The 288,358-nt window shown below is 45.2% G+C and overlaps 5 protein-coding genes across 9 annotated transcripts; 4 read left to right on the plus strand and 1 right to left on the minus strand.

Moving 5' to 3' along the window:
- The first annotated feature begins 1,975 nt into the window (after window positions 1–1,975).
- On the plus strand, window positions 1,976–37,516 carry LOC140723793 (uncharacterized). Its single transcript, XM_073038326.1, has 6 exons — window positions 1,976–2,062; window positions 11,821–11,983; window positions 25,244–25,338; window positions 28,146–28,559; window positions 29,124–29,290; window positions 37,307–37,516. The coding sequence occupies exons 3-6, from the start codon at window positions 25,329–25,331 to the stop codon at window positions 37,514–37,516; spliced, it is 801 nt and encodes a 266-aa protein (XP_072894427.1). The 5' UTR covers window positions 1,976–2,062; window positions 11,821–11,983; window positions 25,244–25,328.
- An 86-nt stretch (window positions 37,517–37,602) lies between these two features.
- On the plus strand, window positions 37,603–54,918 carry LOC140723785 (NACHT, LRR and PYD domains-containing protein 3-like). 2 transcript variants are annotated; one of them, XM_073038320.1, is made up of 6 exons: window positions 37,603–37,653; window positions 49,478–51,215; window positions 52,403–52,489; window positions 52,641–52,811; window positions 52,967–53,134; window positions 53,299–54,910. In XM_073038320.1, exons 1-6 carry the CDS (start codon window positions 37,608–37,610, stop codon window positions 53,384–53,386), a joined length of 2,298 nt encoding a protein of 765 aa, XP_072894421.1. In that variant the 5' UTR covers window positions 37,603–37,607; the 3' UTR covers window positions 53,387–54,910. The 2 variants fall into 2 exon arrangements, with proteins under 2 accessions (XP_072894421.1, XP_072894422.1); XM_073038321.1 differs by lacking the exon at window positions 52,967–53,134 and having other exon boundaries at window positions 53,299–54,918.
- Window positions 54,919–70,870: 15,952 nt separating this feature from the next.
- Window positions 70,871–120,889, minus strand: LOC140723795 (NACHT, LRR and PYD domains-containing protein 3-like). Of its 3 annotated transcripts, XM_073038330.1 has the most exons (12): window positions 120,749–120,889; window positions 119,198–119,279; window positions 86,868–86,959; window positions 85,236–85,390; window positions 84,155–84,326; window positions 84,005–84,055; window positions 73,952–75,689; window positions 72,731–72,817; window positions 72,403–72,573; window positions 72,077–72,247; window positions 71,754–71,921; window positions 70,871–71,589 (listed from the first exon to the last, which is right to left on the minus strand). In XM_073038330.1, the coding sequence occupies exons 3-12, from the start codon at window positions 86,926–86,928 to the stop codon at window positions 71,502–71,504; spliced, it is 2,862 nt and encodes a 953-aa protein (XP_072894431.1). In that variant the 5' UTR covers window positions 86,929–86,959; window positions 119,198–119,279; window positions 120,749–120,889; the 3' UTR covers window positions 70,871–71,501. The 3 variants fall into 3 exon arrangements, with proteins under 3 accessions (XP_072894431.1, XP_072894429.1, XP_072894430.1); XM_073038328.1 differs by lacking the exon at window positions 119,198–119,279; XM_073038329.1 differs by lacking the exons at window positions 119,198–119,279; window positions 120,749–120,889 and adding an exon at window positions 112,381–112,502.
- LOC140723794 (uncharacterized) lies at window positions 120,752–209,639 on the plus strand. The gene is given in 5 exon segments (XM_073038327.1): window positions 120,752–120,842; window positions 141,880–141,981; window positions 152,209–153,500; window positions 159,382–160,163; window positions 207,009–209,639. Coding segments are annotated over 5 exon segments (3,633 nt in total). The 3' UTR covers window positions 208,375–209,639.
- A 33,486-nt stretch (window positions 209,640–243,125) lies between these two features.
- LOC140723796 (NACHT, LRR and PYD domains-containing protein 3-like) lies at window positions 243,126–270,851 on the plus strand. Of its 2 annotated transcripts, XM_073038332.1 has the most exons (11): window positions 243,130–243,915; window positions 246,138–246,304; window positions 247,485–247,535; window positions 255,807–255,899; window positions 256,764–256,930; window positions 261,575–261,746; window positions 261,846–261,911; window positions 266,125–267,862; window positions 269,551–269,637; window positions 269,793–269,960; window positions 270,125–270,851. In XM_073038332.1, the coding sequence occupies exons 4-11, from the start codon at window positions 255,839–255,841 to the stop codon at window positions 270,210–270,212; spliced, it is 2,547 nt and encodes an 848-aa protein (XP_072894433.1). In that variant the 5' UTR covers window positions 243,130–243,915; window positions 246,138–246,304; window positions 247,485–247,535; window positions 255,807–255,838; the 3' UTR covers window positions 270,213–270,851. The 2 variants fall into 2 exon arrangements, with proteins under 2 accessions (XP_072894432.1, XP_072894433.1); XM_073038331.1 differs by lacking the exons at window positions 247,485–247,535; window positions 255,807–255,899; window positions 256,764–256,930 and having other exon boundaries at window positions 243,126–243,915.
- Window positions 270,852–288,358: the final 17,507 nt, after the last annotated feature.

Consider the following 288,358-nt stretch of genomic DNA (forward strand, 5'->3'; position numbering starts at 1 on the left):
AGGACCAGAGGGAAGTTATGGGCAGATAATGGGGAATGGTGAAGGGAGTGGCAATTACCAGAAATTCGAGACATCAATGTTCATAGTGACAGCTTGAAGGTTACCCAAACGGAATATAAGTTGTTTCTTCTCGAATCTGAGTGTGCCTTAACACGACAATAGAGGAGGCCATGGACTGACATGTCGGAATGGGAATGAGAAGTGATCTCCAGTTTACGTCGTGGTTCACTGACATGCAAGAGGCCACACCGGGAACCCCGGATACAGTAGGTAACCCCAACAGGAGAAATAACGATTTCTCCTTCCGGTGATCAAGATTTTCGCCTCTCCCCCTTTCCCTATTCCACATTCTGTCCTTTTATTTCTTTACACATCTTAATACTTTCTCTGGGCCCCCTCCTCCGTCACTTTATCTTATTGTCCATTCTCCTCTCCTATAAGATTCTTTCTTCTCCAGCAGCTTCCCACCCACCTGGCTTCCCTTATCCCCTTCCAGAAGGCCTCTTTGCGCTCCCACTACCTTTTAATTTAGGCTTCTCCCCTCTTCCGTCTCAGTCCTGAAGAAGGGGCTCGGTCGAAATGTCGTCTGCCAACTCTTTTCTGCAGATGCTACCTGACCTGCCGAGTTCCTCAAGAATTTTGTAAGCTTTCATTTCATAGTGGAGTAACACAGAGGTTAGAGTGTTTTTGTGACAGGGAATGCAATGAAGAATCACCAGACTGATCCCTGGAGAGGCCGGGTCATCATGCAAATAAATATAAAGCACGATAAGCCTTTAATTTAGAGAACCGAGGACGAATAAGTGAACACATTGAAATGCACAACATCAGCAGCGGTTGAACCAATGAAAAATGGTGTGGATTCTTCGGGACTGAAATGGGGGGGAAATGTCTCTAACTCCGAGGGTGGTGAATGTTTGTGAATCCCCACCTGAGAAGGCAGTAAAGATTCATGATGGTCCTCGCGTAAAACTGAGGTCGGCAGATGTGTGGGATCGAGGAAATGAGGATCGGGCAGAAACATGTGGCTGAGATGGGAGCGCAGCCGCCATCTTGTTGATCGTTCGATGGGCTGAATGATCTCCTGAAGTTTCTCCCTTGGTGATGTTACATTCTTAGTCTCCAGTGAGGCAGGAGGAATGCGTATAGAAGTTAGTGTTTGTAAACATTGAACTGATTTGAAAAGAACCTGCACATTTCAGGTCTGGGTGTAAACTGTATGGCGGTCTGGTATGGGGGCCGAACCCGTAAATCGTTGACCCAAGAGTGGAGAAAGGGGGACGAAACGGAGTTGTAATTATGAAATAATGTGGAAAATGCGGCAGGTGGGCCATGGAGCGAGTGAGGGGCGAAGAGAAGAGTCACCAGTTTAGGAGGGAGACCTTCAGCCCGTCACTACATCCCGCTCCATTTTCCCATTTTAGCGCAGATCTGCAACATCTGCGGGTTTGTTTCTCATTGTTGTGCATTTTAATCTTTCTTCCGTTCTGTCAAGGCAATAAGATCCAGATCTGTCACGCCCTTTCGTTCTGGGTGGGTATTTTTTTTTTCTTGACTCATTTCACTGTTACGAGCTGCGGTGCATTTAATGTTTCCCGATGTACGACCGTATTTATGGGAGAATTAAGCCTTTCCATCGATCTGTGTGTCTCCAAAATGTGTACACTTCAGTTAAGCCTCCTTCCAGAGGATTCAAATCTGCAAACAAGGTTCTCTAATATTTCCACCAAAATAAAATAGGGAGTAGAATTATTATTATTATTATTATTATTATTATTATTATTATTATTATTATTATTATTATTATTATTATTATTATTATTATTATTATTATTATTATTATTATTATTATTAATTTTTTTGAACATCTCTGTGCTCCATGGTCTATGGTCTATGCTCTTTGCTCCGCCTCCAAAAGTCCCGCCCCGGCTCTGAAGACGCGGGGGCTCAAATTGCGCATGCTCAGTCTTGGTTTGCTTTCCGTTCTGAGTTGAAGCGCATCGTCGCGGGGAGGCGGGGGTAGGATCGCTGTCTGCGAGGCAAATACATCAAGTTCCCACCGGTGAGTATTTGAGGTCCTTCCGAGCGGGCATGTTTGAGTCCCGTTAATTCAATCGAACTGGCGGGTCGGTCCGGGTTGTAGGACCTTCACAGCCAACCGCCTGAGATGAGCCGCCGCTCAGCACTTGTTGCTTTAGCCCGAGGAACGGGTAGTGTGGTGATGCCGGGACTGCAATCATCAGTTGCGCTGTACCTGGGGAAATTCGGCCTGTTATGTTCTTGCAGCCGGAGGTTAAACGGAGTAATCGCGTTTGCGGGACGCTGCTCCATGTGTATGAGTAGTTTTATCTTTCATCAGTTCAGACTAGGTAATGAGATCCAGATTTGTGACGTCCCCTCTTTCTGTGTGGGCAGTTTTTTTTTTGTTTCTTGACTCCATTCCACTGTTTCGACCCGCCGAAGAGCAACGAATGTTTCGGGGTACATAACCCTATTAATGCGAGAATTAAGCCTTTTCCTCTTGCCTGTTCCTCAAAAATTTGTACACTTCGATGAAATCACCCTCCCGAAGTTCCGGAGCTGAAACTCATACTGTCTAATGTTTCCACACAATTTAAGTGAGGAATGGTTTATTATTGCCATGTACCAACGTACAGTGAAAATTTTGTCTTACATACCATCCACACAGATCAATATGTTACACCTTCTTGTTCAATTTCCTTCCAGCTTGTACCTCACCACGTCAATGATATATGTCAACAATCTTTTTTCTAACCTTTGTCTCATTCTCAAGTATTGTACTGCACTTTTACTTTACTATGTTTTCCAGGAACTGTGTCTCTTTGTTCGGTTAATTGATGTTTAATTGAATACAGCACGAGGCAGGGTAAAGGCAGCCATTAAGCCATTTAAATTTTAGTTTCAGCCTTACAAAATGGCTTCTGTGCTGATTTTTGTCACAATGAAACGCAGAGCATATTATGTTGAGTTTGTTATTTCCTTTCTCGATGATTTTCGGTTAACCACTTCCTCCGTTTTCAGGGTAACAGCCCTCGGTAGCTGCAAGAAATGTTGCACACATTTATCGCTCTGTGGTCACCGCTTCGTAGCGTAGAGAAAGTGGCCTCGGGAGCAACTGCAACAGAGAGATAGTGGGAGGAAAGGATGCTGTGAGCATTGACTGTATGGAATGTATTACACACGCGTAGGAATGGACTAAGAACTAACAAATTAGGAGGGGTGGGGCTGGCATTACACAGATCTGTTGAACAGTATTGGGCGCCCCCAACATTTTGCAGTCAGATAATATCTGTGCAGTAAGAGAGAGAGAGGGAGAGAGGGAGAGAGGGAGAGAGGGAGAGAGGGAGAGGGGGAGGGGGAGGGGGAGGGGGAGAGACAGGGAGAGGGAGAGGGAGGGGGAGAGAGAGGGAGAGGGAGAGGGAGGGGGAGAGAGAGGGAGAGGGAGAGGGAGAGGGAGGGAGAGAGAGTGAGAGAGGGAATGGGAGGGGACAATGTTCTTTTGCAGGAATTTTGAAGTAAGATAGATAGACGATCATTAGGTTCAGTTTGTGAATCGGAAATGCCAGGATCACCACGACAAATCGTCGGTCCCAAAGCGTCACTGAGCAGTCTTTATGTAGGTTATAATACTTGTTTGGTTCCAGTTCCACCTTAATATGTGAATCAGAAGTGGCAGGAAACCCACGGCAAATCGCCGGCAGCGAAGCGTCGCAGGGGAGCTGCAATACTGGAATGGAGTCCCTGAGATTATAGAACAGGCAGTATACAAGCTCTACTCCAGGTTGTTCAGCTGGGTTTGAATCTCTTCAGTTTGCAGCGAAAAAGATGAACGGAGCGTTTGGACTTTGGTTGTGGGGAAATCCCCGATTACACCGCCCAGCGGAGCCGAGCTTGACAATCATGATGACGTTTTAGAAAGAGACAACAATGTTGACCCGACTCGATGTCAGCAAACACAGGACGATAACTCAAGTTGGATTTAGCGAATAGAGGCTTGTGACGACTGTGATGTGCGTGTTGGTATTGAAATATGTCATTCATGACTTTGATTTGTTTATGAATACACATAGCACGGCTAGCAAGTTGTGATACTAGGGAGTCTTCAGGGGGTCTTGTTGATATTGCAACATGTTATAATGTACTTCAAAGAGATGTTGGTCAGTGATGGAGATAGACTGAGATACAGGAAATGGTTTTCAATTTGGACAAGTGAAAGATGGTGCGTTTTGGACCGTGAAACCGTGGTGCGCCTGGTATGCTGAATGACGGCGCACCAAGCGTTGTGGAACAGAGCGAGCTGGGGTTACCAGGGTAACTTTCGCTGAAAGCGGACGTGCAGGTATAGAGGGTGGAAAAGAAGCCTTTATCCATGCTGGCCTTATTCAGTCAGGCATTGAGTTTTGGTTTGCAGACATCGTATTGCAGTTATATAAATAGCCTGTGAGGCTACACCGAGTATTCCGTACAGTTGTGGGCACCATATTGTAGGAAAACTATTATCAAGCTGGAGAGGGTGAAGAAGAGATTGATGAGGATGCTGCCTGTGCTAGACGGCCGAGTTATAGGGAGAGGTTGGTCAAGCTGGATCTTTATTCCACGGAGCACAGAAAAATTTGGGTGACGTTGAAGGTTTATAAAATCAAGCGGGAGAAAGAAATCGATAACCATCCCCTTTGTCTTGTTAACATTGGGAAAGAGGTTATTTGACTGGCTCCAGGTCTTAAGCTGTTTTCTCTGTAAGACATATCAATATTGTTCCTGATGAGCCCCACCACACTGTGTCATCGGCGATTTTAATTTCAGTGTGGTTGTTGGGTGTCTGGCCATGCAGACTGTGTGAGTGGAGTGTACAACAGTGGGCTCAGCACACAGCCAAGTTCTGGATAATGGGAAGGAACAGCGGTTGTGCATCCTGACTGTCTGTGGTCTGTTAGCTAGGAAGCCCAACATCCAGTTGAGCAGCGGTGTAATTAGATGGCTGAGAAGGAATTGGTTCACCAATGTCTGTGGGACTATAGTGTTACATACCGAACTGAAATTCAGAAAGAGCATTCTGACACAAGTGTCCCTGTTTTCAGTGTGTGTCAGGTCAAGGGGAATGACAGACGCTATGGCATCTGTCCTGGAGTGATTCGGTACGTACGTTTATTGGTGAGTGCCCAGTGAGTAAGGATTGGAGTTTTTGATATGTGCCGTTATCAGCCGTTCAATGCACGCCACACTAACTGGCGTCAGATCGGTTTGTTCTGAATGTGTAGAGTTCGTTGGTACAGGGATGATGGTGGCTGATTTGAAGCCGGTGTGAACGGCAGCCTGGAAGAGTGAAGTGTTGGCGATGGCCGTGAAGAGATCAATGCGCTGATGTGCACACTGTATGCGAGCTCAGCCTGGATGTTTTCTGGCCCAGCACCCTTGCAGAGGCCTTATTACGTCTTCTGTTACAGACATTGACTGCGCAGCTCTCGGGGTGGCGGGGGGTAGTTTTCGTGACTGGCTTGTGTTGTGCCTCGAAGCAGTGCTTAGAGCGCCAGGGAGGGAAGCGTTACTGGTACAGTCAAGGCTACCTTTTCCCTCACGTAGTCTGTGAAGCCCTTGATGCCCAGCCACATACACCAGGCTTCGTTTCCCAGGGTTGGGGAGTCCGATCGAAGGAATATGAGAGGTAATCTCAATACACAGAGGTGGTGAGTACCTGGAATGAGCTGTTCAGTGTTTGCATCATTGGTTATCTACGTCGGGTTCAGTATCCTCACCGTGTTTGGAAATTCCTTCTCATTGTTGTCTGTCTGTGAACAGTTGAAATTAAAGAAACACTCAAGATGCTGGGGACTTGAAATCAATTTAGAAATTGTTCAAAGCCATCCGATACAGGGTGTTAGACCGGAAAAAATTATCTTTCGACAGATTATCTGTTGAGATTTTGTTTCATTTGTAGCTTGTTAGCACACTGCCCTGGAAAGATTCAAGTCTCTTGGCAAAACGGAGTTGTGTGGAACTGGGAAATTGGATTGAAAACTATCAGATGGAATTTAATACAGATAAGTGTGGGGTGTTACATTTTGGCAGGGCAAACGAGGATATGACTTACTCATTGACTAGTAGAGGGTCTGCAATGAGGGACAAAACAAATTGACATGGGAATTCAGATCCATTAAGGTAGAAGCAGAGTTATTGTCTTAAAGAGATCCCATGTTGGAAACCCCTGCTGGATTTATACAAATGTATTGTCGTATAAATAGTGTGAATGCAGTTAAGCGCTTGCCCATCTGAGGGTGAATTTGGGGCAAAAGGACAGACAGACAGACAGACATACATACTTTATTGATCCCGAGGGAAATTGGGTTTCGTTACAGCCGCACCAACCAAGAATAGTGTAGAAATATAGCAATATAAAACCATAAATAATTATATAAAAACAAGTTAATCATGCCAAGTGGAAATATGTCCAGGACCAGCCTATTGGCTCAGGGTGTTTGACATTCCGAGGGAGGAGCTGTAAAGTTTGATGGCCACAGGCAGGAATGATTTCCTATGACTTTCAGTGTTGCATCTCGTTGGAATGAGTCTCTGGCTGAATGTACTCCTGTGCCAATCCAGTACATTATGCAGTGGATGGGAGTCATTGTCCAAGATGGCATGCAACTTGGTGAGCATCCTCTTTTCAGACACCACTGTCAGAGAGTCCAGTTCCACCCCCACAACTTCACTGGTCTTACGAATGAGTTTGTTGATTCTGTTGTTGTCTGCTACACTCAGCCTGCTGCCCCAGCACACAACAGCAAACATGATAACACTGGCCACCACAGACTCGTAGAACATCCTCAGCATCGTCCGGCAGATGTTAAAGGACCTCAGTCTCCTCAGGAAATAGAGACAGATCTGACCCTTCTTGTAGACAGCCTCAGTGTTCTTTGACCAGTCCAATTTATTTTCAATTCGTATCCCCAGGTATTTGTAATCATCCACTATGTCCACACTGACCTTTTGGATGGAAACAGGGGTCACCGGTGCCTTAGCCCTCCTCAGGCCCACCACCAGCTCCTTAGTCTTTTTCACATTAAGCTGTAGGTGATTCTGCTCAGCGTCTTCTCACTTGCTGATGCATCCAACTATGGCAGAGTCATCAGAAAACTTCTGAAGATGGCAAGACTCTGTGGAAAAGTTGAAGTCCGTGGTGTAGATTGTGAAGAGAAAGGGAGACAGGACAGTCCGCTGTGGAGCCCCAGTGTTGCCGACCACTCTGTCTGACACACAGTGCTGCAAGCGCACGTACTGAGGTCTGCCAGTCAGGTATTCAGTAATCCATGACACCAGGGAAGCATCCACCTGCATCACTGTCAGCTTCTTACCCAGCATAGCATGGCGGATGGTGTTGAATGCACTGGAGAAGTCAAAAAACATGACCCTCACAGTGCTCGCCGGCTTGTCCAGGTGGGCGTAGACACGGTTCAGCAGGTAGACAATGGCATCCTCAACTCCTAGTCAGGGCTGGTAGGCGAACTGGAGGGGGTCTAAGTGTGGCCAAACCATAGGCCGGAGCTGCTCTAGAACAAGTCTCCCCAGGGTCTTCATGATATGGGAGGTCAGTGCCACCGGTCTGTAGTAATTAGAGCCACTGGGGCGCGGCGTCTTCGGCACAGGGACGAGGCAGGAGTTCTTCCACAGCACAGGAACCCTCTGGAGACTCAAGCTCCGGTTGAATACATGGTGAAGTACTCTACATAGATGGGGGGCGCAGGCCTTGAGCAGCCTGCAGCCTTGCTTGGGTGGAGACGTTTCAGCTGTATTCTCACCTGTTCAGCTGTGAAGCCCACCGTGGTGGTTTCAAATGTAGGAGGTGTGTAGTCACGTGAGCAGGGTAGGGGGCTGTGAGGAAGAGTAGGAGTGGACAGTGGAGTATGTGTTGGTTGGGAGCCGACAACAGAAGAATCATGAGGAGGATGAGCAGGGGACACAGTGTCAAATCTGTTGAAGAACAGGTTAAGTTCGTTGGCCCTGTCCACACTGCCTTCTGCTCCTCTGTTGCTAGTTTGCAACAGTGATGGTCCTCATCCCACTCTAGACCTCTCTCATGTTGTTCTGCTGGAGTTTCCACTCAAGCTTCCTCCTATACTTGTCTTTAGACTCCTTGATCTTGGCTTTCAGGTCCCTCTGTATTGTCCTCAGCTCCTCCCTATTTCCATCTGGAAACACCCTCTTTTTAGCGTTCAGGATGTCCTTAATGTCCTTTATTACCCATGGCTTGTTATTTGAATAACAAAGGACAGTTCTTGCCGGAACATTGCAGTCCACACAGAAGTTGATGTAACCAGTGATGCACTCTGTGAGCCCATCAATGTCCTCTCCATGTGGCTCACAGAGGGCCTGCCAGTCTGTCACGTCAAAACGATCCTGGAGTGCCTCATAAGCCTCCCCCGACCATTTCCTCACTGACCTCGAGGTTGCAGGTTTACTCTTCACCAGATGCACGTAGCAGAGTTTGAGATGCACCAAGTTGTGTTCTGACCTTCCCAGTGGTGGAAGAGTAGAGGAGCTGTACGCATCCTTAAAAAGTGAAATACTTAAGGGAATCTGAGGGGTAACTGCTTCACTCTGAGGGCGGTGCGAATGCTGAAAGAGCTCCCAGCCGTATTAGAGATGAAGGTTCAATTGTAGTATGTAAGAGATGTCTGTGTAGGTACATAGGTGAGGGTGGTCTAGAGGGCTATGGTCTGGGTGCAGGCTGATGGTACCGGACCGAACATAGCACGGAATGGACGGGCTAAGAGTCCTCTGTCTGTGCTCTAAAGGCTCTATGAATCTACATTAAACTTGAACACATAATCGACATTTGTTGCAGACGGGTTGTATCCAACAACGTGTTTTTATTTTGGACCAGCGTCTGCACTGCTGGAAGTTCTGTAGAGATGGAACCACCGTGAGATTGGCTGAATGCACCTCGACAGGGTAAATACAACCAGTGGAATTTTAGTTTCTCCGTTACAAAATGGCTGAATGATCATTTCATCTTTGCCATAATAAAATTCAGAACATGTCAAGTTGAGTGTTATTTCCTTTTTCAGTTATCTTTGCAAGCCACTTCCTCCGTCGCCAGGGCAACAGCTCGCTGGAGCTGCAAGGAGAGTTGAACATGTTTATCTCTCTCTGTTTACTGACTCTCAGCGGAGAGACAGGGGCCTCAGCAGCCGGTGTTGATACGACGATGCTTTGATCATTCACTGTGCGGGACGGATGATGTCTGTGCTGGAATGAAGGAACAACTAATGATTGTAGGGATTGCATTTATGCGATTCTGTTCAGTGTGTCAAACATCTTGCAATCAGTCAGTGTTTTGTGCATCAAAAGAACAAAGAAATATCATGTACTCAGTTTCCAGTGCTATATTTTCAATGTTATATTTAAAAAATATTGTTCTTGTTACACGATGGGGAAAGTTGCTGTTAATTGACCTGGGCTTGATGACTGTCGCCAATAAAATAATGAACAAATGTGCTCAATGTAACTGTGGAGACAAGTTGAAATGTATCAGCACCCTCTTCGTGACCCAGTGTCCATGTTTCCCGGCTGATCTCCATCCAGACAAAGGATCATCAGGCCCCAGTTCTGTCATGGGTTGGTGTGGGAGTGTAAGGTTTTGAACTGGGATTAGCTGAGACACTGCCGCATATTACCAGCAGCAAAGAGCCCTGGGAGAGCTGGTGCTTGAGATACAATCTTGGGATGGAGGCTCCGGGAATATGGGACTGTCTGTGTTTGGGCTTCGGTCTACGTCGGTTCTTTTACAGATGCGGCTGGATGTTCCTCCTTCCTCAATGAAGCAGACGTCTCCGGGGGCTGGATATTGGTAGCGTGAAACTCTCAGTGTGTGATCTGGAAAAGATGTGCGAGGCTCTCGGTGCGGGCTGTGACCCTCTGAGGTTGGATCCTGGGATACCACACATGTTTTGACCCAGATAAAATGAACCGGGGATCAAGTTGTCCGGTTTTATGAGATGTTGAGCGAGTATTCCTGTTCTGTGCTCAAATGTTTGGTTCTAAATTTCCCTTGAAAGCGAAGCAGAGAATGAGTTCGCATTCCATCCCTCACAGGGAGAGGTTGTGATTAAATACGCTGTTTAGTGTTTGCACCAGTAGAAATAGCCCGGGGTTTCAGAAATCAATTCACATTTGGAAATTCCTCTTCACTGTCACCTGTCTATCTGCCAGTGGGAGTCAAAGGGAAACTCAAGATGCTGAAGATAGAACAGAACATGGAACAGAACATCACAGGAACAGGCCCTTCGGCCACAATGGTGTGCCAAACCAGCTGAAAAGTATATCAACACCCCCCCCAAAAAATCTCCTACCTGCAAAATGTCCATATCCTCTCAATCTTCCTCACACACATCTATCTAAACGTCTCTTAAAAGCCTCCGATGTATTTGATTCCCCCACCATAACAGACAGCGCATTCCAGGCATCCACACCTCTCTGAGTAAAACAACTTACCCTCACATTTCCATTGCATTTACTCGCTCACACCTTCATTGCATGGCCTCTGATATTAGACATTTCTAACCAGCGAAAAGATACTCCCTGTCTACTCTGTCAATGTCTTTCATAATCTTATAATCCTCTATAGATCTTCCCTCAGTCCCTACCGCTCCATGGAGAGCACCCCAAGATTTTCCACTAGAAACTGGATGAATCCATTCTGACGAAAGGTTAGGAAACTGAATCGCTATCTTTTTTCCTCTCCCCACAGCAATTCCTTACCTGCTGAGCATTTCTTGTGATTCCAGTTTCTCTTTATTACATTCACCCTGGAACATTTTATATCCTCTGTGAATGGAACAGGGCACCTGCGCTCGTTTTGTGAGAGTTAATAGAAGAGTAAAGAAACCAGATTTTTCCCAGTACATTATCCTTGTACCAAATGTCCTGTTTTTCACGGAAATGTATTCAGTACAGTTGTTGCTAACAAGGTTCACAAAATAAGCTGAGGAATCATAAGCTTTATGCGTGTGGAGCAGTGATGGCCCTGGGCCTGTGTTCAGTGCAGTTCACAGGGATAGTGTTCGGGGGGGGGGGGGGGTAGATAGGGCGGGAGTGATTATTTACACCAACTGAATAGCAACAAGTCTGGATGCAGTGAGAATGGACAGGGTGGCTTGATTAGACGGAGAGTCTGGGATCTGAGAGTGCTGCCTCAGAAATAAAGAAGCTTCACTTAAAAACTGAGCTGAGAGAAATTTCTTCAGCCAAAGGTTGGTGGAATGTGAAGTTTGATGTCACAGAGGGTGGTGGAGGCTATCGTTGGGTATATTCACATTTTGGGTTGCTGAATAGGTTGAGTGTTATAGCAGGGAAGCGAGAATAAGGTGTTGAAAATAAAATCTTCCATGAATGATTGAGCAACAGACTAGAATGACCGAGTCATCCAATTCTACTCCGATGTATTATGACTTGTATCTTATACTATGACTGAGCGATGACTTCATTGTATCCCATGACAAACAAGAGAAAATCGTCAGACGCTGGAAATCCAAGCAACACACACAAAATGCTGGAAGAACTCAGCAGGCCAGGCAGCGTCTATGGAAGAGAGCAGCGTCGACATACAGATGCTGCCTGGCCTGATGAGTTCCTCCAGCATTTTGTGTGTGTTCTTTTGCATCCCATGTCAGGCTTTGAAAAGTGTGAGTGACAGTTACAGATTTCTTCACTCGGATCATGATATATGCGTTCAATATTTAAATTTCAGTTTAATGCTTTGTTCTCATTTGTATTAGTAACATACTCTATTCTCTCTGGTTAAAGTTAGACCTGCGGTGAGAGGTTTATTGGAAGAAAAGCCAACGACTGGAAGTAAACCACAACTGAAGATGAGGGAACAGCAACAATTGAACCAGTCCGAGGACTGAGAGCATCAACTGGAGAGAAACCTTCATTGATTCCATTGATTCAGTCAGGAGGAAGTTTGGTGAGTCTCATTTACTCAAACACTGGTCTTTTAGACATTACATACCTGTACAAAGGAAGGTAGGAAATAGTTGGAGCGAAACTGTATAAATGTGGAAGTGCCAGTTATGCCAGTTGCAATCACTCCAGATCTGCTAATTGCTATCAGCATCAGCTCTGTGAGGCCACGCACATTCCTCATATTGTTTGCTCAATTCAAACATCACTTCTGATGTTTCCTTGCTTGTCTGTGTTATGTCATAATAATTTCAAAACGCGGTGAGAATTTCCTCCCTTTATAAGACGCCGCAACTGCTTCCTGCTGTAGTGATTGCAAAAATGTGGAATTAACATGAACGACAGCAACATAGATAGATAGATAGATAGATAGATAGATAGATAGATAGATAGATAGATAGATAGATAGATAGATAGATAGATAGATACTTTATTCATCCCCATGAGGAAATTCAACTTTTTTTCCAATGCCCCATACACTTGTTGCAGCAAAACTAATTACATACAATACTTAACTCAGTAAAAAATATGATATGCATCTAAATCACTATCTCAAAAAGCATTAATAATAGCTTTTTAAAAGTTCTTAAGTCCTGGCGGTAGAATTGTAAAGCCTAATGGCATTGGGGAGTATTGACCTCTTCATCCTGTCTGAGGAGCATTGCATCGATAGTAACCTGTCGCTGAAACTGCTTCTCTGTCTCTGGATGGTGCTATGTAGAGGATGTTCAGAGTTATCCATAATTGACCGTAGCCTACTCAGCGCCCTTCGCTCAGCTACCGATGTTAAACTCTCCAGTACTTTGCCCACTACAGAGCCCGCCTTCCTTACCAGCTTATTAAGACGTGAGGCGTCCCTCTTCTTAATGCTTCCTCCCCAACACGCCACCACAAAGAAGAGGGCGCTCTCCAGAACATGTCATTGACTCCTCTGTCTATTGCAAGATGCAATGATATACTTGCCCTGGAGTATATCGTCGTGCAAGCCTCTGCTAAGAGCAAACCCTCTTGAAGCCAAATGTCCCACCACCACATTTCATTCAGTCCTAACTAGCAAATGCCAACCAATAATGTACATTTACGTAGCCTGGCGTCATCAAGTATCTTTCTACCAATAAATTGTCAGACCTGTGAATCTGTGATCAAGCAGAAACAGGTTTCGCAATGTTCCTGTTTGACCCTGTACCAAAGGCATGGGTTATATCTGTACTTGAGATGAACGGATGTTTTTGCAGCCAGGACTGCTGGAGCTGCCGGAGTCGGTTTAAACTCAGTCATTTCGGGATGGGAAGCAGCGTGTTGGATCAGATGATGAAGGAGATGATATTCAGTTAGATACAATGCTCAGAGGGACGGTGGGAGGTTTGGCTGTGGATAGGGCATCATGTAGTGAAAAGCAGCAACAGATCCGCCCCCAACCCCGTCACTCCCTCTCTCACCCTCCTGTTTTTCTTGCCAGTGTTAATCGCGGGAGTCAGCAACTCTTTGTACCCACGGGCCAGTGAAATTAAAGCCTTTGATTCCATTCAAAGCCTAGTTTCTTTATAAAGAGTGGGGTTGAATTGTTTTCGAAATGAACATCGGGGAATGCGTAAAAAAAAATTAAATCAGATCAGTAGCAATTTCGGAGGGCTGAGTGGTCCACTTATGCATTCGGTGTGCTGTTTAGAAAAGTTCTAACAGTTTAATTAGTATAAGCCAATATAACAGCCGGATATTAATGTTATTGTGGAACTGAAAAGAAAAACTACATTGATTAACTACATACATGGAGATTTGTGTGTTAATGCTGTACCCCAGCGGGTTGCGGATCGACCATGACTCACTCGGGTAAATGGCCAGCACGGTACGGGACCGAGGGACGCGCTTACTGACTCTACAGTCTCCCCATCTACCGCGCGAACGAGCTCACCGCCCCGCCCACTGCCCACGTGCATCCTCTCGCGGAGCTTCGTCACCCTCGCGCTCCCGGGCTGACGTTGAGACGATTTGAGCATGCTGTGCGTGCCCGGTATCTGTCGCGGTGACGTGAATTTCACTTATCCCTCATTGGTGACAGCAAATAACCATTTAGCATATCAACCAATGGGGATTTGGGCTTAGTCATTTAGGAGTTCCCTCCGTAGATCCCGCCACGTGTTTCCTAACCCGACTCCCGGAAAAGATCCAACAAGCCCGTTTCTTTAATGTCACTCTTCCTCAACAAGGAGTTGGCGGAGCTGTAAGGTTGACGGATTGAAGTGTGAAAACGGGGGTTTATCTCCTCTGAAGTAACGAGGACGAATAAGGCTTCAAGTCAAGTCAAGTCACTTTTATTGTTATTTCGACCATAACTGCTGGTACAGTACATAGTAAAAATGAGACAACGTTTTTCAGGACCATGGTGTTACATGACACAGTACAAAAACTAAACTGAAATACGTAAAAACAACGCAGTGAAAGCTGCACTAGACTACAGACCTACACAGGGCTGTGTAAAGTGCACAAAAACAGTGCAGGTATCACAATAAATAATGAACAGGCTAAATAGGGCAAGGTGTCAGTCCAGGCCCTGGGTATTGAGGAGTCTGATAGCTTGGGAGAAGAAACTGTTGCATAGTCTGGTCGTGAGAGCCCGAATGCTTCGGAACCTGTTCCCAGACGGCAGGAGGGAGATGAGATTGTATGACGGGTGCATGGGGTCCTTCATAATGCTGTTTCCTTTGCAGATACAGCGTGTAGTGTAAATGTCCGTGATGGCGGGAAGAGAGACCCCGATAATCTTCTCAGCTGACCTCACTATCCGCTGCATGACCTTGCGATCCCAGATGGTGCAATTATCCGAACCTGGCAGAGATGCAGCTGCTCAGGATGCTCTCAATACAACCCCTATAGAATGTGATGAGGATTTGGGGTGGGAGATGGACTTTCCTCTGCCTTCGCAGAAAGTAGAGACGCTGCTGGGCTTTCTTTGCTATGCAGCTGGTGTTGAGGGACCAGGTGAGATTCTCCGTCAGGTGAACACCAAAAAATTTGGTGCTCTTAACGGTCTCAACCGAGGAGCCGTCGATGTTCAGTGGGGAGTGGTCGCTCCGTGCCCTCCTGAAGTCAACAACCATCTCTTTTGTTTTGTTCACATTCAGAGACAGGTTGTTGGCTCTGCACCAGTCCGTTAGCCGCTGCACCCCCTCTCTGTATGCTGACTCGTCGTTCTTGCTGATGAGACCCACCACGGCCGTGTCATCGGTGAACTTGATATATGGTTCGAGCTGTGTGTTGCAGCACAGTCGTGGGTCAGCAGAGTGAACAGCAGTGGACTGAGCACGCAGCCCTGGGGAGCCCCTGTGCTCAGTGTGATGGTTTTGGAGATGCCGTTCCCGATCCGGACTGACTGAGGCCTCCCAGTCAGGAAGTCTAGGATCCAGTTGCAGAGGGAGGTGTTCAGGCCCAGTAGGCTCAGCTTTCCAATCAGTTTCTGAGGGATGATTGTGTTGAGTGCTGAACTTAAGTCTATGAACAGCATTCGAACGTATGTGTCTTTTTTGTCCAGGTGGATTAGGGCCAGGTGGATGGTGGTGGCAACAGCAGGCCCATTGAGGGGGCAGCAGGGTCTTGATATGCCTCATGACGAGCCTCTCGAAACACTTCATGATGATGGATATGTGTGCAACGGGACGGTAGTCATTTATGCAGGAAACTGAAGACTTCTTCGGCACGGGGACGATGTTGGCGGCCTTGAAGCACTTTGGAACGGTGGCGCTGCTCAGGGAGATGTTGAAGATGTCAGTGAGAACATCTGCTAGCTGGTCTGCACATCCTCTGAGCACTCTACCAGGGATGTCGTCTGGTCCAGCAGCCTTCCGTGGGTTGACCCTGCAAAGGGATCTTCTCACATCGGCCACGGTGGGACACAGCACCTGGTCGTTTGTAGGAGGGGTGGACTTCCTCGCCGCCTCGTCATTTTCCTCCTCAAACCGGGCGTAGAAGTTATTCAGCGCATTTGGGAGGGAGGCATCACCTGCACAGTCAGGTGATGTTGTCTTGTAATTGGTGATGTCCTGGATGCCCTTCCACATGCGCCGCGTGTCGCCGCTGTCCTGGAAGTAACTGTGGATTCGCTGGGCGTGTGCACGCTTTGCCCCTCTGATGGCTCGGGACAGTTTGGCCCTTGCTGTTGTTAGGGCTGCATTGTCGCCTGATCTGAAGGCGGAGTCGCGGGACCTCAGCAGCGCACTCACCTCCGCGGTATTCCATGGCTTCTGGTTGGCACGTATAGTGATGGTCTTGGGCAGTGACATCATCAATGCACTTGCTGATGTAGCTGGTCACTGATGCTGTGTACTCCTCTAAGTTGGTAGAGTCGCCATCGGTTGCAGCCTCCCTGAACATGTGCCAGTCAGTGTGCTCAAAGCAGTCTTGAAGAGCAGAGATGGCTCCTGCTGGCCAGGTTTTCACCTGCTTCTGAACTGGTCTGGAGCGCCTGACGAGCGGTTTGTATGCTGGGATTAGCATAACAGAGATGTGGTCTGAGTATCCGAGGAGGGGTTGGGTCTCTGTCCGGTACGCGTCGGGGATGTTTGTGTAAACCCGGTCCAACACGTTTCCCCCCCCCCCCCCCTTGTTGCAAAGTCCACATACTGATGGAATTTGGGGTGCACTGACTTAAGGTTCGCGTGGTTTAAATCACGGGCGACAATAAGCAGACCATCAGGGTGTGCGTTCTGCAGATCGCTAATAGCCTCGACCATTTCATAAGCGCCTCCTTAGCATTAGCGCTGGGGGGAATGTAGACACCGAATATAAGGACCCGGTGGCTGTCTTTTGTTTGAGGTGTCTGGGTTTAAACAACGGAGTGAACAGACCCACCTGGGCCTGCAGGCTGTCCCAGTGGGTGTTGTGGGGACAGACGCTTGGAGCATGATTGCTCCCTGTCTGTATTAGGGACAAAATGCAACACTTACAAGTCTGATATTGACTGAATGAAAACATCTATATTTATCATGTATTCTGTTTATGATACAATCATTGTCCAATTTATGTTCAAGTTTAATAACCCCGGCACATGCCTGATGTCACGTGTGGGATCCCCACACCGGGATCTGACGTCACTCTGTGCCCCCACATGCCTGATATCACGTGTGGGTTCCCCCTCACCAGGATCTGAAGTCACGTGTGCAGTTCCTTACGTCACACTGGCGTTGAGACGGTCGAACATTACCGGCTAAGGTGACAATTACCTGACCCACCAACCCCACCCCGCAGTCAACAGAGGAGTTACACTCTTCACATAGGTGTGAAGCCATGTTTATCACTGGTTACACCCAATAGAGGAGGCAGAGCAGCTGAGAGGGCGTTACCTCCGCTGCCTTCATCTCCCGCTCCCGCATTGAACTCTCCGTCAAAGCGGAACAAACCTTAGGTAAATGTCCTGCTTTTTGATTTATTTCCATTTCCCTCCGAGGGAAGTTGGGGCGTTTGTGAAGCGACTCCTGCAACCGGAGTCTGATGTACTGCTGAGAGGTAGGAGGAGACCACTCGGTTCATCGGCTTGATGCCGGCCCAATGGGGAGGGATCTCGGCAGAAGGGCGAGTGTGAGGGATTTTACTGTGAGGATAAAGATGGTGTGAGAGGGGGTGGACAGAGTCTGAGAGGATGTTTATTTCAGTGGTGGATCCAGGAGCAGGATGGGGGAAGGAGCCCATTCACAGTGGGGAAGGGACATGAGGGGCTCGTCTGTGGAAATGTCTGAGCCCACAGTGGTGTCGAGCAGAGGGATTCACCACTTTGCGGGTCAATCACTGGTAGACTGTTGATCTGCAAGTGGGGCCAATGGTCTGGGTAAAGTGGTATAGAGTGGTGTTGGGGGGCAAGGATGGAACAATGTTGGGTCTGATTGAATGACAGGATAGACTGGACGGGCTGAATGGCCTGCTCCTGTTCATGCTGTCTGTGTGTTTAAATAAAAGAATAACCACATCCTTCTTGGGCGTGCAGGATGTCCCAGTGAGTGTTGTAGGGACCGATGCTTGGAGCCCAGTTGTTCCCAAACTGTGTCAACAACTTGGCTGAGGGACCAAATCAACATTTCCAAGTCAGCCCTTGAAAGAAATGTGTATATATACACATTGTTAATGACACAAAAACAGTATTTATGACTATTGACACTATATATATATATTTGTATGATGGTTATGACATAAAACTTGTATTTCTATATTGATAATGATACAGAATTGTATAATTCATGTTCCGTGTGTTATCTGAATGTATTTGCCTGTGATCCTGCCACAAATCAGTGGTTCTCTGTACCTGTACCTTCCCATACATGCGCACTTGACATAAATTCCACAGTTCGTGAGAAAACTCAGTGAGATTTGATTCGTGATGATTATCTTGGCACATTTGTAGCTCAATTATAAAGAGATAGTACACCTAAATGCAACACCCTTAACTGTGTCGATGAGCAGAGGGATCAAGGAGTCCCAAGTTCATCGCTCCCTCAAAGTGGCTACACAGATTGATAGGGTGGTTAAGAAGGCAAATGACATGCTTGCCTTTATTAGTCAAGATATAGCATTCACAATTCAGGAAATTATGTTGCAGATTCATGAACCGTGAGTTTGGCCACATCTGAAGTATTTCATACATTTGTGGTTGTCTCATTCGAGGAAGGATGTCAATGGCCCTGGACAGGGCGCGAAGAGGTTTACCAGGATATTGCCTGGATTAGAAGGCATGAGCTGTAACGTGAGGCTGGACAAACTTCGGTTGTTTTCTCTAGAGCTGCACAGACTGGGGTGAGACGATGGAGGCTCATAAGGTTACGAGATGCATAAATACAGTAGTTAGAGAATAACTCTTTACCCGGGAAAGAAATGTCTAAATCAATATGCATGCATTTAAAGTGAGAGGGGTAGTTTGAAAGGAGATGTGAGGGGCAAGTGTTTTTTTTTTCCACACAGAGTGGTGGGTTGCTCGAATGTGCTGCCGTGTGTGATGGTAGCGGCAGATATATTGGGGACTTTTAAAAGATGTTTAGATAGACACATGAATGTGAGGGAAAATTGTGTAGGCAGAAGGGATTAGTTCAGTTGGCGATTTGATTAATTAAATAGTTTGAGCACAACATTGTTTTCCGAAGGGCTGTTCCTGTTGTACTGTTCTATGTTCTGTGTCTCTTGCCGAAAGGTTTCGGGGTTACGCAGGCAAAATAAATGAGTGGAAACAACAGGTCAGCTGGAGCCCAATGTGGAAAATGTGAGATCACCCACTTCTGTAGGACAAACCGAAATCCTGAGTGTGATTAAATGGAGATGGACTGAGGCGCATTTGGTAGGGAGGAAGGTCCTGCTATTCTATCTCTGTCATTCTAGAATCTTTGTACAGTAATATGCATTTTTAATTCAGTATCTGTGTATTGTTGGAGGACCATCAATGATTATCCTTGATCCCTTCTCTCACCTCGTTCAATCTCCTCATCCCCATCACCTCATTCAGCCTCTGTCCAGTCTGTATCCTATCACCTCAATGATACATATCAACCACCTTGTTCAACCTCTGTCCAGCCTGTATCCCACCACCTCAATCATATATATCAACCATCTTGTTCAAACTCTGTCCAGCCTGTTTCCCACCAGCTCAATGATGTATATCAACCATCTTGTTCAACCTGTCCAGCCCGTATCCCACCAACTCAATGATATATATCAACCATCTTTTTCAACCTCTGTCCAGCCTGTACCCCACCACCTCAATGATATATATCAACCATCTTGTTCAACCTCTGTCCAGCCTGTATCCCACCAACTCAATGGTATATATCAAATGTCTTGTTCAATATCTGTCCAGCCTGTATCACAACAATGATTATACCAACAATCGCTCTTCTGTCGCTGTCTTCATTGTGAAGTATTTTGCCTTACTGAGTCATTTCTGAAATCGGTGTTTGTTACCTGGATTACCAGAGGATTTATTCAATACAGTACGTGGTAGGTTAATGACAGCCATTCTGATTTTAGTTTCAATGTTACCAAATGTCCACTGTGTTAATCTTTGTTAGGAAACAGATTGATAGTGGGATGCGGAGGATGTTGTGAGCACTGAATGCATCGACTGTATTACCCCTGTGTTGAAATGAAGGCAAAACTAATGAATGTGGGCATTAAAGTTGCGCAGCTTCGTTCAGGCCATCACAAACATCCTGTAATCAGTCAATAGTTGCGCAACATTTCAAGTAAAAAGAGAAAACGCTGAGAGCATTCAGCAGATCGGGCAGCATCTTGGACAGTCCCGTTCTGACACTGGGTCTTCCACAGTTTCTCTTTCCTCAGATCCAATCTGATGTACCGTTTCCAGCACTTTACTTTCAATTTTATATTAAAAGCATTTTATTCCTGTTAGCCGGTAGGACATGTGATGATTGTGTTGTGCAATATCCCATTTTCTTAACTCCAGATATGCCACCAGTTCTGATCCCACTGTGAGAACATTTATATCTCACAGGAGGCTGTACGAACCCATGTCCTTCTCTTATGCAGAGGTCACTGACACAGTCTCTCCATTCCCAATCTGTACTCGCAGCCCATGACGGTGATGGCTGCCTAGGGTAGAACCATAGAACAGTACGGCACAGTACAGGCACTTCAGCCCTCTATGTTGTGCCGACCCATATAATCATTAAAAAAAGTACTAAACCCACACTACCCCATAACTCTCCATTTTTCTTTCATCCATGTGCCTGTCCAAGAGGATCTTAATTACCCCGAATGTTTTAGCCTCCACCACCATCCCTGGCAAGTCATTCCAGGCACTCGCAACCCTCTGTGTAAAGAACTTACGCCTGATGTCCCCCCTTAACTTCCCTCCCTTAATTTTGTACCTATGCCCTCTGGTATTTGTTCTTGGTACCCTGGGAAACAAGTACTGACTATCCACCCTATCTATGCCTCTCATAATCTTGTAGACCTCTATCAAGTCCCCTCTCATTCTTCTACGCTCCAAAGAGAAAAATCCCAGCTCTGCTAACGTTGCTTCATATGACATGTTCTCCAATCCAGGCAACATCCTGGTAAGTCTCCTCTGCACCCTCTCCATAGATTCCACAACCTTCCTATAATGAGGTGACCAGAATTGAACACAATACTCTAAGTGCGGTCTCACCAGAGATTTGTAGACTGAGACTTTGTAGGTTCTGGGACTCTGTAACAAACACAATGTTAACAGCAAGATTAGACAGTAATTAATTAATATGAAGAGAAAATTGTTGCTTCCTGATGTATCCTGTCAGATCCAATGGATCAGATCCTCCCTAGTTTACCACTTAATTTGCCCCATGTCCGTCCTCCACGTCCAATAACTGCGTCCGATAACGCTCTATATCCCACCCTCCCTCTACTGTGCCAATCGCTCCAAATCCTTCCCAGCATTCAGCCCACATCCGCACACATAGACAGAACCCTTCACGCACGTCCACCCTCCCAGCAAGGGGACCCGCATCTAACTGATCCCACAATCCCGGCTGAGACGCAAAACCGGGACTGAAAGACTGGAGAGCCCGGAGCATCTGGCTGTTGGGAAGAACTCGAAACCGGACATTTCCCACTGCAACCCACCCTCTATTTACACAAACCCGAGATCAGCCCCTTCCTCACCGCCGCTCGTACAGGAATCCCGCCGGCGTCAGCTGGAGTCGGCACTGCGCCTGCGCTTTGCAGGTGGTTCACTGCGGCACCATCCGTGGCTGGAGGTCACTAGATCAGAGCGTTTGGCTGTCCGGTTCTTTCACTGTGACACACCGAACTCCACATCAACTCCATCCAAACCACCCAGGGCGAACTTTAATGACCAACAAACCATAATTGCTCTCAGTGATCAGCGATCTGAATGATTCAGTCTCTTTTAGAGGAAGGGATACCTAAGGTCGACATTGTGGAAGTGTTTAGTTTCCCAGGAGACAAGACTGTGTACGGGAGGTGTTCTGTTACCTGATGCAATCTGTGTTTTCCCTGTTGGCAATTCCAGCTAACATCAATAAATCTGTTGTTTATGAAAATCCTAAACAACAAGACTCTGCACCGACTGCAGCCACTCCATCCCAAAGCAGATCACCCTGGAAAGTCCTCCCCTCTGATGACGTATTGATCACATTGCGCATGCTCGCATTCCCAGAAGGGCGGTGTTTTCATTTCCGTTCTTTGTTGAATAGGCTTCAGGGTCGGGAAAAGTCCCCCGGGCGGGGAGCCGGGGGATGGATCACTGACTGCGGGGCGAAGACATAAAGTTCCCATCGGTGAGCATTGAGACCAGTCCCGAGTGAGGAGATCTAATGCTGGGCAGTGAGACCCGTTATCTCAATCGAACTGGCGGCCTTCGCCCCGCTTCCTGGACGGAACCTGCCGGGGTCAGTCCGGGTTGTGGGACCTTCATACCAAACCGCATGGGATGAGCTAACGCTCAGCCCCTGTTATTCTGCTCCTCGGGAGGGGTGGGGATAAGGCGGTGATGCTGGGAACACACCCATCCTTCGCCCGTTTGGACTAGGCAGTGAGATCTACATCTGTCACGACCTTCCGTTGCAGGTGAGGAATATGTTTCTCCTGACTCCATTCCACTCTTCCAACCTGTCGAAATGCAGCCAGTGTTTCCGGGTATATTACCCATTTGTGTGAGAATTTAGTCTTTTCTATTTTTCTGAGCGACTAAAAAATGTGTACACTTCAATTAAACCTCTCTGCCGAATTTCCAGTCTATCTGATATTTCCACACAATTAAAATGAGGATCCGGTTTATTGTCACGGGAGACCCTCCACCAGTCACAGGATCCTGTGTCCCCCTCTCATTTTACCGCAGATCTGCAGTATCTGCAGGTTTCATTTCAGCCCCGGCACCCCCTGCACTGATGGCGCAACAATCACTTTGCGCATGCTCACTGTTCCTGGATGGGCGGCAGTTTCCTTTCCATTCTGTGTTGGGATTGTCTGCGGGGTCGGGATTGGGAGAGGACCCTCGCCCCTGGAGCAGCGAACTGGGGGAGCATCACCAGCACAGGTTGAATTTAATGCAGCGTGATGCAGGGTAAAAGGAGCCAATACAACTTCAATTTCATTATTATAGAATGTTGCCGCGTTACTCTTGCTCATAATGAAACTCACAGTACATGGTGTAGAGCTTTGTTGTTTGCTTTTTCGGTTATCTTTGGTGAGCCACTGTTCAGCAACAGCCCAGGAAGGAGTGCTGCATGTTTTGTTTTTTTTAATTGTCTGATCACTGTCCCTCAGTGAAAGAGACAAGTGACCTCGTCAAAAGAGAATGCGTTAAGGAAATGGAGCTGCAGCTCGATGTCATTTGCCTCATACGGGACGCTGAGGAAGTTCAAAGTAAAAATTATCAGAGTACCTTTAAAACCACCATCCCCTCAAAACTATTCAGCAAACTCCAACACCTGACCTCAATACATCCTTGTGCAATTGGATCCTGGATTTCCTCACTTGTCGACCCCACTCAGTACAGATTGTCAAAAACATCTCCTCCACAATCTCCATCAGCACAGGAATACCACAGGGATGTGTACTTAGCCCCCTGTTCTACTCGCTTTACACCTGTGACTGTGTGGCTAAGTACAGCTCTACCACCATATATAAGTTTGCTGATGACGCCTCTGTTGTGCGCTCTATCAAAAGGGGTGGTGAATAATCATACAGGAGGGAGACTGAAAACCTGGCTGAGTGGAGTAATAACAACAACCTCAATATCAATAAGACCAAGAAACTGATTGTAGAATTCAGGAGAGGGAAGCCCGAGGTCCTTGAGCCAGTAATCATTGGAGAATCAGAGTTGGAGGGGGTCAGTAACTTTAAATTCTTGGGTCTCACTCTCCGCGGTCCTGTCCCAGACCCATCATATAAATATAATTGCGAAGACAGTACGACAGTGCCTCTACTTCCTCAGGAGTATGTAGAGATTCGGAATGTCATCAAAAACGTTGGCAAAGCTCTGCAGATGTGTGGTGTAAAGTCTGCTGATTGGCTGCATTACGGACTGGTCGGGGAACACCAATGCTTTTGAGCAGAAAATACTTCAAAAGGTACTGGATTTGGTCCAGTATGTCACGGGTAAAGGTCTGCCAAATATTGAGTTTATCTACATGAAATGTTGCCGTAGAACAACAGCATCCATCATCAAAGATCCTCACCGCCCAGCAATGCACTTCCCTCGCTGCTGCCATCAGCTAGAAGGTACAGGAGCCTCAGGACACGCAACACCAGGTTCCAGAACAGTTACTATCCTACAAACATTTGTATGTGAATGTACAAGGCTTGACCAGTAAGTTCGCAGATGGCACAAAATTAGTGGATGGTGTTCACGGTGAAGATTCTCGTAGCTTATAGGGGATCTAAATGGGCAGAGGAGTGGTAAATCGATTGAAAAACCAACTCGAGAAGCAATGGTTTCGTGTAGAGGCTGGTGATTATGTGGAGGGAATTGCCAGAGGAAGTGGATGAGGCAGGCACAATTGTATAATCCCAGAAGCAGTTGGGAAGCGTAGATTGAATGAAGAGGCCAGGAGGGAAATGGGCCCATCACAGGAAATTACTACTGAATCTGCCTTCACTGGAGTATCTGGAATTATATTACAGACTCTAAACTCGTTTGTTTTTAAATTTTCAGGTCTCTTACAAATCAACCTCATCCAATCTCCCCAAGTCTTTACAATTCTACCATTTAATATTTCCCCAATCTATTTTCTAGATTTAAATCATCTTAACCAGCTTACTTTATTATCGTATCTGTTCTGAGCAGAGCAAATGTAAGCTGTCTGGATGTGTCAAGTTTCTCATCGTCAAAATTGTTTTCTGTCTCCTTTCTGCCCTGTCTTGAGAGCCTTTATCTTTGTGATAGTTGTGGGAGGAACCAGCCTTTTTCAAAGTACCTACCTCTATTCTCTCTGTGCCTGTGCTTCTATTTATGCAGCCCAGGATCCTTTATCCTTTTTAAACCACTTTGCAATTGGGGAGCTGTCCAGAGAGTAGTAGTTAACAATCACCTATACAACATAACCCTGTTATATTCTTGTTTCCACCCCCACCAGATCACTATTTTAAGTAATGTCCAAAAGAGTTTATTGTTTATAGAGTCTATTTTAAGGAGATTGACTGTTGATATTAACAGGGAATGTTTTGTCCCTAAGCCAACGGATGCTCTGATACAGGGGATGGCGATACTGTTATTTGCAAAGTACTGTAATCGTACTCTGTCTGACTCACATTCTGCTTGTTTGTAATTCAGGGTATCACCGGCAGGTGGAGCATTTCTTCACCGGGACCAAAGTGTGAACAAGACGACGACAATCAACAATACTGTCACAATCAGAATGGACAGAGGTATGAATTCAGAGATTGTGTGATAAACGAGCATTTCTGGTTTTGGAAGGGCAGCTATCAACTCCCTCCTGGTTTTCTGGGCTGCTGCGGAAAGGAGATGAGCGGAGTTTCCGAAATCTGTTTTCTGTAGCCGAGCCGAGAACATTGCCGGAGTTGTGAATGGCTGAGGATCAGATGACATCTCATTCTGGATAAATATGCGGTTTGCTTCAGTGTTTTAATACCCGAATCCATGGCTGGGCTGTGTACAAATGGTGAATGTGAGCTCTCAATATTTCCCTAATAAGGTGATCTGATACCTGGATTTAAAATTCCCAGGATCTCTGATGGAAAACCCGGTATAGCCAATGACCAAATGTCTCAGTCCCCAGCAGACATTGTGATGGTGCTCAACTCTGATTCCGGGGGTAATAAAACAGAGATTACAGCCGGGACACAGGTCCTTCGGCCCAGCTAATTAATGCTGATCCAAATGTCTTTTGTGCTTGCTCCATTTTCCCACAGCTTTTCCCAAATTTCCCTTATAGACTTCTTCTATCCTTTTCCCTGCCCACATCCTCTCTCTTTAAATTTATTTGTGTTTACTGCCTCCTCTGGCTGCATGTAATTTATACCCATCACCCGCCACGTGAACGAATGCCCCTTCGGTCCATTTTAAATTTCTTCCCTCAAGTCTTAGACTCCTCTACCCCGGGAAAAAGACTATGACCATCTACACTATCTACGCCCCTGATTATTTTTATGTACGTGTGTAAGATGTTCAAGCTCCAATTATCCAGGGCAAACAGTTCCAGACGAACCACACAACAGAAAACCCAACATCCTAGTCCAGTGACATACTGGTCATTCTCCACTAAATTCATTCCAGCTTAATCTAGTCCGTTCTATAGAACCAGAGCTCCAGAGCAGATAGTGGAGCGGGGGTGAAAATAAATAATGTTAAAAGTTTCTGCAAAGTCAGTAAGTGTCTTTGATGGTGGTAATAATCTTATGAGGTGTGTCTAGTTCAATGCAAGGAGTATTGTGGCGAACGCTGACGAGCTGAGGGCCTGGATTGACACGTGGAATTACATTATAGCCATTAGTGAAACTTGGCTACAGGAGGGGCAAGACTGGCAGCTTAATGTTCCAGAGTTCCAATATTTCAAACGTGTTAGGGGCAGAGGAATGAAGGGTGGCGAGGTAGCATTGCTAGACAGGGAAAATGTTACACCAGTGTTCAGGCAGGACAGATTAGAGGGCTTGTCTACCGAAGCCATATGGGTGGAGCTGAGAAACAGGAAAGGAATGACCACATTAATGGGGTTGTATTATAGACCACCCAACATTCAGCGAGAATAGGAGGAGCAAATCTGCGGAGAGATAACAGCCAACTGCAGGGAGACAAAAAGTTGTGATTGTAGGGGATTTTAATTTTCCACACATTGATTGCAACTCCCATGCTGTTAAAGGTCTAGGTGAGTTAGAGTTTGTAAAATGTGTTCGGGAAAGTTTTCTAAATCAATATATAGATGTACCAACCAGGGAGGATGCAATATTAGATCTCCCATTAGGAAATGAGTTTGGGCAGGTGACGGAAGTGTGTGTAGGGGAACACTTTGGCTCCAGTGATCATAATACCATTAGTTTCAACTTGATGATGAATAAAGATCGATCAGGTCCTCGGGTTGAGGTTCTAAACTGGAAAAAGGCCAAATTTGAAGAAATGAGAAAGGATCTAAAAGCTTGGATTGGGACAGGTTGTTCTCTGCAAGGGTGTGACTGGTAGGTGGGAGGCCTTCAAAGGAGAAATTTTGAGAGTGCAGAGTTTGTATGTTCCTGTCAGGATTAAAGGCAAAGTGAATAAGAATAAGGAACCTTGGTTCTCGAGCGATATTGGAACTGTGAAAAAGAAGAAGAGAGAGATATATGACAGGTATAGGCAACAAGGAGCAAATAAGGTGCTTGAGGAGTATAAAAAGTGCACAAAAATACTTAAGAAAGAAATCAGCAGGGCTAAAAGAAGACAAGATGTTGCGTTGGCAGTTAAGGTGAAGGATAATCCAAACAGCTTCTACAGGTATATAAAGAGCAAAAGCATAGTAAGGAATAAAACAGGTCCTCTTATAGATCGGAGTGGTCGGCTATGCATGGAACCAAAAGAAATAGGGGAGATCTTAAAAATGGTTTTTACATCTCTATTTACTAAGGAAACTGGCATTGAGTGAACGGAAATAAGGCAAACAAGTAGTGAGGTCATGGAACCTATACAGATTGAAGAGGAGGAGGTGCTTGCTATCTTGAGGGAAATCAGAGAAGATAAATCCCCACGACCTGATAGAGTGTTCCATCGGATTTTGAACGAGACTAGTGTTGATATTGCAGGGGCCCTGGCAGATAAATTTAAACTGTCTGTATCTACGGGTGAGGTGCTGGTGGATTGAAGGATAGCTCACGTTGTTCCATTGTTTAAAAAAGGATCTAAAAGTAATCCGAGAAATTACAGGCCGGTAAGTTTGACGTCATATCTTTATTTAATTTCCCAGTATCACCGGACACCGTTGCATTAAGATCCCGTGGTCATCATTCAACTGCTGGGATTTAAGTGATTGGCATTACTGTGTCTATCCTGTTATTTTACTGGGAGTGAATGTGTCCAGTCACCGGCTTATCGGTATGGTCACCAAGCAGGATGTACGGTTCACAGTAACCAGCACAGTCCCACTCCAAATCTGGCCAGCCAGAGTCACGGCTCCATTGCAGTTTGAATTAGTTTTGTTCAGATCTAAATCATACTCTTATGAACTGCAATTCATCACTTATTTCAGGTAGGGCATTGAAACGAGTAGGGAAAGTACTGAAGAGGTGTTTACAAGGCGGATCATCGGGGAAAGCTGATCGGGACACAGGAAGCAAGGTACCGAAGCAGGGTCAGATTGAGAGCGATGTCCCAGAATGCAGTACGGCCGCAGCGGAAGTGGAGCAAATGCAGCCCAGAGACACCAATCCGGACCCTGGAACCAGCACAAGTGAGGCGACTGCCTGTCAGCCCAGAGTCAGTGACATCAGAGACACTGATCAGGACCCTGGAACCAGCACAAGTGAGGCGACTGCCTGTCAGCCCAGAGACAGTGACGTCAGAGACACTGAGCAGGACCCTGGAACCAGCACAAGTGAGGCGACTGCCTGTCAGCCCGGAAGCTCATTGAACACGGAATTGTCAAGTCCCCAACACGGAGCCGGTGAGTGAAATATGAGGGTGATGTGTTTGCAGAATGTGGCAGGGAGAAGGGTAAATGCGATTCCTTGTTGGAAGGTTGGTCAGAGAGAGGGGGAATGTGTAGGTGTGGTACGTGTGGTGTAGTGGGGTACCCATTACCCCACTACAGGAAGTGTACTACCTGCTCTGAGGATTTACGGGATGTGCATTGGCGGAAAGGCAGTTGTCCAGATAAGAGAATATTTCCAGGATGTGAATTAAGGGAAATGTATTTGCCAGGATGGAGAGTGTATCTCTGGGAAGCGAATATTACTGACAGGCCCAGCATTTATTGCCGATCCAAAATTGAAATAGGTGAGTGGGTCGGTTGAGGGATGGACTGGTGTGCATCAAATCTGGTCCTTCTATGAACGTAATGCCTCGAATATTGTTTGGTAGGTTTTAAGGCCAGTTGGAGATTGGGAATATATCGGTTTTAGTGTCTGTAGGCAGGTTCAAGTCATGTTTTTTTGTTGAGTTTGGTGAGAGCGGTGGAAACGAAAAATAATTTGAGTTCAAGCCTACATTTTCCTTTTTATATTCACAGAGCCAGAGTTGACAATCCCTGACCTCTTAGCAGAGGGGGAGGGATATCGACTGTACCAACTGACAAAGTTCTATAGAGACAGACTCAAACAAGCAATTGAAGAAAAGGTTGAAAGACTCGGTTGGATGTTGACAAAGGAGGGACATTTCAGTAGAGAAGAAAATGAGGTGAGTGTAGTTTGTGTATTGTCACAGAACTGCTGGGAATAGTGACCAAAATTAATCTTCATGTTCTTGGCGTCCTACCTGGCAATGGAGACTTTTATTTCTGACCTGTCTCTCGCAGATCTGGTTTCAGCTGTTAAGGTGGGGAGCACTGGGAACTACAGGGTCGGCCTCAACTTTTTATCTCTCACCTGCTGTATTTATTAGTGTGATATGAGAGCAGTAGCGGCAAGTAATGGAAACTATGACAATTAAAGAGGAGGAAGTACTGGCACTTTTTAGGAATATAAAAGTGGATAAATCTCCGGATCCTGACAGGATATTCCCTTGGACCTTGAAGGAAGTTACTGTAGAAATAGCAGGGGCTCGGACAGAAATATTTCAAATGTCATTAGAAACGGGGATGGTGCCGGAGGATTGGCGTATTGCTCATGTGGCTCCATTTTCTTAAAAAAGGGTTCTGAGAGTAAACCTAGCAATTATAGGCCTGTCAGTTTGACGTCAGTGATAGGTAAATTAATGGAAAGTATTCTTAGAGATGGTATATATAATTATCTGGATAGACATGGTCTGATTAGGAATAGTCAGCATGGATTTGTACGTGGAAGGTCATGTTTGACAAATCTTATTGAATATTCTGAAGAGGTTATGTGGAAAGTTTACGAGGGTCAAGCAGTGGATGCTCTCTATATGGACTTCAGTAAGGCCTTTGACAAGGTTCCGCACGGAAGGTTAGTTAGGAAGGTTCAATCGTTGTGTATTAATATTGAAGTAGTAAAATGGATTCAACAGTGGCTAGATGGGAGATACCAGAGAGTAGTGGTGAATAACTGTTTGTCAGGTTGGAGGCCGGTGACAAGTGGTGTGCCTCAGGGATCTGTATAGGGTCCAATGTTGTTTGTCATATACATTAATGATCTGGATGATGGGGTGGTACATTGGATTAGTAAGTATGCAGATGATACTAAGGTAGGTGGCGTTGTGGATAATGAAGTAGGTTTTCAAAGCTTGCAGAGGGATTTAGGCCAGTTAGAAGTGTGGGCTGAAAGATGGCAGATGGAGTTTAATGCTGATAAGTGTGGGGTGCTACATTTTGGTAGGAATAATCCAAATAGCACATACATTGTAAATGGTAGGGCATTGAAGAATGCAGTAGAACAGAGTGATCTAGGAATAATGGTGCATAGTTCCCTGAAGGCGGAATCTCATGTGGATAGGGTGGTGAAGAAAGCTTTTGGAATGCTGGTCTTTATAAATCAGAACATTGAGTATAGGAGTTGGGATGTAATGTTAAAATTGTACAAGGCATTGGTAAGGCCGAATTTGGAGTATTGTGTACAGTTCTGGTCACTGAATGTTAGGAAAGGTATCAACATAATAGACAGAGTACAGAGAAGATTTACTAGAATGTTACCTGGGTTTCAGCACATAACTTACAGGGAAAGGCTGAACAAGTTAGGTTTTTATTCTTTGGAGCGTAGAAGGTTGAGGGGGGACTTAATAGAGGTATTTAAAATTATGAGGGGGATAGATCGAGATGACGTGGATAGGCTTTTTCCATTGAGAGTTGGGGAGTTTCAAACAAGAGGACATAATTTGAGAATTAGGGGGCAAATGTTTAAGGGTAACACGATGGGGAATTTCTTTACTCAGAGAGTGGTAGCTGTGTGGAATGAGCTTCAGGTAGAAGTGGTAGATGCAGGTTCGGTATTGTCATTTAAAGTAAAATTGGGTAGGTATATGGACAGGAAAGGAATGGAGGGTTATGGGCTGAGTGCGGGCCAGTGGGACTCGGTGGGTGTAAGCGTTCGGCACGGACTAGAAGGGCCGAGATGGCCTGTTTCCGTGCTGCAATTGTTATATGGTTATATATATCGGGACTTCGAACAGGCATTCAGTCTGAAACTGATTTCAAATCTTGTCTGCACTGTCGGGCAGATTCACCTCATCTCATTAATCCAGGATGAGTATTAAACTGACAGATTGTAAACTGAGACAACCGGCTTCACTTCTGTCCTTGACAGAAGGAAACCTGCTAACCACATCCGGTCTTGGCTCCGTGAGTTCCCAAACAACGTGTGGCTTACTTGTCATAGTTATAGAAAAGAACAGCATAGAATCAGGCCTGTTGGCCCATCTATTTCCATGCTGGACTACTTAACTATGTATTCCCATTGACCTTCACCAGGCCATGGCGCTTTATACCCTCATCATGCATGGATCTATCCAGACTTTTTTTAACCGCTTGTACTGCTTGCGGTGCTAGCTAGTTTCACAATCTTAGCACCCTCTGAGTCAACAAGTTTCACCTTTGTACCCCCTGAACTTTTCACCTTTCACCCTTTACTGATAACCTCTTGTTATAATACCTCTTTACCGCAGTACAAAATGTTGCTGCATTTATCCTGTCTATACCCCATGTAATTGTGTAAACTTCTCTCAAACCTTTCCTCAATCTTCCACGTTCCAATGAATAAAGTCCTATCCCGGTCACTCTTTTCTTATAACTTAGGTCTTCTAGTCCTGACAACATCCTTGTTTTTGTTTGTGTACTCTTTCAAACTTATTTCCATCTGCCCTGTAGGTAGGTGAGCAGAACTGCACATAATATCCAAATTAGGCCTCACCAACGTCTTATGCAACATCATATCCCATCTACTGTACACGATATTTTCATTGATGAAGGTTAATGCGCTAAGAAACTTTCTTTCAGATCCACAACTTGAGCACATTTGCCATCACTTTCAATGACTTATGGACCTGTATTCCCAGATCACTCTGTTCTACCACACTTTTCAGTGCCGTACCGGTCGCTGTGTAAGATCTACCCTGCTTGGTCCTTCCAAAGTGCAATTTGTCTGCATTATATTGCATCGGCCCCTTTTAAGCCCATTCTCCAGTCGGTCTAGATCTCACTGCAAGCTCTTGTAGTTCTTGCAAGCGTTAGCTCTTGTTAGCTCTTGCAAGCTCTTTGTCCACTGCACCTTCCCAATGTTGGTGCCATCCGCAAACTTGCTGATTCTGTTAACCATAATTTCATCCAGATCATTGATATAGATGACAAACAACAACAGACACAGTACCGATCCCCGTGACACTACACGAGTTAGAGGTGCCAATCAGAAATGCAACAGTCTGTAGCCACACTCTGGATTCCTCCAAAAAGCCAGTGTCTAATCCAGTTTACTACCTCATCTCGGATGCTGAGCAACTGAAACTTCTTGACCGACCTGCTATGAGGGAACTTGTCAAATACCGTGCTCACATCCATGTAGACAATATCCACAAACTTGGCCACAGCAAATTTCCTGGCAACTTCCTCGAAAATCTCTAAGATAGGTTAGTCGTGAAAGATCACGCACAAAGCTGATATCTCATGACCGCAAAAGTCAATAGTTTGACCTAAAAGGGAAGGAGAAAGCACAAAACATTAATGTGCTGACTAGCTGATATCTCATGATCTCAGCAATCAACAGGTTGTCCTTAAAAAAGAAGATCAATAGGTTTACCTGAAAGGGAAGGGAAAAAATGAAAAAAAAAATTCTGTTAACCTGTTGAATATCTAACGAATGAGAGACAGGGACATCCCATTTCAGGTCACTCTCCTTGGAATTCACAGACACTGATTGTCCTGTACTAGATCTGACCTACTCACCATGAGTGGTATTAGAAAATCAAGTGTGTTACACCCGTGAGTGACTCTGTTCTCGTTGGGATTCATTGGCGCTGTATGTAATGAATCAGACAGGCATTATCCAAAGACAAGAGGAGTCATCTGTAAATGTCATCTAAAATTCATCATCTGGAGACGCCTGCTTTACTGGTAAACCTTTAAATCTCTTTCACAACTGTAACTCCTCAGACATGGTAGCAGTGAAACTGAGGGATTATTTTACAGTGCAGTGGACCATCAGGGAATTGTGCTGATTTGTTCCATAATTATTTTCCATTATTCGTGTTATGGAAAACCTTTCCAATTCCCTACTGGTAACTGTTCTGGGAGATCAATCATTCAAACCCGGGACATCAGTCCTCTTGTTTCTCAGAGCAATGTCCTAAGCCCATCCATGTTCAGTTGCATCCTCGACTACCTTAATTCCATCATCAGTGTATGTTCTGGTCAGACCACTCGTCTGAGTGCTACCGGTACCATGTAACCCAGTACTACCTGTCGCATGGTCGGATGGTTGGTGACTAAACCAGCTCCCCCACCAGACTGGCCTGGTGAGGAGGATGGCTAGACACCCTGCAGGACGAAAAACAAGACCTGTCAAAGGGCGAATGACCCCTCTGTTAGGGTCAACGGCCCTCTAGAAAACAAGCGCGGAAAGCGCATCCCTCGCATCGAAGCTTGGTCTGGCCATTCACTGCAACAGAACTTCCCCCAGCCGTCCTGGACCCAACCAGGCTGCTGGATCCGGGAGGGGATATCGAGAGGGTGGATCTGGACCGGTGCAACGCCCTACTCACCTAAAATCCACTCACGCACACGGTTCCTATCTGAGGAGTGGGGTACCACCCCACTAACTGACTGAAAGGAACCACCATCACCCTATGGGACGGATAGCCAGAGAGAGAGAGAGATGTTGCTTGAAGACGGTTCAATGTTTAATTCATAATTCCTCAGTAAATGAGGAAGCCCATGCCTGCATTCAGGAAGTGATCACCATTTTACAGCATGAGTGCCAGGCAGTTACAATCTCCATCATAAGACGGCCGCACTGACATTCCTTAATGTTCTGTTGTCTTTACACATCATAAGACCATAAGGTATCGGAACACAAGTAGGCCATTAGGTCCATATTCCTACTCCGCCATTACGTCATGGGTGATTTACTATCCCTCTCAACTCTATTCTCCTGCCTTCTCCCAGTGAACTTTGCTGACCAGACAAATCAAGAAGGTACCAACCTCTGTTTTAAATATACCCAATGACCTGGTCTCCGCAGCTGTCAGTGCCAATGGATTCGACAGATTCAATACTCCTCGGCTAAAGAATCTCCTCATCTCTGTTCTAAATGGACGTCCCTCTATTTTGAGGCTTTTCCGTCTGGTTCTAGACTCCCGCACTTTGAAACATCATCTCCACATCCTCTCAATGCCTTTCGATATTTCACAGATTACAAATAGATTCCCCTCATCCTTCCACACTCCAGCCAGTACAGGCGCATCCAGGAATCATTCTCATCAAAATCAGGTTTAATATTACTGGTTCTGTCAGTTTGGATTCCTCTCTGGACTTTCCACAATGCATCGCGTATTTTCACTGATCAGGGGACTAAAACCGTTCACAATATACAAGTGAGGTCTGGCCAGTGCTTGTTCTTATATTCTATTCCTCTCGAAATGAACGCTAGCATTTGTTTTTGCCTTTCCTAACACCAACTCAACCTGCAAGGAATCCTGCAACAGGTCTCCTGAGACTCTTTAGAACTCTCAAAAATATTCTATGTCTTCATTATTTCTGCCAAAGTGTATGGCCATGTACCTCCCTATACTACATTCCAATTGTCACTGATTTGTCCATTTTTTCATCATTCATGTCCTGCTGCAAAATCCCTGCTTCCTCAACGCTTCCTGTCTTTCCCCATATCTTCGTAACGTGCGCAATCTAGTCCATAAAGCCTTCAAATCATTGACATAACGGAAAAAAGGAATTTTCCCAAAACCAACCACTGCAGAACACCACTGGTCACCAACATCCAACAAGAAAAAGCCCCATTTGTTCCATTCTGTGCTTCCTGACAGTCAGACAAAATCTGTCTGGAGAAAATCATGGATCCTCTATCAATGCTATTGTCTCTCTTGTCATACTGCCGTTCCCTGTCTTGTTAAACGGCGTCATGTGCGGTACCTGGTTAAAGGTCCTCGGGAAGTCCAAGCGAACAAATTGCACTGACTTTCCGTTGTCGACCCAGCATGCTGTTCTCTCAAAAAATTCCAACAGTTCTGTCAGACAAGATTCCCTTCCATGGATGTTGGCCTTTTTCTTATCATGTGCGTCCAAATACCCCGAAACATTATCCTCAATTATCGACTGCTGACGTCTTCCCAAACGCTGATCAGACTAAATGGCCTATAGTTTAAAATGATCGGTCCTCCGGAACCATTCCAGAATCTCCTGATTCTTGAGTGATCATCACTAATGTCTCCACAATCTCTTCAGCCTCCTTTTTCAGAAGCAATCGAGTGCAGTTGATCAGGTCTTGTAGCTTTAGTTTTTGGTTTGTTGGGTGGTAGAGTTGGTCTCCTGACTTGGTGTGTCTGGGTAGTCTTGTTTTGTCTGGTGTATTTGGAGCTCCTTTCCGGGGAACGCGCTAAGACAGTAGCGCGACATTAATACGCAGCAGCCTCTCTGGACTATGGATTTGGGGATTACAAAACGTTATGTAAATTTTCTGGTGTAGTCTGTTTTGTCATATGCTTTTGTGATATCATTCTGGGGGAACGTTGTCTCATTTTTTGACTGCATTGCTTCTGTGGTTTCTAAATGACAATAAACAAACTGAACTGAACTTAACTGACTCATCTATCTTCAGAACGTTCAGCTTCCCGAGTGCCTTCTCCTTAATAATGGCAAGTACACTCACTTCTGCCACTTGACATTCTCAAATATCTGGCACGTCCTAGTGTATTTTTTACAGTGAAGACTGACGCAAAATACTTACTAATACCTTTTGTCATTTCTTTGTCCCCTGACAGTACCTCTCCACTGTCATTTTCCAGTGGCCCAAAATCCACTTTCCTCTCCTTCACTCTTCATATATCAGACGGACCTCTTGGTGAGCTATTTTACGTTATTCGCTAGCCTACCTTCATTTTACATATTTTCTCTACTTACGGCTTTTTAATTGCCTTCTGTTGGTTTGTGAAGTCCTTCAGCTTTCTACTATACTTTGTAATATTATGTCCCCTCTCCTTTGCTTTCGTGCTGCTTTGACTATCTTGTCAGCCATGGTTGATCATCCTCCCTTTAGAATAATTCTTCATCTTTGTGATCACTTGTCCTGAGCCTTCTTAATTGCTCCGAGAAACTTCAGCCATTCCCGCTCTGCCATTGTCCCTGTTAGTCATGTTCGAATATATTTTTGCCCAGGTCTTCTCCTATGCCTCTGTAATTCCTTTATCCAACTGTCGCACTGATCCATCTGACTTTACCTTCTCCCTCTCAAACTGTAGTGTGAGTTTTGCTATTTTATGATCACTGCCTCTTAAGGGATTATTTACCTGAAGCTCCCCAATCAAATCTGGCTCAATACACAACACCAAATCCAAATCCGTCTGTCCTATCGTGGGATCAACCATAGGCTTCTCTAAAAAGCCATCTCACAGGCATTCTATAAATTTCCTCACTCAGGATTCAACACTGACCAGATTCTCCAAAGCTACCTGCATATTGAAATTCCCCATGACTATTTTCACATTCCCCTTTTTGCATACCTCTTCCCTCTCCTGTTGTAATTTGTAGCTCACATCCTGGCTACTGTTAACAGGCCTGTATCATCAGGGTCATTTTACTTATGCAGTTTCTTAACATCTACATCGTCCAATCCGTTATCACCTCTTTCTCAGGACTTTTCATTTTTAATGACAGCAGCTTCGACCCAACACTTTCACCTACCTGCGTATCCTTTCGATTCAATATTTATCTTTTGATTTAAGCACCCAACTATAAACTTTTGTCAGCCACTATCCATTTGTTTTTGGTCTCTCTCTCCCCTCTCTTCAGTTCTTGTTGTCAGATCTTGTTGATGTAATACTGCACATTGACAGACTGAGGAAATTAATCACATTGCATCTACTGCAGGGTGTCAGTAAATCCTTATTCTTACACACTATTTATTTAGAATTTCCTTCAGTTATTGTTTCTCTGTTAATGACTGAACCCAGAGAGGATGAGACAGCAGCCCGGTTACTGCATCTGTTCTGAAGCTACTGCGGCCATGAACAGATACTTTCCTGTACATTCTCCATACCTGTTTGTCTGCTGCACAATAAATGCATTGTTTCCTTTTGTAGAAGGTCACTGAACTGACAGCGAAGGGAAACCGGGCAGAGAGTTCCAGACTCTTCCTCAGTTTGGTGATGGGCAAAGGCTCCCGGGCCCGGAGGGCGATGTGGGAATCCTTTGTGACATGGAGGACTGAGTTACCGAAGCTGGACAGAATACTGAGGGAAATACAGGAACATGGTATGTTAAAACCACACACTGAACACAAAGCACATTGAGATAAATATTTTAGTTATTTTAATTATTTTAGCTCTGTTACCATGGATGTTTTTTTAAAATATTTAAACAGGTTCTGATCCACAGGAATACATGAACATCGCCCAAGGTTTATCTGAATTACCCACTCAGCTGATAGGTGAGTGATCAAATGCACAGTTCAAACCACATCTCAAATGTTAGTCTCTGACTTGGCAAAACTTGGGAATCAAAATTCGCCATTAAACATTCGCTGATCTCTGGATTCAAGTAACAATTCAAAGAATCTCTCCTTGCAGCCTGAATATTCTACAATATATTTTCTTCTATTAATACAGCTGTTGGTTCTGCTGAATCCATGTAGACCACATCTACTACCGTACCTTCATCAATTGTTTTTTGTTACCTCTTCAAAAAACTCAATTAGCCTCGTGAGGCAGAACCTTCCCTTCACAAAGCCATGTTGACCCAGACAGTAAATTCCAGGCACCCACAACTCTGTTAAAAAACTACCCACAATTGCTGTAAATTTACCCCATCTCACCTTAACCAAATGCCCTCTGGTATTAGACACCAGTCATATGTAAAAATAAACAAACAAAATACAGGCTGTCGACCCAAACTCTTATCTCTCAAACTTGCACACCTCAGTCAGATCTGTATTCTACCGCCAGAGGAAACAAAGCAAGTTTATCAAACCTCTACTTGTAGCACATGTCACCGAATCCAGGCAACACCCTGATGAACCTGTTCTGCACCCTAACCAATCCTTCCAAGAGCTCGACAATCAGAAGTGAACACAATACTCCAGATGCTCCCTGAAACCATAAGATCCAGGAGCAGAATTAAACTATTCGGCTCAGTGAATTTGCTCTTCAATTCCTCTCTACCCCATTATCCCAGTAAACGTTGACACTTTTCCTAATCAGGAACATATCGACCTGCATTTTAAATATACTCAATGAGGCGTCTTCTTCAGACGTCTATGGCAATAATTTCACCGATTCCCACCCGCCAGCCAATAAATTTCTCCCCGTTTGGGTCCGCGGCAGCCAGGACAATTCCCCACAGTTCTCAAGCATGTTAATTTTCTGTATGAACCTCCCATGTGGGATCTTGTCAAAGACTCTGCCAGTATACAAGTAGACAATTTCCATGTGGAACTTCATCCAACACCTTTGTCACCTCCTGGAGGAACTCAATCAAGCTGGCAAGACGCAAACCCGACCCAAAGCCTTGCTACTGAACCCCAAACCACCTCATACATCCTCTCTGTCATACTCCCATGGGGCAGAACATATAAAAGGCTGAAGCTATGTACCACCAGTCTAAACGAGAGCTTTATTCTGCATTTATAATACTACTAAATGGTCACCTACTATGTTATTATTAGCTCTTAATAATATTAAGGCAATTTTATATCTAAAATTATAGCATCGTACATCCCGTAACTAATAACAACTCAGATAACAACTTAGATAACCACAATATACTCACAGGACAGCAGACAGAATACCGTTCGGGTTTGAACAACAGATAAAAGATTATGTAATTCTATTTCAAACCCTGTAGAAAACAGAAATCTTTCAGTGTTATATTGTCTATCAATACAAAACACATCTGATTCTGTTCCTCGTGTGTTTAAAAGGCTCCAAATATATATAAAATTCATACAATACTTGTGAAATTTCTGCAACATCTGATGAAGCATTCGCGTAAAATAAACGTCCTATTAACAACCACAGAGGAACAACGACCACTATCAAAATAAATGGAGGGATTTTCCAGAGAGACTCACTAAGCACACTATGGTTTTGTCTAGCTTTAAGCCCACTCATAATTTAATGAAACAGACAAAATCAGGTATCTAATCAGAAGAAAATATGAATTATACCTTGACACAGTTATACATTGATGATTTTAAATTATTTGTTCTTTCATCAGTAAAGCTGAAACAAATAATTCAAATAATGGAACTAATTTCCAAATATATAAGCATGAACTTTAGACTAGGAAAGTACAGAACATGATTAAACATAAAGAAAGGTGCAATAGGAGCGGTGGAATATCAAAGAGAGCATTAGGATACAATGCAACAGAATATGAAACGTATATTTAGGACATCAATAAGCAAAGAAAATAGATAATCGTGTGATAAAGGAAAACCTTCCACCAAAATTTACTTCAAAGCTGAAAATCTAAATTTACTGCAAGGCTGAACAAACTTTGAATTTACATCGAGGATCAAGAAAGTCTGCCAATCAGAGCTGAACAGTAAAAATATAACGAAGGTAGTAAACACTCACTGTGCCCATATTGACGTATTGGTTTGGTATAATATCCTGGTCTGAAACGGATCCGGAAATATGCAAAGAAAAATAAGAACTTAAATAGCAATTTCTGGAAAACACCATGTGCACTGGAAAGCTCGTAGACTGATGTGAACGAGGACAGTATGAGGATGATGAATAACAGATCTAAAAAAATGAGACAACAGCCAGATAAAAATTTTCAGGGTCAGGGTTAATATCATGGATACATTTCGTGAAAGTTGTTTTTCTGCGCCAGCAGCACAATTACAGTAAAGCGTGTGCGGTGAGCGTGTATTTATGTATACAATTGTAGAAATAGAATTGTATCAGCATGACTTAATCAGTCTGATGGCCTGATGGAAGAAGCTGTCGTGGAGCCTGTTGGTCCTGGCTTTAACACAGCGGTACCATTTCCCGGATCGTAGCAGCTGGAACAGTTTGTGCTTGGTGAGACTTGGGTCCAGAATGATCCTTCGGACAATTTTTACCCCCTGTCTCTGAAATGACCTGAATAGTAGGAAGGTCACATCTACAGATGCACTGGGCTGTCCGCACCACTCTCTGCAGAGTCCTGCGATTGAGAGAAGTACAATTCCCACACCAGGCAGTGATGCAGCCAGTCAGGATGCACAAAATTTAGGGGCCCATCCCAAATGTCCTCAACCATCTCAACCATCTGTTTTGCTGTTTTTCTTTTTTTTTGTTCAGACTAGAGAATAAGCCAGGCAGGATGTTGGAATGCTCCTTTTGCAGGATGTGTGAAGTCAAGGAGACATCCGGTGTCTCTGACAACGACACCTGCAAGAAGTGCACCCAGCTGCAGCTCCTAACAGACCGCGTTAGGGAACTGGAGCAGGAGCTGGATGACCTCCGGATCATTCGAAAGACTGAGCAGTTTATAGATAGTAGCTTCCAGGAGGTAGTTACACCTAAGGAACAGGGCACAGGTAATGGGGTTACCGTCAGGCGAGGGAAGGGGAAAGGACAGTTACTGCAGTGTTCCCCTGTGGCCATTCCCCTCCAGAACAGGTATACCAATTTGGATACTGTTGGGGGGAAGGATTACCTGGGACAAACTGCGGCAGCCGGATCTCTGGCACTGAATCTGGTGCTGCAGTGCAGAACGGGCGGAGGAAGAAGAGGAGAGCGGTAGTGATAGGGGACTCCATAGTCAGGGGTACAGACAGGAGATTCTATGGTCGTAACAGAGACTCCCGGATGGTTTGTTGCCTCCCGGGTGCCAGGGTCAGGGATGTCTCTGATCGCCTGCACAGCATTCTGAGGTGGGAGGGTGATCAGCCAAATTTCGTGCTACACATCGGTACCAATGCCATAGGTAGAAAGAGTCAGGGTGTCCTGAAGAGTGAGTACAGAGAGCTTGGTAGGAAGTTGAAAAACAGGACATAGAGGGTAGTAATCTCCGGATTGCTTCCTGTGCCACGTGCTAGTGATGGTAAGAGTGCGATGCTCTGGCAGATGAACACGTGGCTGAGAAACTGGAGTAGGGGGCAGGGTTTCAGATTTCAAGATCATTGGGACCTCTTTTGGGGCAGGTGGGACCTGTACAAGAGAGACGGGTTACACCTGAACTACAAGGGGACCAATATACTTGCAGGGAGGTTTGCTAGTGTTATTGGGGAGGGTTTAAACTAGATTGGCAGAGGGATGGGAACCAGAGTGCCAGAGTAGATAGTGGAACGGTGGTAAACATAAATAATGGTGGTAGTTCATGCAAAGCCACAAATAGCAAGGTTGTGGGTGTTGGTAATAATATTCTGAGGTGTGTATATTTCAAAGCGTGGAGTATTGCGGGAAAGGCAGACGAGCTGAGGGCCTGGATTGACACATGGAATTATGACATCACAGCCATTACTGAAACTTGGCTACAGGAGGGGCAGGACTGGCAGCTCAATGTTCCAGGGTTCCAAAGTTTTAGACGTGATAGAGACAGAGGGATAAAGCGTGGGTGGTGGCTTTGCTAGTCAGGGAAAATATTACAGCAGTGCTTCGGCAGGATAGATTAGATGGCTTGTCTACTGAGGCCCTATGGGTGGAGCTGAGAAACCGGAAGGTATGACCACATTAATAGGGTTGTATTATGGACTACCCAATAGTTAGCGAGAATTGGAGGAGCAAATTTGCAGAGAGATAACAGACAACTGCAGGAGACAGAAATTTGTCATTGTAGAGGATTTTAATTTTCCACACATTGCTTGGAACTCCCATCCTGTTAAAGGTCTAGATGGGTTAGAGTTTGCAACATGTGTTCAGGAAAGTTTTCTAAATCAATATATAGATGTACCAACTAGGGAGGATGCAATATTAGATCTCCTATTATGAAATGAGTTAGGGCAGGTGACGGAAGTGTGTATCGGGGAACACTTTCCTTCTAGTGATAATAACGTCATTAGTTTCAACTTGATCATGGATAAAGATAGATCTGGTCCTCGGGTTGACGTTCTAAAACTGAAAAAGGCCAAATTTGAAGAAATGAGAAGGGATCTAAAAATCGTAGATTGGGACAGGTTGTTCTCTGGCAAGGATGTGATTGGTAAGTGGGAGGCCTTCAAAGGAGAAATTTTGAGAGTGTAGAGTTTGTATGTTCCTGTCATGGTTGAAGGTAAAATGAATAGGAATAAGAAGCCTTGGTTATCGAGGGATATTGGAACTCTGATAAAGAAGAAGAGAGAGATGTATAACATGTATAGGCAACAGGGAGGAAATAAGATGCTTGAGGAGTATACAAAGAGTAAGAAAATACTTAAGAAAGAAATCAGGAGGGCTATAAGAAGACATGAGGTTGCTTTGGCAGTCAGAGTGAACGATAATTTTAAGAACGTCTACAGGTATGTTAAGAGCAAAAGGATAGTAAGGGATAAAATTGGTCCTCTTGAAGATCAAAGTGGTCGGCTATGTATGGAACCAAAAGAAATGGGGGAGATCTTAAATGGGTATTTTGCATCTCTATTTACTAAGGAAACTGGAATGGAGTCTATGGAAACAAGGCAAACAAGTAGGCAGTTCATGGAAGTTATACAGATTAAAGAGGAGGAGGTACTTTCTGTCTTGAGGCAAATCAGAGTAAATAAATCCCCAGGACCTGACGGGGTATTCGCTCGGACCTTGAAGGAGACTAATGTTGAAATTGCAGTGGCCCTGGCATAAGTATTATGTCGATATCCACGGACCGGGTGCCAGAGGATTGAAGGATAGCTCATGTAGTTCTGTTGTTTAAAAAAGGCTCAAAATGTAAGTCATGAAATTATAGGCCGGTAAGTTTGACATCGGTAGTAGGTAAATTATTGGAAGGAATACTAAGAGATAAGGTCTCCAGGTATTTCGGTAGAGAGGGACTTATTAGAAAAAGTCAGTATGGCTTTATGCGTCATGTTTAACCAATCCATTAGAGCTTTTCGAGGAAGTTTCCAGGAAAGTGGATGAAGGGAAAGCAGTGGATGTTATATCCATGGACTTCAGTAAGGCTTTTGGCAAGGTCCCGCATGGGAGGTTAGTTAGGAAGATTCAGTCGCTAGGTATACATGGAGAGGTAGTAAATTGCATCAGACATTGGCTCAATGAAAGAAGCCAGAGAGTGGTAGTGGAAGATTGCTACTCTGAGTGGAGGCCTGTGACCAGTGATGTGCCACGGGGATCAGTGCTGGGTCTGGCCCAGGTGCTGTTCAGTGCGACTAGGCAGAAAAATGGTTTGGCACAGTCAGGAAGGGCTAATGTTCTACGGTTCTATGGTTCTATCTGAGGTGAAAGAGGTGCTGTTGTGCCTTTTTTCACCACACAATTGATGTGAGGTCCTCAGTGATGTGAATGCCAAGGAACTTGAAGCTGTTCACTGTCTCAACCCCAGACCCATTGATATCAGTGGGGGTTAGCCTATCTCCATTCCTCTTGTCTTTGCGACATTGAGGGAGAAGTTGTTTTCTTGACACAACTGTGTCAGGCTGATGACTTCTTCTGTGTAGGCTGCCTCGTTATTACTTGAGATTTGGCCAATAAATATAGTATACTCAGCAAATTTAATTAGCAGATTGGAGCTGTGGGTGGCGACACAGTCATGCGCATACAGAGAGTAAAGGAGGGTGCTTAGGACACAGCCCTGAGGGGCTCCTGTGTTGAGGGGCAGAGGGGCAGAGATGAGGGAGCCCACTCTTACCACCTGCCGGCGATCCGACAGGAAATCCAGGATCCAGCTGCACAAGGCAGGGTGAAGGCCGAGGTCTCTGAGCTTCTTGTCAAGCCTGGAGGGAATGATGGTATTGAATGCTGAACTGTAGTCTAATAACATCATTCTCACATAAGCATCCCTCTTCTCCAGATGTTTAAGGAGGTGTGCAGAGCAGTGACTATTGTGTCATCTGTTGATCGGTTGTGTCGGTAGGTGAATTGTAGGGGGTCCAGTGTGGGTGGTAACCAGCTGCAGATGTAGTCCAGGACCAGCCTCTCAAAGCATTTGCTTATTACTGAGGTGAGTGCGACAGGACTCCAAACGTTCAGGCATGTTGCCTTCGTCGTTTTAGGTACAGGAACAATGATGGATGATTTGAAGCAGGAGGGAACTCTACAGTGGGAGAGGATGAGATTAAAAATATCCGTAAATACACCTGCCAGTTGTGCCGCGCGCATCCTGAGTACCCGCCCTGGGATGCCGTCCGGTCCCTCAACCTTGCGACTGTCCACTCGTTGGAAACACCTGCGAACTTCAGCCTCAGAGATGACCAATGTGCAGGTCGCTTTGTCGGCTCTCCTCGGGGTCTCAGTGTTGGCGATATCGAACCGAGCGTAAAGAGACTTAGATCCTCTGGGAGACAGGCAGCGATGTTGGCAGCACCACTGCACTTAGCTCTGAAGTCTGCATTGGTGTACAGACCTTGCCATAAGCTCTGTGTGTTGTTGGTGGAGAGTTGTGCCTGAATACGATCTCTGTATTGTCGTTTCGCTGCCTGGATGACTTTGCACAGATCGGAGCTGAATTTCTTGAGCTCCTGCTGATCACCGGCATTGTAAGCAGTCGGTGACACGGCAAGTGCTGTTCACATGGAACTGTTGATACAAATTTTGTGGTTTGGGAAGTCCTGACCGACTTCGGAAGGGAATCATCCCCCCTCTGTGACAATAACACACAACTGGGGGATGTTGTTATTACACAGTTGTGATAATAACAGCCGGGAACTCCCTTGGCAGCCGGAAAGGTTTACACAGCAGCACCAGGTACTCCAGATCCGGGGAACAAAAGGATTAGAGGGAATGGGCATTCCGGGGTTCCACCAAGCATTAATGATCATGAAACATACCCTGAATCCTGTTCTCTTCCCAAATGTGTGTGTGTGTGTGTGTGTGTGTGTGTGTGTGTGTGTGTGTGTGTGTGTGTGTCTGTGTGTGTGTAGGGGGGAGGTGGGGGGGGAGGGTGGTGGCACTGGATGACGACACGATTGTTGGTGACTGTAGGGGCCAATTCTGGATATGCAGACCCGGGAGCAGTTGGGACAGAGGGGCAGCTGGGATTCGGGCGTTTGGGTAGTTGGATCCTTCTTGCATCCCCTCTTCTTTTCAGCAGTCGCTCTTCTGGGTTCCTCAAAATCCTTGGCTTTTCCGTGGATCAGCGGCTGCCACTCATTGACCTCCATATTTGCCTGAGAGAGCCTCTGCTTAATTTGGTCCTTGTACCTCTTGCGCGGGGCACCACGATCTCTCTTGCCCTGAGAGAGTTCTCCGTAGAGTACTGCTTTCGGCAACCTGGAGTTCTCCATGCGAGGTACGTGGCCTGTCAGACAGTGGATCTGGCTGAGCAGCAAAGCGGCTTCAGGGCCTGGAAGTTGAACATATAGAACTATGCATGTCTGTGTGATTATATGAAATATTAAGCTAAATAAGTAGTGCAGAAATAGAAATTTAAAAAGAGATTAGTGAAACAGTATCGATGGGTCCAATGTCCATTCAGAAACCAGAAGTCAGAGGAGAAGTTGTTCCTGAATCGTTGAGTGTGCACCTTACTCCGATCCTGTACAGTAGTCCCCATGAACCAGACGGTGATGCAGCCAGTTACAATGCTCTCCAAGTTATACCTGTAGAAATATTCGAGTGATTTTGGAAACTCCTGATGAAATATAGTCACTGTTGTGCCTTCTTTGTAGCTGCATCGATATCTTGGGTCCAGGTTAGATATTGAGAGATACTGACAGCCAGGAATTTGGAATTGCTCACTCTTTCCACATCAGATACCTTTATGAGGACTGGTGTGTTGTGTTCCCTCATCTCGCCTTTTCTGAAATCCACAATTAGCTCTATTGACATATTTTTATAACGCAAGCAGGATTCAGCACTCCGTACAAGCATATGCAAATCCAATAAGGGGTACACATCACTGAACGAAAATGAAAGCTTAACCCATAAAAAATGAAGAAACTATCATAAAACGCTAACCAATGGAAGAGTCTGACGCCCCGTGGAAGACAGCCACACGATCTGAGCCGACTAGATGTCGACAAGGAAGCGTCAAGCCCCTGGCTCAGAGTTGGAGAACTCTTCCCAGAAACAGAAGGGATCATTGTCGCAATACAGGACAAGGTTGTTAACACATGTAGTTATCAAAAATACAGAATAAACGACCAATAGGTTCATGACGATAAATGCTGAAAATTACAAGAGAAACCAGAAACAATCCGACTTTACAAGATCCCGCAGTAGTTTAACTGAATCTCATTACTTGCACAAGCACAGTCAAGTGGTGGACAACGTTCACAAAAACATTGCTTAAACTACAACTGATGAAAAACACCACAACTTACAGTAAGTACAAGCCTGCTCCACTTTTAGAGTCCTATCGGAGTCCTTCATATCATACTGCGTCCGATCATTATTTCAGATAGCGTAATCCATGATATGCGTTCGGATGTAATTTTACAGAATAAACAAGCAAAAGCAACTTTTTAAATATATATAGCCATTCCAAACACACATAGCTTACAGAAATGAATTAGTAAAAAAATGCCAGAAATATGTTGAATTAAAAGGACAAAATGAATGACTATGGAAGACGAACAGGGTATTCGTTATCCCAATCGTAATATCATTAACTGGTATCATCCTGAAGGCTTTACAGAATAGTATTAATAAATTAGGCCCACACGGCAATACTTGTGTAAATTTTCGAAAACCCTCGATACTATACACCACGAGAATAGTCAGAATTCTCCTATCAATTGAGACATGAGTGTGCTTGGCTATGCCTGTACCTCAGGTTTTACCAGTTTAGGCTAAGATGATAATGATGATGATGATGATGATAATAATAATAATAATAATAATAATAATAATAATAATAATAATAACTTATTTATAAAGCACCTTTCATCCAGACGATGCCGTTCAAACCGCATCACAACGGGATAAAGTGCAAACTAGAAAATGAAAGACAAAATGTGTCAGTCCTAATATACACCTCAGACTTCTGCACAGTACTGTAGTTTTAGGTGTTGAATTCTACAGTTTAGGGACATCGTCCCAAAAAAAACTCAACGCTGACCTCCCAATGAGCCTTTGACCTTCTACCTTATTGTCTGCCTGCACTGCATTTTCTCGGCAACTGAAACACTGTTTCCCTGAACTATCCTGTTCCATTTTTCCTTCTACGACCTCATTGCACCGTTGTGATGTAACGATCTGTTCGGATCGCATGCAGAAAAGTTTTCCATTTTACAGTGGTGCATGTGACAATAATAAACCAATTTACAGATTGATTGCCAATAATACAGTGCCCCTTGGTTGCTTAAGATTGTTACACCCGGGGGGTTGGCAGTGCGGATGAGCTGCCACGTCCTATTAAATGCTCCCAGTGGCGAGTAGCCTCTGTCCAGCTCCTGGCCTTCACGTGCGGTTCAACCACTAAGCCTGGTAAAGCGTTTCTTCTGACAAGAGACGGGGCAAAGGTGGGTTACTGATGACTTACAGCCAGTCGCTTTGTTCAGATGGGGCTCATCGGCTGTGATTGGCAGCTCACCCAGGAACAAGAAAACTCTGATCTCAAAACTCCGCTGCCTTGCAACTGTACCCCTCATGGGGAAGAGTTTGGGAGTAAACCCAGTGGGAAAATTCTTGACCTGGAGCCCCTAAGTTAGTGTTAAATGGTGTTCAACGCAGACTGGCATATCCTATGACACCTCTGGTGCCACGCTGTGTCAGTGTCTGCCGTTCCTTTGTGTTCATCAGATGCATGGAGAGAGGGAGCTTGCTACATCGGCAAAAGCTTCCTCTCCATATCGGAGTGTCCCGGCTTGCAGGGGCAGGACATCCACGGTCGACTCTGACAGACGGAGGCCTCATAAGACAGAGCCCCACACCCCCACAGCAAGACTGATGAGTAGCATTTGCCAAGACTTCACCACCCTCTCCCACAGACACGATGTACGTCACTGAGACAGACGCTTGCGGTTTCTTCCATTATCACAGATTTCATCTTTCCATCAATCCTCCATAACTGCGATTGAAAACTACCCATTGGAATTGGAAAGCACCCATTTTCTTTCTTATCATTCCGATGGGTTATCGATCCACAACTTCAATGTGATTCTCCCCCAGACGCTGCCCGACCTGAGTATTTCCCGCATATTCTGCTCCTGTTTTGATGCAAGAGCAGTGGACACCTGTGACTCCCCAGTGTACAGCTTTGACAAAATGCACAGTGTCCTGCTCTCCATATTTCCACACCAGATCAATATTAACATCGTCTGTTAATGATGCAAGCAATGCTTTAAATATAGTGAAATGTTGTAACGGGAGTGCAGTCAGGATTGCAATAGAATATTCAAGATTCGAAAACTTTATTGTCATTCTAACTGTACATCAGCTCTGCAGGGCAGAATGAGACAGCGTTTCCCAGGAGCAATGCAATCATAACATAACAAACGCAACAATAAATAGTAAACACAACAATAAAAAGAAAAACACAACAGCCACATGTCAGTTAAAATCAAGTTACAAGTGTCCAGTGCAGTTAAAAATGTCCAAAGTAGAGTCAGATCGAGCAGCTATTTAGCAGTCTGACTGCCTGTGGGAGGAAGCTGTTTAGTAGCCTTGTGGTTTTAGTTTTGATGCTCCTGTAACGTTTGCCTGATGGCAGAAGAACAAACAGTTCATGCAGAGCGTGTGCGGGGTCTTTAATGATGTACCGTGTCTTCTGGAGGCATCGACTCTGAAAGACGTCTTGGACAGAAGATAGGGAGACCCCAATAACCTTCTCTGTTCCCCTACCAACCCTCTGCAAGGTTTTCTGTCGGCAGCACTGCAGCTGGAGTTGGTACTCCACAACCTGGTGGTTGTGATGCAAAAGGTCAGCACACTCTCAACCACTCCTCTGTAGAATGTTCTTAAGATGTTAGTGGGGAGTGATGCTTGTTTAAGCTTCCTCAAAAAGTGCAATCAGGGGAATGTTCACTTTCACAAATAACTAGAACCAGAAAATGCGGATTGGACATTTCTAGGGACATCCGTTACTGTCAATGCCGGTGTCTGTGAACAGAATTTTACTTTCTGTCCTAATATCCATGGAAGCATTGAATGTATTCACGTAATCTCAAACACTGAATGTTGAAATGCAGTTATAAAGTTCTTTGTCAGATGAGCCATTAAACATTTTGAATATGTTCTCTGTTCCCATGGAAGATGTTCAACAGAAACACAAGGAGACTCTGCGGGCACAGACTGAAATACTGAAAGTGAACACGATCCTGATGACGGAGAAGGTGAAGATTTTCCAGCTGGTTGATCGATACGCTGAGCTCACGGTCATTTCTACTGTTCGAGTTCGGACACTGGTGGAACATGAGCTGCTAGCAAGAGGCAGAGACCACGAGGAGTGTAGAGAGAAACATCTCCGCGGAGAGCTGGAAAAAATCCGGACTGATCAGTTGTTCCAGAGCAGCTTTTCCCGGAGTAAATCCAAATCTGGGAGTTCAGCAGCAGTGGCGGGAGTCCCAGGGATCGGGAAAACAACAATGGTACAAAAGATTGTTTATGACTGGGCCACGGGGATAATATACCAACAGTTCCAGTTTGTCTTCAGTTTCAAATTTCGTGATTTAAACAGTATTAACTGTCGAATAAACCTGAAGGAACTGATTCTGGATCAGCATCCTTACTTTGGGAATTTCCTGAGAGAAGTCTGGAAGAACCCAAAGGGATTGCTGTTTATATTTGATGGTTTGGATGAATTCAATGACACAATTGATTTTGCTGACAGTCGGAGAGACACAGAGGCTCAGTCCACATGCACAGATCCTGAATTCAAGTGCAAGGTGTCTGACATTGTGTACAGTTTAATCCAGGGCAAGCTGCTCCCAGGGTGTTCAGTGCTGGTGACCACACGCCCCACTGCGTTACATTTATTGGAAAAGGCGAAGATCAGTGTCTGGGCTGAAATCCTGGGATTTGTTGATGAGGAACGGAAGAAATATTTCATCAGACATTTTGAAGATCAGACGGTGGCGGAAGCTGTTTTCAATTATGTGAAGGAGAACGAGATCCTGTACACCATGAGCTACAACCCCTCCTACTGCTGGATCCTCGCCCTGGCACTGGGCCCCTTTTTCACACAACGAGTCAGGGACCCGCAGCGAGTTCCCAAGACGATCACCCAACTGTACTCCTACTATATTTACAACATCCTCAAAAACCACGGCCGTGAGATTGAGAACCCCCGTGAAGTGTTACTCAAGGTTGGTCAGATGGCCTTCAAAGGAGTGTCCGAGAAGAAGATTGTGTTTACAGATGGAGACCTGATCAACTGCAATCTGCAGCCTTCCCAGTTCCTGTCCGGGTTCCTGATGGAGCTTTTGGAGAGAGAGGATTCTGCCCGGAGCGTGGTGTACACATTCCCACACCTCACCATCCAAGAGTTTGTAGCTGCAGTCGCACAATTCCTGAATCCACATCCTGGGGATATCCTGAAATTCCTCACTAAAGCCCACAGCACGAAAGATGGGCGATTTGAGGTATTTCTCCGTTTTGTTGCTGGTCTCTCCAGCCCAATGACAGCTCGGGGCCTGGAGGAGTTTCTGGGCCCATTTCCTCATCAAACGACCTGCCGAGTGATTGACTGGGTGAAGGAGGAGGTTGAAAACCAGATATATAACTCTGCTGGTGAAGATGATACAAGGAGGCTCCTGAACGCATTACACTACCTGTTTGAGTCTCAGAATCGTGGACTGGCTCAGGCCACACTGGGATCCGTGGAAAAACTTTCATTCTGTGAAATGCCACTGACCCCGATTGACTGCGCGGTCCTGTCTCATGTCATCGGACTCTGTAATACAATAAAACAGCTCGATTTTTGGAACTGCCGAATTCAGTGTGAAGGAATCCAGCGGCTGGGAACCGGGCTGCACAAGTGCCAGGAGTTGAGGTAACCAGATTTCTCTCTCACTGTGAAATGTGAAACTGTTCCATTGTGTGGTTTCAATGTGAAGGAACTTGGGAAAAAAAATGGAGTAAATCAAATTATGAAAAATTGTGACAAATGACCAAGGGTCAGTAATTCCCCAAGGATAGGAGGGTTCTGTGGTTCTTTCTGATGGGATCTGGAGACTTCATCAGATCAGTGAACAACGGCCATTGGTTTAATGGTAGTAAATCAGAGGAATGGCCATGTTTCTTGCTTCCTGTGACACGTCTATTGACAATGTTCCTTCTCACTGTTGCTGACAGCGACACCGACAGTGACTGCAAGTGTTGAGTAGGAACTTCACACCCTCTTCCCGTTGAGGGACAAGGGAGGGTTAGCTGGCTTTCCCAGTGACAGGTAGGGAAATACCACTGTGAGATTGTCCTCCTCTGCCCTTCCCTGCAAGTTGCTATCGCCATCACTCCACCTGTACCCAGTACATACTCCATATACGATTCCCAGTCACCATGTCGGCATCTTTTCTCCTGATTGTGGACCTCAGTTCAGACCAACCTCTCCCATGGATCTACTTCTGCATCACCTCCTCTTGTGGGAACATCTTTACTCAACACTATACTCTTGTGGAACCTCTCTGCACAAGTCCCATTCATCCTGTGCATTCGCTTCTCCACATCCTCCCATCACCCTTTCCCCTGTGGTGATCTCTCTTCCAACCCCCGATCACTCGTCTTCATTCCGCTTCATGCTGTGGATTGTCTCTTCTCCATCCTCCATCCCCCTATGAAATCACTCTTCCCCACCCTCCTTCATCCTGTGGGATCTCTCTTCCCCATCCCCATCATCCTCTCAGGATCACTCTTCCTCATTCCCCATCACTCTATAGGGAACCCTCTTCCTTGTTTCCCTTCTTCCTGTAGGGATAATTTTCCCACCGTGTTTCCTTTGGTAATTCTCACATGAGGGACACTATACCAACTGTTGGGGAAGGAGACAGAATATGGGAAATTACAGAGTCACACTGATACACTAAATTACTGACATTTGATAGTGACATTTGACAGTGATGAGAATTCCGATTAGTTAATTTCTGAAGGGTTTCATGTTTTCTGAAATATCTGAGTGAGAGATATTCCCTCAGACTCACGGTTTCAATCTCTTTGTTCATTAGTTTGTCTCTTTGTGTTTAGACTTGGGGGGAATGACCTGGGAGATACAGGAGTGAAACTGGTGTCTGCGGCTCTGAGGAACCCGGAGTGTAAAATACAGAAACTGCGGTAAGTACCAGACTGTGGGAGATTGTGTTTGCAGTCACTGGGTATCAGACATTGGACATCAAGCTGAACAGTAATTGTGTTTCTGATAAACACTGGTAATTTCCAATGTCTCCTGTCTGTATGTCTTTCACACACTCTCTCTCAATCCCAGGCTGAATGATGTCGGTCTCACAGATTCTGGTGCTGAGGATCTTGCCTCCGCTCTCAGTGCAAACCGAACACTGATAGAGCTGAACCTGAGTGTTAATAAACTGGGAGATTCAGGAGTGAAACTGGTGTCTGCGGCTCTGACGAACCCGGTGTGTAAAATACAGAAACTGTGGTAAGTACCAGATTGTGGGAGATTGTGCTTACAGTCACTGGGTGTCTGACACTGAACATTAATGTGATCAGTAATTGTGTTACTGATAAACACTGGGGATTTGTACCATCTCCTGTCTCTCTGTGTCCTTCACCCTCACTCTCTCTCATCTCCAGGCTGTGGGATGTCGGTCTCACAGATTCTGGTGCCAAAGATCTCGCCTCCGCTCTCAGTACAAACCGATCACTAACGGAGCTGGCCCTGAGATCAAACTCGCTCACGGACCGATCTATCCCTGCTCTCCGTGGCCTCATACTGAAGGTCCCAAGTCTGGTCTCTATCGAGTGAGTGTTCCTGTTAATGTTCACGGTGATAAAATATCAGCGGATCTGTGGGTTCGCCGGTGATATTTGTTTGTCAGCGTTTTTGAAACATTAACCCAGGTCCCCTGTTACAGACACTGTTGTGTAATCTGTTTATTTCATCTTTATTCTCTCATCTTTTTCAGGCTGTGGGGGAATCGGTTCAGTGAGACCGGGGGGAAGGAACTGAGATCTCTGCAGGAACCCAAACCCGGACTGAGAGTGAACCTGTGAACATCTGAATGTGTGAACATCCCCGCCCGTGGGATGGGGACATTTTGACCGATTCCCTGCCCTCCCGTTTGATGACAACGCTCCAGTTTTAATTCCCAGTGGTTCGAACGGCTCTCTTCTCAAACCAAGCACTCTTTGACGTCGGAGGAGTTTGCATAGACATGCATTTCCCCTTTCTGACCAGCGGCTCTGTTTCTGCTGGATGTCCTGGGTGCTCATTTAATGAGGTCTTGGGGAATTACACAGACGGAAAGAGCCAGGAGTTGGGACTCAGTCTGGGACACCAGTGTCCTGAGGTGGGAATATACTGGGAGAGAATACTTTTGTTCTCTTTGCTGAGGACAGTCCATTCAGCAGTCTGGCCAATATAATCATGTTAAATCGACAAATGCCCTGGTAGTGACCCTCGATCTGCAGCGATCCCGGACACGGCCCTGAAGTGTGATTTTATAATCATCGGTTCCCCGATGCAGAGTGACGGTGAGAAACGGGACTGATTATTCAAACTGTCACTCGTTGTCGCCGGTCAGTTAATTGTGTGTGACTGTGAGTGAGTCGGGAGCAGCTTATTTATTCCCGCAAATTAGCAGGTTACACATTGTTTAATTTACATTTGTCATCATAAAATCAATACATCGCCATAACTTCCTGTCTTGGTGTAGGACTTGATTTGAGGTTGCTCGGGAACCCCATCACCCACAGCGATCTAGAGCTTCTCGCAGAGGCACAGCTGAGGCGGAGGGAGGTTTGCTACCCAGGATCTCGTAACCCCCACAGCACCCACGCTGATCCCATGCTTTCTTCCCGTCTGCCCCCGCGCTCCCAAGCTCTGTCCAACTCTTAACCACAGCACAGCCTATAACCCTGCTTTTTGTGCCATCCCTTTCCCTATCTGACTGTCCCTTAAATGTCTTGAATGTATCTGCCTCAATCACCACCCTCCGCAGTGCTTTCAGACACACGCCTCTTTTTGTAAAAATAAATTATCCCTGAAATCTTTTTCCACACCGTAACCTTGCCTATTTTAACATCTCTTAAACGTTCCCAGTGAATCTGCCTCTACCACCACCCCACGCATTATAGCCCACACACCAGCAGTCTGTGTAAAAAAAGAATAAACCCTGCACCTCACATGTCCTTTGGAATTACCCCCATCTCACCTTTAAAATGTGCCCTCTGTTATTTGACATTTCAACCGTGGGGAAAATACTGTCTGTCTGGTAGATCCATGTCTCTCATAAATTGTATAAAATTCAGCAGATCTACTCTTAGCCTCTCCCGCTCCAGAGACGACAACCCCAGTATGTCCAAATTCTCATTATAGTGCATGCTCTCTAATCCAGGAAGCATCCTGGTTAGCACCGGCTGTATCTTCTGAAAAGCCTCGATGTCTTTCCTCTGGTGGGGCCACCAGAGTTAATTACAGACTAACTTTATTTTTGTAAACTCTCCATGGTAGCATCTTTCCTGAAAATCAACCAGTTCTTATCTCATTAAGTAGCCTCATGTGCAGCACCTTGTCAAATACCCTCTGAAAAACCAAGTAAACCATATCCACTGACTCTCCTTTGTTGATGCTGATTGTTACATTCTCAAAAAAATTGCAACAGGTTTCTCATTACGGAACCTATGCAGACTTTGCCCTATTTTATCATGTATCCGGATACCTCATACTGCAACATTTTCCTAACCATGAAGTAAGACTAATTGGCCTACACTTTCCTATTTTTGCCTTCCTCCTTTCTTAAGGAGTGGTGTGACATGTGTAATTTCCAGTCCACAGGAACCATTTCAGATTCGAGTAGTTCACAAAGGACACCAGTGATGCCTCCACGATCTCTGTAGCTACTCTTTCAGAAATCTGGGGTGTAGTAGAGACTGTGTTGACTGGCTGCATCACGGCTTGCTACGGACACAGCAATGGAATTGAACCGAAAATCCTACAAGAAGTAATGGATTCGGCACAGTGGTTCATGGGTAAAACACTCCAAACCATTGAGTACTCCTGAGAGAGTGGGGCTGAGAGAAACGGGCCAGTTTATAGATACACCTCTGAGACAGTGAGACTGAGAGACACAGGCCAGTAAATGGATATGACCCTGAGAGAATGTACAGAGACCCCTGCCTCTCCCTTCCCCCATCCCACTTTCACTCTGCCTCCTCTTCTAGCTGCCTATCACTTCTCTCATGATTCTGCCTTCTTCTACTACCCATAGTGCTTTCCCCTTACATTCCTTCTTCACCTCTCCTGACTATCCCCTTCCTGCTTCCCCTCCCCCACCTCTTGATCTTTCCTCTGATTGGCTTTTCACCTGGCACCTTCCACCCACCCCCACCTTCTTTATAGGGCCCCTGCCCCCTCGTTCATCTGTCCTGATGAATGGTCTCGGCCCGAAACGTTGACTGCTCATTTCAACGGATGCTGCCCAACCTGCTGTTCATCCAGCTTTTGTACGTGTTGAGTGTATAAATATGTCCCTGTGAGAGCAGGACTGAGAGACACTGGTCAGTTTATTTACATACTCCTGAGAGAGTGAGTCTGAGAGACAATGGTCAGTTTATTTATATACTCCTGAGAGAGTGAGTCTGAGAGACACTGGTCAGTTTATTTATATACTCCTGAGAGAGTGAGTTTGAGAGACACTGGTCAGTTTATTTATATACTCCTGAGAGAGTGAGTCTGAGAGATACTGGTCAGTTTATTTATATACTCCTGAGAGAGTGAGTCTGAGAGACACTGGTCAGTTTATTTATATACTCCTGAGAGAGTGAGTCTGAGAGACACTGGTCAGTTTATTTATATACTCCTGAGAGAGTGAGTTTGAGAGACACTGGTCAGTTTATTTATATACTCCTGACAGAGTGAGTCTGAGAGACAATGGTCAGTTTATTTATATACTCCTGAGAGAGTGAGTCTGAGAGACACTGGTCAGTTTATTTATATACTCCTGAGAGAGTGAGTCTGAGAGACACTGGTCAGTTTATTTATATACTCCTGAGAGAGTGAGTCTGAGAGACACTGGTCAGTTTATTTATATACTCCTGAGAGAGTGAGTCTGAGAGACACTGGTCAGTTTATTTATATACTCCTGAGAGAGTGAGTCTGAGAGACACTGGTCAGTTTATTTATATACTCCTGAGAGAGTGAGTTTGAGAGACACTGGTCAGTTTATTTATATACTCCTGAGAGAGTGAGTCTGAGAGATACTGGTCAGTTTATTTATATACTCCTGAGAGAGTGAGTCTGAGAGACACTGGTCAGTTTATTTATATACTCCTGAGAGAGTGAGTCTGAGAGACACTGGTCAGTTTATTTATATACTCCTGAGAGAGTGAGTCTGAGAGACACTGGTCAGTTTATTTATATACTCCTGAGAGAGTGAGTTTGAGAGACACTGGTCAGTTTATTTATATACTCCTGAGAGAGTGAGTCTGAGAGACACTGGTCAGTTTATTTATATACTCCTGAGAGCGTGAGTCTGAGAGACACTGGTCAGTTTATTTATATACTCCTGAGAGAGTGAGTCTGAGAGACACTGGTCAGTTTATTTACATACTCCTGAGAGAGTGAGTCTGAGAGACACTGGTCAGTTTATTTATATACTCCTGAGAGAGTGAGTCTGAGAGACACTGGTCAGTTTATTTATATACTCCTGAGAGAGTGAGTCTGAGAGACACTGGTCAGTTTATTTATATACTCCTGAGAGAGTGAGTCTGAGAGACACTGGTCAGTTTAATTATATACTCCTGAGAGAGTGAGTCTGAGAGACACTGGTCAGTTTATTTATATACTCCTGAGAGAGTGAGTCTGAGAGACACTGGTCAGTTTATTTATATACTCCTGAGAGAGTGAGTCTGAGAGATACTGGTCAGTTTATTTATATACTCCTGAGAGAGTGAGTCTGAGAGACACTGGTCAGTTTATTTATATACTCCTGAGAGAGTGTGTCTGAGAGACACTGGTCAGTTTATTTATATACTCCTGAGAGAGGGAGTCTGAGAGACACTGGTCAGTTTATTTATATACTCCTGAGAGAGAGGGAGTCTGAGAGACACTGGTCAGTTTATTTATATACTCCTGAGAGAGTGAGTCTGAGAGACACTGGTCAGTTTATTTATATACTCCTGAGAGAGTGAGTCTGAGAGACACTGGTCAGTTTATTTATATACTCCTGAGAGAGTGAGTCTGAGAGACACTGGTCAGTTTATTTATATACTCCTGTGAGAGTGAGTCTGAGAGACACTGGTCAGTTTAATTATATACTCCTGAGAGAGTGAGTCTGAGAGATACTGGTCAGTTTATTTATATACTCCTGAGAGAGTGAGTCTGAGAGACACTGGTCAGTTTATTTATATACTCCTGAGAGAGTGAATCTGAGAGACACTGGTCAGTTTATTTATATACTCCTGAGAGAGTGAGTCTGAGAGATACTGGTCAGTTTATTTATATACTCCTGAGAGAGTGAGTCTGAGAGACACTGGTCAGTTTAATTATATACTCCTGAGAGAGTGAATCTGAGAGACACTGGTCAGTTTATTTATATACTCCTGAGAGAGTGAGTCTGAGAGACACTGGTCAGATTATTTATATACTCCTGAGAGAGTGAGTCTGAGAGACACTGGTCAGTTTATTTATATACTCCTGAGAGAGTGAGTCTGAGAGACACTGGTCAGTTTATTTATATACTCCTGAGAGAGTGAGTCTGAGAGACACTGGTCAGTTTAATTATATACTCCTGAGAGAGTGAGTCTGAGAGACACTGGTCAGTTTATTTATATACTCCTGAGAGAGTGAGTCTGAGAGACACTGGTCAGTTTATTTATATACTCCTGGGAGAGTGAGTCTGAGAGACACTGGTCAGTTTATTTATATACTCCTGAGAGAGTGAGTCTGAGAGACACTGGTCAGTTTATTTATATACTCCTGAGAGAGTGAGTCTGAGAGATACTGGTCAGTTTATTTATATACTCCTGAGAGAGTGAGTCTGAGAGATACTGGTCAGTTTATTTATATACTCCTGAGAGAGTGAGTCTGAGAGACACTGGTCAGTTTAATTATATACTCCTGAGAGAGTGAATCTGAGAGATACTGGTCGCTGTATGTATATACCGCTGTGACAGTGGGAATGAGTGAGCAGAGGCTGAGTACGAGCTTCACTGCAGGTGATGTAAGGCCGGGTAAGCTCCTTTAATTAATCTAATTAGCTTATGAGTAGGTAATGGAGGCAGCAGTTAGGGCAGTTGAGTGCTCCGTTTGCAGTATGTGGGAAGTCAGGGCGGGCACTGTTGTCCCTGATGACTACACCTGCAAAAGGTGCATCCAGCTACAGCTCCTGACAAACCGAGTTAGAGAACTGGAGCTGGAGTTGGATGAACTTCGGATCATTCGGGAGTCAGAGGCAGAAATAGGCAGGAGTTTCAGAGAGATAGTCACCCCTAAAAGTCAGGAGGCAGGTAGCTGGATGACTCAGGAGAGGGAAGGGGAATAGATAGGAAGAGAAGAGCACCACTGTGGCCGTTCCCATCAACAAGAAGTACACTGTTTTGTATACTGTTGGTGGGGACTACCTACCAGGGACAAGTTGTAGTAGCCGCGTTTCTGGCACCGAGACTAGAAACTCAGCTCAGAAAGGAAGGAGGGAAAAGAGGAGAGCCGTAGTGATAGTGGATACGATAGTTAGGGGGACAGATAAGAGGTTCTGTGGGAGAGATTGAGAATCTCGGATGGTCTGTTGCCTCCCTGGTGCCAGGGTCCGCGATATCTCGGATCGAGTTCTCAGTATTCTCAAGAGGGAGGGTGAGCAGCTGTATGTCGTGATGCATGTAGGGCCCAATGAAGTGGATAGGAAGACGGAGGCGGTCCTGCAAAGAGAGTTTAGGGAGTTGGGTGCAAAGTTGAAGGACAGGACATCCAGGGTTGCAATCTTAGGATTGCTCCCCGTGCCACGTGCTAGTGAGGCTAGAAATAGGAAGATAATACAGCTAAATACGTGGCTAAGGCGATGGAGCAGGAGGGAGGGCTTAATGATTCTGGCCAATTGGGCTTCCTTCCAGGGAAGGTGGGACCTGTTCCGACGGGACCGTTTACACCTGAACTGGAAGTGGAATAACATCCTTGCGCGTAGGTTAGCCAGTGCTGCTCTGGCGGTGTTTAAACTAGATTTGCAGGGGGAGGGGAACCAGAGTCTTTGAACAGATGGTGAGGTCCAGGAGGATAAAGGTTCTTGCGAGGACTGCTTGTATAGACAGAAATCAGAGATTTGAATGTGATAAAAATGTTTTCAGGTGTCAAACTGGGGAAGAGGCGTCTGGCTCTCAAATAGAGAAAGATAGGAGACAGAGTGTGAGGGAGGATAGGTAGGTGATAGAGAAGGGACCGAAGGTTTGAGATGTTTTTTTTTTAACGCAAGGAGTGTTATGTATAAAGCGGATGAGCTCACAGCGTGGATCAGTACTTGGAGATATGATGTGGTTGCCATTAGAGAGACTTGGATGGCTTAGGGACAGGAATAGTAACTTCAAGTTTTTACATGTTTCAGGAAGGACAGGGAGGGAGGCAAAAGAGGTGGGGGCGTGGCACTGTTGATCAGAGATAGTGTCACGGCTGCAGGAAAGGTAGAAGTCATGAAGGGATTGTCTACGGAGTCTCTGTGGGTGGAGACTAGGAACTGGAAGGGGTCAATAACTTTAGTGGGTGTTCTTGTAGGCCGCTCAATACTAACAGGTATATGGAGGAGTAGATAGGGAAACAGATCCTGGAAAGGTGTAATAATAACAGAGGTGTCGTGTTGGGAGATTTTAATTTCACAAATATTGATTGGTATCTCCCTACAGCAAAGGGTATAGATGGAGTGGAGTTTATTCGGTGTGCTCAGGAAGGTTTCTTGACACAATATGTAGATATGCCTACAAGAGGAGAGGCTGTACTTGCTTTGGTATTGGGAAATAAACCTGGTCAACTGTCAGATCTCCCAGTGGGAGAGAGTTTTGGAGATAGTGATCATAATTCTATCTCCTTTACCATAGCATTGGAGAGAGATAGGAACAGACAATTTAGAAAAGCGTTTAATTGGACTAAGGGGAATTATGAGGCTATCAGGCAGGAAAATTGGAAGCTTAAATTGGAAACAGATGTTCTGAAGGAAAAGTACGGAAGAAATGTGACAAATGTTCAGTGAATATTTGTGTGGAGTTCTGCAGAGGAATGTTCCAATGAGACAGGGAAGTTATGGTAGGGTGCAGGAATCGTGGAGCACAAAGGCTGTAATAACCCTTGTCAAGATGAAAAGAAGAGCTTATGAAAGGTTCAGAGAGTTAGGTAATGTTAGAGATCTAGAAGATTATAAGGCTAACAGGACGCAGCTTAAGAAGGAAATTAGGAGAGCCAGAAGGGGCCATGAGAAGGCCTTGGTAGCAGTATTAAGGAAAACCCCAAGGCATTCTACAAGTCTGTGAAGAGCAAGAAGATAAGACGTGAAAGAATAGGACCTATCAAATGTGACAGTTGGGAAGTGTATATGGAACCGGAGGAGATAGCAGAGGTACTAAATGAATACTTTACTTCAGTATTCACTATGGAAAAGGCTCTTGGTGATAATACTGACGACCTGCAGCAGACTGAACAGCTTGAACATGTAGATATTAAGAAAGAGGATTTGCTGGAGCTTTTGGAAAACATCAAGTTGGATAAGTCGCCGGGCCCGGATGGAAAGTATCCCAGGATGCTGTAAGAGGCGAGAGAGGAGATTGCTGAGACTCTGGCGATGATCTTTGTATCATCAATGGGGACGGGAGAGGTTCCTGAGGATTGGAGGGTTGCGAATTTTGTTCCTTTATTCAAGAAAGGGAGTAAAGATAGACCTGGAAATTATAGACCAGTGAGTCTTACCTCAGTGGTTGGTAAGTTGATGGAGATGATCTTGAGAGACATGATTCATGAACATTTGGAGAGGTATAATGTGATCAGGAATAGTCGGCACGGCTTTGTCAAAAGCAGGTCGCGCCTTAGGAGCCTGATTGAATTTTTTTGAGGATATGACTAAACATATTGATGAAAGAAGAGCAGTAGAAGTAGTGTATATAGATTTCAGCAAAGCATTTGATAAGGTACCCCATGCAAGACTTAATTAGAAAGTAAGGAGTTATGGGATCCGGGGGTGATATTGCTTTGTTGATCAAGAACTGGCTTGCCACAAAAGGCAAAGAGTGGTTGTAGACGGGTCATATTTTGCATGGAAGTCGTTCACCAGTGCTGTGCCTCAGAGATCTGTTCTGGGACCCTTACTCATCGTGATTTTTATAAATGACCTAGAGGAGGAAGTGGAGGGCTGGGTTATTAAGTTTACTGATATCACTAAGGTTGTTGTTGTGGATAGTGTGAAGGGATGCCAGAGGATATAGCAGGACATTGACAGGATGCAAAACTGGGCTGAGAAGTGGCAGATGGAATTAAATCCAGATAAATGTGAAGTGGTTCATTTTGGAAGGTCAAATATGATGGCAGAATATAGTATTATTGGTAAGACTGTTGGCGGTGTGGAAGATCACAGGGATCTTGGGGTCCGAGTCCAAGTCAATAGGACGCTCAAAGCTGCACTGTTTGACTGAGTGGTTAAGAAGGCGTAAGCTGTATTAGCCTTAATCAGTCGTGGTATTGAATTTAGGAGCCGACAGGTAACATTGCAGCCGTATAGGACCCTGTTCAGAACCCACTTGGAGTACTGTAAACACGAGGAAATCTGCTGATGCTGGAAATTCAAACAACACACAAGATGCTGGTAGAACGCAGCAGGCCACGCACTATCTACAGGAAGAAGTACAGTCGACGTTTCAGGCCGAGACCATTCGTAAGGACAATCTGAAAGAAACGATAGTAAGATTTGAAAGTAGGAGGGGCAGGGGGAAATCCGAAATGCTAGAAGACAGAGGGGGAGGGGTGAAGCTAAGAACTGGAAAGGTGAGTGGGAAAAGGGATACCGAGCTGGAGAAGGGAAAGGATCATGAGTCGAGGCCTAGGGAGAAAGGAAGGGGCAGCGGAGCACCAGAGGGAGATGGAGAACAAGCAAGGAGTGATTGTGAGAGGGGCAGAGAGAGAGAGAAAAAAAGGGGCGGGAATAAATAAATAAATTTGGGATGGGTTAAGAAGGGGAGAAGGGGCATTTACGGAAGTTAGAGAAATCAATGTTCATGCCATCAGGTCGGAGGGTACCCAGACGGAATATAAGACTGTTTTTCCTCCAACCTGAGTGTGGCTTCATTTTGACAGTAGAGAAGGCCACGGATAGACATATCAGGATGGGAATGGGACGTGGAATTAAGATGTGTGGCAACTGGGTGATCCTGCTTTCTCTGGCGGACGGAGCGTAGGTGTTCCACGATACGGTCTTCGAGTCTGCGTCGGATCTCACCAATATATAAAAGGCCACACCGGGAGTACCGGACGCAGTATACCACACCAGCCGACTCACAGGTGAAACGTCGCCTCACCTGGAAGGACTGTCTGGGGCCCTGAATGGTGGTGAGGGAGGAAGCGTAAGGGGAGGTGTAGCAGTTGTTCCGTTTACAAGGATAAGTGCTAGGAGGGCGATTGGTGAGAAGGGATGGGGGGCGGGGTGGAGCGATCCCCGCGAAAAGCGGAAAGGGGGGGAGGGAAAAATGTTCTTGGTAGTGGGTTCCCGTTGGAGGTGGCGGAAGTCACGGAGAATTATACGTTGGACCTGGAGGCTGGTGGGGTGGTAGGTAAGGACAAGGAGAACCCTATCCTGAGTGGGGTGGCGGGTGGATGGGGTGAGGACAATTGTGCGGTAAATGAGAGAAATGCGTTTGAGAGCAGAGTTGATGGTGGATGAAGGGAAGCCCCTTTGTTTAAAAAAGGAAGACATCTCCTTCGTCCTGGAATGAAAAGCCTCATCCGGAGAGCAGATGCGACGGAGACGGAGGAATTTCGAGAAGGGGATAGCATTTTTGCAAGAGACAGGGTGGGAAGAATAATAGTCCAGGTAGCTGTGAGAGTCTGTAGGCTTATAGTAGATATCAGTAGATATGCCGTCTCCAGAGATGGAGACAGAAAGATCAGGAAAGGGGAGGGAGGTGTCGGAAATTGACCAGATAAATTTGAGGGCAGGGTGAAAGTTGGAGGCAAAGTTAATGAAGTCAATGAGCTCAGCATGCGTGCATTTTGCTACCCCTGTTCTCCCTCACACAATATTTATTAGCTAAGTTTGTCTTTCATTTCAGAAATTCTGCTGACAATTTATCAAACCATTTCACGTCATTCACATATTCTGTGCGCTCCTATATATCAGCTCTCCGCTTTCATTATGAATCGAAGGGAAAGGCAGGCAGAAAAGAAGAAGACTGCACGAGCAATATGTCAAAATGCGTCACACGCCTACGTTGGCAATCTTTTCAGTAATGACTGATCTTTACCGGCATGCATAGTCTTTCGATGCCAGTTCCGAAAAGCTCCCCATAGCTCTAACTTCAGGGTTTTTTTTCAATGTGCCCGGGCTGTTTCTGACGATCTGCCTCTCAGAGAACGCGGTGTCAATGCAATTCAATTAAAAGCAGGTTTTAGACAAAATGTCCCTTGTTCACGAGTGGCAGACAATTGAAAACATTCAACATATTTTCTGCTCAATTCAAAGCTACGTTTTGAAAACTATCGCCCTGACTCTTCAAAGCCCAATAAAATACAGATATAAAGGGATGATCCTTGAACAGGAAGAACTTACATCCTGCGGTATCAATTAAATTAGCGAGGTGGTTGTGTTCTGTAAAGATGTCGGCGCTGCCGGGTCAGATCCCTGGTAAGAGGAGAACACTGCTACTGAAGTACAGACTGATAGGAAATTAGTTCATCTCGGAGCCGGGGAATAACACCTGTACAGACAAAGCCGCGAAGCGAAACGCTTGAAGTGGCCACTATCAGTGATAAATGATTGCATATCGATGATTGCTAACAAAATTATAGAATTGTAAAACGGAGTTTCTTCTTTCTCTTTGTTATTGTGTATGTTAATCAAAATGGCTTCTTTGTTTTGCTAAAAGCAGGAAAGCTTCTTTTTTGCGAGAGAGTGCTGCAAGCTTGTTTGGGTTAAATTTTACTGATAACGAGAATTGTATTCCTTTGTAAACCAATTGGGATTAATGTTGTTCTTTCTTCTGAGTCTGTAAGCTATTGTTGGCGGGCTTTTGGGGAGATCGGCGCGAGGGAGTGAGAGAGAGAGGACGCGATGCTGTAAACTGGGCGAGGAACGGACCCCAAGCGGGGGTCCAAGGCCAGGAGGTACCCCGAGGAGAGGAGATGAAGCTAAATGTGCTTGGTTGACCACTTCGGATGGTCCTGAGCTGCGAGTCGAGGAGTTCGGAGAGGATCGAATGGTGGCCAGAAGACTTCAATAATTGAGCTCCAACGGTTGTGCACGAAGTGGTTTGGACTTTGATAAGCTTGGCGCCTTTTCGTTATTTTCCTTTCCTTCATATAAACTGTATGGTTATTAATCAGTTATAGTAATCTTTATAAATTGTAATCATTTAATCGCATATGGTGTCCTGTTTGTTCTTTGGCGAGGCGGGGACATCACACTGCATCCATACAAGCAGATTACCCAGATTTGTGGGGCCGAACGCTGCTCCCCCTAGACGAGAACGAGCTGAGCGAGCCTGAGGCGACCCAGGGGATTACATTGTGGGGGCTCGTCGGGGATTGATTTCTGTTGAAGCTGTGTGATTACCCTCTTTAAATTATACCTGCGGCGAAGAGCTGGTGTGCCTTTGTGGCTGTGCGATTGCTGGTTATATCTGCATGTGTGTTGGGTGAGGTGGCTGTTGGTGCCCCGGAGGGCGTTGTTCCAGTTCCAACTAGCGTTGACGAAATGGTGGTGGTACCATGGGTTGTCCATGCTGTTAAGAGAACGAGGAAGGACTGGTCAGTATGTTCCAACTATGGTGGGTTCCGCCCGGTTGTGCGAATAATGTCCAGCCCTAAAGGGGCGGAGGCGTGGGCGGAGCGGTCCTCTCAGTTGTTCGGTGAGTGGCAGTGCTTGGCTGAGGGAAAGCGACAGGGATTGGTTGAAAGTTTGAGTATGCGGGCTGGTGACGTTGTTAGAACTGTCGGGTACAATTACCTCGGAATGCCGCAGCTGGGGGGGGGGGGCTTACCATATCCGTGGCAGGAGATTGGTGGAAAGTTTTTAGGATATCCCTTTTGGCTACGGGGGCAAATAAATTGCTTGCAGTATAAGGGGATCTGTCAATGAGATCAGCTCCTCCCTCAGTAGTTTAGTTGATCCGAGAGATGTCGGGAAACTTAGAGGAGGCCCAGTGGGGGAACGGCTTGGGGTCTCTGGGGGAGCACGTTCCCAGCAATGTACCAAGGAAGTCCCGAAAGGAATAGGCCCTATTCCTGAAGGCTAGAGGGACCACGCACTCAGGTGTCGTTACGGATGGATGGAAGCCAAATTAAAGCCATCCTCGGCACCGGGAACCTATGCCCACTGACCCGCAGTCAGACCATAACCCTCCATTCCTTTCCTGTCCATGTACCTATACAAATTTATCTTAAATGACATTACCGAGCCTGCCTCTACCACTTCTACTGGTAGCTCGTTCCACAGAGCTACCATTCCCTGATTAATGACATTCCCCCTCGTGTTACCATTAAACTTTTGCTCCCTAACTCTCAACTCATGTCCTCTTGTTTGAATCTCCCCTACTCTGAATGGAAAAAAGCCTATTCACATCAACTGTCTATCACCCTCATAATTTTAACCTCTATCAAGCCCCCTCAGCCTTCTACACTCCAAAGCATAAAGACCTAACTTGTTCAACCTTTCCCTGTAACTTAGGTGCTGAACCCCAGGTAACATTCTAGTAAATCTTCTCTGTGCTCTCTCTATTTTGTTGATATCTTTCCTATAATTCGGTGACCAGAACTGCACACAACACTCCAAATTCGGCCTTACCAATGCCTTGTACGATTTTAACATTATAACCCAACTCCTATACTCAATACTCTGATTTATAAAGGCCAACATTCCAAAAGATTTCTTCAACATCCTATCCACATGAGATTCCACCTTTAGTGAACTATGCACCATTATTCCTAGGTCATTCTGTTCTACTGCATTCTTCAATGGCCTACCATTTACCATTTACCATGTATCTCCTATTTGGATTATTCCTACCAAATGTAGCACCTCGCACTTAACAGCATTAAACTCCATCTGCTATCGCTCAGCCCACTCTTCTAACTGGCGTAAATCTCTCTGGAAGCTTTGAAAACCTACTTCATTATCCACAACGTTACCTACCTTAGTATCATCTGCATACTTACTAATCCAATTTAACACCACATCATCCAGATCATTAATGTATAGACCAAACAACATTGGACCCAGTAGAGATCCCTGAGGCACACCATTAGTCACCTGCCTCCAACCTGACAAACAGTTATCCACCACTACTCTCTGGCATCTCCCATCCAGCCACTGTTGAATCAATTTTATTACTTCAATATTAATACTTAACTATTGAACCTTCCTAACTAATCTTCCGTGCGGAATCTTGTCGAAGGCCTTACTGAAGTCCATATAGACAACATCCACTGCTTTCCCCTCGTCAACTTTTCTCCTAACCTCTTTAAAAAATTCAATAAGATTTGTCAAACATGACCTTCCACACACAAATCCATGCTGTCTGTTCCTAATCAGACCCTGACTATCCATATAATTATATATACCATCTCTAAGAATACATTTCATTAATTTACCCATCACTGACTTCAAACTCACAGGCCTATAATTGCTAGGATTACTCTTAGAACCCTTTTAAAACATTGGAACAGCATGAGAAATACGCCAATCCTCCGGCACCATCCCCGTTTTTAATGACATTTGAAATATTTCTGTCAGACCTCCTGCTATTTCTACTCTAACTTCCCTCACGGTCCTAGGGAATATCCTGTCAGGACTCGGAGATTTATCCACTTTTATATTCCTTAAAAGCGCCAGTACTTCCTCCTCTTTAATCGTCATAGCTTCCATAACTTCCCTACTTGTTTCCCTAACCTTACACAATTCAATATCCTTCTCCTCAGTGAATACCGAAGAAAAGAAATTGTTCAAAATCTCCCCCATCTCTTTCGGCTCCACACATAGCTGTCCACTCTAATTCTCTAAGGGACCACTTCTATCCCTCACTATCCGTTTGCTATTAATATAAATGTAGAAACCATTCGGATTTATTTTCACCTTACTTGCCAATGCAACCTCGTATCTTATTTCAGCTTTTCTAATTTCTTTCGTAAATTTCTTCTTCGTTTCTTTATATTCCTCGAGCACCTCATTTACTCCATACTGCCTATATTTATTGTAGATATCTCTCTTTTTCCGAACCAAGTTTCCAATATCCCTTGAAAACCATGGCTCTCTCAAAATTTTAACCTTTCCTTTCAACCTAACAGGAACATAAAGATTCTGTACCCTCAAAATTTCACCTTTAAATGGTCTCCATTTCTGTATTACATCCTTCCCATAAAACAAATTGCCCCAATTCACTCCTTGTTAATCCTTTCGCATCTCCTCAAAGTTAGCCTTTCTCCAATCAAAAATCTCAACACTATGTCCAGTCCTGTCCTTCTCCATAATTATATTGAAACTAATGACATTGTGATCACTGGACCCGAAGTGTTCCCCAACACATACCTCCGTCACCTGATCTATTTCATTCCCTAACAGAAGATCCAACACTGCCCCTTCTCTAGTCCGTACCTCCATGTATTGCTGTAAAAAAAACTACCCTGCACACATTTTACAAACTCCAAACCATCCATCCCTTTTGCAGTATGGGCTTCCCAGTTTATGTGTGAAAAATTAGCATCTCCCACAATCACAACCCTGTTCTTACTACAAGTATCTGCTATCTCCTTGCAAATTTGCTCCTCCAATTCTCGCTCGCCATTAGGTGGTCTATAATACACTCTTATTAGTGTTACTACACCTTTCCCATTCCTCAATTCCCCCCAAATAGCCTCCCTAGACGAGCACTCTAATCTATTCTGCCAGAACACCGCTGTAATATTTTCTCTGACAAGCAACGCAACATCTCCCCCTCTTGCCCCTCTGATTCCATCACACCAGAAGCAACGAAATCCAGGAATATTTAGTTGCCAATCACTCCCCTCCTGCAACCATGTTTCTCTAATAGCTACAACATCATATTTTCAAGTATGAATCCATGCTCTAAGCTCATCCACCTTTCTTACAATGCTCCTAGCATTAAAATAAATTTATTTAAGAAATTCTCCACCTCTTCCTCTCTGTTTATCTCTAACAGCACAAAGAACTTTAGTATCTTCTTTTTCGTACTTCTACCATACATCTGTTCCTACAATCTGATTCCCCCCCCCCCCCCCACCCGTATCTTGTTTAAATCCACTGGAGCCTCTCTTACCTGCAAGAATATTTGTCCCCTTCCAGTTCAGATGTAAACCGTCCCACCAGAACAGTTCCCAGCTTCCCTGGAAAACTGCCCAATTATCTATAAATCTGAAACCCTGCAGCATGTCTTTAGCCACGTGTTGATCTGCACTATCTTACTATTTCTAAACCCGCCTGCACGTGGCACTGGTAGCAATCCTGAGATCGCTATCCTGGAGGTCCTGTCCTTTAACTTGGCACCTAGCTCCCTAAACTCACCTTTCAGGATCTCCTCACTCTTCCTACCCACCGCATTGGATCCCTACACGGACAACGACATCCAGCTGCTCACCCTCCCTCTTGAGAATACTGAGAACTCGATCCGAGATATCGTAGACCCTGGCACCAGGGAGGCAACAGACCATCCGTGATTCTCGATCTCTTCCACAGAAACTCTTATCTGTTCCGCTAACTATCGAATCACCTATCACTACTACTCTCCTTTTTTCCCTCCTTCCCTTCTGAGCTGAGGGTCCAGTCTCAGTGCTAGAGACGCAACCACTGCAACTTGTCCCTGGTAGGTTGTCCCCACCAACAGTATCCAAAACGGTATACTTATTGATGAAGGGAAAGGCCACATGGATGCTCTGCTCCTCCTATCTATTCCCCTTCCCTCTCCTGACAGTCACCTATCTAACTGTCTCCTGACTCCTAGGGGTGACTATCTCCCTGAAACTCCTGTCTATTTCTCCCTCTGCTTTCCGAATGATCCGAAGTTCATCACGGTTTGTCAGGAGCTGCAGCTGGATGCACCTTTTGCAGGTGTAGTCATCAGTGACAAATGTGCTCGCCCTGACTTCCCACATACTTCAAACGGAGCACTTAACTGCCCTAACTGCTGCCTCCATTACCTACTCCAAAGTTAATTAAATTAATTAACGGAACTTACCCGCCCTTACCTCACTGGGAGCAAACTCGTCCTCAGCCTCTGCTCGCCGAAGCCTCTAGAGCCGAAGCCTCAAAGCTCCACTCCTACCCTGAGCCACTCACACCACTGGCCGCTCCTCTTCAGTTACACGTCCTTTTATTTGTCCCTGCCAATTATCTCACGAGCTTTTCGCTCCTGCTCTTCCTTCTGCAACGGTCACACATCACCCTCAAACTATTCAGGCTATTAAACTTCCTGAGTACTTGCTCAGTCGTAATTTTCACTGCACATAATCCGCTTCCCTGGCATTCTTAAATGTTGGGTATACTGCAGATGTCTTCCACTTGGCCTCTGATTACAATATCTCCGGCGTCATTTTCTATTATTCCTATATCTACCCTCAACTCTCTTATAAGCTTTATATACTAAAAAAAAACTCTTAGTAGCTTCTTTGATATTAATCGCCAGGTTCCTTTCATAATACATACCTTTCATACCTACTCCTAAGCTAATTAGATTAATTATAGGAGCTTACCCTGCCTTACCTCACCTGGAGTGAAGCTCGCTTTTTAAATTTCCTCGCCGACTTTCATGCGTTTGCGCAGTCGTGTCCCGTTCAACCTCGCCTTTGCCTATTCTCGCCGAAGCCTGATTGAGCCAAAGCCGTCCCACTCTGCCTCAGTCCACTCCAATAATGTCCGATGTATATGACGGTCTTTCTTTTAAACCTTTGGCGCTCTACACCACGCATCTGCGCAGTCTAGCCTCTTTGTCCTGATCAGTTAAAAAAACAGCTTCTCTCTGAGCTTCTTTCACCTCTTCCCTCTCCGCCTCTTGCTTCGATTTAAGTGACCGTTGAAAACTTTCTCTCCTTTTTAAACCAGTGGAATCATGTCTGATACTACTGTCCATTATAATTGTCTGCGGGGGGCAGGAGGTGGTCTGTTAGCCAGGAAAGGGGTTGGTTGGAGATGAGATCCTGGGCACCCAGACTCTGTCGGTCCGACCTCCCTCAGCCTGGAGCTGAGAAGCTACTGTGTCAGTGTGAGGAGCTCTGACCCACTGTTGCAGTGCACAGGGTGCGGGGGGCAGCAGAAACCTCAAATAAAACTCGAGGCCGACACCAAGAGAGGAAGTTACAGCGGTTTATTGATTTCATCATGGCAAATGTAAATTAAACAATGTGTGAGCTGCTGACGTGCGGGAATAAATAAGCTGCTCCCGACTCACTCACAGTCACACACAATTAACTGACCGGCGACAACGAGTGACCGGTTGAATAATCAGTCCCGTTTCTCACCGTCACTCTGCATCGGGGAACCGATGATTATAAAATCACACTTCAGGGCCATGTCCGGGATCGCTGCAGATCCAGTGTCACTGCCGAGGGATTTGTCAATTTAACATCATTATATCGGCCAGACTCCTGAACGCACCGTCCTCAGCAAAGGGAGCAAAGGGATTCTCTCCCGGCATAATCCCACCCCGGGACACCGGTGTCCCAGACTGAGACCTGGACCACGGGCTCTTCCTGTCTATGTAGTTCGGGGTCTCACGTGGCGGAGAGTCTTCAACCTGAACATCCGGAGGAAGCTGCGCCGCCGGACAGCAGGCGGAAACACGTCACTGGAGCCGGTTCCGTTAGAACAGTTGAGAATTAAACCTGGCGTGTGGCCTTGAAAGGTAAGGGCGGGAGTTAAAGAGGAGGGTGAGAAATTGGCTAAAATGTCCCCATCCCGCGGGCGGGGATGTTCACACATACAGATGTTCACAGGGACACTATCAGTCTGGGTCTGGGTTCCCGCAGAGATCTCAGTTCCTTCTCCCCAGTCTCACTGAAGCAATTCCCATACAGTCTGAAACAGATGGGAGAATAAAGATGAAATAAACAGATTACACAACAGTGTCAGTAACAGGGGACTGGGGTAAATGATTCAAAAACACGTACAGCCAAATATCACCAGAAAACCCACGGGTCCGCTGATATTTTATCACACTGAACATTAATACAAGCACTCACCCGATCCACTCCAGGCTAGGGAGGGTCAGTATGAGGCGGCGGAGAGCGGGTACAAATCGGTCTGTCAGAGAGTTTAATCTCAGGCTCAGCACCGTCAGTGATGGTTTGGCACTGAGAGCGGAGACAAGATCCTCGGCACCAGAATCTGTGAGACTGACATTGTCCAGCCTGGAGATGACAGAGAGTGAGGGTGAAGGACACAGAGAGACAGGAAATGGTACAAATCCCCAGTGTTTATCAGTAACACAATTACTGATCAAATTAATGTTCAGTGTCAGACACCCAGTGACTGTAAACACAATCTCCCACAGTCTGGTACTTACCGCAGTTTCTGTATTTTACACTCCAGGTTCCTCAGAGCAGCAGACACCAGTCTGACTCCGGAATCTGCCAGTTTATTATCACTCAGGTCCAGTTCCATCAGCGATCGATTTGTACTGAGAGCGGAGACGAGATCCGCGGCACCAGATTCTGTGAGACTGACATTGTCCAGCCTGGAGATGAGAGAGAGTGAGAGTGGAGGACACAGAGAGACAGGAGACGGTACAAATCCCCAGTGTTTATCAGTAACACAATTACTGATCACATTAATGTTCAGTGTCAGACACCCAGTGACTGTAAACACAATCTCCCACAGTCTGGTACTTACACCAGTGTCTGTATTTTACACTCCGGTTTTCTCAGAGCCGCAGACACCAGTTTCACTCCTGAATCTCCCAGTTTATTACTACCCAGGTCCAGCTCTGTTAGTGATGATATTTTACTTAGAGGGGAAGCGAGATCCACGACAGCAGAATCTGTGAGACCGACATCCCCCAGCCTGGAGATGAGAGAGAGAGAGAGGGTGAAGGACGCAGAGAGACAGGAGACAGTACATGTTCCCAGAGTTTATCAGTAACACAATTACGGATCACATTAATGTTCAGTGTCAGACACCCAGTGACTGTAAACACAATCTCCCACAGTCTGGTACTTACCACAGTTTCTGTATTTTACTCTCTGGGTTCCTCAGAGCCGCAGACACCAGTTTCATACCTGAATCTCCCAGTTTATTCTCCCCAAGTCTAAACACAAACAGACAAATTGATGAACAAAGTGTTTCAAACCGTGGGTCTGGGGGAATTTCTCTCACTCGGATATTTCAGGAAACATTAAACCCTTCAGTAAATCACTGATTGGAGTTTCCATCACTGTCAATGTCCTTCACTGACCAGCTCCAGTGTATTCAGCGAATGTCGGTAATTTAGTCTGTCGGTGTGAACCTATAAACTCCATATATTCTGTCTCATTCCCAGATGATCAGAAGAGTGTTCCTGTGGGAGAAAGTCTCACAGTGAGAATGAATTGTGAGTGGGGAATGTCGATAAGACATTGTAGAAGAGATCACCTGAGGAAAACGGATAGGAAGACTGAACCTGCAGGAGGAAGCGGGATGGGTAAGAGAGAACCCACAGGAGGAAGAGGATGGGGAAGAGAGATCCCACAGGAAATAGGTAGTAAGGAAGAGAGATCCGAAGGAGGATCGGATGCTGAGGTAGATCGCTTGTGAGCGTAATGTCTGAATTAGGACATAACCATTATAGAGGACATAACCATTTGGGGGCGGGGTAGTGCCCACATTGACACAGGTGGACTGCTGGTGATAGTCACACATGGGGAAGGGCAGAGGGAGGACAATCTCACAGAGGGAATTCTCTCACTCTCACTGGGACAGTCCACTAACTTTCTCTTGTCCCTCACCAGGAAGGCATTGTAAAGCTGGGACAGTCCGGTGCTGGTCTCCCGTCCCTCACCAGGAAGGGGTTGTAAAGTTTGGACAGTCTGCTGATGGCCTTTTGTCCATCGGAAGGGAGTGTGAATCTCTGACCCACCTGCTGCAGTCAGTGTTGGTTTAGGCGTCAGTGACTGAGAAGGAACATTGTCAATGGACGTGTCACAGGCAGTGAGAAACACGGCCATTCCTGTGATTTACCACCATTAAACCAATGGCCGTTGTTCACTGATCTGATGAAGTCTCCAACATCCCTTCACAAGGAACCACAGAACCCTCCCGTCCTTGGGAAATTACTGACCAAACCCCTGGGCATTTGTCAAAATTCTTCACAATCTGATTTACTACAGTTTTACCCAAATACAGTTACATTGAAACAACGCAATGGAACAGTTTCACACTTCAGAATGGGAGATAAATCAGGTACCTCAAGTCCTGGCACTTGTGTAGCCCGGGTCCCAGCCGCTGGATTCCTTCACTCTGAATGCAGCATTTCTCCAGGTCGAGCTGTTTTATTGTATCACAGAGTCCGATGGCATGAGATAGGACCGCACAGTCAATCGGGGTCAGTGTCATTCCACTGAATGAAAGTATTTCCAAAGATTCCAGTGCAGCCTGAACCAGTCCACGATTCTGAGACTCAAACAGGTAGTGCAATGTGTTCAGGAGGCTCCTTTTACCAGCTTCACTCTCCGTGTTTCCACTCTGGCGTTTAACCTCCTCCTTCACCCAGTCAATCACCCGGCAGGTTGTTTCATGAGGAAATGGACCCAGAAACTCCTCCAGACCCCGAGCTGTCATTGGGTTGGAGAAACCAGCAAAAAAACGGAGAAATACCTCAAATCGCCCATCTGTCGTGTTGTGGGTTTCAGTGAGGAATTTCAGGATATCCCCGGGATGTGGATTCAGGAATTGTGCGACTGCAGCTACAAACTCTTGGATGGTGAGGTGTGGGAATGTGTACACCACGCTCCGGGCACAATCCTCTCTCTCCAAAAGCTCCATCAGGAACCCGGACAGGAACTGGGAAGGCTGCAGATTGTACTTGATCAAATCTCCAGCTGTAAACACAATCTTCTTCTCGGACACTCCTCTGAAGGCCATCTGACCAAGCCTGAGTAACACATCACGGGGTTTCTCAATCTCACGGCCGTGGTTTTTCAGAATGTTATAAATATAGTAGGAATATAGTTGGGTGATGGTCTTGGGAACTCGCTGCGGGTCCCTGACTCTTTGTGTGAAGAAGGGGCCCAGTGTCAGAGTGAGAATCCAGCAGTAGGCGGGGTTGTAGCTCATGGTGTACAGGATCTCGTTCTCCTTCACGTGTTTGAAAACAGCTTCTGCCACCGTCTGTTCTTTAAAATGTCTGAGGAAATATTCCTTCCGCTCCTCACCAAGAAATCCCAGGATTTCAGCCCAGACACTGATATCAGCCTTTTCCAATAAACGTAAAGCAGTGGGGCGGGTCGTCACCAGCACTGAACACCCTGGGAGCAGTTTGCCCTGGATTAAACTGTACACAATGTCAGACACTTCACACCACCACTCGGGATCTGGGCACTGGTGCTTGGGTTCTGTATCTCTCCGACTGTCGGCAAAATCGATTGTGTGCTTGAATTCATCCAAACCATCGAATATAAACAGCAATCCCTCTGGGTTCTTCCAGACCTCTCTCAGAATATTCCCAAAGTAAGGATATTGATCCAGAATCAGTTCCCTCATGTTTATCCTGCAGTTAATGGAGTTTAAATCCCGGAATTTGAAACTGAAGACAAACTGGAACTGTTGGTATATTTTCCCTGTGGCCCACTCATAAACAATCTTTTGTACCATTGTTGTTTTCCCGATCCCCGGGACTCCGGCCACTGTTGCCGACCTCCCAGATTTGGAGTTACTCCGGGAAAAGCTGCTTTGGAACAACTGATCAGTCCGGATTTTTTCCAGCTCTCTGCGGAGATGTTTTTCTGTCCAAATGCCATGGTCTCTGCCTCTTGCCAGCAGCTCATGTTCCACCAGTCTCCGGTCTCGAACAGTAGAAATGACCGTGAGCTCAGCGTATCGATCAACCAGCTGGAAAACCTTCACCTTCTCCCTCATCAGGATCGTGTTCACTCTCAGTCTTTCAGTTTGTGCCCGCAGAGTCTCCTTGTGTTTCTGTTGAACATCTTCCATGGGAACAGGAACATAGTCAAAATGTTAAATGGCTCAACTCAGAACTCAGTATTTAAGTACACAAGAGTTAGCTCAAAGCTATTGCCTTGATTGAATTCATCAATGGATGTTCGTACATTGAAGTAAATGTGATTAACAGTCCCCTGACTGGACAGAGAGGCCTGGACTTGATAAACACCAGATCTTCACATTTCCACATTAACTGTGCTGTGAAGGTGAGTATTTCCCTGGTAGTTTATTAACCCCCGACTGTCCTGTACTGGATAAACTCCCACCACTGTCAGAGCTATCATTGTTCCAGTGGAAGAACTTTGAAAGCCGGATGTTTGATGTGGCGTATGGAGATGGAAAAAAGGATCGTGGGTATTCTGTCAAAGGAACAGGTCGGGGAATCACAGATTACCCCTCCCACCCACCATCACTGATTCAAAATACAAAGAAGTAGTTTTATTGAGTAGCACGTGCACTGTGGGTGGGGGTTGTTGGGGGAGAAAATGTCAATGTCTTGTTCAGGAGATTGAGACAGTCAGCATTTTGACACAAAACGCAAACAGTCCTCCCCCCCCCCCACCCCATCATCACAGATACTGCTCAGCTCACTGAGTTCCTCCGGAAAATGGTTTGAGACGGCAGATCTGCAGTCTCGTGTCTCTGAAAGAGTATGTGTTGTAAATACTCAACAGATTCAAGATTGAAGATGCACAAGTGTAAAAGATAAGGAAATAATTGTTATTCCGGATGTAATGTAGCACAAAATAACTCAGATAAAGAACGCAATGGAAAACACAATAAATATAAATACATACGATACAGGAGTCACTCTGACCTCAGGTGGTTGTGACAGAAAATTTTCAAATCGTGCTGGTGGTGGGTGGGCGTTGTTAGTTGTGTAGGGGTGGCTTAATCATTGGAGGTGTTGATCAGTCTTACTGCTTGAGGAAAGTAACTGATTTTGAGTCTGGCGGTCCTGCTGTGGATGCTACGTAGCTTCCTCCCTCATGGGAGAGGGGCAAACAGCCCATAGGCAGGATAGGTGGGATCCTTCCTGATGCTGCTGACCCTTTTCCAGAGCCTTTCTGTATATACGTCCCCGATGGAAGGTAGGCTGGGGATGCCGGTGATGCGTTGGGCAGTTTTGACTCCCCATTGTAGAGCCTCCCAGTCCGCCACAGTTATGCAGCATGTTGGCCTGCCCTCTGCAGCACAGGACGGGAGTGTAGATGTGAGTACAGGTCAGACAACGTCTATGAAAAGGGGAGAAAGGGGAGATGCTACTGGTCCGTGACTTTAAATACAAGTTTGAAAACCATGCCGATTACAGGTCGGGTGCTGAAGAAGAGAGCAGAGACTGAGGAATTTCTATAGCAGGTGGTTCAGGATTTCAGCAGTCACAGGACCTGCATAATACAGTACAGGTATGGGACCTTCAGCCCACAAAGTTGCTGCTAGCACGATGTCCCCATAAACTCCTCCCACCTGCCTCCAAAGCTATGGATATGGATATCAGGATCCCTGTAGACATTAATGACGTCAGGGTCGTGACCTTTACTCTATACTTCTCCATACATTTGATCTCCTGAATTGCAAGAACACGCACTTCTCTGGATTAAACTCCACCTGATATTTCCCCATCCGCATCTGCAACTGATCTGTATCCCAATGCATTCTTTGGCACGCCTCTTCACTCTCCACAACTGACTGTCTCATTTCAGCATCATGAAACTCATCTCTCCCTTTCAGATTAAATTTACAACATCTCCCATCAAGATCTACAGGCATTGACGTCGTTGGCTTTAATCCTCTTTGCAACATGCCGGACCCAAATTCTGCTCAGCTAATATTTAATCATGCCCGTTGGGGATTTGCCTAACAAGAGCTGCTCTCAATCTAACCCTTTGCCACGGAATCTGCCTTCCGCCAAGTTATCTTTCCCACACCCAATGCTGCACACCCCACTCTTGGCAGTGTGGAGAATCGGAGTGACCTTGGGGTCCGAGTCCAGCGGACACTCAAAGCTGCTATGCAGGTCGACTCTGTGGTTCAAAAGGCATACAGTGCATTGGCCTTCATCAACCCTGGGATGGAGTTTAGGAGCCGAGAGGTAATGTTGCAGCTATAACGGACCCTGGTCAGACCCACTTGGAGTATTGTCTTCTGTTCTGGTCACCTCACTACAGGAAGGATGTGGAAACTATAGAAAGGGCGCAGAGGAGATTTACAAGTATTGCCTGGATTGTGGAACATGCCCTATGAGAATAGGTTGAGTGAACTCGGTCATTTCTCCTGGGAACAACGGAGGATGAGAGGTGACCTGATAGAGGTATATAAAATGATGAGAGGCATTGATTGTGTGGATAGTCAGAGACTTTCTTCTTGGGCTGAAATGGCTAACACAGGAGGGTACCGTTTTAAGGTGCTTGGAGGTAGGTACAGAGGGATTGTTAGGGGTAAGTTTTTTTATGCAGAGAGTGGTGAGGGCGTGGAATAATCTGCCGGCGATTGTGGTGGAGGCAGAAACAATAGGGACTTTTAATTTCTAAAATAATTACATGTTCGGTACAGCATAAGCTGCAGACTTCTCCTTATTCATAACCATCTGAGAAGTGTTCACTGTTCCCAAAGGTTCCAGCACTGAAACCTCAGCAACTTGTCGGCTTACATTCAAATACCAGCTGCAGTCTGGCCTCACTTCCAGTTCACACATCCCACACATTATTCCCAGAACACATCCCACCATCAGAGATTCCTAAAATATTCTTGCAGGTAGGAAACACAGGACAGAGAATGAAAGGTCATCAGCAACACAGGGAAAGTTAAAATTACCCACTACAACAAACTTGCTGTTTTTGCATCTTTCCAGAATTTGCCTACATATTAGTTCCTCAATCTCATGATGACTACTGGGATTTGTAAAAACCCATCAGTGACTGTATCGATCTTATTGCTATGCTTTCATATTGCCTCAGTACTTGAACTCCCCGTATGTCCTCTCTGAGCGCAGCTGTGAAATTCCCCAGGGCAGCAAATAAACCTCCTCAAATGTATTACCTCCCCTCTCTATCTGAAATATTGTAACTCTGGAATATTGATCTGCCAATTTTGTCTCTCTCAATCAAGTCTTCATAAAGGCAACATCATCACACTTCCAATGTGCTGATCCACTCTGAAGGTCCAACTACATGACCCACAACACTCTATCCAATGAACTACCCACTTAAGTCCCAACCATCACATCATGTTCACTCACCTGGACCACCACCCATACAATAAGGATTATTAGCCTAACCTGTATCTTCCGTTGACCCGACGAGGCAGGAGATAATGTAGCTGGACAAGTGTCAGTGGGAGAGTATTCTGGACACAGAGACAATCTGTCTCAGTTATGGAAAGCGATATCGATGCCCCGAGTATAGAGATTCTGAATTAGGGGAAGGCAAGCTACACCACTGCTGAATACAATCTTTTGAAAGGACGTGTAAAAGTATTTTAGGACTCTGCAAAGTGTGTCCAGGATTTCACAGAATTTGAAGGGCCTGTCAGGAGTGTGCGGGATCTCAGCATGTCAGGATACTAGCAGGGATTTGTGGGGTTTCACAGTGTGTCAGGACTCTCCTAGGGATGTGTGGTGTCTCACAGTCTGTCACAACCTGTCAGAGATGTGTGGGGTCTTGCAGTGCGTCTGGACCCTGCCAGGGGTGTGTGCGGTCACACGATATGTCAGGAACCTGTCAGAGGTGTGTGGGGCCTCACAGTTTGTCAGGGCTCTGTCAGGCATGTGTGGGGTTTCACAGTGTGTCAGGATCCTTTTAGGGGTGTGTGGGGGTCTCACAGTGTGTCAGGACCCTGTCAGGCATGTAAGGGGTTTCACAGTGTGTAAGGATCCTGTTAGGGGTGTGTGGGGTCTCACAGTGTGTCAGGACCCTGTCAGGGGTGTGTGGGGTCACACAGTGTGTCAGGACCCTGCCAGGGCCGTGTGGGGTATTACAATGTGTCAGGACCCTCCTAGGGATGTGTGGTGTCTCATAGTGTGTCACAACCTGCCAGCGATGTTTGGTGTCTCACAGTCTGTCTGGACCCTGTCAGGGGTGTGTCAGTTCTCACAGTGTGTCAGGACTCTATCAGGGGTGTGTCAGTTCTCACAGTGTGTCAGGACTCTATCAGGGATGTGTGGGGTCTTGCAGTGTGTCAGGACCCTGTCGGGGGTGTGTGGCGTCTCACAGTGTGTCAGGACCCTGTCAGGGGTGTGTGGTGTCTCACAGTGTGTCAGGACCCTGTCAGGGGTGTGTGGTGTCTCACAGTGTGTCAGGACCCTGTCACGGGTGTGTGCGGTCACACGATATGTCATGAACCTGTCAGAGGTGTGTGGGGCCTCACAGTTTGTCAGGACTCTCCTAGGGATGTGTGGTGTCTCACAGTGTGTCACAACCTGTCAGAGATGTGTGGGGTCTTGCAGTGTGTCATGGACCCTGCCAGGGGTGTGTGCGGTCACACAATATGTCAGGAACCTGTCAGAGGTGTGTGGGGCCTCACAGTTTGTCAGGGCCCTGTCAGGCATGTGTGGAGTTTCACAGTGTGTCAGGACCCTGTCAGGCATGTAAGGGGTTTCACAGTGTGTAAGGATCCTGTTAGGGGTGTGTGGGGTCTCACAGTGTGTTAGGACCCTGCCAGGGCCGTGTGGGGTATCACAATGTGTCAGGACCCTCCTAGGGATGTGTGGTGTCTCATAGTGTGTCACAACCTGCCAGCGATGTTTGGTGTCTCACAGTCTGTCTGGACCCTGTCAGGGGTGTGTCAGTTCTCACAGTGTGTCAGGACTCTATCAGGGATGTGTGGGGTCTTGCAGTGTGTCATGGACCCTGCCAGGGGTGTGTGCGGTCACACGATATGTCAGGAACCTGTCAGAGGTGTGTGTAGTCTCACAGTGTGTCTGGACCCTGTCAGGGGTGTGTGGAGTCTCACAGTTTGTCAGGACCCTGTCAGGGGTGTGTCAGGACTCTATCAGGGATGTGTGGGGTCTTGCAGTGTGTCATGGACCCTGCCAGGGGTGTGTGCGTTCACACGATATGTCAGGACCCTGTCAGAGGTGTGTGGGGCCTCACAGTTTGTCAGGACCCTGTCAGGGGTGTGTGGGGTCTCACAGTGTGTCAGGACCCTGCCAGGGCCGTGTTGGGTTTCGCAGTGTGTCAGGACTCTCCTGGGGATGTGTGGTGTCTCACAGTGTGTCACAACCTGTCAGAGATGTGTGGGGTCCTGCAGTGTGTCATGGACCCTGCCAGCGATGATTGGTGTCGCACAGTGTGTCAGGACTCTATCATCGATGTATGGGGTCTTGCAGTGGGTCTGGACCCTGCCAGGGGTGTGTGGAGTCTCACAGTTTGTCAGGACCCTGTCAGGCGTGTGTGGGGCCTCACAGTTTGTCAGGGCCCTGTCAGGCGTGTGTGGGGTTTCACGGTGTGTCAGGACCCTGTCAGGGATGTGTGGGGTCTCACAGTGTGTCAGGATTCTGTCAGGGGTGTGTGTGTCTCACAGTATGTCAGGACCATGACAGGGGTGTGTGGGTCTCACGGTGTGTGAGGACCCTGTCAGGGGTGTGTGGGGTCTCACAGTGTGTCAGGACCCTGTCAGGGGTGTGTGGGTTCTCACAGTGTGTCAGGACCCTGTCAGGGGAGTGTGGGGTCTCACAGTGTGTCAGGACCCTGTCAGGGGTGTGTGGGGTCTCACGGTGTGTCAGGACCCTGTCAGTGGTATGTGGGGTCTCACAGTGTGTCAGGATCCTGTCAGGGGTGTGTGGGTCTCACGGTGTGTCAGGACCCTGTCCGGGGTGTGTGGGGTCTCACAGTGTGTCAGGACCCTGTCAGGGGTGTGTGGGGTCTCACAGTGTGTCAGGATCCTGTTAGGGGTGTGTGGGGTCTCACAGTGTGTCAGGACCCTGCCAGGGCCGTGTGGGGTTTCACAGTGTGTCAGGACTCTCCTAGGGTTGTGTGGTGTCTCACAGTGTATCACAACCTGTCAGAGATGTGTGGGGTCTTGCAGTGTGTCATGGACCCTGCCAGGGGTGTGTGCGGTCACACGATATGTCAGGACCCTGTCAGAGGTGTGTGGGGCCTCACAGTTTGTCAGGACCCTGTCAGGGGTGTGTGGGGTCTCAGAGTGTGTCAGGATCCTGTCAGGGGTGTGTGGGGTCTCACAGTGTGTCAGGACCCTGCCAGGGCCATGTTGGGTTTCGCAGTGTGTCAGGACTCTCCTGGGGATGTGTGGTGTCTCACAGTGTGTCACAACCTGTCAGAGATGTGTGGGGTCTTGCAGTGTGTCATGGACCCAGCCAGCGATGTTTGGTGTCTCACAGTGTTTCAGGACCCTGTCAGGAGTGTGTCAGTTCTCACAGTGTGCCAGGACTCTATCAGGGATGTTTGGGGTCCTGCAGTGTGTCATGGACCCTGCCAGCGATGATTGGTGTCGCACAGTGTGTCAGGACTCTATCATCGATGTATGGGGTCTTGCAGTGGGTCTGGACCCTGCCAGGGGTGTGCGGAGTCTCACAGTTTGTCAGGACCCTGTCAGGCGTGTGTGGGGCCTCACAGTTTGTCAGGGCCCTGTCAGGCGTGTGTGGGGTTTCACGGTGTGTCAGGATTCTGTCAGGGGTGTGTGTGTCTCACCGTATGTCAGGACCATGACAGGGGTGTGAGGGATCTCACAGTGTGTCAGGACCCTGTCAGGGGTGTGTGGTGTCTCACAGTGTGTCAGGACCCTGTCAGGGGTGTGTGGGTCTCACGGTGTGTCAGGACCCTGTCAGGGGTGTGTGGGGTCTCACAGTGTGTCAGGATCCTGTCAGGGGTGTGTGGGTCTCACGGTGTGTCAGGACCCTGCCAGGGCCGTGTGGGGTTTCACAGTGTGTCAGGACTCTCCTAGGGTTGTGTGGTGTCTCACAGTGTATCACAACCTGTCAGAGATGTGTGGGGTCTTGCAGTGTGTCATGGACCCTGCCAGCGATGTTTGGTGTCTCCCAGTGTGTCAGGACCCTGTCAGGAGTGTGTCAGTTCTCACAGTGTGTCAGGACCCTGTCAGGAATGTGTCATTTCTCACGGTGTGTCAGGATCCTGTCAGGGGTGTGTGGGGTCTCACAGTGTGTCAGGACCCTGCCAGGGCCGTGTGGGGTTTCACAGTGTGTCAGGACTCTCCTAGGGTTGTGTGGTGTCTCACAGTGTATCACAACCTGTCAGAGATGTGTGGGGTCTTGCAGTGTGTCATGGACCCTGCCAGCGATGTTTGGTGTCTCACAGTGTGTCAGGACCCTGTCAGGAGTGTGTCAGTTCTCACAGTGTGTCAGGACCCTGTCAGTAGTGTGTCATTTCTCACGGTGTGTCAGGACCCTGTCAGGGGTGTGTGGGGTCTCACAGTGTGTCAGGACCCTGTCAGGGGTGTGTGGAGTCTCTGTTCAATGTATCCGGGTGGGATGGGGAGCGTAGGAAGATATTGGTTGATTAAATCGTTACTTCAGACATTGTGACAGTTTTAGAAATGATATTCTTAAATAATCAGAGAGTGAATCGGTTTTGTATTAGAAATGGGTGTGGGAATTTCACTGCTGTGTCTGTTCCTTCGGCAAACAACATGAAGAACAGTGAAGAACAAGTTTGCAGGCTAATTGCCGCAATCCCACAACCCTCGGTTTCTCTGTCCTAATTCCTATCTCTCACCTTTCCACAGTGTCCATCACACATCACATCAATTTCAGCTTCTGTGGACTGAGCTGAGGATTTTGTCCCCCAATCTCAACCTCACTAACACTGTCTCCTGATGGAATTCCCAGGATTATTGAGTTAGAAATTAAACTGGATAACGTTAGCAGTCTTTGCACTAAGGGTGAGTTGGATTCATATGCTGCTTTGGGGTTGAACAGAGCAGTTGGGTGTTACGTGATTTTCTCATTAAATGGATGCTCTCATTGTTATTACGTGATGAGGGCTGTTGCTGTGTAGCTGCAGGGGAAGGATTTCACTTTTCGGAGTGAAGAATTTCTGAGAATTTCACACCTCCAGATCGTCCTCTTCTCCACTCTGGCTCGAAGGAGGGACCTGTCGTTGTCGGAGTCAGAGAGGAGTGGTCCCTTTCAGAAAACTCCCCAACTCTCTGAGTTGTTCCTCATAATGTCCTGAGAAAGATATCCCTCGAGCAAATATTTTCCATGTGTCGCACTGTGCACTATGTCATGGTGCCACCACTTACCTGGTCAAATCCAGATGGTTCAACAACGACATGGCCCTACACAATATCAACCATTGGTGGAAACAGCGGTTTCTTCACTTACCTTTCAGTTCTCTGGGAATCTCCGGTACGGGTCGATGGACCGAAACACAACCTGTTCGGAATAAAACAATTTGAGGAATTAAAATGCATAAAATTATAAAGTCAATTGTGATTGAATCCAAAATTAAATTCATCAGTGATGCTTTCTCACCATGCTCCTGTATTTCGTTCAGTATTTTGTCAAACTTTGGGACTCCAATCCTCATTTTCACAAAGGTTTCCCACATCACCCTCCGGGCGTGGGAGCCTTTCTCCATCACCAGGCTCAGGAGGAGTTTAGAACTGTCCGCCCGCTCTCCCATATCAGCGAGATCAGAGATTTTCTGTGAAGAGTAACGGTGAACATATTGGGGACTGACAGATTCATACAGAGAATGAGAAGTAAATGATGTGCTCTGTAACGGGATCACACTGAGCAGTCACCCGGACGGGTGCTGATCCTGTCTGGACATGGACTGTACATTCTGAGTGCAGAGCACACGGAGGGACATTCACCGTGAACCTGGTCCACCAGTCAATGAGATCCTGGCTGGTCTGTGACCGCTTCATTGACGTGGCTCCAAATCCATAAATAATTCCTCACCCGATTTGACGGTGTAAAACAGAAATCAGAAAATAACCATCACAGATGAAGAAAGAAGTCAGGCAGGTTTTTATAACAGAGTGAGCAGTCACAGAGAAGTTGCGGAAAAGATGATCTGATTCATCTCCTCAGTCCGCCAGTGTTCAACATGACAGCGGATTACTGGCTGACACCTGATGTCTTTCCTTTGCCTTTTCCAGTGGAGGTTTATTCAGTGATTACACATTACAACATGGCAGTATTCCGCGATCCACACTGTTTACAGTTACAGATTGTAACACAATCATCTCCACCCAGAACAGATCACACACGAGCTCCTGTGGCATCCAGTGTTAATGCCCCGGTTCTCACTGACATCCTGCCGTCACGCTGCACGGTCTTTTCAAAATGAAAAATCCTACCGTATTTCCATTTAAACTCCTTTATTGCAACCTCATACAATTGTTCCCTGCTCCCCTTGCTCTGAGCATTGAGCCGCCACTGGAGTGTTTACACCTCTTTCAATCATTCCTTCAGATTCACAGTTTTAAGAGTAATATATATTTATTTCTGATTTGTTTTTATGCTTTATTATCCGATGAGTTAGAGTTCCGACACACATCAGTCCTGTGATGTGTGAAAATTCAAACCCATTCTCTCTCCCACTCACCCGATGTTCCTCTCCGCTGAACTGATTCTCGGCCGTTAACGCCAGGCTCACTCCGTGCACCCCTCCTTCCATCGCCTGCTCCAGCCTGTCCCGGTAGAAGTCCGTCAGCTGCAGCAGCTGGAAATCATTCCAGCTTGCCAGGAGCTCAGTGATCACTGTGAAGCACAATGGGGAAAATAAATAAATCATTGACTCCATATTGGGCAGCAACTTTCCCTCTGGAACCTAACGATCGCTAAATACTGTCCAATATATATATGGGGGGGGGGGGGGCTGGGGCATGGGTGGTCCCAGTCAGGGCAAGGGGTGGTTTGGAAGGGGTTATAGCCCCATCTGTTGAAGGCTGCTCTTTCATGTCTCTGTGAATATACCTCTCTGTTTTGAAAGGACTGTGCTTATTGCTGAGAATATAGTAACTATCACCATCACTCTCCTGGTACTGTCCATCACCACCGCTTTGCTCTGGGTTACTGTCTGCCTGCCTGGTAAACCCCTTCCTCAGCAAATCTCTGGGATAGCTCACGAAATGCGGGAGGAATGTAGCAGGTCAAGCAGCATCTATGGATGTCCTGGGTTGGATGAGGACATGAGGCTCAGACGTGGACGAGAACATGAGGGTCAGCCTTGGGATACATGAATGCGGAATAACAGAGCCTTGGTCGAGGGAGAGCAGGAATGCAAAACATAGAGTTAGGACTTCTCCTTGGGAAGAGGACGTAGGGCCGGGACTCATACGCTGCACACGACGAGACAGTTCCCAACGCTAGGTAGCGGCAAATGTCCGAACCTATACAGAGACAGTTACAAACAACGAAAGACGGTTCCTTATCTAGACACAGCAAGGCTCCTGTCTTGCTCCGCCGGTAGAACTTGACAGCGAGAAAAGGTTAAAGGTTGCAGGCAAGGCTCCAGACTCAGTGTAACGGCAAAGACTTACCCCACAGAGACAAGGACAGGATACTGACGAGACGAAACAGCAACCACACTCGAACTCAGAGCCACTTGTAGTCCCAGCTTCAACATGAGAATAAGTTGTCTGTGATTAAGCCCAACTGAAACAATGGACAACCATAAGACCCGGAGTCCGGAGTCCACGGACTGGACCATGAACCGGAACGCGGAATTCACGGACCAGACCATGACAATGGAGGAGAATAAACAATCAACGTTTCGGGCCAAGGCCCTTCTTCAAACTGGAAATGAGGGGACAGAAATTCTAGCTATTGCCACATTACTTTCTCTTCCGTGTGATGCTGATCCAAAATGTGAAATGTTTATTCCTCTCCATAGATGCTGCCTGACCTGCTGAGTTCTGCCAATATTCTGTGTGTCTTGGTGTTACCCAAAACTTCCAGCATCTGCAAGATGTCTTGTCTTCTGGAGTAACTCACTATTTTAATGTGCATCACAATCTGCTCGAGAAGCAGGAGCAGACGGTAAATGTACCCCTTTCACGTTTGACTGTGTTTTCCCCAGAGATGTTAACTCTCTCTCCCTCTCTATTTCTCTCATCTTTCTGCTTATTTTTCACAAATGTTTTGTGAATTGTTGATATTGAATTAAACCCAGATGCAGAACCCTCAGAGTATGAGTATTTATAAATTTATAAATTAAAATAATTCGGCAACATACCCGTGTCCTTTCCCGATGTTGACGCCACTGGAACTCCTCCCCTGCTCGAACACTGAGCCATTTGATGACAGGTGTGATCAGTTTTTGCTGCTCTGTAACAAACAAAAGTAACAGAAGGGTCAAACAGTAATTGGGGTTTGAAGGAGAACACTGTTTTGTTTTTAAACTGAGGAAAACACTTCCAAACATCTTGGAAATCTTCAGGATGTCAGAGTGTTTCTACATAGAATCAAACCATATATTGCCACAGGTGTCAATGCCAGACGATGTTAAACTGAAAGGAGACGGTGAGAATCAGGCGGGACTGAGAAATCTGTATAGTTCTGTGACGAGAGGAATAGATGTCACATTGTTCAGCAGAAATGTTTCAACCCACACTGCTATAACAGTTGGCCGTTACTCATCATAGCGCCACCAGTCATAGGAGGACCAAAGCAGTGAGCGCTATCTGTCATCTTGGAAGATTTCCGGAAGGTTTGACACGTCCTGATCCACCTGCGCCCATCCACCCACAGTCACGCAATACCCATTACATGGATTGTACACCATGTCGGGATTCTCTGGTCGATCTACTAGCTATACTGCAGTCAATTCCGTTTTAGGAACCAATCACGTGTCGTCAACCAGGATTGATTTGTCAACGGTAAGGCAAAGTGTTCTATTGCGGAGCAGCAGTAAACCATCTGATTGGCCTATCACAGTTCTCTTTGGGAACTAGTTGACTTGATCAGCATTTCTGATCTGGCTATTGTTCACGATTGCACTTATTAAAAAAAAAGAAAGACGGGTTGAGCAGACAGCACCCACTGCTTTTCCTCAGCCCATCTCCATAACTGAAGAAGATCCCTTTGAAATTCATGGTAACCTGTTGCAATATCAACGAGACTGCCGGATTCATTATCAAACTTGCTGACCTTTCATGAACAAATCAATGGAATGAATAGTGAATTACAGAGTTCTCGACACTGACACCCACATCCCACTCGTCACAGTCCTCCATTCGCTAAAACCATCTTCAGTCATCACCCTCTGCTTCTTTTCATCGAGCCCGATGTGAATCCACCTCGCCAGCTCCCTGTGAATCCCACGTGACCGAACCTTCCCGATCAGCTGCCATGTGGGATCTTGTTAAAGGCTTTACCAAAGTACAACATCACACCTCAAAGTCATCTAACTCCCCAGTAAACTCTTAAATAATCTCCAAAGTACATGGTAGATATGATGTCCTACTGAGTGGTGTAGACGACAATTTCCCCATAACCAATGTCCAACCGCACAAGACTTCAGCTTTACTGCAGACTGAGGAAATTCCGATCCCAGCTGTAAACTGAATCTGAATTACCAACCTGGATTGAAACCTGTATACTGCCAGTTCCATATCCTCAGGGTCACCAGCCCAATATTATCACCCATACAAAGACGCTTTGGTGCCAGTTATTTGCCGTGGTGTTCCTGCCATTTCCGATTACAAACTAATGTGGAAATGAAACCTAATGACCCTCTGCCGGGGTGAGTGCTCAGGTTGATTCACCGGTCTGTAGATTGTGAGAGGATGCGGATACACTTCAGCTTGCCTCCGGCAGCTAAACTGAGCACGTTTGATCACTATCTTATTGCTGTGTGGCATCTTGCCCCGCACAGTTGGCTGCCATGTTTACCCTCAGTGTAGCAGGAACAAAATGTAAAATTATAAAGTAGAAAATTATGGGAACTCAGTACATCAGGTTACCGCTGTTAAAGGAGAAATGGTGGAAGACCCAATATGTGAAATGGGACTCCAGAGCTTTTTCCAGTATTTTCATCTTCTGACTTTAAATTTCCTGCAACTGTAGTTTTATTTCACCTCTTCATTTTAATGCAAAGATGATAACTGATTGCAAAATATCAGCAACACACTAAAATGTAAATGCCACCCCACCCCAGCCAATTTGTTAGTTCTGAGTTTATTCTGACCCTGCTGTAACACATCCCACAGTGCTCACAGCATCCTTTCCTCCTACTATCACTCTGGTACATTTGCCCCTGAGGCCACTGTCTCTACACTGAGAGGCGGTGACCACAGGGCGATAAAAATGTGCAACAGTGTCTGCAGCTGTGACAGGCTGTTACCCTGGAAACGGAGGAAGTGGCTCACCGAAAATAACCGAAAAAGGAATTAACAAACTCAGCATCAAATGCTATGAGTTTAATTATGACAAATATTAACACTGCAGCCGTTTTCTAATAGGGACTATAAAATTATAATGGCTGCCTTTTCCCTGTCAGCTGCTGTGTTCAATTAAACTTCTGGTATTTCTAGCTAATGAAATAAAAAACAATGAAGACAAAGTTTAAAAGAGAGATTGTTGAAATATATCATTGCAGCAATGGGATACAGGCTGGACAGAGATTGAACAAGTTGGTTGACATATATATCACTGAGGTGGTGAGATACAGGCTGGACAGAGGTTGAACAAGATGGTTGATATATATAATTGCGGTGGTGAGATACAGGCTGGACAGCGGTTGAACAAGATGGTTGATATATATCATTGAGGTGGTGAGATACAGACTGGACAGAGGTTGAACAAGATGGTTGATATATATCATTGAGGTGGTGGGATATAGGCTGGACATAGACTGAAAAAGATGTTGGTATATATCATTGAGGTGATGGGATACAAGTTGGATAGAGTTTGAACAAGATGGTTGATATATATCATTAAGGTAGTGGTATACAGGCTGGACAGCGATTGAACAAGATGGTATATATATAGTGCAGGGAATTGAATTGAATTGACCTTATTACTTAGAACTTTCATATACATGAGGAGTAAAATGAGGACTAAATCTAAATCTGCAATGTGGATTTATAGTACAGTCAATATAACAGAGAAAAACATTTGCATCAGCATGAATTAATCAGTCTGATTTCCTGGTGGAAGAAGCTGTCCCAGAGCCTGTTGATCCTCTCCTTTATGCTGTGGTACCATTTCCCGAATGGTAGCAGCTGGAAAAGTTTGTGGTTGGGGTGACTCGGGTGCCCGATGATCCTTCAGAACCTTTTTATACAACTGTCACTGTAAATGTTCTGAACAGTGGGAAGTTCACATCTACAGATGCACAGGGCTGTCCGCACCACTGTCTGCAGAGTCCTGAGATTGAGGGAAGTACAGTTCCCATTCCAGGCAGAGATGCAGCCAGTCAGGATGCTATTAACTTTGCTCTGTAGAAAGTTCTTAGACTTTGGGGGTCCATACCAAACTTCCTCAACCATCTGAAGTGAACGAGGTGCTGTTGTGCATTTTTTCACCACACAGCCGGTATGTACAGACCACGTGAGGTCCTCGGTGATGTTTATGCCGAGGAACTTAAAGCTGTACACTCTCTCAACCCCAGATCCATTGATGTGAATAGGGGTTAGCCTGTCTCCATTCCTCCTGTAGTCCACAACCACATCACTGTGTCAGAGTGTGGACTTCTTTTCTGTAGGCTGCCTCGTTATTATTTCAGATTAGGCCAATCAGTGTAGTATCTCAGCAAATTTATTTAGCAGATTGGAGCTGTGGGTGGCAAACCAATTCATGGGTGCACAGAGAGTAAAGAATGGCGAAGGAGGCAACACTGAGGGGCACATGTGCTGAGGGTTAAAGGGTCAGAGGTGAGGGAGCCCACTCTTACTACCCGCCACCGATCAGACAGGAAGTCCAGGATCCAGCTCCATAAGGCAGGGTGAGGTCTCTGAGATTCTTGTCAATACTTCACGCCTTCATATGGCTACTGCTCTGCCCATGACTGCAAGGAACTGCAAAGACCTTCGAAGAACCGAACACTCAGCTGAGGACATCAGAGAAACAAGCCTGCCGTCCATGGACTCTTCCTACACATCTGCTAGATTCAGAAAAGCAGGCCAAAGAATCCCAAAACGTGGGACATTCTTGCTGCAAACCCACTGTCCCATAGGGGAATAGATACCACCAGGCCCAAGGATGGTTTCCTGTCTGTGGTTATAAGCCAAGTGAATGATAAAATGGGCTCGACTACACAGTGAACTCGATGTGACCCTGCACCATATGTCTGTCTGCACTGCACTTTCTTTGCAGCCATAATGCTTTGTTACAATGATTGTTTTGTCGAATATCAGCTCAATGTACTGTTGTAATATATTGATCTGTGTGGTTGCTACGTCAGGCAAGATTTTCACTGTAGCTCAGTACGTGATCATAAGAACAAATTCCCCATTTCAATTGTGTGGAAATACTATAAAGACTGAGCTTCTGCTTTGGAACTTCAGAGGGAAAATTGACTGACTGGGTTGTTGCTTTGGAAATTCTGAAGCGAATCTTAACTGAACTGTACACATGAGAAGCTCAGATTAATGGAAAAAGCTAAATTCTCAAATAAATAGGTAATATACCCTGAAATATTGGCTGCACTTTGGGAGGTCAAAACAGAGGAATGAAACAATGTGTTATATTACAGAAAAAAGTACATACTGTCCACATAAAACGAGAGAATGTGACAGATCTGGATCTCACTGACTTGTTTGAAAGGCAGAACGATGAAGCTACACGTACACGTAGAGCAGTGACCCGTAGATGCTGCAGATTGGCATAAAGAAGTGAACAGAGCGTTACTTCATATTTACACTAGCTACATATTTAGTTTTTCTCTCGGAGGGAAATGGGAATAAACCAAAAATGGGACATTTACTTTGAGGTTAGCTCCACTTTGACGGGGAGTTCGAGGCGGGACCGGGAATAACGCCCTCTTGGCTGTTCCGTCTCTGCTATTGGGTGCAACCAATGATTGACATCGCGAATGGTAATAGTGCAGATAGTAAATCCTCTGTTGACTGTGGGCGTTCACGTGATTAGTAGCTCAGCCATTAAGCCGATCAAGCTCGAGCACAGCAGTGCCTGCGCACGTGAGGGCAGACCCCGGTGTTGGTGGCCTGTGTGTGACGTCAGCCGCGTAGGGGGGCCAGTGTGACACTGTGTACCTACATTTATGGCTCTAACAGTTAGCGAACACACTCTGAGCAATGTTAAGTTGATAACACTCTCATAAACCTGAACTTCAGTCTATTCAACATTTAACACCACACCCTGTTCCACGACGATTGTGTTGAAACACAAGAAGTATCGCTATGCTTGAATTAGTCTTTCTAATATGTGCTTCGAGCCAGTAATACTACTTCAGTCCACGATAGCAATGATTACGTTTCTCTCGAAATTTGACCTGCTCCGGAGAGAAGTAACAAACTGTTGGTGTCTTCTCTTTGATTTATTGCTCACCTTGAGACCAGTTTATTGTCCAATGATAAAGTCCAGTGACAGCTCAGGGCAAAGGTCACCTTGGGTTAATTGCACAAAGACAGCAGAAGGAAGGGGTCTGTGAAGTCTGATGAAATATTATGCATTTGGAGTTTTTTTTGTTTGAACACTGGGTAATCTCTTTATCGGGGTTTAACTGTGCTCCAGCTGTCTGGAGCTGACTACAAGGTCATCCTGTTTATAAAGAGCCATTTTAACAGTTGTCCACAGTTGGATCAGTGCAGTAATGGACTAGCTGGGGAGCAACTATGCCGAGATAACCATCTCCCAGAGATAACATGCCGTCAAAGTCAACAGCAGGGTAACGACGCCCTTTTCCTTCAGTTTATTGCTCACTGTCCGGAAACAAGTTACCATGTCACCGCACCAATCATATGAAATTAGGATCATTTCCCACTGGCGAATTTGCCTGGCATTCGATTTACTTTACACATTGATCAACCGGCATCATCCTTATTTTACAAAGACATGTGCCACTCCTTGTCAGAGAACGATGGAAAAAAGAAACACATTAAATTCTGATATGTCATTCTGATATGTCTATCCATGGCCTCCTCTACTGTCAAGATGAAGCCACACTCGGGTTGGAGGAACAACATCTTATATACCGGTTGGGTAGCCTCCAACCTGATGGCATGAACATTGACTTCTCTAACTTCCGTTAATGCCTTTCCTCCCCTTCATACCCCATCCCTGACATATTTAGTTGTTTTTTTTTTCTTTCTCTCTCTCTGCCCATCACACTGCCTGTTCTCCATCTCCCTCTGGTGCTCCCCCTCCCACTTTCTTTATCCCGAGGCCTCCCGTCCCATGATCCTTTCCCTTCTCCAGCTCTGTATCACTTTCGCCAATCACCTTTCCAGCTCTTAGCTTCATCCCACCCCCTCCAGTCTTCTCCCATCATTTTGCATTTCCCCCTCCCCCCACTATTTTCAAATCTCTTAGTATCTTTCCTTTCAGTTAGTCCTGACGAAGGATCTCGGCCCGAAACATCGACAATGTTTCTCCTTATAGATGCTGCCTGACCTGCTGTGTTCCACCAGCATTTTGTGTGCATTGTTTGAATTTCCAACATCTGCAGGTTTCCTCATGTTAACACATTAAATTCACTGGGTTTCTTATTTGTCAGAGTGTGGTGCTCGTATGCTGAATTAGTAACAGGACATTCATCCCCTCAGTCCTGTTCCGCCATTCTCTATGATCACAGCTGGACAGTGATCTCAGTGACTCAACCCTGCGACCGTCTGTAACACTTCACTCCCTTGTCTGTCCAGAATCTGTGTTCGGTGGAATTAAACACATCGAAAGAAAGCTCTGCTTTTCTTACCCTTTGAGGAAGAGAATTCCAATGTCACATTAGTTACGCCTCAGAAAAAAAAACCTAATCAATCTTCATCTGTTTCAGCTCCCCCTACAGTAGCAAACATGTTCTCCATATGCCTATTCAGAATCCGTGTGATGTTCAATGTCCCCAACAAGGGCTCAATTTCTAAACACCAGCGGATAACAAATCTCTTCTCCTTCAGCTAAATAACAACGAATACATTCAACTCCCCGTCTTTATCTAATAACAGCAAATGTAGTCAAATGCCTCTGTCCATCCAGTACCGGAAGATAAAATCGCGTTACCTCTAATTCTACTAAGACAGCGAAAACAACCTGCGGTTGATAAACGTGGCAGTGCGGTAGCGCAGTGGTCAGCATTGAAGTGGACGGGAAACGGCCCCCGGACATGCACTCAGTGGCCAGATTATTTGGCATAGGGTGTTCATAGTGAAGTGACCTCTGAGTCTAGAATCTGCTGTTTTTATCTGCGGCCAGAGAGAATTACCACAATATTTATTAATATAAATATCACTGCCAGAAGTACCTCGTCTTTCCGAAAAAAAATACACTCACAGAATAATAAAGCTCACAGATCCATAAAGCCGCGCGATTTCAATGATAATATTGATATGGTAGCAATACTGGAAATACTGCTGTTACAAGTGGGCTTATTAAAATACCATAACACTGCCGAATACAGTCCCTGTTCTTACCTGGTGCTGGACTCTCGACTCCGGTTTCAGTGAATCCGAGCATCTGAATTGTATGTCCCTACCAGTAAGTGAACACACCCTGAGCAATGTTCAGTTGATAACACGCTCATAAATGAACTTCACCCTATTCAGCATGTAACGCCACGTCTCATTTTCCTTGAACGAGTCTCTCTTACAAGTGCTCCGAGCCGGAATGAATACTTCAGTGCGAATGCAATGATGAACTTTCTCTAGAAAGTTTGATCCGCACCAGAGAGGAATAACAACCCGCATCCTGGTTCGGTTCGGCTGGTGTTATTGCTTTAATTTATTGTTCATCTTGCGAGCAGTTAATTTTCGGATTATAAACCCCAGCGACAGCTCAGGGCAAAGATCGCTGTGGGTTTATTGCACAGAGACAGCAGAATGAAAGGCGCTGTCAACTCTGATGAAATATTATGAATTTGGTGTATTTTTTTTCTTTTGATCTCAGTTAAATCCTGGTCCAGATTCAACTGTGCCCCAGTTGTCTGGAGCTGGCCTAAAGGTCAGCCTATTTGTAAAGAGCCATTTTTAACACTTGCTCTTAGTTGGATTGTACAGTAATGGGCGAATTGGGGAGCATCTGTGCCGAGGTAACCGTCTCCCAGAGATAACAACTGGTGAAAGTCGACAGAAAGATAAGAAAGCCCTTCCCCTTCAGTTTATTATTCACTTACTGGAAACAAGTTAGTGTGTCACAGCAGCAACCGTATGAAATTATGACCATTTCCCATTGGCGAATTTGCCTAGCATCGCACTTATTTTACAAATACCTGAACCATCCCTGGTTAGAAAATGATGGGGGAAAAAAAAACTAAACATAAAACTCACTGGGTTTCTTATTTCTCAGAGTGTGCTGCTCGCATGTTGAATTAGTAACAGGACATGCACTCACTCAGTGCTATTCCTGCGTTCTCCATTATCACAGCTGGACTGTGATCTCAGTTGAACATCTCTGCGACCACCTGCAGCACTTCACTCACCTGTCCAGAAACTGTGTAAAAAAATCTGCTTCTCTTTTCCTTTGAAAAGAGTTTCACCTCATAAAAATAACCTAATGTATCTTCACCTGTTTCCGCATCCCCTGGAACAGCAAATGATAGTATAGATATGGCAGCAATACTAGAAAACTGCCCTGACAGGTGGGCTTATTAAAACACCCTAACACAGCCCAGTACAGTCCCTGTTCTTACCTGGTGCTGGACTCCTGAGTCTGGTTTCAGTGAATCCGAGTGTCTGAACTTTATGGGCCCTAACAGTAAGTGAACACACCCTGAGCAATGTTCAGTTGATAACACGCTCATAAACCTGAACATCGGCGCCTTCAGAAGGTAACGCCACACCCTGTTCCACAAACCTTGTGTTAAACCACACAAAGTCTCATTTTGCATGAACGTCTTCCTAACATGTGGATCGATGCAGAATTACTACATCAGTATACAGTGGCAATGGTTACCTTTCTCTCTAAAATTTGATCTGCTCCAGAGTGGAATCACATCCCGCATCCCGGTTCAGTTAGCCTAGTACAGTCTGATACACTCTTCACCCTGGGGCCGGTTTATTGTCAGACTATAAACCACAGCACCATCTACAGCTTTATTGCATTTAGATAGCAGAAGAAAGGACAGTGTTGACTCTGGTCAAATTATGCATTTGGGATAATCTTTTGCATTGAACACTGCACACTTCCTTTCTCCAGATCTAACTGTGCACCAGCTGCCTGGAGATGCCGTGATCTCAGGTTCAGCCTTTTCATGAAGCCATTTTCAACCGTTGTCCGCAGGTGGATCATTGGGGCAATTGACCATTTGGGGAGCAACTGTACCGAGATTACCATCTCCCAGGACTACCCTTCCCTTCAGTTGATTGCTCACTTACTGGAACAACTTGCCATGTCGGAGCAGCAATCATGAAATTACATTGAATTTGCCTGACATTGCCTTTATTTTACAGACACATCAACTGTTTCTCATCAGTCAGTGATGGGAAATCTCTGAACTCTAAATTCACTGCGTCTCCTATTTGTCTGAGATTGATACTGCCATATTGTATTAGCACTAGGATATTCGGACTCTCAATCCTGTTCCGCCGTTCTATAAGCTCATCTCAGCAGCCCAATCCTGCGTCCGCCTGCAGAAACCTTTCCTATCAAGAATCTGTGCCCTGCGGAATTCATCACATTGAAAAATAAAAACTCTTTCATCCACCCGACAGGAGCAAATATATTTTACGCAGTTTTTTCCTCAGAGAGTTGTGAGTGCGTAGAATGGGCTGCCGGCAACATTGGTGGAGGCGGATAAAATAGGGTCTTTTAAGAGTCTTTTAGATAGGTACATGGAGCTTGGAAAAATAGAGGGCTATGGGTAACCCCAGTAATTTCTAAGGTAGGGACATGTTCAGCACAGCTTTGTGCACCGATGGGCCTGTATTGTGCTGTAGGTTTTCTATGTTTCTATATGCTCCAGATTCCTGTCAAGATCCCGCTTGAGGCTGTGTGTTCCAAGCAAGTGCACAATTCATTTATCCATATAATATCAAACACAATCAAGTCCCCGTCTTTGCCTAATACCAATGAATACAGTTATATTCTCCATTCATCCACTAACAGTGCATTAGATAGATTCAACTCTAATTCTTCTAATTCAGCAAACAGAAACAAAAGCTCACAGGTATTTCCTGAAAGGGAATTCACACCAACCAACTATCAATGTACTAAATCTTCTTTGATTGACATTCGTTCTGAAAAAAACACGTCACAGCTTGCGGTGACCCTCCTCAGGTCTGAGAATCAGACAATGAAATGAACCCATTAACTCCTTACATCGGCAAAATGGATCGACCTTACCTCCAAATTCTTTACACTGCATTCAGAAATGTACAGAAAGTGTGATGTGGCCAGTAGAACTGCTCAGAAAGTTGCTTCAGATAGCTGAAGAAAATAATCAGGATAATTTCAGACATGAGAAATTCTGCAGATGCTGGTAATCCAAGCAACACACCCACATAAAATGCTGGAGGAATTCAACAGGCCAGGCAGCATCTATGGAAAAGAGTACAGACAATGGTGCAGGCCGAGAGTTAGTCCTGCTGAAGAGTCCCAGACTGAAACTTTGACTGTACACTTTTCCATAGATGTTGCCTGGCCTGCTGAGTTCTTCTGGCATTCTGTGTGTGTGATCGGAATAGATTACTGCGAGAAGCTGTGGTTTTTTTAGTGTTCGAGTAACTATCACAAAACGTGCGACTTGGCGCAGATCCTTTTCCAGAAGATTTAAACCATCCGAAGGTGAAAGTAATAGAAAGAAACTATAGTCATGAGAAACGCTCTGCAGGTAAGCAACAGCTTTGGGAAGAGGAGCAAAGTTAACGATTCGCATCACAACCTTTCATCAGAATAGCTTCAAACATTTTCTGGTTCAGTGCAGATCCCCAGCATCTTGAGTTGCTGTTTGATTTCCTCTGACTGACAGCCGTCAGTGAGGGTGGATTTCTAAACCTGATTTAAACACTGAACCCCCGGGTCTATTACTACTGGTGTGAAAACAGCGCAGTCTATTTAATCAAAGCCTCTTCCTGTGAGGAATGGAAAAGGAACTTGTTCTCTCCTCAGATTATCAGACATTGTTGCCAAAGGAACTCCAGAACCAAACAATGGAGCCTAGAGGAAAAATATTTGCTCAGCACCTCATAAAACCAGGTAGCTTGATCCGCAGTCCATTCTAACTGGGTGAAAAACTGTGATATCCCATCACCCAAGCTCACAGGGACTTGCCACTTAACCACCCGGTATGGTGAACTTTTTTTTAAAGCTATTATTAATGCTTTTTGAGTTAGTGATTTAGATGCATATCATATTATTACTGAGTTAAATATTGTATGTAATTAGTTTTTGCTACAACAAGTGTATGGGACATTGGAAAAAAGGTTGAATTTCCCCATGGGGATGAATAAAGTATCTATCTATCTATACCTGTCTGGACAAGCTCCCCCTGCTGACTGCTCCTGTGGCTCCTCCCACTGACCGTGGCTCCTCCCACAGAACCCGGTATAAAGGCAATTGGGGTCTCCGCCCTGGTCTCAGTCTCCAGGATGCAGTGTGGTGGTCAATTGCTGCTTGTTCTTTCTTCCAGCCAATAAAAGCGGATATCTTGCCTTACGTCTCCAAGAGTTATTGATGGTGCATCAATTTTATTGGCTGGAAGAAAGTAGACAGTATCTCAACCCGGGAGTGTGTGATGTGACAGTGTGGAGGGAGATTCAATCTGTGTCTGACCCTGGGAGTGTGGGATGGGAGAAGTGGAGGGAACTTCTCTCTGAGTCTTACCACGCATGTGTGTAATGGGACGATGTGGAGGTAGCTTCATACTGTTTCTGACCCCAGGAGTGTGTGATGAGCCGGTGAGGCAGGAGATTAACTATGTGCCTGTGGTGAACTACATGTACCTGTCTGGACAAGCCCCCCCTGCTGACTGCTCCTGTGGCTCCTCCCACTGACCGTGGCTCCTCCCATGGACCCCGGTATGAAGGCGATTGAAGCCTGAGTCCCGGCCTGTCTCCAGGATGTAGTGTGGTGGTCAATTGCTGCTTGTTCTTTCTTCCAGCCAATAAAAGCCTATACCTCTCTGAGAGTTATTGATGGTGCATCACCCGGCAAGTCTCAGACTGGTGGCTGTTGTTAGTAAATTCCCAACAATCAATATCCATCCACCGGAAACTTCTGTTTCACAGCAGGACGACGAAAATCCCGTCACAACCTCCGATGTCCAAACACTGCCAGTTCCATATTCCCAGAGTCCCCATCCCTGGATTTTAATCCAAGCACCAAAACACTCAAGACTCTTTGCTGCTGGTAATATGCTCCGGCGTCTCGGTCATACCCAGTTCAAAAACTAACACTCCCACACCAACCCACAGAACACTGAGAACATGATGATCCTCTGAATGGGCCGGAGATCGCGCTGGAAAACCTGGCAGTCACCAGAGGGCAAGAATACGTCTCACATTGTCTCCTGAAGCTAAACTGAACTCATGTTATCATTATCTTATTGAACGAGACCTTCCCCAGCATAATTAATGATCACATTTCCTGCAGGGTAACAGGAATAAAATGTTTTTTTTAAATTATGATACTGAATATGTGCTGGTAACAGTATATGAGATAGGATCAGTGGAAAGAGAAATAGTGGAAGACCTGGTATTGGAATCGTGACAGAGCAAGATGCTGCCCAATTACTGAATGTTCTGACCATGAAATATATGAGCATAAATAGATCGTTTGGCCCATCGAGTCTGTTCTTCCATTTCATAGTTGTTCCATTGTCCCTCTGAGCCACAATCTTCTGCTCTCATCCCATATCACTTTCATCTTCCCACAGTAAAAACTGATCCAAGATACTTTTTCACTTCATCCTCTGTTTTCTTGTCCCACATTATTATTTTCTCAAATTGCAGGGTAAATTCCATCATATTATGATCACTGGCCCTGGATGTTTTTTTGTTTATCTGAATCTCTCTAATAACTTCCAGTTCACTGCACAACACCCAATACAGAATAGATGATCCCCGAACGGGATCAACCACAAGCTGCTCTCAAATTCTGCCTCTTGGGATCCAGCACCAACCCGATTTTACCATGTTAAAATATCCCACGGCTATCGTAACACTGCCCTTTTGAGATACATTTTCTATCTCCCGTTGTAATTTTTAGACCATGTCATTACTACTGAGTGGGGGTCTGTATATAATCCCCATCAGGGTCTTTGTAACACTTGCAGTTTCCTAGATCTACCCACAATGATTCAAGACCTTCCTACCCCATGTCAGTTCTTTCTAATGATTTGATTTCATTTTTCACCAACAGTCACGTCATCCTTTCTGCTGACCTGTCTGTCCTTTCGATACAGTGTGTATCCTTGGCTGTTAAACTCCCAGATAAAATATTCTTTCAGCCACGATTCAGTGACACCCACAATGTCATACATGCCGATCTGTAACTTTGCTGCGTTCGTCTATTATTCCATACACTGCACGCATTCAACTGTAACACTGTCAGTCTTGTACTCTCCCATTTCCATTTTATTTGCTTTTACGTTGAAGCATCCCATTGACTGCAATTTTGCCCTATCATCAGCCTCCCCGTTCTAGCAGTTTCACTGCACACTGCCATGTTTGTGAACCAACTACCCCATTACCACAAACACTACAGCACAGTACAGGCCCTTCAGCCCTCCATGTTGTGCCGACCCATACAATCCTTAAAAAAAGTACTAAACCCACACTACCCCATAACCCTCCATTTTTCTTTCATCCATGTGCCTGTCCAAAAGGCTTTTAAATACCCCTAATGTTTTAGCCTCCACCACCATCCCTGGCAAGTCATTCCAGGCACTCACAACTCGCTGTGTAAAAACGTACCCCTGATGTCTCCCCTAAACTTCCCTCCCTTAATTTTGAACATATGCCCTCTGGAGTTTGCAAATGATGCCCTGAGAAACAGTTACTGACTATCCACCCTATCTATGCCTCTCATAATCTTGTAGACCTCCATCAAGTCCCCTCTCATTCTTCTATGCTCTAAAGAGAAAAGTCCCAGCTCTGCTAACCTTGCTTCATATGACTTGTTCTCCAAACCAGGCAACATCCTGGTAAATCTCCTCTGCACCCTCTCCATAGCTTCCACATCCTTCCTATAATGAGGTGACCAGAATTGAACACAATACTCTAAGTGCGGTCTCACCAGACATTTGTAGAGTTGCAACATGACCTCTCTAATCTTGAACACAATCCCCCTGTTAATGAAACCTAGCATCCCATAGGCCTTCTTATACCCTATCAATCTGTGCAGCGACCTTGAGGGATATATTGATTCGAACCACAAGGTGCCTTTGTTCATCCACACTCTTATGTAACTGATCATTAATACTGTACTCAGTCTTCTGGTTTGTCCTTCCAAAATGCATCACCACACACATCCGGATTGAACTCCATCTGCCATTTTTCTACCCAACTCTGCAGCCTGTCTATATCCTCTTGTAACCTACAGCTCCATCCATTCTCAACATTATAACCCCAGGTCCCATCCTCCTGCAAAATTAGCCCTCCTGAATCGTTCTGGAAAACCTGCCTGGAAGGATCTTGGTTCCCCTCCTCTCTCCTCCCCACTCTCTCCCCATCTCTCCCCCACTCTCCCAACCCTCCCCCTCTCTCCTGCCCGCCCTCACTCCCCCCTCTCCCCTCTCCTCCCCCAATATTCAGCAGAAGCAGATTATTACAATCCTGTAATCTGCATTTTAAGTATCACTGCCAGATGCATGTCTGTTTTCCTTAAAAACACACACACAGTAAAAAGCATCCATGTCCGTAATGCCACACAGCTTTAAAGACAATATTGAAAAGGTAGAAACACTGGAAATCCTCTCCTGACGAGGAACGTATTGAAACATCACAATGTTCCCCACCCAGTACGGTCTATGTGTATACTTGGTGCTGAGCTTCTGTTTCTGTTCCAGCGAATCCGAGTACCTGAACTTAGTGGGTGCAAACAGTAAGTGAACACACCGTGAGTGAGATTCAGTTGATAACACACATATAAACCTGGGCTTCACATCATTCAGTATGTAATTCCACACCCTGCTCCACAGCACATTATATGACACAAAAGCTGATTCAAGCAAATGATTCTATTGGGCTGTTCGGTCCAGGCTTCCTATTGTGCCTCAGTGCACGGTGACACAGATTACATCCAGTATCTGTCCACAACTCAATCCGCTCCAGGGAGCAACCGCGACCCGCATCCCGGCTCCGTTCAGTTGGTGTCAACACACTAATTCATTGCAACACGCTCAGAATGCTGGAGGAACTCAGCGGGCCGGGGCCAGGAGGCATCTACAGAAAAAAGTCGACATTTTGGGCCGAGACCTTTCGGCAGCACCGCTTTCCAGAACACCTACATTCCGTCCGCCAGAAAAAGCGGTATCTCCCAGTGGCCGGCCATTTTAATTCCACTTCCCATGCACATCCTGACATGTCAGTATATGGCCTCCTCAGCTGCCGTGATGAGGAAACACTCAGACTGGAGAAGAAATACCTTATATTCCGTCTGGGTAGCCTCTAACCTGATAGCATGAATATCGATTTCTCAAACTTCAGGTATTAACGCCCTCCTTCACCATTCCCCATCCCTCTTTCCCCCTCTGGCCTTATCTCCTTACCTGACCATTGCCTCCATTGGGTGTTTCTCCCCACTTTTCCTTTTCCATGGCCTTCTGTCCTCTCCTATCAGATTCCCACTTCTCCAGCCCTGCATCTCTCACCAATCAATTTCCCAGCACTTTACTTCATCTCTCCCTCTTCCAGTTTCAACTATCATTTTCCGCCTCTTCCTCCACTCCCCTCCCCCTCCTTCTAGCTCTGACCTATCATCTATTTTTTGGCCGGTCTTGCTGAAGGGCCTTGGCCCGAAACATCGTCTGTATCTTTTCTGTAGATGCTGTTTGGCCTACTGCGTTCCTCCAGCGTTTTGTGTTTGTTGCTTGAATTTCCAGCTTCCGCAGATTTTCTCTTGGCATTAATTTATTGTATATTTGGGGAGCAATTTATTTTCAGACTATAAACCATAGCAATAGGCGAGGACAAAGATCCTCCTGAGCTAATAGGAAAAGCACAGCAGCAGGACGGGTACTGTCAACTCTGGTGAAAAGTTATGATTTTGGAATAATATTTTCTTTTGAACACCGGACATTCCCTTTCGCCAGATTTAACTGTGCCCCAAATGTCTGGAGCTCCACTGATCTCAGAGTCAGCCCTTTGATAAAGCAAACTTCAATATTTGTCCACAATGGGGCCATTACAATAATGGGCAAGGCAGCAATGTGTCAAGATTACAAACTGGAGATAACCACACCCTAACGAGTACTGCAAGACAAGAATGTATTTCACCTTGAAATTAATGTTCACTTATTAGAAATAAGTAACCTGATTGATCAGATAAAATTATGACTAATGGGTCTGTTTACTTTCCTACTGTTGGTGTGTTTCCTCGCTATCACTCATACTTTACAAATAGCTGAGCTGTTTCCCTTTACTGAATGATGAAAATCCCTTTTGCATTAAATTCACTGGATGTGATTTGTCAGCCAAAGGATGCTGATGTGAGATTTAATAAAATTCACATGCTGAATTTACTGTGACCAATCTAGGTCTGTCTGTGATCTCAACACCTTAATCCTGCTTCTCACCTGTAACATCTCACTCACTTGTCCTTCAAAGACCATTGTGCTGCAGAGATTACAGAATTAATTGTAATGATCTGCTTCTCCTGAATATTGTGGAGCCCATTCCAATGAGACACTAGACCCAGAGAGAGAGAAAATCTCAATTGCCTTCAACTGGCGGTGCCTGCTTTCAGTTCAATCTGATATATTTAGTTTACAACAATCTGATATATTTAGTTTTAATTTCCCCTCCCTTTTATTCTCTCTCTCTCTCTCTCTCTCTGCCCATCATTCTGCCTGTTCTCCATCTCACTCTGGTGCTCCCCTCCCCCTCTCTTTCTCCCTAGGCCTCCCGTCCCATGATCCTTTCCCTTCTCCAGCTCTGTATCCCTTTTGCCAATCACCTTTCCAGCTCTCAGCTTCACCCCACCCCCTCCGGTCTTCTCCTATCATTTAGCATTTTCCCCTCCCCCTCCTACTTTCTGCAAATAATGAACACATCCTGGTTAGTGTGCAGTCAGCTCCTGGTGATAATCATTAACTAAACCCACAGCTTTATCAGCGCTTCTCTCCGTGTCCTGTTCCTTAGTAAAGGGTACGTTCTGTCTCCAACAAACATCACCATGGAGATTAAATGTGATCTCAGTGATTTTGAGAGTGGAATGTTTGTCGGTGCCAGACGGTACAGTTTTATAGACAATAGGTTCAGGAGTAGGCCGTTTGGCCCTTCGAGCCAGCACTGCCATTCACTGTGATCATGGCTGATCATCCACAATCAGTACCCCGTTCCTGCCCTCTCCTCATATCCCTTGACCCCGCTGTCTTTAGAAGCTCTATCTAACTCTTTCTTGAAAGCATCCAGAGAACTGACCTCCACTGCCTTCTGAGGCAGAGCATTCCATAGATGCACAACTCTCTGAGTGAAAAAGTTTTCCCTCAACTCTGTTCTAAATGGCCTACCCCTTATTCTTAAACTGTGGCCTTCAGTGAGGAGCGAGGGGTGACTGAGTTGTCGTGGCAAGTATATTTAAATTATACTTGCTGACATGTGTGGTAATGGAGGGTTGGAGGATAGCAAACGTTGTTCTGTTTAAGCTCCGCTCCCTCCTCACGGCCTATCTCACTCGTCCCTCTCCCACAAATCCCCAGTCACTCACCCCTGCTTGCTTGCAGCTGCTCTCACTCACCCATCCTCCTCGCCCCCTCATCCACACCTCTCCTTCCTCATCTCCATCCTCCACTCCCCCCACTCCCGAAACCCCACTCACACTATCACTCCGGCTCTACTCCCTTATCCTCTCTACATCCTCTCCACTCTGTCCATCATCCTCTACACCTTTCTCTCCTATTCCACCAACACTCTACTCTTCTCACTATCTCCCTCACTCCCTTTCTCACAGTCCCACCCTCTCTCACCCTGTATCTCCTACTCCCTCTTACCCTTTCTCACTCTTCTTTCCCTTCCTACCTCTCACTCCCCCTCTCCAGATCTCTCTCCCCTTTCTACCCATCTTTCAAACCCCTCACTCACCCACTCTCTCTGTCCCTTTCTCTCTAATTATATCTCCTCCCACTGTCTACCCATTCTGTTCCAAGGTCTACCCCCCCCATCTACCCTCACCCTCATCTTAGCTGCTCCCTGTCCACCTTGCAGACCCTCGCCCTGACCGTTTCCCTTCTCCCTGCTCAACCTCTCTCTCTGCACCTCATTCCACCCCTCACCTTTACCCTTACATCAACAATATTTCAAGGGTTATTGGCAACTTTGACTGAGAAAGATGCATGTTTCATACACTGTGTAATGTCTTTATATTAAGGAATGTCACAGTTGGGAATGTCGTGGATCCATTTTTTTAAAAAAAGTACTGGGAAAAAAAGTTTAAAAATAACTGCAGATAATGTGCGTCTGAAGTAAAAATAATTAAAAACTGCAAACTCACAGCTGTAATTGGTAACTCAGCTGGTTCGAGCCCATCAGCAGTGTCGTTTACGACATGCTACAGGTTCATTGCAAACTATTAACAGCTTAGCATATTTGCATATGCAGAAATAGTTAAATAGAATACTGAAGTGACTTTGTTTACAGGATTGAGAGTGAAATGTCGAACCAGTTTCAGCAGAAATGCCGCTCCCTGTTCTGAGGAATGTGCAGGCAGCTGCTTAAACACAAACCCTGAGCTCCGAGTCTCACAGAAAAGCAACCTGCACAATCCAAATCAATCAATGATATTGCCTCTTCCCCCTTCCTTTCCAGTTCCTCTGAAGGGTCTCAGCCAGAAACGCTCCCTTTGTATTCAGTTCCATACACACTGCCCGGACCTACTGCATTACTCCAGCATTTTGTCTTTCCCTGGTTATGAAAGATCCGCGTCTGGGAGTGTGTGGGCAGTTTGACTTCATATCAAAACATATCCACCCTGTTGAATATTCTTGGGGAATTAAGGTGTGAATCATTCAAGTCTGCTATTAATTTTGGATTTTTACTCAATCAAACCTTTGTCTGTGATCAAGCAGTCAGAGTCATAGTTAGAGAGTCATATCAAAACAGAACACAGTACAGGTGCTTTGTCTCAGTCATTTGAACCACTTGTTCCCACCCACCTGCACAGTAGCCATATTCACCCATCCATATTTTCAAAGGCAAAATCATGCTCGCATGTACCACTTCTAGTGGGGTAGTGGGGCTGTGGAATCTACTGCCCCAGAGAGCTGTGGAAGCTACTACACTCAATAAATTCAAAACGGAGATAGACATTTTCCTGGATAAAAATGGCATTAGGGGATACGGTGAGCGAGCAGGTAAGTGGACATGAGGCTAGGTTTAGATCAGCCATGTGATCTCCTGGACCAATTTTCGATAGCCTGGATGGGTCGGAGAGGAATTTTCCAGATTTTTTCTCCTCAATTGGCAACTCGGTTTTTTTCCGCCAGGTGATTACATGGGTTTGAGCGGGATGAATAATAAAATAAAATGGGTGGCATGGTGCCCTGTTGGTTAGCACTGTTGTCTTGTGGGATTCGGTGAAAACTAGAGTTAAGATTGGATCAGCCATGATCTTGTTGAATGGCGGAGCAGGCTTGAGGGGCCGATTGGCTTACTCCTGCTCCTATCTCTTATGTTCTTATGTTCTGTTGACAGCTCATTCAACATTCTCTCAACCCTCTGATTGAAGACTTATCCACTCATGTCCCCCTAAAACTGTTCATCTTTCACCCACAAAGCATGATCTCTGGTTGTTGTTTCACGCGACTTCAGTGGAAAAGGCCTGCTTGCATTTACCTATCTCTGCTCTATCAAGTCTCCTCTCAATTTTTAGCATTTCAAAGATTAAAGTCCGGAACTATTCATCCTTTCCTTATCAACCAGGTCCTCCAGAAAAATCCTTGACATTTTTCCCAGTACTCTTTCAAACTTACTTACATCTTTCCTGTGGGTAGGTGATGAAAACCTCACACAATACTCCAAATTCGGACTCACCGATGTCTTATACAACTTCAAAATAACATCCCATCTCCTGCAGTCAATAATTTAATTGATGAAGGTCACTATGCCAAAAGCATTTATTAACCACCCTATCTACCTGTGGCGCTGCTTTCAATTAATTATGGACCTCTATTCCCAGATCCTTTTGTTCCACCGCAACGTTAGTGCTCTACTGTTTACTGTGTAAGACCTACCATAGCACAACACTTTGCACTTGCCTGCAGTAAATTCCATCTGCCATTTTCAGCTCAGTATTTCCAGCTGTTCCAGATCCCTGTAACCTATGATAGATAATTTGCCTCACTGTCAACTACACCCCTAATCTTGGTGTCACATGTAAATGTGCTTATCAAGTTAAAAACATTACCATCCCAATCATTGATATAGATGACAAACAGCAATGGACCCAACGATTAATGGAGATAATCATCTACCATCACAGTCCACCTTCTAATGGAGACAATCATCTACCATCTCAGTCCACCTTCTGCCAAAATGACATTGTCTACTCCAATTTACTTCCTTACGTTGAACGTGATGCAAATGAATTTTCTTGACCAACCTCCGATGCAGGATTGTTAAATGCTTGCAAAAGACCATGTAAACAACATTCGCTTCATTGTCTTTATCTACTTTCCTGGTAACATTCCCCATAACCTCATCAAAAAAAAATTGTGTGTGTTGCCAGGAGTAAACAAAGTCATGCTGACTGTTCCAAGTCAGTCTTGTCTTTTCAAATACTTACATATGCAGTGCTTCTAATAGTGATGTCAGAAGCACTGGTCTATAATTTGCTGGTTTATTTTTTTAAGCCTTTCTTCAACAGCAGGCCTATATAACCCATGTTAGTATGGGGAGCGAGATTTTACACCATATTCCAGGTACAATCTCAACAAAACGCAAGTAATTGTTAATGTCATTTCACTCTTACACACAATTACTCTTTCAATAAATACAATGTACCTTTCACCTCCCTCTCCACCCACTGCACTTAAACTCTCCATTTTAACACACTCAGGATTTCAGTTTCTCCTACAGAAGTGGGTGATCTCACATTTCCCACATTGGACTCCAGTGACCTGTTGTTCCCACTCACTCCTTTTGCCTCCATTACCACAAAACCTCTCAACAAGAGACACAGAACATAGAACAGTACAGCACAGTGCTCAGTCTATTCAATTAATGAAATGGCCAACTAAACTAATCCCATCTGCCAGAACAGTGTCCATATCCTTCCATTTTTCTCACATTCATGTGCTGATCTAAATATCTCTTAAAAGTCCCAATGTATTTGCCACTACCATCACCCCAGGCAGCACAGACTGGATGGAGGTTGAACAAGATGGTTGATATATATCATTGAGGTGGTGGGATACAGGCTGGACAGATTGAACAAGATGTTGATATATATCATTGAGGTGGTGGGATACAGACTGGACAGATTGAACAAGATGTTGATATATATCATTGAGGTGGTGGGATACAGGCTGGACAGATTGAACAAGATGTTGATATATATCATTGAGGTGGTGGGATACAGACTGGAAAGAGATTGAACAAGATGGTTGATATATATCATTGAGGTGGTGGGATACAGGCTGGACAGAGGTTGAACAAAATGTTGATATATATCATTTGAGGTGGTGGGATACAGGCTGGACAGATTGAACAAGATGTTGATATATATCATTGAGGTGGTGGGATACAGACTGGATGGAGGTTGAACAAGATGGTTGATATATATCATTGAGGTGGTGGGATACAGACTGGACAGATTGAACAAGATGTTGATATATATCATTGAGGTGGTGGGATACAGGCTGGACAGATTGAACAAGATGTTGATATATATCATTGAGGTGGTGGGATACAGACTGGAAAGAGATTGAACAAGATGGTTGATATATATCATTGAGGTGGTGGGATACAGGCTGGACAGAGGTTGAACAAAATGTTGATATATATCATTGAGGTGGTGGGATACAGGCTGGACAGATTGAACAAGATGTTGATATATATCATTGAGGTGGTGGGATACAGACTGGACAGAGGTTGAACAAGATGGTTGATATATATCATTGAGGTGATGGGATACAGACTGGACAGAGGTTGAATAAGATGATTGATGTATATCATTGAGATGGTGGGATACAGACTGGACAGAGGTTGAACAAGATGGTTGATATATATCATTGAGGTGGTGGGATACAGACTGGACAGAGGTTGAACAAGATGGTTGATATATATCATTGAGGTGGTGGGATACAGGCTGGACAGAGGTTGAACGAGATGGTTGATATATATCATTGAGGTGTTGGGATACAGGCTGGACAGAGGTTGAACAAGATGGGTGGGGAATGAGCAGATGGAATCAACTGGGAGAAGGGATCAAGGACGATCACTGATGGTCCTCAGGAGGAGGGGTTGGTCAACAGCCCGCCCCCTACATTTCTAATGAGCAGCACTGTTTATTGTTCTTGTGTTAAAATGCTTTTGTGGGATTATGATGGGATGTTCCAGTTCATTTATTGTTACCTTTTAGCTTGGATTATACAGTTACTTGCTTGTGTATTTCTGGGTCACACTAACTGTAACCAGGGTGTGTGATGGTCGCCTCCCCTGTCTGTATGAGACTGGTTGGGTTTACTCTCCGGGTCGTGCTGGCTGGTCTATTTTGTGTTTATCATGATAAAACTGTTATTGAGTTTAATGAGCTGCCTTATCTCTCGTTATGGACCAAATGCTCACCACAATACGACTATATAAAAGATCTGAAAATAACAAAGCTAGAACAAACCATAAGAACTTTGGAATATACACTTTGCCCATCACCAAATTTTATCAATGCATCATAAAAAGTTTCCCATCCGGATACCCCACGCATTGGTATGGTGACTGCTTTGCCCATGGCTGCAAGGAACTGCAGAGTTATGGACACAGATCAGCTCATCACAGAAACCAGTCTTCCCTACGTGAACTCCTTCTGGACTTCCCACTCCCTCGGTAAAATCAAAGATCCCCACAACCTGGGACATTCTCCTTTCTCACCCACCCCCATTAGGGAGAAGATACATATCACCAGGCTTAAAAGCGGCTTATCTGAAGTGAAAAAAGTTTTTGAGAAGTTCCAGGAAGCGAGGCGAAGTCGACAGTTCAGGAAGTTAACGGGACTCATTGGCCAATATTAGATTTCTCCAACAAATCCACGTCAGCTCAAAACGGTGACTGTACTCTGCCAGCCAAGAACTACTGCATTACTGCGCAATGAGATTTTCACATCGTCAGAGCCGGGGGTGGGGGGGGGGGGGGCTCGGGAAAAACCCGCAGGCTGCAGATCTGCGGCAGAATAAGAGCGGAAAACAGGATACCGTGACCGGTGGGCGCGTCTCCCCGACAATAAACCGGCTCCATAGGACAAAGGAGCAGAATTAGGCCGTTTGGCCCATCGAGTCTGCTCCGGCGTTCAATCAGGGTGACCCTTTTCCCCCTCCTCAGCCCCACTCCACGACTTTCTCATCGTAACCACTCAAGAACCTGGTGAATACCCCCAACCGGGCCCCCACGGCTCCCTCTGCTAATTCCACACATTCACCACACTCTGGCTACAGAAATTTCTCCGAATCTCTGTGTGGTGAACTAGATATACCTGTCTGACTGCTCCTGTGGCTCCTCCCAAGACCCTGCTGACTACCCCTGTGGCTCCTCCCACAGACCCCTGTATAAAGGCGACTGTGGCCTGCTGCTCTCCCTCATTTTCCCCAGGATGTAGTGTTGTTCTTCAGTCAATAAAAGCCGATATCTCACTTCCTAAGTCTCGGCGTGAGTTATTGATGGTGCATCACTCTGTTTTAAATAGGCGCCCCTTTGCCCTGAGGCTGATTCGCCATTATAACTGTGTGGAGATTGGCCGCCTGGGTTGCTGGTTCGCAGGGAGAGCTCAGTGAAGTGTGTCCGTCTTAGAGGGGCACAGATAGTTGGAAAATGAGTAAATGGCCGACAGTTCGGGAAGTTACCTGGACTCACTGCCCAACATCGGAGCTGCCGACTCGACACTGGCCTCAGTACTCACCGATTTTCTGCCCAGGGCGGGAGGCGAGGACCCTCGCCCTACCACTCTCGATCCCCCAGACGATCCGCTTCAACAACGAACGGGATAAAAACAAACCACCGCCCATCCGGGGGCTGTGAGCATGCGTGGGGTGATTACCGCGTCAGAGAGGAGGGTCGCCCCAGGGAGCAAATTCCAGTGACCGACCCAGCAGACTCGGTGAGGAAAAACATACACGCCCCTCATATCTCCATTAATCTACCCCCCTCACCTCAAATGGATGGCCTCTTATCTAAAATATTTCAACCCTGGGAAAAATATATCGTCTCTCCACTCTATCCCTCTCGTAGTCGTATAAATGTCCATCCAGTCTCACTCCAGCCTGCGCCACTCTGGAGAAAACAACTCAAGTTTGTCCAGCCTCTCGTTATAGCTCATGCCCTCTAATCCAGGCAGGGTCCTGGTAAACCTCTTCTACGCCCTCTCCAAAGTCCCGACATCCTTCCGAGAATGGGGGCGACCAGAACTGTATGAAACACTCCAGATGTGGTCTAACTAGTTTTATAAAACTCCAACATAAATTCCCAACTTTTGAACTCAATGTCTCGACTAATAAGGACAACCACGTCATTTGCCGCCTTACCCCCCCGATCAATCTGTGCAGTCTCTTTCAGGGAGCGATGAACTTGGAGTCTAATATCCCTCTGATCATCAACACTGTTCAGGGTTTTGCATTTAACAGTGTACTGTCTCCTACATTCGACCTACCGAGCTGCCAAGATGATCATCAATAATCAAATCTCACTGAGATTTCTCAGGTCCTGTTGAATTTGTTACCAAGTGCACAAGTACGTGAAGGTACAGGGACAGAGAAACACTGACCTGTGGCAGCATCACAGGCAAGTACATTCAAATAACACACAGAACAAGCAATTATACAATTCTCTGTCAGTAACAGTATAGAAACGTGTTTTACTTCATCCTGCTAATAGGACCAGAACAACAGGGGCTGAGCGGCGGCTCATCTCAGACGGTTCGGTGTGTAGGTCTCACAACCCGGACCGACCCCGGCAGATTCTGTGAAGGAAGCGAGGTGAGGCCGCCAGTTCGGGAAAGTTCATCCCCTCCCCCGTCAGGTTTCACTGATCACCTTGTGTTTCTCTCTCCCTCCCCCACCCCCACCTTTTATTCTCCAGTCCTGCCGAAGGGTTTCGGCCGCTAATGGTACTCTTTTCCATAGATGCTGCCCGGCCTGCTGAGTTCCTCCAGCATTTTGTGCGCGTTGCGCGCATTTCCACCATCTGCAGATTTTCTCTTGTTTGAATTCGGGTAAGTTAAAGGGACTCACTGCGCAACATCAGACCTCCCCGCTCGGGACGGGCTTCAATACTCACCGTAGGGGAATTCTTGCTGTCGCCCGGCAGAGAATAATCCATCACCGGCTCCCCGCCCCTGGGGGCAAGGATCCCGGCGGATGCGGATCCCGATCCCACCGCCGACCCATTAGAACAAAGAACGGAACTCCCTTCCCGTACTGAGCATGCGCGATGTCGTCAGCGCGTTATCCGAACGGTGGGCGGGGCCTCGGAAACGAACCTGCAGATGCTGCAGCCCTGCGGTACAACGGGATCACGTGACGGGTGGACGGTCTCCCACGTGACTCGGTGACTCCGCTCCTCGCCCCTCACACGCTGCCCGACCCCCCTCATCGCATTTCAAACATTATCTCATAATTACAATAGATATATTTTAAAATTTCCCTCTGCATCTTCCCCGTCCCCATCCCTTTACCCCCCGGGTCACAGTTACGGGTTTGAATCCCATCCCGGTCCGGCACACATTTTAGACCCAAACCAGAATTGTGCAGGTTTTATTTAAATCAGTCTATGTTTCTATTCACATTTCCCCGGCCTCACTGGACAGGAACACTGAAACATCAAGTGAGAAACAGCAGGAGGTGGCCATTCAGCCCCTCTAACCATCAGCAAGATGGCGGCTGCTCTCCCATCTCAGCCACATGTTTCTGCCCGATCCTCATTTCCTCCATCCCTTCGGTCTCCACACATCTGCTGGCCTCTGTTTTATGTGAGGACGATCACTGAGTCTTCACCGCCCTCTGTGGTGGGGATTTACAGACATTCACCACCCTCGGAATAGAGACATTTCCCCTCATCTAAGTCCCGGACAGTCCACCCCCTTTTTCAGAGACTGGGATCCCTGGTTCAACCGGTAATGATGTTGTGCATTTCAATGTGTTCACCTCTCAGTCCTCGATTCTCTAAATGAAAGGGTTATCACATTTGATCTTTCTTCATATGATGACCCCACCACTCCAGGGATCAGTCTGGTGAATCTTCATCGCACTCTCTATAACAAATACTCTCTAACCTCTTTGTTGATCCGCTGTGGAATTAATTTCCATCTTCTGCAGCCCCGTGTTGCCCCACCCACTCACCTCCCACCCCTGTCACTATTTCCACCTCTCCACCTCCCCCATCACCTGGATCCACCTCTCACTCCCCAGCTCTTGCCCCATCCCCACCCCTCACCTCTTTTCTCTGACTATTTCCCGTCCACACTCAGTCCAGAGGGAGGGTCTCGGTCCATTTCCCTCCACAGATGTTGTCCGACCCACTGAGTTCCTCCAGCAGTTTGTCCTTTGGTCTGTATAACCCGTGTTAGTATGGGGAGCGGGATTTTACACCATATTCCGGGTACAATCTCAACAAAGCCCAAATAATTGTTAAAGTCATTTTCACTATTATACCTAATAACTCTTACAATAAATACAATGAACCTTCTACCTCCCTCCCTACCCACTGCACCTCAGTCCCTCAACATTTACTCAGACTCAATGTTTCTGTTTCTCCTACAGAAGTGGGTGATCTCACATTTCCCACACTGGGCTCCAGCTGACCTGTTGTTCCCACTCACTCCATTTGCCTCCGTCTCCCCGAAACCTCTCGACAACACACACAGAACATCGAACAGTACGGTAGCAGAACAGGCCATTCGGCCCAAAATGTTTTGCTCAGCTAATTAAATTAGGAATCAAAGGGCCAGCTAATCCCTTCTGCCAACTCAATGTCCAGACGTTCCTCACATTCATGCGCTGATTTAAATATCTCTTAAAAGTCACCAGTGTGCCAGAACCATCACCCCGGCAAGCACATCCTAGCAACCCACCACTCTCTCTGTTAAAAACACTTGCCCCTCAAACTGCCCCCTCTCACTTTAAATACATGGCCTCTTGAATTAGACATTTGTAACCAGGAAATAAAATACTGTCTGTCTTCTCTATCGATGTCTCTCATGATCTTATACACCTCCATCGTCTCACCCCAGCCTGTGCCGCCCCAGAGAAAACAACCCGAGTTTATACAAACTCTTGTTACTGCTCATGCCCTCGAATCCAGGCAGCATCCTGGTAAATCTCCTCTGCACCCTCTCCATAACTTCCACATCCTTCCTATAATGAGGTGACCAGAACTGAACACAATACTCTAAATGCGGTCTCACCAGAGATTTGTAGAGTTGAAACATGACCTCTCTACTCTTGAACTCAATCGCCCTGTTAATGAAGCCTTGCATCCCACAGACATTCTTAACTACCCTATCAACCTGTGTAGCGACCTTGAGGGATGTATGGATATGAACCCCAAGGTCCCTTTGTTCATCCACACTCTTAAGGAACTGACCATTAATCCTGTACTCAAATCTCCTGGTTTGTCCTTCCAAAATGCATCACCTCACACTTGTCCGGATTGAACTCCATCTGCCATTTTTCTGCCCAACTCTGCAGCCTGTCTATATCCTCTTGTAACGTTCGACAACCTACAGCTCCATCCACAACTCCTCCAATCTCCCTGTCATCCGCAAACTTACACACCCATCCTTCCGCCTCTACATCCAGGTCATTTATAAAAATCACAAATAGCAGGGGTCCCCGGACAGATCCCTGCGGCACTCCACTAGTCACCGACCTCCAAGCAGAATACTTTCCTTCCACAACTACCCTCTGCTTTCTTCCTGTAAGCCAGTTTTTTATCCAAACAGGCAAGGTTCCACTTATCCCATGCCTCATGACTTTCTGGATGAGTCTCTCCTGAGGGACCTTGTCAAATGCCTTGCTAAAGTCCATGTAGACCACATCGACTGCCCTACCCTCATCAATTTCTTTTGTTACCTCTTCAAAAAACTCAATCAGGCTCGTGAGGCACAATCTTCCCTTCACAAAGCCATGTTGACTATCCATGAGTAGACTGTGCTTCTCCAAATGCTCGTCGATCCTATCCTTAAGAATCCTTTCCAGTACTTTGCAGACCACCGAGGTAAGACTCACCGGTCTATAGTTCCCAGGTTTCTCCCTATTAACTTTTTTAAACAAGGGAATTACATTTGCCATTCTCCAGTCCTCCGGCACTTCCCCTGCAGCCAAAGAGGATTCAAAGATCATAGCTAATGCTTCAGGGATCTCTTCTCTCAATTCCCACAACAACCTGGGGTGTATCATGTCCGGCCCTGGGGATTTATCAATTTTGATGTTTTTAAAAAGATCCAGCACTTCTTCTTCCTTAATCTCCACATTGTCCAGCACACAGGCCTGCTCTACTTCGACCTCATCCTGATCAAGATCCTCTTCTCTTGTGAATACTGAAGCAAAGTATTCATTTAGGACCTCCCCAACCTCCTCCACCTCCAGGCACACGTTGCCCTCTTTATCCTTTAGCGGTCCCACCTTTGTTCTCGTCATCCTCCTATTGTTCACATATGCATAGAACACATTGGGGTTCTCCTTAATCCTACATGCCAAGGCCTTCTCATGCCCCCGTCGAGCTCTCCTAAGTCCTTTATTTAGCTCCTTCCTGGGTACCCTATATTTCTCATGAGCCCCACCTACTTCCTGCCTCTTATATCTAACATATGCTTCTTTTTTCCTCTTGACGAGTTGCCTCACATTTTTCGTCAGCCATGGTTCCCTTTTCCTACCATTTTTTCCCTTCTCTCAGTGGGACAACCCTATCCTGAACTCAGCTCAAGTGGTCCCTAAGCTTCTTGCACATTACTTCCGTGCTTTCCCCTTTGAACATCTGTTTCCAATTTACTCTCGCTAGTTCCTGCCTCATCCCTTCAAAGTTAGCCCCTCCCCAGTTAAGCACTTCACCATTTAGTCTGATTTTATTTCTTTTTCATAGCTAGGCTGAAGCTAAGGGAGTTGTGGTCACTCTCACCAAAATGCTCCTCCACCAAGAAGTCTGTCACCTGACCAGGTTCATTCCCCAGAACTAGATCCAGTATAGCCTCTCCTCTCGTCGGCCGGTCCACATACTGTGTCAGGAATCCTTCTTGAACACACCTAACAAATTCAGCCCCATCTATCCCCCTTGCACTCAGGAGGTGCCAGTCAATATGAGGGAAGTTGAAATCACCCAGAACTGCTACACTGTATTTAGTGCACCATTCTAAAATCTGCCTACTTATCTCCTCCTCGGTGGCCTGAGGGCTATATGGGGGCCTATAGACTACTCCCAGCACAGTGATTGATCCCTTCCTATTTATGACTTCCACCCAAACTGACTCCGTGGACACTCCCTCTGCAGCATCCTCCCTTTCTATAGCCATGATACTATCCCTGACCACCAATGCCACTCCCCCGCCTTTTCTACCTCCCATCCTATTCCTTTTGAAACACATGAACCCGGGGAACTGCATCATCCAATCCTGCCCTTCCTCCAACCAAGTTTCAGTAACGGCCGTAACATCATAGTTCCACGTACTAATCCATGCTCTAAGTTCATCCTCGTGGTTCCTAATACTTCAAGCATTGAATTAGACACATTTCAACCCCTTTAACTGGCTACAATTATGTTCTGTCCCCTGCCTGTCCTTCCTCATCAACTCAGAACTCTTAGCATCATGCCCTTGTCCTTCTACCTTAATCCCTGCACTCACATTCTGATTCCCACCCCCCTGCCAAACTAGTTTGAACCCTCCCCAACAGCTCTATCAAACCTGCCCGCCAGGATATTGGTCCCCCTGGGATTCAAGTGCAACACATCCTTTTTTTTTTTACAGGTCACACCCGCCCCAAAAGCGGTCCCAATGATCCAGAAATCTGAATCCTGCCGCCTTCTTCATTCTCTCAGCCATGCATTTATCCTCCACCTCATTCTATTCCTATTCTCACTGTTGCGTGGCACAGGCAGTAATCCCGAGATTACTACCTTTGAGGTCCTGCTTCTCAATTTACTTCCCAACTCCCTGTAGTCTGTTTTCAGGACCTCTTCCCTTTTCCTATCTATGTCATCGGTACCAATATGTACCGTGACCTCTGGCTGTTCTCCCTCCCGCTGCAGGATATCTTGGACGTGATCAGAAACATCCCGGACCCTGGCACCTGGGAGACAAACTACCATCCGAGTTTCTTTCCTGTGTCCACAGAATCGCCTGTCTGAACCCCTGACTATAGAGTTCCCTATCACTACTGCCTTCCTCTTCCTTACCCTCCCCTTCTGAGCCACAGGGCCAGACTCTGTCCCCCCTCCAGCAGAACTCAAACAGGAGTACTTATTGTCAAGGGGTACAGCCACAGGGGTACTCTCTAGTACCTGACTCTACCCCTTCCCCCTCCTGACTGTGACCCACTTCTTCAGTCTCCCGTGGCCCCGGTGTGACCACCTGTCTGTAACTCCTCTCTATCAACTCCTCGCTCTCCTTGACCAGACGAAGGTCATTGAGCTGCAGCTCCAGTTTCCTAACACGCTCCCTTAGGAATTGCATCTCGATGCACCGGGTACGGATGTGGCCGTCCACGACGCCAGGAGACTCCAGGACCTCCCACATCTGACACCGACCACAGAAAATCGGCCTCACACACATACAACTTCCTTTTGCAATCAACAACTGCCTCGCCTCGTCCCGTTACTGCCGAAGCCCGTTGAGCCAAAGCCCTTTCACTCTGCTGCCTCTCAATCCGCTGCCCGCTCCCAACACTGCCCGCTGGATATGGCTGCCTTCTTTTTAAACTGTTTGCATTCAACAGGCTGACGTCACATGCCTGCGTAGTCTGGCCTCTCTCTTCCCCCAAGAACTCAAAATGTCTTCCCGCTGGAAATCCTTTGGTGCTCTCCCGCTGCCTTCTTGTTCCAAATCAAAAAATCTTCGGTACCCTCTCCTGGGCCATTGAAGTGCTTTCTGGAATGAGGCGACCAGAACTGCAGGAAATACTTCAGTTGTGGCCTAACTCGAGTTTTAAGAAGTTGCAACATAACTTCCTGAATTTTGAATGCAATATCTTGACTTATAAAGGCAAGCATGTCATTTGCCTTCTTCACCACCCTGTCAATTCCAGGGAGCGATGAACTTGGAGTCTAAGATCCCTCTGATCATCAACACTGTTCAGGGTTTTGCATTTAACTCATACATTCGACCTACCGAGTTGCCAAGATGATCATCACTAATCAAATCTCACTAAGATTTCTCAGGTCCTGTTGAATTTATTGCCAAGTGCACAAGTACGGGAAGGTACAGGTACAGAGAAACACTGACTTGTGGCAGCATCACAGGCAAGTACATTCAGATAACACACAGAACACAAATTATACAATTCTCTGTCAGTAACAATACAGAAAATGTTTTATGTCATTAACAATATGTTGTGTCAATAGTCATAAATATACATTTTGTGTCATTAACAATGTATAAAATTACGTTTTTTTTCAAAGCAGCCTTGGAAATGTTGAATTTAGTCCCTCAGCCAAATTGTTGACACAGTTTCAGAAAAACTGGGCTCCAAGCACTGGTTCTTCAGACCCAAGTAGGGTCTGGTTTTTCCTTCTCATTAAATACACAGAGAACTGGAACAGAAACAGGCCCAGATCTCTCAGATCGCAAACTCTCCATCTAATGGAAACATCCTCTCCATGTCCACTGTATCCAGGCTTTTCAGTATTCGGTAGGTTTACTTAAACGAGCACCAACCCACCCTCAACTGATCCTTAATAAGTCAAGATATTGCATTCAAAATTCAGGATGTTATGTTGCAACTTCATAAAACTCGAGTTATGCCACAACTGAAGTATTTCCAAACAACTGAGACCAGACCAGAAACACTCTCTCAACACCTCATAAGCCCAAGCAGCTCGATCCCCAGATCCACTTTAACTTAGTCAAATTCTGTGATAGGGTCGCACAGCTGAACGTGACACTTACCGACCCCAGAATCCTCGCTCATCGTCCCCACATCAGGGATTCCCCCACAACCAATGTCCAGCAAGCCGAGACTTCTGATTCACTGTGGAAGGAGGAACATTCAGACCCAGCTACAGAAGTACTGACCTGTTCAAATCCTAAATACTGACAGATCCATATTCCCGGAGTCTACACCCCAGGATTACAGTTCAAGCACCAATTTTCCCAGGACTCCCTTGCTGCCGGTAACATGCTGCAGTGTCCCGGCCATTCAGAGTTCAAAAATTAACACTCCTACATCAACCTGTGGCAGAATGGGAACCTGATAAACCTCTGACTGGAGCAGATATTGGGCTGGAAAACTGGGCGTGGGTCACCAGCAGGCAGGGATACGTTTCACGTTGTCTGCAGCAGCTAAACTGAAATCACTTTATCATTGTCCGATTGTTAAATGAGATTTTGCCCAGCACAATTGGCCGTCACATTTCCTGTAGGCTAACAGGAATAACAGGCTTTTCATTTCAAATTGAAATTAAATGCTGGAAACTCGGTACATCAGATTGGATCTGTGGAAAGAGAAACTGTGGAAGACTCAGTATCAGAACTGTTGCTGCCCAATCTGATGAACGGTTCCAGCATTTTCTCTTTTTACTTTAAATGATGCACAACTATTGACTGATTACCAGATGTTTGTGACGGCCTGAACAAAGTTGCACAAATTTAAGTCCCACATTCATTAGTTTTCTCTGCATTCCAACACAGGGTTAATACAGTCGACACAGTGAATGCTCACAACATCCTCCCCACCCCACTATCAGTCTGTTCCATCTGCTCCCGAGGCCACTAACTCTCAATGAGGGGAAGTGACCGGAGAGCGATAAAAATGTGCACCACTCCCTGCAGATCCTGCGGCTGCTCCTGGCAACAGGAAAATTGCCTCTCCAAACATGACCAAAACAGGAAATATCAGACTCAACTGTAAACACTGGGAGTTTCTGTCTGACAAAGATTAACACAGCGGCCATTTGGTAACTTTCAAACTAAAATTGTAGAGACTGTCTTTATCCTTCCTCATTTTGTATTAAATAAATCCTCTGGTAGTTCCAGGTAACAAACACCGATTTCAGAAATAACTCCGTGAGACAAAAGACTTCACAATGAAGGCAACGGTAAAAGAGAGATTGTCGATATTTATCATCGAGGTGGTGGGATGCAGGCCGGACAGAGGTTGAACAAGATGGGCAGGGATTAAGCAGATGGAACGGGTGGGAGAAGGGATCAAAGACAATCACTGACGACCCTCCAGCAATGCACAGACACTGAATTAACAGTGCATACTACTATGTACTAAAATGACAAAGACAGAACAACAGGAACTTTGGCATTTACCCTTCTCCCCGAAACAACTTTTATCAACACACCATAGAAAGTATTCCCAGGTTCGATGTGAAGGTCTCACAATCCGGACCGACCCCGGTAGGTTTTGTCCAGGAAGCGGGGTGAGACCGCGAGTTCGGGGAAGTTAACGGGACTCACTGCCCAGCATCGGTCGGGACCGGACTCAATACTCACGGCATGGATCTTGTCGGTCCCGCTCCGCAGAGAATGATCCGACCTCCCGGCTCCCCGCCCGAGGGGGCGAGGACCCTCTCCCGATCCGGATCCCGTAGATCCGCCGCTCCGGACTCGCTTCAACACAAAGAAAAAAAATCACTGCCCAGCCCGGGAATGTGAGCATGCGCAGTGTGCTTAATGCGTCATCAGAGCGTGGGCGGGGCCTCGGAGACAAACCCGCAGATGCTGCCGATTCAAGTCAAGTCACTTTTATTGTCATTTCGACCACAACTGCTGGTACAGTACACAGTAAAAATGAGACAACGTGTTTTTCAGGACCATGGTGTTACATGACACAGTACAAAAACTGGACTGAACCACATAAAAAATAACACAGAAAAGAAAAAAAACTACACCAGACCACAGACCTACCCAGGACTGCATAAAGTGCACAAAACAGTGCAGACATTACAATAAATAATAAACAGGACAATAGGGCAGTAAGGTGACTGTCCAGGCTCTGGGTATTGAGGAGTCCGATAGCTTGCGGGAAGAAACTGTTACATCGTCTGGTTGTGAGAGCCCGAATGCTTCAGTGCCTTTTCCCAGACGGCAGGAGGGAGAAGTGATTGTATGAGGGGTGCGTGGGGTCCTTCATGATGCTGTTTGCTCTGCGGATGCCGTGTGTAGGGTAAATGTCCGTGATGGCGGGAAGAGAGGCCCCGATGATCTTCTCAGCTGACATCACTATCCGCTGCAGGGTCTTGCGATCCGAGATGGTGCAATTTCCGTACCAGGCAGTGATGCAGCTGCTCAGGATGCTCTCAATACAGCCACTGTAGAATGTGATGAGGATGGGGGGTCGGAGATGGACTTTCCTCAGCCTTTCCAGAAAGTAGAGACGCTGCTGGGCTTTCTTTGCTATGGAGCTGCTGTTGAGGGACCAGGTGAGATTCTCTGCCAGGTGAACACCAATAAATTTGGTGCTCTTAACGATCTCTACCGAGGAGCCGTCGATGTTCAGCGGGGAGTGGTCGCTCCGTGCCCTCCTGAAGTCAACAACCATCTCTTTTGTTTTGTTCACATTAAGAGACAGGTTGTTGGCTCTGCACCAGTCCGTTAGCCGCTGCACCTCCTCTCTGTAAGCTGACTCGTCGTTCTTGCTGATGAGACCCACCACGGTCGTATCTCAGCGAACTTGATGATGTGGTTCGAGCTGTGTGTTGCAGCAGAGTCGTGGGTCAGCAGAGTGAAGAGCAGTGGACTGAGCACACAGCCCTGGGGAGCACCCGTGCTCAGTGTGGTGGTGTTGGAGATGCTGATCCCGATCCGGACTGACTGAGGTCTCCCAACCAGGAAGTCTAGGATCCAGTTGCAGCGGGAGGTGTTCAGGCCCAGTAAATTCAGCTTTCCAGTCAGTTTCTGAGGGATGATTGTGTCGAATGCTGAACTGAAGTCTATGAACAGCATCCGAACGTACGTGTCGTTTTTGTCCAGGTGGGCCGAACTGCCAAGATGATCATCACTAATCAAATTCACTGAGATTTCTCACGTCCCGTTGAATTTATTGCCAAGTGCACAAGAACGGGAAGGTACAGGTACAGAGAAACACTGACTTGTGGCAGCATCACAGGCAAGTACATTCAGATAACAAACGGAACACAAATTATACGATTCTCTGTCAGTAATAATCTGTAAATATGTTTTATGTCATTAACAATGTATAAAATACGTTGTGTCATGATCAATATTAAAATGTGTATTTGTGTCGATAACAGACTTGGAAATGTTGAATTTGGTCCCTGTCTCCATTCCTCCTGTAATCCACAACCAGCTCCTGTGTTTTTGTCACAATGAGGGAGAGGTTGTTTTCTTGACACCACTGTGTCGGGGTGATGACTTCTTCTTTGTCGGCTGCCTCGTTATTATTTAAAATTAGGACAGTCAGTTTAGTGTCGTCAGCAAATTTAATTAGCAGATTGGAGCTGTGGGTGGCGACAAAAGTCATGGGAATACAGGGAGTAAACGAGGGGTCAAGGAGACACCCCTGTGGGGTATCTGTGCTGAAGGTGAGAGAGACAGAGGTGAGGGAGCACACTCTTACACGTCGAGCTGCGGATCTGCGGAACAACGTGAACAGGAAATGAGATCACGTGACGGTGGAGGGTCTCCCACCCCAGGCAGTGACTCCAGCTGCCCACTACTCTGTGGAAAGAAGCAAACTTGCCGCTCAGATCTCCTCTCACCTTAAATGTATTAGACATTTCAACCCCCAGGAAAAATATATCGTCTGTCCAGTCTATCTATTCCTCTCCTCATCTTATAAACGTCCAGCCAGTCCCACCCCAGCCTGCGCCGCTCTGGAGAAAACAACACAAGTTTGTCCAGCCTCTCGTTATTGCTCATGCCCTCTAATCCAGGCAGTGTCCTGGTAAACCTCTTCTGCGCCCTGTCCAAAGCCCCGACATCCTTCCGAGAATGGGGGCAACCAGAACTGTATGAAACACTCCAGATGTGGTCTAACTAGTTTTATAAAACTGTGTTACGAACTGAAACGTTTTAGAAACGAACCAGCAGCAATAGAGTTCACACTGGAGTCTGGTTTTGATGTTAAAACCACTCACTTTATTATAGTAACTTAACAAACTAAAGGAAAGTTAACAGAGTTATTTGTATATATGTGTAAATGTAACTCCCAGACTATCGAGCCTGAGGGAGCAAAGCTCAGAGTCTTGAGATGGTAAGGTAGGAAAGTTCAGTAATCCACGGAATAAATGATGGGAGAGAGATATTTGTAATCCAGGGTGAAACGTAGAGAAAAGGCCGTTACTTCAAAATAACCGTCGACGAAGTTCTTATTCGTTGAATCCGTCCACATACGAGTTCGTCTTCCAGGCGATGCCACACAACATACCCAGGCAAGGGTTAACACAAGACATTCCAAAATCAACTCCTATGGATTATACGAAGTGGCAGCCACACACATTCGTTGTGGTTCCGTGTACCGATGATCAACCCACTCTTGTTGGCGTAGGAGAGTTCCAAGCCTCAGCTGCGACTAACTGAAGCTATCAGCTTTTCCAGTCTCTCTCTCTCTCTTTAGACTGGCCGACTGCCTGTCTGCAGATCGCTCTCTCTCTCTCTTATGGTTCAGTCCACAGTAGGCGCTGTCAGCCTGTGACTGACGTCATAGTCCCGCCTCCTCACGCCGGCGCTCTTAAAGAAACAGTCACAGTACGACCGCAGGCTCGTAACAGCCGCAACACAACTTCCCGACTTTTGAACTCAATGTTTCAACTAATAAAGATAACCATGCCATTTGCCTTCTTAACCACCCGGTCAATCTGTGCAGTCTCTTTCAGGGAGCGATGAACTTGGAGTCTAAGATCCCTCTGATCATCGACACTGTTCAGGGTTTTGCATTTAACAGTGTACTGTCTCATACATTCGACCTACCGAGCTGTCAAGATGATCATCACTAATCAAATCTCACTGAGATTTCTCAGGTCCTGTTGAATTTATTGCCAAGTGCACAATTACGGGAAGGTACAGGTACAGAGAAACACTGACTTGTGGCAGCATCACAGGCAAGTACATTCAGATAACACACGGAACACAAATTGTACGATTCTCTGTCAGTAACAATCTATAAAATACATTGTGTCATGATCAATATTAAAATGTGCATTTTGTGTCAATACCAGAGTTGGAAATGTTGAATTTGGTCCCTGTCTCCATTCCTCCTGTAATCCACAACCAGCTCCTTTGTTTTTGTCACAATGAGGGAGAGGTTGTTTTCTTGACACCTCTGTGTCGGGGTGATGACTTTTTCTCTGCAGGCTGCCTCGTTATTATTTGAGATTAGGCCAATCAATGTAGTGTCGTCAGCAAATTTAATTAACAGATTGGAGCTGTGGGTGGCGACACAAGTCATGGGTGCACAGGGAGTAAAGGAGAGGGCAAAGAGACACCCCTGTGGGGTATGTGTGCTGAGGGTCAGAGAGACAGAGGTGAGGGAGCCCACTCTTACCACCTGCAGGCTATCTGACAGGAAGTCCAGGATCCAGCTACACAAGGCAGGGTGAAGGCCGAGGTCTCTGAGCTTCTTGTCGATACTTCACGCCTTCGTATGGCTACTGCTCTGCCCATGACTGCAAGGAACTGCAGAGAACATCAGAGAAACAAGCCTCCGCTCAATGGACTCTTCCTGCACTTCCCCTGCCTCGGAAAAGCAGGCCATGTACTCAAAGACCCTCACAACCTGAACATTCTCCCTGCAAACCCGCTCCCCCATCGGGGAAGAGATACAAAAGCCTTAAAGCGCGAACCACCCGGCTCAAGGACGGCTTCCTGTCTGTGGTTATAAGCCAAATGAATGATAAAATGTACTCGGCCTCACAGTGTAACTCGACGTGACTCTGCACCATATGTCTAGTGATTGTTTTGCCAGTTTCATTTTTCATTTTTAGAATCTTTTTTATTGATACATAATCTTCTACAGCTATAAAATGATACAAAACGTCAATAGATTAATATGTATACAATTAATAAAGCTGAAAAAATCGTAAAATATAAAAATGGAAAAATCTATATATAGAACAATAAGGGAAAGAAGTACCCCATCTAACTCGGAAAGAAACCCACTAACCACAAAAAAGGGAAAAAAATCCATTAGGAATGAACCCTCCGGAGCAATACGTTTGACCATCATCTAATTTTTTTTTTAAAAAGAATCATCAACCGCCATTTCATAATTATAAAAATATAAAATTGGACAGAAACCATATAGCATAATTCAAATTAAATGATAATATTTGGCAAAAGAACCCCATCTTCTCTCAAAATCGAATCGAGGATCAAAAGTTCTACTTCTATTTTTTCCAAACTAAGACATAACATTCCTTGAGAAAACCATTCAATTAATGTAGGGGAAGAAATATCTTTCCATTTTAATAAAATAGCCCTTCTTGTCAGTAGTGTAACAAATGCAATTACATGTTGATCTGAAGATGAAATACCCTGAATATGATGTGGAGCTATTCCAAATAGAACAGTCAATCTATTTGGTTGTAAATTAATTTTCAGAGCTTTAGAACTTGTAGAAAATAAAGATTTCCAAAACGATTTTAGATAGATAGATATATAGATAGATAGATACTTTATTCATCCCCATGGGGAAATGCAACTTTTTTTCCAATGTCCCATACACTTGTTGTAGCAAAACTAATAACATACAATACTTAACTCAGTAAAAAAATATGATATGCATCTAAATCACTATCTCAAACAGCATTAATAATAGCTTTTAAAAAGTTCTTAAGTCCTAGCGGTTGAATTGTAAAGCCTAATGGCATTGGGGAGTATTGACCTCTTCATCCTGTCAGAGGAGCATTGCATCGATAGTAACCTGTCGCTGAAACTGCTTCTCTGTCTCTGGATGGTGCTATGTAGAGGATGTTCAGAGTTTTCCATAATTGACCGTAGCCTACTCAGCGCCCTTCGCTCAGCTACCGATGTTAAACTCTCCAGTACTTTGCCCACGACAGAGCCCGCCTTCCTTACCAGCTTATTAAGACGTGAGGCGCCCCTCTTCTTAATGCTTCCTCCCCACACGCCACCACAAAGAAGAGGGCACTCTCCACAACTGACCTATAGAACATCTTCAGCATCTCACTACAGACATTGAATGACGCCAACATTCTAAGGAAGTACAGTCGACTCTGTGCCTTCCTGCACAAGGCATCTGTGTTGGCAGTCCAGTCTAGCTTCTCGTCTAACTGTACTCCCAGATACTTGTAGGTCTTAACCTGCTCCACACATTCTCCATTAATGATCACTTGCTCCATATGAGGCCTAGATCTCCTAAAGTCCACCACCATCTCCTTGGTCTTGGTGATATTGAGACGCAGGTAGTTTGAGTTGCACCATATCACAAAGTCCTGTATCAGTTTCCTATACTCCTCCTCCTGTCCATTCCTGACACACCCCACTATGGCCGTGTCATCAGCAAACTTCTGCACATGGCAGGACTCCGAGTTATATTGGAAGTCTGATGTGTACAGGGTGAACAGGACCGGAGAGAGTACGGTTCCCTGCGGCGCTCCTGTGCTGCTGACCACCGTGTCAGACCTACAGTCTCCCAACCGCACATACTGAGGTCTATCTGTCAAGTAGTCCACTATCCAATCCACCATGTGAGAGTCTACTCCCATCTCCGTTAGTTTGTGCCTTAAGATCTTGGGCTGGATGGTTTTAAAGGCACTAGAGAAGTCAAGGAATGTAATCCTCACAGCACAACTGGCCCCATCTAGGTGAGAGAGTGATTTGTGCAGCAAATACATGATAGCATCCTCCACTCCCACCTTCTCCTTATACGCAAACTGAAGAGGATCCTGGGCGTGCCTGGTTTGTGGCCTCAGATTCTGTATTATCAGCCGCTCCATGGTCTTCATCACGTGCGACGTCAAGGCAACAGGTCTGAAGTCATTCAACTCCTTTGGTTGAATGAAGAACATGACCAGAACATATGTGACAAAGTAGCTACTTCAGTTTTACATCTATCACAGCATTTGTCTATACTAGGAAATATTTTAGATAGTCTCCCCTTTGTTAAATAATAATGGTGAACAGTTTTAAATTGAATTAAACAATGGTTGGCACATACAGAAGAAGAATTTACGTTTTTCAAAACTCGAAGCCAATCTTCATTAACAAAGGTCATATTAAGTTCTCTCTCCCAATCTTGTTTAATCTTTAGTGATAGGTTCTCGTTTTGTAACAAAAACAAATGATAAATGCTGCCAATGGAACCTTTCACTAAGGGATTCAATTTCAAAATGGTATCCAAAAAATCAGATTCTTGTAAATATGGAAACTTAGGTAAATATTGTAAAAAATGTCTAACCTGAACACATTGCAAAAAAAAGTGTATGAGCGAGAGAAAATTTGTTAATTAACTCTTCAAAGATCATAATGGACCATCACAAAATAAATCTGTAAAAGAATGGATCCCTTTATTTTTCCATAGGAGAAAAATGGGGTCAGTTGTTGAAGGTTTAAATGAGAAGTTTCGATGTAAAAAACTAGTCATCTTAAATTGTTTAAATTTTTTTTTTAAAAAGGAAACTGAACCCAAATCCGTAGGGATTGTTTAATAACCGGGTAAAGATTAAAATTTGGAATTTTAGAGAGCTGTAAAGGTAATGGAGCTCCTAAAATTGAAGTTAAATAAAATTGTTTAACAGATTTTAATTCCAAATCAACACATAATGATTTTTGGTTCTTATCAAGCCAATATAACCAAAAACATAATTGTCTAATATTCACAGCCCAATAATACAGGCTGAAATTAGGAAGTGCATGTCCAACATCTTTTTCAGATTTTTGTAAATGATACTTATTAATTCTTGGACTCTTATTGTTCCAAATAAAGGTAGAAATAAGAGAGTCAATTTGATCGAATTTTTTTTAGTTAAAAAGATATGTATATTTTGGAAAATATATAAAAATCTAGGTAAAATCATTTTCACAGCATGAATACGACCTATTAAAGAAAAAGTAAGTGGATTCCATCGAGAAAATTGTTGTTTCATGGAGTCCATTATAGGAACTATATTCGCTTTATAGAGATCTTTATATTTTTTAGTAATTATAATACCTATGTACAATGTCCTGTGTATGTTACTAAAAAGGGCTTCTTTGGTTTATTACGAGTAGGAATGTTTCTTTGTCTGTTAAATGTTTTTCTCGCCGTTGTTTCGCTTTAGAATGGCTGATATGGTAATTGTATTCATTTGTTAATCAATGGGGAATGTTATTGTGTTTTGTGAGGCTGGGAACTTGGGGGAAGGGTTGCGCGGGCTTGGGAGTGAGGGGAGTCGGGAGGGAGATGCCGAGGAAGGAGGACGTGCGCTCGGACGACCACCGGGGAGTCCGAAGTGGAAAACGCGGAATTCTGGAGGGCAAGCGACGAGGAGTCAAATGGTTCGCTGGATGAGCTCCACCAAGTGCACTAAACTGACTGAACTTTGATAAGTTGGCGCCTTTTGTTTTTTCTTGTATATATGTATATTGTATTGCCTAATACTCTTTTAATCTTAGTAAACTCTTTAAAGTGTATTTCATACCGGTATTTGTTGTGGGTTTGATACTGTTGGCGGCCGCGAGGCATAAACGCGATTCTCACAGCACCTGCGTGTACGGGAGGTGGGTTGTTGTGTGGCTGGATCTCCTTTTCCACTAGACATATACCAGCCTTTGTGGGTAAGTGTTACACCTAAATATCTAGATAGATAGATAGATAGATAGATAGATAGATAGATAGATAGATAGATAGATAGATAGATAGATAGATAGATAGATAGATAGATAGATAAATAGATAGATAGATAGATAGATAGATAGATAGATAGATAGATAGATAGATAGATAGATAGATAGATAGATAGATAGATACTTTATTCATCCCCATGGGGAAATTCAACCTTTTTTCCAATGTCCCATACACTTGTTGTAGCAAAACTAATTACATACAATACTTAACTCAGTAAAAATATGATATGCATCTAAATCACTATCTCAAAAAGCATTAATAATAGCTTTAAAAAAGTTCTTAAGTCCTGGCGGTTGAATTGTAAAGCCTAATGGCATTGGGGAGTATTGACCTCTTCATCCTGTCTGAGGAGCATTGCATCGATAGTAACCTGTCGCTGAAACTGCTTCTCTGTCTCTGGATGGTGCTATGTAGAGGATGTTCAGGGTTTTCCATAATTGACCGTAGCCTACTCAGCGCCCTTCGCTCAGCTACCGATGTTAAACTCTCCATTACTTTGCCCACGACAGAGCCCGCCTTCCTTACCAGCTTATTAAGACGTGAGGCGTCCCTCTTCTTAATGCTTCCTCCCCAACACGCCACCACAAAGAAGAGGGCGCTCTCCACAACTGACCTATAGAACATCTTCAGCATCTCACTACAGACATTGAATGACATTAAATGTATTAACAGTTCTAAAAGGAATATCATTATATATACTAACAGGGACATTTAATGGAAACAATTCACTTTTTTCAAGTTGTTTATATCCAGAAAATTTAGCGAAATATTTAAGTGTTTCCAAAAGATTAGGAATTGATTCCTCAAAATTTGAAATAAAAACCAAAAGATCATCTGCATAAAGAGAAATCTTATGTATGGTTCCATTCATAGAGATACCAAGAATATTTTTAGCTTCACGTAGTGTTATAGCTAAAGGTTCCAATACAAGATTAAATAATAAAGGGCTTAAAGGACATCCCTGTCCAGTGCCACGAGAAAGTGAGAAAAAAAAGAGCTGCAGTTATTAGTAATGACAAGCTCAAGGGCGGCTTCCTGTCTGTGTTTATAAGCAAAATGAATGATAAAATGGACTCGGCCTCACAATGTAACTCGACGTGACCCTGCACCATATGTCTATCTGCACTGCACTTTCTCTGTAGCCATAATGCTTTGTTACAGTGATTGCTCTGTCGTATATCAGCTCAATGTACTGTTGTAATGTATCTATCTGTGTGGATGGTACGTCAGACAAGATTTTCACTGTAGCTCAGTACATGATGAGAATAAACAAATTCCCCACTTTAATTGTGTGGAAATATTAGACAGACTGAGCTTCTGCTCTGGAACCTCAGAAGGAAACTTAACTGTTGTCATTTCTGTGGAATACAAATATATGGAAAATGCTTCAATCTCACATTACGATCTGCGGTAACTGGGATCAGGTGACCGGTGGTGGGTCTCACATATCAATATCAGAATCAGGTTTAATAGCACCGGCATATGTCATGAAGTTCGTTGTCCCTGCGGCAGCAGTAGAACCTAATTCATAACAATAGATTTTAACAATTGTGATTTAAAATAAGAATATACATATTAAATAGTTAAATTATATAAATAGTACAAAATGAAAAAAAAGTTGTAATAAACTATTTTAATTGTGTGGAACTATTTGACTGACCGGGTTGTTGCTTTGGAAATTTTGGAGTGAAGCTTAACTGAACTGTAGACATTTATGAAAAGCGCAGAGAAATAGAAAAGGCTAAATTCTCACATAAATGGGTCAGACACCCAGAAACATTGGCTGCACTTCAGCAGGTAAAAACAGTGGAATGAAACATGCTGAAAATATTGCAGAAAAAAACATATTGTGCACCACAACGAGAAAACGTGACAGATCCGGATCTCACTGCCTTGTCTGAACGGGGAAAGATGAAGCTACACGTACACGTAGAGCAGTGACCCGCAGATGCTGCAGATCTGCGGAAAAACGTGAACAGGAAACGGGATCAGGTGACGGTGGAGGGTCTCCCACCCCAGACGGAGAACCAGCTACCAACCACTCTGTGGAAAGAAGCAAACTTGCCGCTCACATCTCCTCTCACCTTAAATGTATTAGACATTTCAACCCCCAGGAAAAATATATCGTCTGTCCATTCTATCTATTCCTCTTGTAATCTTATAAACGTCCATCAAGTCTCACCCCAGCCTGCGCCGCTCTGGAGAAAACAACACAAGTTTGTCCAGCCTCTCGTTATAGCTCATGCCCTCTAATCCAGGCAGGGTCCTGGTAAACCTCTTCTGCGCCCTGTCCAAAGCCCCGACATCCTTCCGAGAATGGGGGCGACCAGAACTGTATGAAACCCTCCAAATGTGGTCTAACTAGTTTTATTAAACTGTGTTACGAACTGTAGCGTTTTAGAAACGAAACAGCAGAAATATAGTTCACAGTGGAGTCTGACTTTGATGTTAAAACTACTCTCTTCATTAGTATCTACTTATGATGTAGTAACTTAATGAAATAAAGGAAAGTTAACAGTGTTATGTGTATATATGTGTAAATATAATTCCCAGACTATCGAGCCTGAGGGAACAAAACTTAGAGTCTTGAGATGGTGAAGTAGGAAAGTTCAGTAATCCACGGAATAAATGATGGGAGAGAGATATTTGTAATCCAGGGTGAAACGTAGAGAAAAGGCCGTTACTTCAAAATAACCTCCGACGACGTTCTTATCCGTTGAATCCGTCCACAGACGAGTTATCAGCGAAAGTGACCTGTCAAAGGAATACCGTTTTCCAGGGGTTACCACACAACATACCCAGGCAAGGGTTAACACAAGATATTCCAAAATCCACTCCTATGGATTATACGAAGTGACAGCCACACACATTCGTTGTGGTTCAGTCTACCGATGATCAACCCACTCTTGTGGGCATAGGAGAGTTCCAAGCCTCAGCTGCGACTAACTGAAGCTATCAGCTTTTCCAGTCTCTCTCTCTCTCTTTAGACTGGCCGACTGCCTGTCTGCAGATCGCTCTCTCTCTCTTATGGTTCAGTCCACAGTCAGCGCTGTCAGCCTGTGACTGACGTCATAGTCCCGCCTCCTCACGCCGGCGCTCTTAAAGAAACAGTCACAGTACGACCGCAGGCTCGTAACAGCCGCAACACAACTTCCCGACTTTTGAACTCAATGCTTCAACTAATAAAGACAACCATGTCATTTGTCTTCTTAACCACCTGATCAATCTGTGCAGTCTCTTTCAGGAAGCGATGAACCTGGAGTCTAAGATCCCTCTGATTATCGACACTGTTCAGGGTTTTGCATTTAACAGTGTACTGTCTCATACATTCCACCTACCGAGCTGCCGAGATGATCATCACTAATCAAATCTCACTGAGATTTCTCAGGTCCTGTTGAATTTATTGTCAAGTACACAATTATCGGAAGGTACAGGTACAGAGAAACACTGACTTGTGGCAGCATCACAGGCAAGTACATTCAGATAACACACGGAACACAAATTATACGATTCTCTGTCAGTAACAATCTGTAAATATGTTTTATGTCATTAACAATATATAAAATACATTGTGTCATGATCAATATTAAAATGTGCATTTTGTGTCAATAACAGTCTTGGAAATGTTGAATTTGCTCCCTGTCTCCATTCCTCCTGTAATCCACAACCAGCTCCATTGGTTTTATCACAATGAGGGAGAGGTTGTTTTCTTGACACCACTGTGTCGGGGTGATGACTTCTTCTCTGTCGGCTGACTCGTTATTATTTGAGATTAGGCCAATCAATGTTGTGTCGTCAGCAAATTTAATTAACAGATTGGAGCTGTGGGTGGCGACACAAGTCCTGGGTGCACAGGGAGTAAAGGAGGGGGCCAAGGAGACAACCCTGTGGGGTATGTGTGCTGAGGATCAGAGAGACAGAGGCGAGGGAGCCCACTCTTACCACCTGCAGGCTATCTGACAGGAAGTCCAGGATCCAGCTACACAAGGCAGGTTGAAGGCCGAGGTCTCTGAGCTTCTTGTCGATACTTCACGCCTTCGTATGGCTACTGCTCTGCCCATGACTGCAAGGAACTGCAGAGAACATCAGAGAAACAAGCCTCCCCTCCATGGACTCTTCCTACACTTCCCCTGCCTCGGAAAAGCAGGCCATGTACTCAAAGAACCTCATAACCTGGACATTCTCGCTGCAAACCCGCTCCCCCATCGGGGAAGAGATACAAAAGCCTTAAAGCGCGTAACACCAGGCTCAAGGAGGGATTCCTGTCTGTGTTTATAAGACAAATGAATGATAAAATGTACTCGGCCTCGCAATGTAACTCGACATGACTCTGCACCATATGTCTCGTGATTGTTTTGCCAGTTTCATTTTTCATTTTTAGAATCTTTTTTATTGATACATGCTCTTCTACAGCTATAAAATGATTCAAAACGTCAATAGATTAATATGTATACAATTAATAAAGCTGAAAAAAACTGATCGTAAAATATAAAAATGCCAAATATATATATAGAAAAATAAGGGAAAAAAGTACCCCATCTACCTCGGAAATAAACCCAGTAACCAAAAAAAAAGGGGAAAATCCGTTAGCAATGAACCCTCCGGAGCAATACGTTTGACCATCATCTAAATTTTTTAAAAAAGAATCATCAACCGTCATTTCATATTTATAAAAAAATAAAATTGGACGGAAACCATATAGCATAATTCAAATTAAGTGATAATATTTGGCAAGAGAACCCCATCTTCTCTCAAAATCGAATCGAGTATCAAAAGTTCTACTTCTATTTTTTCCAAACTAAGCCATAACATTCCTTGAGAAAACCATTCAATTAATGTAGGGGAAGAAATATCTTTCCATTTTAATAAAATATCCCTTCTTGTCAGTAGTGTAACAAATGGAATTACATGTTGATCTGAAGATGAAATATCCTGAATATGATGTAGAGCTATTCCAAATAGAACAGTCAATCTATTAGGTTGTAAGTTCATTTTCAGAGCTTTAGAAATTGCAGAAAATAAAGATTTTCAAAACGATTTTAATGAAGAATATGACCAGAACATATGTGACAAAGTAGCTACTTCAGTTTCACATTATCACAGCATTTGTCTGTAGTAGGAAATATTTTAGATAGTCTCTCCTTTATAAAATAATAATGGTGAACAGTTTTAAATTGAATTAAACAATGGTTGGCACATACAGAAGAAGAATTTACGTTTTTCAAAACTCGAAGCTAATCTTCTTTAACAAGGGTCATATTAAGTTCTCTCTCCCAATCTTGTTTAATCTTTAGTCTTTAATCTTTTTTTGTAACAAAAATAAATTATAAATTCTGCTAATAGAACCTTTCACTAAGGGATTCAATTTCAAAATGGTATCCAACAAATCAGATTCTTGTAAATATGGAAACTTAGGTAAACATTGTTGTAAAAAATGTTTCACCTGAACATATTGCAAAAAATGTGTACGAGCGAGAGGAAATTTGTTAATTAACTCTTCAAAGGTCATCAATCGACCATTACAAAATAAATCTGTAAAAGAATGGATCCCTTTATTTTTCCATAGGAGAAAAATTGGGTCAGTTCTTGATGGTTTAAATGGAAAGTTTCGATATAAAAACTATACAACGTAAATTGTTTAATTTTTTTTTAAAAATTACGAAACTGAACCCAAATCCGTAGGGATTGTTTAATAACCGGGTAAATATTTAAATTTGGAATTTTAGAGAGCTGTAAACGTAATGGAGCTCCTAAAACTAACGTTAAATAAAATTGTTTAACAGCTTTTAATTCCAATTCAACCCATAATGATTTTTGGTTCTTATCAAGCCAATATAACCAAAAATATAATTGTCTAATATTCACAGCCCAATTATAAAGTCTTAAATTAGGAAGTTCAAGTCCACCATCTTTTTTTAGAATTTTGTAAATGATACTTATTAATTCTTGGTCTCTTATTATTCCAAATAAAGGAAGAAATAAGAGAGTCAATTTGATCGAAATTTGTTTTAGTTAAAAAGATGGGTATATTTTGGAAAATATATAAAAATCTAGGTAAAATCATTTTCACAGCATGAGTACGACCTATTAAAGAAAAAGTAAGTGGATTCCATCTAGAAAATTGTTGTTTCATGGAGTCCATTAAAGGAACTATATTCGCTTTATAAAGATCTTTATATTTTTTAGTAATAATAATACCTAAATATCTAAATATATTAACTATTCTAAAAGGAATATCATTATATATACTAACAAGGACATTTAATGGAAACAATTCACTGTTACTCAAGTTAAGTTTATATCCTGAAAATTTACCGAAATCTTTAAGTGTTTCCAAAGGATTAGGAATTGATTCCTCAAGATTTGAAATAAAAACCAAAAGATCATCTGCTTAAAGAGAAATCTTATGTATGGTTCCATTCATAGAGATACCATGAATATTTTTAGCTTCACTTAGTGTTATAGCTGAGGGCTCCAATACAAGATTAAACAATAAAGTGCTTAATGGACATTCCCTGTCTAGTGCCACGAGAAAGTGAGAAAAAAGAAGAGCTGCAGTTATTAGTAATGACAAGCTCAAGGACGGCTTCCTGTCTGTGGTTATAAGCCAAATGAATGATAAAATGGACTAGGCCTCACAATGTAACTCGACGTGACTCTGCACCATATGTCTATCTGCACTGCACTTTCTCTGCAGCCATAATACTTTGTTACAGTGATTGTTCTGTCGTATATCAGCTCAATGGACTGTTGCAATGTATCGATCTGTTCGGATGGTACGTCAGGCAAGATTTTCATTGGAAGTTCAGTACATGATGATAGTAAACAAATTCCTCATTTTAATTGTGCGGAAATATTAGACAGACTGAGCTTCTGCTCTGGAGCCACAGAAGGAAACTGAATTGTTGTCATTTCTGAAATGAACTGAAATGTTGTCCAGCCTCTCGTTATACCTGGTTCTCTCTAATCCAGGCAGTATCCTGGGAAACCTCTTCTGCGCCCTGTCCAAAGCCCCGGCATCCTTCCGAGAATGGGGGCGACCAGAACTGTATGAAACACTCCAGATGTAGTCTAACTCGTTTTATAAAACTGTGTTACGAACTGAAGCGTTTTAGAAACGGACCAGCAGCAATAGAGTTCACACTGGAGTCTGGTTTTGATGGTAAAAACACTCTGTTTATTAGTATCTACTTATAATATAGTAACTTAACGAAATAAAGTTAACAGTATTAAGTGTATATTTGTGTAAATGTAACTCCCAGACTATCGAGCCTGAGGGATCAAAGTTTAGAGTCTTGAGATGGTAAAGTAGGAAAGTTCAGAAATCCACGGAATAAATGACGGGAGAGAGATATTTGTAATCCAGGGTGAAACGTAGAGAAAAGGCCGTTACTTCAAAATAACCGTCGACGAAGTTCTTATCCGTCGAATCCGTCCACAGACGAGTTCTCAGTGAAAGTGACCTGTCACAGGAATACCGTCTTACATGGTTACCACACAACATACCCAGGCAAGGGTTAATACAAGATATTCCAAATTCCACTCCTATGGATTGTACGAACTGACAGCCACACACGTTCGTTGTGGTTCTGTGTACCGATGATCAACCCACTCTTGTGGGCACAGGAGAGTTCCAAGCCTCAGCTGCGACTAACTGAAGCTATCAGCTTTTCCAGTCTCTCTCTCTTTAGACTGGCCGACTGCCTGTCTGCAGATCGCTCTCTCTCTCTCATGGTTCAGTCCACAGTCAGCGCTGTCAGCCTGTGACTGACGTCATAGCCCCGCCTCCTCACGCCGGCGCTCTTAAAGAAACAGTCACAGTACGACCGCAGGCTCGGAACAGCTGCAACACAACTTCCCGACTTTTGAACTCAGTGCTTCAACTAATAAAGACAACCATGCCATTTGCCTTCTTAACCACCCGATCAATCTGTGCAGTCTCTTTCAGGGAGCGATGAACTTGGAGTCTAAGATCCCTCTGATCATCAACACTGTTCAGGGTTTTGCATTTAACAGTGTACTGTCTCATACATTCGACCTACCGAGCTGCCAAGATGATCATCACTAATCAAATCTCACTGTGATTTCTCAGGTCCTGTTGAATTTATTGCCAAGTGCACAAGTACGGGAAGGTCCAGGTACAGAGAAACACTGACTTGTGGCAGCATCACAGGCAAGTACATTCAGATAACACACGGAACACAAATTATACGATTCTCTGTCAGTAACAATCTGTAAATATGTTTTATGTCATTAACAGTATATAAAATACATCGTGTCATGATCAATATTGTGTCATGATGCCTCGTTATTATTTGGGATCCGGCAGATCAATGTAATGCCGTCAGCAAATCCAATTAGCAGATTGGAACCCGCCACTGCAGCCCCACAGTGCACTATGTACTGATTGCAAAGCTACGAAATTGCATGTGAATAGCCTCCCCTCCAACAACTCCACTCTTTCTGCGTCACCAGCTGACTGGGACATCTCACATCTCGCTGCCTCCGCCAGGACATTAAACTGTGAACAACTGTGGTCAGGGACTGATCTCTGAGGTACTCCAAACGCTACCTCATTCCAGTCTGAAAACGACCCACTCATCCAGACTCACACAACCGGCAGTTTATCGATCTCCAACGAAAAAGCCTAATCACCTACTCCTGAGGGTCAATACCATTGCTGACTCTGAGTTTACCACCGTCAAATGCCGGGAGGGACATAATAATCAGAAAATCTCTAGTCACAGCCGTGTAAATAAAATGTGATCTCAGTCGGTGTGTGGCGCATGCTCAGAATGCGAAGGAGACAGACAAACTGAGCCAAGTCACAGACTGATGAAGGGGAGGAATGATCCATTTTGATACAGAGAGTTTGATGTTGTGCCTGATGCCGGAAGTGTGGGCAGTTAGAAAGTGAAGTCTTGTTCCTCCAACTTGTTCTGAACAGTGAAAGTGTGTCAAGTACATTCAGATAACACACGGAACACAAATTGTACGATTCTCTGTCAGTAACAATCTATAAAATACATTGTGTCATGATCAATATTAAAATGTGCATTTTGTGTCAATACCAGAGTTGGAAATGTTGAATTTGGTCCCTGTCTCCATTCCTCCTGTAATCCACAACCAGCTCCTGTGTTTTTTGTCACAATGAGGGAGAGGTAGTTTTCTTGACACCACTGTGTCGGGGTGATGACTTCTTCACTATATGCTGCCTCGTTATTATTTGGGATCCGGCGGATCAATGTAGTGTGGTCAGCAAATGTAATCAGCAGATTGGAACCCGCCACTGCAGCCCCACAGTGCACTATGTACTGAATGCAAAGCCACGAAATTGCATGTGAATCGCCTCCCCTCCCCCGACTCCACTCTTTCTGCCACACCAGCAGACTGGGACATCTCACATCTCGCTGCCTCCGCCAGGACATTAAACTGTGAACAACTGTGGTCAGTGACTGATCTCTGGGGTACTCCAAACGCTACCTCCTTCCAGTCTGAAAACGACCCACTCATCCAGACACACACTGCCGGCAGTTTATCGATCTCCAACGAAAAAGCCTAATCACCTCCTCCTGAGGGTCAATACCATTGCTGACTCTGAGTTTACCACCGTCAAATGCCGGGAGGGACATAATAATCAGAAAATCTCTAGTCACAGCCGTGTAAATAAAATGTGATCTCAGTGGGTGTGTGGCGCATGCTCAGAATGGGAAGGAGACAGACAAACTGAGCCAAGTCACAGACTGATGAAGGGGAGGAATGATCCATTTTGATACAGAGAGGGAAGCAGAGAGTTTGATATTGTGCCTGATGCCGGAAATGTGGCCAGTTAGAAGATGAAGTCTTGTTCCTCTAAATTGTTTTGAGATGTGACAGTCTTTTAATCAGAAGGCACCATGGAGACTAAAATTATTTCAGTTGAAATGTTGTCCTTCACCCACTGACTTGCTTTGTAAACGTTTAGCAGTGTAGGAAAGTCAAAGAATTTGTGTATGGGAATCTCGAACACAACAGCACGTTAATTCCGCTGTATCTGTCAGTTCACCAGCGCTTTAATACCGCCGATGCTTGAATGTGGAGGCGGAGATGTTGGAGAAGACAGCGCCCCACTCGCTACAAGGAGAGCCCGAACACGTGTCCGTGTCCGTGATCTGATTGGATACATCGCCATGACGCTGTAGCACTGTGACGTCATTCACTGGCTCTCAATTTGGAAGGGATTCAGTCGGCCATCGCAGATACATCAACAGCTTCGCACTGGGAAGCGGCCGTTCACCTGCTCCGTGTGTGTGCAGAGACTCATTCAGTTAACCCACCTTGTGATGCTCCGGTGAGTTCACAATAAATAGAGGCCACATTTCTGTCCGGAGTGAGCAAAGAGTTTTACTCAATCATCCCAGCTGCTGCAACACCAGCAACTTCACATCAGTGAGGAAGTTCAAATCAGCTCCGTGTTAAATGTTTAACCATCACGGTGACTGAAGGCAGCTGCAGGTTCATGAGGGACTGTTACTGTCAGATTCTGCAGTTCTTGCGGCTGCTCATCGCACCCAGGACTGAACCCTGGTCACTGAGCATTGGAGGAGTCCGTTCTGCTGATGTTAGCCTTAAACTAGACTGTTTAATATTGTGGATCTGTGAAGGATAAATCAGTTCTGTATCAAATCCCGTGTGTCATGTACTTACAGTCTCTACCACACTTACAATGTACACTAGAAAGGGCACTCGGCCCATCTGGTCCCTGCTCATATTTCTGTTCCATATCAGTATATCAAAATCTACCCCTGCCGTTCCCCTCTCACTCTCCCTGAGATGACAGGTTGCAACTAGTCACCACTCCGTGGGATAGGAGATTTCTCTTGAATTTCATAGAACTATAGAAATCTACAACACATTACAGACCCTTTGGCCCACAATGTTGTGCCGACCATGTAACTTACTCTAGAAGCTGCTTAGAATTACCCTACCGCATAGCCATCTATTTTCCTAAGCTCCATGTACCTATCTAAGAGTCTCTTAAAAGACTCTATTGTATCCGCCTCTACCACCGTCGCCGGCAATGCATTCCACACACACACCACTCTTTGTTTAAAAAACTTAGCTCTGATATCTCCTCTGTACCTACTTCCAAGCAGCTTAAACCTATTCCCCCTCGTGTTAGCCGTTTCAGCCCTGGGAAAAAGCCTCTGGCTATCCACACGACCAATGCCTCTCATCATCTTATACATCTGCATGAATTTCCTGCATGATTTTCTCCAGGCTGAATAAGACGATGAGCTCACTGTGGTTGTGACGTTCTTCAGGGCTCTGGACGAAGTTGGTTAAACTCCTTCTTCCCCGCTCTTTTCAAAGTTTTGGGTCATTTTCACCAATTTTAAAGGACTGTGCCTCAGACAGCAGGGTTGTTGCAATTGTTACGGACCAGCAGCAACAGATCACTAATGGAGTCTGGTTTCGATGTTAAAACCACTCTCATTAGTATCTGCTACAAATATAAAAGATTAAATGAAATAAACAGAAGTTTATTTGCTTATATACAGCTCCCGAACTCTCAAGCTTGAGAAACAATGCTTAAAGTCTTAAGATGATAAAGTGGAAAAGTTCAGTAATCCACGGAATAAGTGAGTGAGAGGAGAGATGTGTAAATCCACACGAACGTCTAGAGAGAAGGCAATTACGAAGAATTCCACACACATTCCACGCTGGGTAAACGAAATAACAGTCGCCGAAGATCTTATCCCTCGATTCGTTCCGAAATCCACTTAGAAATATCATCAGGTGACAGTGGCAGGAATATCGTCTTCAAGTGGTTACCACAGAACACCCCGATTCCACGTAAGGGCCAACAAAAGTGATACCACAGGATACTGCAACAAATCCACACATATGGATTATACGAAGTGACAGTCACACATCTGTTGTGCACTGCGTGCCGATGATCAACCCAATCTTTTGGGCATAGCAGTGACAAGCTGAAGTCTCTCTCTCTCTCTCTCTTCTCTCTCTCTCTCTCTCTCTCTCTCTCTCTCTCTCTCTCTCTCTCTCACTCTCACTCTCACTCTCCCTCTCCCTCTCCCTCTCCCTCTCCCTCCCCCCCCCACTGTCTCTGCTGCAGCGCGTGTGTGACGTCACAGCCCCGCCTCACTCAGGCACTTAAAGCGACACTCACACTAAACGAATCTGCGATCTCGCAACACAATGCACCTCTAAAGTCTGACAGCAGACTAGCGAGTGAAACTTCGATGGTGCAGAATCAGAAACCAAAGTGTTGCCAGCCTGAGTCAGGTCTTTGGGGCTCCAGAGAGAGAATGGTCTAGGAGGAAGAGGAAGAGGAAACAGGCCAGCAGGATATGGCTACAAAAGGAAGATCAGAAAAATTTGGAAACTGGTTGACCCAAAAAAAAAGATGGTTAGTTTCTGCAAAATACTGGTGGTAACCAAAAGATCAGGCAACAATTGTGGAGAGGAATAAATAAACAACTTTTAGACCGAGCCTCTTCAGCATACCTAGACTGTGTACTCCGCTGCTTAGTTGCTGCCTGAACTGCAGAGTTACTCCAGCATTTTGTGTGTGAGCGTCTCTGTATGTCCAGCAACTGCAGAATCTCCTGTTTTATATCTGCATTTTACTTTGGCATTAGATACACGTTGATATTGAGTACATTGTTTACGTGAGCCGCTTTCTGCGTTAAAAGAGCTGCAGATTTTTTCGATACACCCGAAAAAAAATGAGATATGGACATTGAACCGGTGCTTCAAGAAATGTTTAATGGCACCGTTATTACCCATAAGGCCCTGCGGTAATAATTTTTATCAGGCACTGAAGAACTGATGAACTGCGCAGGCGTCAGGCTGATGATGTCCCCGAGTATCACACAGGCGTGCAGAACACAGAAGGCTTTGAAAATTTCGGTTGCAGGTAAGAGCGATTCTCTGTGTTTTTATCTTAAACTCCGACTTCGGGACGATTCCTGTGAATTTCTGACACCGTGGCCAGCAATCCCGGGACAGTCCTGCCCTCTTCCCCCTCTCTCAGCCCCACGATCCGTACACGGGCCCCGGGGAGCTTCCGGCTGATGAGGGAATGGAAACCGATGGATCTCTCAGACAGAGCTGAGCAGCTATCTAAATGCAAGGATTAGGAACTCGGAGAAAGGGAACAAAACCCATCTGTGGACACTTTCTGGAGGTCCAAGATACGTATGTTCCACGACCGCTGGACTAAGTGTGTAAATGTAGGAGGGGACTATGTTGAAAAATAGATGTGCTAGATTTTCTAAAATTGACTCCTTCAACCTTAGGCCACAAACTTATCTATCACCCCTTTTATATAGGGAAAAGCAGTATAACATTAGATGATCATCACCATAAGATGAAAGTTTAAATCTTAGCCTTTGTTTTAAATTAACACTTAGTCTTTCCTGTGATTAGAAAATAGGAATCTTGGCTAAATTACCAGACATAAAGTATGGTGAGGTACAGTGCTAGCATTGTAGATTAGCAAGGATTCTACTTTGGGTTGGACTTCCAGAGCACACTTACTGGATATCCACAGGACAGTATTGTTGAAGACTAAGACAGTACTTTCAAATAGAATTGGAAAGGAAATGAGAGCTTTTACCACCTGGTCATTTGCCACCTCTTCTTGTGATTCTGCTCCTAAATGTGAAGACATGGAGAAGTGAGTTTAAAATTATGCCATCGAACTGGTTGTAAGAATGGACCACACCTATTGGTCCTCATTTGCTTTATTCAGAGCCTTGTCAATAGCATGAATAACTGAATAAACATTTCATTAGAATGGGGTGGATTAAACTGAATATATAGGATCTTTAAATTATACCCCTGCCCACTTATTATTTTCGCTGGAAAAGAGATGTTGAAATTCTAAGTAATCCTGACTAAAGTGTAATATGGTTTTAAAAAAAGCTCAAGGTCAAATAAGTGTGAGACATTTGTAGAGCATTTTATAGGAAGGGATATTAAAGACATTCATCATTCATGCTGATTTTTCCTCCCAGCACTGCCGAAAATACACAAACCACCCCACCTCCCTTCAGATCTACTCCGTGCTGTGCCTGATGAACCAGCCAAGATTAGCAGTTCACCATCTGTGGGAAAAATTGAGTCCAAATACCTAATAAGTTTGAGATGTGTATATTCATCTCCCAATTTATGATGTAGGAGCATTGATATTATGCTGCTTTGTATGTAAAATATACAATCCTCTTTGTTCAAATCTTTATTAGCTAGTGAACTTACAAGTTTGCTTCAGGGAGTTAAGCAATTTAATTTTAAACAATAGCATGAATTGATAAATGTTACCAATTTTAAATAGCAAAAAGTTTATAGTATTTTTTTTCCTGGGAAAAAGACTTTGGGTCCGAAGTTTGAATAGTGTTATGATGTGACTGCATTTTTCGAAAGAAAAGAACAAAAATTGTAGTTATCCAAATGCAGAAAGGTTAATCCTACATTAAATGTGAATTGCGATTAAGAGATCCAAGATAATGTGTATTTAATAAAATAATTTAAATCAAATTATTGCTTTAAATCTACATTATACATTCAAGAATGCATTTTAGGTAGCTCAACACCTCATGCAGGTCAGTCAGGTATCTCCGCTCCCTTTAAACTTGCACGTTTCTGTTTCCCAGATGCCTTTGAAACTTACTTTGACCTTATTTTCTGAGCTCCTTTTAAACTTGCAAGTTATGTGGAACACATCATTCTATAATGTGATGTCTAAAAACAGTGATTTGGAAGTGAGGTATGATGTATTAATATGAGAACATCTAATAATACAGAAAATCTGCTCGTCCGACACCCAAGACCCAATCATGGCAGGTTCACTAAATTTTACTGTGGTTAGTCACAGGTTTGGAGGGCTGTCGCCTGAAAGTAATGATCATTAATCACCATCAATGTTACATAGTTCACACTAAAAATAAAAGCACAAGGGAGAAATCGGCCTCTGCAGCACCTTTTTTTTTAGAGTGCTCAGTGGTTCATTTGAAATCAGGTCCAGAATTTACCTGCACTTCTGATGGGAAATCTGTTGGATGTGTTTCTGACAAACATACACCCAAAAAATGTTATGAGTCAATGCACCGTGGATTGAACGCCAGCACTTTTGAACGGTGTGTTTCAGCCTATTCTGTTTCAATCTTTATGAAACGTGAAAGAATCTGAAAGGTCTAGAACTTGATAGAGGGCTAAAAGATTATGAGAGGCATAGACGGGGTGGATAGTCAGTACCTGTTTCCCAGGGCACCAATAGCAAACACCAGAGGGCATATGTATAAAATTAAGGGAGGGAAGTTTAGAGGAGACATCAGGTGTAAGTTTTTTTTACACAGAGGGTTGTGAGTGCCTGGAATGACTTGCCAGGGGTGGTGGTGGAGGCTAAAACATTAGGGGTATTTAAGAGCCTCTTGGACAGGCACATGGATGAAAGAAAAATGGAGGGTTACGGGGTAGTGTGGGTTTAGTACTATTTTTAAGGATTATATGGGTTAGCACAACATGGAGGGCTGAAGGGCCTGTACTGTGCTGTAGTGTTCTATTCTATGGCTCTAAAATCTTTTACATCACCAGTTGAGAAAATCATCTTTGTTCTACCTCCAATCACAAAGAGGAAATCTGCCAATGCTGGAAATCCAAGCTACACACACAAAGTGCTGGAGGAATTCAGCATTAGTACTCTTTTCCATAGATGCTGCCCGGCCTGCTGAGTTCCTCCAGCATTTTGTGTGTGTTGCTTGTTCTACCTCCTCTTGGTCTGGACTTTTCTACCGGTGAGAACATGTTTTGTCCCATTCTCTCTGGCTACATAATGATATCAAACACCTTTGCCCTTGGCAACAAGTAGCTTTCACATCACAAATGTGCCAGACTCCGGTGAGACAGACTACTGCCCTTCCCTTCGTATTCATTGGCATTGCATTCACCACTGTCAGTCACCTGGGGGAGGGTTCAGGAGGAATATTTAAGTATAGTACTTTTACCTCTGTGTATTGTGGTGATGCAAGAGTTGGTGGGGAATTTTCAAATTGGAAGAAGTGAGTTGATATTTGGAAATCTGAATTTTTAAAGCATCATTTAGCAAGAAAATCACAGTAGGTGGTTTGCAAAAGCTGTGGCAAGTAAATCCGTCATTAACCACTACAGACCTATTACGTAGGTTGTGTGAGAGTGCAGATGAACTCAATCAAACCCAGAGGAGATCAAAATTCTTACTGACAGTGATTTGCTTGCTGTTGAAATGAATACCTCTCTATATAAAATTCAGTTTGCACATGTTGTTCTCACTGGGTAAAAATTGTACAGCACAAGATTTTTGCACACACTGGTCATTACAAATTAGAGGGGACACTGGTGGGAATGCGGGGAGACCTCCAGTGTCCCTGACGCCCTCACGTAGAAGGTGTATATCCAGCTGCACTTTAAGGAGTTGGAGCTGGAAATGGATGAATTCCGCATCATCCGAGAGTTGGAGGGGGTGATAGATATGACATGGTGGGTTACACCCAAGGTGCAGGACACAGGAAACTGGGTGAGAGTCAGGAAGGAGAATGAAGTTAAATAGCCACCGCAGAGTACTCCTGTTGCCATCTCATACAACAACAGGTGGACACTTTACAAACTGTTAGGGGGGATTACCTGGCAGAGGAAAGTCAAAGGGGAGATGGGGGATTTGTTAGTTAGGGGAACAGAACTAGAATGGGACTAATATCTGAGTGGCAAGGCTTGCTAGTGCTTCCCTGTGGGGTGGGTGGTTAAACTAAAGTTGCAGGAAGGATTGGAGCCAGAGTGACAGAACAGATAGTGGACAGAGTGAATTGAATTGAATTGACTTTATTACATACATCCTTCATATACACGAGTTGTAGAAATCTTTATGTTATGTCTCTGTCTAAATGTGCAATGTGTAATTTATAATAGTTTATAATAAATAGTATGTACAACAGGACAGTCAGGATAAATAAAAGTACAATTGTATCAGCATGAATTAATCTATCAGAGGGCCTGGTGGAAGAAGCTGTCCCTGGGCCTGTTGGTCCGGGCTTTCAGGCTGTGGTACCGTTTCCCAGATGGTAGCAGCTGGAACAGTTTGTGGTTGGGGTGACTCTGGTCCCCAATGATCCTTTTTACACAGTGGCCCTTTTTACACACCTGTTTTTGTCAATGTCCTGAATAGTGAGAAGTTCACATCTACATATGCGCTGGGCTGTCCGCACCACTCTCTGCAGAGTCCTGCAACTGAGTGAAGTACAGCACCCATACCAGACAGTGATGCAGCCAGTCAGGATGCTCTCAATTGTGCCCCTGTAGAAAGTTGTTAGTATTTGGGGCCCCATCCCAAACTTCCTGAACCGCCTGCAGTGAAAGTGGTGCTGTTCTGCCTTTTTCACCACACAGCCAGTATGTACAGACCAGGTGAGATCCTCGGTGTTGTGTATGCCCGGGAACTTGAAGCTGTTCACCCTCTCAACCCCAGATCCTGGGTCAGCCTGTCTCCATTTCTCCTGTAGTCTGCAGCCAGCTCCTTTGTTTTAGTGACATTGAGGGCCAGGTTGTTTTCTTGTTACCAAACAGAAGTTGTTCAGACCTCAGGGCATGAAATTATGATATTGTAGCCATTACTTGGACTTGCTTGCACCCAACAGTCTGAGGGATTTCAAGGAACAAATCTGTAGAGAGATTGTGTACTATGCCAAGAAACAAAGGTTGATAAAGTGTTACGAACCCCATAACTGGGTCACTTACCAGCATAGTTAGAGAGGTCCGTTGAAGTCTGATGGTACTATTTTAACAGTATTTATTGGTAAAAGTACACCAACATAATATCAATGCAAACATACAGATACTATACGTCATCAATACTAGATCTAAAAGTGCGGGTATAATAATAATCAATAAGAAATAAGCTCTTTCGTTGTCTAGGGGATAATGTATTGTCTGATGGAAATATCAAAGGTCATTTAGTTCATGCAGGCTGCAGCCTTTGGTTGGAGTCAAGAGAGGGATTTTTGAAACTTGCCAGCTTTTCCTTTTTATGATGTCGATCCTTCCAGAGTTCCGTTGGTGTTGGTTTCTCCTTTTAGCTAAAGCCGTTCTTCCGTGGTAAGGCCCACCAATTCCTTGGCAAATGGAAAAGGACGCACGCGGGCCCCCCACTGGCTGTCACTATTAAACGCTGTCATGGGATTTCTTAGCGTGTCTCCTGGTGAGTCTAAAGGGGTTGTTCCCCAGACCATCTTTTATCCTTACTCACGGGGTCTCAGATATCAATCAGGTTGGGATGATGCAATCCCTCAACCAGCCCACTCTGGTCATCCCCTGAGGGCTTCAATGAATAGTACAGTACTCAATACACAATTCTGTCTCCAAGAGACAATGGCCAATATCCGTGGCTTTGTATCGCCGAGGCCAGGACACATTCCAAATGTCTCTCTCTCATTTCCTGGGTCCCCAGACCCGAATTAATAGCGATCTTGCGATTCTCGAAAAGGAGGGGGTTACTTTGTACCCTTTGGCTCCTCAGAGTTGTGGCACGTTCATAACAAAAGTGAGTGATTTTAACTTTCCATTTATTGACTGGACTCCCGTGCTGTAAAAGGACTAGATGGGGTAGAGTTTGTCAAATCTGCCTTGATCAGTACGTAAAATTCCCGATGTAGAAGTGTGCAGTAAGCTATTGGGAAGTGATCCAGTGCTAGTGACAGAAATTAGTGTATGGGAACACTTTGTATCTACTGATCATGAGATTCCAAGTAAATACAGAAAAACAGGGGCCTGGACCTCTTTCAAGATTCTAAATTGGAGAAAGGCCAATTTTTATGATATTTGCAAGGATTTGACAAGTGTGGATTGGGACAGGCTGTTTTTTAGCAAAGGAGTACTTGGTAAGTGGGAGTTCTTCAGAAGTGAAATTTTAAGGATGTAGAGTCTGTATGTGTCTGACAAAATAAAGTTGAATGGTAACTAGTGCAAGGAATCTTGGTTTTCAACTGTAAAGGGGATTTCATCTTTTTCTTTGTTACTGTGTATGTAATCAAAATGGCTTCATTGTTTTGTTAAAAGTAGGAATGTTTCTTTGTTGCGAGAGAGTGCTGGAAGCTTGTTTGGGTTAAAATTTACTGATAACGAGAATTGTATTCCTTTGTAAACCAATTGGGATTAATTTGTTTTGCTTCTGAGTCTGTAAGCTATTGTTGGCGGGCTTTTGGGGAAATCGGTGCGAGGGGGTGAAAAAGAGAGGACGCGATGCTGTAAACGAGGTGAGGAACGGACCCCAAGTGGGGGGGGGGGTCCGACGCCAGGAGGTACCCCGAGGAGAGGAGATGAAGCTAGATGTGCTTGGTGGACCACTTCGGGTGGTCCTAAGCTGCGAGTCGAGGAGTTCGGAGGGGATCGTATGGTGGCCAGAAGACTTCAGTAATTGAGCTCCAACGGTTGTGCAGGAAGTGGTTTGGACTTTGATAAGTTTGGCGCCTTTTTATTTTTTTTCCTTCATATATATTGTATTGTTATTAATAACTTAGTTTTAGTAACCTTTATAAATTGTACTCATTTAATCGCATATGGTGTACTGTCTGTTTATGGCGAGGCGGGGACATCACACAGCATCCACACATGCTGATTACCCAGTTTGGCGGGGCCGAAGGCTGCTCCCCCTAGAAGAGAACAAGCTGAGCGAGCCTGAGGCGACCCAGGGGGTTGCACAACAGATACTGAGGCCCTGGATATCTCATTCCTCTAAATGCCATGGACTGTTGGGTGCAACCAAAACTCATTAATGACAACCATTTCATAATTCCACTCCCAAACTCATCTGACTTTCCTTTAGTTGTCTTCTGTTGGATTCTAAAAGCTTCCTAACGGTCTTTTGCTCTTTTGTTTGCCCTCTCCTCAGCTTTTATGTTGGTTTTGGATTCTCATTTAACCCACAGTTGTGCCCTGCTGCCTTTCCAATGCTTCCACATCTTTGGGATGTATCGATCACTCAGCTCTTGAATTGCTCCCAGAAACTCCAGCCATTGCTGCTCCGTTGTCACTCCTACCTTTTCCCTTCCAAACAAGTTTGGCCAGCTTCTCTGTCACAGAAACATGGAGAAGTTCAGTGGAGAAACAGGCTATTTGGCCCATTTTGTCAATGCCACAAAAACATTTAAGCTCTCTAATGCAACTACCTGCACCGGGATCATCACCCTCCATACCCCTACCATCCAGGTACCTGTCAAACTTCTCTTAATGGTGAAATCGAGCTCATATTCACCACTAGTGCTGACATCTCATTCTACACTCTCACGACCATTTCAGCAAAGAGCTTTTCCAAATGTTCCCATTAAATTTTCACCTTCCCCACTTACCCATGACCTCTGGTTGTCATCCCACCCAACCTCAGTGGAAAAAGCTGCTTGCATTTACCCTATCTATACCCTCATAATTTTGTTTACTTCTAACAAATCCTCAAAGCAATGTATAATTTCCTTGTTTATGTTTAGAGCCTTTTTTAGGTTTAGAAAATGACAAGGGGTATTGATCGTGTGGATAGCCAGAGGTTTTTTTTCCCAGCGTTGAAATGGCTAACAGGAGGGGGCATAGTTTTAAGGTGCTTGGAAATAGATACCGAGGGGATGTCAGGGGTAAGTTTTTTTACACAGAGAGTGGTGGGTGTGTGTAATGCACTGCTAGCGGTGGTTGTCGAGGCGGATACAACAGGGTTTCTTAACATTCTCTTCGATAGGTACATGGAGCTCAGAAAAATAGAGGGCTATGCACTAGGGAAACTCCAGGCAGTTTCTAGAGTAAGTTACATAGTCGGCACAGCACTGTGGGCCAAAGGGTCTGTAATGTGCTATAGATTTCTATGATTCTATGAAATTCAAGGGAAATTTCCAAACCCACGGAGTGGTGACTAGCAGAGAATAGTGAGAAAGTTACTGGAACGTATGTGCAGGAACCGGAAATATAAGTATTTGGATCGATGTGGACTTATTAAGTATAGACAGCATGGCTTTGTGCATGGTAGGTCATGTCTAACCAGTCTTAGAGAGTCTCTCGAGGAAGTTATCAGGAAAGTGGATGAAGACAAGGCAGTGGATGTTGTCTACATGGACGTTAGCAAGGCACTTGACAAAGTCTCATATGGGAGTTTGGTCAACAAGGTTCAGTCACTCAGCATTCAAGATGAGATAGTAAATTGGATGAGACACTGTCTTTGGGAGAAGCCAGAGTGTGGTAGCAGATGGTTGCCTCTCTGACTGGAACCTGTGACTAGTGGTTGCCACAGGGATCAGTGCTGGATCTGTTGTTGTTTGTCATCTATATCAGTAATCTGGATGATACTGTGGTTAACTGGATCAGCAAATTTGTGGATGACACCAATACTGGTGGTGTAGTGGACAGTGAGGAAGACTATCATGGCTTGCAGTGTGATCTGGACCAGCTGGCAAAATGGTTTGGGAAATGGAAAATGGAATTTAATGCAGACCAGTTTGAGTTGTTGCACTTTGGTATGAGCTACCAAGGGAGGTCTTTCACAGTGACTGGTCGGGCACGGAGGAGTGTTGTAGAAGAAAGGGACCTGGGAATACAAGTCCTTAATTCACTGAAAGTGGTTTCACAGTTAGATAGTGATGGAAAAAAAGATTTTAGCCCATTGGCCTTCATGAACCAAATACTGACAATAGATGGATGTTAAGTTGACTTGTAAAAGACATTGGTGAGGCCTAATTTGGAGTATTCTGTGCAGTTTTGGTCACAAACCTACAGGAAAGATGTAAAAGAGGTTCAGAGATTTTAGAGAAAATTCACAAGGATGTTGCCAAGTTTGGAGGACTTGGGTTATAAGGAAGGATCGAACGGGTCAGGACTTTATTCCTTGGAATTTAGAAGATCGAGGGGAGATTTGTTTGTGATAAGAGAGGCATGGATAGTGTAAATGCAAGCTGGCTTTTTCCACTGAGATGGGGAGGGACTATAACCAGTGGCCAGGGGTTACAGTGAAAGGTGAAATGCTAAGGGGAGCACGAGGGGAAACTTCTTCACACAGACAGTCGTCTGGGTGTGGAATGAGCAGCCAGCACAAGTGGTGCATGCGAGCTCGATTTCAACATTTAAGTGGTTCGGGTAGGTACCTGAATGGTAGGGGTATGGGAGTGGTCAATTTAAATAGTTCAGCACATACTAGTTGGCCCAAAGGGCCTGTTTCTGTGTTGTAATTTTCTATGACTGTGACAAGAACCTAAAATAATACAAAAATTCACTCTAAGTCCTTTTAACAGCTGCGGACCAACAATTCACCTCAACAGGAATTTTTTATATGGCGTTAAAACTGTGGCACTTTAAGTTAATAATACATAAAAGAAGATCCCAGCTGCACGTCAAGAGACTATTTGTGTGAGACTGTTTCAGTTACTGTGGGGCGAGGAACCCGTGCAGCTCAGTAGGAACAGGGAATAATACCAATGGAGAGAGTCAAACTGAGCCAAAGCACAGATTGGTGATGGCAGAAATGCCCCATTCTTAACAGAGACAGGAAGAGCATCAGGGAATTGATGGTCATTCCAGATACCAGCACTCTGCCCAGTCAGGAGATGATTTCTCTTCCAACTTGTGTTGAACCTCACTGTAACAGTGTGACACCAGATCAAACCTTGGCAACTCATGTAATCTCATCTGAAATGTTGCCCTAAACCCATTGATGGATTTTGTAAATATTTTCACAGGTTAAAAACGAGAAGGAATTTGTCTCCAGGAATCTCAAACACGGCACACAAGTTTTGCTGTCTCTGTCTAGATATTTAAGAAGTGGAGCAAGCTACCTACCTACTTCCAAGTGACATCTCCTCTTCACTCGATCATCCTTCCTGCTCAGACTATGGGGAGGGATTCACTCGGTCATCTGACCGAATAGCAAGCCTGTCATTTTACACAGGAGAAAGGCCATTTACCTGCTCAGACAGTGGAAATATATTCACTCGGTCATCTCAACTGAAGGTACATCAGCAAGTTCACACTGGGCAAGGCCATTCACTTTTTCTGTTTGTGAGAAAGGATTCAATTGGTCTTCCTACCTGCGGACACACCGTCAGTTCACATCACACCGAGCAGAGGTTGTTCATCTGTTGAATTTCAGGGAAAGGATTCACTCAGTCATCTGACCTAATGGCTCACCAGCCAGTTCACACGGGGGAGCGGCCGTACACCTGCTCAGTCTGTGAGAAGAGATTCAGTCACTCTTCCACCCTATGGAAACACCAGCTAGTTCACACTGGGGAGAAGCAATTCACCTGCTCAGAATGTGGGAAGAGATTCACTCAGTCATCCAACCTACTGGTACATCAGCGAGTTCACACTGGGGAGAAGCCGTTCATCTGCTCAGAATGTGGGAAGGGATTCACTCAGTCATCCACCCTACAGAGTCATCAGAGAGTTCACACTGGGGAGAAGCCGTTCACCTGCTCAGAATGTGGGAAACGATTCACTCGGTCATTCCAACTACTTGAACACCTGCGAGTTCACACTGGGGAGAGGCCATTCACCTGCTCAGAATGTGGGAAAGGATTCACTCAGTTATCCACCCTACAGAGACATCAGCGGGTTCACACTGGGGAGAAGCCGTTCACCTGCTCAGAATGTGGGAAAGGATTCACTCAGTCATCCCACCTACAGAGTCATCAGCGAGTTCACACTGGGGAGAAGCCGTTCACCTGCTTAGACTGTGGGAAGAGATTCACTGATTCATCCAACCTACAGAGGCATCGGCAATTTCACACTGGGGAGAAGCCGTTCACCTGCTCAGTCTGTGGGAAGGGATTCACTCATTTATCCAACCAACAAAATCATCAGCGAGTTCACACTGGGGAAAAGCCGTTCACCTGCTCAGACTGCGGGAAGAGATTCACTCATTCATCCACCCTACAGAGTCATCAGCGACTTCACACTGGGGAGAGGCCATTCACCTGCTCAGTCTGTGGGAAGGGATTCACTCAGTTATCCAACCTACAGAGTCATCAGCGAGTTCACACTGGGGAGAAGCCATTCACCTGCTCAATCTGTGGGAAGGGATTCACTCAGTTATCCAACCTACAGAGTCATCAGCGAGTTCACACTGGGGAGAAGCCATTCACCTGCTCAGTCTGTGGGAAGGGATTCACTCAGTTATCCAACCTACAAAATCATCAGCGAGTTCACACTGGGGAGAAGCCGTTCACCTGCTCAGAATGTGGGAATCGATTCACTCAGTTATCCCACCTACTTGAACACCTGCGAGTTCACACTGGGGAGTAGCCGTTCAGCTGCTCAGAATGTGGGAAGGGATTCACTCGGTCATCCCACCTACTTGAACACCTGCGAGTTCACACTGGGGAGAAGCCATTCACCTGCTCAGAATGTGGTAAGAGATTCACTCAGAGGTCTGAAGATGGCGCTCATGGAGTAAACCGCTTCTAGGCTTTGCTCCAAACCTTTTACATCTTTTTAACCTACAAACACCCCTTAAAGGATCTTTTTATACTTATTCTAAAGGGGTCCAAACATACAGAATTTTTCTTTTTAACTATTTGAATTATTCTCAACTTGCTGAAATGTCTAGAGCAAAAGAATCGAAACAGACGAAAGAACCGATAACTTTAGAAACAATTGTGAAGCTTATAGAAGACAAATTTGAAGAACTGGAGAGAAAAATAACCGTAAAGTTTTTTCGGTTTGATGAGCGTTTGAAACTAGTTGAAGAAAAGCTCCAGACATTTTCACTGGAATCACAAAAACAACAAGCAAGTATTTTGGCTCTTGAAGAAGCCGCTCGCAAGAAAGATCGTATAATTGAAAAAATACAAGAAGAGCAAACTTCGACTTCTCAACAGATGGATCGTTATAAAGTTAAAATTACTGATTTGGAAAATCGCTCTCGAAGACAAAATCTTCGATTAATTGGGATTCTGGAAAAATTTGAGAGCGGTGATCTTACCGTTTTTTTCTCTAAATTTCTAATGGATGTCTTGGGTCCAGAGGTACTGGACTCTCCCCCGGTAATCGATGGGGCACACTGTGTCTCCCGTTTTCGGTCGTATTCAAGTTTGAAACCACGACATGTAATTCTTCGGATCCATTACCCTCATACCAAAGAAAGTTTGATTCGGGCGGCTCGAAAAAAAGGGATGATCAGCTATCAAGAGTTCAAATTTCGCATTCTGGAAGATTATAGCCCTGAAGTCTTAAGGGCGAGAATGGCTTTTAGATCGGTTATGTCGAAATTTCACCAGAAAGGCTGCAAGCAAGCGCTGTTATTTCCAGCACACTTGAAAGTCACTCTTGATGACGGAACTTTTCGGCTGTTTAAATCTCCAGCGGATGCTCAAAATTTCCTGGAACAATGACATTCTATCGGGCTGACTAATGTAATTTAGCCTATAGATTTGGATCTGTTACAGAATGATGTTTGGGTTTTTTTTGGGTATGGCTTACATGTATTTCTTATTTCTTTTTGCTCGGTTCATTTGGACTATTATTTTTCCATATTATTAATCTATTAGCATTGAAAATAACTTATTAGGGTTTTTTTTCTCCTTTTTCCTTTTCTTTTTAAGCTGATATACGCTTTTTTATACTCTTAATATTTAAATATTAAGATTTTTTAAAAAAAATAAAATGTCGTTTCTTCTTCCCGGCAGACTTCAGTGCTTGGAACATCATATCTGTTTAGATGTGTTTGAAAATTTTAAACTTTCATTTAAAATACCAAACAAGTATTAGTCATCTATGGGTTTTATCGTTTTAATTCTTTTTTAACCCTTTTGTTTCTATACATTTATAATACTAATTTTATATTTTAACTTTTGTTATACCAACCCTCTCTTATAATGTGGGTTGTTTGTATTTTTTTTTAACTTTGTTGCGTCTGAGTTGCCGTCTTGAGACACGGGGGTAATTTTAGTATTAGATTGCTTGCTTGCCTCTTTTTGGCTTTTTTTCTGGGGTTTTGAGGGTGGAGGGAGGGGGAGTTTTCTTTCTTTTTTTTTGCTTGCTTTCTGCTTAGTTTTATTTCATGGGCTTATATGAAACTACAAAAATGGTCGCAGTGCCGTGACTTCTGGTTTCTCCTTGAACTTACTTCCTTCTTCCGGGTTCATCAGTTCACTTTTTTTTCAAACTTATGTGTTAATTGTAATAAATATTGTCAATATGGATAGGACTATTAACTTTGTTTCTTGGAATACTAATGGTTTAAATCATCCGATCAAACGGAAAAAAACATTCAAAGTATTCCATAGAATGAATGCTAATGTTATTTTTGTACAAGAGACTCATGTAAGGAAGGTGGATAGTCAATGGTTGTTTAGGTTTTGGAAGGGCCAACAGTATCACTCAAATTCGCAAGCCAAAGTGAGAGGTGTTTCTATTTTTATAGATTCATCAACTTCTTTTATACATCATGAAACAATTTCAGATCCGCAAGGTAGATTTTTGCTTATTACTGGTCTACTTTTTAATCAAAAGGTTGTTTTAGTTAATGTTTATGCTCCAAATACTGATTGTCCTGAATTTTTTAAATGTTTATTTACATCCTTTCCTAATTTGAATCAATATAGATTAATAATGGGTGGGGATTTTAACTGTTGTTTAAACCCTTTGATGGATAGATCCAAGCCCACCCAAACTCTTCCGAATAAATCGGCTTCTCTTATTAACTCTTTTATGATTGATTCAGCTATTTGTGAAATTTGGCGCTTTTTACACCCTAACGACAAAGAGTTTTCATACTTTTCCCATGTTTACCATAATTAGTCAAGAATTGATTACTTTTTCATTGATCACCATTTACTTACAGATGTTATGGATTGTAAATATGACTCTATTACCATATCTGATCATGCACCTTTGAAGTTATCTATTAAGATGACGGATTCATATATTAATACTAAAGGTTGGAGGTTTAATCCTGTTTTATTGCAGGATCCTGAATTTGTCAACTTTATTAAACAGCAAATTGATTTGTTTTTCACAACAAATTTTACAGCAGAGATCTCTAGTGGAACTTTGTGGGATACTTTTAAGGCATATATTCGTGGACAGATTATTTCATATTCTGCTGGAGTTAGGAAACGAACTAATTCTAAAATATTAATACTAGTTGATAAAATTAAAGCAATTGACAAGATTTATTCAATGACCCCTAGTAAAGAACTTTATAAAGAAAGAGTGGAACTTCAAATGGAGCATAGCTTACTATTATCCTTCTCGATTGAAAGTCAGTTAATTAAATCAAAAGCCCAATTCTATATATATGGAGATAAGTCTGGTAAATTACTAGCTAATCAATTGAAAATTGTTTCAGATAAACGACAGATTACTAGGATTCGTAAACAAGATGGTACTTTGACGATCGATCACAAAGAGATAAATAAAGCCTTTCAAGATTTTTATAATTCCTTATATCAATCAGAATGTACTAAGGACTCTTCTATAATAAATTAATTTTTAAGGAAATTGAATATTCCAAAAGTAACTGTTGAGGATAGTGTATTTTTGGATACACCTATTATGGAGTCTGAAATAGAAAAGGCTATTTTTCAATGAATTCTTGTAAAGCTTCTGGTCCAGATGGTTTTTCTACAGAATTTTTTAAATCTTTTTCTTCCATACTTTCTCCTTGGCTTTGTAAAATTTTTAAAGATGCATTAAGTATAGGTAAACTACCACAATCTTTTTATGAAGCTTCTATTTCTTTAATTCTTAAAAAAGATAAAGACCCTACTGAATGCGCATCCTATCGGCCTATATCCTTGTTGAATACAGATTTTAAGATTTTTAGTAAAATTTTGGCTATTAGATTAGAAAATATATTACCTCGAATTATTTCTGAAGATCAGACTGGATTTATTAAAAATCGCTATTCATCTTTTAACATTAGAAAATTAATTAATATTATTTATACCTCTTCATCTAAAATACCAGAATGTGTCATTTCTTTAGATGCCGAAAAAGCATTTGATAGAGTCGAATGGCAATATTTATTTAATACAATGCAACATTTTAATTTTAGTTCAAAATTTATATCATGGATTAAATTAATATACCATAAACCCCTAGCTTCGGTTTTTACCAATAATCAAAGATCACCTTTTTTTCAGCTATTTTGTGGTACAAGGCAAGGTTGTCCTTTAAGTCCTTTATTATTTGACATTGCTTTAGAACCCTTGGCTATAGCTATTCGTGAATCACCCAATATTTTCGGTATTACCCATGGGGAGATGATGTATAAGGTATCATTATATGCGGATGACTTGTTATTATATATATCTGACCCTGAAAGATCTATTCCGGCTATTTCTTCTTTGCTCGCTCAATTTAGTAACTTTTCTGGTTATAAATTGAATTTTAATAAGAGTGAACTATTTCCATTAAATATGCAATTTCCAATTTATAATCATGTACCATATAGAATTGTTACAGATTATTTTACTTATTTAGGTATTAAAATTGCTAAAAAAACATAAAGATTTATTTAAAATTAATTTTCTACCTTTAATCGATCAAATTAAGCAATTTGCTAATAGGTGGTCTCCATTATCTTTGTCTTTGGTAGGCAGAGTTAATGCCATTAAGATGATGATACTACCTAAATTTTTATATTTATTTCAAGCATTACCAATTTTTATTCCTAAATCTTTTTTTTGATATGGTTGACTCTAAAATATCTTCTTATTTGTGGCAGAACAAAAATCCTAGACTAGGCAAAAAATATTTACAGAAGCCTAAGAAGGAGGGCGGCTTGGCTCTACCAAACTTAAGATTTTACTATTGGGCAGTTAACATACGGTATTTAATATTCTGGACACAAGAATCGACTACAGCTGCTTGCCCACAATGGGTAAATTTGGAATGTAAATCTGTGCAAGATTTTTCATTGATCTCAATCTTAGGATCTTCACTTCCTTTTTCGTTATTTAAAATGAATAAACAGATAACTAATCCCATAGTCAAGTATACATTACGAATTTGGTTTCAATTTCGTAAATTTTTTGGCTTGAATAAGTTTATGCTCTCATGTCCTATAATATCTAACTACTTCTTTCGGCTTTCATCTATAGATCAAGCTTTTCTATTATGGAAAACAAAAGGTATAACATGTTTTCGTGATCTGTTTTTGGATGATAACATTATGTCCTTTGAACAGCTATCTAATAAATATAATTTACCTAAAACCCATTTTTTTAAATATTTGCAAGTCAGAAATTTTCTGTATAATGAATTAAAGTCTTTTTTGAAAGAATGTCCATTGGACATTACAGAAAGAATTTTAGCCCTCAATCCTTGTCAAAAGGGTTTAGTAGCTATCATTTATAATATGATTATGAGTGTACAGCCAGATGTATCAGAAAAAATTAAGTAGGAATGGCAAGAAGAATTGCATTGTCCTATATCTACTGAGCAATGGGAAAAATTTTTATCATTGGTAAATTCATCCTCTATTTGTGCTAAACATGCCCCAATACAATTTAAGGTTGTACATAGAGCTCACATGTCTAAAGATAAACTTGCTCGATTTTATTCTTATGTTAATTCAACTTGTGACAGATGTCATTCTGATGTTGCTTCATTGACTCATATGTTTTGGTCTTGTCCTTGTTTACAAAATTATTGGAAAGATATTTTTAATATTATTTCAAGAGTTTTAAATATCAATTTCCAACCGCATCCTTTTACTGCAATTTTTGGTTTACCAATGATAGATAATAATTATCTATCCGCTTCATCTCAACGATTGATTGCATTTGTTACATTAATGGCTAGAAGATCTATTTTACTGAATTGGAAAGAAATTAACCCTCCAACTGTATTTCAGTGGTTTTCTCAAACTATTTCTTGTCTGAGTTTAGAAAAAATTAGAAGTGTGGCTTTTGATTCTTCAGTTAAATTTGAGGAAACTTGGGGACCATTTTCATATGAGTTAAATGGTCTGATCCTAAACCTTACTGTTATTATCCTTAATTATTTGGATGGAGGTTCGGAGTTATCGGCACTACTGTATGTATTTAACATTATGCAATTGCCCATGTTGGTTAGTTTTTTAAAAAGTTTTCTTTTAGTTTTTTTGGTTTTTTTTTCTCTTTTTCGATTCTTTTACATTAATACTATGAGTTTGGGAGGCTTTATGTATTGATTATTACATATCTGATTGTCTATTTAAACTATTAATTATGTACTCTCAAACGTTTTGTATTCATATTTCACTTATGCTTTTCTTAAAATTAATAAAAAGATTTAAAAAGAAAGAAAGAGATTCACTCAGTTATCCAACCTACAGAGTCATCAGCGAGTAAACACTGGAGAGAAGCCGTTCACCTGCTCAGTCTGTGGGAAGAGATTCATTGATTCAACCAGCCTACAGAAACATCAGCGAGTTCACACTGGGGAGAAGCCGTTCACCTGCTCAGAACGTGGAAAACGATTCACTCAGTCATCCCACCTAGTTGAACACCTGCGAGTTCACACTGGGGAGAAGCCGTTCACCTGCTCAGAATGTGGGAAGGGATTCACTCAGTTATCCAACCTACAGAGACATCAGCGAGTTCACACTGGGGAGAAGCCGTTCACCTGCTCAGTCTGTGGGAAGAGATTCATTGATTCAACCAGCCTACAGAAACATCAGCGAGTTCACACTGGGGAGAAGCCGTTCACCTGCTCAGAACGTGGAAAACGATTCACTCAGTCATCCCACCTACTTGAACACCTGCGAGTTCACACTGGGGAGAAGCCGTTCACCTGCTCAGAATGTGGGAAGGGATTCACTCAGTTATCCAACCTACAGAGACATCAGCGAGTTCACACTGGGGAGAAGCCGTTCACCTGCTCTGAATGTGGGATGGGATTCACTCAGTTATCGAAGCTACAGAGTCATCAGCGAGTTCACACTGGGGAGAGGCCGTTCACCTGCTCAGTCTGTGGGAAGGGATTCACTCGGTCATCCAACCTACAGAGACATCAGCGAGTTCACACCGGGGAGAAGCCTTTCACCTGCTCAGTCTGTGGGAAAGGATTCACTCAGTCATCCCAACTACTGGCACACCAGTCAGTTCACACTGGGGAGTAGCCATTGTTATGAATCCCTAGGTTTTGTTTGCATTGGACTGTCATTTTAAGAGAGAGCGATAAGGCGAATCAGTCTGACTTGCAGCTTGTTTAGTTTTCTTTCTTTTTCAATCTTTTTATTAAGTTTTTCAAAAGCAATTCATAATGTTCTTAGTAGTACAAAGGGAGTGGGATTACATTGTTGGCAATTAACATATGAAAAAAAACTATAAATATCACCAATATAATTGACCTCCCAAACCCCTAATAATACCAAAATAGAAAGAAAAGGGAAAAGAAAACAAATTGAAATCAAACAAAAACTAAACTAAACCAAACTGAAACTAAACAAAACAAAGCTGGGCTATTCAATTATGTCAAATAAAATCATTAATGTCGTCAACTCCGCTCCTCTACTCAAATCAATGGATAAAGTAAACGAATCAGAAGAAGTCAAATTACATTCTATGGAAGTGTTGAATAAAAGGCCTCCAAGTTTCTTCAAATTTAACCAGGGGGTCAAATGTACCACTTCTAATTTTTTCTAAATTTAAACAAGATATTGTTTGGGAAATCCACTGAGCTGTAGTTGGAGGATTCGTCTCTTTCCCGTTCAATAGAATAGATCTTGTAGCCGTTAAGATAGCAAATGCAATCACCCGCCAAGCTGCAGAGGACAAATCAATCCAAAAATTGCAGTAATAGGATGAGGTTGTAAACCTATGTGTGAAATTTAGAGAATATCTCAACAATATTTTTTCATAATTGTTCCAATAGAGAGCAAGACCAAAACATACGAGTTAGAGAAGCGACCTCAGAACTACATCTATCACAGATCGGATTTATATAAGAATAAAATTGGGCTACCTTATCCTCAGATATATGTGCCCTATGTACCACTTTAAATTGAATCAACGTATGTTTGGCACAAATAAAAGAACAATTAACTAATTGTAATGTTTTTTCCCCATTTCTTTATAGGTACGGAGAGTTGAAGTTCCTTCTCCCATCCATTTTTAATTTTCTCAGATATATCTGGCTGTATATTCATAATCATACCGTAAATGATTGCTATTAAACCCTTTTGATAAGGATTTAAGCCTTTTTTCCCATAACAGTTGGATATGAAAGCAGAAAGGTCGGTAACATCGTATTTAAAAAATGTCTGATCTGTAAGGATCTAAAACATGTTGCTTTTGGGCAAATTATATTTAATAGACAACTGTTCAAAAGACATGAAACAGTTATCCAAAATTAAATTACAAACACATATTATACCCTTCATTTTCCAAGCCATAAAGGTTTGATCCATGACAGAGGGTTAAAAGAAAAAATTAGATATAATAGGATTTGATATAAAAAAATTATTCAAGCCAAGGAATTTACGAAATTGAAACCATATTCATAATGTATGTTTAATTGTAGGGTTAACCATTTGTTTATTCAATTTAGAGAGAACCAAGGGAAGTGAGCTCCCTAAGATGGAAGCCAATGAAAATCCTTGTGCCGAATTGTGTTCAAGATTAACCCAATGAAGACTAACATTCAAATCCACTTCTTACGTCCAAAATATTAAATATCGAATATTAATTGCCCTGTAATAAAACCTTAAATTTGGCACTGCCAAGCCACCATTCTTTTTGGATTTCTACAAATATTTTTTACTTAGCCTAGGATTTTTATTGTGCCATTTTTTAGATGAAATTTTAGTCAATAGTATCAAAAAAGGATTTAAGAGAAATGATTGGTACTGCTGGGAAAATATATAAAATTTTAGGTAAAATAATCATTTTTATAGCATTAATTTGGCCAATCAATGACATAGACAATAAGGACCATCTAGTAAACAATAGTTTGACCTGATCAATTAAAGGTAAAAGATTAACATTAAATAAATCCTTGTGTTTTTTTTTTTAGTAATTTTAACACCTAGATAAGTAAAATAATCCGTAACTAATCTAAATGGTAAATGTCTATAGATTGGAACTGACAAATTTAAAGGGAAAAGTTCACTCTTATTAAGATTCAGTTTGTAACCAGAACAGTTACTAAACTGAGCGAGCAGGATATAAAAGCAGGATTGGATTTGTCAGGATTCGAAATATATAATAACAAATCATCTGCATATAATGATAACTTGTGTACCACATTCCCGCGAGAAATGCCAAATATGGAAGGAGAGTCACGAATAGCAATAGCTAAAGATTCCAGGGCAATGTCAAATAGCAATGGGCGAAGAGGATAACCTTGCCTAGTGCAGCCAAATAACCGAAAACAAAATCTTATATTATTGGTAAGTACCGAAGCCATAGGGGCATAATATATCAATTTAACCCAAGATATAAATTACAAACTAAAATTAAATTTCTCAAGCGTGGTAATTATGTATGGCCGTTCAACTCTATCGAATGCTTTCTCGGCATCCAATGAGATGACTCATTCTGGAATTCTAGATGAGGGAGTATAAACAATATTCATCAATCTCCTAATATTAAAGGACAAATAGCGTTTTTTAATAAATCTGGTCTGATCGACCGAGATACTTTGAGGCAATACATTCTCCAATCTAGTAGCCACCATTTCCGCCTCCTGTTCAGGGGTGCTGCATTTACCTGATGTGCAGGTTCGAGATTCCCACACGTGGGACCTCGGGGAATTGCACAGACGCGAAGAGGCCCGGGGGGGGGGTGGGGCGTTCCTCAGTCTGGGACTCCAGTGTCCCGGGGTTTGCATTTTTCCGGAGAGAATCCTTTTGCTCCCTTTGCAGAGGACGGTGCATTCGGCGGTCTGGCCGATATAATGATGTTAAATTGACAGATCCCTCAGCAGTGACGCTGGATCTGCAGCGTTCTCGGTCACGGCCCTGCATTGTGCGATTTGATAATCATCAGTTCCCCGATGCAGAGTGACGGTGAGAAACGGGACTGATTATTCAACCAGTCACTTGTTGTCGCCAGTCAGTTGAATCGGAGGCAACTTATTTATTCCTGCACGTTGGCAGCTCACACATTGTTTAATTTACATTTGTCATGATGGAATCAATAAACCGCTGTAACTTCCTGTTCTGGTGCCGGACGAGTTTTATTTGAGGTTTCTGCTGCCCCCCGCACCCTGTGCACTGCAACAGTGGGTCGGAGCTCCTCACACTGACACAGTAGCGTCTCAGCTCCAGGCTGAGGGGGGTCGGACCGGCTGAGCCTGGGTGCCCAGTATCTCATCTCCACCAAAGCCCCTTACTTGCTAAATGACCCTCTCCTGCCCCCCGCTGACAGTTAAAATCGATGAGATTCCACCCTGCAAACGGTTAATATCAACCGTGAGTACACTGAGGTCCCAAGTACGAGAGGGATGGGGGATGAAATATCGGCGTCAGACACGGAGTGAAGCTCTCTCCACAACGTCCCATAACACACTCCCGGGGTCAGACACAGAGAGAAGCTCCCTCCACACCGTCCCATCACACACTCCCGGGGTCAGACACAGAGAGAAGCTCCCTCCACACCGTCCCATCACCCACTCCTGGGGTCAGACACAGAGTGGAGCTGTTCTGATAGCGCTGGGTGAAATCGAGAAAAAACTGCTTTATGAAGGTCGTGAGTTACTTGGAGTTGGTTTGAAACGTCTCTTGGACATCTGAGTGAGAGCGGCTGGGTTAGTGTGAAAGCTTCGTTTGGAGTTTTTCTGCCAGTTTGGACTGGGTTCGTTGACGGTTGGGAACAGCGTAGCTCCCAGCTGTGGCCGCTGGCAACTCGCTGGGAAGCCGGGTCGCTCCAAAAACCGGAGACAAACGCTGTCGTTCCCCCACTGACATCGGGACAACCTCCTTCCATCTTTATCGTCGTGACTCTCGTTTGGTGCAGGCGCCGAAGCATCGTTTGAGACGTCTCGACCTCTCACGGCCTGGAAGTTCTGCAGGACTAACGGAGCCTTTCCTGGCGTTGGAATTTCTGGCACTGAGCCAGCAAGGTACTGTCGAGTACAAACTTTTCCCGCCAGTTACTCAACTCGCTCCAGGACTTTATAAGCAGCACCACCACCGTATCATTCTCGATTCGGACACAGAAGCAAGATGCCGGACCGGTCTACAGGGAGTCGCAGCCCTTCGGGGAGTTATGCAAAGGCGGCTGCCTCTCCAACCTCGGACAACGCCCTGTTTCGGTCGGTGAAAGTGGAACGCGGGGTGCAATGTATTTTGCGTCCTTGAACTACCCTGGAAAAGTGCGCGGAGGCTATGGAGGACTTGTTGGGGAGAGATGGTGTTTTGGCCACTGAGAAAGAGTTCGGGAAGGCAGTGTTTTATCTGAGGAATGATGAGTTGGTGCATTGGGCTATCTATCTATCTATCTATCTATCTATCTATCTATCTATCTATCTATCTATCTATCAGTAGAGGGATCACGGTGGAGAACATCTTTTTACAGATGGAGCTGGTGACAGCTCCCACACAACGCATCGTCCTCGGTCACGTACAGCCTTTCATCCCCAACGAGGACCTGCTTCCTGCACTAGCACGCTTGGGGCAAGTATGGTCAGAAATAACTGCCATCAGGCACAAATTCAGGAGACGTACCCTCCGTATAGTAATCTCTTTCCGGCGACAGGTATTCATGCAGCTGGAAAAGGGGGACGAAGTTGAGGGCCGGTTTACTGTCCGGCACGAGGGGGTAGATTATCAGGTGTATTGGAGCTCTGAGCGTCCACGGTACCATGCGTGCGGGCAGGTGGGGCACTTTCGGAGGGACTGTCCTAGTACCCGAAACCCTAGGGAGTCCACTTCGGGAACTACTGCCCCTGCTAGCTCTGCCCCGATCCCATTCCTGCTCCTACACCTGTGCCGGCCCCTGACCCTGTCTCTACCCCTGTCCCTATTCCTACCCCTGTGCCGGCCCCTGCTCCTGCCCCTATGGATCAGGCGGCTGATCCTGAGGCTACGTGCAGGGGGGTTCAGGCGAGGGACGGGGCGGAGCCTGTGCGGGGAAGGAAAGTGAGGAAGAAATCCAAACACATGAAGAAGTCGGCCCCCGAGACCGCAGAGCTCACGCTCATTTAGGAGATCTAGGCCTCATATGGAGCCAGTGATCATTAATGGAGAATGTGTGGAGCAGGTTAAGACCTACAAGTATCTGGGAGTACAGTTAGACGAGAAGCTAGACTGGACTGCCAACACAGATGCCTTGTGCAGGAAGGCACAGAGTCGACTGTACTTCCTTAGAAGGTTGGCGTCATTCAATGTCTGTAGTGAGATGCTGAAGATGTTCTATAGGTCAGTTGTGGAGAGCGCCCTCTTCTTTGTGGTGGCGTGTTGGGGAGGAAGCATTAAGAAGAGGGACGCCTCACGTCTTAATAAGCTGGTAAGGAAGGCGGGCTCTGTCGTGGGCAAAGTACTGGAGAGTTTAACATCGGTAGCAGAGTGAAGGGCGCTGAGTAGGCTACGGTCAATTATAGAAAACCCTGAACATCCTCTACATAGCACCATCCAGAGACAGAGAAGCAGTTTCAGCGACAGGTTACTATCGATGCAATGCTCCTCAGACAGGATGAAGAGGTCAATACTCCCCAATGCCATTAGGCTTTACAATTCAACCGCCAGGAGTAAGATATGTTAAGTGCCGGGGTTGATTGTATTTAATGTATTTAAGTAAACTACTTAAGAACTGTTTAAAAGCTATTATTAATGCTTTTTGAGATAGTGATTTAGATGCACATCATATTTTTTACTGAGTTAAGTATTGTATGTAATGAGTTTTGCTACAACAAGTGTATGGGACATTGGAAAAAATGTTGAATTTCCCCATGGGGATGAATAAAGTATCTATCTATCTATCTATAACTGAGCATTTTTGCTTTCTTTCTGGATAGTGCGCCTGAGGGCGCCTCCGCTCTCAGTGGGAAGGGTTCTGGTGCTGAGGCCCAGTCTGCTCCCGACATGAAGCTCACTGTATCTGGTCTCAATTTGAATGGTAGCTGGGGTTCTCTCCGAAGATAAAACACTCTCGCAGTCTTCAGCGATGGGAGATATACGGTGAGTTTCCTGTAGGGAACCCATACCATCCCGGGGGACGAGTCCGCTTGGCCCCTGGAGTGGCAGGGAGGGGTATACATGAGCCACCTCAGCTCCAGCTCTAGCGGGGTGGCGATCCTGTTGGTCTCGACCTTCCAGCCGGAAATGGTAAAAGCTCAGGATGTCGAGCCCGGCCGCCTGCTCCATCTGGCTGTGCGCCTGGATGGTGAACCTCTGCATTTCATCAACGTGTATGCCCTGAGGGGCGGGGTGATGCAGACGCGCCTACTCCCTATTCCGTCAGCTGTCCACTCTACTGAGCTCCCTGGATCCTGGGGGTGGGGACTTCAAATGTACCTTCGAGGTGGAGAACCTCTGCAATCTGCAGCGCGACACAGCGTCGGCAAAGAAGCGAAAGGAGTTAGTCGGCCCCTTTGACTTGGTGGACGCCTGGCGGGATCTACATCCTGACTCTGGAGCCTTCTCGAGAAGGTCTAGAGGGGGAGATTCCCGAATAGACCGCCTCTGTGTCTCTCAAGCGTACAGCTCCCCCGCGACGGCAAACTGCATGCGGCAAATGTCGTCCTCGAACCATCACCTTGTGTGGATGGAATTTGTCCCCGGCACTCTGAGGCGTCGTGGCATCAGCGCCGGACTCCGGAGCGAAGGGTCCCGAGTTCAAAGCAAGCCGGCTCCCTTGCACGCTTTCCATCCGTGCTGGGTTGAGCGTCGAGCTGGCAACTCGACCTCGTAAAAATAAAACTGGAGAATGCTACAGAAACGCCATGAGCAATCACCGGAAAGATCGGAGCAAAAAGCTTGTCATGACGGCGCCCGATGACTCCACCAGGAGTTAAGGACATTCTTCTCCTTCTTCTTCTCTGAGCTGGGATCCAGGCACTGGCACTGTAAGAACCAGCTGCTGGAGGAAAGCCGACTCCGAGCGTTCTTGGTCGCCTGGAGGGAAAGGTCGCCGGGAGTACACTGAGACTGAGCGGTTTGAGAGAACATTGCTTGACCTAGAGTATCGGAGGGAGTCGTGACAGTCACGTGACAGCACTGCTCACTACCTGGTCGAAAGGCACGTCACCTGCCAATCAAGGTTTGACCCCTCCTCGCCCATCAATGCGCTGTTACGGACCCGCAGGTTTCGTTCACTGTGGACTGTCACTTTAACAGAGCGCTTCAGTGAGGCAGGACTATGATGTTGTTCACTGACCGACTCGCAGCTTGTTTACCTTTAAAACAAGGACACAGACAGTCACGGTCAGGAGTCGGAAGAAGAGAGAGAGAGAGAGGAGCGAACCTGGAAAAGGCAGCAGTTCCAGCTTGTCGAAGCTGGGGATTTGGAACTCTGCTACACCCACAAGGGTGGGGTGATCATCGATCCGGTACACATCGGATGAGTGGCTGTCACTCCGTACAATCCAAAGGAGTGGATTTGGGAATGTCCTTTGGTACCACTCGAAGTTACCCCTTGCCTGGGTGTGTGATGTGGTAACCCCTTGAAGACGGCATCCCTGTGACAGATCACTCTGGTGGTAATCCGTGTGTGGATTTGGAACGGCTCGACGGAGGATCTTCCACCACTGATATTTATTAATTACCACCGTGGAACCCGTGAAATTCCCCGTAATTGCTTTTTCTCTCTACGTTTTACCTCTCATTATCATCGCTGTGTGTATGTTATGCTGTGCTTGGCAAACCATTCAGAGCACGTCTGCCTTTCTTTAGCTCTGTATAGACACATACAAATAGTTAAGTGTAAGACTTCCATTAAGATATATTACTTTCCTTCTCACTCTGTTACATGTAATGCTTGGCGAGTGGCGTGGATCCGAGGGGTAGACTGTATTGGAGGGGGTCGTGACTGTCACGTGACAACGCTACCCACTACCTGGTCGGAAGGCCCGCCACCTGCCAAATACACACCTCACCACTGGCCCCTTTAATTGGCCTTGTACTTGGCCTCGAGCGATTGGCCTTTGTAATCGGCTTAACTCTGCTGTCACCCAGCCATTGCCCCCCCCCCCCCACTTTGAATTACCGGGGCGGAACCCTCCAGCCCTGCTGCACTATAAAGGGTGCCACGTGTGCTGGACCCTTTCCCTTTGCCAACTCCGAGGGACCACCCTGCTTCACCTCAGGCTGAGAACCGTGGAACGGAGCTGGAGGAATTGTTAGTGAGCTGTGCATTGAATAGGATGGGAGCGTTGATTACTGTCTTTAATAACACAGAGCTGTGCCTGCACAGGTTCAAGGGCTGGCGGATATCATATAGAATTTTCGCTTGTGTGTTTGCGTGTGTGTGCACGTGTATTTTGTTCCCAGGCGATTTCCCCACGTTCGTTAGTAATTGCCCGTGTGTGTTTTATTGCCGATCCGACTTTCCCCACGACTGCTGTAAATTGTGTGTGTTGCTTCTGTTGCCATTTTCCCACGTTTGCCTTCCATAAATAAAATCATTTTCTGTCCAATGTCCTTGCTTCTGAGACATATCGAATCTGTTTCCCCACTTACAACACTTGCTCAGCCAATTTACATTTTTCTACATTCATGTAATATGGGTGTTGTTTAATCGGTTTGGCTTGACCAATATCTACATCATGTACTGCAACCACGGTTTGCTTGGGAACATCGGGAAATAAATCTTTAAACTTCAGAATTAATTCTTTCAGCTGCTGTTGCTTTGGCTGCAGATGAGACAACTTGTTATCAATGTTTTCCAGAACAACCGAGTTCATTAGCCTAACTGGGACCATGTTTGGCTTGTAAAAAGTCTCAGATGAGTCAATTGTTTCATTCTCAGGATTGCCAGATTCATATGTTTTGACAACAACACAGACGGTGCCTGCTTGTCAAAATTAGGCTTTATCATATTTATGTGTACCACCTGTGTTAGTTTACGTCAGTCGGGCGTTTTAATAACATAATTCACATCATTAATTTGAGAGACTATTTCATACGGTCTGTTGAATTTCGCCTGAAGTGGATTCGTCAACATTGGAAATAAGGCAAGCACCTTATCCCTCACCTGGTATTTTCTTTTGTAAGCCCGCTTATCAAACCAACACTTCATTTTGTTTTGAGAAATCTTTAGGTTTTGTCTCGCTAGACTACAGGCTTGGTGTAGTTTATTTTGAACTTCAAAACATAGTCTAACAAGTTAACATGTACATCCCCATCAATCCACTGTTCCTTTAATAAGGTCAAAGGTCCCCTCACTCTGTGACCAAATACATTCAAATGGATTAAAGCCCAGTGATTCTGTACCGACTCTCTTACTGCAAACAAAAGCAAATGTATTCCTTCATCCCAGTCTTTTCCATTTTCAACATTTTAATGTATTAATCATTGTTTTGAGGGTAGAATGAAAATTTTCTAAAGCCCCTTGTGATTCAGGATGGTATGCAGTCGATGTAATTTGTTTAGCTCCCAGTTCATAAACTACCTGCTGGAATAATCCAGATGTAATATCACATCCTTGATCAGACTGGATTTCTTTAGGCAAACCAGAAAATGTTGAAAACTTGGTAAGAGCCTTCGCCACAGTTTTAGCTTTAATATTTCTGAGAGGTATTGCCTATGGGAATCTGGATGCAGTACACATAATAGTTAGCAAATACTGATGGCCAGCTTTAGTCTTTGGCAATGGGCCAACACAATCCACTATAAATTTTGAAAATGATTCACCAAATGCAGTTATATATAGACTGCAGTGGGGCCACTGGGGTGACCTGATTAGGTTTACCCACAACTTCACCAATGTGACAGGTTCTGCAAAAGGTCACAACATCTTTCCTCAGATTAGGCCAGTAGAATTATTTCATAATCCTTTTTACAGTTTTATTCACTCCAAAATGGCCACCTGAGGGCAGACTTTGGGCCAAAGTTAAAATTTCAGTCCTATAAACTTTAGGAACTATAACTTGGTGAACAATTGCCCATTCCTCACTCGCTGGTATAGTAGGTGGCCTCCACTTCCTCATTAACACTCCATCCTTGAGATAATACCCAACTGGCACTTTCTTAATCTCATCATCTGAGAGAGCTGTTTCTTTTAAAGCTTCAATCTCAGTGTCTTGGTTCTGTTCTGCTATAAACTCGTCTGCATCAGCAGACATTTTAGCCATACTTCGAGTTCCTGCGCAGGAAGGATAAATGTTAAAATCCATCTGTGGGTCGTCAGTGGTTGGGTTAGTAGTCAACTGCACTGCAGGAACAACTTTACCATCTGCCAGGTCATTCCCTAACAGCAAAGTAACATCTTCCACCGGTAAACTGGAGCACAATCCGATCTCAACAGGTCCCAAAAGCAACCCTGTCTGTAAAGTTACCTTGTGCAATGGCACAGAAACCATGTCGTCCCCAATGCCTTTAATAAGATTTACCTCACCAGTGTTAGACCCATCACCAAACTTTAGAACGCTGTCTAATACAAGGGACTGAGAAGCCCCAGTAACTCGAAGAATTTTCACTGGTACCGGGGTTGACCGTTCCTTTACTAATACAAACACATCTGACATAAAATGATCGAATCCCTTCTTAACTCGGTCAGACCTCTCAGACCTTAACTGAGCCTCAACAGAATGTTCAGAACCCTGTGGGTTTATAGGTGCTTCAACATACTGAACATAGACATTTGGGACTGCCTCCTTTTTCTTCTTCAGGATGCAACAATTAGCCATCATATGATTAGCTTTCTTACAATAGTAACAAGCAAGACCAGAATATTTCTCCTTCAACTGCTTCCCTTCATCTTTACTCTTGTCACTAGTCCCAGCTTTAATTTCTGGTTTACCCTGGTTATGCTTGCTACTATTTTGGAAGCTCTTATTTGGGATAAACTTAAACTTATGAGTTAAAACAAACTCCTCTGGTAATCTAGCAGACTCCTGCAAAGTGGCAGCATCCTTTTCATCTAAATACGTCTTTATTTCATCAGGGACACACCTTTTGAATTCTTCAATTAAAAGCCACACTTTCAAGCTGTTAAAATTATCATTTATATTTTTACATGTGCACCAGCGGGTAAAAGACACAAACTTCTCAAAAACAAATTCCATATAAGTCCGGTTCACAGATTTCCTCAAATTTCTGAACTTTTGCCTGTATGATTCTGGGACCAACTCGTAAGCTTTGAGTACAGCCTGTTTCACTATGTCATAATCAGCTGCTTCATCAACTGTCAAAACAGAATAGGCTTGCTGAGCCTTCCCCTTAATTACACTTCGTAAGAGAAAGGGCCAACCCTCTTTTGGCCACTTTAAACTCTGAGCAACCTTCTCAAAATGCTGTAAGTATTTATCAACATCTGCCTCATCAATTGGAGGTACCAATTTATCTTCCCACTGGCCTCAAACTTATAATCAGAGTCCAACGCTAGACCCTTTTGCTGCAATCTCTCTATCTTTTCCAGCTCTAACAGCCTCTGTCTTTCTGCTTCCTCCCTCTGTTTTTCTGCCTCTCTAGCCTCAAACTGCCTCTGCTTTTCCGCAGTCTCCATCTTTAATTTTTATCACTTGTACTGGAGCACAAGCTCACTAGGTTTACTTTCAGGAAACACCTCCAACTCCTCCACTTTAAACACACCCTCAGATATATAATGTTCAGCTATTATCCTCTGCATCTGTGCCCTCCTTATTGTCAATTTCACCTTAGCAAGTTTTAACCTTCTAGCAATACTCAACAACTCAATCCTTCTGGCATCCCCTAATGCCTCAGAGGCTGGCGCTTCCAATCAATAATCAGCATCCATTGCTGCAAATTTTCCACACACAGATAAATCAGATTTCCCCAATGAAATCGATAATTAATGAATACAGAAATCTGTTCATATCCCGGACGCAGGCCCCAATTTTGTTATGAACCGTAACGCATTAGAAATAAATCAGCAGCAATTGGAGTCTGTTTTTGATGTTAAAACAATCTTTATTAGAATATACTTATAATATAGCAACTTAAGCAAGATAAACAAAAGTTAACAGTGTTATGTGTATATGTGTGTAAATAAAACTCCCAAACTATTGAGCTCAGGGGAAACCATTCTTGGAGTGGTTAGATGGCAAAGTATGAAACTTCAGTTCAACCACAGAATAGGTGATGAGAGAGATATTTGTAATCCATGCTAAATGTCAAGAGAAGGCAATTATGTCGAATTCCACAGGTTCCATGGTGGTAAAACGAGAGAGCAGTTGCTGTAGATTTTATCTGTCGTCATTCCAAATCCACATATGAATTATCACCAAAAGTGACTTGTCACAAGGGGTATTGTCTTCAAGTTAATTACCACACCACACCCAGGCAAGGGTTAACACATCAGTGGTCTTCACAGTATACCCCAAATCAGATCCACTCCTATGGATCAAACAAGGTGACAACCACACAATCGATGTACAGTGAATCGATAATTAACTCACCGTTGTTGGCATAGGAAAGTTCTAAACTGTGACCCTTGGCCATTACTTACCTTGTTTCGATCCTTCCATTTTTCCTCCTTCACCTCCATCTGACTATGAGTGTCTGTGTCCTTGGTTAAAACTAAACAAGCTGCCAGTCAGACTGATTCACCTTCTTAATCTCTCTCTTTCTCTCTTAAAATGACAGTCCACAGCAAACGAAACCCAGGGATTCATAACAACGGCCAGTCCCCACTGTGAACTGACTGGTGTGCCAGTAGTTGGGATGACTGAGTGAATCCTTTCCCACATTCATAGCAGCTGAACGGCTTCTCCCCAGTGTGAACTCACAGATGTACCTTCAGTGTAGATGAGCAAGTGAATCCCTTCTCACAGACTGAGCAGGTGATCAACTTCTCCTCAGTGTGAACTCGCTGATGTCTCTGTAGGTTAGATAAATGAGAGAAACCCTTCCCACATTCTGAGCAGGTGAACGGCTTCTCCCCAGTGTGAACTCGCTGATGACTCTGCAGGTTGAAGGACTGAGTGAATCCGTTCCCACAGTCTGAACAGGTGAACGGCCTCTCCCCAGTGTGAACTCGTTGATGTACCAGTAGGCGGGATGACTTAGTGAATCCCTTCCCACAGACTGAGCAGGTGAACGGCCTCTTCCCCAGTGTGAACTCGTTGGTGACACTGTAGGGTGGATGAATCAGTGAATCTCATACCGGAGACTGAGCAGATGAACGGCTTCTCCCCAGTGTGAACATGCGGATGTGTCAGTAGCTTAGATGACAAAGTGAATCCCTTCCCACAGTTCGAGCAGGTGAATGGCCGCTCCCCAGATTGAACTTGTTGGTGAGCCATTAGGTCAAATGACCGAGTGAATCCCTTCCCACATTCTGAGCAGGTGAGTGGCTTCTCTCCAGTGTGAACTCGCTGGTGACGCTGTAGGTCAGATGACTGAGTAAATCTCTTCTCACAGACTGAGCAGGTGATCGGCTTCTCCCCAGTGTGAAATTGCTGATGAGTCTGGAGGGTAGAAGTGTGAGTGAATCTCTTCCCACATTCTGAGCAGGTAAACAGCTTCTCCCCAGTGTGAACTCGCTCATGACTATGCAGGTTGGCTGACTGAGTGAATCCCTTCCCACAGACTGAGCAAGTGAATGGCCTCTCCCCAGTGTGAACTCGCTGGTGAGCCATTAGGTCAGATGACTGAGTGAATCCTTCCCCACAAATTCAGCAGATGACCAGCCTCTGCCCAGTGTGGTGTGATCTGACTGATGTGTCCACAGGTGAGATGACCGACTGAATCCTTTCTCACACACAGAACAGGTGAATGTCCTTGACCAGTGTGAACTTGCTGATGTACCTTCAATTGTGATAACGGAGTGAATCCATTCCCACTGAGCAGGTGAACGGCCTATCTCCTGTGTAAAATGATGGTCTTGCCAGTTGGTCAAATGACCGAGTGAATCCCTCCCCACAGTCTGAGCAGGAAGGATGGTCGATTGAATCCCTTGCTCCACTTCTTAAATATCTGGACAGAGACAACAAAACTGCTGTGCCGATTTTGAGCTTCCTGGAGACGAATTCCTTCTTGTTTTTAACCTGTAAAAAGATTTACAAAATCCATCAATGGGCTTAGGGCAACATTTCAGATGAGATGAAATGAGTTGCCAAGGGTTGATTTGGTATCACAATGTTACAGTGAGGTTCAACCCATGAACAGAGCGAAATCATCTCCTGACTGGGCAGAGTGCTGGTATCTGGAATGACCATCTATTCCCTGATGCTCTTCCTGTCTCCGTAAGAATGGGGCATTACTGCCATTTCTAATTTGTGCCCTGGCTCAGTTTGACTATCCATTGGTATTATTCCCTGTTCCTGCTGAGCTGCATGGGTGCCTGGCTCCACAGTAACTGAAACAGTATCACGCAAATAGTCTTTCTTGACGTGCAGCTGGGGAATCGTTTCATGTATTATTAACTTAAGGTGCCACAGTTTTTTAATACCATATTAAAAAATTCCAGCTGAGATGTATGGTTGGTCCACACAGTTGTTATATGGACAGAGTCAATTTTTGTATTATTTCAGGTTCTTGTAGAAAATTACAACACAGAAACAGGCCCTTTGAACCATCTAGTTTGTGCTGACTATTTAAACTGCTCACTCCTATACCCCAACCATCCAGGTACACACACAAACCTCTTAAATGTTGAAATTGAGCTCGCATGCACGACTTGTTCTGGCTGCACATTCCACACCCGGATGACTGTCTGTGTGATGAAGTTTCCCTTCATGTTGCCCTTAATATTTCACCTTTTACCCTTAACCCATGGCCTCTAGTTGTAGTCCCAACCAATCTCAGTGGAGAAAGCCAGCTTGCATTTACACTATCTATTCCCCTCTATCACAATCAAATCTCCCCTCAATCTTCTACATTCCAAGGAATAAAGTCCTGATTTGTTCAATCTTTCCTTCTAACTCAAGTCCTCCAGACCTGGCAACATCCTTGCGAATTTTCTCTGAACTCTTTCAAAGTCCTTACATCTTTCCTGTAGGCTGGTGACCAACACTGCACAGAATTCTCCAAATTAGGCTTCACCAATGTCTTCTACAAGTCAACATAACATCCATCTATTGTTGTCAGTATTTGGTTCATGAAGGCCAATGGGCTATAATCTTTTTTTTCCATCTCTATCTAACTGTGATACCACTTTCAGTGAATTAAGGACTTGTATTCCCAGGTCCCTTTCTTCTACAACACTCCTCCGTGCCCAACCAGTCACTGTGAAAGACCTCCCTTGGTAGGTCAGACCAAAGTGCAACAACTCACACTTGTCTGCATTAAATTCCATTTCCCATTTCTCAATCCATTTTTCCCGTTGGCCCAGATTGCACTGCAAGCCATGATAATCTTCCTCACTGTCCACTACACCACCAATCTTGGTGTCTTCTACAAATTTGCTGATCCAGTTAACCACACTATCATTCAGATTACTGATATAGATGACAAACAACAACAGATCCAGCACTGATCCATGTGGCAACCACTAGACACAGGCCTCCAGTCAGAGAGGCCACCATCTGCTACCACACTCTGGCTTCTCCCAAAGACAGTGTCTCATCTAATTTACTGTCTAATCTTGAATGCTGAGTGACCGAACCTTCTTGACCAAGCTCCCATATGAGACTTTGTCAAGTGCCTTGCTAAAGTCCATGTAGATAACATCCACTGTATTGCCTTCATCCACTTTCCTGATAACTTCCTCGAGAGACTCTATAAGACTGGTTAGACATGAGCAGTTCTCATATATCCAATACTTATATATCCAGTTCCTGCACATACGTTCCAATAACTTTCCCACTATTGATGTCAAGCTCACCAATGTACAATTTCCTAGTTTATTTTTAGAGCCTTTCTGGAAACAGTGGAACAACATTGGTTGTCCTCCAATCCTCCAGTAGCTCACCTGTCACTAAGGATGATTTAAATATCTGTGCTTGGGCCCTGATAATTTCTGCACTTGTCTTCCGCAGGGTCCTAGTGAACAACTTGTCAGGCCCTGGGGATTGATCCACATTAATTTACCTAAAGACAGCAAACACCTCCACCTCTGTAATCTGTACAGGGTCCATGAAGTTGATGCAGCTTTGCCTCACTTCTATAGACTCTGTGTCCATCTCTTGAGTAAATACGGATGCAGAAAAAATTTCCCCAAATCTGTTATCCCTTCATATGGATTACCATTCTGATCTTCCAGAGGATTAATTTTTTCCCTTGCAATCTTTTTGCTCTTAACATATCTGCAGAATCCCTGAAGATTCTCCTTCACCTTGTCTGCTGGGGCAACCTCATGCCTTCTTTTATTTCTTTCATAAGTGTTCACTTGAATTGCCTGTATTTCATAAGTACCCCATTTGCTCCTATCTGCCTGTACCTGGAATGCACCTCCTTTTTATTGATCTGGGAGAGGAAAGCCAAAGGGGTGATAGATCTGCATGGTGGGAGGTGGGATAACGGGGGTTAAACTAAGGTTGCAGAGGGAATGGGAGCCTTAATAACAGAACAGATAGTGGAGAGGTTGTGGAGACAGTTGGTGTTCAGTCCTCAGACAAAGTCAGGAATGAAAAAGTTGAGCATGGTGCAGTGAATATGCTGAGCCCTGTATATTTCAATACAAGGAGCAGCGTTGGAAAGGATGTGTTCAGGACATGGATCAACACCTGAAATCAACACTAGGATCTGGCAACTGTGGATTGGGACAGGCAGCTTTATGACAAAGGTGTGCTTGGTAAATGGGAGGCCTTCAAAGCAAAATTTTTAAAGAACAAACTGGGTATGTGCATGTCAGAATAAAAGGTAAAGATAGAAACTGTAGGGAAGCTTGCTTTTCAAGAGATATTGAAACCCTGAAGCACAAAATGGATTTGCATAACAGGGATAGGCAGTCAGTTTCTTATGGAGCATAAGAAATGCAAGAGAACACATAAGAAATATATCAGGATGGCTAAAAGAAGGCATGAGGTTGCTGTCACAGAAAAGGTGAAGGATAATCCTCAGGGATTCTAGTGATAGATTAAGAGCAAAAGGATTGTAAGGCACAAAGTTGGTCCTCTGGAAGACCGGAATGGCAATCCACATGTGGAACGAAAGCAGATGGAGGCAATCTTAAATAATTTTTCATCTCTATTAACTTAGGAGATGGACAAAGATTCTATGGGTGTGTGGAAAAGCGGCATTAAAATCATGAACCTTGTACAGTTTAAAAAAGAGAAGTTACTTCACTGTTCAAAGTAGAACGTAGAATTCTACAGCATATTCCAGGCCATTCAGACTAAAATGTTGTGCCAACCATGTAACACACTCTAGTAACTGCCCAGAATTTCCCCAGCATATCACCCTCTATTTTTCTAAGCTCCATGTACCTATCTAAGAGGCTGTTAAAAGACCCCATTGTATCTGCCTGGACCACCACAGCTGGCAGCGCATTCCACGCATTTCTGTGTAAAAAAAAACTTACCCCTGACATCCCTTCGGTATCTATTTCCAAGCACCTTAAACTATGCCCCCTCGTGTCAACCATTTCAACCCTGCGAAGAAACCTCTGGCCACCAACACGCTCAATACCCCTCATCATTTTATGCACCTAAAAATGTCTCTAAATATAAACAAGGAAATTATCCATTGCACAATATACTTTCCACAATTCAGTACATTTACACAGACAGGTGTGTAAAAATGGCCCAAAGAATATCAGGGACAAACAGGCCCAATTCACCAGAACCACAAACTGTTCCTGCTGCTACCATCCAGGAAACGGTACCACAGCAAAAGGACCAACAGGCTCCGGGACATCATCTTCTACCAGGCCATCAGACTGATTAATTCATGCTGATACAATTGCATTTCAATGTTATATTGACCGTCCTATGTGCAAACTATCTACTGTAAATTACACATTGCACAATTAGATGGAGAAGTAACATAAAGATTTCTACTCCTCATGTTTATGAACTATGTATCTAATAAAGTCAATTCAATTCACCCTCTCCATGATCTGTTTTGTCATTCTGGCTCCCTTTCCCCCTACAACTTATTTTAACCACATCACCCCCTCCATTGCTCGCTACCACTCGCAAGACTTACCACTAGGATGTTCATCCCCTCTTGTTCTGTTCCTCTAACTAACGAATCCCCTATCAGCCTTTTGACTTTCCTCTGCCAGGTAATTCCCCCCAACAGCTTCTAAAGTGGTCCACCTGTTGTTGTGAGGGATGGCCACTAGAGTACTCTGCGATGCCTATTTAACCTCATTCTCCTTCCTGACTCTCACCCAGTTTCCTGTGTCCTGCACCTTGGGTGTAACTCGCCTCTCTGCATGTCATATCTATCACCCCCTCCTACTGCTGGATGATCTGGAATTCACCCATTTCAAGTTGCAGCTCATTGAAGTGCAGGGTTACAAGCTGCAGCTGGATGCACATCTTGTAGGGGGGGCATCAGGGACACTGGAGATCTCCCTTCCTTCCCTCCAATATCCCCTATAATTTGTAATAATATGCCCTCTAATTTGTAATAACCATTGTGCAGATAAATCTTGTACTGTGCATTTTTTACCCAGTGACAAGATGTGCACAGTGAATTTTATATAGAGAGGTATTCATTTTAACAGCTGGTAAATCACTGTCAATAGGAACTTTGATGTCCTCTGGGTTTGATCCAGTTCATCTGCACTCTCACACAACCTATGTAGCAGGCCTGGAACGGGTAATGAAGGATTTTCTCACCAAAGTTTTTGCATATTGTCCATATGTGGTTTGCTTGCTAAACTATGCTTTAAAAAGTCAGATTTCCAAATATCAGGCCACTTCTTCCCATTTGCAAATTCTCCAGTAATTTTTGCATCATCAAAATGCAAACAGGCATCACCAGTTTCTGTACTCTACATAAATATTCCCCCTGAACACTCCCCCAATGACTGATGGTGGTGAACTCAGTGATGGTAATGCCAATGAATATGAAGGGAAGGGCAGTGTCTGTCTCATTTGAGTCTGGCACATTTGTGATGTTAAAGCTGCTTGTTGCCCAGGGCAAAGGTGCTTGATATTATTACGTACCCAGAGAGAATGGGACAAAACGTGTTCTCACCGGTAGAAAAGTCCAAAGCAAGAGGAGGTAGAATAAGCAACACACACAAAATGCTGGAGGAACTCAGCAGGCCAGGCAGCATCTATGGAAAAGAGTACTAATGCTGAGTTCCTCCGGCATTTAGTGTGTTGCTTGGATTTCCAGCAGCTGCAGATTTTCTCTTGCTGCGGTTGGAGGCAGAACAAAGGGGATTTCCTCAACAGCTGATAGAAAGATTTTGTTCTCTTTTTCCAAGTTCCTAATCCTTGCATTCAGATTGCTAGGGCTCAGCTCTGTCTGTGAGATCTATCTGCTCCCATTCCCTGATTAGCCGGAAGCTCTCCGGGGCCCGTATACAGATCGTGGGGCTCAGAGAGAGGAAAAAGACCTGACTGTGCCGAGTTTGCGGGCCACAGTCTCCGGTTCTCACAGCAATTGTCACTCAATTGGAGTCGGAAAAAGCCCTTACCTTTCCGCTCCTCCCGACGTTTTGTATACTGCGCGCATGCGTAATTATCGGAGACGGCAGCAATCCTGACGCCTGCGCATTTGATCGGTGCTTCAAACGACAGCGAAATTTTAACCGCGGGGCTTTATGGGTAATCATGGTGCCATTAAGAATTTCTGCAAGCATCGGTTCCATGTCCATATCTCAGGTTTTTTTTTGTGTGTAGAAAACTCAGCAGCTTTCTTAACGCAGAAAGCGGCTCCCATAAACGATACACTCATTATCAACATGCATTTCGTGTATCTAATGCCAAAGTACAATCCTCTTACAAATGCAGATGTGAAACAAAAGAGATTCTGCAGTTGCTGGAAAGACAGAGACGCACACACACAAAATGCTGAAGGAACTCTGCAGTTCAGGCAGCAACTAAGCAGAGGAGTACACAGTCTAGACATGCTGAAGGGACTCGGCTTAAATGCTGCCCATTTATTCCTCTCCACATTTGCTGCCCGATCTGCTGATTACCTGCAATGTTTTGTAGAAATTAACCATTTTGTTTTTCAATTAACCAGTTTCCAAATGTTTCTGATCTTTCCTTCATAGCCACATCCTGCTGGTCTGGTTCCTCTTCCTCCTCCTGCTCGTAACCTCCAGACCCCATCTCTTTCCAGAGTCCCAAAGCCCTGATTGGTGCTGGTAACTCTTTGGTTTCTGACTCTGCTCCACTGAAGATTCACTCGATAGTCTGCTGTCAGGCTTTAGAGGTGCATTGCAGCAACCCAGCTGTCTGAGGCACAGTCCTTTGAAATTGGTGAAAATGACACAAAATTTGAAGAGCAGGGAAAAAGGAGTTTAGCCACCTTCGTCCAGAGCACTGGGGAAATACTCAGCGAGCTCATCGTGTTAATTAGTCTGGGGGAAATCATGCAGGAAATTCATGCAGGTGTCTAAGATGATGAGAGGCATTGATCGTGTGAAAAGTCAGAGGCTTTTTTCCCCCCAGGGCTAAGATGGCTAACATGTGGGGGGCATAGTTACGTACACAACGCTGGAAGAACTCAGCAGGTGAGGCAGCATCCGTGAGAAAGGAGTAGCAAACGTTTCGGGCCGAGACCCTTCATCAGGAATGGGGGGGAAGAGAGGGCCGAAGCCCAGTAATAGAGATGGGGAGGGGGAAGGGCTAGAGGTGCCAGTGTTAAACCAATCAGAGGAAAGATAAAGGGGGAGGGGATAAGCATGAAAAGGGGGGAGGGCATAGTTAAGGTGCTTGGAAGTAGTTCAAGGGAGATGTCAGAGATATATTTTTTATACAGATGGTGGTGGGTGTGTGGACTGCACTGCCAGCGACGGTGGTAGAGACGGGTACAAGAGAGTCTTTTAAGAGACTCTTAGAGAGGTACGTGGAGCTGAGGAAAATAGAGGGTTCTGTGGTAGGGTAATTCCAGGCATTTTCTAGAGTAGGTTACATGGTCGGAACAACATTGTGGGCCGAAGGGCCTGTAATTTGCTGCAGATTTCTCTGATTCTAAGAAATTCAAGGAAATCTCTTCTCCCATGGAGTGGTGACAAGTTGCAACAGGGAGAGTGAGAGATAAATTTTAAAATACTGATATGGAACAGAAACCTGGGCAGGGAGCAGATGGACCGAGTGGCCTCTCTAGTGTACATTGTGAGTTTGGCAGTGACAGTAAGTACCTGAGATACGGGACCTGATACAGAACTGATTTATCTTTTACAGATCCACAGTATTAAACACCAGTCTAGTTTAAGGCTAACATCAGCAGAACAGACTCCTCCAATGCTCAGTGACCGGGGTTCAGTCCTGGGTGCGATGAGCAGCCGCAAGAACTGCAGAATCTGACAGTAACAGTCCCTCATGTACCTGCAGCTGCCTTCAGTCACCGTGATGGTTAAACATTTAACACGGAGCTGATTTGAACTTCCTCCCTGATGTGAAGTTGCTGGTGTTGCAGCAGCTGGGATGATTGAGTAAAACTCTTTGCTCACTCCGGACAGAAATGTGGCCTCTATTTATTGTGAACTCACCGGAGCACCACAAGGTGGGTTAACTGAATGAGTCTCTTCGCACACACGGAGCAGGTGAACGGCCGTTTCCCAGCGCAAAGCTGTAGGTCACGGTCTTCGGTCTCGGCCCGAAATGTTCACTGTTCGTTTCCACGGATGCTGCCCAGCCTGCTGACTTCCTCCAGCATTATGTACGTGTTGCTTTGCGTTCAAGCGCTGGTGAACTGACAGATAGAGCGGAACTAATGTGCTGTTGTGTTCGAGATTCCCATACACAAATCCTTTGACTTTTGTACACTGTTAAAGCACGTCAGTGGGTGAAGGACAACACTTCAACTGAAATTATTTTAGTCTCCATGGTGCCTACTGATAAAAACACTGTCACAGCTCAAAACAATTTGGAGGAACAAAACTTCATCTTCTAACTGGCCACAGTTCCGGCATCAGGCACAATATCAAACTCTCTGCTTCCCTCTCTGTATCAAAATGAATCATTCCTCCCCTTCATCAGTCTGTGACTTGGCTCAGTTTGTCTGTCTCCTTCGCATTCTGAGCATGCGCCACACACCTACTGAGATCACATTTTATTTACACGGCTGTGACTAGAGACTTTCTGATTATTATGTCCCTCCAGGCATTTGACGGTGGTAAACTCAGAGTCAGCAATGGTATTGACCCTCAGGAGTAGGTGATTAGGCTTTTTCGTTGGAGATCGATAAACTGCCGGCAGTGTGTGTCTGGATGAGTGGGTCGTTTTCAGACTGGAAGGAGGTAGCGTTTGGAGTACCCCAGAGATCAGTCCCTGACCACAGTTGTTCACAGTTTAATGTCCTGGCGGAGGCAGCGAGATGTGAAATGTCGCAGTCTGCTGGTGACGCAGAAAGAGTGGAGTTGGGGGAGGGGAGGCTATTCACATGCAATTTCGTAGCTTTGCAATCAGTACATAGTGCACTGTGGGGCTGCAGTGGCGGGTTGCAATCTGCTGATTATATTTGCTGGCCACACTAATTAATAACGAGGCAGCGTATAGAGAAGAAGTCATCACCCCGACACAGTGGTGTCAAGAAAACAACCTCTCCCTCATTGTGACAAAAACACAGGAGCTGGTTGTGGATTACAGGAGGAATGGAGACAGGGACCAAATTCAACATTTCCAAGTCTGTTATTGACACAAAATGCACATTTTAATATTGATCATCACACAATGTATTTTATATATTGTTAATGACATAAAGCATATTTATAGATTGTTACTGACAGAGAATCGTATAATTTCTGTTCCGAGTGTTATCTGAATGTACTTGCCTGTGATGCTGCCACAAGTCAGTGTTTCTCTGTACCTGTACCTTCCCGTACTTGTGCACTTGGCAATAAATTCAACAGGACCTGAGAAATCTCAGTGAGATTTGATTAGTGATGATCATCTTGGCAGCTCGGTAGGTCGAATGTATGCGACAGTACAGTGTTAAATGCAAAACCCTGAACAGTGTTGATGATCAGAGGGATCTTAGACTCCAAGTTCATCGCTCCCTGAAAGAGACTGCACAGATTGATCGGGAGGTTAAGAGGGCAAATGGCATGGTTGTCTTTATTACTTGAAGCATTGAGTTCAAAAGTCGGGAAGTTGTGTTGCAGCTGTTACGAGCCTGCGGTCGTACTGTGACTGTTTCTTTAAGAGCGCCGGCGTGAGGAGGCGGGACTATGACGTCAGTCACAGGCTGACAGCGCTGACTGTGGACTGAATCATAAGAGAGAGAGAGCGATCTGCAGACAGACAGTCGGCCAGTCTAAAGAGAGAGAGAGAGAGACTGGAAAAGCTGATAGCTTCAGATAGTCGCAGCTGAGGTTCGGAACTCTCCAATGCCCACAAGAGTGGAAGAGTGGGTTAATCATCGGTACACGGAACCACAACGAATGTGTGTGGCTGTCACTTCGTATAATCAATAGGAGTGCAATTTGGAATATCTTGTGTTAACCCTTGCCTGGGTATGTTGTGTGGTAACCCCTGGAAGACGGTATTCCTGTGACAGGTCACTTTTGCTGATAATTCGTATGTGGACGGATTCAACGGATAAGAACTTCGACGATGGTTATTTTGAAGAAACGGCCTTTTCACCCTGTATTACAAATATCTCTCTCCCACCATTTATTCCGTGGATTACTGAACTTTCCTACTTTACCATCTCAAGACTCTAAGCTTTGTTCCCTCACGCTCGATAGTCTGGGAATTATATTTACACACATACACACATAACACTGCTAACTTTCATTATTTCGTTGTTACTATATTATAAATAGATACTAATAAAGAGAGTGATTTTAACATCAAAATCAGACTCCAGTGCGAACTCTATTGCTGCTGGTTCGTTTCTAAAACGTTTCAGTTCGTAACACAGTTTTATAAAACTAGTTAGACCACATCTGGAGTGTTTCATACAGTTCTGGTCGCCCCCATTCTCGGAAGGATGCCGGGGCTTTCGATAGTGTTCAGAAGAGGTTTACCAGGCCACTGTCTGGATTAGAGGGCATGAGCTATAACGAGAGGCTGGACAAACTTGTGTTGATTTCTCCAGAGCGGCGCAGGCTGGGTTGAGACTGGATGGACGTTTTACAGATTACGAGAGGAATAGATAGAGTGGACAGACGATATATTTTTCCTGGGGGTTGAAATGTCTAATACATTTAAGGCGAGAGGAGATGTGAGCGGCAATTTTGCTTCTTTCCACAGAGTGGTGGGTAGCTGGTTCTCTGTCTGGGGATGCGAGACCAAAGCGGTCAGCTGATCCCGTTTCCTGTTCACGTTTTTCCGCAGATCTGCAGTATCTGCGGGTCACTGCTCTACGTGTACGTGTAGCTTCATCTTTCCCCGTTCAGACAAGGCAGTGAGATCCGGATCTGTCACGTCCTCTCGTTGTGGGTGGACAATATGCTTTTTTCTGCAATATTTTCAGCATGTTTCATTTCGCTGTTTTTACCTGCTGAAGTACAGCCAATGTTTCTGCTTGTCTGACCCATTTATGTCAGAATTTAGCCTTTTCTATTTATCTGAGCTTCTCATAATTTAACTGTTTAATATGTATGTATATTTTTATCGGAAATCACAATCGTAAAAATCTATTGTTATGAATTAGGTTCTACTGCTGCCGCAGAGACAACGAATTTCATGACATATGCCGGTGCTATTAAACCTGATTCTGATATTGATATGGGAGACCCACCACCGGTCACCTGATCCCAGTTACCGCAGATCGTAATGTGAGATTGAAGCCTTTTCTATTTATTTGCATTCCACAGAAATGACAACAGTTCAGTTTCCTTCTGTGGTTCCAGAGCAGAAGCTCAGTCTGTCTAATATTTCCACACAATTAAAATGGGGAATTTGTTTATTCTTATCATGTACTGAGCTACAGTGAAAATCTTGCCTGACGTACCATCCACACAGATCGATACATTACAACAGTACATTGAGCTGATATACGACAGAGCAATCACTGTAACAAAGCATTATGGCTGCAGAGAAAGTGCAGTGCAGATAGACAAATGGTGCAGGGTCACGTCGAGTTACATTGTGAAGCCGAGACCATTTTATCATTCATTTGGCTTATAACCACAGACAGAAAGCCGCCTTTGAGCTTGTCATTACTAATAACTGCAGCTCTGTAAATAAAGATCTCTGGAAAGCGAATATAGTTCCTTTAATGGACCATGAAACAACAATTTTCTAGACGAAATCCACTTATTTTTTCTTTAATAGGTCGGATTCCTCCTGTGAAAATGATGATTTTACGTAGATTTTTATATATTTTCCAAAATATACCTCTTTTTAACTAATAAAATTTCGATCAAATTGACTCTGTTATTTCTTCCTTTATTTGGAACAATAAGAGACCAAGAATTAATAAGTATCATTTACAAAAATCTAAAAAAGATGGTGGACTTGCACTTCCTAATTTAAGACTGTATTATTGGGCTGTGAATATTAGACAATTACGTTTTTGGTTATATTGGCATGAGAAGAACCAAAAATCATTATGGGTTGATTTGGAATTAAAAGCTGTTAAATAATTTTATTTAACTTCAATTTTAGGAGCTCCATTACCCTTACAGCTCTCTAAAATTCCAAATTTAAATTATTACCCGGTTATTAAACAAATCCCTACGGATTTGGGTTAAGTTTCGTTTATTTCTATTTTAATCAATTGAAGTTGTCTAGTTTTTTATATCGAAACTTTTCATTTAAACCTTCAACAACTGACCCCATTTTTCTCCTATGGAAAAATAAAGGGATCCATTCTTTTACAGATTTATTTTGTGATGGTCGATGGATGAACTTTGAAGAGTTAATTAACAAATTATCACTCGCTCATGCACATTTTTTGCAATATGTTCAGGGGAAACATTTTTTACAACGATGTTTACCTAAGTTTCCATATTTACAAGAATCTGATTTGTTGGATTCCATTTTGAAATTGAATCCCTTAGTGAAAGGTTCCATTAGCAGAATTTATAATTTATTTTTGTTACTAAAAGATAACCTATCACTAAAGATTAAACAAGATTGGGAGAGAGAGCTTAAAAGAACCCTTGTTAATGAAGATTAGCTTCGACTTTAGAAAAAAGTAAATTCTTCTTCTTTATGTGCCAACCATTGTTTAATTCAATTTAAAATTGTTCCCCGTTATTATTTAACAAAAGGAGAGACTATCTAAAATATTTCCTACTATAGACAAATGCAGTGATAGATGTGAAACTGAAGTAGCTACTTTGTCACATATGTTCTGGTCATATTATTCATTAAAATCGATTTGAAAATCTTTATTTTCTAAAATTTCTAAAGCTCTGAAAATTAATTTACAACCTAATAGATTGACTGTTCTATTTGGAATAGCTCCACATCATATTCAGGGTATTTCATCTTCAGATCTACCTGTAATTGCATTTGTTACACTACTGACAAGAAGGGCTATTTTATTAAAATGGAAAGATATTTCTACCCCAACATTAATTGAATGGTTTTCTCAAGGAATGTTATGCCTTAGTTTCGAAAAAATAGAAGTAGAACTTTGGATCCTCGATTCGATTTTGATAAAAGATGGGGTTCTTTTGCCAAATATTATCATTTAAATTGAATTACACTATATGGTTTCCTTCTAATTTTATTTTTTTTAATAAATATGAAATGGCGGTTGATGATTCTTATTTTCATATTTAGATGATGGTCAAATGTGTGATTCTTATGTAGTTAGTGTTTTTTTTCAAGTTAAATGGGTTTTTTCCCTTCTATATATATATATTTCCAATTTTATTTTTTACGATCAGTTTTTTCAGCTTTATTAATTGCATACATATTAATCTATTGAAGTTTTGTATCATTTTGTAGCTGTAGAAGATTCTGTACCAATAAAAAAAATTCTAAAAATGAAAAAAAAAATGAAAACGACAAAACAGTAACTGCGACAAAGCATTATGGCTGCAGAAAAAGTGCAGTGCAGATAGACATATGGTGCAGGGTCACGTCGAGTTACATTGTGAGGCCGAGTCCATTTTATCATTCATTTGGTTTCTAACCACAGACAGGAAGCCGTCCTTGAGCCGGGTGGTTCGCGCTTTAAGGCTTTTGTATCTCTTCCCCGATGGGGGAGCGGGTTTGCATCAAGAATGTCCAGGTTGTGAGGATCTTTGAGCCAGCTTTTCCGGGGGAAGGGAAGTGTAGGAAGAGTCCATGGAGCGGAGGCTTGTTTCTCTGATGTTCTCTGCAGTTCCTTGCAGTCATTGACAGAGCAGTGGCCGTAAGAAGCCGTGAAGTATCGACAAGGAGCTCAGAGTCCTCGGCCTTCACCCAGCCTTGTGTAGCTGGATCCTGGACTTCCTGTCAGACCGCAGGCAGGTGGTAAGAGTGGGCTCCATCTCCTCTGTCTCTCTGACCCTCAGCACACATACCCCACAGGGTTGTCTCCTTGCCCCCTCCTTTACTCTCGGTGCACCCATGACTTCTGTTGCCCCCCACAGCTCCAATCTGCTAATTAAATTTGCTGACGGCACTACACTGACTGGCCTAATCTCAAATAATAACGAGGCAGCCTGCAGAGAAGAAGTCATCACCCCGACACAGTGGTGTCAAGAAAACAACCTCTCCCTCATTGTGACAAAAACACAGGAGCTGGTTGTGGATTTCAGGAGGAATGGAGACAGGTATCAAATTCAACATTTCCAAGACTGTTATGGACACAAAATGCACATTTTAATATTGATCATGATACAATGTATTTTATATATTGTTAATGACATAAAACATATTTACAGACTGTTACTGACGGAGAATCGTATAATTTGTGTTCCGTGTGTTATCTGAATGTATTTGCCTGTGATGCTGCCACAATTCAGTGTTTCTACGTCCCTGTACCTTCCCGTACTTGTGCACTTGGCAATAAATTCAACAGGCCCTGAGAAATCTCAGTGAGATTTGATTAGTGATGATCATCTTGGCAGCTCGGTAGGTCGAATGTATGAGACAGTACACTGTTAAATGCAAAACCCTGAACAATTTCGATGATCAGAGGGAACTTAGACTCCAAGTTCATCGCTCCCTGAGAGAGACTGCACAGATTGATCGGGTGGTTAAGAAGGCAAATGACATGGTTGTCTTTATTAGTTCAGGCATTGAGTTCAAAAGTCGGGAAGTTGTGTTGCAGCTGTTACGAGCCTGCGGTCGTACTGTGACTGTTTCTTTAAGAGCGCCGGCGTGAGGAGGCGGGACTATGTCGTCAGTCACAGGCTGACAGCGCTGACTGTGGACTGAACCATAAGAGAGAGAGAGAGAGCGATCTGCAGACAGGCATTCGGCCAGTCTAAAGAGAGAGAGAGAGAGAGAGAGAGAGAGAGAGAGAGAGAGAGAGAGAGAGAGAGAGAGAGACTGGAAAAGCTGATCGCTTCAGTTAGTCGCAGCTGAGGCTTGGAACTCTCCTATGCCCACAAGAGTGGGTTGATCATCGGTACACGGAACCACAACGAATGTGTGTGGCTGTCACTTCGTATAATCCATAGGAGTGGATTTTGGAATATCTTGTATTAACCCTTGCCTGGGTATGTTGTGTGGTAACCCCTGGAAGACGGTATTCCTGTGACAGGTTACTTTCGCTGATAACTCGTATGTGGACGGATTCAACGGATAAGTTCGTCGGCGGTTATTTTGATGTAACGGCCTTTTCTCTACGTTTCACCCTGGATTAAAAATATCTCTCTCCCATCATTTATTCCGTGGATTTCTGAACTTTCCTACTTTACCATCTCAAGACTCTGAGCTTTGTTCCCTCAGTCTGGATAGTTTGGGAATTATATTTACACATATATACACTTAACACTGTTAACTTTCCTTTATTTCATTAAGTTACTATAAGTAGATACTAATAAAGAGAATGGTTTTAACATCAAAACCAGACTCCACTGTGAACTCTGTGCTGCTGGTTCGTTTCTAAAACGTTACAGTTCGTAACAACAGTTTTATAAAACTAGTTAGACCACATCTGGAGTGTTTCATACAGTTCTGGTCGCCCCCATTCTCGGAAGGATGTCGGGGCTTTTGAGAGGGCGCAGAAGAGGTTTCCCAGGACACTGCCTGGATTAGAGTGCATGAGCTATAACGAGAGGCTGGACAAACTTGTGTTGTTTTCTCCAGAGCGGCTCAGGCTGGGGTGAGACTGGATGGACGTTTATAAGATTAAGAGAGGAATAGATCGAGTGGACAGATGATATATTTTTCCTGGGGGTTGAAATGTCTAATACATTTAAGGTTAGAGGAGATGTGAGCGGCAACTTTGCTTCTTTCCACAGACTAATGAGTAGCTGGATTCTCTGCCTGGGGGGGGAGGGGGTCACCACTCCTGACACGTGATCCCGTTTGCCCCTCCCATTTAACCGCAGATGGGCAGCATCTGCTCGTCTGTTTCCGAGGCCCCGCCTCCCGATGATGTAACAATCTCTTCGCGCATGTTCACAGTCTCCGGGTGGACGGTGTAATCCTCTCCGCTCAGAGCTGAAGTGGGTCGGCTGTGTGTTCGGGAAAGACTTTCGTCTCTTCCGTCGGGATCACTGTCTGCGGGCCGAAGATATCACTTTCCCATCGGTGAGTATTGAGACCGATCCCGAGCGGGAAGATCCGATGTTGGCCGTGAGCCCCGAACTGAGGGCCAGGAATTCATTTGTTTCCCAACTATCTGGGCTCGTCAGAAATGTGTCCCCTTCACTTAATCTGCATTGAACGATCCAAACCAGGAGCCCAGGCTGTCTATTTTCACAGAATTGAAATGGTAGTCCCGCCGACAGGTCACGTGAGGCTGTGTACCGCAGATTTGCCCCGCCCTCCGCTTTGTGACGCCAGATCACGTGGTGTGATTTTGGCCGCTGAGTCTCATTAACTTCCCCGAACTCGCCTCGTTTCCTGAGGCTCCTCACATTTGTCCTGGAGCTTTATGGCTGTTGTGTCTTCTCCCGGAGTGGGGTGGGTGAGAAAGGAGAACGTCCCAGGTTGTGGGGATCTTTGATTTCACTGCCTGCTTTACCGACGGACTGGGAAGTCTAGGGGGAGAATGGTTCGAGCCTCAGCTCCACGCAGTAGAGCTGAGCCATACATTACTCCTGCACGTTTATAGTCCAGCGACGGCGGTCGGTCCAGACCGACAAGACAGGATCTGTATCCTAGGATCTGTAATACAAATTTCCTGAAATGGTCCTGTTTTCACCTGGAAATGGAGTGATAGTATAACAGTAAAGGAAGCACAACTTTTCCCTGTAAAGTATCCTGGAACCGATTTGTCTGTTATTCCTGGAAATGTGTCCGGTGCAATTGTTGCTAATGCGGTTTACATGAATAATCTCAGGAATAATCGGCTTTATGTCTGAGGAGCATTTGATGGTTCTGGACCTGTGCTCAATGGAGTTCAGAGGGACGGTGGGGGTGGTGGGGATGTATGGTTAAGTAAACTTACCGAATGCTGAAAAGCCTGGATACAGTGGACATGGAGAGGATGTTTCCATTAGTCAGAGAGTCTGTGATCTGACAGCACGGTCTCAGAATAAACTTGCTTCCCTTTAAAACTGAGATGAGAAAAAATTTTTGGCCAAAAGATGTCTGATATGTGGAATTTGTTGCCGCAGAATTTGTTTGAGGCTGCCATCTGGGTCTATTTGTGAAGATTAATATACTGATGATTGCTGAGTAGCTTCAGGGTTACAGGAGGAAGGCAGGAATATGGTGTTGGATTAAAAATCAGCCATGATTGAATGGTTGAGTGGTGGAGCAATGCAGATGGATTGAAACACCTAATTCTGTTCCTGTGTCTTGTGTCTTACCATGACTGAATGATGGCTCCTTCTTATCCCGTATTGTTTTGTGATGTGTGAGGGACAATTAAAGATTGTTCACTGACATCATTATATTTGCCAACGTTTAAATTTCAGTGAGTTTTGTTCCTAGTAACGTTAAGCAGAAATGTTTGGTCCTCCTTTTCATTGTTAACGTGCTTCATTATCTTTCATGTTAAAGTTAGACCTGCAGTGAGAGATTTATTGGAAGAAAAACCACGACTGAAGACGAGGGAACAGTAACAAGTGAACCAGCCCGAGGATTGAGAGCATCAACTGGAGAGGACCCATCTGACTCGGAGATTCCAGTGATTCAGTCGGGAGAAAGTTTGGTGAGTCTCATTTACTCAAACACTGGTCCTGTAGACATTACATACCTGTACAAAGGAAGGTAGGAAATAGTTGGGAGTGAGACAGAATGTGCCCCGAAGAACCAGTTATGCCAGTACCAGTCAGACACAGTTGTGAAGAAGCTGCCCCCCGCCCCCGCAATATTCCCTTTAAACTTTTCACCCTTCACCCTTAACCCATGTCCTCTGGGTTTTTTTTTCTCCCCTAGCCTCAGTGGAAAAAGCCTGCTTGCATTCACTCTATCTATGCCCATCATAATTTTAAACACCTCTATCAAATCACCCCTCATTCTCCTACGCTCCAGGGAATAAAGTCCTAACCTATTCAACCTTTCTCTGTAACTCAGTTTCTCAAGTCCCAGCAACATCCTTGTAAACCTTCTCTGCACTCTTTCGACTTTATTAATATCCTTCCTGTAATTCGGTGACCAAAACTGCACACAATACTCCAAATTCCCCCTCACTAATGCAATATACAACCTCACCATTACATTCGAACTCTTATACTCAGTACTTTGATTTATAAAGGCCAATGTAACAAAAGCTCTCTTTACTACCCTATCTACATGTGATGCCACTTTTAGGGAATTTTGTCTCAGTATTCCTAGATCCCTCTGTTACAGTGCCCTCCTCAGTACCCTACCATTTACCTTGTATGTTCTACCTTGGTTTGACTTTCCAAAGTCAATACCTCACACTTGTCTGTATTATACTCCATCTGCCATTTTTCCAGCTGGTTCAGATCCCTTTGCAAGCTTTGAAAACCTTCTTCACTGTGCACTACACCTCCAATCTTTGTATCATCAACAAATTTGCTGATCCAATTTACCAAATTATTATCCAGATCATTGATATAGATGACAAATAACAATGGACCCAGCATTGATCCCTGTGGTACACCACTAGTCACAGGCCTCCACTCAGAGTAGCAATCCTCCACTACCACTCTCTTACTTCTCCCATTCTCAATTCCCAATCAAATTTACTACCTCACCATGTATACCTTGTGACTGAACCTTCCTAACTAACCTCCCATGCGGGACCTTGTCAAAGGCCTTACTGAAGTCCACTACATCCACTGCCTTGCCTTCATCCACTTTCCTTGTAACCGCCTCAAAAATCTCTAATATATTTGTTAAACATGACCTACCATGCACAAAGCCGTGTTGACTCTCCCTAATAAGTCCCTGTCTGTCTAAACAATTGTCGATCCTATCTCTTAGTACTCCTTCCAATAATTTACCCATGACCGACATCAAACTTACCAGCCTATAATTTCCTGGATTGCTTTTAGAGCCTGCTTTAAACAACGGAACAACATGAGCTATCCTCCAAATCTCTGGCACCTCACCCGTAGATAACGACATTTAAATATATCTGCCAGGGCCCCTGCAACTTCAGCACTAGTCTCCTTCAAGGTCCGAGGGAATACCCTGTCAGGTCCTGGAGATTTATCTACTCGCCTCAAGGTAGCAAGCACCTCCTCCTCTTCTATCTGTATAGGTTCCATGACCTCAATACTTGTTTGCCTTATTTCCATTGACTCCATGCCAGTTTCCTTAGTAAATTCAGACACAAAAAAACCATTTAACATCTCCCCAATTTCTTTTGGTTCCATACATAGCCCACCGCTCTGATCTTCAAGAGGACCAATTTTATCCCTTAACTATCCTTTTGCTATTACTATACCTGTGGAAGCTCTTACTATCCTTCACCTTGACTGCCAACACTACCTCACGTCTTCTTTCAGCCCTCCTGATTTCTTCCTTAAGTATTTGTTTGCACTTTTTATACTCCTCAAGTACCTTCTTTGCTCCCTGTTTCTTATACATGTCATACATCTCTCTCTTCTTTATCAGAGTTCCAATATCTATCGAGAACCAAGGTTCCTTATTCTTATTCACTTTGCCTTTAATCCTGAGACTTTGTCCCCAGGGTGTCCTCATGGGCCGTCCAGAAATTAGTTCAGCTTGTGACAGCCCTGTTTTCCCCTGTGGGGTAACCCTCATATGGAATCGGGCTAATGGTCAGACCTTCAACCCAGTGAGTCCAGTCTCCACTGTTAGTCTGGCCAGTTTATTCTTCAGAGTGCCATTGGCTCTTTCCACTCTGCCAACGGCCCGTGGGTGGTGTACAAACTGGAATTGTTGCTTGATAGCTGGTTTGTTACATACTCCTTCATTTACTTTCACCATAAAGTGTGAGCCATTGTTGAACTCAGCATCTCTGGCTTGTACCTGGGAATTATTTCCCTTAATAATACCTTCACAACAGTCACAGCAGTATTAATGGTAGTTGGAATAGCTTCAATCCATCTACTAAACACATCTATAATAACTAAGCAGTATCTATAGCAATGTACTCTAGGCAATTCAATAAAATCAAATTGTAGACACGAGAAAGATGTCTCTGGGAACGTGGGGATTCCTGACTTCCTCTGGCCACCCCATTAGTAATGCCACCTTTGTAAACAACTTACACACCACTGTCAGGAGTGTCAAGGGAGTCAAGGGAGTCATACCCGGTGTGCAGGGTACAGGTTATCAACCATTCCCTCCTTTCCCAGGTGTGTACAATTATGTATATAATCGGCCAATAATGGTAAAAACTGTGTAGGAACACAAACCTGTCGCGCTGGGGTGATCCAAAAACCTATGTTGGAGTCTTTCTGGCACCCCATCTGGGACCACAGTTTTCACTCCTCCTCAGAGGCGTCCCCCTGAGAAGAACAAAACTCGAGGTAGCTGTAGAGTGGTGTGTAAGTTGTTTACAAAGGTGGCATTACTAATGGGGTGGCCAGAGGAAGTCAGGAATCCCCATGTTCCCAGAGAGCCCTGTAGTCATGTACAATTCCAACTGCATAACGGGAGTCTGTGTAAATGTTCCCACTTTAGTCTGTTGCTGGGATACAGGCACGAGTCAGAGCAAACAGCTCAGCCTTCTGGGTGGAGACAGCTGCTTCAAAAGATGCCTGCTCAATTACTTTACTGTCTGTCACTATCGCATAGTCAGAATACCACCCTGAAGGTGGTATGGGGAACCACCAATCCTGTCTGTCGCCAAAAGAAATCTGGAACTTCAGCAAGAAATGCAATGCCGTCTCTTCCTTTAACCTCTCCAATCACCATGACTGGGAATTTCTGTCACTCGAGGGGTGCATAATATTAGCTTTCCTCAGTTGAACACCACGTAGGGTCATAGCACAGAGTCACATGAGAGTCGGCCGCTGGCAGAAGGGGTTCAAATGTACTGGAGTCCAGATAAAGTGCCCACCACTGGGTGGTCAGAGGAAGCTATCAGTTGTTCGCAGTTCCAGTGTGCTATCCTTGTCCGTGCATAGAATCTCGACTTCCAACGGACAGAGCAAGTCTCTCCCTACGAGATTACTGGTGGTGACTGTAATTGAAACCTCACACTGGTTCTCCTGGAATTCCACCTGCAGTGGCTGGGTGCGTGAATACGTATGTTCCGTGCCTTCGAACCCTGACAGAGTGATTGTAGCGTCTGATAGCTGGAATCCCTTTTCCGATACTATTTCCTGATCGAGAGTGGTTGTGGTTGCTCTCATATCAATCATAAACGGAACTGGATTTCCAGCAACTTGTAATATTACATTGGGCTCTTCCTGAGGGTTGGTACTCATGGTTGGAAGCATCTTCTTGTCAATTTCTAAACGGGTTGTTGTCCCCACTTGTCCCTTGGTAGATTTTTGTTCCCATTTCTGTTCCTCAGATATAGCCCGCTCGCGTCCTTCTTCCCGCTGAGCATATTCACCTTTAATATTAGTTCCCTTCGGGATTGATCGAGATTCGAAAGTTGGGTCCTAATGATATGTCAAAGCTTGTCGCATTCGATTTCGGTCATTGTCTGGCCAATCCATTTTATTTGTTTTAATCATGTTGGCTAACTTAGTTGGTAAGCATTGGAGCAGTAGGGCATTAAACTGGGGGGACAGATTCCCATCATTAAAGGCTTGGTCTCCTGCGAAGGTGCCGTAGCAGGCCACAAATCGCTCCCAATAGTCTGGTCCCCATTCCCCAGGCTTAGGTTTGCATTCAGGTACTTTAGTGATGTTTACAGGTTGCTGGAGAGCCCTTTCCAAGGGTTGAATGATCTGGTCTGTCTGTTCATTCTCATTATGGTTTCCCGCCTGTAACTCCTGATAGGTTTGGTATCTCAATTCTGTCTTCCATTTCTGCCCTTAACAGCTGAGGGAATCATGCAGCAGAGACCGAATAAATCTTGCGGAGTCGCATTAAACATTTGTGTAGTACTGTGGACACACTGAGCAAACTGTGCTGGTTTTTCTTTTCTATCTGGGGCCTGATTCATGATCATTATCATTTCTTGAGGCTTCCAGGGAGCATACACAGGATTCACTGAGGGCTGTCCCTCCTCTTAGTCCTAGGGGGAGCGTTTGCTACTGCTGTTCAGGAGGATTTAAACTAATGTGGCAGGGGGATAGGAACAAGTGCAGAGAGACAGAGGGGTGCAAAATGAGAGTAGAAGCAAAAAGTAGTAAGGTGAAAAGTAAAAGTGGCAGGCAGGCAAATCCAGAGCAAAAATCAAAAAGGGCCACTTTTCAACATAATTGTATAAGGGCAAAGAGTGTTGTAAAAACAAGCCTGAAGGCTTTGTGTATCAATGCAAGGAGCATTCGTAATAAGGTGGATGAATTGAATGTGCAGATAGTTATTGATGAATATGATATAGTTGGAATCACAGAGACATGGCTCCAGGGTGACCAAGGATGGGAGCTCAACATCCAGGGATATTCAATATTCAGGAGGGATAGACAGGAAGGAAAAGGTGGTGGGGTAGCATTGCTGGTTAGAGAAGAGATTAATGCAATAGAAAGGAAGGACATTAGCCTGGAGGATGTGGAATCGATATGGGTAGAGCTGCGTAACACTAAGGGGCATAAAATGCTGGTGGGATTTGTGTACAGGCCACCTAACAGTAGTAGTGAAGTTGGGGATGGCATTAAACAGGAAATTAGAAATGCGTGCAAAAAAGGAACAGCAGTTATAATGGGTGATTTCAATCTACATATAGATTGGGTGAACCAAATTGGTAAGGGTGCTGAGGAAGAGGATTTCTTAGAATGTGTTCAGGATGGTTTTCTGAACCAACATGTCGAGGAACCAACTAGAGAGCAGGCCATTCTAGACTAGCAGTGAGGAAGGGTTAATTAGCAATCTTGTCATGTGAGGCCCCTTGTGTAAGAGTGACCATAATATAGATAGATAGATAGATAGATAGATACTTTATTCATCCCCATGGGGAAATTCAACATTTTTTCCAATGTCCCATACACTTGTTGTAGCAGAAACTCATTACATACAATCCTTAACTCAGTAATAATATGATATGCATCTAAATCACTAACTCAAAAAAAGCATTAATAATAGCTTTAAAAAAAGTTCTTAAGTCCTGGCAGTTGAATTGTAAAGTCTAATGGCACTGGTGGAATTTGGTGAGATTTGACAGAGATGCCAAAAAGTGTGGGAAGAAGAAAGGAGGGGGACTCGCTGTCTACATTAACAAAAGATGGTGTAACCCTGGGCATGTGAGTACAAAGATCTCCATTTGTGAAAGAGATATTGAGCTGATCGCCGTGAGTATGAGGCCATATTACCTGCCTCGAGAATTCGCAAGCGTCATTGTGGTGAATGTGTATGTCCCGCCGCGTGCCGACTCAACGGTAGCGTGTGACGTCATCAGCTCCGCTGTTGCTAGGCTGCAGACACAGCACCCTGAGGCACTGGTGATAATTACAGGGGACTTCAACCATGTGACTTTGGACAAGACACTACCTGCTTTCTGCCAGTACGTGGATTGCTACACCAGGGGTAATAGGACTATTGACCTACTGTATGCAAACGTAGAGGAGGCATATAGTGCATCCCCACTGCCTTCATTGGGGAAAGCTGATCACAACCTGGTTTTGTTACAGCTCAGATATAAATCAATTGTGATGAGGCATCCCACTACCACACGCTCTTTTAGGAAGTGGACTCCTGAAGCTGAACAGGCCCTGAGAGACTGCTTCGGTACTACTAACTGGGATGTACTGCAAGGGGGGCTCTGTGGGGGCGTTGAGGAGGTCACTGAATGCACAACGGACTATATTAACTTTTGTGTGGATGCAGTTGTCCCTGTTAGAACTGTTCGCTGCTATCCCAATAATAAGCCCTGGATCACTAGTCACATCAAAGGCCTCTTAAACCAGAAGAAGAGGGCCTTTAAAGATGGTGATCGGTTGGAGCTTAAAAGAGTTCAGAAGGAACTCAGAGTACAGATAAGGGGGGCAAAGGAGCAGTATAGGAGGAAGCTAGAACAAAAGCTGCAGAAAAAAAGCATGAAGGAGGTGTGGGATGGGATGAAGATCATCACCGGATGCAGTGCAAAGCGGGGGGCGAACATAAGTGGAGATGTGGAGAAAGCGAACCAGCTGAACAACTTCTTCAACAGGTTCGACAGCTCAATCTCATCCTCACCGCAGAAATCCACACCAGGCTTACTTCCCTCACAGGAAAATAGCCACTCACAGGAGACCTTGCCCACGCCCAGGATTACGGCTGCACAGGTGGTAGGTCAACTGAGGAAGATCTGTACCAGCAAGGCGGCTGGACCGGATGGAGTTTCCCCATGATTACTGAGGGCCTGTGCGACTGAGCTGGGAGAACCACTACAGCGCATCTTCAACATGAGCCTGGAGCAGAGAAGAGTACCCAGACAGTGGAAAACATCCTGTATTGTCCCGGTACCGAAGAAACCACAACCAAAGGAGTTGAATGACTTCAGACCTGTTGCCTTGACGTCGCACGTTATGAAGACCATGGAGCGGCTGATAATACAGAATCTGAGGCCACAAACCAGGCACGCCCAGGATCCTCTTCAGTTTGCGTATAAGGAGAAGGTGGGAGTGGAGGATGCTATCACGTATTTGCTGCACAAATCACTCTCTCACCTAGAGGGGGTCAGTTGTGCTGTGAGGATTACATTCCTTGACTTCTCTAGTGCCTTTAACACCATCCAGCCCAAGATCTTAAGGCACAAACTAACGGAGATGGGAGTAGACTCTCACATGGTGGATTGGATAGTGGACTACTTGACAGATAGACCTCAGTATGTGCGGTTGGGAGACTGTAGGTCTGACACGGTGGTCAGCAGCACAGGAGCGCCGCAGGGGACCGTGCTCTCTCCGGTCCTGTTCACCCTGTACACATCAGACTTCCAATATAACTCGGAGTCCTGCCATGTGCAGAAGTTCGCTGATGACACGGCCATAGTGGGGTGTGTCAGGAATGGACAGGAGGAGGAGTATAGGAAACTGATACAGGACTTTGTGATATGGTGCAACTCAAACTACCTGCGTCTCAATATCACCAAGACCAAGGAGATGGTGGTGGACTTTAGGAGATCTAGGCCTCATATGGAGCCAGTGATCATTAATGGAGAATGTGTGGAGCAGGTTAAGACCTACAAGTATCTGGGAGTACAGTTAGACGAGAAGCTAGACTGGACTGCCAACACAGATGCCTTGTGCAGGAAGGCACAGAGTCGACTGTACTTCCTAAGAAGGTTGGCATCATTCAATGTCTGTAGTGAGATGCTGAAGATGTTCTATAGGTCAGTTGTGGAGAGCGCCCTCTTCTTTGTGGTGGCGTGTTGGGGAGGAAGCATTAAGAAGAGGGACGCCCCACGTCTTAATAAGCTGGTAAGGAAGGCGGGCTCTGTCGTGGGCAAAGTACTGGAGAGGTTAACATTGGTAGCTGAGCGAAGGGCGCTGAGTAGGCTACGGTCAATTATGGATAACTCTGAACATCCTCTACATAGCACCATCCAGAGACAGAGAAGCAGTTTCAGCGACAGGTTACTATCGATACAATGCTCCTCAGACAGGATGAAGAGGTCAATACTCCCCAATGCCATTAGGCTTTACAATTCTACCGCCAGGACTTAAGAACTTTTTAAAAGCTATTATTAATGCTTTTTGAGATAGTGATGTAGATGCATATCATATTTTTTACTGAGTTAAGTATTGTATGTAATTAGTTTTGCTACAACAAGTGTATGGGACATTGGAAAAAAGTTGAATTTCCCCATGGGCATGAATAAAGTATCTATCTATCTATCTATCTATTAAGATGGAGAGTGACATAGTTAATTCAGAAACAAAGGTTCTGAACTTAAAGAAGGGTAACTTTGAAGGCATGAGATGTGAATTAGCTAAGCTAGACTGGCAAATGATACTAAAAGGTTTGATGGTGGATATGCAATGGCAAGCATTTAAAGATCGCATGGATAAACTACAACAAGTGTTCGTCCCAGTTTGGCAAAAGAATAAACCAGGGAAGGTAGTGCACCCGTGGCTGACAAGGGAAATTAGGGATAGTAATTAGCCAGAAAAAGTGGAATAACTGAGAACTGGGAGAAATTCAGAGTCCAGCAGAGGAGGTCAAAGGGCCTAATTAGGAAAGGGAAAAAAGATTATAAAAGAAAGCTGGCAGAGAACATAAAAACTGACTGTAAATCTTTTATAGATATGTGAAAAGAAAAAGATTGGTTAAGACAAATGTAGGTCGCTTACAGTCGGAAACAGGTGAATTGATCATGGGGAACAAGGATATGGCAGACCAAGTGAATAACTACTTTGGTTCTGTCTTCACTAAGGAGGACATAAATAATCTTCTGGAAATAGTAGGGGACCGAGATGGAGGAACTGCGGGAAATACATGTTAGTAGGGAAGTGGTGTTAGGTAAATTGAAGGGATTAAAGGCAGATAAATCCCCAGGGCAAGATGGTCTTCATCCCAGAGTGCTTAAGGAAGTAGCCCAAGAAATAGTGGATGCATTAGTGATAATTTTTCAAAACTCCTTAGATTCTGGATTAGTTCCTGAGGATTGGAAGGTGGCTAATGTGACCCCACTTTTTAAAACAGGAGGGAGAGAGAAACCGGGGAATTATAGATGGGTTAGCCTGACATCGGTTATGGGGAAAGTGCTTGAGTCGGTTATCAAAGATGTGATAATAGCACATTTGGAAAGAGGTCAAATCATCCGACAAAATCGGCGTGGATTTGTGAAAGGAAAATCATGTCTGATGAATCTTAATAGAATTTTTTGAAGATGTAACTAGTGGAGTGGATGGGGAAAACCAGTAGATGTGGTATATTTGGATTTTCAAAAGGCTTTTGACAAGGTCCCACACAGGAGATTAGTGTGCTAACTTGAGCACACGGTATTGGGGGTATGGTATTGATGTGGATAGAGAATTGGTTGGCAAACAGGAAGCAAAGAGTGGGAATAAACAGGATCTTTTCAGATTGGCAGGCAGTCAGCAGTGGGGTACTGCAAGGATCAGTGCTGGGACCCCAGTTGTTTACAATAGATAGTTAATGATTTAGACGAGGCAATTAAATGCAGGATCTCCAAGATTGCGGATGACACGAAGCTGGGCGGCAGTGTTAGCTGTGAGGAGGATGCTAAGAGGATGCAGGGTGACTTGGCTAGGTTAGGTGAGTGGGCAAATTCAAGGCAGATGCAATTTAATGTGGATAAATGTGACGTTATTCACTTTGGCCTACTCCTGCATCTATTTTTTATGTTTCTATGTGTGGAATATTAAAATCTCCCACAATTACAACCTTGTGCTTACTACAAGTATCTGCTATCTCCTTACAAATTTGCTCCTCCAATTCTCGCTCCCGATTAGGTGGTCTATGATACCACTCTATAAGTGTCACTACACCTTTCCCATTCCTCAATTCCACCAAAAAAGGCTCCCTAGACGAGCCCTGTAATCTATCCTGTCAAAGCACTGCTGTAATATTTTCTCAGACAAGCAATGCAACTCCTGCCCCTCCAATTCTATCACACCTGAAGCAACGAAATCCAGGAATATTTAGTTGCCAATCACACCCCTCCTGCTACCATGTTTCTCTAATAAATACAACATCATATTTCCAGTTATCAATCCATGCTCTAAGCTCATCTACATTATCTACCTTTCTTACAATGCTTCTAGCATTAAAATAGATACATTTAAGAAACTCTCCACCTCTTCCTCTCTGTTTATCCCTAACTGTGCAAACAACTTTATTATCTTTTTTTTCCTTCTTTTTTTCCATCTTCGGTCTGAGCGCTCCTACATCAGGGAGGAAGTTCAAATCAGCTCCGTGTTAAATGTTTAACCATCACGGTGACTGAAGGCAGCTGCAGGTTCATGAGGGACTGTTACTGTCAGATTCTGCAGTTCTTGTGGCTGCTCATCGCACCCGGGACTGAACCCTGGTCACTGAGCATTGGAGGAGTCTGTTCTACCGATGTTAGCCTTAAACTAGACTGGCGTTTAATATTGTGGATCTGTGAAAGATAAATCAGTTCTTTGTCAAATCCCATGTCTCAGGTACTTACTGTGTCTACCACACTCACAATGTACACAAGAAACGCCACTCGGCCCATCTTGTCCCTGCCCATGTTTCTGTTCCATATCAGTATATGAAAATCTATCCCTGCCGTTCCCGTCTCACTCTCCCTGAGATGACAGGTTGCAACTAGTCACCTCTCCATGGGATAGGAGATTTCCCGTAAATTTCATAGAAACATAGAAATCTACAACACATTACAGATGCTTTGGCCCACATTGCTGTGCCGACCATGTAACTTACTCTAGAAACTGCTTAGAATTACCCTACCACATAGCCACCTATTTTCCTAAGCTCCATGTACCTATCTGAGAGTCTCTTAAAAGACCCTATTGTATCCGGCTCTGTCACTGTTGCTGTCAGTGCATTCCACACACACACCACTCTTTGCTTATAAAAACTTATGAATGACACCTCCCCTGTACCTACTTCCAAGCAGCTTAAACCTATTCCCCCTTGTGTTAGCCATTTCAGCCCTGGGCTGAAATTAATACACCTGCATGATTTTCTCCAGGGTGAATAAGACGATGAGCTCTCTGTGGTTTTGACGTTCTCTCTCTCTCTCTCGATCTCTCTCAGTAAAAGAACCTGCGGTCTCGCAATTCAATGCACCTCTTAAGCCTGACAGCAGACTAGCGAGTGAATCTTCGATGGTGCAGAGTCAGAAACCGAAGTGTTCCCAGCTTGAGTCAGGGGCTCCAGAGAGAGATGGGGTCCAGAGGAGGAGGACGAATAAGACCAGCACGATGTGGTTAAAAGTGAAAGATTAGAAGTATTTGGAAACTGGTTGATCAAAAAAAAGGTGGTTAATTTCTGCAAAATACTGATGGAAATCAACAGTCAGGCAAAAATTGTGGAGAGGAATAAATAGACAACGTTTAGGCCGAGCCTCTTCAGCATGCCCAGCCTGTGTACTCCGCTGCTTAGTTGCTGCCTGAACTGCAGAGTTCCTCCAGCATTTTGTGTGAGTGCGTCTCTGTATTTCCAGCAACTGCAGAATCTCCTGTGTTTTATATCTGCATTTTACTTTGGCATTAGATACACGTTGATATTGAGTATATTGTTTATGGGAGCCGCTTTCTGCGTTAAAACAGCTGCAGATTTTTCTATACCCACGAAAAAACATGAGGTATGGACATTGAACCGGTGCTTGCAGAAATGGTTAATGGCACCGTGATTACCCATAGGGCCATGCGTTAAGAATTTCGCCGGCGCTAAAGCGCCGATGAAATGCACAGACATCAGGCGGAGGACGTCCCTGAGTTTCACGCATGCACGCAGTACACAGAAGGCTTTGAAAATGTCGGTTGCAGGTAAGAGCGATTCTCCATGTTTTTATCTTAAACGTCAACTTCGGAATAATTCCTGTGAATTTCGGACACCGTGACCCGCAATCCCGGACAGTCCTGTTCTCTCCCCTCTCTCAACCCCATGATCCGTACACAGGCCCCGGGGTGCTCCAGCTGAAGAGGGAATGGGAACCGATGGATCTCTCAGACAGAGCTGAGCTCCAGCTATCTAAATGCAAGGATTAGGAACTCGGAGAAAGGGAACAAAATCTTACATCACCAGTTGAGAAAATCGCCTTTGTTTTACCTCCAATCACTAACAAGAGAAAATCTGCAGATGCTGGAAATCTAAGCAACACACACAAAATGCTGGAGGAATTCAGCATTAGTACTCTTTTCCATAGATGCTGCCCGACCTGCTGAGTTCCTCCAGCATTTTGTGTGTGTTGCTTGTTCTACCTCCTCTTGCTCTGGACTTTTCTACTGGTGAGAACATGTTTTGTCCCATCCTCTCTGGGTACGTAATGATATAAAGCACCTTTGCCTTGGGCAACAAGTAGCTTTCACATCACAAATGTGCCAGACTCCAGTGAGACAGACTACTGTCCTTCCCTTCATATTCATTGGCATTGCCATCACTGAGTTCACCACCGTCAGTCATTGGGGGAGAGTTCAGGGGAAATGTCTATGTAGAGTCCAGAAACTGGCGATGCCTGTGTGCATGTGCTGGTGCTAAAGTTGCTGGAGAATTTGCAAGTGGGAAGAAGTGGAGTGATATTTGAAAATCTGACTTTTTAAAGTGTAATTTAGCAAGCAAACCACATATGGACAATATGCAAAAGCTTTGGTGAGAAAATCCTTCATTACCCATTACAGGCCTGCTACATAGGTTGTGTGAGAGTGCAGATGAACTCGATCAAACCCAGAGGAGATCAAAGTTCCTATTGACCGTGATTTGCCAGCTGTGAAAATGAATATATCTCTATATATAATTCACTGTGCACATGTTGTCACTGGGTAAAAATGCACAGTACAAGATTCATGTGCACACTGGTTATTACAAATTAGAGGGAATATTGGAGGGAAGGAGGGGAGACTTCCAGTGTCCCTGATGCCCTCACCTACAAGATGTGCATCCAGCTTCAGCTTGTAACCCTGCACTTTAAGGTGTTGGATCTTGAAATGGGTGAATTCCAGATCATCCAGCAGTAGGAGGGGGTGAAAGATATGACATGAAGAGAGGTGAGTTACACCCAAGGTGCAGGACACAGGAAACTGGGTGAGAGTCAGGAAGGAGAATGAGGTTAAATAGCCATCGCAGAGTACTCCAATGGCCATGCCCGGACAACAACAAGTGGAACACTTTGGAAACTGTTGGGGGGAGGAAAGTCAAAGGGCTGATAAGTGGATTTGTTAGTTAGGGGAACAGAACAACAGGCAACTAATATCTTAGTGGTAAGGCTTACTAGAAGTAGTGTGGGTTGGGGCTGATATGGTTTAAGTAAGTTGTAGGGGGAACGGGAGCCAGAAAGACAGAACAGATAGTGGAGATGGTGAATTGAATTGACTTTATTATGCACATCCTTCATATGGATGAGGAGTAGAAATATTTACGTTACATTACTGTCTAAATGTGCAATGTGTAATTGAAATTGATTTAAAATAATTAGTTTGTATATAGGACAGTCAATAAAGCATAGAAATCAATTAATCAGTCTGATGGCCTGGTGGAAGGTGATGTCCCGGAACCTGTTGGTGCTTTTGCTGTGGTACCGTTTCCTGGATGGCAGTGGCAGGAACAGTTTGTGGTTGTGGTGAATTTGGTTCCCGATATCCTTTGGGCCCTTTTTATAAAAAATCCATACCCCTACCATCCAGGCTCACATCCAAACTTCTTTTAAACGGTGAAACTGAGCTCATATTCACCACTTGTTCTGGCATCTCATTCCACACTCTCACAACCATTTCAGTAAAGAGCTTTTCCACATGTTCCCATTAAATTTTCACCTTCCCCACTTACCCCTGACCTCTGGTTGTCATCCCACCCACCCTCAGTGGAAAAAGCTGCTTGCATTTATTTACCCAATCTTCTCCCTCATCATTTTGTATACGTCCAACAAATCCTCAAAGCAATGTATAATTTCCGTGTTTATGTTTAGAACTTTGTTAGGTGTATAAGATGATGAGGAGTATTGATCGTGTGGATAGCCAGAGGATTTTTCCCAGGGCTGAAATGTCTAACACGAGGGAGCAGAGTTTTCAGGTGCTTGGAAATAGATACCAACGGGATGTCGGGTAAGTTTTCTACACAGAGACTGGTGGGTGCATGGAATGCACTGCCGGCTTTTTCGGTGAGAGTGTTTCAGTTACTGTGGGGCCAGGCAGCTCAGTGGGAACAGGGAATAATACCAATGGAGAGAGTCAAACTGAGCCAAGTCACAAATTGACGATGGCAGAAATGCCCCATTCTTAGAGAGACAGGAAGAACATCAGACAGTTTGATGATCATTCCAGATATGGTGATATGGACTTTGTGATATGGTGCAACTCAAACTACCTGCGTCTCAATATCACCAAGACCAAGGAGATGGTGGTGGACTTTAGGAGATCTAGGCCTCATATGCAGCCAGTGATCATTAATGGAGAATGTGTGGAGCAGGTTAAGACCTACAAGTATCTGGGAGTACAGTTAGACGAGAAGCTAGACTGGACTGCCAACACAGATGCCTTGTGCAGGAAGGCACAGAGTCGACTGTACTTCCTTAGAAGGTTGGCGTCATTCAATGTCTGTAGTGAGATGCTGAAGATGTTCTATAGGTCAGTTGTGGAGAGCGCCCTCTTCTTTGTGGTGGCGTGTTGGGGAGGCAGCATTAAGAAGAGGGACGCCTCACGTCTTAATAAGCTGCTAAGGAAGGCGGGCTCTGTCGTGGGCAAAGTACTGGATAGTTTAACATCGGTAGCTGAGCGAAGGGCGCTGAGTAGGCTACGGTCAATTATGGAAAACCCTGAACATCCTCTACATAGCACCATCCAGAGACAGAGAAGCAGTTTCAGCGACAGGTTGCTATCGATGCAATGCTCCTCAGACAGGATGAAGAGGTCAATACTCCCAAATGCCATTAGGCTTTACAATTCAACCGCCAGGACTTAAGAACTTTTTAAAAGCTATTATTAATGCTTTTTGAGAGAGTGATTTAGATGCATATCATATTTTTACTGAGTTAAGTATTGTATGTAATTAGTTTTGCTACAACAAGTGTATGGGGCATTGGAAAAAAATGTTGAATTTCCCCATGGGGATGAATAAAGTATCCATCCATCCATCCATCCATCCATCCATCCATCCATCCATCCATCCCAGCACTGTGCCCAGTCAGGAGATAGTTTCTCTCACCAACTTCGGTTCAACCTCACTGTAACAGTGTGATGTCATATCACACCTTGACAACTCAAGTGATCTCATCTGAAATGTTGTCCTACACCCATTGATGGATTTTGTAAATCTTTTTACAGGTTAAAAATGACAAGGAATTTGTCTACGGGAATCCCGAACACAACACACCAGTTTTGCTGTCTCTGTCCAGATACTTAAGAAGAGGAGCAAGAGATTCACACAATCATCCTTCCTGCTCAGACTGTGGGGAGGGATTCACTCGATCATCTGACCGACTGGCACGCCCGTCATTTCAAACAGGTGGGGAACCCATTCATCTGCTCAGACAGTGGGAATAGATACAGTTGGACATTTCATCTAAAGGGCAAGGCCATTCACCTATCCTGTGTGTGGGAAGGGATTCAGTCGGTCTTTCCACCTGTGGACACACCAGTCAGTTCACACTGAGCAGAGGCTGGTCATCTGCTGAATTTGTGGTGAAGGATTCACTCGGTCATATGACCTAATGGCTCATCAGCGAGTTCACACCAGGGAGTGGCCGTTCACCTGCTCAGACTGTGGGAAGGGGTTCACTCATTCATCTAATCTGAAGGTACATCAGCGAGTTCACACTGGGGAGAGGCCATTCACCTGCTCACACTGTGGGAAGGGATTCACTCAGTCATCCCACCTACAGAATCATCAGCGAGTTCACACTGGGGAGAGGCCGTTCACCTGCTCAGACTGTGGGAAGGGATTCACTTGCTCATCTGATCTGAAGAAACATCAGCGAGTTCACACTGGGGAGAGGCCATTCACCTGCTCAGACTGTGGGAAGGGATTCACTCGGTCATCTTTTCTGAAGCTACATCAGAAAGTTCACACTGGGGAGCGGCCGTTCACCTGCTCAGACTGTGGGAAGGGATTCATTCTGTCATGCAATCTGAAGGTACATCAGCGAGTTCACACTGGAGAGAGGCCGTTCACCTGCTCAGACTGTGGGAAAGGATTCACTCAGTCATTTAAACTGAAAATACATCAGCGAATTCACAGTGGAGAGCGACCATTCACCTGCTCAGATTGTGGGAAGAGATTCACACAGTCAGCCCAGCTACGAGCACACAGGTCAGTTCACACTGGGGAGAGGCCGTTCACCTGCTCAGAATGTGGTAAGGGATTCACTCAGTCATCTCAGCTACTGAGCCACCAGTCAGTTCACACTGGGGAGAGGCCGTTCACCTGCTCAGACTGTGGGAAGGGATTCACTCAGTCATACACCCTACTGGTTCACCAGCGGCTTCACACCGGGGAGCGGCCGTTCACCTGTTCGGACTGTGGGAAGCGATTCACTGAGTCATCTAAACTGAAGGTACATCAGAGAGTACACACTGGGGAGCGGCCTTTCATCTGCTCAGAATGTGGGAAGGGATTCATTCAATCATGCAATCTGAAGGTACATCAGCGAGTTCACACTGGGGAACGACCGTTCACCTGCTCAGACTGTGGGAAGGGATTCACTCGGTCATCTGAACTGAAGGTACATTGGAGAGTTCACACTGGGGAGCGGCCTTTCATCTGCTCAGAATGTGGGAAGGGATTCATTCAATCATGCAAACTGAAGGTACATCAGCGAGTTCACACTGGGGAACGACCGTTCACCTGCTCAGACTGTGGGAAGGGATTCACTCGGTCATCTGAACTGAAGGTACATTGGAGAGTTCACACCGGGGAGCGGCCGTTCACCTGTTCGGACTGTGGGAAGGGATTCACTCTGTCATCTAAACTGAAGTTACATCAGAGAGTTCACACTGGAGAGAGGCCATTCACCTGCTCAGACTGTGGGAAGGGATTCACTCAGTCCTCCCACCTACAAGCACACCGGTCAGTTCATACTGGGGAGAAGCCGTTCACCTGCTGAAGCCTGAATTATACCTCTGCATAGACGCTATGCCATTGTGAGCATTTCTACTTGTGAGTTCGTGTGTCTGCGTCGCTCTGCCAAAACGCTAGTTGGTGTTGGGGTTCTGTGCTACTGTGTTGAATTGACTCATGTTGAGTTGGGAACAATGGCGACTGCTGACTACGTCTTGTTGGAGTTGGAGCTAATCAATGTTGCAGAAGTGTTACTTCTATTGAAATTACTGCAACGCAGAAAAATGAGCAGTTTTTCCATTACTTTGTGCAGTCCGCGATGTCCAAAGCAATGTTGGTGGAAATTTCTTTGCACGATTTTGATGCCATTTTCAAGTTTTTATTGTCTGCCAATGAAGAGTCGTGCACATGTACATATTTTATGACTACCTCACCTAACCTCTCCTTGATGTGGTCCACCTTCCAACTTCGAAGCGACAGGACATTCACAGGAGGAAACTGGCTGCTGCCAAGTGGACCAATCACAGTACTTGCAGTCTGTGTTGCCGCGACGTGTAGCTACATTTTTGGGAATGTGCGCGTTAGGCTACATTAGGCGAAGGACTCTCATGGAGGCGCTACATGGAGTAGGTTGCATTCCGGCTTTGCTCTGTTCATTTTAAATTTACTTACCGCCCCTTTAATATCTTTATCAAAGTGTTTATAACACTTTTATATGTTTGAATTTGAATTTTAATCGACTGAAATGGCTTACAGAGGAAGAAAGTTATTAGCCGAAGGCAAGGGAACCGGCAGTGAAAATGGAAAGAAAGAAGATGTCTTTGAACAGCCTAAAAAGTTTCAACTTACTTTACTGGCTATCTAGAATCTTTTGGATGAAGAACTTGATAAAAGATTTATTCCCTTGGAATTATGGTTAAAGGAGAGTGAAGGTACATTGGCAACACTTGAAAAGAAGAACGAAAAACAGCAGCGGCAAATTTCAGAGCTTATTAAAGCTGGGAAACAGAGAGATCGCAAATTGAATTCTTTGGAAATGAAATGAAGTTCAACCACTCAAACCCTGGAGCAGAACAAAATCAAGATTACTGATTTGGAGAGTCGAAGCCACAGACTGAATTTGTGAATAATAGACTCAGTGAGGACGTTGAGAGCCGGGATCTTACTCAGTTTTTTTCTCAATTCTTCATCTCATTTTTCAATCTTTTTTATTGGTTTCCAAATAAAGAATATACAAATCGGAAGAGGAGTTTAACAAGTAGATAATATATAAAAAAACATATAAACAGCATATAATGTCAATATCAAATAGATAAAATGCTTCCTCTGGAATATTCCCAAAAATTGCTGTAAGTGGATTACGTTGAACATCCGCATCTATAACTTTAGATAATATTCCAAACACATCCCACCAAATATTATTTAAACTTAACACATGAACAAAACATATGAGTTAGAGTAGCCACTTCTGCGTTACATCTGTCACAAATAGGGCTTATATTAGGAAAAAATATGTGCCAATTTATCTTTGGACATATGGGCCCTGTGTACTATCTTAAAAATTCTTAATGGAGGTCTTTGGCTCGGAGGTATTTTCTTCCCTTCCTGCACTCAACCGCACTCATCGGGCGCTGAAACCAAAACCACGTCATGTAATTCTTCGATGTCACAATGTGAATACTAAGGAGCACTTCATTCGGATTGCTCATCAGAAAGGAGTTACTGAGCATGAGAATCTTCAGTTTCATTTTGTTGAAGATTTTTGTCCTGAGGTGATGCAAGAAAGATTGCATTTTAAAATGGTGATGTCAGAATTATATCAGAGGAATCTTTGTCCAGCATTGTTATATCCCTTTCACCTAAGGGTTGCTCTGCCCAATAAATCATTCAAATGCTTTAAATCCGTGAATGAAGCAAAACAATTTCTCAAAGAGGTAAGCTTGAACGCAGATGTCTAATGTTTTGAAGATCAACATTTGAGCTTGGATGTCTCTGAAATTTACCATTCCTTTATGTCTGTGTGTATCTGGTTTATTAGTTAACAGCCAGCTTATAGATTTGGACACTTTAGAACTTTGCCCTTGGGTTGATTACAGTTGTACTGTGTTTTGACATTCGGATGTTTATGATGTTTCCATGTTAAAGTTTCTTTCTTTTTCCTTCATTGTTTTACTTTTTTTATTTTTAATTGTTTGCTTTTGAAAATCATTATGACTTTGATATGCTGATTATTTCCTTTTTCTTGAAATATTATTAAGATTGTATTTTGTGTCATTTTTTAAGACCTTTTCTTTTAAAATGGTCTGCAATTGGCTGTTTTTCTCTAACATCTGCTTGACATTCCTCTTGTAATATTTTGACTATGGGTGGTTTGTTTTTTATTTTTTTAAATTTGGAGATCTGCCTCAAGGGAGACGGGGGTAGGGAGGTTCTTAGATAGTTGTCTGGCTGTCTATTGGCCAGGTGTTCGGTCTTTGTGGGTGGGGTGGTAGGGCTATTTTTAGTCTAGTATTTTTCTTTTGGGCTGAATTGAAACTACAAAAATGTCTGTATTGTCGTAACTTCCGTTTCCTCTTTAAACTATTTTCCCTCCTCCTGATTCGTGAGTTTCCTATGCATTGTGGTTAACCCTTTACATACTACATTGTTTATTTAAGGAAAATGGATATTATTAATTAATTTTGTCATTATTAATTTTGTTTCATGGAATACGAACGGTTTGAATCATCCAATTAAATGGAAGAAGATTTTTAGAGTTTTTCATAGACTGAATGCTCAGATTATTTTTGCGCAGAAGACATGTGAGTAAGGAGGATAATCAGCACTTATTTAGGTTTTGGAAATGCCAACAGTTTCACTCTAACTCATCGACTGAGGTGAAAGGTGTTTCTTTTTTTTATATAGACTCCTAGATTTCATTTGTTCACTATGATACAATTTCAGACCAATATGATAGACTTCTATTAAACACCGGTTAACTTTATAACAATAAATTAGTTTTGGTTAATATTTATGCACTTAATACTGACTATCCTGAATTCCTTAAGCACTTTTTTGCATTTCTTCCCAATTTAAATGAATATATGGTAATAATGGGTGGAGATTTTAATTGTTGTCTGAAACGTATGATGGATAAGTCTGTGCCTAATCAGGTACTTACAAACAAATCTGCTATTTTTATTAATTCCTTCTCAGTTGACTCTGGAATTTTAGAAATTAGGAGGTTTTTACATCCTAATGAAAAAGAGTTCTCTTTTTTCTCATGTATATCATAATTACTCTAGATTCCTTTACATCTTTATTGATTCTCGATTAGTTTCATTTGTCACTGCCTGTGAATATGATACAATTGCCATTTCCGATCATGCACCTTTGAAATTATCAGTTAAGTTAACTGATGTAACCTTTGGTACTAAACAATGGCGGTTCAACTCTATTTTACTTCAGGGCTTAAATTTTATTAATTTCATTAAAGGACAGATTGCCTTTTTCTTTTCAGCTAACTCAACGGAAGAAATTTTCAGTGGGATATCACGTGATGCCTTTAAAACATATATCCGAGGGTAAATTATTTCACACTCTGCTGGATTGAAGAATCAAATTAATAATGAAATACGTACATTGGTTGATAAGATTAAAGAAATTGATAGAAAATATTCTATTGCTCCCAATTTGAAGCTTTATAAAGAGAGAGTTGAACTTCAGATGCAACATCATTTGTTATTAACATCCCCGATTGAAAATCAGTTACTTAAAACTAAGGGTCATTTTATATATTTGGTGATAAATTGGGTAAATTATTGGCTAACCAATTAAAAGCTGCTTTGGCAAAACTTCAGATTAATAGGGTTCGTAAACGGATGGTACTTTGACGGTTGACCATGATGAAATTAACAATTTTTTTCAAGAATTTTATACCAATTTATACCAATCAGAATTTCCTGATGATTCTACCATAATGCATGAATTTTTAAGCAAATTAAATATTCTGATATTATCAGTTGAACGTTTAGTATTAGACACAACCATTACTGAAGAGGAAATAAAGAATGCAATTTATTCATTGAATTCTGGTAAAGCACGTGGTCGGGATGAGTATACAGCTGAATTTTTGAAATCTTTTTCCGATTTACTTTCTCCCTGGTTAGGTAAAAATTTTTAAAGATGCTTTATTTGTATGTAAGTTACCACAAACATTTTATGAAGCATCTATTTATTTAATTCCTAAAAATGATAAAAATCTCACTGAATGTGCATCAGATTTGTGATATCTTTGTGAATGTTGAATCTAAAATCCTTTCTCAAATATTAGCAATTAGATTGGTGAAGATATTGCCACAAATTGTCTCCGAGCATCAGACAGGATTTATTAAAAATTATTATACACATTTTAATGTTTGGAGGTTAATGAACATTGTATAGACTACTTTATCTAAGACTCCAGAACATGTTTTCTCGCTCGATGCCGAGAAGGCGTTTGATACATTTGAATGGGAATATTTGTTTAAAATTCTTGAGAAACTTAATTTTAGTCCAAAATTTATATCTTGGATCCAATTGATATATCATATACCTTTGGCGTCTGTTTCACTAATGATCAGAGATCCCCTTTCTTTAGGCTTTTCCAAGGTACTAGACAAGGCTGTCCTTTGAGCCCCTTACTATCAGATATTAGCCTGGAGACCTTGGCAATTGCTATTCGTGATTCACCCAGTATATTTGGTGTTACTCATGGGAATGGGATGCGTAAAGTATCACTATATGCAGATGACCTTTCGCTATATATTTCTAATCCAGAGAAATCCATTCCTGCAGTAATAACACAACTTGCTCAGTTTAGTAGTTTTTCTGCTTATAAACTAAATCTTAATAAAAGTGTGCTCTCTCCATTAAATATGCAAGTCTCAATTTATAGACAGTCACCATTTAGATTGCTGCTGATTATTTTATTTATTTGGGTGTTAAAATTACTAAGAAGCACAACGATTTATTTAAAGTTAATGTTTACCCTTAATTGATCATGCTAAAGAATTGTTTACTAAATGGTCCCCATTATCCTTATCCTTGATTGGTTCCATTAATGCTATTAAGAGGATTATTTTACCTAAATATCAGTACCTATTTCAGGCGGTATCAATTTTTATCTCTAACTTTTTTATATATTATTGATTTTAAAATTTCTGCATATATATGGCAGAATAGAAATCCCAGGTTATATTAGAAATATTTACAGAAATCAAAAAAAGGAAGGCGGCTTGGTTTTGCCGGATCCTAGATTTTATTATTGGGAATTAATATTCGATATTTAACGTTTTGCACACAAGAGTTGGATGAACCTTGAACGGGAGTCTCGACCAAAGTTTTCATTGGCTTCTATTTTACGGGTTGTGCTTCCCTTTGCACTTACTAAATTTAATAAGCAAATGGTAATTCCAATAATTAAGCATACAATAGGAATATGGTTTCAATGTTGGCAATTTTTTGGACCAAATAAATATCTACTGTCAAGTTCTATGACATCTATTTTTTTCTTTCAACCATTTTGAATTGATCAAGCTTTTCTTTCATGGAAAACAAAGGGAATATCATGTTTTCGTGATTTATTTATGGATGATCTTTTATGGCTTTTGAACAGTTTTCTAATAAAAATAATTTGCCTGGATCACACTTTTTCAGATATTTACAGATTAGAAACCTTTGAATGTTATTTTACCTTCCGTTCCGATATCACATCAAATTGAAGTTACGGAAAAAAATAAGTTTAAATCCATATCAGAAGAGTTTAATATCATTTATTTATGATTTAATTGTGAAAATACGCTTATATACTTCTGATAAAATTAAGAATAAGTGGGAAAGAGAACTTGGGATACCTTTACCTATACAGAAATGGGAGAAAATTCTTGAACTAGAAAATACCTCTTCAGTGTGTGTCAGACATGCCTTCATGCAATTTAAGGTGGTTCATCGGGCTCATATGTACAAGGATAAGTTAGCACATTTTTACTGCCATATAAATCCTGTCTGTGATAGATGTAATTCCGAGGTAGCTTCCTTCACACATATGTTCTGGTCTTGTCCTCTTCTCAAAAAAAATATTGGAAGGGTATTTTGAGATATTATCTCAGTAGTTCTGTGTATTGATTTACAACCACATCCTATTACCGCAAATTTTGGAGGACCGGTGATAGACTATAGTCATTTATCCTCGTCAGCTTGTCGTCTAATTGCATTTGTTACATTAATAACCATCAGATCTACTTTACTTAAATGGAAAGATTCCAATCTCCCTACTACATTTGAATGGTTTTCCCAAACCATAGCATGTCTAAACTTGGAAAAAATTAGGAGTGGTACTGTGGTTCCTTCGGTTGAATCTGAAGAGACTTTGAGGCCATTTATTCAATTTTTTCATATGATGTAAGTTGACCCTTTCCGAATCTTGTGTAATAAGTTTTTGTTCATGTTCAGAGGAGCGGAGTTAACTCCAAATAATTTCAGCCGTTGTAATATGACAGCCCAATTTTGTCTGTTTTTTTTTAGTTTAGTGTTTTTTTCTAGTGTACGGTTTTTTTCTCCTTATATGATATCTCTTTCATGGTTAGTTGCTATGAGATTGGGAGGTTAAACTATATTTGTCATTTGGAATCTGTGCTTTTACATGTTAACCGACATTAATGTAATCCCGATCTCTTTGTATCATTATATTATTGCTATGCTTATTAAATTTGAAACTTAATAAAAAGATTGAAAAAGAAAAGGAAACTGGCTGCTACCAAGTGGACCAATCACAGTTCTTGCAGTCTGCCTCGCTGCGAAACGTAGTTGCATTTTTAGGAATGTGCGCGTTAGGCTACGGCATACGGTACAGCCCAGGGTGCAGCGTCGGGTACGCGGCTACGTAGAGCCTACGGCGTAGACTGGACGGAGAAGAATAATTCAGGCTTCAATGTGTGGGAAGGGATTCACTTGGTCATCTCAACTACAGAGACACCAGCGACTTCACACTGGGTAGAGCAGTTTAATATACGGGGTGATAGCCACCCCCCCACCCCCACCCCACACCTCCAGCCCGACCAAACTTAAGAAATCTCATTTGGGTGAATGCTGTGTGATGTGTCCGATGTTACAAATCAGTACCCTGAAATTACCGACGATACACAATATGCAATTAAACGATTGAGCTCTATAATTCTTACTTTGACTATAGGGTTAGTAAAGAAACTGAAAAAAAAGAAAAAGGGCCCGCTCTCTCCATTCACGTCTTCTCATCTCTCCCCAGCAAAAAACCGTGAAAATCTCTCTTCCAGACTCACAAAAAAGAATATTTCTGTCATTGCACAGCCCCACACTGGAAAACCCAACTTCCTCTAGTCGTAACCTAAACATTGCTGCTACAGAGAAACCATTACCTTAGCAGCGAAACACTACAGAGAGGCCGTTACTTTAGCAGTGAAACCTTACAGCGTGTTACACTTACCACATACTGCCGGTTCACACAGGGGAGAAAGTTTCAATAAGCTGCATGCTGGATATTTGTCCATCACTGTTGCTGAATGCAATTTCGAGAGTGACTGTCGGTGCTGAACTCTGCAATTATTGCTACTGCTCACCACACCCAGTTCTGCACCCTGGTCACTGGGCATGGGAGGAGTTTCTTCTGCTGCACATTCACCTTTAATGGGACTGGAGTTTAATATTCTGGATCTGAGGGAAATAAATCAGATCTATTTTAAACTCTGTCTCCGGTACTTAGTGAGTTTATTACACACCTAGTGTACAGCAGAGAGTCAACTCAGGCCGGCTGGACCCTGCCAGTGATTCTGTTCCACAGCAGATCTTTCAAATCCTCCCCTGTTGTTCACCTCTCACTGTCCCTGTGAATGAGTTCCAAACAGTCACCACTCTGTGGGTGAAGAGGTTTCCCTTGAATTCTCTGCAGACCGAAGAAGTCGAGCTGACTACAGTTCTGTCTGAGATGTTCTTCGCCCCTCAAATCTCTATGCATCACAAAGAGGAAGTAGTATTCTAAAGCTCAGTTGACAAAACCGTGGTTGATAAGAGAAACCAAATGTAACCCCTGGGTCACCTCAGGCATCGCTCAAACTCGTTCTAGTCTAGGGGGAGCAGCCTTCGGCCCCGCCAAACTGGGTAATCAGCTGGTGTGGATGCTGTGTGATGTCCCCGCCTCGCCCAAAAACAGACAGTACACCTTATGCGATTAAATAAGTACAATTTTAAAGATTACTATAACTAAGCGATTACTAACGATACAGTATATATGAATAAGAGAAAAAAAAAGAAAAGGCGCCAAACTTATCAAAGTCCAAACCACTTCGTGCACAATCGTTGGAGCTCAATTACTGAAGTCTTCTGGTATTCGATCCCCTCCGAACACCTCGACCCGCCTCCTGGGACCCCCACGGTGGTCGACCAGTCGCTCCACACTCCTCTGTCTCCGTCTCCTCTCATCACCGAAAACCTTGGGCCGGGGACCCCCACTCGGGGTCCGTACCGTCGCCCAGCTTCCAGCACCCCGTCCTCTCTCTCTCACTCCATCGCGCCGACTCCCCAAAAGCCCCGCCAACAATCAGTTTACAGTCCCAAACAAGCTTCCAGCACTTATCATAACAAAGAACCTAGCATTCCTACTATTAATACAGGCGCCAGCATTCCTACTTGTAACAAAACAAAGACGCCATTTTGATTACATACACAGTAACAAAGAAAAAGAAAAAAAACCCCGTTACACTCTCCCCCCACCAAATAAAAGTCATGTCCTCATGACTATTAGATAACTCGTCACCTTTCCTGCCAACACACCGTAACCCAAACACAAGCAGTGACATCTCCTCCCCACACAGTAAACCTCACGCCCTGTTCCTTAGGCGCTATATAGGCCAACTATCTGGGCGTTCCCAAACCCTTCTGAGACCTCCGTACCCCCCTCACCTAAACCCTTAGGCTAGGACACAGCTGAGGATACCTTGGGTCCACTACCAACTCCTCTTTCAATCTCTCACTCATACCCCACACTGCACACAGCTAACCCTCCCCACTACACCTGACTCAGTGGAAGAAGGGCCAAAGGTCTCTTCCTCAATCGAGGGAAAGTCAGCAAAAGGCAGCATGTACCACACATCCAGCACATCAGCCTTTGAATCCGTATTCTTCCTCATTTCTTCGATCGGTAGCTGCTGTTTGATCTTCTCCAAACGGAAACACGTGGCCTGCACTGCTCCTGCAGTCTCTTCAGCCTCCTGCAATTGAGATTATCATCTTCTCTGGCCCCTGGCTCAGCAGTTCTGACTCCTGCTTCCCGACCATCTCAATCTGGAATGCAGTTACTCCAACAGCTTCTTCCACCCCGACCTGAAAAGCAGCAGTTAAAGATTGGTCACCCTCCAGTTCAGTATTCACTGCACTTCTCTCCAGCTTTTTTTTTTCTCCTCATGACTTCTTCCAGATCAACCTTCAGGTTTTGCACTTCATTTGAACTGTCGATGGTCATCTTCAGGTTCCCTTCAAGCTACTGCTTCCCCCTTCCGAGATTTGTCCGCAATTTCTTCACCTCCGCAAACTCCCTTCTCCAGGCTCTGTTCGCTGTGGCCCTCAGTCAAACAACTTTCTTCGTTCTCTCCAACTTGCACGTCTTTCAAATGGTTCCAGACCACTCTCTCCGGTCTCTCAGTCTTCATTTCAAACTTGATTCCGTAGAGACAGACAGACACGAGCTGCGACCTTCGCCAGCCCTGGCACGTGTCCAGAAAACACTGTAACTCTGTAGTTCTCAGCCGCTCCAGCAACGACCTCACTTCATATTCTCCTGAGGCAAATCCAAATACCAGATCATCCACATACGTCAAAATTCCAAACGCCTCCACACCCCATGGTCTTCCATATGCCCTGCAGGAAGGTTGCAAGGGCTCCGGAGATACCCTGTGGTATCTTTTCGGACCGGAAAGACTCCTAGGAAACTTTTAACCGCGGTCTTCTCCTTGGCGGCCTCGCTCATCGGGATCTGGCAACATCCACTCCTCAGATCCAGCACCTTAAACCTCTTCGCACCACTCAGATAGGCCATCGCCTCTACGGCCCAATATAATCCACACACACGCTGCCTACGTCTGCCACTCTGTAGGGGCCAGTCGCCGCAACCTCTGCCTCACCGAGGTGTCTTCAGCAGTCAACTCCCCTCCCTGGTGGTATTTCGCAGCGTCCACTAAGAGGGTCTCACCCTCAGATACTCCTCCAGGCCATACCACCACCGGCTCTCGTTTGAATTCGGTATTGGCCCAATGCTGCTACACACGTCCGCACAAGCAGCTCGAAACTCTGGGTGCATCGATAATGCCTCCAAACAGCTCTCACCCGCCTCCTCCGGGCAGGCCCCCAAGCGCACCAACAGGATATTGGTTCTCTCCAGAACTGAAACGCTGCCCGTCTCAACAGGGTCCGGACACATCAGCATTAACGATTCACAAACCTCAGTCACCTACACATTTGCCCCTAAGAACTCCATTTTCACTGACCAACAACCATCGTCTTTATAATCACCGGCACTGGTACCCCAAATCTCCAGTGCCGTCAATGTCGTCATGGGTAAAGGATTCCAAAAACGGTTATAAAACAAACTGTACAGCAACTTAACCGGTGCCCTGGTGCCGAGGATGGCTTTAACTTGACTTCCATCCATCCGTAACAACACCTGATTGCGTGTTCCCTCTAAGCCTTCAGGAATAGGGTCTGTTTCTTGCGGGAGTTCCTTGGTACATTGCTAGGAACGTGCTCCCCCAGAGACCCCAAGCCGTTCCCCCACTGGGCCTCCTCTAAGTTTCCCGACACCTCTCGAATCAATGGAAAAACTGATCCGCTTGACAGATCCCCCTGGCTCCGCAAGCAATTTATCTGCCCTCCTAACCAAAAGGGATACCCTAAAAACTTCCCACCAATCTCCTGCCATGGATATGATAAGCCCCCCAGCTGCGGCATTTGACTTCCAGTCGAACCACACGCATTTTCCCACACTTTCCCAGAACTGGCAGCTGTCACGCCGAGGTAATTGCGGCCGACAGTTCTAACAACGCTACCAGCCCGCCTACTCAAACTTTCAACCAATCCCTGTCGCTTTCCCTCAGCCAAGCACTGCCACTCACACAACAACTGAGAGGTCTGCTCCGCCCACGTCTCCGCCCCTTTAGGGCTAGACATTATTCCAACAACCGGGCGGAGCCTACCACTGCTGAAACATTTAACCAGACCTTCCTCGCACTCTTAACAGCGTGGACAGCCCATGGCCCCACCACCTTTTCGTCAGCGCTAGTCAGAACTAGAACAACGACCTCCAGGCTACCAACAGCAGCCACCCCACCCAACACACATGCAGAGACAATCGGCAATCGCACACCCACAAAGGCACACCAGCTCTTCGCCGCAGACATAATTTAAAGAGGACGATCACACAGCTTCCACAGAAATCAATCCCGGACGAGCATCCCACAATGTAACCCCTGGGTCGCCTCAGGCATCGCTCAAACTCGTTCTAGTCTAGGGGGAGCGGCCTTCGGCCCCGCCAAACTGGGTAATCAGCTGGTGTGGATGCTGTGTGATGTCCCCGGCTCGCCCAAAAAACAAACAGTACACCTTATGCGATTAAATGAGTACAATTTATAAAGATTACTATAACTAAGCGATTACTAACGATACAGTATAGATAGATAGATACTTTATTCATCCCCATGGGGAAATTCAACTTTTTTTTTCCAATGTCCCAGACACTTGTTGTAGCAAAGCTAATTACATACAATACTTAACTCAGTAAAAAATATGATATGCATCTAAATCACTATCTCAAAAAGCATTAATAATAGCTTTTAAAAAGTTCTTAAGTCCTGGCGGTTGAATTGTAAAGCCTAATGGCATTGGGGAGTATTGACCTCTTCATCCTGTCTGAGGAGCATTGCATCGATAGTAACCTGTCGCTGAAACTGCTTCTCTGTCTCTGGATGGTGCTATGTAGAGGATGTTCAGAGTTATCCATAATTGACCGTAGCTATGAATAAGAGAAAAAAAAGAAAAGGCGCCAAACTTATCAAAGTCCAAACCACTTCGTGCACAACCGTTGGAGCTCAATTACAGAAGTATTTTGGCATTCGATGCCCTCCGACTTCTTCGACCCGCCTCCTGGGACCCCCACGGTGGTCGACCAGATGCTCCACACTCCTCTGTCTCCGTCTCCTCTCATCACCGAAAACCTTGGGCCGGGGACCGTCGCCCAGCTTCCAGCATCCCGTCCTCTCTCTCTCACTCCATCGCGCCGACTCCCCAAAATCTTGCCAACAATCAGTTTACAGTCCCAAACAAGCTTCCAGCACTTATCATAACAAAGACGCTAGCATTCCTACTATTAACACAGGCGCCAGCATTCCTACTTTTAACAAAACAAAGACGCCATTTTGATTACATACACAGTAACAAAGAAAAAGAAAAAAAACCCCGTTACATGGAGATACGGTTGTAAGATGCCCGGGTCTGGGTGCTCATTATTACAGATCACTCGAATGCTGTGAAAGACCAGCAGCTCAAATCAAAGATGCGACGTCGACGTTAAGTGAGGGTTCCGAGTGTTTCAAATTTTGATATACGGCAGAAATAATGCAAAGTGGGCGTGATTGTAAATCAATGTTAGCGGGGAAATCATGCTACGAAAAGAAGGAACACCAGAGAGTCTGTAAGGGATGGTTGAGATTAGGAACAGTTCTCTAACCGGGTGTTACAAGTGCAAAGCAAGAGTGCGAAGAGCTGTTCAGGAAACATGAATTCCCTTTTACCAGAACTTGCCATTTCAAATTAATGAATGTTGTTTTCCCTTTGAGATTGTGCTCATTGTGGGTGTTTCTGAGCTGATCTCCTCAAAGTCCTGTAGAAGCAAAGACTTTGCTTCTGTTCAAAGACTCGATACATATCAAACGGTAGGAGGTGCCTGGCTACAGAAAGCAGCGTGTGGCATTGCGGAATGAAAGCCATGATTTCACTGCAGGCTCAGTGGGCTAGTGGCCAATTTACTCCTGCTATGTTTACAAGAAAAGTTCTGACCACAGAGTGATTGTAAATCAATTTAAGGAGGTCAGACCGAGGCTCGCGGGTATCCATCTGGAGCCTCAATAGTTTTCTTTACGATTCAGAAAGCGTCATGTTTGAATCCGGCTTGCAGATGACCGGGACTGGGTGCTCATTATTACAAATTGCACGATGCTGTGAAGGAACGGAAGCTCCAAGGGCAGGAGGCAGTGCAGATGTTTAGTAAGGAATCCGAATATTCTTCAATCTTGATACAGATGTAGCAGTACGGCAGAATGGGTGTGATTTGAAAATCAGACTATCAATTTTAAACACAAGAGAGCCTGGAAATCCAGAGTAACACATGCTATTTGCTGGAATAATCCAGAAGTTCAGACACCATCTATGGAAAGGAATTTCTCGACCCAAAACATCGACTGTTTGTATTTCTCCGCAGATGCTGCCTGACCTGCTAATTTCCTCCGGGATTTTGTTGTTGTTACGGGAACAGTGTCAGAGAACCCAAGCTAAGATCTCTCAATTGGACGAATGTAAGTTGCATTTGAAGGTGTGCATTTCATATTGAGAGATGAGCAATTGCCAAAGCTTTCACAACTTATTGAGTCTGGCACATTGCTTCTTAATGTGTATGTTACTAACCTACGGGGAAAAGGTTTGTTTACGTTTGCTTCTCCCTTTGAAATACTGTGAATGTCTATATGCTGCTGGATCAGGTTCCTCCAAGTGCGGCTGAGTCAGCGGGCCTCCAGCGATCTGCAGACCCGTCACGGCATGAGCTAGATCTGAAACAACAGTACAATTGTGAAACAGGACTGGCTGGGATGCTGTGCGCAGGTTTCGGAGTGTCCTGACATGGGGTTTAATACTAGAGTAATGCGGGATTAGACACCGTGTTACTTGGCACCTGTAGAGTGTGTAATGTGTGTCTTGGCTCAATGAGCTGTTTCACCATCTGTAAGTCTATCTGTATCTACCTCTTCCTCAATAATGCCTTATCCCCACTCCTCCTGTCACATTATCATTCCCAACCACTGCCCCTGCAGGGAGGCAGGACTAGGATCATTCAGTCCCTCTGTATATGCGAGGGAGCAGAATGACTCAGTCCGTGCCTGGGTGCAAACCCCCCTGTATGCCAGGCGCATGCTCCGTTCACAGGGGGAGGCCACCGAGCTGGGTTTATTTCTCATTCCCATTGACGCCGGGCTTCCTCAGGCATTAGGAAAGGCGGTAGGATCGTCAGCTTAGTTAGATACTTCCAGTCCGTGGACACAAAGGGAAAGAGGCCATTATCAAACCACACGAGTGATATCCGCCGCCAATCCTCTCAGTATGGGGATTGTCGCACTGGGGCACTGGCCAGCAGTCGGTGGTCGAGGAATTTCCAGGTGGGAAGGCGTGATATGGGATGTGGTTCGATGAGTTCATCCTTGTTCACGTCTCAGTTACTCTCAGAAGTTGCAGTGCTGGTCCCTTCCTTCTATCACACCATTAGGCTCTGGGTAGTTTGTTAACATCTTAAGTTAAATGCAAATACATTTGAGAAAAAAAAGACCACCAAACAGCAATTTTACTTTCACTGCTCTGGGGGGAAGTAATCATGAAAGGTATGAAAGGAGGGAACTTCTAGTGTCTGAGTCCATGACCTGATATCCCCGAGGCTGCGGCAGCACCGTCCGCACTACAAATGTAATCTCAGGTTACTGGGAGCGCGGGATTTAGGGGAACAAATTAGTAGACGTCACAGAATATTGCAAGAAACATAATTTGTTGTAGTTTGATTTTAAGCTTCCACATATAGTCTGGCTCGCTCATACTGTAAATTGAGTAGAGGCACTGATGTATTTGACAAATGTCTTCAGGAAAGTTTCCTTAATGGGTAAGTTGAAGATCCAAAGAGAGAGCGTGTGATACTTACTGTCCGAGTAGGGAATGAGACAGGTCACATGTAACAGAAGTCTGTGTAGGGAAACTATTTGTAGCTGGTGATCACAATGTCATCAGATTCAAAGGAAGTATGGACAACGCTAGCTCTGGTCCATGGGTTGAGATTCTAAATTGGAGAAAGATCAATTTTGATGGTATCATAAAGTATCTGAATTGTGTGGATAGGGACAGGTTGTATTCTGGCAAATGTGTACTTGTATGTGGAGACATTGAAATATAAAATTTAAAGACTTCACGGCATTTATATGCCTATCAGAATAAAGGGTTAAATATACCTGTTTTTGAGAACCTTGGTTTTCAGGAGATATTGAGGCAAAAAAAAGGCAAAAAAAAATACGGGGTGCATAATAGAAGTACGCAGAACGGAATTATATGAGGTACTTATGGAGTCACGGAAATGCAAGATGAAACTGGAGAAAGAAACCTGGAAGGCAATAGGATTGCAGTGGACAAAACTGATTGTCTGGATGGTAATGTATGTGTGGAGGATAGAGGAATTCTCAATTGGAATTTTCCAGTCAGGAAAAGGACACAATATTTGTAGAAGTGAGGCAAGGGAGAAGTGAGGGCATGGATGTTATACAGATTATAGATAAGTAAGTGTTTGGCATATTGGGCAAATTAGAGTGTATAAATCTCCAGCGACTGACAAGTTGATCCCTCAGAACCCGATGGAGGCGAGTGTGGAAATTGCAGGGACGTAGCCAATATGCTTAAATTATGTTCAGCCACAGGAGACTGGAGGTTAGCTAATGCTGATCCGCTGTTTAAAAAGGGCCCCAGAATTAAACCAGGAAATAATTGATCAGTGCGCCCAACATTAGTTGTGGGAAGACATTGGAAGGACTGGTTATAGGAGTATTTAAATAAACAGGACTGATAAAACAAAATGACTTTGTGTGTTCTGGGCAATCTTATTGAGTTTTTTGCAGAAGTTATGAGGAACGTTACCAGGAAAGTTGATGAAGGCAGGGCACTGGATACTTTCTACGTGGACTTTAGCAAGGCATTTGACAAGATCATTTGACATAGGGTGTTGACCAATAAATTTCATTCTCTTGGCATTCAAGGTAAAGTAGTAAATGGGAGTAGACGTTAGCATACAGGAGGAAGGCGGATAGTGGTAGCAGATGGTTGCCTCTCTGACTGGAGTCCTGTGACTGGTGGAATTCCGCAGGGATCGGTGCTGATATCCGTTGTTGTTTCTCATCTATATCAATGATCTCGATGATGATTAGATTAACCCGATCAGCAAATGTGCGGATGACACCGAGGTTTATGGTGTATTGGACAGCAAAGAAGACTATCAGAGCTTGCAGTGGGATCTGTGCCAGTTGTAAAAATGGGCTGATAATGGCAGATGGAGTTTAATGCAGGCCTGCCAGCTGTTACACTTTGGTAGGATCAACCAGAGTCGGTGTTGCACAGTGAACAGTCGGGCACTGAGGTGTGCGGTAGAACAAAGGCATCTGGGAATACAATTCATTGAAAGTGGCGGCACACCTAGATAAGGTAGTAAACAAATCATTGGCACATTGGCCTTCATAAATTAAAGTATTCAGTACAGGAGACTGCATGATATAAGATGGTTATAAGGCCTAATTTGGAGCATGTTTGTAGTTTACGTCACCTACCCACAGGAAAGATGTAAATAAGGTTGACAGAGTACAACGAAAATTGACAAGGATGTTGCTGCTATTGGAGGACCTGAGTTATAAGGGAAGATTACGACTTTGTTCCTTGGAATGCAGAAGATTTGGGGGAGATTTGATGGAGGTCTACAAAATCATGAGGGGTATAGATAGGGTGGAGAGATGGTGATAGTGAAGGTTAGGTCAGGGGATAAAGTGGAGTGAGGGTCCCATTTTTAATCAGGAAACAACACCCCCCTCCCCCCATGCTCATTTCAGTCAGTGCATCATTCTCTCCCTGTAGACCATTTTAACGACAGGGAGGGAATGTGACAATTTTCAGTGAGTGCGTCACTCCCACCTTCGGTAAAAATTCTGGCCATTTGGAATAAATGGCTTTTAAGAGAAACAAATTCCAGAAGTATTTCTTGTAGGGTGTGGATTAACATCTGCGGCCTGTGAAATGAATTCCGCTGTTAGTCATTGGCGAGGGGCTTTCTTGTGACAATAGATGTTTGGATGGAAATGCAATCATCTTTCCCAGTTCTGGTTTTCCAGTTGAGTGTGAATATATAGCCGAACGTGCTTGGTTTAATTTTAGCAGAAAGGTGTCTCCCTGTACCTGGACAGATGAGGGACGTTTGAATTGAAACTGTACCTACGCCGGGCAGTCCTGTTTACACACGGAGCGGAGCTCAGACATTCCCAGAACCCGGACTGGATCAAATTCGCAGACTGGGACTCGCTGAGTTAAACAGAGAAACTCTGCTCCATTGGTTGCGGTGAAAGAAAAAGGAGAGATATCCACAGAAATCCGGACAGAAAGGTTAATGCAGCCTGTTTGTTTTCCTCTTTAGGGTTGCTACATTGATCCCACTCCCGCCTCCTCCTGCTGTCAGACCCGTCCTGAGCCGGTGAGTGTTAGTGTGACCCAGACTGCGGCAGTCCCGCTCTACCCCGGCTCACCCGGCCCTGTCCATCTGTAATGAGCGACGGACACATCACAGCCAAGTGGCCTCGGGAGCAGCAGCTCAGACTCAACTCTCCGTACAGGGTGAGCTCACCGGTGCAGGACCATTGTCGATCACCCGGGTAGACAGACTGTGATTCCCTGGGGCCACACTGAACGCCGTCCGGTTACGACATCAGAGGTAAGTGTTGTCTATGATTCTGCACAACGATTCAGCGTTCACAGCGAGGCTCACCTTTGGTCGAGACCGGGAGTGAATTTAGTGCGGTGAGGAAGTCCTGACATGTTCATGTTAACGAGTCAATTACTGTCCAAATGGATTAAGAGAAACGATGCCGTTTCTGTCAGCTACAAATACTGTCCAGGGTGGTTTCTACTGAATGCCAGCAGAAGAAATCTTCTCAAACAGATGTTGTTAGGACAGCAGACAAAGTCAGGAATCGCAGGCTAACCATGATGCGACTAATGTTCTGAGCTGCGTATGTTTGAATGTACCAAGTATTAAAGGAAAGTCAGATGTGCTCAGGCATGAATCAACACGTGGAATTATGACATTTTAGCCATTTGTGAGACTTGGTTGCAGGAGGGGCAGGGCTGGCTGCTCTGTATTTCCGTTGTTTTAAATGCGTATGTGCATGTGGAATTAAATGGGGGAGTACTCCAGGAAAATGTCCTGGCAGTGCTCAGTCAGGAAAGCCTGGAGATCTCCTCTGCTGAGGCTTTATGGGCAGAACTGAGGAATAAGAATGATACGACCGCATTAATGGGGCTGTGTTACAGATCACCAACAGTCTGTGGGATTTAGTGGAGCAGGTTTGCTGAGAGATTGCAGACTGTTGTAGAAACATAATTTGTGATGGTAGGTGATTTTAACTTTTCTCATATGGACGGGGACGGCCATACTGCAAAATGACTCGATGTAATAGATGGACCCTATACAGATTAGAGAGGAGGAGTTATTTGCTGTCTGAAAGCACATTAGGGACAGTGACTTGACAAGGTCTTCCCTTCGATGGTGTGGAGGCAAGTGCAGAAATTGCAGGGCCAGAGCAGAGATATTTAAATCATCCGTAGCGAAACGTGAGGTAGCGGAAGATTGGAAGATAGCTAATATTGTTCCACTGCTTCAAAAAACCTCCAAAAATAAACCAGCAAATGAGAAGCCGGGAATTCTGATGTAAGTAGTGGGAAAGTTATTGAAAGCTATTCTAAGGGACCAGATATATGACTATTTGGATAGACTTTGACTGATCCAGGATGGTCAACATGGCGTTGTGCCTGGTAGGTCGTGTCTCAGCATTCTTATAAAAGACAAGACAGTGGATGTTGCCTATGTGGATTTTAGCAAGGCATTTGCCAAGGTTCCATTTGGGAGCTTAGTCAAAAAGTTTCAGTTGCTCAACATTCAAATAACAAACTACCAGAGGAACTCAGTGGGTCGGGCAGCATCTGTGGAGGGAAATGGACCGTCAACATTTCGGGCCGAGACCCTCCCTCTGGACTGAGAGTGGACGGGAAATAGAGAAAAGAGATGAGGTGTGGGGATGGGGCAAGAGCTGGGGAGTAAGAGGTGGATCCAGGTGAGGGGGGGAGGTAAGAATGTGGAAATAGTGACGGGTGGGAGGTGATTGTTTGGGGCAACACAGGGCTGCAGAAGATGGAAATTAATTCCATAGAGGATGAACAAAGAGGTTAGAGAGTATTTGTTATAGAGAGTGCAATGAAGATTCACCAGACTGATCCTTGGAGTGGTGGGGTCATCATATGAACAGACACACAATGCTGGAGGAACTCTACAGGCCAGGCAGCATCTATGGAAAATAGTACAGTGGACATTCGAGAGCCCAGTAATGTTCTTTACATTGTGCCTTTGGTTCTACTGCTCTTTCCTGTAGAAGAAGGGGTTAAATGCAATATTAAGCTTTCTTCACGCTTGAATGACGGTGTTTTGTCGAACTGGTTTGGATTTGATTTCAGCGGAGCGGCCGCTCCCTGTTCTGAGGAATGTGCACGGACAGGCAGCTGCTTGCACGCAGACCCTGAGCACCGAGTCTCATAGAGCAACAAACCGCACCTTCCAAATCAGTCAATCATCTGCCCTCCTCCCCTTTCCAGTCCAATCCTGATGATGGGACTCGGTTCACAACATCGACTGCTTACACCCATCAGTAAATGCTGGCTAACCTGCTGAGTTCTCCCAGCACTCTGTGTGTTGCCATGGTTACGTGTGATATGTAACAAGTCTGAACAAGTTAGGTCTCTATTCATTGGAGCGTAGAAGGTTGAGGGGGGATTTGATCGAGGTATTTAAAATGTTGAGAGGGATAGATAGAGTTGACGTGAGTAGGCTGTTTCCATTGAGAGTAGGGGAGATTCAAACGAGAGGACATGATTTGAGAGTTAGGGGGCAAAAGTTTAAGGGAAACACGAGGGGGTATTTCTTTACTCAGAGAGTGATAGCTGTGTGGAATGAGCTTCCTGTAGAAGTAGTAGAGGCCAGTTCAGTTGTGTCATTTAAGGTAAAATTGGATAGGTATATGGATAGGAAAGGAGTGGAGGGTTATGGGCTGAGTGCGGGTAGGTGGGACTAGGTGAGATTAAGAGTTCGGCACGGACTAGGAGGGCCGGAATGGCCTGTTTCCGTGCTGTGATTGTTATATGGTTATATGGTTATATGTGTGGGGTTGTGGGCGGGATTATTTGTAAGAAACGGTACACAGTATTCACACTGTCAGAAAACTCTCACACTCTTGGGGAATTGACTTAAGAATAATTCAATTTCAGATATTTATTTCGGATCTTTATTTCCAAACAACAAGTTGTCTCTGAATTGTATCAGCATTCAAGGAGATATTTGTTTATTTTGAGCCACTTCTGGCAGCTTTGTTTTTTCTGTTCCTAGTGTTAGAATTTTTTGATGTTGTGACTAAACACATTTCCGAAGGTAGAGCAGTAGATGTGGTGTATGTGGATTTTAGCGAGGCATTTGATAAGGTACCCCATGCAAGGCTTATTGAGAAAGTAAGGAGGCATGGGATCCAAGGGGACATTGCTTTGTGGATCCAGAGCTGGCTTGCCCAGTGAAGGCAAAGAGTGGTTGTAGCCGGGTCATATTCTGCATGGTGACCAGTGGTGTGCCTCCGGGATCTGATCTGGGACCCTTACTCTTCGTAGTTTTTATAATTGACCTGGATGAGGAAGTGGAGGAATGGGTTAGTAAGTTTGCTGATGACACAAATGCTGGCGGTGTTGTGAGTAGTGTGGAGGTCTGTCAGAGGTTACAGCAGGACATTGATTGGATGCAGAACTGGGCTGAGAAGTGCCAGATGGAGTTCAATCTAGATAAGCGTGAAATAGTTCATTTTGGTAGGTCTAATATGATGGCAGAATATAGTATTAATGGTATGATTTTTGGCCCTGTGGAGGATCAGAGGGATCTTGGGGTCCGAGTCCATAGGACGCTCAAAGCTGCTGCGCAGTTTGACTCCATGGTTAAGAAGGCATTCGGTGTGTATTGGCCTTCATCAATTGTGGAAATGAATTTAGGAGCCAAGAAGTAATGTTGCAGCAATATATGACCCCGTGCTCAGTTCTGGTCGCCTCACTACAGGAAGGATGTGGAAACCATAGAAAGGGTGCAGAGGAGATTTACAAGGATGTTGCCTGGATTGGAGAACATGCCTTATGAAAACAGGTTGAGTGAACTTGGCCTTTTCTCCTTGGAGCGACGGAGGATGAGAGTTGACCATATAGAGATGTATTTGATGGTGAGAGGCATTGATCGTGCGGATAGTCAGAGACTTTTTCTCAGGGCTGAAATGGCTGCCTCAAGAGGGCACATGTTTAAGGTGCTTGGGAGTCAGTAAGAAGAGATGTCAGGGGTAACTTTTTTTACACAGAGAGTGGTGAGTGGTGTAATGGGCTGCCGGCAACGATGGTGGAAGCGGATACGATAGGCTCTTTTAAGAGACTGTTGGATAGGTACATGGAGCTTAGAAAAATCGAGGGCTATGGGTAACCCTAGTAATTTCTAACATAGGTTTACGTTAGACACAACGTTGTTTACCGAAGGGTCTGTATTGTGCTGCAGGTTTTCTATGTTCCATGTTTTTCTATGTTAACTGTTTGCACGATTGACATTTTCCACAGGCTTAGTAAAGATTAAGAACAGTTCTAGAACAATGGCCACCTGCTTCAAAGCGAAGGTGCGGGATCTGTACAGCAAACACCTGTTCCGTTTTCAGAATTTCTAATTTCAGACAGATACATCTATTGGTTCATGTGTTGATTGAGGGTGTTTTGAACTCTTCTCCTCAATGGCCAGTGGAGGCGAAGCATGTGATTCTGTTGAAGGCTGAGATTCTTGATAAACAGTAGGTTACAGGGATGGACATGGGGGAATATGGCATGAAATTTCAGATCAGATCAGATCAGCCGTGATTTCATTACCTGCAGCATCAGTTTTGAGGGATGTGTGGTCCATTTATGTGTATAGTATTGTTATATTGACTGGAAAAGCTCTGACAATTTAAATAATGTAACCTGGTATAATGACTGCATTCGAAGAGAGATATAATTTCTTTTATATGGTGAGCTGAAAACAAGCATTAAATAGATGAACGATTTACATCCAACTTTGTGCTTTAAGTATATGCCCCAGCGTCAGGGGATGGAATTTATGAGTAACTCGGTGAGCTGGGCATCACGGTGTTAAACCGAAAGGCGAGCTCCTGATTCCATGTTAATCGTGCTGCAGACTCCGTGTGTCTTTCCACGACCCCAACACAGACCCCTCGGCAACTTTAGAGGTTAGGGGACCTCGGGTGGCCACAAGTGGCCGAAGATCCCCGTGGACCCACCATTTGTCGGCGGTCGGATGGACAATGGAGAGGGTTCAGCTGTCCGGCCCTTTCTGTGCGACACTCCCGATCTCCACATCAACTCCATCCATCTGACTCTGGGCAAATTTTAACAATTAACAAATATAATTCCTCTCAGCGACCAGCTCTCTGAGTGATCCCCTGGCTTTTGGAGGAAAGGTTACCTATGGTCCACACTGTCAGGGTGTTGAGTTTACCAGGAGACAAAGACTGCAGGGACGAGAGGTTTTCTGTTGACTAATACACTGTTTGGACTCCGCTGGCAATTCTGGTTTACATTTGTAAAACAGATGTGTTTTTTTTTTCAAAATACTGAACAGCGAATCTCTGCGTTGATTAATCTACTCGAAACCAGATCAGCCTCGATAGTTCTCCCAAATCAGTCAAGATTTTGTGACCAAACTCGAGACAAATAGCGTGCTACACACTCCAACAACGGCACAGCCGAGCAAATCCCAGGATTGATTTCGTTGTCGCTCTGAAACCAGAATAAACGGCCGTTCGGGTGTTTTAAAATACAAGTGCCTCCCACACCATGACCTACCGACACGTGTGTGGTACTTTACGTCGCACTAATAGAAACATAGAAAGCCTAGAGCACAATACAGGCCCTTCAACCCACAAAGCTGTGCCGAACGTGTCCTTACCTTAAAGCTACCTAGGTTTGCACATAGCCCGCTATTTTTCTGAGCTCCATGTACCTATCCAAGAGTCTCTTAAACAACCCTATCGTATCTGCCTTCACCAACATCACCGGTAGCCCATTCCACGCAATCACCATTCTATGCGTAAAAAACTTACCCGTGACATCTTCTCTGTACCGACTTCCAAGCACCTTAAAACTATGCCCTCTCGTTGTAGCCATTTGAGTGCTGGGGAAAAGCCTCTGACTATCCACAAGATCAATGCCTCTCATTATCTTATACAGCTCTATCAGTTCACCTCTCATCCTCCGTCGCTCCAAGGAGAACAGGCCGAGTTCACTCAACAGCGCTGCCCGGCTGGCATTGAGATGTGTTAACGGCTGAGGTACCAATCACGTCAGCCCACACCCACCGGCGCTGTCAACAGAGCATATTCAAGCTACGTTATTCTCATTGATGCGAAGAGATGTCAATTACTGGTTACACCCAATAGTGGAGGCGGACCAGTTGAGAGGGTGGTACCACCACAGAACGGTCTCCCACTCCCATTCCAAACTCCCCGTCAAAGTGGAACAAACCTCAAAGTAAATGCCCCCTTTTTTGTTTATCTCCATTTCCTTCCAAGGGAAGTTGGGGGTGTTTGTGAACCACCTTCTGCAGCAGGTGTCTGATGTATGGCTGAGAGGCAGGAGGAGACCGCTTGTCCATCGGTTTGATGCCGGCTCCCCGGGGTGCGAGAGATCCCGCCTGAAGAAGTGGGGGGGGGGGATTTTATTGAAAGGATAAAGATGGTGTTAGAGGTGTCAGAGAGGATGGTTTCCCCAGTGGGGATAGGAGGGACTCATCTGTAGAAATGTCCGAGCCCATGGTGGTGGTGAGCAGAGGGGTTAACCATATTGGTGCACAAACACCGGCGGACTGCTGACCTGTAAATTGGCCACGTCACAAAAATCTGTATATTGTTGATAACATAAAAAAGATATTTTATATGTTACTGACAGAGGTTTTGTATAATTTATGTTTGTGTATCATCTGGATGTACTTGCCTGCGATGCTGCTAGAAGTCAGTGTTCCTCTATACCTGCACTTTCCTGTATTCCTGAATACGGGGCTTCAAAAATGGTGCAAGGGGGAGGGATTCAAATTTCTGGGGCATTAGAACCAGTTCTGAGAGAGGTGGGACCGGTGTAAACAGGACGGTCTGCACCTGGACTGGACTAAGACCTATGTCCTTTGGGGAGCGTTTGCTACTGTTGTTCAGGAGGATTTAAACTGATTTGACAGGGGGATGGGAACAAGTGCAGAGAGACAGAGGGGTGTAAAATGAGGGTAGAAGTAAAAAGTAGTAACTTGAAAAATAAAAGTGGCAGGCAGGAAAATCCAGGGCAAAAATCAAAAAGGACAACTTCTCAACATAATTGTATAAGGGCTAAGTGTTGTAAAAACAAGCCTGAAGGCTTTGTGTGTCAATGCAAGGAGCATTCATAACAAGGTGGATGAATTGAATGTGCAGATAGTTATTAATGAATATGATATAGTTGGGATGACAGAGACATGGCTCCAGGGTGACCAAGGATAGGAACTCAACATCCAGGGATATTCAATATTCAGGAGGGATAGACAGGAAAGAAAAGGAGGTGGGGAAGTGTTGCTGGTTAGAGAGGAGATTAATGCAATAGAAAGGAAGGACATTAGCCTGGAGGATGTGGAATCGATATGGGTCGAACTGCATAACACTAAGGGGCAGAAAATGCTGTTGGCAGTTGTGTACAGGCCACCTAACAGTAGTAGTGAGGTTGAGGATGGCATTAAATGGGAAATTAGAAGTGCATGCAATAAAGGAACACCAGTTAGAATGGGTGACTTCAATCCACATATAGATTGGGTGAACCAAATTGGTAAGGGTACTGCGGAAGAGGATTTCTTGGAATGCATGCGGGATGGTTTTCTGAACCAACATGTCGAGGAACCAACTAGAGAGCAGGCCATTCTAGACTGGGTATTGAGTAACGAAGAAGGATTAGTTAGCAATCTTGTCGTGCGAGGCCCCTTCGGTAAGAGTGACCATAATATGGTGGAATTCTTCATTAAGATGGAGAGTAACATAGTTAATTCAGAAACAAAGGTTCTGTACTTAAAGAAGGGTTACTTTGAAGGTATGAGACGTGAATTAGCAAAGATAGACTGGCAAATGATACTTTACGGTGGATATGCAATGGCAAGCATTTAAAGATCGCATTTTGTAGATGAACGACAACAATTTTTCATCTCAGTTTTGCAAAAGAATTAACCAGGGAAGGTAGTGCACATGTGGCAGACAAGGGAAATTAGGGATAGTATCAATTCCAAAGAAGAAACATACAAATTAGCCAGAAAAAGCGGCATACCTGAGGACTGGGAATAATTCAGAGTCCAGCAGAGGAGGATAAAGGGCTTAATTAGGAAAGTGAAAAAGATTATGAGAGAAACCTAGCAGGAAACATAAAAAATGACTGTAAAAGCTCTAATAGATATATGAAAAGAAAAAAATTGGTTAAGACAAATGTAGGTCCCTTAAAGTCAGATACAGGTGAATTGATCATGGGGAACAAGGACATGGCAGACCAATTGAATAACTACTTTGGTTCTGTCTTCACTAAGGAGGACATAAATAATCTTCCAGAAATAGTAGGGGACCGAGGGTCTAGTGAGATGGAGGAACTGAGGGAAAAACTTGTTAGTAGGGAACTGGTGTTAGGTAAATTGAAGGGATTAAAGGCAGATAAATCCCCAGGGCCAGATGGTTTGCTTCCCAGACTGCGTAAGGAAGTAGCCCAAGCAATAGTGGATGTATTAGTGATAATTTTTCAAAACTCTTTAGATTCTGGATTAGTTCCTGAGGACTGGAGGGTGGCTAATGTAATCCCACTTTTTAAGAAGGAGGGAGAGAGAAACTGGGGAATTATCGACCGGTTAGCCTGACAACGGTGGTGGGGAAAATGCTAGAGTCAGTTATCAAAGATGTGATAACAGCACATTTGGAAAGCAGTGAAATCATCGGACAAAGTCAGCATGGATTTGTAAAAGGAAAATCATGTCTGACGAATCTTATAGAATTTTTTGAGGATGTAACTACTAGAGTGGATGGGGAGAACCAGTGGATGTGGTATATTTGGATTTTCAAAAGGCTTATGACAAGGTCCCACACAGGAGATTAGTATGCAAACTTAAAGCACACGGTATTGGGGGTATGGTATTGATGTGGATAGAGAATTGGTTTGCAGACAGGAAGCAAAGAGTGGGAATAAATGGGACCTTTTCAGAATGGCAGGCAGTGATTAGTGGGGTACCGCAAGGCTCAGTGCTGGAACCTCAGTTGTTTACAATACATATTAATGATCTAGACGAGGGAATTAAAAGCAGCATCTCCAAGTTTGCGGATGACACGAAGCTGGGTGGCAGTGTTAGCTGTGAGGAGGATGCTAAGAGGATGCAGGGTGACTTGGATAGGTTAGGTGAGTGGGCAATTCATGGTCGATGCAATTTAATGTGGATAAATGTGAGGTTATCCACTTTGGTGGCAAAAACAGGGAAACAGATTATTATCTGAATGGTGGCCGATTAGGAAAAGGGGAGGTACAACGAGACCTGAGTGTCATTGTACACCAGTCACTGAAAGTGGGCATGCAGGTACAGCAGGCGGTGAAAAAGGCCAATGGTTTGTTGGCATTCATAGCAAGAGGATTTGAGTACAGGAGCAGGGAGGTTCTATTGCAGTTGTACAAGGCCTTGGTGAGAGTACACCTGGAGTATTGTGTGCAGTTTTGGTCCCCTAATCTGAGGAGATATTCTTGCCATAGAGGGAGTACAAAGATGGTTCACCAGATTGATTCCTGGGATGGCAGGACTTTCATATGAAGAAAGACTGGATCGACTTGGCTTATTCTAGCTGAAATTTAGAAGATTGAGGGGAGATCTTATTGAAACGTATAAAATTCTAAAGGGATTGGACAGGTTAGATGCAGGAAGATTGTTCTCGATGTTGGGAACGTCTAGAACGAGGTGTCACAGTTTACGGTTAAAGGGGAAGGAAGCCTTTTAGGACCAAGATGAGGAAAAACTTCTTCACACAGAGAGAGGTGAATCTATTGAATTCTCTGCTACAGAGAACAGTTTGAGGCCAGTTCATTGGCTACATTTAAGAGGGAGTTAGATATGGCCCTTGTGGCTAAAGGGATCAGGGGGTATGGAGAGAAAGCAGGTACAGGGTTCTGAGTTTGATGATCAGCCATGATCATACTGAATAGTGGTGCAGGCTCGAAGGGCCGAAGGGCCTACTCCTGCACCTATTTTCTATGTTTCTATGTTTCTATTGTACACTTGACAATAAATTCACCAGGACCTGAGAAAACTCAGGGAGATTTGATTAGTGATGATCATATTGGAACCTCGGTAGGTGGAATGTAAAGAGACAGTACACTGTTAAACGTAAGACCCTTAAAATGTCGATGAGCACAGGGATCTTGGAGTCCAAGTTCATCGCTCCCTGAAAGTAGCTACACAGATTGACAGGGTGGTTAAGAAGGCAAATGGCATCTTTGCCTTTATCAGTCAAGATATTGCATTCACAATTCATAAAACTCGATTAGACCACATCTGGAGTGTTTCAGACAGATCTGATCGCCCCCATTCTCGGAAGGATGTCGGGACTTTGGACAGGGCGCAGAAGAGGTTTACCAGGATACTGCCTGGATTAGAGGGCAGGAGCTATAACGAGAGGCTGGGCAAATTTGGGTTGTTTTCTCCGGAGCGGCTCAGGCTAGGGAGGGACTGGATGGACGTTTATAAGATTATGCGAAGCATATATGGAGTAGACAGACAAGATCTTTTACAATGGTAGCAATGTCTAACACCAGAGGCCATACATTCAAGGAGTAAAGGGGTAGTTTGAAAGGAGATGTCAAGGGCAAGTGTTTCTTACAGAGAGAATGGTGGGTCACTAGAATGTGCTGCCTGGGGTGGTGGTAAAGGCAGATACATTGGGGACTTCTCAGGAACGTTTCGATAGGCACACGGATGTGAGGAAAATAGAAGTATTGTGGAAATTTTGTAGGCAGAAGGGATTTGATTGGTTAACTTTTCGGTAAAAAAATTTAATTGGTTGAGTACAGTATTGTGGGCCGAAGGGCCTGTTCCTGTGCTGTACGGTTCTATTTTCTGTGTCTGTTCTCGAGAGATTTCAGCGTAACTGAGGCAAAAGGAGTGAGTGGGAACAACAGGTCAGCTGGTCCAATGTGGGAAATGTGACATCACCCACTTCTGTAGGAGAAACAGAAACACTAAATGGTTTAAATGGTGAGGGACTAAGGTGCAGTGGGTGGGGAAGGAAGTCAAAACTACATTGAATTTATCGTAAAAGTTATTGGATATCAGAGTGAAATGACTTTAACAATTATTTGGGCTTTGTTGAGATTGTACCTGGAATATGGTGTAAAATCCCGCTCCCCATAACCAAAGAACAAACTGCCGGAGGAACTCAGTGGGTTGGGCAGCATCTGTGGAGGTAAATATTTCGGGCCGAGACCGTCCCTCTGGACTGAGAGTGGACGAGAAATAGTCAGAGAAAAGAGGTGAGGGATGGGGATGGGGCAAGAGCTGGGGAGTGAGAGGTGGATCCAGGTGAGGAGGAGGTGGGAAGGTGGAAATAGTGACAGGGGTGGGAGGTGAGTGGTTGGGGAAACACGGGGCAGCAGAAGATTGAAATTAATTCCATAGAGGATTAACAAAGAGGTTAGAGAGTATTTGTTATAGGGAGTGCAATGAGGATTTACCTGACGGATCCCTGGAATGGTGGGATCATCATATGAAGAAAGATCAAATGTGATAACCCTTTCATTTAGAGAATCGAGGACTGAGAGGTGAACACATTGAAATGCACAACATCATTACCAGTTGAACCAGGGATCCCAGTCTCTGAAAAAAGGGGTGGACTGTCTGAGACTGAGTTGAGGGGAAATGTCTCCACTCCGAGGGTGTTGAATGTCTGTAATTCCCCACCACAGAGGGTGGTGAAGACTCAGTGATCATCCTCACTTAAAACAGAGATCGGCAGATGTGTGGAGACCGAAGGGATCGAAGAAACAAGGATCGGACAGAAACATGTAGCTGAGATGGGAGAGCAGCCGCCATCTTGTTGATGGTTAGAGGGGCTGAATGGCCACCACTTGCTGATTCTCACTTGATGTTTCAATGTTCCTTTCCAGTGAGGCCGGAGGAATGTGAATAGAAATTAGTGTTTGTACCCATAGAAGTGATTTAAATGAAATCTGCATATATGTTTGGGTCTGAATTGTGTGCCGGACCGGGATGTGAATCGAACCGGTAACTCTGTGAGCCGGTGATGGAGTGAAGGGATCGGGGAAGATACAGAGGGATTTTTTTTTAATTAAAATGTAACTGGTGTAAATATGAAATAATTTGGAAAATGCAGCGGTGGGTAGGTAGTGTTTGTGAGGTGAGAAGCAAAATTACCGGTTCAGGTGGGTGACCCTTCACGGGTCACGTGATCCCATCTCCCGCTCCTGTTTTACCGCAGATCTGGATCCTGATACCACAGTTTTTGACCAAGGTAAAACGGAGCCGAGGATCGGGCCACCAAGTTTTCTTAAGGAGTTGAACGGGTGTTTTTCTTCTGGGCTCAGATATTTGTTTCTGAAGTTCCTTTGGAAGCAAAGACTGCTTTTCTGCAGACAGGATAAGCTCCTGTTCCAAATGCTGAGATTAAATGGGCTGTTCTGTGTTTATAACAGTAGAAATAGACACGGTCCAGTGTTCAAACCGTATGTGGAAATTTCCCATCACTGTCACCTGTCTGTCAGGCAGCGGAAATCAAACAGAAACTCAAGTTAACACACACAAAATGCTGGAGGAACTCAACAGGCTAGGCAGAATAGATAGATAGATAGATAGATAGATAGATAGATAGATAGATAGATAGATAGATAGATACTTTATTCATCCCCATGGGGAAATTCAACATTTTTTCCAATGTCCCATACACTTGTTGTAGCAAAAACTCATTACATACAATACAATACTTAACTCAGTAATAATATGATATGCATCTAAATCACTAGCTCAAAAAGCATTAATAATAGCTTTAAAAAAAAGTTCTTAAGTCCTGGCAGTTGAATTGTAAAGCCTAATGGCATTGGGGAGTATTGACCTCTTCATCCTGTCTGAGGAGCATTGCATCGACAGTAACCTGTCGCTGAAACTGCTTCTCTGTCTCTGGATGGTGCTATGTAGAGGATGTTCAGGGTTTTCCATAATTGACCGTAGCCTACTCAGCGCCCTTCGCTCAGCTACCGATGTTAAACTCTCCAGTACTTTGCCCACGACAGAGCCCGCCTTCCTTATCAGCTTATTAAGACGTGAGGCGTCCTTCTTCTTAATGCTTCCTCCCCAACACGCCACCACAAAGAAGAGGGCGCTCTCAACAACTGACCTATAGAACATCTTCAGCATCTCACTGCAGACATTGAATGACGCCAACCTTCTAAGGAAGTACAGTCGAATCTATGAAGAACAGTAAACAGTCAACATTTTAGGGGTTGGGACGGCCTGCTAAGATCTTGCACTAGTTTGTGTGCGTTACATTTAGATTTGAGAAAGTCGGGACGCTGGAGATCCGCACTACAAGCGGAAAATGTTTGAAGCCATTCTACCGAATGTTTGGGAACCTGAATTGTTACTTTGTTCCTCTCCCCACAGCTGTTCCTTACCTGCTGACCGTTTTAAATAATTGCAGATTACTTTTTTAATTACATTCACTCTGGAATGATTTAAATCTCCTGATAATTGTACGTAGGTGCTCTTTTTGTAATGTTTCGAGAACAATAAAATAATCACTGTTTTTGTTTCCCGTAAATTATCCTGGTACCGATTTGCCTGTTATTGCTGAAAATGTGTTCAGTACAGGTGTTGCTAACAATGTTCACAAGAATGATGACAGGAATGACAGGCTTTAACTATGAGGAGTGTTTGATGGATCTGGGCCTGTGCTCAGTGGAGTTCAGAGCGACGGGACAGGGTGCGATCCTACTTAAACCTCTGAATGTTGAATAGCCTGAATTGAGTGGACGTGGAGAGGATATTTCCATTGGTCAGAGAGTCTGAAATCCAAGGTTGCACCTTCAGAATAAAGAAACTTCCCTTTAAAACTGAGATGAGAGGAATTTCTTCGGCTAATGGTTAATCTGTGGAAATTGTTTCCACATGGGGTGTTGGAGGCTGTTATTGTGATACAGCTGAGACTATTATGTTCATGACTGTAAGGAGATTGAGGATTTAAGGAAGAACGTAGGAGAATAAGGTTGGATCAGACTGGATGGACCAAATAGCCTTATTATACTGGTTTTACTGTGAACAGAAGGATATCACCTCCAGATGTTGCGGTGTGAGGGACGATTATATATTTGTTCTCTGAGATCATTCTACTTGCAAGCGGTGTTCAAATTTCAATGAGGTTTGCTTTTAAAAACAGTAAGATCTGGTGGTTTTCGAAGTTATTTTAGGAGTCCAGGAACGTCTTGAAAACTTGTCCCAACTCGATCGTACATTGAAAGTTTAAAAATAGAAATGGGCACAGCATCGTGTCCTAATAGTGTTCTAAAATCTCCTATTAATGTTTACTATTAATAGTGTTATTAATTCACTAATTAATTAGGCTCCAGGCATGGTACAGCGAGGCAAGGTGAGGCACCAGGAGGAAAGTGAAGGGAAGGGATAGGGGCAGGGGGTTTGGGCAGGAATAATCCAGCCGCCAGAGGCTGAATCCTGAAGCTGTTTACAAAGCCAGCCCAAACAAGGGGATGCTGGGGGAAACAGGAAAACCTAGAATAAGGAACTTGGACGGGATGGTGAAACGGAATGCCGATTCCATGGACCGGACCATGACAATGTCATGATCTGGCATATTAATGCGTGGCTGAGAAACTGGTGTAGGGGGCAGGGTTTAGGGTTCCTGATTCATTGGGGGCTCTTTTGGGGAAGGGACCACCTGTACAAAAAGGACGGATTACACCTGAAGTCAAATTATCTGAGTAGGCAGGGTTAATAGTGCTGTTAGGCAGGGTTTAACAGAGGGTGGGAACTGGAGTGATTGGGCTGAGGAAGGGGAGAACAGAAATAAATCGAAGATAACCTGCATTAGAGATGATAGAAATGACAGGCAGGAGCTGAGGCTTAATCACAGCCAGTGGCATGAGTTACAGGCAATAGAGTCATGGTGCAATTAAAACAGAAGCAACAAATGCTGGACTGAGAGTGTTGTACTTGAATGCACGCAGCATAAGGAATAAAATGGACGATCTTGAAATTCAGCTGCAGATTGGCAACTATGATGTAGTGTCCATCTCTGAATCTTGGCTAAAGAATGGCTTCCATTGGGAACTGAATGTCCAAGGATACACTGTGTATCGGAGAGATAGATTGGTAGGCAGATATGGGAGTGATATGGCCCTGTCTAGAAGAACTAATATTAAATCATTAGAAAGGGATGACATACCATTGGAAGGTGTAGAGTCGATATGGGTTGAGTTAAATGGAAAGTGTATAAGGACCCTAATGGCAGCTTTATACAGGCCTCCAAACAGCAGCCGCGATGTGGATTACAATTTACAGCAGGAGATAGAAAAGGCCTGTCAGAAGGGCAATATCATGATAATCGTTGGGGATTTTAACATGAAAGTGAGTTAGGTAAACCAGGTTAGTACTGGACCTCAAGAGAATGAAATGGTAGAATGTCAAAGGGATGTTTTTTTTTAAGAACAGCTTGTTGTTGAGCCCAGTCGGGAATCGTCTGTGCTGGATTGGCTGTTGTGCAATGATCCAGAAGTGATAAGGGAGCTTAAGGTTAAGGAACACTTAGGGAACAGTAATCACAATATGATCGAGTTCACATTGAAATTTGAGTGTGCAGGCTGATCGGCAGAAAACAAAGAGTGGGAAAGAAGGGATCCTATTCTGGCTGGCTGCCGGTTACCAGTGGAGATCCTCAGGGGTCGATGTTGGGACCACTGCTTTTTACGATGTATGTCGATATGGACTATGGGATTAATCGATTACTGGCTAAATTTGCCGATGAAACTAATGTAGGTGGAGGAGCTGGTAGTGTTGAGGAATAAGAGAGTCTGTAGATAGACTTAGATAGTTTAGGGGAATAGGCAAAGAAGTGGCAAATGAAATACAATGTTGGAAAGTGTATGGTCAGGCACTTTGGTGGAAGCAATCAATGGGCAGACTGTTATTTAGATGGGGAGAGAATTCAAAATGCAGAGATGCAAAATGACTTGGAGTCCTTGTGCAGGACACCCCAAAAGGTTAACCTCCAGGGTGAGTCCGTGGTGAAGCAGGCGAATACAATGTTAGCATTCATTTTTAGAGGTATAGAATATGAGAGCAGGGATGTGATGTTGGGGCTCCATAAGATACTCGTGAGACACACTTGGAATATTGTGTGCAGTTTTGGGCTCCTTAATTTAGAAGTGATATACTGACATTGGAGAGGGTTCAAAGAAGGTTCTCCAGAATGATTCCAGTAATTAACGGGTTACCGTATATTGAACGCCTGGCTGCTCTTGGGCTATGTTCCCTGGAGTTCAGAAGAATGAGGGAGGGAATCTCATAGAAAAAATCCAAATGTCAAAAGGCCTGAGAAGATTAGGTATGGCAAAGTTATTTCCCGTGGCAGGGGATTCTAGGACAAGAGGGCACAACTTCAGGATTGAAGGACATCCATTTAGAACAGAGATGCGAAGAACTTACTTTAGTCAAAGGGTGGTAAATCTATTGAATTTGTTGCCACGAACGGCTGTGGAGGTTATGTCATTAGGTGTATTTAACGCAGAGATATACAGGTTCTTGATTAACCAGCACATCAAAGGGTATGGGGTGAAAGCAGGGGAGTGGGGATGACTAGAATAATTAGATCAGTCTATGATTGAATGGCATAGCAGACTGGATGGGCCGAATGACCTACCTCTGCTCCTATACCTTATGGTCCTATATTTAAAATAATCATCAGATTGAAATACATTTGTTGAGAGTGTAGCCAAACAAATTTGTCATTGTTTGCGACCCCCAAGGATTTGTTATGGTTGTATGATGTGTCCACAACTCCAATAGCGATTGTAAAAGTTGGTGATTGTAAAGGTTGGTGTATTCGATGCTTTATTAGAAATCAGTTAACATGCAATCTTGTAGTGATGGAACTCAAGTCCACCCGAGTATAAATTCAGTGTATTGGTGTGGATAATAATAAAAGGTATGACATCCGTCAGTTCCCAGCTGTGAACAAAGCACAAATATGTAACTGATTCCCTTCACTTTTACCCCACCCTACCCCACCCCACCCCACCCCACAGCATAAGAAAATAATAAATCCGCTACACAGAATACAATGCAGACAGAGAGCAGATACATGGCTGATACAGATAGGCTCAGCTTTGATTACACGGTCTTCGACCCGAAGTATCAACGTACCGTCTGTCTTGTTCAATAATTCCAGCATTTTGTTTCAGTTATTGTCAATCTGTTTTTGCCAGCTTGCTGTTTTTGATGTATGGTGGGTCTGCATTGTGGTTAACAAAGTGCCATGTAACTATCTGATAATAGCCAGATGAATGCGAAAATAAATCTTGACCGGAGATTAGGTGCTAACAATGATCTTAAAATCCTGCCAGAGAAAATGTGGTTTCTGGACAAGATGCCAGAAAAGACTATAGACTGCATTGTTCAGGATGTAGAGTATTTCTATGTAGACTCAATCCACATATATTGCCATAGGTGTCAATGCCAGCCGATGTTAAACTGAAAGGAGATGGTGAGAATCAGGTGTGACTGAGAAATCTGTATAATCCAGTGACGAGAGGAATAGACGTCCCATTGGTCAGCAGAAATGCTTCACCTAACACTGCTGGAACAGCTATCCATTACTCACCAGAGCACCACCAATGGTAGGAGGACCAAAGCAGAGCGTGTTGTCTGATCAATCTGCCTCGCCATTCCATTGACAAATCACTCACAGTCCAGGACACAAGATTGGTTCTATAAAGGGAGTTGCCTGTAATACAGCGAGTAGATACTCCGGGGAATCCCGGAAAGGTGAACAATCCAGGGATAGAGGGGAAATGGGTATTCTGTGATTGTGGGTGGATGGGCGCAGGTCGATTAGGTCATATCAAGTCTTCAGTGGATAGGCCCAAGATGTTTGGAAGCGTGTCGTTCTGCTTAACAACAAAACAGTGTTCTCCTTTATACTTCAATTAATGCCTGATGCTCTACTGTTAATTCTGTTTGATACATCGCAGCAAAATCTCACGACAACTGTCCTCAACATGGCTGAACGGGCGGGTAGTGGAAGAGTTCCAGTGATGTCAATGTCCGGGAAGGTCACGGGTATGTCAGCAATTGCCTTGACTCTGTATCCGGGTTTAATGCATTGTCTGCACTTCACAAAATATTTGTGAAAGCAGCAGTGAGATGAGAGAGATAACATCCCTAAGGGAACAGTCACACGTGGAAGGAGTAAAATCCCCTCTCCATCTCTCCCCACCGCTCCCTTCCCCCTCTCCTATACATCTCTGCCCAACCCTCCGTTCCACCTCTCCTGTCCAGCACTCCCCACCCCTACCTTCACTCCTCTCCAACTAATCCCACCCCTCCCTTCACCCTCTCCTCTCCCTCACTCTCCACACCTCCCTACCCCCTCTCTTCGCCGTCTCTCCACACCCGTCCCTTCCCCTTCTCCTCCCCATCTCTCCCCACCCCTCCGTGACCTCTCTCCTCCGTCTCACCCCACACCTCCCGTCCTCCTCTTCTCTCTCCCCACCCCTCCCTTCCCCCTCGCCTCTGCATCATTCCCCACCCCTCCCTCCCCCTCACCTCTCCCTCCCCATCCCTCCATTCCTCCCCACCCCCTTCCCTCTCTCCTCTCTGTCACTCCTCACCCCTCCCTTCCCCCTCGCCTCTGCGTCTTTCCCCACCCCTCCCTCCCCCTCCCCATCCCTCCGTTCCTCCCCACCCCTCCTCTCTCTCCTCTCTGTAACTCCCCACCCCTCCCATCCCGCTCTACTCTCCCTCTCCCCACCAATCATTTCCCCCCACCACTCCGTCTCTACCCAGCGCTCCCTTTCCCCTCTCCTCTCTCTTCCCACCGCTCCATTACACTCCTCTCTGTCTCTCCACATCCCTCCCTTCGCCCTCTCCTCTCACTCTCCCCGCACCCATCCCTTCCCCCTCCATCTCTCCACATCCCTCCCTTCCTCTCTCCCTTCCCCCTCTCATCTCCGTCTCCACACACCCCACTCTTCCGTCTCTCCAGTCCTCTCGCCCCATCTCTCCCTTCTCCCTCTCGTCAACGTCTCTCCCCACGCCCTTCCCCCTCTCCTCTCACTCTCCACGACCCTCACTTACCCCTCTCCTCTCCCTCTCTCCCCACCACTCCTTTCTGCCTCTCCTTTCAGTCCCCACCCTTCCCTTCCCCCTCCTCCATCTCTGACCTCTCCTCCCTTCCCCTTCTCCGCTCCGTCTCTACCTTCCCCCCCTCTCTCCCCTCCTCTCTGTTTCTCCCCACCCCTCCCTTCCCCCTCCTCTCTGTTTCTCCCCACCCTCCCTTCGCCCACTCCTCTCGGTCTCTCCCGAACCCTCCCTTCTCCCTCTCCTCTCAGACACTCCGCACCCTTCCCTTCCCTCTCCTCTCTGTCTCTCCACCCCTCCCCCCTCCTCTCCCTTTTGCCTCACCACTCCCATCCCCATCTCCTCTCCATCTGTCCCCACCCTCCCTTCCCCCTCTCCCCTCCGTCTCTTCCCACACCACCCTTCCCCCTCATCTCTCTATCTCCCCACCCCTCCCTTCCCCCTCTCCTCCACGTCACTCCCCACACCTTCTTTCCCCCTCTCCTCTCCCTCTACCCACCCCTCCCTTCCCACTCTCCTCTCCCTCTTCCCACTATTCCTTTCCCCCTCTCCTCTCAGTCTCTCCACAACCCTCACAGCCCTCTCCTCTCCCTCTCTCCCCACCACTCCTTCTCCCCCTCCTCTCCATCTCTCAACTCCCCTCCCTTCCCCTCCCCTCTCCATCTCTCCCTATCCCTCCCTTTCCCCTCTTCTCTCCCTCTCTCCCACCCCTCCCTTCCCCCTCTCCTCTCTGTTTCTCCCCACCCCTCCCTTCCCCTCTCCTCTCCATTTCTCCCCTCCCCTCCCTTCCCCTTCTCCTCTCCGTCTCTCCCCACCCCTCCCTTCCCCCTCTCCTCTCCGTCTCTCCCCACCCCTCCCTTCTCCCTCTCCTCTCCGTCTCTCCCAACCCCTCCCTTCCCCCTCTCCTCTCCGTCACATCCCTCCTTCCCTTCCCCTATCCTGTCCGTCTTCCGCACCTTCCCTTCCCCCTCCCTCTCCCTACCAGCTTTCTATCCCACCTCCGGCTCATCACCCGCCCCGCCTCAGCACCGGATCTCTAACCGCTCCCTATTTGACTCTCGTCTCCAGACCTCTCTACACCTACCGTACTTATTTTACACTGTGTTTGGTGACCTGCCACACCATCTTTGGGTTCCAGAAAGAAAGTTACTGCCCAATATTGGGTCAGCAATTTCTTTAATGCTCCTCATTCTCCATCACAGGTCCGGGCTCAGCAATCACCGAGCTCCTGGAAAGCTGGGACGATTCCCAGCTCCTGCAGTTGACAGATATCTTCCAGGACAGGCTGGAGCAGGCGATGGAAGGAGGGGTGCACGGAGTGAGCCTGGCGTTAATGGCCGAGAATCAGTTCAGCGGAGAGGAACATCGGGTGAGTGGGAGGGAGAATGGGTTTGAATTTTCACACATCACAGCACTGATGGGTGTTGAATTCTAACTCATCGGATATTAAATAACATAAAAGAACAACTGGGAAATAAATACGCTACCTGCAATCACAAACATGTGAATCTGAACCAGTGATGGAAAGGGGTGAAAAGACCCCGCGGACTGGTGGGTTGCTGCTCAATGTTCAGAGTGAGTTGAGCAGGTAACAGTTGTGTGGGCTTACAGTATTAAATGGAAATATGACAGGAGGTTTCGGTTTGGGATGAACGTGCAGCGTGACGGCAGGATGTCAGTGAGAACCAGGACATCATTTGTGGGTGCCACAGGAGCTCCAGTGTGTTCTGTTCTGTGTGGCAATGATTGTGTTACAATCTGTAACTGCAAACAGTGTGAATCGGGGAATACTGCCATGTTCTAATGTGTAATCACTGAATAAACCTCCACTGGAAAAGGCATCAGGTGTCAGCTGGTAATCCGCTGTCATGCTGGACACTGGCGGACTGAGGAGATGAATCACATCATCTTTTCTGCAACTTCTCTGAGACTGCTCACTCTGTTATAAAAACCCTCCTGACTTCTTTCTTCATCTGTGATCGTTATTTTCTGATTTCTGTTTTACACCGTCAAATCCAGTGAGGAATTATTTATGGATTTGGAGCCACGTCAATGAAGCGGTCACAGACCAACCAGGATCTCATTGACTGGTGGACCAGGTTCACGGTGAATGTCCCTCCGTGTGCTCTGCACTCAGAATGTACAGTCCATGTCCAGACAGGATCAGCACCCGTCCGGGTGACTGCTCAGTGTGATCCCGTTACAGAGCACATCATTTACTTCTCATTCTCTGTGTGAATCTGTCAGTCCCCAATATGTTCACTGTTACTCTTCACAGAAAATCTCTGATCTCGCTGATAAGGGAGAGTGGGCGGACAGTTCTAAACTCCTCCTGAGCCTGGTGATGGAGAAAGGCTCCCGCGCCCGGAGGGTGATGTGGGAAACCTTTGTGAAAATGCGGATTGGTGTCCCAAAGTTTGACAAAATACTGAAAGAAATACAGGAACATGGGGAGAGAGTATCAGAGATTAATTTAATTTTGTATTCAGACATTACATACTTATAATTTGAGGAATTGAAACGTGTGAAATTATTTTAAATCTGAACAGGTTGTGTTCCGGTCCGTCAATGCATACCGGAGATTCCCAGTGAGCTGAAAGGTAAGTGAAGAAACCTCTGTTTTCAACGAAGGTTGATATTATGTAGGGCCATGTCGTTGTTGAGCCAAGGGGACTTGATCAGGTAAATGTTCCACCGTGACACAGAGTACAGTGAGACACAGGGAAAATATTTTGTTGGAGGGAGAGATTTCACAGGACAGCATGAGGAACAACGCAGAGAGATGGGGGCTTTGCTGAAAGAGTTCACTCCTCTCCGGGTCCCGCAACTACAGATCCCTCCACCCAAGTCAGAATGGAGAAGAGGGCAATCTGAGGACCGAAATTATGGGAAATGTCTTATTCTGAAAGGTGAAATTTTTTCCCTACAACCACCCAACCCCCGGTACAGGCCTCATCTTAATTCCCTCAGATCCTACAGGAAATCATTTTTGAACTGGGAGTCCATTGAAGTTCTCGGCACCGAATAACAATGATAATGAGAAAAGCAGGTAGCACCCCAACTCGTCTGTTCAACCCCAAAGCAGCATATGAAATCAACTATAGACACATCTGCACTTCCTTACTGCAAACACTGCCAAAGTTATCCAGTTTAATATCCCACTCAGTAATACTGGGAATCCCATCAGGAGACAGTGTTACTGAGGGTGTGATGGGGACAAAATCTTCAGCTCAGTCCACAGAAGCTGAAATTGAGAGGATGTGTGATGGACACTGTGGAAGGGTGAGAGGTGGGAATTAGGACAGGGAAACCGAGGGTTGTGGGATCGCGTCAAGAAAGGTGGAAAGGACTGAAAATATCTATAAATAATATTGCAATCAATTAAATTGTGACCGTCTGGATAAGAAACTCACTATTGTACATCTGTAAGCACACTGTGTCTGTAAAAATGGAGCCCGAGGCAGTGCATGGGCGAAAGAGATTGCAAGGCTTCATAATCACAGACTGAGTTGGATTACTCAACTGCACATTTAACAGAGGAGACAGCGTGGTGAAGACAGATATCGTAAAAATTATTAATCTTAAAGTAGCCCATGTTTTATCTGATTTCTCAAAGCCCTTGAACAGAAATATAAAGAATCTGGACCACAACCCTCATTCAGCCTCTCTCATTTCCAAGAACAAATTCCAAAGATGTTAATATTCAAACGGCACCAAAGGAAGTGGTCAAACTGCTCACGTTTCTGTCACCTGTGATAATGCTTTTCCCATCTACATTCAGACAATAAAACCCCTCCGTTCCCCTGCACTAAGGATTTGGTAATATTCTACAATTTCCTGGCAAACTTATTCTTCACTGTTCTTCATGCTGTTTGCTGAGGGAACAGTCACAGCAGTAAAGCTCCCACATCTATTTCTGAATACAGAACAGACCTCTCCCTGATTATTGAAGAAAATTATTTCTCCCACTGTCACATTCTCTAAAGTAAACATTTCAACAATCAATGTTTTCTTACGCTCCCTGTTTCACCCGAATACATTGTCTGGAGAGCCTACACATTCCCCGACAGGTCCTGACAAATTGTGAGACACCTCACAGACCTGGCAGGTTCCTAACACACAGTGAGACTTTCCACACTCCTGATAGATTCCTGACACACTTTAAGACCCCACACACCCCTGACAGGGTCCTTACACACAGTGAGACCCCACACACCACTGACAGGGTCCTGACACACTGTGAGACCCCACACACCCCTGACAGGGTCCAGACAAACTGTGCGACCCCACACACCCCTGACAGGGTCCCGACACACGGTGAGAACCCACACACCCCTGACAAGGTCCTGACACACTGTGAGACCACAATCCCCCCCCCACCCCGGAAGGTTCCTGAAACACTGTGAGAAACAACACACCCCTGATGGGGTCCTGACACGCTGTGAGACCCCACACACTGCTGACAGGTTCCTGACGCACTGTGAGACCCCACACACCCCTGACAGGGTCCTGACACACTGTGAGACCCCACACATACCTGACACGGTCCTAACACACTGTGAGACTCCACACAGCCCTGACAGGGTCCTGACACACTGTGAGACTCCACACACCACTGACAGGGTCCTGACACACTGTGAGACCCCACACACCCCTGACAGGTTCCTAACACACTGAGACCCCACACACCCCTGGCAGGGTTCTGACACACTGTGAGACCGCACACACCCCTGACAGGGTCCTGACATGCTGTGACACCCCACACACTGCTGGCAGGGTCCTGTCACACTGTGAGAACCCACACACACCTGACAGGGTCCTGACACACTGTGAGACTCCACACACACCTAACAGGGTCCTGACACACTGTGAGACCCCACACACCCCTGACAGGGTCCTGACACGCTGTGAGACCCCACACACTGCTGGCAGGGTCCTGTCACACTGTGAGAACCCACACACCCCTGACAGGGTCCTGACACACTGTGAGACTCCACACACACCTAACAGGGTCCTGACACACTGTGAGACCGCACACACCCCTGACAGGTTCCTGACGCACGGTGAGAACACACACACCCCTGACTGGGACCTGACACACTGTTAGACTCCACATACCCCTGACAGGGTCCTGACACACGGTGAGACTCCACACACCCCTGACAGGGTCCTGACACACTGTGACACCCCACACACCCCTGACATGGTCCCGACACAAGGTGAGACCCCACACACTTCTGACATGGTCCCGACACACTGTGAGACCCCACACACCCCTGACAGGGTCCCGACACACTGTGAGAACCCACACACCCCTGACAGGGTCCTGACACACTGTGACACCCCACACACCCCTGACATGGTCCCGACACACTGTGAGACCCCACACACCCCTGACAGGGTCCCGACACACTGTGAGAACCCAAACACCCTTGTCTGGGACCTGACACACTGTGAGACTCCACATAGCCCTGGTTTCGGTCATGACAAACTGTGAGACCTCACACACCCCTGACAGGGTCCTGACACACTGTGCGACTCCACACACCGCTGACAGGGTCCTGACACACTGTGAGACCCCACACATCCCTGACAGGGTCAGAACACACTGTGAGACCCCACACACCCCTGACAGGGTCCTGACACACTGTGAGACCCCACACAACCCTGTCCGGGTCCTGACACACAGTGAGACCCCACACACCCCTGACAGGGTCCTGACACACTATGAGACCCCACACACCCCTGACAGGGACCTGACACACTGTAAGTCTCCACATACCTCTGGCAGGGTGCTGACACACTGTGAGAACCCACACACATGGCTGACGGTGTCCTAACACACTGTGAGACCCCACACACCCATGACAGGTTCCCGACATGCTGTGAGACGCCAGTCAACCCTGGCAGGATATTGTTCCGCTCTGAGAACCCACACACCCCTGACAGCTTACTGACACTCTGTCAGACTCCACATAACCCTGGTAGGGACCCGACGCACGGTGAGAACACACACACCCCTGACTGGGACCTGATGCACTGTTAGACCCTACACACCCCTGACAGGGTCCCGACACACGGTGAGACCCCACACACACCCCTGACAGGGTCCCGACACACTGTGAGAACCCACACACACCCCTGACAGGGTCCTGACACACTGTGAGACCCCACACACCCCTGACAGGGTCCTGACACAAGGTGAGACCCCACACACTTCTGACATGGTCCCGACACACTGTGAGACCCCACACACCCCTGACAGGGTCCTGACACACTGTGAGAACCCACACACCCCTGTCTGGGACCTGACACACTGTGAGACTCCACACATCCCTGACAGGGTCAGAACACACTGTGAGACCCCACACACCCCTGACAGGGACCTGACACACTGTAAGACCCCACATACCTCTGGCAGGGTCCTGACACACGGTGAGAACCCACACACATGGCTGACGGTGTCCTAACACACTGTGAGAACCCACACACCCCTGACAGCTTACTGACACACTGTCAGACTCCACATAACCCTGGTAGGGTCCCGACGCACGGTGAGAACACACACACCCCTGACTGGGACCTGACACACTGTTAGACTCCACATACCCCTGACAGGGTCCTGACACACGGTGAGACTCCACACACCCCTGACAGGGTCCTGACACACAGTGACACCCCACACACTTCTGACATGGTCCCGACACACTGTGAGACCCCACACACCCCTGACAGGGTCCTGACACACTGAGAGACCCCACACACCCCTGACAGGGTCCTGACACACTGTGAGACCCCACACACCCCTGACAGTGTCCTGACACACTGTGAGACCCCTCACACCCCTGACAGAGTCCTGACATACTGTAAGACCCCACAGACCCTTGACAGGGTCCCGACACACTGTGAGAACCCACACACACCCCTGACAGGGTCCTGACACACTGTGAGACCCCACACGCCACTAACAGGGTCCTGACAAACTGTGAGACCCCACACACCCCTGACAGGATCCTGACACACTGTGAGACCCGCAGACCCTTGACAGGGTCCCGACACACTGTGAGAACCCACACACCCCTGACAGGGTCCTGACACACTGTGAGACCCTACACACCCCTGACAGGGTCCTGACACACTGTGAGACTCCACATACCCCTGACAGGGTCCCAACACACTGTGAGACTCCACATACCCCTGGTAGGGTCCTGACACACTGTGAGACCCCACACACCCCTGACAGGATCCTGACACACTGTGAGAACCCACACCCACCTTACACGGTCCTGACACACTTAGAGACCACACACACACACCCCTGACAGGGTCCTGACACACTGTGAGACCCCGCACACCCCTGACAGGGTCCTGACACACCGTGAGACTCCACATACCCCTGACAGGGTCCCAACACACTGTGAGACTCCACATACCCCTGGTAGGGTCCTGACACACTGTGAGACCCCACACACCCCTGACAGGGTCCTGACACACAGTGAGACCCCACACACCCCTGACATGGTCCCGACACAAGGTGAGACCCCACACACTTCTGACATGGTCCCGACACACTGTGAGACTCCACACACCCCTGACAGGTTCCTGACACACTGTGAGACCCCACACACCCCTGACAGGGTCCTGACACACTGTGAGACCCCACACACCCCTGACAGGGTCCTGACACACTGAGAGACCCCACACACCCCTGACAGGGTCCTGACACACTGTGAGACCCCACACACCCCTGACAGCGTCCTGACACACTGTGAGACCCCACACACCCCTGACTGGGACCTGACACACTGTTAGACTCCACATACCCCTGACAGGGTCCTGACACACGGTGAGACTCCACACACCCCTGACAGCTTACTGACACACTGTCAGACTCCACATAACCCTGGTAGGGTCCCGACACACGGTGAGAACACACACACCCCTGACTGGGACCTGACACACTGTTAGACTCCACATACCCCTGACAGGGTCCTGACACACGGTGAGACTCCACACACCCCTGACAGGGTCCTGACACACAGTGACACCCCACACACTTCTGACATGGTCCCGACACACTGTGAGACCCCACACACCCCTGACAGGGTCCTGACACACTGAGAGACCCCACACACCCCTGACAGGGTCCTGACACACTGTGAGACCCCACACACCCCTGACAGTGTCCTGACACACTGTGAGACCCCTCACACCCCTGACAGAGTCCTGACATACTGTAAGACCCCACAGACCCTTGACAGGGTCCCGACACACTGTGAGAACCCACACACACCCCTGACAGGGTCCTGACACACTGTGAGACCCCACACGCCACTAACAGGGTCCTGACAAACTGTGAGACCCCACACACCCCTGACAGGATCCTGACACACTGTGAGACCCGCAGACCCTTGACAGGGTCCCGACACACTGTGAGAACCCACACACCCCTGACAGGGCCCTGACACACTGTGAGACCCTACACACCCCTGACAGGGTCCTGACACACTGTGAGACTCCACATACCCCTGACAGGGTCCCAACACACTGTGAGACTCCACATACCCCTGGTAGGGTCCTGACACACTGTGAGACCCCACACACCCCTGACAGGGTCCTGACACACAGTGAGACCCCACACACCCCTGACAGGATCCTGACACACTGTGAGAACCCACACCCACCTTACACGGTCCTGACACACTTAGAGACCACACACACACACCCCTGACAGGGTCCTGACACACTGTGAGACCCCGCACACCCCTGACAGGGTCCTGACACACTGTGAGACTCCACATACCCCTGACAGGGTCCCAACACACTGTGAGACTCCACATACCCCTGGTAGGGTCCTGACACACTGTGAGACCCCACACACCCCTGACAGGGTCCTGACACACAGTGAGACCCCACACACCCCTGACATGGTCCCGACACAAGGTGAGACCCCACACACTTCTGACATGGTCCCGACACACTGTGAGACTCCACACACCCCTGACAGGTTCCTGACACACTGTGAGACCCCACACACCCCTGACAGGGTCCTGACACACTGTGAGACCCCACACACCCCTGACAGGGTCCTGACACACTGAGAGACCCCACACACCCCTGACAGGGTCCTGACACACTGTGAGACCCCACACACCCCTGACAGCGTCCTGACACACTGTGAGACCCCACACACCCCTGACAGAGTCCTGACATACTGTGAGACCCCACAGACCCTTGACAGGGTCCCGACACACTGTGAGAACCCACACACACCCCTGACAGGGTCCTGACACACTGTGAGACCCCACACACCACTGACAGGGTCCTGACAAACTGTGAGACCCCACACACCCCTGACAGGGTCCTGACATACTGTGAGACCCGCAGACCCTTGACAGGGTCCCGACACACTGTGAGAACCCACACCCACCTGACAGGGTCCTGACACACTTAGAGACCCCACACACACCTGACAGGGTCCTGACACACTGAGAGACCCCACACACCCCTGACAGGGTCCTGACACACTGTGAGACCCCACACACCCCTGACAGCGTCCTGACACACTGTGAGACCCCACACACCCCTGACAGAGTCCGGACATACTGTGAGACCCCACAGACCCTTGACAGGGTCCCGACACACTGTGAGAACGCACACACACCCCTGACAGGGTCCTGACACACTGTGAGAACCCACACCCACCTGACAGGGTCCTGACACACTTAGAGACCACACACACACACCCCTGACAGGGTCCTGACAAACTGTGAGACCCCGCACACCCCTGACAGGGACCTGACACACTGAGAGAGCCCACACACACATGACCCGGTCCTGACACACTACGGGACCCCACACACCCCTGACAGGGTCCTGACACACTGCGAGACCCCACACACCCCTGGCAGTGTCCTGACACACTGTGAGACCCCACACACACCTGACAGGGTCCTGACATACTGTGAGACCCGCAGACCCTTGACAGGGTCCCGACACACTGTGAGAACCCACACCCACCTGACAGGGTCCTGACACACTTAGAGACCACACACACACACCCCTGACAGGGTCCTGACACACTGTGAGACCCCGCACTCCCCTGACAGGGACCTGACACACTGAGAGAGCCCACACACACATGACCCGGTCCTGACACACTACGGGACCCCACACACCCCTGACAGGGTCCTGACACACTGTGAGACCCCACACACCCCTGGCAGTGTCCTGACACACTGTGAGACCCCACACACACCTGACAGGTTCCTGACACACTGTGAGAACCCACATAACCCTGGCAGAGTCTTGACACACTGTCAGACCACACACCTGACAAGGTGTCATATAACTAATTATCTGATAATAGCCAGGTGATATGCTTAAAGAAATCTTAACCGAGTTTTAGTGCTAATAATGATCTTAAAGTCCTGCTGGAAAAATGATAGTGGTTCAGGACAAGATATTATGATACTATGGGTGAGACTGCATTGTTCAGGATGTCAGATTTTTTCTCTATAGAGTCAAATCATATATTGCCATAGGTGTCAATGCCAGGCAATGTTAAACTGTGGTAGGATGACCACATTCGCCATTCCATTGACACATCCCTCCAGGGCACAAGATTTTTACCTAATAGGGATTTGCCAGCAATATAGTGAGTAGATACCCCAGAGAATCCCAGCACGGTGCACAATCCATGGGGAGATCGATCTGTGGGTGGATGGACGCGGGTGGATCTGGCTGTGTCAAGCCTTTAGTGGATAGGTCCAAGATATTTGGAAATGTTTGCCTCAGTTGAAAAACAAAACAGTGTTCTGCTTTACACCTCAATTAATATCTGACCCTACTGTTAATTTTGTTTGTTACAGAGCATCAAAATCTGAGCACAACTGTCCTCAAAATGGCTCAAGGAGTGGGCAGGAGAGAAGTTCCAGTGATGTTAAGATCAGGAAAGGACATGGGTATGTTAGCAAATTATTTTAATTTTTAAATATTTCCTTGACACTGTGTCTGAGTTTATTCCAATATCAGCAATTCACAAAATATTTGTAAAAACTGAGCAGAGAGATGAGACAGAGTTAGCAGTCACACGTGGAAGGAGCACAATTATTGTCTGCTTTTTGCTCTTCAAACAGACAGTGATGCACAATAAAACAGTGAGGTGTTCCAGAGCACAAGACATTCTGCAGATGCTGAAAGCTTTGAGCAACACAAAGACACACAAAATATTGGCGGAACTCAGCATCCATGGAGAGAAATAAACAGTTAATGTTTCAGATCAGGACCACAAAATATAGAAAATAATGTGACAATATCTAGAATTTCTGTCCCCTCATTTCCAGTCTGATGAAGCACCCTAAATGTTGGCTGTTTATTCTCCTCGATAGATGCTGCCTGACCTGCTGAGTACCTCCAGCATTTTGTGAGATATGCCAGAGATTTGCTGAGGAAGGGGTTGACCAGGCAGGCAGACATAACCCAGAGCAAAGCGGTGGTGATGGGCAGTACCAGGAGAGTGAGGGTGATGGGTTACTATATTCTCAGGAATAAGCAGAGTCCTTTCCAAACAGAGAGGTATATTCCTGGGGACTAGAAAGGGCAGCCTTCAACAGATGGAGCCAAGCCCCACCACAACCCTGCTCGATCTGAACCCCCACCCAGCCTGCGCTCATTTCACCAACCCCGCTTATTCCTCCCTCGCACCCTTTATATATATCTTGGACTGTGTTTGGTGACCTGGTGCACCATCTTACGGTTCCAGAGAGAAAGTTGCCTCCGAATATGGGGTCAGTAATTTCTTTAATTTTCACCATTGTGCTTCATAGGTCCGAGTTCAGTGATCACCGAGCTCCTGGCAGGCTGCAACGATTCCCAGCTGCTGCAGCTGACGGACTTCTACCGGGACAGGCTGGAGCAGGCGATGGAAAGAGGGGTGCACGGAGTGAGCCTGGCGTTAACGGCCGAGAATCAGTTCAGCGGAGAGGAACATCGGGTGAGTGGGAGGGAGAATGAGTTTGAATTTTCACACATCACAGGACTGATGGATGTCGGAACTCCGACTCATTGGATATTAAATTAGATAAAAGAACAACTGGGAAATAAATACTGTACATGCAATCTCAAAGATGTGATTCTGAACCAGTGATAGAAAGGGGTGAAAAGACCCCGCGGACTGGTGGGTGGCTGCTCAATGTTCAGAGTGAGTTGAGCAGGTAACAGTTGTGTGGGCTTACAGTATTAAATGGAAATATTACAGGAGGTTTCAGTTTGGGAAGATCGTGCAGTCTGACAGCAGGATATCAATGAGAACCGGGGCATCATCTGTGGGTGCCACAGGAGCTCGAGTGTGTTCTGTTCTGAGTGGAGATTGTTATGAAACCAGTAACTGATTTCACTTACCAGCAAAGATAGATATGTCAGTTGAAGTCCAATGGTACTATTTTCAAAAAGTTTTATTAATAAAGGGGCACAAAAATTAAGGTTAATACAAACATTCAGATAACATGCGTCAATACTCAATCTAAACCGCAGGTACATTAATAATCACTCAGAAATAAGCTCTTTCGTTGTCTAGGGTATATAATACTGAGTCCAATTGGAAATATAAAGAGTCACTCTGAAGTCTGCAGGGTTTTCTCTTTTGGTTTCACGTGTTGGAGAGAGAGAGAGATAAAACGGAAAAACTTGCCCAAAACATCCGTGGAATCAGGGGAGCGATCTTCCCCGTTGTTAGTTAAAAAGCGATCTTCCGTTGGTTCCAGCCACAAACCCCGCATTCGGAATTTAACGCACGTGGCTTATTTCAAAATGGCTTCCCGTTCCCACGGGAAGCGTTATCGTGCTTCTTGGTGTCTCCTTGGTGCGTCTGAGGGTCGTCCTCTTTCAGACCCTTCTTTATACTGCCTCACGGGATCTCAGGTGTCAATCAGGTTGCAGGTGATGCAATCTCTCTCTCAACCAGCCCACTTTGCCCGAGGGCTTTACAATGTCCCTGCGAGTTGGCACGTCTGCAGTTCCCAGGTGTCCCTGAGAACAATGCCACAGTCTCCAGCTTTTGTCCCAGTGGAATGCGGTATCCAGCACGTTGCTGTCTTTCCATTTCCTGTGTCCATTCAGCCTGTCTCTCTCTCTCTCTTGCTCTCTCTCTCTCTCTCTCGGGTCATTGACCCCCCTTTCACTAGGGCTCTTGCAATTCTCACAAAGGAGGGGGCTGGTATCATAACACCTCCCCTCTTAAAAAGGTTTTTACCAGCGGTTAAAACCCAGAGTGGTACAGTCTTACAGAAATTTTGAATCTAATACAATACAGAAGCTTTTCTTTTCACTACAGAGTAATACAGTTATACATTCAAGTCAGCATCTAAACAGTTAACAAGTACAGTGTCCCTTTAGTTAATATCTTAACATCTTAATATCTTAAAGTCTTGTAGCATCAGACTTCAATTCAATAACCACCCATTTATTTATTGTTTTCAGCCACAAAACTGCGGAGGTGTGATCTTAGCTTAGGTGCATCTACAAAAGTTTATGCGAATACTAATCGTTTCGGTCGGTTTACTTCGCCGGCAGGTCTCCAAAGGTCTGTCTTTATTATTCACAGGCTTTGGCGCAACCCGTAAAACCTGCTTTGCTGTTTAAAAAAAATGGCATCCCCATTAACCGTCACCTCTTTTCTGGCGAGTCCCCCCGTTGGGACTTTGAGTAATTTGGCGTGGTGAACTCCCGCCCGCCTCGTTCATCGGGGCTATTTTTTCAACACCATGCCCCAAACTGTCAAGACCCTTCAGGCTATTTGTTTTTAATTCCAACTCCTCTTTCAGGTAGCATTTCGAATGCAACCTCTTCACACCCCACCCTGGCGTAACAATAGAGTGGGGGGCCCCGCTATTTCCCGACTCACTCTGTGAGCGATCTGCCAGGTTTAAAATTTCTTCCTTCGACTTGGGAACTACAGACTCTCCGTTTCCTTCAATAACAATCCTCATCCCCCCCTTAAATTCGGCATTAACCTTGGCCCCACTCTCGAATACAAACACCGTGGAACTCACACTTCCCACGGTTACCAAGGTTAACCCTTTTCCTACTGAACCAACCCTATCTGATCCACAAAGACAGCCGCCCCGTCCCCCTGAATCAAACACCTCAGACTTCCCCTGAGCTCTGTTACCAGGTTCAGTACCACGTGCGCCCCCATCTTGGACACACTCAAACGGGACATTGGCCCCTTCCAGGCTTTCAATACCCGTACCTTTTTCAAATTCTAATGTCCCCCGATCCTTCCAGCTACTCTCTAGGCAGCCCCCCGTTGGGGAAGGCGCAACCCTGCGAGCTGAAACAACCTCCTCGGCCATTTCAGCTGACTTCTCCACAGCAAGGATACCCTTCCTCTCTAAGACTGCCCTCATTTCACTCTCGGGACCATCGAGAACACCTTTAGAACTCTGAACTTCTTCAAACAATTCTGCCAAACCAGACAGATTAACCATGTCCAACTCTGGACATTTTAACAACTTTATCCGTTTCTCAACTTTAGTTCCTACCTCTAGGACCTTTCTCTTCACTAAGGGCAGGGCTATTTCCTCTCCCTTACCCCCTTTTACTTTACTGCTTTCTGTTTTTCCACCCTCGGAACCCTCATGGTACAGGGTCGGTAAAAACATCTTGGCCAGATTACTGCTGGCCCGATTTAAACTGCTCACTGCTTTTCTGGACAGGCTGCGTGTGACCGCGCATGCGCGATAGCTTTGGTACTCTAGGGGCGGGGCCACCGCACTCGCCGGTCTGCGGGTCGGCATCATAGCTGCCACCGTTTCAAAAAACAAGAAATAACTATCAACATCCGTCTCCTCGAACGGAGGTACTACTCTCAGCTCCCAACTAACATTAAACCGCTCTCTCCTTAGCTCCTCCCTCTCTCTTTCTCTCCCCGCTGCCGCTCTCTCGGCTGCTGCTAACTCTCTGATCCGAATTTCATGCTGTCTTTGCCTCTCCGCTTGATCCTGCTCGTTTTCCAGTTCTAACCCCTTCGCCAAATTTAACAAGTCTGATTTGGTGCTCACCTCTAGCGCCGCCACAGTCGCGCTTTCCATAAATTCACACACGTCCATCCTTGCTGGTTTTTCTGTCTGGCCACCTGCGTACCAGATCCAAATTATTTTTTTTTTGACTTACAATCCCGATTGACTGACCTCCCCCTTTTTGGTGTCAAATCCCGAGACGAGAACCCCACTTGTTATGAAACCAGTAACTGGTTTCACTTACCAGCAAAGATAGATATGTCAGTTGAAGTCCAATGGTACTATTTTCAAAAAGTTTTATTAATAAAGGGGCACAAAAATTAAGGTTAATACAAACATTCAGATAACATGCGTCAATACTCAATCTAAAACGCAGGTACATTAATAATCACTCAGAAATAAGCTCTTTCGTTGTCTAGGGTATATAATACTGAGTCCAATTGGAAATATAAAGAGTCACTCTGAAGTCTGCAGGCTTTTCTCTTTTGGTTTCACGTGTTGGAGAGAGAGAGAGATAAAACGGAAAAACTTGCCCAAAACATCCGTGGAATCAGGGGAGCGATCTTCCCCTTTGTTAGTTAAAAAGCGATCTTCCGTTGGTTCCAGCCACAAACCCCGCATTCGGAATTTAACGCACGTGGCTTATTTCAAAATGGCTTCCCGTTCCCACGGGAAGCGTTATCGTGCTTCTTGGTGTCTCCTTGGTGCGTCTGAGGGTCGTCCTCTTTCAGACCCTTCTTTATACTGCCTCACGGGATCTCAGGTGTCAATCAGGTTGCAGGTGATGCAATCTCTCTCTCAACCAGCCCACTTTGCCCGAGGGCTTTACAATGTCCCTGCGAGTTGGCACGTCTGCAGTTCCCAGGTGTCTCCTGAGAACAATGCCACAGTCTCCAGCTTTTGTCCCAGTGGAATGCGGTATCCAGCACGTTGCTGTCTTTCCATTTCCTGTGTCCATTCAGCCTGTCTCTCTCTCTCTCTTGCTCTCTCTCTCTCTCTCTCGGGTCATTGACCCCCCTTTCACTAGGGCTCTTGCAATTCTCACAAAGGAGGGGGCTGGTATCATAACAAGATGATTGTGTTACAATCTGTAACTGCAAACAGTGTGAATCGGGGAATACTGCCATGTTCTAATGTGTAATCACCGAACAAACCTACACTGGAAAAGGCAAAGGAAAGGAATCAGGTGTCAGCCGATAATCCGCTGTCATGCTGGACTCTGGCGGACTGAGGAGATGAATCACATCATCTTTTCTGCAACTTCTCCGAGACTGCTCACTCTGTTATAAAAACCCTCCTGACTTCTTTCTTCATCTGTTATGGTTATTTTCTGATTTCTGTTTTACGCTGTTAAATCCGGTGAGGAATTATTTATGGATTTGGAGCCACGTCAATGAAGCGGTCACAGACCAGCCAGGATCTCATTGACTGGTGGACCAGGTTCACGGTGAATGTCCCTCCGTGTGCTCTGCACTCAGAATGTACAGTCCATGTCCAGACAGGATCAGCACCCGTCCGGGTGACTGCTCTGTGTGATCCCGTTTCAGAGCACATCATTTACTTCTCATTCTCTGTGTGAATCTGTCAGTCCCCAATATGTTCACCGTTACTCTTCACAGAAAATCTCTGATCTCGCTGATAAGGGAGAGCGGGCGGACAGTTCTAAACTCCTCCTGAGCCTGGTGATGGGGAAAGGCTCCCGCGCCCGGAGGGTGATGTGGGAAACCTTTGTGAAAATGCGGATAGGAGTCCCAAATTTGGACAAAATACTTAAGGATATACAGATGTATGGTGAGATAATATCAGAGGTTAATTCAAATTTGAGTTGCAAAACATTACACTTCACAATTTTCCATAAATTATCCACTTAATGTGTTTAAATTCAAACAGGTTCTGATCCATCCCATCGATCAAATCCCACTCAAGGTTTACTCAAGATTCTCAGTGAGTTGAAAGGTGAGTGAACATGCGTTGAAAATTGAAGAGTATAACAGAGGAATAGGCCATTAGGCAAATAATATTGTCCTGAAACAGCTAACAAGTAAATCAAACATACCCAAACTCTAATCTCCCCTTCCGACACCATCTCCATATGCCTCCATCTTCCTTAATCCATGTACCTAACCAAACGTCTCTTAAAAGCTTCAAAAAATTTACGTCTACCACCTTACCAGGCAGTGCTTTCCAGACAGCAATGACACTTCCCCCTTCACTGTACACCCTCTCACCTTCAATAGCATTTGAGACATTCAGAAACCGATTCTTTCTGTTCACTCTATTTATGCCTCTCTTAATGTTGCAAACCTTTGTCAGAGCTCCCCTCGGCCTCCGATGATCCAGAGAAAACAATCTAATTTTATCCAGCCTCTCATGATAACACATGCCCTTTAAACCAGGCAGCATCCCGGTAAACCTCTTCTGCTCCCTCTCTAAAGCCTCAACATCCCTCCGGTAGTGAGGCGATTGGAACGGTACGCAGTGGCCCAGATGAGACTGAAGCAGAGTTCATCAAGTTGAAACTTGACCTCTGTTTTCACCAACGTTTGTAATTTGCATCAGGCGGTTCAGTTGTTGAGCCACGAGGATCTGACCAGGTAAATACTGGCACTGTGACAGAGAACACAGTGACACACAGGGAAACGTGTTTGCTAGAGGGAGAGTTTTCAAAGGACATTTTGAGGAAAGAGGCAGAGAGCTGGCGAGTTTGAGGAAAGTGCTCACACCGCTCTGGGGCCTGAAACTACAGATCCCCACCAGAGTCTGAGTGGAGAAGGGGGGGATCTGGAGAATGACAAAAAAAAAGGATATTTCTTCATATCAAAAAGTCAAATCCTTCTCTTGCCAGCGACTATCCGCTCCAGGATAGCCTCATCCTTAACCATTTTCTAAACGACTTCAGTTTCTTTAGGTTATTTTTGTTTTTCGAGTTGCTCGTCCATTGAAGTTCTATTCACAGAATAGTAATAATAACGTCACTTTAATCAAAAAAGCAGCATATGAACCCTGCTCTTTTCACATCTGCGCTCCCTTAGTGCAAACTTTGATAAAGATATCCAGTTTAATTTCCAACTCAATAATCCTGGGAATTCTAGCAGTGAGACAGTATTACTGAGGGTGAGATCGGAGACAAATTCCTCAGCACAGTTCACAGAAGCTGAAATTGATGTGTGCCGGTTTGTGTGCTGGACTCTGAGGAAGGTGAAGAGATGGGAATTAGGACAGGGAAACCGAGGGTTGTGGGATCGCTGCAAGGAATGTGGAAAGGACTGAAAATATCTATAAATAATATTGCAATTAGTTAAATTGTGACCATCTGGATGAGAAGCTCACTACATCCATAAGCCCATCATGCCCGTGAAAATGGAGCCCGGGGCAGTGCATGGGCTGAAGAGATTGTAAGGCTCCATCATCGCAGACTGAGTTGGATCACTCAACTTCACATTTAACACAGGAGAGAGCGTAGGAAAGACAAATATCACAAAACTTATCAATATTGCATCAGCCCATGTCTTATCTGATTATTTGAAGCTCTTAAAATAAATATAGGGAATCTCAGCCAGAACCCTGGTTCAGTCTCTCTCACTTACAGGAATAAATCCCAAAGATGATAATTTAAATTTGGTACCAGAGATAGACCAATCAGGAAGTTTACAAACTACTCACGTCTCTGTCACCTCTGTTAATGCAGCTCCAGTCCACATCCGGTCAATAAAACCCCTCAGTGTCCCTGAACACGGGTTTAGTAAATCGCTACAAGCTTGTTCATCATTGTCCTTCATCCGGTTTACAGAGGGAACAGACATGACATTGTCATTCCCACACCCATTTCTGAATAGGAAACAGATACACTCCCTGATTATTGAACAACATCATTTCTACCAGTGTCACATTCTCTAAATTAAATATGTGCAAGATCAATGTTTTCCTACGTTGCCTATCACAGCTGAATAGATTGAATAGAGACCCCACACGTACCTGACAGTGTCCTGCCGCACTGTGAGACCCCACACACTCCTGGCAGGGTCCTGACACACTGTGGGACGCCAGACACACCTGGCAGGATCTTGACACACTAAGAGCCCACACACTCCCAGCAGGGTCCTGACACACTGTGAGACCCCACACACGCCTGACAGGGTCCTGACACAATGTGAGACCCCACACACTCCCAGCAGGGTCCTGACTCACTGTGAGACCCCACACACGCCTGACAGGGTCCTGACACACTGTGAGACCCCACACAACCCTGATTGGGTCCTGACAAACTAAGAGAAGCCACATACCCCTGGCAGGTTTCAGATACATTGTGAGATCCAGATCTTATCAAGGAGCCTAATGTAAAGGGAACCTTAGGAGACAGTTAGTGACTGGGTAAAAGCCAAGGAATAAGATAAAAAAAGTTGTTTTATTTTCTCTTTCTTCCATGGCCTTCTGTCTCTTTAACCAATCAACTTCAACCCTTTGCGTCAACCCTCCCCCTCCAGTTTCACTCATCGTCTGGCAATTCTCTCTCCCCTCTCCTCCCCCCACCCCCCCGCCACACCTTTCAATTCTACTCCCCAGCATTTTGTTTCCAGACCTACCGAAGTGTTTAAGCCCGGAACGTCAACTATACTTTTTTTCCATAGATGCTGTCTGGCCTTCCAAGTTCCTCCAGCATTTTGTGTGTGTTGCTGCATTTTCAGCATCTACAGATTCTCTCTTGATTGCAAAATTATAGACCAGTTTGCCCAACCTCAGTGGTTGGGGAAGTGTGAGAGTATTATTAAGATTGAGGTTCTGAGGTATTTACAGTCTAATTATAAAATAAGTCAAAGTCAACATAGTTTCTATGAAGGGAAATCTTGCCTGATAGATCTGCTAGAGTTCATTGAGGAAATTCCAAACAGAGTGGACAAAGGAGATGCAGTGGATGTCATTTAGGTTTTCATAAGGCGTATTATAAGTTACCTCATGAGTCTACTTAACAAGATAAAATCTGATAGCGTTACAGGAAATATACTGGCATGGACAGTAGGTTGACATAGGACACTCAAGGCTGCTGTGGAGTTTGACTCTGTGGTTAGGAAGGCATACGGCACATTGGCCTTCATCAACCGTGGGATTGAGTTCAAGAGGTGAGAGGTAATGTTGTAGTTATATAGGACCCTGGTCAGACACCACTTGGAGTACTGTGCTCAGTTCTGGTCACCTCACTACAGGAAGGATATGGAAACTATAGAAAGGGTGCAGTGGAGATTTACAAGGATGTTGCCTGTATTGGGTGCATGCCCTATGAGAACAGGTTGAGTGAAACTAGCCTTTTCTCCTTGGAGCGAGGAAGGATGAGAGGTGACCTGATAGAGGTGTATAAAGTGATGAGAGGCGTTGATCTTGTGGATAGTCAGAGGCTTTTTCCCAGGGCTGAAATGGCTAGCACCAGAGGGCATAGTTTTATGTTGCTTGGAAGCAGGTACAGAGGAGATGTCAGGGGTAAGTTGTTTTTTACTCAGAGAGTGGTGAGTACATGGAATGGGCGGCCGGCGGTGGTGGTGGATGAGGATACGATAGGATTGTTTACGGCTCCTCTGGATGGCTACATGGAGCTTAGAAAAATAGAGGACTATGGGTAAACCCAGGTAAATTCTAAGGTAAGTACATGGTCGGCACAGCTTTGTGGGCCGAAGGACTTGTATTGTGCTGTTGGTTTTCCAAGTTTCCAATCTTCTACCACACCACAGATCCACAAATGTATTTCTCTTTATTTTGAATCCGTGATGGTGAGAGGGGAGGGGGAGCTGTGATTCCCGTGACCTATTCCGTTGACAGAATGCCCACTATCATTTTCTCAATCTCCAAAGACCACATCAACACTGGGGTTTGAAAGTTTTTCCACAGAACCATGATAGAAGTGGCAGTAGTGGGAGTTTGTCTAGTCGGGGCTCAGTAAACTACCAGGGAAAACTCAACTTAACTGAACAATTAATGTGGAAATGTGATGATCTGATGATTATCTGGCCCATGCCTTTCCATCCACTTTGGGGTCTGTTAATCAAACTTAATTTAGTGTAAGAAAATCCAGTGATGAGTTCAAATAATGCAAAACCTTTGAGCTAATCCTTGGCTACTTAAATACTGAGTTCTGAGTTGAAGCATCTAACAGTTTGTCCACTGTCTGTTCCCATGGAAGATGTTCAACAGAAACACAAGGAGACTCTGCGGGCACAAACTGAAAAACTGAGAGCGAACACGATCCTGATGAGGGAGAAGGTGAAGGTTTTCCAGCTGGCAGATCGATACGCTGAGCTCACGGTCATTTCTACTCTTCGAGATCGGACACTGGTGGAACATGAGCTGCTGGCAAGAGGCAGAGACCACGAGGAGTGGAGAGAGAAACATCTCCGCGGAAAGCTGGAAAAAATCTGGACTGATCAGTTGTTCCAGAGCAGCTTTTCCCGGAGGAAAACCAAATCTGGGAGTTCGGCAGCAGTGGCCGGAGTCCCGGGGATCGGGAAAACAACAATGGTACAAAAGATTGTTTATGACTGGGCCATGGGGAAAATATACCAACAATTCCAGTTTGTCTTCAGTTTCAAATTCCGGGATTTAAACACTATTAACTGCAGAAAAAACCTGAGGCAACTAATTCAGGATCAGTATCCTTACTTTGGGAATATCCTGAGAGATGTCTGGAAGAACCCAGAGGGATTGCTGTTTATATTTGATGGTCTGGATGAATTCGAGCACAGAATTGATTTTGCTGACAGTCGGAGAGATACAGAACCCAAGCACCAGTGCCCAGATCCCGAGTGGTGTTGTGAGGTGTCGGACATTTTGTACAGTTTAATCCAGGGCAAGCTGCTCCCAGGGTGTTCAGTGCTGGTGACCACCCACCCCACTGCATTACATTTATTGGAAAAGGCGGATATCAGGGTCTGGGCTGAAATCCTGGGATTTGTTGGTGAGGAACGGAAGGAATATTTCATCAGGTATTTTGAAGATCCATCGGTGGCGGAAGCTGTTTTCAAACACGTGAAGGAGAACGAGATCCTGTACACCATGAGCTACAACCCCTCCTACTGCTGGATCCTCGCTCTGGCACTGGGCCCCTTCTTCACACAAAGAGTCAGGGACCCGCAGCGAGTTCCCAAGACCATCACTCAACTGTACTCCTACTATATTTACAACATCCTGAAAAACCACGGCCGTGACATTGAGAACCCCCGTGATGTGTTACTCAGGGTTGGTCAGATGGCCTTCAGAGGAGTGTCTGAGAAGAAGATCATATTTACATATGGAGATTTGATCAGCTACAATCTGCAGCCTTCCCAGTTCCTGTCCGGGTTCCTGATGGAGCTTTTGGAGAGAGAGGATTCTGCCCAGAGAGTGGTGTACACATTCCCACACCTCACCATCCAAGAGTTTGTAGCTGCAGTCGCACAATTCCTGAATCCACATCCCGGGGATATCCTGAAATTCCTCACTGAAACCCACAACACGGCAGATGGACGATTTGAGGTATTTCTCCGTTTTGTTGCTGGTCTGTCCTCCCCAATGACAGCTCGGGGCCTGGAGGAGTTTCTGGGTCCATTTCCCCATCAAACTACCTGTCGGGTGATTGACTGGGTGAAGGAGGAGATGAAATGTCAGAGTGGAAACACGAGGAGTGAAGCTGGTAAAAGGAGCTTCCTGAACACATTACACTACCTGTTTGAGTCTCAGAATCGTGGACTGGCTCAGGCCGCACTGGGATCTGTGGAAACACTTTCATTCAGTAGAATGACACTGACCCCGATTGACTTTGCGGTCCTGTCTCATGTCATCGGACTCTGCGATGCAATAAAATCTCTTCAAATGCTGGGTTGCAACATTCAATGTGAAGGAATCCAGCGGTTGAGACCCGGGCTGCACAAATGCCTGGATTTGAGGTAACTTGATTTATCTCTCACTCTGAACTGTGAAACTATTCCATCGTCTTCATTCAATGCTAAGGAATTTGGACTAAACTTCATCTGATCAGTGGACAACGGCCATTGGGTTAATGGTAGTAAATCACAGGAATGGCCGTGTTTCTCGCTGCCTCTGACACGTCCTTTGACAATGTTCCGTCTCACTGTTACTGACACCCAGACCGACACTGACTGCAGCAGGTGGGTCAGAGATTCACACCCACTTCCCGGTGAGAGACAAGAGACCGTCAGCAGACTGTCCCATTGAAAAGGAAAGAAATACCATTGTGTGATTGTCCTCCCCTGCCTTTCCCCGTGTGTGAATATCACAATCAGTCAACCTGTGTGACTGTGCTCACTACAAGATACCCAAACCCCATAGGCATATGTCCTGTCTCGTTATAACCCTAGGTTCATTACACCTATACCGTACAATCTATCTTCTAGGATCACCTTCTTCCCTCCGATCCTCCTGTGGGACATCTCTTCCTCATCCCCCTTCCTTATGTAGTAACACTCTTCCTTAACCTCTTCCTCCTGTGGATGACTCTTCCCCATCCCCTTCCTCCTGTGGGATCTCTTCCACATTTCCTTCCTCCACAGTGATCTCTCTTCCCCTTCCAACTGTGGGATCTTTCTTCCCCATCCACCTTCCTTCTGTGGGACCTCTACCCTTTCCACTTCCTCCTTTGGGAACTCTCTTCCGCATCCACATCCTCCTGTGGATTTATCTTCCCCATTCCACTTCCTCCTGTGGGATCGCTCTTACTCCACTCTATTCCTTCTGTGGGATCTCTCCTCCCCTTTTCCCTCCTCCTGTACGATTTACCTCCACATTTGCCTTTCTCCTGTGCCATCGGTGTTCCCCATCTCGTTCATCCTGTGGGATCTGTCTTCCCCATTCGCCTTCCTCCAGTGGGATTTCTCTTCCCCAACCCCCATCCTCCTGTGGGATCTCTCTTCCCCATTCGCCTTCCTCCAGTGGGATCTCTAATGTCCATCCCCATTCCTCCTGTACGATCTCTTTTTCCCATCCCCCTTTCTCCTGTGGGATATCTCTTCCTCATCTCCACTCCTCCTGTGGGATCGTTCGTTCCCCATCCCCCTTCCTCCTGTGGGATCTCTCTTCCTCATCCCCCTTCATCATGTGGGATCTCTCGTTCCTACCCCCTTCCTCCGGTAGGATCACTCATCCCCATCTCCATTCCTCCTGTGAGATTCACTTTCCTAGCTCCATTCCTGCTGTGAGATCTCCATTTTCCATCCCCATTCCTCCTGTGATATCTGCTCCCCATCCAGTTCCTCCTGTGGGATCTCTCTTCCTCATGTCCCTTCCTGCTGTGGGATCCCTCTTCTCCATTCAATCCTTCGGGACTTTCTCCCCTTCATCCCTGTACTTCCCGACCCTCTCACATCAGAAACAGATTTCTAACCATCGGGGAAAGAGACGGAATATGTGGATTTTACAGGGTCACACCGACAGACTAAATTACTGATATTCGGTGAATAGCCTGGCGCATGTAAGTTAGGGACATTGACAGTGATGGGAAATCCAATCAGTGATTTACTGAATGTTTTAATGTTTCCTTAAATATCTGAGAGAGAGAGATTCCCCCAGACCCACGGTTTGAATCACTTTGTTCACAAATCTGTCTGTTTGTGTTTAGACTTGGGGAAAATAACCTGGGAGATTCAGGAGTGAAACTGGTGTCTGAGGCTCTGAGGAACCCGGAGTGTAAAATACAGAAACTTCAGTAAGTACCAGACTGTGGGAGATTGTGTTTACCGTCACTGGATGTCTGACACTGAACATTAATGTGATCAGTAATTGTGTTACTGATAAACACTGGGGATTTGTACCGTCTCCTGTCTCTCTGTGTCCTTCAACCTCATTCTCTCTCATCTCCAGGCTGAGTGATGTCGGTCTCACAGATTCTGGTGCTGAGGATCTCGTCTCCGCTCTCAGTAGAAACCCATCACTGACGGAGCTGAACTTGAGTCTCAACTCGCTGACAGACCGATCTCTCCCCGCTCTCCGCCGCCTCATACTGGCCCTCCCGAGTCTGGAGCGGATTGAGTGAGTGTTTGTGTTAATGTTCAATCTGATAAAATATCAGCGGATCCGCGGGTTTTCTGGTGATATTTGTCTGTGAGTGTTGTTGAAACATTAACCCCGGTCCCCTGTTACTGACACTGTTGTGTAATCTGTTTATTTCAACTTTATTCTCCCATCTGTTTCAGGTTGGACGGGAATCGGTTCAGTGAGACCGGGGAGAAGGAACTGAGATCTCTGCAGGAACCCAGACCCGGACTGAGAGTGACCGTGTGAACATCTGAATGTGTGAACATCCGCGCCCGGTGGGATAGGGGCATTCTGGCCAATTCCCCGCCCTCCCATTTAACGGCCACTCTTACCTTTCATTGCCGCGCGGCTGGTTTAATTGCCAACGGTTTTAATGGAACGGCGCCAGTCTCGCTCGGAGTGACGTATTTCCGTCTGTTCTCCAGCGACGCAGCTTCCGCGGATGTGCATTTTGAAACTCCTTCACGTGAGACCCACGGGATTTACACAGCCAGGAAGAGTCCGGGGGCCGGGGCTCAGTCTGGGATACCGGTATCCCGGGGTGGGATTATCCCGGGAGAGAGTCCTTTTGCTCCCTTTGCTGAGGATGGTGCATTCGACAGCCTGGCCGATATAATGATGTTAAATTGACAAATACCTCGGCAGTGACCCTGAATCTGCAGCGATCCCGGACACGGCCCTGAAGTGTGATTTTATAATCATCGGTTCCCCGATGCACAGTGACGGTGAGAAACGGGACAGATTATTCAACCGGTCAGTCGTTGTCGCCGGTCAGTTAATTGTGTGTGACTGTGAGAGAGTCGGGAGCAGCTTATTTATACCCGCACGTCAGAAGCTCACACATTGTTTAATTTACATTTGTCATGATGAAATCAATAAACAGCTGTAACTTCCTGTCCTGGTGCCGGACTCGAGTTTTATTTGAGGTTTCTGCTGCCCCCCGCAACAGTGGGTCGGAGCTCCTCACACTGACACAGTAGCGTCTCAGCTCCAGGCTGAGGGAGGTCGGATGCCCAGGATCTCATCTCCACCAACGCCACTTCCTGGATAACTGACACCCTCCTGCCACCCGCAAACAGTTAAAATAGACTGTTATCAGACATGATTCCACCGAGGTCTGGACTACGAGAGGAATGGGGGATGAAATACCGGCTTTAAGTACGGTATTCACACCCTCTACACCGTCCCATCACACAAACTCCGGGTCAGACACAGAGTGAAGCTCCCTCCAAACCGTCCCAACACCCACTACCGGGAACAGACAGAGTGATTCTCCCCTCACATGTCCCAAAACACATTCCTGGGGTCAGACACAGAGTGCAGCTCCCTCTGCATCGTCGCATCACGCACTCCCGTGGTCAGATACAGAGTGAAGATCCCTCCGCACAGTCCCATCACACAATCCCTGGGTCAGTCACCCCTTCCCATTCATTCCCACCGTCCGCACTCCCAATGGACACCACCTCTTCCCATTCAGTGCACCAATCTGCATTCCTAACGGGACGCACTCCTACACATTCGGTCTCATCGTCCGAACATTCCAACTGGACCCCAGCCCTTCCCGTTCACTCCCACCACCTGCCTCCCAATGAGACCCCTTCCAGTTCATTTCCAACGTGTCTGTCAACCTGGAAATTGGCGGGCACGCCCGAATTCCGTGTCTGAAAGAACTCAGGGCTTCATTTAGGGAATTTGACGAGAACGCCGATGGTTTATTAGTTACACGGAAGTCGAGGGTGGTGTGCATGTGACGACTTTGTAACACTGACGATACTCATCTCCTGGCGGAGACGATCGATACGTTCGGACTGATGGACCTTCGACACGACTTCCTGAAGATTGCGGGGTGGGGGGTCAGTGTGGTGAGGGAGGTTTAATGTTTTCAGTGTCCCCACTACGGGAGATTCATCGATCCCGGTTCCCAGTGTCCACATAGCCCACCGGAAGATATCCAGGGTACGGTTCCCGGTCTCCAGATCCCAAACTGGGAATTTTGCCAGGCACAATTCCCGACCTCTATCTCCACACCGAGAGTTTTACCGCGCCCGGAGTCGGGTCTCTGCATCTCGGAGTGATGACGCACAGGATCCGGAGATGAGGATGTCGGATCTGTCTCTATTGTTTGCGATATATTTATTATTTGTGATAAACAGTCTGCGCAATCGAGTGGAGGGTGGTCGAGAGTGTCTGTCCTGCGAGGGGCTCCTGATTGAAAATGGTGAATATGGAGGGAACGACAGAAGGATTTAGAATGGTCACTAGGGAGTGAGTGAAAGGTTGACTGAAAATGGTCTCCGGGGAGAAAGTGATGGGCTGAGTGACAATGGGCGCCAGGGAGGGGGCGATGGGCGGAATTAAGATGGCCGTGGTCACCTTGTTTCTCATGGCCGGCGGGGAGGGAGTGATACACTGACAAGAGAGTGGGAGAGACAGGCAGAGTTAAAATGAGCTACAGGGTGGGAATTGTGCACTGACTGTAAATTATCACGGGTGGGGGAAGGAGTTATGTGCTGAATAAATATAGGATTCTGGATAAAAACCAGAACGTAAAATTAATCCCAGGGAGAGAGTGACGCGCGAGTATAACATTGTCAAAAGGGAGGAGTGACGCGCTTTGAAAATCGTTTGCAGGAAGGAAGGGACTGACAGAAAATGGACGCAAGGAGGTGACAGAGAGAGGGGCGGCCCGATCTGAAATAGACCCTGCTTCCTTTGTTACAATTGCCGATAGGGAGAGTGGTGGACAGACTTCAAATGGCCAACAGGGAGGGAGATACGCACCGCGTAAAATGGCCGAAATTGAGACAGTAGCACATTGAGAAGAGAGAGGGGGTAATGTGTCGATGCAAAATGACCTATTGCTCTGACATAAAATGGCCGCTGCTTCGCTTAAAATGCCAGACGGGACAGTTTAGGGAGGTGATACTCCGATTGAAAACGGCCGACACCATCGTTAATTTTGTTGAGAAAAAGGGAGAAATGTGGTGACTGAAGGAGACCCCGATCGGCCCGGTTGAGTGACGGGTCGAGGAGTGGACTGATGAGACGGTGAGCGAAGTGTAGTCACTGACTCAATAGGGGACGGAAAGGGGAGGGGCGGAAGTTCCTGTCACAAACCGGTGGCCGACATGGAGAAGATAAAGGCAGAGTGAGGAGGAGTGAAACGACAGGAAGGGAGCGGGAGTGATGGGACTGGGAGGGAGGGAAAGTGATGGGACGTGGAGGGAGGGGAAGTAATGAAATGGAAAGGGAAAGGATGTAATAGGACGGAAGGGAGTGGGGAGGAACAGGATGGGGTGTGTGGGGGAGTGATTTTTCAATAGTGGAGGAAGGATGGGTGGTGACATTTCCTTCGCAAATAAGATGAGCTTCGGGGGGGGGGGGGGTGTCGTGGACGGTGAAAAGGGGGGAACGAGGGTCAGGGCTGATTGGATGGAGAGTTGAGTGTCCCAACGGAGGGAGAAGGGAGCGACTCACTCAACGACGGAAGGAAGGGATTGGGTGTGGGAGCGCAATTTCCCATCAGATATTGTTCACCACCCAGGATGTGGTGGACGGCGGAAGAAAGGGTAAGGGGTCAGAGAGGGGAAAGGGCGTCAGGAGTGACGGGGTGAGTAGGGGAGTGACTCACTGGGTAACAGAGAGAGTAAGAGGACGATGAGGAGAAGTGAAAATTGGCATCGCAAAATGAGAGACAACCAGCATAAAATGCAGAGCATCGAGGTGGTGGGGAGAGGAGAGCGAGGGAACGGAGGGAAGGGGCTTGGGAATGATGGGATGGGAAGGAGGGTGACAAGATGGTGAGTGTGAGGGAGTGACACACTTCGTGGTGGAGGAAGTGGGCGGGAGCGTCTCACACTGTCACATAATGCCTGTTGGCAGAAGGTTAAATGGAGAGTCAGGAGAGCGGGCACCGAGGGAGAGTAAAGGAGTGATGAGGAGTTGAGATTGAATAAACAGGGAGGGAAGTGAATGGAAGTTGAGGAAAAGGGTGTGCCCCATTCTATGTTGCTGGGAGAGCGGTTGTCAATTGTAACCATCACAAACTGGCCGCCAGCCGTGGTGAAATGGGCAGTGACAGGGGAGAGAGAGGGAACAGAGAGAGGAGTGACAAGATGCCGAGGATGTGATAGCGAGACTCGTAACAAGGCACCTGGAACACTGAGGGGTGCCCGTGGTGAGGAATGTCGCAACGGACAGAGCTTGGGTTACTACCTCCGTCCCAACCCCAAAATACCGCCTTGATTTTTCCCTCCCCTCCACAGCTCGCTCGGCCCGAAACCGTCAGGCTGTCCCGTGGAGTGGGGAACGTGTTGTCACTGAGGCCCGCCAGAGGCAGGAGTGGGCGCGGGCTTGCTGGAGAAGATGGAGGCGAGGTCTGTCGGTGCGGACTGGTTAGCAGAGGGCGAGGTGAGAGGGAGGGATCAGACTGAGGAGGGGAGGGGTGAAAGAAAAGGTGAAGAGAGGAGACAAGATGAGTAAAACCATCATCGCCTCTGCTTCGTTTATTACCAACTCCTTCAGTTTCTCTTTTCCTCACTCCCCTCCCCCGTCCCCTTGCCCTCTTCATCTCTTCCCCAACCTCTCCATCCCCCATCCTGTTCTCCAGCCCCTTTCACCACCCTTTATTTCGTTTCTCCCGCTGTTTCCATCTCTCTATCTACACGTCCCTCACTCTTGTTCCTACACGTCTTTACCTACCCTCCTTTACTGTCTAGGCGCCCAGTCTCTCTACCGTCCCGCACGCCCTCTCGCCCCGTCTCGATATCCCCGGTCTCATCCGAAATCTCTCATCATCCCGGCTCTCTCCCTCTACGATTTCTCTCCCTCTCCTCTTGGTCTATCTCCCGACTTGGTCTCTGCGTCTCCCTCACTGGCCTTTCTCCCCGTCTAACTCTCCTCCCTTCCCAGTCTTTCTCTCTCCATCCTCCCAGACTCCCTCTCTCCGACAGTCTCTTTCCAAGTTAAAAGTAAATTTATTATGAAAGTACATCTCTGTCACCGTATACACCCCTGAGATTTAGTACAGAAACATAGAAAACCTACAGCACATTACAGGGCCTACGGCTCACAAGGCTGTGCCGAAAATGTCATTTTCTTGCAAGCATACACAAATACAACAATAAATAATAATCATAATAGAATCAATGAAATATATCTGCTGATGGTAATTAGGCTGGGTTTTCTTCCTCCAAGGTCCTTCTCCACTCTCTCCTCACCCCCGTGTCTGCCTCAGACTGTCTCTCCCTCTCCAGACTCTCTACCCCAAAGCTCTTTCTCTCCAGTCTCTCTCTCTCTCTCTCTCTCTCTCTCTCTCTCTCTCTCTCTCTCTCTCTCTCCCCCCCCCTCTCTCTCTTCCCCCCCCCTCTCTCTCTCTCTCCCCCCGCTCCCTTTCTCCCTGATGCCGCAGCCCCTTTCTCTCAATCTCAAACCCCAATCCCCAGACTCCCCCACGGGAGGAAGTGGGAGGAGAGAGAGAGGGATTGTTATAGAGAAAGATTTAGAGGCAGTGAGAATAAAAGAAGAGGGACAGGCAGACAGGCAGACAAATACGGGAGAGAGACAGAAAGTAAACAGAAAGCAAACCCGAGGGAGATAGTGAGAGAGGAAGTCCGAGAGAGCAATGAGCAAAAAAGAGAGAGAGAGAGAGAGAGAGAGAGAGAGAGAGAGAGAGAGAGAGAGAGAGAGAGAGAGAGAGAGAGAGAGAGAAAGAGAGAGAGAGAGAGAGAGAGAGAGAGGGAGAGAGAGAGAGAGAGAGCGAATGGAGGGAGAGATACAGAGCGAGGCGAGGCAGTGAGTGTCAGGATGAGTGTCAAACGGAGACGAGATTCGGATGGAACAGCGACGCGTGAAAGGCTCCATTCAGACCAGCAGAAACTCGCACCGCAGCTCGGGAACAGGAGGAACTGGCGAACGGAGGGAGAATGGGAAACCTCAGACCCTCCCCTTGTGCTGCCTTGGTTACTGTGCTTGGGTCAGAGAGAATGGAACTTCCCAATCCCCTGTCTGAGTGTGTGTAGCTCCCGCACCATCTTCTCTCCTCTGTCCACACGCTTCACCTCCTCCATCCCCCCATCCTCCCCACCCGTCACCATCCTCATACAGCAGTATATCAATAAATCCCCAGAAAAGCTCAATACTGACCACCATTAGAATAGTCGGAAAGTTCTGAGCAATTGAGAGATGAGTGTGCCCGGACCTCTGGTTTTATCAGCTTGAGCCAAGGAAAGCAAAGTAATACATATTGACGTGTATAACACACATATCGTATAATATCCCGGTCTGTGACCGATCTGGAAAACTTACAAAGGAAAATAAGGACTGAAATGAGGAATTTTAGAAAACACCATGTACACTCGAACCTATTTATATTAACTCCACCTAGGATAGAAGGATGAACAGAATAAGACATAAATACTTTACACAACAGTCAGATAAAACTTCTAAGGATATATTTTCATTAATGGAAACATGATTAACCACTCCAACGAACATAGACTATTCTGATATGAAGTACACGAAACTGAAATTAAATGAAAGCACAAGGACGAAAGATGAAGGAAGTATCACGACAGTAGAAACTGTTAATCAATGGAAGAGCATGAACTCCAGACCCGGCAACATCCTTGTAAATTTCCTCAAAAATGTATCATTCTACTTCAGCGCGACAACCCATCTCCTGTACTTAACTCCTTGATACATGAAGACCAATGTGCCCAAAGCTTTCTTTACGACCCTATCTACCTGTGACACCACTTTCAACAGATTATGGACCTGTATTCCCAGCTCCCTTCGTTCTACCGCACTCCTCAGTGCCCGACCGTTCAACCTCCCCTGGTTAGTTCTACCGAAGAGCAACACCTCGCATTTGTCTGCGTTAAATTCCTTCAGCCATTTTCAGCTCATTTCTCCAGCTGGTGCGGATCCCGCTGTAAGTCATTACAGCCTTCCTTGCTGTCCACTACACCTCCAATCAGGTTGTCATCCGCAGATTTCCAGTAAACCAGATTATCATTCAGATGGTTGATATAGACAAAAAACAAAAACGTACCCAGCACTGATCCCTGCGGCACTGTAGGAGTCACAGGCCTCCAGTCAGAGATGCAACAAACTCCCTCCACTCTCTGGCTTCCTCCGCAAAGCCGATGTCTGATCCCATTTACTACCTCATCGTGAATGCCGAGCGACTGAACCTTCGTGACCAGCCTCCCGTGCGGGAGCTTCTCATCTGGTTACTGACACGGACACGATCACGTGGCAAACATCATTCACCAAAATGTTGTTTTAAAAGGCAAACCCATAGAAGATGCCATACATTACTATAAATACAATCCTCGTCCTGTTTTAGAGTCAGAGGCCGACAATAACATGACGGGCGACCCAGTATTGCGGGTAGGGCAATCCATAATACATGGGATATCACACCAGGACACCCAGTCGTGAACAGGAAGTAGAGGTGAGAATACGTGTGGAATTCGGATAATACGAATAATAATCACTATAATAGCAATAATAATAGAAGTAGTAGTAATACTTGAATAATTCCTCCCAAATATTGCCCGAGACTGCCGAAGCGCCGCCAATGTGGATCGGGTCAAATGTGTTATGTGACTCCGGGACCGCTTTGAGAAGTGAAATAAAGATGATACTGAAAGTCAGACCGTTACACTCGATCACTTGTGAGGGGACGAGACGTTTCACGTCGCTCCTGTGTCAGTGGGGAATTCGTTCGTGACCAATGACCGTCACTCCACTGGTTTCCAGGTTGTTAGAGAGAAGAGAGAGAACAGACATTTCAGTCAAAAACTTAATAGTTGTGAACCCGACTTTCGGTGGCATAAGGAAGAGGCAATGGGATCAACATGCACGAAACAGCGACCCGTAACGCCTTCACCGGCGATTTGGGGGATGTTAGCCAGGCCAGTCTGAAAGAATCACCAAGCAATTACCAACAACGGATCGCTTGCAGTACCAGAGGAAACCACACACTGGACCACGCTTACACCACCATCTTCCGTGCAGTCCCACTCCCTCACTTCGGGAAGTCTGATCACCTGGCTGTACTTCTGCTCCCTGAGTATAGGCCGAGACTGAAGACCGCAGCACCCGCAGTGAGGACCAGGTACGTTTGGACCAGGGAAGCGCAGGAGCGCCTAGCGGACGGCTTTGAATCGGCGGGCTGGACTGTTTCCAGCGATTCATCTTCCAACCTGGCTGAGTATGGTGTAGTTCTTACGGACTTCATTAAAACCTGTGTGGATGAGTATGTTCCTACAAAGAATTACTGTACAATCCCAAACCAAAGGCCGTGGATGAAACAGAGGGTCCGCCGTCTGCTGAAGTCTAAATCAGTGACATTAAAATCTGGCCACCCGCGCCTGTACCAGAAATCCAGTATGATTTGCGGAGGGCCATTTCAAGGGGCAAAAGGCAATTTCGAACGAGGTTGGAGGAGACATCGGTTGTACGACAACTCTGGCAGGGTTTGCAAGACATTACTTCCTACAAAGCGAAACCCAATGGCATGAATGGCAACGATGCTTCTCTACCAGATATACCCAACGCCTTCTATGCGCGCTTTGAAAGGGAGAATATAACTACAGCTGTGAAGATCCCTGCTGCAGCTGATGACCCTGTGATTTCTGACTCCGAGGCCGATATTGGGCTGTCTTTTAAGAGGGTGAACCCTCGCAATGCGAATGGTTCCAATGGAGTTCCTGGTCAGGCTCTGAAGACTTGAGCCAACTGACTGCCGGAAGTATTTAAGGACATTTTCAACCTCTCACTGCTGCGGGCGGAATTTCCCACTTGCTTCAAAAAGGCAAAAATTATACCAGTGTCTCAGAAGATTAATGTGAGCTGCCTTAATGACCATCGCACGGTCGCACTCACATCTATAGTGATGAAATGCGTTGAGAGGTTGGTCATGACTAGACGGAACTCCTGTCTCTGCAAGGACCTGGACCCACTGCAGACTGCCTATCGCCACAACAGGTCAACGGCAGATGCAATCTAAATGACTCTTCACACGGCCCTAGACCACCTGGACAATACAAGCAGCTGTTCATCGACTATAGCTCAGCATTTAATAGCATCATTCCCACAATCTTGATTGAGAAGTTGCCATTCCTAGGCATCTGGGCCTCCCTCTGCAATTGAATCCTCAGCCTTCTAACATGAAGACCACAATCTGTGTGGATTCGCTCCCCCATTCTTTCCCTCTGCTAATGATCCTCCTCCAGTCTCTCGCTCCCGTATTTGTCTCACACTCCTTCTCTCCCCATCCCTCGCTCCCGTCTTTCACCTCTCCCTCCTTCCGATTCTGCCTCTCACTGCCTGCGTCTTTCAGCGTCTCCGCGTGACTCTCTTCCCCCAGTCTGTTGCTCTCCGTGTGGATTGGTGATAATATCTCCTCCTCTCATCCGGTCTTCCTTTCCCGGTCCCTCTCTCTCATGTCTTTTCTGCCCCTCTTCCCTCTCTCCGCCCCTCTTCTCCCTCTCCACCAGTCTATCTCTCACGCAGTCTTTCCAACAGTCCTGCTCACCGCCAGTCTCTCTCCCCAGTCCCTCTCTGCCCACCAGTGCCTCTCACCTCCAGCGTCTCTCTACTCAGTCTCGCTTCCCAGTCTCTCTCTGTCTCTCTCTCCAACAGACTCTCCTTTCCCGTTTCCCTCTCTCCTGTCTTTCTCCTCCAGTCTCTCACTCTCACCTTCTCTCTCCCTCAGTCTCAGTTTCACCAGTCTCCCTCCGCAGTCTCCTTCCTCGCAGTCTCGCTCTCTTCCCAGCCTCTCTCCCCTATCTTTCTCTCCCCATCTCTCTTCCCCAGTCTCTGTCTCTCCAGTCTCTGTCTCCCCATTCTCTCTCTCCGCACTCTCTCTCCCGCTTCTTTCTCTCTCCCCTAGTCTCTCTCTCTCCCCAGTCTCCCTCTCCTCCCGTCTCTCTCTCTTCCCTAGTCCCTGTCTCTACATTATCTCTCTCCCTAGTTTCCCTCTCTCCAGTCTCTCTCCCCTCAGTCTTTCTCCCTTTAGTCTCTCGCTGCAGGTCATCTTTCTCTTCAACAGATTTATCACTTTCTCCCCAATCTCTCTCTCCTTCTACTCTCTCTCTTTCCTCAGTGCTTCGCTCCCCCATTCTTTCCCTCTGCTAATGATCCTCCTCCAGTCTCTCGCTCCCGTATTTGTCTCACACTCCTTCTCTCCCCATCCCTCGCTCCCGTCTTTCACCTCTCCCTCCTTCCGATTCTGCCTCTCACTACCTGCGTCTTTCAGCGTCTCCGCGTGACTCTCTTCCCCCAGTCTGTTGCTCTCCGTTTATTTATCATCCACATCCATGAGGTTTCCTGCAATTCTCTACCTTTCCTTTTCCTCTCACCTGCATCTCTTCCCCGTCTTCCCTCCTGACATTCTCTTTCCCAAACACCTCCCCCATTCCTCCTTTTTCTCTCTACCCCTCCCACTTTCAGTCATTCCGTACCACCATCCAGTCTTCCTCTCTGGTCCCGCTGTCGTCCTTCTGTTCGCCCGTTACTCTCTGTAAATATTGTCCACAATCGGTATCATCCCAAAGCCACTACACAATGACATTAAACAATTCTGCCCGCCCGGCACAATGTAAATCTCAAGAAAGCCACAATAGGAAACGCCGCTAGAATGGTCCGAAAGTTTATAATACTTGAGAAATCGGTGTACTTATCTCTGTCAATCTCTGAAGTTTTACCAGCTTTAATGAAATATATATATCTGATAATAAACATACCATTGTACTGGGGAGAATGCAGAGGAGATTCAGCATGCAGTTTGCTCCGACGGAAATTTATTACAAATCAGGAAGTGAGAAGACATTACATCCTTGAAGCAGAGTTCGCATTATGAAGCGAATGCACCTGTTCTCTAGTGTTAAACATTTCTTCATAACAGGTCTATCTAATGCGAAGGGAAAATGCAAGGTTTACTGTACGTTCGTGCAGACTGTTAATTGTCTTTTTCATTTCATTACAGTGCAAAAGACTAAAGTAACAATTTTCAGAAGGCATTTGATAAGGTCCCACATAGGAGATTGGTGGGTAAAATCAGAGCTCATGGCATTGGGGGGAAGATATTGACATGGATAGAAAACTGGTTGGCATATAGAAAGCAAAAAGAAACGGTGAATGGGTGTTTCTCGGAATGGCAGGTGGTGACTAGTGGGGTGCCACAAGGCTCGGTATTAGGACCAAAGCTGTTTACGATTTACATTAATGATTTAGATGAAGGCATTGAGAATAACGTCAGCAAGTTTGCTGATGATACTAAGCTGGGTGGCAGTGTGACATGTGATGAGGATGTTAGGAGAATTCAGGGTGACTTGGATAGGCTGAGTGAGTGGGCAGCTACTTGGCAGATGAAGGTTAATGTGAATAAGTGTGGGGTTATCCATTTTGGGAGTAGGAACAGGAAGGCAGACTATTATCTGAACGGTGTAGAGTTAGGTAAGGGAGAAATACAAAGAGATCTCGGAGTCCTTGTTCATCAGTCACTGAAGGTGAATGAGCAAGTGCAGCAGGCAGTGAAGAAGGCTAATGAAATGTTGGCCTTTATTACAAAGGGAATTGAGGTATAAGACCAAGGAAATCCTCTTGCATTTGTACAGAGCCCTGGTGAGACCACACCTGGAGTATTGTGTACAGTTTTGGTCTCCAGGGTAAAGGAAGGACATCCTGGCTGTAGAGGAAGTGCAGCGTAGATTCACGAGGTTAATTCCTGGGATGTCCGGACTGTCTTACGCAGAGAGGTTAGAGAGACTGGGCTTGTACACGCTGGAATTAAGGAGATTGAAAGGGGATCTGATTGCAACTTACAAGATTATTAAGGGATTGGACAAGATAGAGGCAGGAAATATGTTCCAGATGCTGGGAGAGTCCAGTACCAGAGGGCATGGATTGAGAATAAGGGGTAGGTCATTTAGGACAGAGTTAAGGAAAAACCTCTTCTCCCAGAGAGTTGTGGGCGGCTGGAATGCACTTCCTCGGAATGCAGTGAAGGCCAATTCTCTGGATGCTTTCAAGAAGGAGCTGGATAGGTATCATGGATAGGGGCATCAAGGGATATGGGGACAAGGCAGGAACCGGGTATTGATAGTAGATGATCAGCCATGATCTCAGTATGGCGGTGTAGGGTCGAGGGGCCGAATGGTCTACTTCTACACCTATTGTCTATTGTCTATTATAACAAATGAGCTGCATTTTCACCGATTTGTTCTTCGATGTCCTCAGATCCCGAAGCGCTACGTCATTATGGAAACTGGTGTGGCTGTGACGGAAGCGGAGATGAAGTGAAACAAATAAAAAATAAAAAAATAGTTTGAGTTTAATAATTGGTAGGAGGTGGATGTCTCGGGCTGCGGGTGACGTAGGGTCTGTTCACGTGCTGTGTTTCTCTCGGGCTCTAAACCAGACTTATTCTCCCTGCCACCACGTTCCCCGCTGAATTGTGAAGATGGAGAGCTCTCCGACCCCACTGAGAAGAACTTATATATTACGTTTGTTTATTAGTTGAGTAATTGACGTGAGCGGATATTTTACTGCTCTGATGAACTGCTCTCTGAACTTGGACTGAGTTACCCCATAAATAAACGTGTTTGTGCAGCAACTTAATAGCATCAGCATATATCCGGTGTGTTTAAATATGAATTCTGTTTCGTTGTAATTACTTTGATTCAATCCCATACTGATGTAGTAAAGGAATTCAGCAACATTCACCGACCAGAGGATGATGAAGCTTCCGGAGATGGAGAGAAGTAAGATCACAGACCTCCTCCTGCTCTCCATCTCCGGGTCACTGCTGTTCGCCGCCTTGTTCTGGCCCCTCAGCCCCTTACGGAGGCGACTCGTCACTAAAATGTGTCTGACTGTCAGCGCGTTGAACAGTAGTATTAACACAAACGGGAGTAATGGCATTAGAACAGTAGAAAGCCAGCTATATCCCACCCAGCCGGGGTCAGTATAGTAGTTCGGCTTTATAAGACAGTCCCAGGGTATATTGTCAATCACTTTCAGAGGACGATATCTAAAGAATTCGGGCACATTTTTAAAACAGAGGAGAACGCCGGTTGTTGTCAGAACAACAGCCCCAGTTTTCCCGGTGCAGTACTTTGCTTTCCACTTCTGGCAACAGATGGCGACAAACCGATCAAATGTAAAAGTGACGGTGAACCAGACAGAACAGTGAGTGGCTGACTCCCCCACGGCAGCGATCGCAATGCATATGGGGGTGATGTCCAGAAAAGTCCCGGGGAAGTAATAATAACTGAGCCGCCACAGTATGACATCAAAGATGATGGTCAGTAGATCCGCCGCTGCCATGGCCACCAGGTAGCGAGTGGTGCAGGTAGAGAAGCCGCACTTTCCCCGGGACAGGATGACAATCGCCACTAAATTTACTGGAGAAACAGAAAAAAAGAATGAGTGGATTATTGTCTCACCACTCTGTGGGTCTCTGAGCAAAGCTCAGCGAGAAATTGAGAACAATCAAACTTCGCAGACAGCTCATTTTTGGAGTTTTAAAAGGCGTAAAGCACGAGACAGTGATGCCTCAACCGCGTGCATGTTGGGTGAAAGGGAGCGGTGAATCGGTACTGGAAATGGAACTGTGTTTGGGAAGGACACACTGTCAACTGGTCACCGAGAGCGTTCTGGAGAAATCAATTAAACTCTCCTAGCATCAGGTTTCGACTGACGTGAAAAGGCTGCATATATCGGCAACTTTTTCAGCGATGGTTATGGCCGCGTTCCCGACACTTATGTTTTATCACTCTCCCCGTACAGCGAAGCCGCTCCTCTGTCCAGTTACATAGTTCAAAACAATTCATTTTCCTCATTCGCCTACCTTGTCTCCTCCAGGACTCCCCGCTCCTCACCTGTCCACGGAGGCCCCATTTGGCTCGCTTCTCTTACATTCTGAAACCACTCTGGACTCCCCGCTCCTCACCTGTCCACGGAGGCCCCATTTGGCTCGCTTCTTTTACATTCTGAAACCACTCTGGACTCCCCGCTCCTCACCTGTCCACGGAGGCCCCATTTGGTTCGCTTCTTTTACATTCTGAAACCACTCTGGACTCCCCGCCCCTCACCTGTCCACGGAGGCCCCATTTGGCTCGCTTCTTTTACATTCTGAAACCACTCTGGACTCCCCGCTCCTCACCTGTCCACGGAGGTCCCATTTGGCTCGCTTCTTTTACATTCTGAAACCACTCTGGACACCCCGCTCCTCACCTGTCCACGGAGGTCCCATTTGGCTTGCTTCTTTTACATTCTGAAATCACTCTGGACACCCGCTCCTCACCTGTCCACGGAGGTCCCATTTGGCTCGCTTCTTTTACATTCTGAAACCACTCTGGACTCCCCGCTCCTCACCTGTCCACGGAGGTCCCATTTGGCTCGCTTCTTTTACATTCTGAAACCACTCTGGACACCCCGCTCCTCACCTGTCCACGGAGGTCCCATTTGGCTCGCTTCTTTTACATTCTGAAACCACTCTGGACTCCCCGCTCCTCACCTGTCCACGGAGGTCCCATTTGGCTCGCTTCTTTGACATTCTGAAACCACTCTGGACTCCCCGCTCCTCACCTGTCCACGGAGGTCCCATTTGGCTCGCTTCTTTTACATTCTGAAACCACACTGGACTCCCCGCTCCTCACCTGTCCACGGAGGTCCCATTTGGTTCGCTTCTTTTACATTCTGAAACCACTCTGGACTCCACGCTCCTCACCTGTCCACGGAGGTCCTATTTGGCTCGCTTCTTTTACATTCTGAAACCACTCTGGACTCCCCGCTCCTCACCTGTCCACGGAGGTCCCATTTGGCTCGCTTCTTTTACATTCTGAAACCACTCTGGACCGGAGTTCCTTCGCAGCATTCGGTCAGCAACTTCCAATTTTCGCTCTTAGAAATTTTTGCCTGATTCGCAGAATGTTTCATGGATTGTGCGTAATCGTCCCAATTTGCAAAGGAAATACAATGCAGGTACTTTAAATAATCTGCATTTAGTGGTTGCTCCAAGCTACTGCATCGTTTTTTTTTCTGAATGGTTTTGATGCATATTATTCCAGGGCGGAGATTCGCATGAAACTTACCCCACCCAAATGACCTCTATTTTGTTTATTAATTAGTTGAATAATGGGCATGAACGCCTGTTTCGCTCCGCTGATGAACTGCTCTCTGAACTTGAACTGATTTACCCCATAAATAAACATGGTTATGCAGCAGCTTAATATCAACAGCATGTATCCCGACAGTTGAAATATTAATTCAGAATCGGTATAATTATTTGGATTCAATCCGGCAGTGGTGCAATAAAGGAATTCAGTAACATTCACAGACAACAAGATGATGAAGCTACTGGAGATGGTGAGAAGTAAGATCATAGAGCTCCTCCTGCTCTGCGTCATCGGGTCACTGCGGTTCGCCGCCTTGTTCTGACCCATCAGCCCCTTACGGACGTGACTCGTCACTAATATGTGTCTGACTGTCAGAGTGTTGAACAGCAGTATTAACACGAACGGGAGTAATGGCATTAAAACGGTAGAACACCAGCTATATCCCGACCACCCGGGATCCGTACGGTAACCGGCTTTCCAATACATTCCCAGGGGATATTTTCAATCGCTTTCAAAGAATGATATCTCAGGAAGTAAGGCACATTAAATCGAGTTTAAAGCTTGTTGCGTTATCGATGCGGAATAATGCTAGGGTGTCCAGCGCGCTGAACTATCGGAATTTCGTTTTCCATTGATAAATCCAAACAGCCTGCCATGAATCCGCAACATGGATCAATCTCCTCGATCTTCCACTTCACTTCTGTTTCAACTACAGATTTATTTACAGCGGGGGTGGGGGAAGGGGGCGGTCACGAATTAAAATGCAAGGGAACTTCTGAACAAGCAAAGAGTTTTGCCACAACGTCTGCACCGCACTCTCTGATACCCTGGGATCACAGCGCGTCGGTCACTGAACGAGTCCGAAAACTGTGCACACGGAAAAACAAATGTTCGTTCGTCTCAGTTCTTACCGGGAACACCAATAACGGCAATGATCATGAACCATATCTTCCTCACACGGAAAAATGTCTGAAGCATTCTGTATGAGATTCAGCCTGTCTTTCAGCTGCCCGCGATCTCGCTGAAGAAACTCTGAGCTGATGAATCTCCACGGTCATTCATTTATACTCGCTCCAGCACACGGAATATTCAGATCTACACAAGGCTGACGTGTCTTCCAGCAGCTGGGGGTAAAAATAAACATGAGGTAATTCAATTAAAATCCCAACTGTGTTGCGGTATGGATAACTTGACACGAAATTGCAAAATCTCAAAGACGAAGAAACGACGATTCGAGAAGTCAGTGAATGTTGCTGTGAAACGCTCTCATGCTCACCTCTCGAATTCATGATTTTTATTATTGATCTTGTCCATTCCGAGACTCCATAGACTTTGTCATCATAGACTAATTCCGCACTGTTATTGGCTGCTCTGTTTCACTTTTCGAATTTTCTCTGTTATAAATCTTGAAATAGAATTTTTTAAAAAAAATAAACAATATTTTGTTTGCACGTTCCTGGAATATCGCAAAAAGCCTTAAACTAATATCGCATCCAGATTGCTAATTACATTAATTGCAACGCAAACAAAATGCTGGACGAACTCAACAGGTCAGGCAGCATCTATGGAAATGAATAAAGTGTCGTCGTCTCTGACCGAGGCAACGAAAATTAGATATTCCCGGTGTCCAACCATTTCAAATCATAATCCCATTCTCTGCCTGGGATGTCGGCCAATGGCCGCCCTCTCTGCCACGGCGAGGCTACTCCCCGGCTGGAGGAATAACATCTTACTTTCCACCTGTTGACGGGGAACGGCCCGAAACGTCAATTCGTTATTCTTTTCCATATATGCTGCCTAACCCGCTGAGTCCCTCCGTGTACATGACATAGATTATTATTTATTGTAAATAAATGTTGACATTTATTATTTAAAGTAAATTGTAAATGCCTGCACTGTTTTGTGTACTTTATGGAGTCCTGTGTAGGTCTGCAGTCTAGTGTAGGTTTCTCTGTGTTGTTTTTTTTTATTACGTAGTTCAGTCTAGTTTGTTGTACTGTGTCAGATAACACCATGGTCTTGAAAAGCGTTGTCTCATTTTTACTATGTACTGTACCAGTGGTTATGGTCGAATTGACAATAAAAGTGACTTGACTTGACTTGAAGTATAATGCAGTCTCTCACAAGGTAAACCAGCTCCCATCAAATTTCGTACCCGTATGCTGCAAAGTAACTCAATCAGCGTACACATGACCTTCGAATCCGACAGGGCGCCTGCATTCATTACATCTGTACCAGCAATGAGAATTGATTTGCGGATATACTTATTTGGTAACGATATAAGTAACGCGGTGATAGTCGTATTGACTTGTTTAACAATCTGAACTGCACTTCCACTGGAAATATAACACAACATTCTATTTTCTGCTTTAATTTCCCGTGTTGCTACCTCAGTGTGCTTATGCTTTGAACGGATTGAACTAAACAGCACACAAGTAGATCCTGTCACGTGTCGCGATACCGGTTGCAGGAAAAGCCAATGGTTTGCCAACAGCCAAGCAGGCTCGATGGGCTGAATGACCTAATTCTGCTCCTAGGTATTCTGGTAATATGATTGATTTGGCAAATGAAGGGCGAAATCGGGTCTTGGTAATTATCGAGATACATTGTGGTTGTCTTCCGTAGGTGAGTAGGGCTGGGATGTTCACAAAGTGTGACGGGGTTCACCACAGTGCTGATTAGAGACGGACAAGGAAATGGAATTACAAACATCAATGAGGGCGAGGATGCGGATTGATAATGTGGTGACAAATACATTGGAAATACCCGCCTTCACTGACGGGAAAGGTCCCGATGTAACGATAAATAATTTTGGTCAGATTCGAGTTTTTCAGCATTTGTTCGGCTCCCCATCAGTAAATGATGTGGATGCAGTGGAGCCGATGCAGAGGGATTTCCGCAGGAAGGTGCCGGAAAAAAACATTGTGTAGATCAGTGGAGAATCCGTCATTCTGTCCTTGAAGAGGAGAGAAAAGGATTTCATACAGAAGTTTTTATTTGGTCAGCGGTGGTAACCGTTTCCCCACATCAGGTGCATCTGAAGCGAAGAGCACAGGTTTAGAGGAAGGGCAAGTTTGAGCGCGCAGTGTTGACGTTCCGGATGTTAGGAAATGACGCAGTGATTGAGTTCCAAACCTGCCAACATAGGCTGCTGCACTTTCAATATTCACAGTGATGGCACCACGTCATCAGAGAGAGAGAGAAAATATCAACCGAATTTGCATGCGCGGACGACCGATAATTTTCCCACAGACCACGTGG

Source organism: Hemitrygon akajei, unplaced genomic scaffold (assembly GCF_048418815.1).
Source record: "Hemitrygon akajei unplaced genomic scaffold, sHemAka1.3 Scf000136, whole genome shotgun sequence".
Taxonomy (NCBI): domain Eukaryota; kingdom Metazoa; phylum Chordata; class Chondrichthyes; order Myliobatiformes; family Dasyatidae; genus Hemitrygon; species Hemitrygon akajei.

What these genes read in the sequence shown, in the direction of transcription:
- LOC140723793 (XM_073038326.1), top strand. An exon ending in AAGTCCCCAACACGGAGCCG is followed by an intron (nt 28,560 to 29,123) that starts GTGAGTGAAATA and finishes TTATATTCACAG; the next exon opens with AGCCAGAGTTGACAATCCCT. An exon ending in TCAGTAGAGAAGAAAATGAG is followed by an intron (nt 29,291 to 37,306) that starts GTGAGTGTAGTT and finishes TTCCTTTTGTAG; the next exon opens with AAGGTCACTGAACTGACAGC.
- LOC140723796 (XM_073038331.1), top strand. Translation starts at nt 243,786, where the DNA reads ATGCCTGATGCTCTACTGTTAATTCTGTTTGATACATCGCAGCAAAAT. An exon ending in TGTAAAATACAGAAACTTCA is followed by an intron (nt 269,638 to 269,792) that starts GTAAGTACCAGA and finishes TCTCATCTCCAG; the next exon opens with GCTGAGTGATGTCGGTCTCA. An exon ending in CCGAGTCTGGAGCGGATTGA is followed by an intron (nt 269,961 to 270,124) that starts GTGAGTGTTTGT and finishes CATCTGTTTCAG; the next exon opens with GTTGGACGGGAATCGGTTCA.
- LOC140723785 (XM_073038320.1), top strand. Translation starts at nt 37,608, where the DNA reads ATGAACATCGCCCAAGGTTTATCTGAATTACCCACTCAGCTGATAG. An exon ending in CACAAGTGCCAGGAGTTGAG is followed by an intron (nt 51,216 to 52,402) that starts GTAACCAGATTT and finishes CTTTGTGTTTAG; the next exon opens with ACTTGGGGGGAATGACCTGG. An exon ending in TGTAAAATACAGAAACTGCG is followed by an intron (nt 52,490 to 52,640) that starts GTAAGTACCAGA and finishes TCTCAATCCCAG; the next exon opens with GCTGAATGATGTCGGTCTCA.
- LOC140723795 (XM_073038328.1), bottom strand. An exon ending in AACATCGGGAAAGGACACGG is followed by an intron (nt 85,391 to 86,867) that starts GTATGTTGCCGA and finishes TGTGCTTCACAG; the next exon opens with TGATCACTGAGCTCCTGGCA. An exon ending in TGTAAAATACAGACACTGGT is followed by an intron (nt 72,248 to 72,402) that starts GTAAGTACCAGA and finishes TCTCATCTCCAG; the next exon opens with GCTGGACAATGTCAGTCTCA.